This window comes from Prinia subflava, chromosome 18 (genome assembly GCF_021018805.1).
Source record: "Prinia subflava isolate CZ2003 ecotype Zambia chromosome 18, Cam_Psub_1.2, whole genome shotgun sequence".
NCBI classification, from domain to species: Eukaryota; Metazoa; Chordata; class Aves; order Passeriformes; family Cisticolidae; genus Prinia; species Prinia subflava.
The window spans coordinates 4,537,414-4,766,555 of NC_086264.1; the positions used below are offsets into that span (position 1 = coordinate 4,537,414).

The 229,142-nt window shown below is 40.4% G+C and overlaps 6 protein-coding genes across 11 annotated transcripts; 1 reads left to right on the plus strand and 5 right to left on the minus strand.

Moving 5' to 3' along the window:
- Positions 1-11,378: 11,378 nt before the first annotated feature.
- On the minus strand, positions 11,379-26,781 carry QRFPR (pyroglutamylated RFamide peptide receptor). Of its 3 annotated transcripts, none has more exons than XM_063415277.1 (6): positions 25,654-26,781; positions 16,567-16,725; positions 15,921-15,982; positions 14,913-15,148; positions 14,446-14,543; positions 11,379-13,543 (listed from the first exon to the last, which is right to left on the minus strand). In XM_063415277.1, the coding sequence occupies exons 1-6, from the start codon at positions 25,796-25,798 to the stop codon at positions 13,140-13,142; spliced, it is 1,104 nt and encodes a 367-aa protein (XP_063271347.1). In that variant the 5' UTR covers positions 25,799-26,781; the 3' UTR covers positions 11,379-13,139. The 3 variants fall into 3 exon arrangements, with proteins under 3 accessions (XP_063271347.1, XP_063271346.1, XP_063271348.1); XM_063415276.1 differs by lacking the exon at positions 25,654-26,781 and adding an exon at positions 24,716-25,607; XM_063415278.1 differs by lacking the exons at positions 14,913-15,148; positions 25,654-26,781 and adding an exon at positions 24,716-25,603 and having other exon boundaries at positions 13,404-13,543.
- A 69,104-nt stretch (positions 26,782-95,885) lies between these two features.
- Positions 95,886-132,750, minus strand: LOC134559828 (annexin A5). 4 transcript variants are annotated; one of them, XM_063415053.1, is made up of 15 exons: positions 132,239-132,750; positions 118,730-118,810; positions 115,016-115,279; positions 114,899-114,941; positions 108,041-108,125; positions 106,905-106,999; positions 106,430-106,543; positions 104,593-104,683; positions 103,565-103,644; positions 103,097-103,153; positions 100,611-100,704; positions 100,137-100,232; positions 99,624-99,682; positions 97,482-97,604; positions 95,886-96,421 (listed from the first exon to the last, which is right to left on the minus strand). In XM_063415053.1, the coding sequence occupies exons 1-15, from the start codon at positions 132,451-132,453 to the stop codon at positions 96,362-96,364; spliced, it is 1,557 nt and encodes a 518-aa protein (XP_063271123.1). In that variant the 5' UTR covers positions 132,454-132,750; the 3' UTR covers positions 95,886-96,361. The 4 variants fall into 4 exon arrangements, with proteins under 4 accessions (XP_063271123.1, XP_063271124.1, XP_063271120.1 ...); XM_063415054.1 differs by having other exon boundaries at positions 118,744-118,810; positions 132,239-132,275; XM_063415050.1 differs by lacking the exon at positions 132,239-132,750 and adding an exon at positions 127,327-127,382.
- Positions 132,751-137,187: 4,437 nt separating this feature from the next.
- On the plus strand, positions 137,188-142,580 carry EXOSC9 (exosome component 9). The gene is made up of 12 exons (XM_063414995.1): positions 137,188-137,892; positions 138,042-138,136; positions 138,719-138,838; positions 138,925-139,027; positions 139,434-139,571; positions 139,677-139,759; positions 139,917-140,049; positions 140,510-140,598; positions 140,791-140,937; positions 141,235-141,425; positions 141,726-141,804; positions 142,324-142,580. Exons 1-12 carry the CDS (start codon positions 137,599-137,601, stop codon positions 142,403-142,405), a joined length of 1,554 nt encoding a protein of 517 aa, XP_063271065.1. The 5' UTR covers positions 137,188-137,598; the 3' UTR covers positions 142,406-142,580.
- Positions 142,581-144,679: 2,099 nt separating this feature from the next.
- Positions 144,680-151,138, minus strand: CCNA2 (cyclin A2). The gene is made up of 8 exons (XM_063414996.1): positions 150,051-151,138; positions 149,705-149,939; positions 148,770-148,885; positions 148,224-148,447; positions 147,512-147,716; positions 146,654-146,767; positions 146,256-146,389; positions 144,680-145,884 (listed from the first exon to the last, which is right to left on the minus strand). Exons 1-8 carry the CDS (start codon positions 150,189-150,191, stop codon positions 145,833-145,835), a joined length of 1,221 nt encoding a protein of 406 aa, XP_063271066.1. The 5' UTR covers positions 150,192-151,138; the 3' UTR covers positions 144,680-145,832.
- A 71-nt stretch (positions 151,139-151,209) lies between these two features.
- Positions 151,210-167,379, minus strand: BBS7 (Bardet-Biedl syndrome 7). Its single transcript, XM_063414994.1, has 19 exons — positions 167,258-167,379; positions 167,024-167,089; positions 165,749-165,811; positions 164,838-165,013; positions 164,085-164,271; positions 163,343-163,415; positions 162,318-162,434; positions 161,371-161,501; positions 160,702-160,786; positions 159,183-159,285; positions 158,412-158,604; positions 157,470-157,544; positions 156,304-156,369; positions 155,245-155,384; positions 154,125-154,289; positions 153,937-154,046; positions 153,727-153,830; positions 152,191-152,314; positions 151,210-151,882 (listed from the first exon to the last, which is right to left on the minus strand). Exons 1-19 carry the CDS (start codon positions 167,291-167,293, stop codon positions 151,749-151,751), a joined length of 2,148 nt encoding a protein of 715 aa, XP_063271064.1. The 5' UTR covers positions 167,294-167,379; the 3' UTR covers positions 151,210-151,748.
- A 442-nt stretch (positions 167,380-167,821) lies between these two features.
- TRPC3 (transient receptor potential cation channel subfamily C member 3) lies at positions 167,822-200,834 on the minus strand. The gene is made up of 12 exons (XM_063415059.1): positions 200,333-200,834; positions 191,377-192,148; positions 183,492-183,677; positions 178,351-178,515; positions 176,259-176,475; positions 174,994-175,227; positions 173,609-173,873; positions 172,891-173,086; positions 171,589-171,798; positions 170,986-171,069; positions 170,410-170,485; positions 167,822-168,365 (listed from the first exon to the last, which is right to left on the minus strand). Exons 1-12 carry the CDS (start codon positions 200,554-200,556, stop codon positions 168,223-168,225), a joined length of 2,772 nt encoding a protein of 923 aa, XP_063271129.1. The 5' UTR covers positions 200,557-200,834; the 3' UTR covers positions 167,822-168,222.
- Between the last annotated feature and the right edge of the window lie 28,308 nt (positions 200,835-229,142).

The window sequence follows — 229,142 nt, forward strand, 5'->3', positions numbered from 1 at the left end:
CTGAGGATTGTTTTATAATGTAGGGATATTTATCTACCTATTAATCATGACCTTACTTTAAAAGTTTCTGTAGTTCTCTGTGCATCCTATTTTAAAGGAAGTCTTAAACCACAGCAGAGTGCCAGTGAGTCTGATAATATATTACTTGCAAGTCTTCTAAATGTTTGCAACCATTCAAGGTTAGTTCAACCTAAACTCCTAAAAAAGCATATTTAGCCTTTGGTCCTGTTACCTGAGAGAATTGCAGCTAAGCAAATCAGGCATTATATGCATTGCTATGGGATTCTGAGTCTTCAGCATTAAATACCTTTGAAGAGATGTAAACTCAAAAGCATTTTGGGGGTTGAGGGATGGAGCTGTGTCCTCCCATTCAGCACAGGCACTCCTGTCAGGAAGTTAGGAATTGACTGTCTCCCCAACTGGTTCAAAGCAAGGCCCTTTCCAAGCATTCTTCCTAAGGAAATCCCCACACCTTCAGCTCAAAGTGTTTTTTTAACTGCTCTCTTTCTTACAGCATTAGTTAAAAGCTATGGGAAATTGTACATCTTTGTGGCTTTTATTAACTTATTTCCTTTCCAGCAACATGCTGTAAAACCAGTAGTGAGACTCTTTTTAAACTCAAGTGTTACTGAGGCTGCTGATACAGCCTCATGGTCCTTTTCAATGCTCAATAACCACAGCCTTCAAGATCTTGAACACATTGATACAAAATGCCTTTAAATGGTGCCTTTTGGGGTTTTGGGGGGGGTTGTTTTGCTGCAGCCTAAAGAAGTTCTCAGGTGAACTCTGAAAATAGGGAAGGAAATCCAGGGCTGAAAGAGTGTGCAAAGTCAGTGTTCAGAGGCTAGACCTAGATTGCCTGCATCCCTGACAGGACCAAAGCCTACTTCAAATTGCAATCACCATCTCCTGTATGCACACACAGGGATTTGGAAATTGGTCAAAACTCCAGCATGATAGAGCACTGCAGCAGTTACTTCGGATGAAAGAAAGTGAGACAATGGTTTCAGAACATTGCAGCTTAAAGCAGCAGGGCTAAACCAACACTAATACGAATATGAGGATAGTCAGATATATAATGAAAGAAGAAAATTGAAAGCAATTTTCCATGTCTAAAAGAACCATTCTTATAGCAATTCAATTTTGAATCCCTAATGAACATATACAGACACACAAAAAAAGCCCAAAGTAAACTATGCCTCTTGCTGAACTGATTTTAATATCCATTGCTAGAAACACACAAATTATTATGGTTTGAGGGTTGTTTTTTGGTTCTTTATGCTCAGCTTCAGAGATACAGAACTGCTTTTCAGCTAGAGATTGGTTTTGATCTACCAGACTTCAAAGCTGCTTTCTTGTTACTGGAATTGCCATTAGGCCCCTAGTAAACAAAGTAGCAGTAACAACTCCCCCAGACCTTTCTCTGCTTTCAACTGCAACCTACGCAATGGAACAGGATCCTATTTTAGCAAAAATACAATTTCATAGTTGGAATCCCCTTCAGTTTGAAGCAAACAGCAGCAGTGACTCATCACAAGGCATTTGAGAAAAAGGGGATTTCCTACTGAAGTAAAGCACCAATGAACATCACAGAAGGCAAAAATCAGCAAAGAACAGCAAAGATCACAGTAAAGAGGGAGACCAAGGATTCCTTAGGGAGGTGACACAATTACAGAAAAAAAAGTAATGGCTTTTATTTCAACCTCAGGCTCATGATCCAGACTGGATTTGTTACTCTAAAACTGAAACCAGACACACACCGGAGTGTGAGGCTTCACACTGAAACTCAGCTGAGCCAACACAGAGCGGCTTTCAGCAGCCAGCAGGGGTTTTGGAGGGTTTGATTCATTCTGGATTCTGGCAGGGACAGAGCCATCATACACATCACCTAAATATGGTACCTGAGACAGAACTAGCCTTGGATTAACTGCTGAACCAGGCAGTAGAGGGAAACGCTATCATTCCCCAATGCCTGGGCTCCTTCCATGAGTCACAGCCAAGCACTCTGCTGCTTCCAATAAGTATGAAGGTCACCTTTCAAGTTACTGTTTCTAGTAAAGATAAACTCCCCTGCACAGTGAGGGCAGGAGAGTGGTTGCAAACTACGTGGGATGTAGGCTGTTCATATGAAGGGGCTGCTTCCTGCCTTGAATACAGATGCCAGCAATTAGGGTTTTTAGTAACTGGGTGTTTGCCCAGTGGGTGAGGCTCTCAGAGCCCTGGCATAAGAAATTCACATTGGTATCATGTTTTTGGGGAAAGATCAGCCGGCAGAGCCTGAACTTGGGGTTGTCCTGCCACTGGACCACAGTGGTACCTCACCAAGTCACAACTTCTGTCTGCTTCAGTCCAGGAGAGAATGAAAACCGAACAGCTTCACGGAACTCCTGCACTCAACCCCCAAACAGGAGCTGCTTCAGGTATCAGCTTCGTACTAAGTTTGGCTACAAAAGTTCTAATTCTTCACCACAGAGAGAGATGGAAACTGGAGGCAACAGCAGCAGGTTAATCTGTCTTCTGCCTGTGCCCTCTACCTGTGTTATCTGCATGCAAACAAAACACCACAAAACTGAACAACAATTCAAATATCTCACTGTCAAATGCTAGGCATGGAAAGCAAGAAGTAAGCTGGCAGTATCACTACACATTACTTAAAAGGAAAACAATACAAGGGGTATTTATTATAATATAATATATATATATATTTATAGATAGATAGATAGATAACATAAATATTTAATTATATAGTAAAATATATAAGAAATGCAGCTTCATTTCTTCACAGGAGCTGCAGAAAAAGACCTGGCCAGAAACTCCTCCAACTTGTTTGTGGATTATTAATTACTATATCAATTTGAGACCAAATTCACCCCTTTGTAAAGCTGTTATTCTTTCACAGCAGAGTTTTTTGGAAGGTCTTTGAATAGAAGAGGTTGTCCGGACTGGTTAGTAGATTCAGGTGTTAGAGACCCCTTTTTACTTTTCTCAGGCTCAGACGGCCCAGTGCTTCCATCTAGGGAAAAGACATGGAAACCAAGAACACTCGCAGTGGAATCAAAGGCATCAATTGAAGGACTAATCACACAACTCCACAGAAGCCTGCAATCAGCTAAGGGAGGGATAGAAAGCCAGAGGCATGCAAGGGAAGGAAAGGCTGAGTGTTTAGACAAAAAAGGAAAAATCAGTCCAGCTGGGCTATGCTGGAAGACAACCCACAGCATTTTCTAGAAGCCTTCAATTCCTCCTTCTCAGTCATTAAAGGATCAAGCTAAATTTCCATTCATTATACTTATGCACAGGCAGGAGAAATATTCTTCTGAGCAAATAAGGAACAGTAAATATTTTTCAAATCTCTTTTCAGTCCTCTTTCCCAAATTCTCTTCATGTAGCAATTTATCTTGCTACATCTCCCCCACTATAACCTCCACACCTGTAGACTTGACCATTTATGAAAAATGAGAGCAAGCAACAGGAACCAAAACTTTCAACACATCTACCCAAAACAGTTATCCAGTATCACTCAATAGGAAACAAAGATCATACAAGTAGGTGAAAATCACCAGAGGGTTCTAAAAATTAATTAATGGCTATTGAAATATCGATTAAAGTTCTCTAAATACTCGTTTTTGAACAGAATTTTAAAAATTGTTTGGGATGTTTTTCCTAGCCAGTTTTTCCTCAGAACATCAAACCTTTACCAGGCAGGACAATGAGCTGTGTACTGAGTACACCTAAATCATGCCAGCTGCAACTGATTCCTGACATTCCCTTTTTCTCACTGTTTCACTCTAAAGTGAATCTGAATATGTTTATTTGTAAAAGTTAAATTTTATTTCTAGAGAATATTATCTATACATTGACAACAGGTGAAGTGTTCAACACCTCAATGGACTAAGGAAGGACAACTTCAACATGAGAGGTATCTGTATCGTTTATTTTTAATTATAGGTGAGTGCAGAGGTTTAAGTGTATCCCGGTATTTGGGCAGATTTTGCACAACAAACCTTTTAGTTTATACCTCCCCCCCCAAAAATTGTAGGTGATTCTATGAGATATCCCACAAGGTGTCAGTAGAGATGCATCAGCCAAAATACTCCTCGAACGCCCTTCCCTATCCTTGCTCCCCCTTCCCTGGAAACATGTTAGACAGCTTTGGAACGGGATTAGAAAGAGTTAATGCCTGAGCAGGAGCTTCCTGGTGCAGCGGAGGCCCTTCAGCTGTAAGCAGGAAGGCAATGATTTGAACAGTAAATGAACTGAGTGCACACAGATCAATGGGAAATGCAAACAACTTCAGGCATCAACTTTTAATGAACAACCTCAAAAAACTGACCCAAATTCAGAAAAAGAAATAAAATCAATCATCAGCTCTGCCTCAGTTCCACACTAATGCTAGGAAAGATGGGTTGTCTCATTTTATTTCAATCATTCACAGTTTCATGCCCATCTTTCACAACTAACCCTGAACGCTACACAGATGTCTTGCAAGAAATCTATCAGATATAATGGTGTGCTTGTTCCTTATTTATAGTTATCACTTAAGGCCCTTTCTGTTGAACACTGCATGAACACAGCATGAGTTCAAAACTACTGTGCTGGATTTAAAAATAATATGCTCCTTATATTCCCCCTTCTACCACCACACTGTATTTCCCTTTCTTGGAAAAAAAAAAAAACAAAAGAACTAGTTCTCACTTGAGAGAAGGGTTGTTTAATATTTGAAAACCATCTCTGATGGAGCTCTTATGCAGAAATTACAATCCATTATCTAATTTTTCATAATCTCTAAAAAATCAGTAGAACTTGGAGCTTTTGATAACATAATTATTCACAGGTGAACGGAGGCACAGCTGACCCAGCACTCACCTGCTCCAAGATGCTTTAAGTACACCAGGTGTAAGGACTTACTTTGCCTATTGCCTGGCAGACACACAGCTGCAGCACACCTGTTTGCCTTGTTTTTCACAAAATTAATGAATATTTCCATTCAAAAGAACTGATTACTGTAAATTCAGAAAGTTCCTTTGCCTGTTCAGGGTACTTTGCAAACAAACCAACCACTTTTATGGCTACATCCTTCTCTGCTCCTTCCCCCCTCATCAGTAAAGTGGGTTTATTCTACTTCAGACTTTATGAACACATATCAATACCTGGTTGAAAAATGTTATCATTCCATAAGCAAATGATGACAAAGACTTTCCACCTTTTCTCCTGGTTTGTGTTACCTCAGATAATCAGAAGTCTTATCCTCTTTTTACATTCTTAACAAGGTCAAATAATAATATCTTCATTTGCCCTAGTATATGTGGAGCCTTAACTTTAATCACTATGGCAAGAATTGTATTTTACAGCTGATCTTGACAGGCTGCTATATTTGTTTCCCTGCACAAGAGTATTTTTTGCTTTTTTGAAATTTTAATAGCAAATTTCTTCCACTCCCTTTGAGGATTTAGAGGGTTTTTTTAGTGTGCATAAAATGCTTACATGAGTATCTGTGAAGACTGTAACAAAAACAGATCACTTTTTGAGACCCTTTATATTTTTAAGTTCACCATTTAAGAACTGAGATTTCTTCTGACTGCTAATAAATAACACTTTATTCTCTCCCCTTTCCATTTCCCCTATGAATTCCCTCCACTATGTCCCCAGATTTGGGAAGGGGGATGCCTACAGCTACAGGATTTTTAGTACACTCAGGGGAATCTGAAAATGACTTGTCTGAAGGATTTCAAAGAGCCTTCATCTTTATTATTTTTTCCATAGATCCATTCACTAATTTGTATTTCAAATGCTCAGCTTCAAAAATGAGACCCAGGAATGGTATTTAAAATTTTTTGAAAACAAGTTTGCAAAGCAAAAGGGATTATTTTCATATTTTCATTTCATTTTCTAGATGAAAATTTAAACATCTGAGGTACAATAAACCAGATCTTGACTGGATTGATTATACCATTGGTCTTCATTTCTTATGCATACAAGCTCCAATTGGTTTTCAAAGCACTATTTCACAAAGGAAAAAAAATCCAACACCTCTCTACATGTTTTTCTCTAATCCTAGGGAAAGAAAAAGTCTATCTATCTATCTATCAAACCCTTACCAAGTTCTACCATGAAATACATACTTCCAAACGCCTGTAGGATAACAATTCCCTTGGGAGGGACTAGAAGAGCTCGGGTTTTCATGTGCAGCAACGGTGCCATCTACAGCCCGAGCGAGGCCACAACAACCCCACCGAGCTGCTGGAGCCACAGAGCGTTCTCGGATGTGCTTTTGCCATACATCTGCTCTTCCAAAACTCAAGCCTGCCTGGGGACGAAACTTTAATATGATATTTAAAACTGATATTTAGTAGGATATATTTTATACTTTACCCATGGAGACACTTAATATTTTCTAGCTGTTTATTCTCAGGTTGCATGGTCTTTAAGGTTCTTCAGTTATAGCCTGAATTCACTAATAGCTAAATCGGGTGTTTAGCAGATGTATCTATGAAAACCATGTGTGAGAGGCAAGAAGCAGAAGAACATTACATTTTTGTTTTCACACACACACAAAAGACACTGCACAGAGTGTATTTTACAGACTGCCAGAAGAAAGTTACTGGACCTTTTTATATACCATAATATAGCTGTCATCTCAATAAAGATTGACATCTATACTTGTTATTTAAAGCAAAAAAAAACCCCCAACTCTCCCAGTGCAGCTGGCACATTATGGAAAAGCCTCACTTCCTATAAATTAGAAATCTGTAAAGTCAAAGAAAAAAATATTAAAATGGAAATATGTCAATAAGCAGCCTGAGGAAAAATATATCAATATATAAAATTGACTCAGAAGCAAAATATACATGTACAAGCCTAATGTAGCCAGCAAAGTGGGCAAAGTCTTTCCAAGGGTGCCTGAAATAAGGACTGGAAATGCAGTTTATAATCTGATAATCAGACTTGATGGAATAAAAATTCTGAACCACAGGGCTGCTTTACTTTGTTCTCAAAATTCATTGCCTGGTTTTTCTAATACGTATGAAAGAGATAAGGTCACACAGAACTCAAGGAGTTGCTTCAGAGAAAGCAATAGGGAGAAAAAAAGGACAGACACTAACTGAAAAAGTAAAACAAACCAATGAGATTAAAAAAAAAAAAAGAGCAAGGAAAAAGGCAGAAGTCAAAACCCAACTTCCTACTAAAAAGAAGTTTATTTGTTAGGAAAAGAGGGATCTTAAGCAAAGACAGCCGCAGAGTTCAGTGATACCAAGAAAGCAGAAGGTTCCCAGGGATGCCAACAAGCAGAGCACAGCATAGCCCTGACACAAATGGAGAACTATAATTCAGCCTCTTCTCACACACTCCAGTCAGCAGCTTTCTTACCTGCACAGCAGAATCTGGTCAGTAGGAAAAGACACCTTAAAAAGTAATTAAGAAGAATTTTTTTAAAAACCCCAAACATGCTGACCTTTTACAAGCAGAAAGGTTATTTAGGGATTTTTTTTTTCCTAAAATATCTGAAATCTCTTTCCCCCCAATGTGATGGATCTGTAAGTCAGTCAATAATTTATTTGTCAACACTGGACAATACAGTTCAACCCTGACTAATTTTTTGCTTGAGCAACCTGTTGAAGGAGAAAATGAAAAGATTGCACCTCTGATACCACTGGAGAACTACCCCTGATCCTACAACAGTTCTATGTCCATACAACAGAATATTTATCAAGGTGGCATAAATGCAATTGGCAAGGATGCCTATTTCAGATTGGAAAATGAAATGGATTTACAAATCAGATCCAAGAGCACTGAAAAAGCCTGAAAGCTTTCCCATGACTTTCCAAGATATAACAAGATTTATGGAGACTGTGCCATAAATTTTAAATCATTAAATTAAGGCTTTTCTCAGGAGCATGGGGAAAGATGGTGTAAGACCATACAACTTAATAAAGCATGGAAAAGATTAGATAGAGAAAAAAAAGAACCATGTCCAAGGGAACAGTAAATTCAACTGATGAGAGTGAGTCCTGAGGAACTCTGATGAAATTAATTTAGAAAAAAATAGTGATGGCATTAGAAAGAGCAAATAAAAACTAGAAGGCTGTAAAGAGGTTTCAACAGAAACTTTAAAAAAAAAGACATTTTCCTTTAAGAAGTGCTAATATAGAAATGCTTTTCAATGCAAGCACATAATGTCATTTTAAGATAGAATCCCTTTCATAAACTGAACATATTCACAATATGTTTGGGGAAAAGGTTGCATGATTATTTCTCCAAAGAATAAGAAATAAGCAGAAGCTTCTGCTTTGTGGGAAAAAAAAGGGAAAATGTAAGGAAATAAGAGCTTATCACAGAAAGTTTTGTATTACTCCATGGGAGGCTGAGAAACAAAATTCTACCTTTTTCAGGCAGCAAGACATCTTTTTAAGTATTGGTTGGCATTTTAAGTACCCCACAGGGCACAGATGCAATTAGTAGAAGTTTGTTTGTATCTCTACTAGATTTCTTCTTTTATGAATGCCTAAGGTACATGCATACCCTTCAGTCTTCTCAAAAACAATCCTGGCTTGTAGGACAGCACTTTTGTACCAAAACAAACATTGTGTGAGCCTAACTTGTAGGAGTGCAAGTCTGTATTTTTTGGAATGAAAGGAACCAGGTTTTACTGCTTTTGACTGAGCAGGTTGTGTTGATGTGGGTGAGGAGTTGGGGGAACAGTAAACTCTTGTAATAAACCAGCATGTGACCCTTCATCTCAAACCACACTAGAGATTTTAAAGTAACATCATAATCCATTAGATTCACTGGACCCTCAAGAGAAGAAGCTTGAATGACCAGCAGTATTTCAGTTTTGAGGGGTAAAGTAAGACTTTGAGTATAGACAGAAATAGAGAAATTGTTATGTCAGATTTTCTCAAGGGATATACAAAATGGCACCTCTTTCGTGTGCCTTAAATCCACATTTACCTGTCTCCTCCTCAGGCTAGTGAAGTTCCTGGCCCCTTCCACTGCTCCCACTGGAGAGGTACCAAAAAGGCAGCTTCCACTCTTCCCAGTCTTTTGCCCAGTGCACTGAGATGCTGTTCTGTTCACAGAACTGTTCTCTGAATACAATTCCTAAACTCTCCTAACTTTTCTAAGACTCAGATCAACTCTCATCTATATAAAAATACAGCTTGCCCTGATTATCTTCTTCTCCTATCTCTCCAAGTCAACAGCTCTACTAAATCCTTTCCTCTGCTTATTCCTTTTTGTTTATTTATTTGTTTGTTTTGGTTTTGTTTTCTGGGCAATGATAATCTACGTCTCCTCTTCAATGTATTTCTCTGATCTCTCAGGTGTCCCTTTCACTCTGCTGGATCACTTGTTTCAACAGCTTCTGCCATGCTCAAAGGCTGCCAGCAGCACATCCAACCACTGCACATGAGCCAATCCTGTAATCAGCCCACAGACAGGCCTAACACATCTCCAGGCTAAGAATTTATGTACTTATTCCCTGGATGCAGGCACAGCACACAACTCTGTTGCTTTGGCAATCATTGGCAATTGGTTATTCTTTGGAACAGGCCAACACTGGATAATTTTTAATTGCTACTCTTACAGAAACTGAGAGGGTCCACTCGCTTCTACTCACTGGTAGAAGTTGAACAAGCTGACAAATCTGACACTTTTCCCTCATCCATTCAATTTCCTGAGTCTCTGTTCAATTGAATGCGTCCTTTCAGGCTCTTCATCAGCCTGTAAGTTCCTGGCATCATCTCATTGCAACTTAAAGGCTTAGCACCTTGCAGCTGAGAATAATAGAAGTTTATCAAAGAAATTATAAGTATTCATAACTAAGATAATAAAACACTTCAAGAAATATTTATCCTCAAAGAACACAACAGCTTTGATAAATATTCCCAGTTCGGGGAAATGAACATAGTTATTTTTTCTGTTCTCTGATAAATTCATTAGCCAGGAATATTTTTGTGATCAGATGAACCATGCAATTCTGTTACTGGAAGATGGAAATAAGCCCAGGTAGGCTGAGGGATAGCAGGGCTTTTCCTGGTTTGAAGCACTCAGTTACAGCCACACACAGGGTACAAGCCACTGCAAGGGACAGGCTACCAGCCTGAACTTAAAAACTGACACACTTCAACAGAACAACTGGTTTTGTTGTCTACATCAAAGCTGAAGCAGTGACAGATTTAAAACACATGGGCAAAATCCTGGTGGTGCTTACATCAATAATGGATCTTTTATCCCTACCTGGCTTCAAGACAACCACTCTGTCAAAAATGCACAAATAATATAATTAACATTAAGAACAGTATCTTGGGTTGAAAAATGTAACCAAAAACGTGTATTCTATTTTCATCTGTTGAAACCAGTTGGGAGATATTGTTCCTCATCTTTTGTAAATCTAGATGGGGAAGAGGGCCGATGCCTCCTGTTAATGGGACAACTGATAACACCAGATAAGACAGGGCCTCCTTATCTCTTCCTCCACCCATCCTCCTCTGAGGGACATCACCTGTGAATGGGCCATTTAAGGCCTCTCACACGACTGATGATGTTACTTCATTCCACTGGGAGATGCTCCACCCAGTGGGAGGAGCAAAGCCTTTCCACTGGGATAAAACCAGCAATCCCAAACACCAAGTTAGCTGGTTTTTCCACTGAATTCTTGGAGGAAGACTGGACCCATCTCGCCAGCCCTGGACCCTTTTTTCTACAGGATCATCTCTACTTCACAGAACAACATCTGTTACTCCAGGAGGACTTATTTTGGACTGCTTCCAACACCCTGACAACAGGGTGTCAGGTTGTATCTCCGACTCTGTCAAGGTTTACTAGGACTTTTGTTTGTTTGCTTGTTTTTTGTATACTGCATTTGTATTTTTTAATATTCCTAGTAAAGAACTGTTATTCCTATTCCCATTTTTTGCCTGAAAGCTCCTAATTGCAAAATTGTAATAATTTGGAGGGAGGGGTTTTTACATTCGCCATTCCAAGGAAAACTCCAGTTTTCCCTGACAGATACCTGTCTTTCTAAACCAAAACAGTATGAGAACTGTATTTTTGTTTCTATGTAATCTAACCATAGCACCATAAATCTGCTAAAACATTTATCACTTTTCTTCTACTTTGGAAGGAAGTCCTGGACTTTTTTCCCCTTTCTCATCTTATTCTGTAAAGTCCTTTAAATCACATCTCTCAGGATTACAGGAGCAGCTGGCACTTGTAAAAGGACTGGAATTTAATCACTTAAGAGGTACAGATAAGCTCACATCAATATTTAAACAAAGAGAGACTCAAAGTGAAGTTTACAGCAGATACTCCCTAGTGCAAAACAGCACCAACAAAGCCATAAAGGAACTTTAATGAAAATAAAATGAATACTACAACAGTTATTCATTGACACAATGTTTTATGAGACAACAGAAGAAGCACATAAGACAAAAGAAAAACATAAGATACTTGGAAGTTTTGGTTAAATGCTTGTTAAAATCTGTCACTGAAATTAGCAGTGCAAATAAATAAATAGCTTAAAATAAATTAGTTTTCAGTCACAGATTCTATCCAAACACATAATTCTCATCATCAGGCAGTTAAACCTCACATCTGTTGAGGAAAACTATGATAATAACCCATCAAACTCTTAATTCCTGGCCCTCAGGACAAGTCAGGAACTTTCTGTCATTACATAAGTGCATCATATAGAATAGAAAAATATATATGTAAATAAAGTGTGTCACCAACCCATTGCAATCTGTATACATGAGAGAAGGATCAGATCATTTCCAAATTATACAAGGCTATTTTATCCTAAGTTTTCATTTATAATGAAGTGTAAAGCAGCAATGTAAAAGAATCTTAAATTGACTGCCAAGGTAGCACCAAGATCCTACAGGTGAGGCAAGGGGTGACAGAAGAGAGCACTGACATGTTACAGGCTGTTCAAGAATCCAACCTAACCTCAGCTGGAGTGGCAAATTCTGTATTTCAAGGCCTCATTTATGGGATCAGATGCCAGTGTGCCAGTCTGGATCACACTTCTCCTCCAGTTCCACACTTGCAAACATACCTTTGCAATTTTGCAGTTTGGCCCACTGAGAGCAAAAACATTCGGAATTTATGTGGATATCAACCCCGCAATTTACTGTGAAGCCTAAAATAACAAAGCACTGGCCCAGTTCTCAGACAGCAATTGAAAATTATGGACACACAGAAAAATACAAGCATGTCTTCAGAGAAGTGTCTGGTCAAAAGACCATGATATTCCATTGAAAGTCTTCTGTGAAGTTCCAACAGGCTCTGGATTGGCCCTTATAACCCTCCAGAAACTGGCAACACCACCCTTTCAACCTGAGAGTCACATGTCCAAGCATGACTTCAAGTTCAATTCAGTGTTTACAGACCACACTTCCTGCATCTGCACTCTCTTGTACAGCACTTTGTTGGCTTCTCCATTTTCCAGCAGAACAATGCAGTTTGCAGGGCACTACAATGGCATTTAAATTTGTACCCAAGAATTAACCTGTAAAAACAGCACAGTAATTATGCATGCATTGTTAATTACTAATATGCTTCCTGTTAACAAAATTTGAACATGCATGCGATGTTTAAGTCTTAAATCTCTTCAGAGTCATGTTCTGGATAACTCTTCCATATTGTCTTCCTTTTTCCTAAAATAGAATTGCATCTCAGTCTCCATCTTTCCTGAACTCAGATCTGAAGATGCTTTGTCCTCAAAGCTCCAGAGAACAGATCCTACAATGTCAGCCCCACATCAGACTTCCAAGTTGTCCCAAAAAGGTGCATATTTTCTCCATAGTTCCTGTCTTCTGGCATTCAGCTGTGTACAGTCCACACACAGAAATAACGGAGCAAGGAGCTGTTGTTTTGTTTACCTAAAGCAGAGGGCAAACAAGCCCTAAAATTAGCTCAGGAAGAATTTTTTTTCTTCTGGGAACCATACAGTAATGTTGTTTCCTCAAGCTTTACTCCTTGTCATTACAAAACAAATATTACATTTTCTCAGCCACTATCCCAACATTATTAGCATCCACACATCATTTTCCACCCTCCTTTCAGCATGCAAAGTAGCAATGGCTTATCGAAATGATCATAAAGAGAATGACTTCTCCATTCCCAACCCTCTTGTGATGCTACTGTCCGCTTCCTACTGCAGAGTGCACAGTAAGCTCAGAGCTGAACAGAACCAGGTGCTTTTTCAAATTCCTTTTGGAAGCTGGCTGATCGCAGAACTTAACCTCAATGTTGCCATCACTGAATGCCTCCCTCCTGCCTTCATTCAAATCCATGGGATCTCTCTGAGATGAACTTGGCTTTTGTCTCCTCATGGTAATTCCTGAGTTCCCAAGCTGCCTGCTTGGGGATGCGCTGTCTTTCACAATGCAGAAACAGAGGGCAGACAAAAAATTTTTCTTGAAGTTGTCATTCATGAAAACATACACAATAGGGTTGCAAATAGAATTGAAGAATCCGATGATCTGGACAATTGCAAAGATCATTTTGATTGTCACATCATCATACTCCTTCTCAAAATTACCTGGAGAGGAAAATAGAAATATGCTGTAAGCACAGAATGTCATAAATGCTTACTACTTAGCCTATTTATATCCAGTTTGGCATTAGATGCTTTTGTTTAAAATGAACAAAAACCCATGCTGGAAGTTCTTAACATTAGCAATTGAGTTTCATCAACAAGATAAAATCATGATCTATCACACAGTCCTGCTTTGTATGTAGGTAGTAACAGAATCAACTGAAAGAGAACATTTATGAGCCAAAAAAGCTGACTGGCTGAAGCATTGATTTGTCTGCTACAATCTTATTTGTCATACGAGACAAAGAAACTGCTCCTGTCTTTAGCAAGTAAAGTACAACTACTGAAAATTTCCTCTTGTTCCTGCACACAGGGTGCTCTAGTATCCATGGAGGAGGTGGAAGATGAACAGTGGAAGACCCGAGAGAATAAGGCAAATAGCAAAAAAAAGCCAACACAACAAGCATTGAGGGCATTTCCAAGCCAGTTTTCAGTAAAGCGCACTGAAAAACTCCAGCTGGATTCATTGGGTATCATCACTGTGATGTGCAGTATTTATATTTCCAATATGCCTACCTCAATAAAAGGGATAAATGTTTCATTTAACCTCAAAACAGTTACGTTAAATTAAATATAATAAAAAAACTTCAAGAGGTTTTATGCTCAGAAATAACTTTTGCCTTCCAGCCAAGTACTTTCGACCTTTCAGCAAATGAGGGCAGCATAACAGACATGGTAAGAAAAAGAATCTACACAGAGATGCTCATCCCTCTAACAGTCCTGCAGCAGAAGGTATTCTAGAGCTGAATGCTGTAGCATCATCAGCTTTTCACAACCTGAAGCTCCATTACTAACAAAATCCAAAAAAACCAGACTTTATTCTATGAGATATGGCAGGTACTCACTGTATTCCATCATCATGTGAATCACGTGGAAAGGGGCCCAACAGACTGCAAAGAGAAACACCACTGTCACCATCATAACAATTGCTCGCTTCTTCTTCCTGAAATTGCACCAAAAATTTCACACTGAATCACTGGGAACTTGCTGGCAGTTAGATATCTCTCTTCAAAAGTTAAATCTGTGACTGTATTCTCATGGCTGCAGATGCAAATAAAACCCTCAAAGAATGCTCAGAAGTACACAATTCCCTTGGAAACAAAAAAAAAAAAAAAAAAAAAAAAAAAAAAAAAAAAAAAGCAGCATCATATAAATCTAGCATTTTATTTCTCTTTTTTGGCACAGCAGAGCACTTTGCAGCATGACATTAGCATGTCTTAAAAGGCATTCTCAACTCTATTCAAGAGGAATAAAAAAATCAGGAAAAAAGCTCTCTAGAAGTCAAAGTTCCAAGTGTATTTTGCTTACAAACCTTGACATTTTAGACATTTCACTCCCATGAATAGTTTGAAGAACTGACGCGTCTCCTACTCGTTTCTTAATCCAGAGTTCATAGCCAATTTTAGTGTACAAAAAAAGCATCAGCATCAGTGGAAGAAGAAAGAGTATGACAAGAATAAAGGTTGTATAGACCTTCTGATAAATGGGACTGGCCCATTCTTCCAAGCAACAAACATGTACTTTTTCATATAGAAAGTCATATTTAACCTGTAACAAATGCAAAGAAGGTAAGTCATTAAGGTATTTATCCCAAGTGTAAAACCCAAGCACATTCATATATTCCTTATTCTTAATGGAACAACCAAAATTGAACAAATTTTTCCAAGTGACAAAATTCTTTCAAACACTTTTCCACATCAAGTGTTGGGTTCGATCCAAACTGACAAAGAGAGGCTGGGAGATGCTCTGATTTGCACTTCAAAGAAGACCTTGGCTACACATTTTGCAAGTAAAGACAGATGTATAGAAACCTCACATTAGTCACTTTAAAAAAAAGAAAATTACTAACATTCAGACTCCCAAGCAGCAGAATCTGCCAAGGCTCCTGCTTAACTTCCAAACGTGTGGTTACTCATCAACTATAATGAGCAGATAATTAATTTTAAACTAAAAAGCACAAACTTTAAGTACAGTTCTCCCAGATCTTGGGGAGCACTATGTCATCCTGAAACAGCAAACTAAGCCCTCTGTTGTTGTGTGTCAGTGCACCTATACACCAAAAGAAAACCACAGTGAGAATCACAGGTGCAATTTGACATAATTAGGGAGAGTAGGCATGACTAGTCCCTGTTGGTATTTCTTCTTCCAGTGCATGCAATTTCCAATCCTTAGCCTTTCCCAGGCTGGCACATAGAACAAAAGCCCCACCTCCCTTATCCCCCTCTAATTTCACAGGAGTTGATTCATTTTCACTGAAAGGTACAGGACTATCTAGCAAGGACTGAGTTGAATCAGCAAATCCCCATTTGAACTAACTTACCTCAAGCTGTTGCACGTACCACATGGGCGACCCAACAATAAGGGCTAGTAACCAGACTATGCCTGTAAACAAATATATTTTTTAATACTTTTGTCCAACAAGCAGGATTTGGCATAAACAGTTTAACAGCTCTGAAAAGTCAGTCAATTTGAAAAACTGTAGCAAAGAACAAAATTTCCTATGAGGCATCAATCAGTCAACACTCACATCAATAAGAGCATGCTCTTTTGACATCAGCTTTCTGTCTCTCAAATAACCCCATTTATTGATATTCCAAAGGAAAAGCCACTTAATCTGCATAAGGAGCATTAAGTAAATCTCTTTGTGTAACACAGGAAGGACCATTTCCCTGTGACCTTGCCTCAGCAGGGCTTGTACATTTTCAACCTTTCTTGAAAAGAAAAAAGAAGAAATGGCTGCTAAAGGTTTATATTTTTAAGTACATATTTGACTTCAGATGCTAAATTCCTTGTGAGAATTTTGGCTAGTAAATACTGTACTTGTAGGCACTATCCTTGAGCTATTTTATAGAGGTCAATTAATTCTGTCTGAATCACTAGTCATATCAGTGCCTTCTGTTCTGCCATGCCATCCACACTGAAGTTCATTTCTCACACACAGTTACTGGAGATGCTTAAAATCTTACCAAGCATCGTGAAAGCTCTTTTATTGGTGTACTGCCACTTCATTTTTAGTGGATGCACAATTCCTTGGTGTCTTTCCACAGCAATGCAGGTCATTGTAAGAATCTCAGTTACAATAGCAGTGGACTGAACAAATGGCACCATCTTGCAAGCGAAGGCACCTGCAATAATCAGACATTAAGGCACGCAACAGCTATTAACACTAGACTCCATTACTAAAAATAACACACCAAGATTCTTAGATTTATTGTAATATCTAAACTGCTAAGTCACTTACTTAAGCCACTTGTCAAATGCAGCCCTCCATAGCCATTTTTTATTGTACATATCTGCAAAGCCAAGATTTCTAAGACATATTCACTTGCTCTGTTACCAGTCTGACACTTAGTCCTATTTCATCTTTGACCAAGTCTTCCATCATCTGATTTCAGACATGTCAAGTTACAGAGACATTTATTATTTTTTTTATTTTGGCAGATTACTCTACAGTTTATGAAGGTCTGAGTGGTACCTGTTCAAAAGTTTACCTTTTCCACTGTTGCACATTCCTTAAGCTCGTTTAGGTATCACTCTATCTGTACACTTTGGCATTTAATGCATCATCCTGTCAAGTGAGATATATAGAGGAGGAGTCATAAGAGGAAAAGTTCAACCTCTTCATCATCCTTCTGTTCTCCAAGTCTCCCTCTCTGCTGATTACCAAATTATGTTAGTGCCACTGTCCAAACCAAATGCAATTTCCTGCCTGCATTTTTCAAGTTGTACAGATTCCTATTGTGTTTATGCAACTTCAAGTTTCATTGCTGCCACAGCTTTCCAAGGTCCACGTTCAATTCTTAACACATTAGTTGTTCTCCATTACCCATTCTCAAGTCCCAGCCATCTTAGAAAGTGGTATAAATTATTCTGTAAAAAATCTTACCTTAATGCCCTTCCCAGTCTACTTCTCATTTTCCCGTTTTCTGAGATAATTTTCTCTGTCCATATTTCCACAGTCCCCTCATGCTCTTACAGTTCAGTATCAGCTATTCATTTCAGCAACAGTCAGGACTATTTTCCTTACTAGACCATTATTTATACCTTACTCAAATATAATGCATTAACTCAAAACAGCCTAAGAAGTATCTGATCCAATTTTCAGTCAAGCTTTAGGGTGCTAGGGACACCTTAAGATGTAACAGCATAGAAGACAGAGAGAAAACAAACAGAAAACTCTGAAAACTTAATCCGTGAAGGGAACAAGAACTGGTAAACTTCTGCTTGGTAGGCCACACTAAAAGCCACCCCAGCTTACAAGAAGGTTTGCTACTGGTCTTGCCAATTCTAGTTGCCCAGAAATCCCTTTTTCTGTGGCTCCATAAAGGGAAGGAGAGGACACACAGCAATGGGTGGAAATCAAGCACCTTTCAAGCATATGTCTTGGTTTGAAAGACAGGTATCTGCAGCCCGACCATTCTCTCTGATGCCAAGAACAAGAGACCAAACTGCCCTAAAACTCACGTTATCTCCCCCCTCCGAGAGACAACTGCCAGAGACCGAAAACCAAAGGGTGTAGCCCCATGCTACACTCTCCTTTGGCCACTTCTTTGTTTTGGTCACTACTCACAAGTACCCAGTGGTTAGTCTCCTAGCAACTTATGGGGAAAAATTCTGTAACTAAAAAAGACACAAATCTAACCCCCAACAGCACATATTCAACAGCAACACGATGGATGTGCACACAGATCTGGCTTAAACCAGAATAAAAACACACCACGCAGCCCAGTTTCAAGTTCCTCGAATGAAATCTTATCATGGCCAGTAGGAACTGCATGGCTGAGGATGCCTTGGGCTGCATGTTTTTCTCCTGATACGTATTTTTCCCAGGCATCAGGAAGAGCAAGACAAGACATCCTCACATCTTGTCTCAACTTTAATTTATAAAATAAAATTCCCTCTCTTCTTCCTTGGCTTCAGTAATGCATAAGGAAATGCCTCATGAAACACAGCCAATATCAAGGCATCTCATCAGATTCTCACTACACCCAGTACACAAAGTGCTGCACATACGGCACCAGACCCACTCTGTCAAATTCACATCTTTCACCCAGTGGGCTTAAACTTCTGTTGTGAGATAAAAGCAAAAGCAAGCTCAGATCCTACCTATTCTGCATATGGTAAATGGTGAATGTGACTAAACGGTTTTAAATTTTTGCTTCACTAAGTTAGAAGGGATTCCTCCTATAAATAATAAACAGAAAAGCAATACTTGTTAATGAAATGTTTAAGTTTCTGTTTCACTAAGGAAATGAGTTCCAGTCTGAGTGCTGAAGCTGGGGTAAAAAACAAAAACAAGCAAACAAAACAAAACTGAAAAAAAACCACCCCAAACTTTCACCATAGACTATTTCTTACAGTATGAAAAAGGCCAGACTTAAATTAAGTCCACTTGAGCTATATCTGCCTTACAGGGATTTCCCTGTAATACACTACTGCTCCACTGAAGTCTCAGCATCCCAGGGTATTCTTAGGAAGGAAAGAAGTATCACTATAACTCAGGTAACAAAATGAGACAGACTTTCACTATTAGTCTACTGGAATTTCCAGCTGGTGTCCAACTATACAAAGAACAAAGAGAATACCCCAAATTGTATATCCCAAATTTGGGAGAGGAACTCCCAAATTCCCAGATCCTCATTGTGTTTTTACAGATGTCTTCTCATTTTCTTCCCAGTAACCACACTGTCAGAGAGCAAAGACTACCACTCACTTGGCCTTTAGCTGAACTCCCAGGAGAAAAGGCTGCAAAAAAACCCTATTTCATCTTTTTGAAGACAAACACACAAAAAGTAAGGACTTAAACTATATAAAAGTAGCTAAAAGCAACAGTCTACATAATGCCTACAGGTTGAGCCTACTGAGCTGGACAAAGAATGACATTAGCACTTCCCAAAATGGGAAGAAAAAGGATATTTTCCATTAGACACAGTTGTCTGGAATAGAAACATCTGCTGTCAGGCACACAGCACACACTTTGGGGACCTGGAGGCCACAGCAAAACAGCCACAAGTTTTTCTTGTAAACAAGAAACAAAATTGATATTTTCAAATGAATAGTAGGTAAAAGCTACTCAAAAAGCATCTATGTACCAAAAGGAAAAATAGAACAGAACTTCAGCTTCCCTGAGGCTTCTGATGCCACCATGCACAGGGTCTCTGTGTATACCTTAGTAACAACATAATATCCCTTCAGGGCTCTTGTGCTTGCCCTGAATTGTCATTCACTACACAAATGTTTCCTATTTTGATCCAGCTCCACCATCCTTACTGTGTTTGAATAGAATTTAATCCTGAGATACCAGGAGTCCTTGTACTTGGCAGCATAGTGACTGTTTTTCACATGGAGTCTTATCTTAGCTTTCAAATTCATGGTTTTATTTATAAATATATAGCAGCCATTTCCAACTCCTTAGATAATTACTAGAGACTTTCTCCAGATGTTTCAATACTTTAAATTATATAACTTACGTTTTCAAACTACGAACATTAATGGGCCTTTACACATGGAAAATGAAATTTACTGTTAAATAAGGTAATTATTTTGGAATAATGCATGCATACTTCACTTAATAATTTAATCCATTTGTGTTGAACAAGTTTCACCTGGAGCAAGAAGCAATCGATCCAACCCCATTCTCAAGTGCCTGTTAATTGAAAGTCCCTTATGGAAAAATTGAGAAAAAAAGTGCCAAATTTTACCTAAGGAAGACATGGTAAGTTTTGAGGAAAAAAAATTAATTATGCTACTACATCATAGCAAATACAGTGGAATTAAAGTAAGACTGAGAGAGGCAAAAAACAGTTGTGTCAAACACATACATCAAAACCATTTCAAGCAGATTTTCACATTTGTGTTCAGACTGAACACAGAAGAAAAGAAGATTTTAAAGGAATATACTACCTTAAATCTTTGTTATAATCCAGCGGGTAAAAATGTGACTGTTTGGAACATGGTTCAGTGATTATATGACTGGCAAACAAACACAAAGAACAAAAGTCCACTTCAGTGATATTCAGTCAAGGTTGTTGCAATATCACTCCATAAGTTTTCTCAGTGCTGAATTAAAGGTTAAAGTGCTGGTATCACCTCAAAAACCACTGGAACTGTGTTAATTTCTACACTGGTGGCAGTACAGAAAAGTGTTGACTCCTGAATAATTTAAATAATGATAACACCTTAATTAATATTGTAAGTATGTATCAAATGTTTAAATTTCCAGTCTTAGGCTTTCAGAGAACACTTCCAACAGACTGTCAGTCAGGACAGCACTCTTGCATCTAATACTGACCACTTTCAACTGGGAAACAAAATCATTTGCAGTGCAACAATGGGAATGAAAATGACTAATTGCTTCTCTTTTTCAAGAGGCTAAATGTATTGCTTATGCACTGCTTGCTAAAAACTGCATAGATTATTCAAGCAGTAAATAGTTTTCTCAATAATAACAACTCATTCACAGACTGGAAATATAAATGTCATTCCCTTAAACAATGTTTTATGCCTTCATTATCGGACATTGTGCCTGGAACTGTGATTTAGTAATTTCAAATATCAATTTTTCTTTTATCAGAGTAACAAAAGTAAAAGTCTGAAACCATTCTCTGATAAAAGTTAAATTGCTCCTTCCTCTGGTAAAATGCTGTTGATCAAGCCCTTGCACCAGAATTTCTGTCACAGCTTGTAATGAGCTCTCTGCACTTCACTTGAAGCAAGCAAGTTGATTTTTCTCACATTTTGTAACTTGGGGCAGTACACATCAGTCATCATCACACAGATGATATCCTTAAGGGTGTTGCATATCTGGGCAATGCATTGTTTTATATCAGTTCTTGGTATAGATGCAGGATTTAGTTCTCATCCCTCAGCAAGGAATGTTTATGTGTTCTCACACAGGGAAGTTCTAAGGTAACAGTGCTTGACACAAGATATTTGGTAAGTAACAGAAAGCACCTTAAAGACTCAGCTGGGTAGAAGGTGCCATTTAGTTTTTCACCAAGCCTTTAGAGAAGAGGTAGCTGTCACATCAAGAGGCACCAGATGTGACAGCAACATACAGAATACCCACCCCTGTCCTGAGTGGCAGCTGGAGGCCAGACAAGATACACAAGGGCACCTCAGTATTCAGGAGGGCCTCAGATAACTCACTACTCTCAAAGTGATAGGCCAAGTCACCCTCTGACACCTATATTGAGAATGAATACACATTCCAACTGACAAGACACAAAATTTACAAGAATGTAGCATGGTGCTGGATATACTGTAAGCTCAAGTTGTGCTCTTATCTTTTACCAGGACTGTTATATTACACAACATTAAATTAATTCTCCCATTGTCCCAGGCTGCTCTGTAAAGACAACACTCAGCTATCTAAGCAGTGTCAGGAAACAAAGCAACTGTTGTAATATTTGACCCAGAGATAAAGACCCAAATTTATCTTTAATAGTGCTGTCATCAGTATGACAGGAACACTACTGCTGCCTACCACCTATGACTATATGAGAGCAAGTCCTCAACTGCTTCAGCTTGCACCAAGACACACTACTTCTGTATGCATCCATTTACTCTCACTTGAGCTCCCATTTAATCCTTCTTATCAATAAACATGATCCCAGAGATCATTTATGACAAAGCCACAATCTTCATTTTCTTCTGCATTATAGAGAGATGAGCATGCTGGATTTTCATTCAAAGCTTCCCTAGAAATTGCAGTAATTTCCTCTGCAAAGTTTAAATTTGGACATTAAATCATACACTGTCACTATTACACTCACAAAGCTACACAGATTCTTAAAGAGATCAGAGAATCAAAAGCAGGACCAATTCAAATCTATTTTTAGTCAATATGGAGCTGCTTACAGTTGCTACCCATATAGAGTTAAAGTGTCTGTGTAATGCTACCTGTTCATCAGGCAAAGTGAGGCACACAGATTTTTAGCTGCAGGTGAAGTTAAGAGTGTATTAGTGAAAATACTACGGAAAAATCACAGCTTCAGCTACTCTGAAACTGTGGCTGTTCTTTTGTTTGCATTGCAGTGTTTGCTATTCTCCCCTCTCCCATTCTTCTGTGGGTTTCTAAAGGGGAAGAAACACAAATACACATAGACAAGCATGGAAATAAAGAACCAGTTCTAAATTAAAGACAAGTACAAAATATACATATCTCAGTTCAAAACAGCTAGTACAGATGCTTGTTTTAGTGATGCAAGTAAATCAAGATATAAAGTGACTACAGGCTCAGAATTCCCAATAAATTTCTAGCATCAAGTGTCTCAGGATGTGCCCCTTTGTCCACCAAGGATATATCACAAGTCAAATCACCTTTTTTATAACAGAGTTGGATCTTGCACTATGCAGTGATGTTGCATGACAGTGGATGGAAACAAGATTTTTTTCAGACTCCAAAATGAATGGCAAAAGGCAAATTACACCAGTTAAGCTAGCAAGGAAAAGACTCCTCCAGGACTGGCAGGCTCTGATTTGCAGTACAATGGTAATCATCACTCATGCTTCACAGTATAAGCATCAGGAAGCAGATACCCTTGGGGCTCGGTTCATGTATTTGTTTTCCTCAACTTTACTTCACATCCCCATCCCCTAGAATAAAGGGTTAACACCCATCAGTGATATTACTTATTATGTCCTCCCAACACTGTGTCAGGTCAAGGTAATGATTTCACCAGATCAAAAGACTTATGGATTTACTTGCACTGAAAATACTCTAGCACATCAAAGAGGGCAGGGAAAATATACAGTAACCCCCAGCTACCCAAATACTGAATATCTGAAGAGATTTGTTTTAACTATGCTAGACCCTTTACATTCACTGCTTCTAGATTTTTGTGTGGGACCTCAGTAACAGAGTGTAAATAAAGACATAGATATTTTCCCCATACTGTTCCACATGCCCATGCCCTATCTCCTGTAATTCACCCCACACAGAGGCTTCAGTTGATTCTGATCAGATGTTTGGTCAAGCTGACAGATCAGAGCCTTCTTTAGGAAAGAGAAGAATCACAAAGGTTATCTTCCCCAAAACAGCTAATAAGAAAATACCACAGTTGTCCTTACTATCGGTAGTCCCAGGAGCTTTGGATTCATCACTTCTCACTGAAGTTTCTGTAATAAAGCCCATTTCTCACATGTGTTCCAAGGCTCCTCTTACCTGTCAATACCCTCCCAGCATTCTAGTCTGTGGGAAGTTGTGGAATTAAATCTCCATGTTCTGATAATAACCTTCACTGTCTCCAAATAACAGAAACACGGTAAGCCTTGGAAATTGAAATATAAATGTGTCACTTTATCAACATCTTTCCTGATTATTCTGAAATATTCTGAAAAATATTTCAATTTGTGGTTGTACAAGATGTCTGCTATGTGCTGCAAAACCGTCCCTTTTATTTTTCCACATATAGTTGTCAAACACTGTTTTAAGAACAAAACAAAGGAAAATAAATACCATATACACTTCTACTTCACCTTTCTCTGCTTGCTCTTTACTGCTTTGGAACTGGGATGCACAGAAAAGGGAAAAAATCTTTCTTTCTAGGCATCAGAGAAGCCTTGCCAAAAGGTTCTTCACATCTACAGGAATATAGTATAGCTCCCAAGAAAAAAATAATTAAAAAATTAAAGGATGCATTATTTCAGCATAAATTCTACATGTTCTCTCAGTCACCTGTTCCTCCAAGCAAATTCTTTTTCCTCACAGAAGGTTAAGGAGGTCTGTCTCCGAGCTGACAGCTGTCAGAGGAACTTAAGCTGTATAAAGACTGATACCTCACTTGCCAGACAGATTTCATTACTTAACGAGAAAAAAAGTATTACGGCAAGGTTTCCTGGCCAGCTCCTCACAACGAAAGGCTTCCCACACGCACACCGCAACTTTAAAGGATTACAAGCAGGAAAGCGCTCTGGGTTATTTTAACGTCACCTGACGGAGGTATGGAGAGGGCATCCCTCGGAGGGGGCAGGAAGGGGAAGGGGCCCTCACTGAGGGCAGGAAGGGTCCCTCAGAGACGGGGGAACGGAGGTCTCGGCTGTGGCGCTGCCCCTCGTCGTCCTCCCCGCTGCCCCCTCCCTGCAGCCCGACCCGGCACCGGCACCGGCACCCACCGCCAAGCCAGTTGGAGGAGATGTTCTGCAGCATGGTAAAGGGCACGCAGAAGAAGGCGATGAGGAGGTCGCTGAGCGCCAGGGAGCAGATGAAGATGTTAGTGACGGTCCTCATGGCTTTGCTGCGGGTCACCACATAGAGCACCAGGCAGTTGCCGAAGAGCGCCAGGGCGAAGATGAGAACGCAGATGAGGACGAAGGCCACCTTGGTGCGCCCCGGCAGCTCTGGTATGTACACCAGCGGCTGCAGCCCGTAGAGAGCAATGAACTGCTCCCGCGTCACGTTGTTGTCCCGCAGGAGCTGCGCGAACTGCTCCGGGGTGATGTTCAGGGACCGCATGGCGCCCGCTCGGGGACCGACACCACCTCCCCCTCAGCCGCCTCAACGCAGCCGCCCGCGCCCCGCCATGGTCGTACCAGTTCCCTCCGGCCCTCGGCCGGGCAGGACCCCGCGGTGCGGCGGCGGAGAAGGGAGCGCGCAGGGCCGGGAGCAGCGGGCGGGCGCCGGCGGCTCCGCCCGGACACAAACTTGAAGGGGGGAGGGGGGCAGCCAATCAGCGCCGGGCGCGCGCGCGCCCCGGCCCCAGCGCTGTGGAGCGGGATGGGAGCGAGGCGGCTTCTGTTCGGAAGGAGGGCGCGGGAACCCCTTCAAATCGGCGCCCCTCACAGCGCTGGGACCTTCCCTCACATCGCTGATGCTCTCACAACCCCTCACAGCGCTGGGACTCCTTTACAACTACCCCTCACAGCGCGGGAACCTCCCCTCATAGCTGCCCCCTCACAGCCCCAGGACCTCCTCACAGCTTCCCCTCACAAACCCCCTCACACATCTGCCCCTCACCGTGCTGGGCCCCCCAGCTTCCCACTCTACTGGGACCCCCTCATAGCTTCCCCCCTCACAGCACTGGGACCCCCTCACAGCATTGCACCCCACTCACCGGTATGTCCCCAGCCCAGGCTCGAAATGCCCAAGGTGGGTGCTGGAACTCCCAAACCAACCTCTCCTAACGTTCGGATTAGGCTGACAGGGAAAGGAAAGATGCTGCAGTGGGGAGCATGGCCTCCTGTATGAGGGAAGCTCATGCCACCCACAGCAGGTCAGGCTGCTGCTGGTTCATGCCCAGCCCAAACGAGACAGCGCAAGGATTTTATCTACTCCTCCAGCCCTCTTTGTTCTAATGACACTACAGGCCCTCCCCAAAGCTCAAAGTAGTTTTCCAAACTTCAGCCATTGCACTCACTGAGAGGACAGAGGCTCCTGAAGACCCTGAAGACCCCTTTCCCAGCAGTACAACCACTCTTGCCAGAGATGTGACCGAATTCCATCCTACACAACCAGGCTTGCGAGGCTACTCAGGTAAGGTCATGGAGGCTACTAAGGTGCAGCCAGCTAACTGGCTGCAAAAAAAAAAAAAAAAAAGCCTCTGCAATTTAAGTATGAATAGTAATGACAGTTAAGGTCTAACAGAGGGACCAAGTTGAAAATATACATTGATTTCTCTTCCAGCCTAATTTAAATTGCCCAATATGGCTTTCTCACTAGCACAGGTAATATCCCCTTTGTACAACATTACACTGAAGAGCAACAATTTGCTTTAATCAGTGACATAAGAAATTACCAAAAAGTATCCAGAGAAGGCAATAACAATAAGAAAGCCTGTTCTTCCAGCAACAGGCTGGAAGCAACACTTCCCACCCCCACAGAGACAGATGTTTGATAGGGAAACCACATCACCAGGGAGAGTGCTGCAAAATCAGATTTTGTATAGAATGGGTTCTCCTTGAGTACATAATTTTACCTGTACAAGGGAACTCTAGAAAAGAATTAAGAAAAGTCTAGCAAAAGCTGACTTTTTATGGAGTTTCTGACTTGCCAAGGAAAACTGGAGAAAGAAGAGTTCACCATCAATTCATTTTCAGCGAAATAAATTGATTCCTTGGGAAGGCTGACCTGAAACAGAGACTAGAACTAGAGAATAAAGTAGGTATTTATTGAAGGGCCTTTAAAGGGTACACCTTGGGCAGAACAAGAGCTTCACCAGGGCTACACAACAAACACCAAACATATTTTGTGTCATCTTTGAAAACAAGAAAAAAAATTTCTGTTAAGTGGAAATCAATGGAGAGAAGTTCCAACACCTGCACTAACCTGTGCTGCTTCAGTCCTCCAAGTGCTGACAACCCTCTCTTAAGGTATAGGTCCATGGCAAAGACTGTCTTCATTATCCCATGGTGAGAGGAGATGTCACTTTTCTTTGGTGCAGCATTGCCATGTGTTTCCACTTGAGACCAATGTCATCAGGCTCCCTCTCTGACTGGCTTTCTAAGCCTTGTTCTGGAAGGCAAATGCTCATTAGACTGACTTAAATGCTGACAGCCCCTTTCAGATTCCCTTAGGCCTGCTTTTTGGGTAGAAAAGCTTGGTCTTTTATTCCCATAATGATCCTGCTGAGCTTATGCTCCGTATCACATAGACAGATTTCTTTTGAGATCAATTTTCCTAGCACCTTCCCTTGAACTATCCATTAACTACACCAAGTACAGCCTGAAACCATGTCCTCTGTTCACACATCCTTTCCTGTGCTGCTTTTTCTTTTCCTTCTTCCCCCTCTACTTTGTGCTGGTAACAGACACCTCATATAGGAGCTCTTCTATTAACAAACAAGCCAGATGTGTTTCAGCAGATTTCATTCCTGTTATAGATAAAGGGCCAAACCTGGAGGCCAGTCTGTCATCGTGGACTGCAGTGTTGTGTTGTTCATTGTAAAAAGCATCCAAGTGTGTCAGGAACAAATAAATGGGAATAAGCTCTCACCTAAATACTGCAGATATAGTCTGAGTTTATGGTTAGCATGGACATTTGTTTTTTTATATATCCTTATTTTATTACTATGATTGCTCATTACAAGTAATCAAACAGCATTAAAAATGAACAATATTTGAATGGTTATTTCACAAAATATAAACAAATCTTGAAGCTGTAGGCAATGGAAGGGTGCCATTGCATCTAGTGCAGATTTAGCTGGGTTTTTTGCATGCAAAGAAAGGCACAATGCAGATCATTTTACAGATAACTTTTCTTGTTAATACTTACCTACATAGAGAAGATAAATGTAGGATTTACAGAAACTTTCATTTTCTTTTGAGCATTAGCCATCCTCTTAGCTGAAACAATAAGAACAAGAGACATCATACAGGTTGTAGGGCAAATCACTAGTAACTCTATTTCCCAGCTCCTTGCCTTGCATGAAATTGTATTTGGAGTTAAAAGGGTTTAGTTACAAAAGGTGACCTCATCTCAAACCTGTTGAAATTACTGAAATGACTTCTCTGGTTCTCTGGGCTACAAATAATTGTCAGGTAATGAAAAGTGTTTACTCTTCAGGGCAGCACCTCATTTTCTGCCTTATCCTGCACCCCACTGCTCCAGCTCCTGCTGCTTCTCACAGCCACAAAACAGAGCCATGAGGGGCTGCCCTGACTCTCTCCATACAGTGAAATCATCAGCCATGTAAACATGTTTTGTCTAGAACTGGAAAGAGAGGCTGTGCAAGTCTTCTTAACCAAAGAGATATGAAACTGCTTTGTCAAACAAAGGGGGTTCTTTTTCTTTAATTGACGTTCCTAATTCAAAGATTTGAGCAACTACCCTGCTGCCTTGCTCTCCAAAATATGTACATACACACATACCTTGCTTTGTCCTGCATGGCTGCTTTCAGATTTTAATGATGATTTTCCCCAGTTCTTATCAGTAACCTCCAAATCTTCTTCTGGTACCACTGGAGACGATGGAGTTCCGATATTTGCATCAATGGGACACAGTTGATGCCTTTACATAATCTTTGAAATAAAAATTAATCTCCACTCTAAATTTTGAGAAATTGTAGTGTGCTGTAAAAAACCCCCAAACTATTAGTAGCCTGTACATAATAATAATAATAAATTACTAGGCACTCTTCTGTTCCTTTGACAATTATTTATTAAACTGATGCATTTACAAATGTAAAGCAGGGTTTGAAAAGCCAAAAATCTTCTAGTAAATAATTGCTTATATGGAAACAATGCATTTCTCATAATTCTTAACTGAAAAAAAAAATTAAGCCTCCTACTAATTAAGTGACTAGAAATATTTTACTTCTGTATTTAGAATCCCAGTGGAAAAAACTTTCAACTGGGACAGATCAAATCTTGGGCAATTCTCCTTTGGCTTCAGAAGGATTGTATATTCTTCAGTCACAAACTGACAGGCTGATAAACACAGAAAGTTGTGAAATGTGTGTTGTACCAGATTGCACTTTTGTCAAAACCACTCATTGCTTCCTGCTGCCATATGATAATTTATTTATTGCCTACATGATTTATCGGCATGACACTTCCTTCTCATTCAAAAGAGCCAGTGGATTTTCTGCAGACTAAGAAATCCTGTGAGCAACTTTTTCTATTACAGAGAGGAAAGAAGCTGTACTTGCACTGTTTCCCTTATAACAGGGTGCGAAGAGATCTACGTCTAGCAGCTGTGAAAAAAAACCCAAAGAATGTGCCTTCATTGTTTTGCATAAGTTTTGACAACTGAGCTTGAAGTTTGTAGAAACTGTGAACAGCAGACATGTGGAATGCTGAGAAAGCACATACTTAATGTACAATCCTAAATCAGAAATTTTAAACCACATTTTTTTCCCTTCCAAATCTCTACTCATATTGTCTAATTCAGGCAAAAGAGATGGCAAAACTAACAAAGAATTTATTTCCTCCTCCTCTTTCATTCCCATGACCTGTCAAAATATTTGGGAAGAGACAATTCAGATCCATGTTACCAACTTTTAAAGTCACTGCAACTAATGATAGTAAACCTTCCTGGCCTTGGATCCTTTGGTAGATACATTGGGATGAATTCCCCTCTAATCCAGATCAGTACACAGCTTTTACGATGATTCTTTAAAGCAATGGAACAGCTTATAATCATCATTAGGTAATTTTAGATTAAGTCAGAAATAGAGTGGCTCTTAAAATTGTCAAGCAGCCTCTGAAACATAAATTTAGATAAAGCATCTGCTGTTGTTGATAATATATGTTTGGAGAGAGCACTGAGGCTAAAACTTCAACTTTAGATTTACATGCTTTTATACACTTAGCCAAACTGTATCTTGGAAAAGGGAACACTCGACAGTAATTGGACTAGAATCTTACTCGTTATCTAAGGATACAGCTCAAAGTTGGTCTTATCAGTGTATACCTAATTTTGGCTATTGTCTCATCTTCTTGTATGCTATATTTTCCACCACTTGTGGAGACAGGCAGCTTCCACAAAACAATATTTATGAAGAGAAGCATCAATCCCTAAAACAGAGTAGCACACAGTTGCAACGTATGTTGGAGTGGATGAACAGAAAATAAATTTTGTTAACCTAGCACATCGGCTTAATTCCAAATGTTTTGTCTCCCACTGTGTGGCTGTGCTGATAAACACTGCTGGCTGCTAATCTTCATTCTTGTGAAGCCTCTTATCTCTGCACCCCTAGCTTTAGAGATCCCCACTGAGATTTACTACCCAGCCCTTTCCATCATTGATATTAATGCACAGCGTGTGCATGGTGGGATGGAGGACACAAACCTTACAGCCCTATAGAGCTTGCTGGTCATACTTGATACAGCAATTAAATGAGAAAGACCTGCATGCACAAACTGGTCTTTGTTTAGGCCTGGGAAGCCCAACCTCACCAGGCTGTAGGTACTCCGAGAATTCCGCATGGGACCCTGCCACTGTGACACCTATGAAGAATTAACACAGAGACTAACTTGTTGTCTTAGAGAAAAAGTAGCCACCCAGCCCAACGCAGGCTTTTACCCAAACCAAGACTTTGTTGCTCAGGCTGTTCTGATTATTTGATGTACAGTTTCTATCCCAATCTGTACAGCTGGCATGGGCATTGGTTCATTGAGCAAGAGCCTTTTAAAATCACCTTGAGAAATTGTTCCCTTCCCTCAAAAGAAGCACATTTCTCATAGTTCCTGGTGCATGTGACACTTACCTCCACTTACTTTTACCCACCTTCTGACAGCCTTCCCTTGGACTCTTTCCTTGGGTTTTCTTCCTACTGCAAATGAATACTTTTCTTAACAAAGTCTGTGCTGGACTAGGATTTATTCTTTTAGACACTTTGACTCCTCCTGCCATTTGTCATCCCAACAATGCTTAGTGAACTTGTGGAATCAAAAATAAGCTGCAGCAAGCACAATGCTCAAAGGAAATAATTTAATGTACTTGCTTTTTCTATTTTCCTTCATTTTCTCTCCTATTCCCTTTCTTCATGCAAATGAAGTAAAAAAAGAAAATGGTCAACAGTTCCACAACTTTAAAAAATCACATATGTTATGTAAAATATTTAACTTGTGAGGGTTTGGGGGTTTTTTGAAGAGTAAGTTTAATTTAAAAAAAATAGCTAGTGATGATGTGCAAGTCACATTTGATATACATGCCAAAATACTAAGCCATACATTGACTGGGTTTTTAATTTCCTTCCTTGTGCTGAGTAGCAGTTCATCCATCCTCAATTCACTAAATTTTTCCATTTCTGGAGACAATTCCAATTCGTATTCTCTTACATCCACATACACAGAAAACCAGCTATTTTTTGCCACCAGTTATCAACTGCCAGTTTGTCTAGGTATGAAAATATATTTCTTCATCTTCTGATTTAATACCAAGTCTAAACCCTGGCCCGGTCCCATTTGTTAGGAATAGTCACAAGTCTCACAACAAGCAGTGTTCTCCCTGGCCAGCCACAAATCTATTTCTATTGTTCTCAGACTATCAGGAGACAATGGCAACAGCACCATGATGCAAATATCCTCACTCCTTGTAGCCCTCATGTCATTTTCATTTCTTTCAATTATTTCCAGATGACTTGTACTCAAAAATCAGTTCTAAACCTCCTATAAATCTCATTTGCACTTACAGAGAAAGGTTTGCAAGAGCAACTCTTTTCTTTCATCTAAAATCTTTCAGGTCCGAATATATTAGAAAATCTAAATACCCCTTGTTTGTTCTATCACTTTAAGTAACCATTTTTGTAGTTCTTTTTAAGACTTTGGTTGACTGTAACACAAAACTTTACCTAATTGTAAAAGACCAATTACTTGGCACAGCTTTTAGCTGTTAGTATTCTATTTATTTTGCACCAGAATTAATTCTACATCTAAGAGCAGACACAGTCATCTCCACATTTTCACTCAAGAACTAAAATATAACAGTAATTTCACTTTTTGCTAGTCCAATTCTCATTTTCTTCCTTTCTATTGATGCTAGTATCCAGCTTTGTCATTTGCAAAATATGGTGTTAAATGTTTGTACTGCAGTGACCTGGATCTTTAGCTTATCACAAGCTGATTCAGTTCTAGATGCCTTAAAATTGAGGGAGTCTTTGGATCTAAGCCTCCACAGGGACATGTAGAATATGGTGTTAGAGGGATTGAAAAGGGAATCTGCACCACTTTGGGAAAAAAAAAGCACTTATGTGAACTGTTGTTAGCATTTTAAATGTAAGTACCCGTTGTGATTTGGTGCTGTATTATTATTAAAATACTGTGATATGAAGATTATGATATGGTAATGCTCTCAATAATTTTAATGCTTCTATTTATAATCATTAATTTCATGTTGCCAAGTAGAGGTTTAAGCTGTTTTCACCTATAATGACTGTGAGACAGAATTTCAGTCTCCCGTTTTCACATATCAAATACACCTCAGGAAAAGTCCTTTTCTAAACAATATAATGCTGCAGTTCTATATGTCAGGTATTCAGTGATATAAATGACCCTAAAATATTTCTGAAAGAAAAATCCCCGTTAAAAAATATACTTTAAAAGTGAAATGAGCTCATTAAACTTCTATAAGCAAGATACAAGAATCCTACCTTCTGGCCAAGTGAAAACACTGATTCACCAATAATCCTTTGAAAAGCTCACCAAAAGAGCTTGAGATATGCAGCAGAGGTTCAGGACAGTTCACTGCTGGCAATCTCATGGCAATTATCCATATTTTGCTTTAGGATTGTGGGTTTCGTACTTTATAGCAGCTGCATCTCCAAGAATGGCTTTTGCTTTCTGAAAAGATACTGGTAAGTAGTTAATGTATGTTCTGACATTTTACAAGCTCTAAAGGCTGGATATTCCATACTCTGGAGCAAAGCAATTTTCTGACTGACTTCCTTTTTACCCTTGTGTTACACAAACAGTTAAAAATCCCAACTCCTGTTGGACCAAATGTCAGGTAAACAGGAAATGCCATAAGCATTTCCATGTAATGATTTTTTCTATGTCATGAAACCCTTTAAAAGTCCTTTTACAAGTTACAATGGCTTTATAAGAAAAAATAACCACTTAAAATACAAGAGAGTGTTGCTGAGAAATTACTCGGGCAAAAAGCTGATAAATAGAATAAGAAATCTTGGAAATACAGACTGCAACAGAAATAACTAGGGAAGACCAACACAAAAGTATTAGCAAAATTTGGTAGTATTGTTTGGCCTCATAACTCCCTTCCACAAAAGAGCTTTCAGAGCAAAGAGAGAGGAATGAAGGTTGCCCACAGGGAGATAGAATATTTCTTATCTTTTTTGATGAAATCAGAATTAGACTCTCACGTAAGAGAGTCATGTAAGAGCCTTCCTACTGTGATTAATCTCCACTTTCTCTGAGGAGGTGATTAAAACAATCCCACTTGTACAAAACATTTTCAAAAACCATCTGATGGCTTAATAAGTATTAGTCCCAGTGCCAGAAAGGCACCATCACTTAGGAAATTCTGAGGAAATTGCTATTCCAACCGTTTTTGATTTGTGAGTTTGCTGCTTTTCCATGATTTGACCAGTAACTGAATTCGTCCCTCTAAACTCCAGAGGGTTTTATTACATCTGAGAACATTCTATACCCCACGTGTTTGGTCCGATTCAGCAGCCCTTTCCTAATTAAAAGATAATCACAATATTTCAGAAAGGATTCAAACAAAATCATTTCACGAAATACCCTGTGCACCACTCTACTTCAAACAATCCACATGGTATTCAAGGATAAAACCCAGGCCTAGTAATGTGGGGCTCATGTGAGTGCTGATGAGGCTCTTTGCCTGTAAGTTGGGTATCATTTAAGCATTCTTTAATACTGTTGTGACTGGTGACCTTGTTACAATGCTATTGCACCATGCTTTAGTTAGATGTGATTAATTTCATATAACCCTTATTATTCTAAATTAGATCAGCTTGCTCTGAATAAGCAATTTCTTTCTTTCAATTAGAATATTAAATCATTCTTGTTCTTTTCTAATGTTTTGCATAACGTCTGCAAGACAGGGTGGTATATGTGCTACACAGCAAGAAGCTTGTGCTAGCACATTTCTGCTGCTTGTATTGCTGTTACCACCTGCTGTCCCCAAAATAAAATTTAAAGAAGAGGATGTATGTGCAAACACACAGATTTCAAAGTACAGGCAGATTCCAGGGTGCAATTATAAATAAATTGTTTTAGGACATTTAACTGAAAGCATATTAAAAATGCCAGGATCAACAGCATACAGAAGCAATTGAATTTGGTTTGGGGGTTGTTTTCCACTTGCCTAAAGATGATGGTGATGACTTCAGGGACAGGTTGGGTAATTTATTTTCAGTTAACACATCTCCATGAATCAAGTGTCACATAATGCCACGTAAGGTTTACAGTAGGAAGAGGAACAATTTGTCACACAGTCACAGCAGATTAACAAGGCAGTCACTAAGTTGACAAAAGCATTGGCAAGTAGAAGACTGAAGAGGAAAGAACAGGAGTGGGAAGAGATGAGATCTCATCCTCACAGTTGCTGTGGGCAAAACAAGAGTTTATCTTCCACTTCAAGCACCACTGCAGCACTGGGTTATACCTTGCTTTTGAATAACAGGCTAAAAGTGAATCTAGTTACAAAAGAATTAAAAATATCCAAGTATTGAATAAGGAAATGTCATAATCAACTAGAAAAAGACATGTAGGGTTTTCATTGTCTATCACAGAATTTCAGTCTAAGGCTGAAACAACAAAAAGCTCTCCTAGGTAGATGCAACCATCAGGGACCAAAATTTTGGACAATTTTATGTGCTGGGGTGTTATTAAACATCAGGAAACTTTTATAGGCACCTAAACTGTCCATAAGAGAAAAGTTATTTGTACAGGTAGCAACTTCTTAGGAGTATTCCAAGGATAAAAAAAGCAAGGAAGTAAGAAAAAGCATTAAGGATTAAATTGTGTAAAAAATCCTGAGAATCTTAAATTAACTGAAGTGAAATGGAACAATCTAATCTTTAAATGGTGTCAGTATCAATAAGCATTTTTGGCACAATTTACTTTTCACATTGCAGAAATGTATTCAGGGCCATTGTGGTCTTTGTTTGGTACAAATGTGAGTGGTTTACAAAGTGAACACCAGGAAATAAATCTTAAGGAGTTTTCTCCTGAATGTAACAGAGACAAGAAAAACAGAGCAATGAATCTAATCTTTGCCATTTAATATTTCATAGCTGTTGTTATATTGTTCACTGCTCAGCATGAATAATTTTATGCAGAAAAAAGGTTCAGAAAATATTCAGCCTAGTAAGGAATCAATGGCAGAGAACTCCACATTTTTTTCAAGGAATGTTTTGACCATGGCTCCATGAATGGTTACAGTCATTTACTGAGTAAACAAATTATTTAGTTGAAATAGGCAAAGACATTTGGCAAAACAATCTAGTAAATCAGAAGGTCTTATGCCAGCACACAAGTTAGAGGTTTCCCAAATCCTCAAAAATTAAATCACTTGTGTATTAAGAACCTCATCCATGTTTCCCTAGAAGTGCAAGGAGATTACCAAAACAGCTGAATTGTTTGGAAAATAAGCCTTGGATAAGCTTTTGTGTTTGAGGGGGCCACAGGTAGCAGGGCCACAGATGAGGTAAGTGCATAACTCCTCTTCAGTCAGTTCCTAGAAAAGTTTTCCTAAACTGTAAGCTTTCCCATTTGGCCCAGATCCAGAAGAAACTGCAACCACAGTGCCAGGTGTAACATCAGTGAACAAAGACAGGTCTTAACAATGAACTCTTTCTTAAGTTAGAAAGGACAGAATAATGTTAGTTATAATTAAGTTAATGGCAAGTGCTTGTGATGCCTCTGGAATGCAACCTGGCAGGTCCACAGATTCTGTCATTGATTGACATTCAAATGCTTGACCAGGACAGCAGTAAATGCTGTTAAGGGGAAAACTGAGGTACAGAGAGAGATGATTTCCTAAAGGGTATTCCATAAAAAAACCCCAGCCTTGGCACCTGGGCATTAGACCAATGCTTTTTCCACCAGACTACAACTCCCCCATCATGAGAAAGTTTGCTCTTCTTTCTGCCAACTCTTGCCTAAGATAAAGTGTGTGCCACTAGACAATGTCCACCTTGGTATGGGGGAAGAGGGTTCTCATCACAAGAGCTCCTCCTTGTCCTAACATCATGCCCCATATCCCATCCTGCCAAGCTGGAAAACTCATCTGGGACAAATACATGTGTGGAATTTAGTTTAAGAGTCAGGAAAAGTCAACATTTTACAAAACCTTACCAGTGCATCAGCCTGTGCAATACCAATATGTTGAATGTGAAATGCAGTTCTGATTACTCTCAGTTTAAAGACAATCAAACCAAGCTGGAATAGGTGTGGAGAAGGACAGTTAATGGGACCAAGTTTTCCCATGTCCAAAGCTCTTCAACTTGGAAATGCACAACTAAAGGGGAGAGAGAATAAGAGTCCAAGAATAACACTGAGTGAAAGAAGCTGGTGAAGTGAGCATGGCTGTTTCTTAATATAAACAAACAAAAAACCCCAAACCCAAAATAATTTCCCAGGTTATGTTTTCAAAGCTGACTACAGCATAAAATATTAAACCAACCATTCTGAGAAGTCAAATAATATTTAGTTTTCCAGGTCATTGTTGAGTTGAAATATTAAATGTCACAAAAAAAAAAAATTATTTGACTCAGACCAAAAACTAGAGATGGTCATTTATAAACATCATACTTTATCATTCTCAGCTCCAGCAAGCTGCCAAATCTTGATGACTCAGGTTTTTATTCATTGCTAACTTCAGGTTCTAGGCTGGCCACACTTGATAAGCTTTGGAAATTGCCCTTTCTTGACTGTTATCTAGAGAAAAGTAAAAATCATCCCAAACCTACAAGAGTCGTTAAATGTGAAAAAGAAAAACTTCAAGACACAACTAAGTCCAACTGTGAAATGTCCCTTCCATGTCATTGCCCAGCCTAGCTGACATCAGCTGCTGCTTCAGTCTGAGCTCTGCCATGAGAAATGGAGCAAGAGCTGTGCGACTGGGTGACAGCTGAGCTGGGGCCATTGCTGTGAAACGGCTTCTGGTCTGCTAGGGGAAACAGATCAGGAAGACACAGTAACCAGATGAACTGAGGATGGAGGAAGACTGAAGGAGAAGCGGGATGCCTGCAGGAATTTTTTTCCTAGTCAGGCTCCAGCTGACTTCCTGTCAGGAAACCCAAGTCCTCTGCCCAAGAGGTCGTATATGAGTTAGGTTCTCAAATGGCAGGAACCTGCTTAACCTTGTGCTGGTGGGACACAGATGAAGAAACAAGGGATAGAGTAGAGAGGGAGCAGGAAGTGGTTACTGTACATGGAAATGGCTTTTTCACTTACCACCGATTTTAAATGACACAGCTGAACCTTACCAGTGTTTAGGAAAGAAGTATTATTTTCTAATTTCTCTGTCTTCCACATCCTCAAGTTTATGACAGTCAAGCTATTTCAGTGCACAAAAGATTTTTTAAGTTTCTTCTTTTGAATAAAAAGCCTGCAGCTTAGCGAGTTTTGCCTAAATGCATTTTCTACCTAAAATAACATTTGAAATAATTACATTTTTTAAACATAATTTTTAGAATTGGTAATTAAGCAACAACATTGAAAGAATGAAAACCACTGACTGAGGAATGAGGAAAATCACTGAGGAACTGGTAATGGAGGTTTTTGATAGCTGTCCAAGTGAACTGTTATGAATTGGTCCTGTGGACTTGCCTTCCCTGCAAATCAGCTTACCACAAAAGTGCAGCTCAGCTGCTTCTTGCAAACCAATTAAGTATGAATACTAAAGGAAAAGAAATTTGGGTATGAAAACATGATTGCTTCCTGTTGCATTAAATCACATTGCTTTATATCAGTCCTCATTATTTATTCTTACTTTTTGCCTTTGCAAAAAAGTATCATTGAGATCCTTTTCTTATCATTTCCATGTAAAAACAAAGAGTGTATTTTCCAGAAGGTGTTATTATGGATTTTTTTAAAATTCAGAGGCAAAACAAGTACCACAGCAATCAGGCATTTAATATTTGAAAAAATATTAAACTGGCATTTAATATTTGGTAAAATTAGAGACTTTCAGAAAACCGTCTGCCAGATGTCAAGATTTCACTTCAGAAGGGCATATCCACCTTTTCTTAGCTTTATAGAACTTTGTTAACTCCAAACTGCCTCATCATGTGAAGCTTCTACAGAAAGGGCACTGCAGAAAATGTGTAACACATTTTTTCTTGCCATCTCTCAAGATCTCACAGAGCCCTAGACTGGAACTCTTTTCCATTTTAATATGGTTCACTGAAAATATTCTTATATAGACACAAGCTGAAAGCCTGAAATACCACAGGCAATCAGATACCTAAGATGTTTCAGAAGAAAGTGGTCCATGTTTCAACTGCTCCTGAATCACGTTAGTTTTCCAAGATTCACGTAGCTGCTCATCCTCTCAAGTGTTCTTAGTGTGCTTGCAAAGAGCTGTCAGCTTCTCCCTCAGATACTGTTTTGTTGGCTGTTTACTGGAAAAAAAATAACTCTGGAGGGAACCTCATATGTGTCATTTGTCAGTTCTGTTTCTTTCTTATTTAAAGGCATGACTCACTGAGCTGAGGTATACAGCATAAATAAACAGCATGTCAGACAGCAAGTGCTAGGTTGGCCTAGTATCCCTTTTTGCCCTCTGTTTCTATCACTTAAATCCCCAAAATTTTGCTTTCTTCTGACCACAATGCAGCTCTCAACCCTCTGGGAATGAGAAAGCCCTAACCATTTTCCAGAACCACAGTCCTTTGGGCATCTGGCATAAATAAGCAGCCATTAGTGTTATTCCATTGCCCTAAGACCTCTCACAGGTAGCCCACAGTAGCCAGGCTGAACCTTCCCTGTCACAGGGGCTGCCCCAAGTGATGGCTGGCACAGCAGCACCACAAGAAAGGATACCTGAAATGTGAATGAGCTCCTAAGAAACACTGCCAGGTAATTAAAACTGTAATATTGCGATGATAGACAAGGAAACACCTCTGAACAAAGATTCCTTCATGCTGTCACAGGGTGAGTGTAGTAGTCTCAAAAAACTGCTCTAGTTAGCTGGCATGTGGGAATTACTTTATACTTTCTTTTTAGGTAGATCCATTCCACACGTGCCTTTTCCAAGTGTTGGATTTACTACATCCTTTAAAAAAAATTTACGTTTAAGACATTTTCAATGAATGCTTTTTTGGCTGAGCCTCAATTCAAAGCTGCAGTGAGAGCCACTGGTTTCTTCCCTCTGTTGTGAAACAAGGTAATACGCCTTTGAAAATAGACCCATGTTATATAGCTTTGTAAAGGAGATTCCTTCCCACCATTCATCTGGCTAGCCCTTATTAAACTACTCAGATTGGGACATCAGGACTACAGTATCTAAGTAGACTAAGTAGTAAATATCTTTAAATTTTGAAATCTATCATGTGGTAAACACAAATGCCACTAATTACTAATGAAACCAAGTTCTGGGGCAATAAAATTTTCATCATACCAAACAAATGCATATTTATTAATTTTGACTCAAGTTTATGCATTACTCTGTTTAAAAAAAAAAAATTGGGAGGAGCACCAAATCAACTTCTTTTTGTGCGTGTTAACCTTGTACACTATGCCTGCCCTTGGAAAATAATTCTCTAGTTTCCTTTTAGCAAACCCATGTGACTGTGTGCCAAAATGGGATTTCATTTGGTCAATCTAGATTACATAACTGGGTCTTTTAACTGATTTCTATATGCCAAAAATTGCAGCTCAAAGAATATAATTTGTTTCAAGGAGCTGTGGTAGTAGCTTTTCCCTAAATTAGTAAAGTTATTTCAGTCATCATGTTTGTTATCCCAGAATAATGATTAGGACCTGGTACCATTGCCCATGGTACACAATCTGTACTTATGGTGGGTATATTTTAAGTAAATAGTTTGACGGCTGCAACTAGCAATAAATATTCTTCCCAAGACTGAAAATTTCAGTACATGCTCTCTTTCTCTTACAGCTTATTACTAATTTCTGATATAAGACTGCATTCTCTCTTCAGTTTTTTAGGTACAGCTCTAGGTAACACATCGTGATAGGACTGATTAATTTTAACAGTATTTTCCAACCAGAGCTGTGAATGTCATCCAATTTCTTTTATAGGTTTATGGTGAGTTTAAAAAAAAATAGCACTTGGAATCCACTTTTGAGTGGAATTCACAGTGAAACTGTAAGATATAACTCAAGTGGGTGTGCTCCAGGCACCCTACTTTCAAGTGCCCTGTAACTATTGGCTTATCTTTCAGGACCTTTTCCACTAAAAAACACCAGGAACAAATGTATACACAGGTTTCTAATACTTCTCAAAACTCTAAATTACCATCCTTTAATTGGGGGATTTGGAGATGTGAGGAGGCTTGACAGGCACCCAAGTTTAAAAATAAACCACAGCATTTTCATTTCATGTCTCAGAAAGATTTGGCAACAATTGTTGACATACAATTCAAAGCAACTTTGTTTTCAAATTTCAGATGCAATTCAGGAAGCGATTGCTTTGGTGGCAAACCTGGGCTAACAAGCTCTTGATTTTTCCTCCCATGCCCAGCTGCATAGTTGTTTTGTGGATTCATGGATTTCAACCCTACCACTGAGACAGCAAGCCAAAGTGCAGAGACTTAAATTAGGATTTAAATTATTACAGGAATATACCTTAGTGGCTGATGCCATTACCCTATGAAATTATGAAATAATTTTTTAAAGGTTAGAGAAAGAACTGGAACTGGCTTTAGAAGTTGGCCAGGACAACCTGCAGGACTGTGAACATAGCAGCAGTATATTCTTGGAAAATGAGTTTTGAAAGAGTCAGGCCATTTTGTTTGGTTCCTGTGGACAACAGGTACTATTTTCCTAAAGACATCCAATAATACAAGTGGAGATGACCAGTATATGGATGGCCGCTGCTAGGTCCAAACAATTAGGACTTTTACAAAGCACAAGGATCAGGCTTTTTGATCACCTGTGGCTAGCAATAAATTCAACAAGAATTCCAGGGGCCCTCCAATTACAATCAGCAATGCTTCTGTTGCACAGGAAAATGAAAAAAAAGGCCAAGAATTTGAATTTGCCATCTGCTTCTAATCTCAATATTTGTATGCATGCAGATGTCATTTCTGCCAGAAAATTGGGAAAACTTGGTTTTGGTCATGAAACCTTTTTTATTCCTATGATAACTTTCCTTCCAAACTTCAAATTATTATTTTTACTAAGAAAAGGCAGCTCAGAATAAATTATAGAGAAGATAGCTACAGAACATTCAAAAGATAATCACTCACTTTGCCAGCAGCAGCAACTTAATAAAAAGAGCATGTGTTTGGCAATGCTTTACAGGCTTCACATAGGCCTGGCCCAGGAGATGTCACCAATCCCAAGAGTCACATCAAGAGTCAAATCCTTGAGGCAATATTCCTTCTTTCTCTAACTTTTCAAACTTTTGAAAACAGCTAACAAAAACAACCACAAATCAATACGAGTGATTTTTGCAGGCATTGCTAGGTCTGTTTTCAGCTGAAATTATATCCCCAGAAACAGCACTTACTGTGTGATTTCAATGGTAACTGGCTTCTGGAACCACTTCTACTATCCTGTTCTTCACTGGAAGATTTATTTTCCACAGTGCCCTCATGTTTTTGCAGGTGTACCTTATCTAAACTTGTTCCCCTCAGAACTGGATATATTTGGCAACAGAAAAGATACAAGAGGAACTAACTGACTGCATTTAAATCTTTAATCTCTCGGCCCAATGAAGGGCTGGTTTTGGGCTGCTTAAATAACTCTGCCTCATTCCCTCTAAGAGCAGTGTCCTCCCATGCTAGCACCTGGAAATTCTGCATATAAAAACTAATATAAACGCACATTGTCAAGCAGACAGAACATGGGAAATAAGGTCGCCTCAGTGCTTTGGAAACAATGAGAGGAATTAGCACCACCAAGAGAAATGAACTCTAAGAACAGAGCAGGGAAAGAGAACAGTACTACGCTTACCATTACTACCCATTTTGAAACCATTAACTCCACACATTTATCACTTGTCAACACAATCATAGAGGAGCAATAATAACACTTATAGCATTATGTTTGCATAACTGTAATCAAAGTTTCCAGTTTTCTCGTAGTTTAACCAGTAAAACAAATTTTCAACTATTAGACTGGAGTTAAATAGTTTATCTTTCATACTTGTCCCCCAGAGAAACACTTCTCTTGCAATGCACTAACATTTGCATTGACAAACAGTGTTTTTCTTAGACCTGAAATGCCACAGGACTTTATCAAGTCAGGCTCACTTCTCAGAAGTGGTTCTCTTGAATGGCTACAAAGTGATTCCCTTTCTTACTCATTACCTCCTACAAAGCCCTCTTAAAGCTGTTGATGAGATCACAGTCATCTAGAAGGCTGTGATGGTACAGAAAGGTTGCTGAGCTCTGACACCTTCCCTCCCGCACACCAGTGAGTGAGAACAGTTCCCAGATGGAAATGTGACCGTCTGTACTTCTGACAACATTTATTTCTGATCCTGTCCATGAAGAGGGCACTGCTCTTATTCAAATGCTCTGGGTCATTGGTTGAACATGGGGTGAAGGACAGCAGAGTAAATACTATTTGCTGTCACAGACCTGTGACAAATTGGGGAACTGCTGATTCCCGCAAGGATGCTCACTTCCATAAGCTCGCTGCTTTTAGGAAAGACTCCTTTCCCCTGAAAGATACTTTTATTTTAACTCTGGGCTCCACTCATTTTGAAATAGGTGCTGTCTCCCCGCTGCTGGGCTGAAGAATCGCTGCTTTTATTTCTGCCTGAGATTTGTAGCTGCTGACAACCTCTTCATCAGATACTGCTTGAAACTTCAGTCACAGGAAGGCCTAATCATTTCTGGTTTGTTAAAAGCATATATTTCTATGACAACCTAGCATCTCTTTTTCTTAAAAAAAAAAATTAAAACAAAACAAAACAACCCTCAAGCAGTAATAAAGTTATCCTGCTTTACATTTATACTCACCTCTGCCTATTTGAAGTCAATCATAAACAAAGCATTAGGAAATAACTTTAAAATGCTGGAAATACTAATTTATTTCTTTTTTTTGCAAATTTTCTTGTTGCTGAGCACTTCTATAAAAGTCTGTACCAAAACAACCCTCTGGCAGCAGCAGCTTTGATGGTAACTTTGTGCTGTCACCCACAACTCAAATCAACCCATAAAAAGGAGTGATCCCTTCCTGGCAGGCATACTAGGAGATTTTCTTGGCATTCAACAGCTTCTTCATCTGCAAGGGCAGGCGTTATTTTCTTCTAGGAAGGACTGAGAAAAGTTGAATGGCAATAACCTGTGAAAAAATTCTATGTTTTCAGTTCTTAGAAATGCATCAACACTTTTGCTGCACCCTGTTTGGTACAACTGAACACTTCTTTGGCTTAGGGACTTCACAGCAGCAGGGTCCAGAGATGCTGCCTGGGGAGAACACTTCCTTTCCAGCCCAGAGAACCTGCAATACCCCCATTTCACCGTCTCTTGGATGTTTTTTTATTAGGCACCACAAGGATTTATTAAAGAGACGCGACTTAGAGTCCATCTTATCTCACTGGTAAGGCAGGGGTTCACCAATACTTTTAGTTCCAACTACAAGTTTCCAAAAAACACAGTAGGACACTGCTTCCACACATGCTGCAGATCATAAACATGCCCCTGCTTTGTCTCTTGACAGCAATCATGAAGAAAAAATAGTGGAGACAATTTGAGATTGCCAACTGATCAGATACTGCTTTGCAACTAGTTTTAAGGTCATGAATGGCATTTTCATCCCCAGAAAAGACCCTTAAATCAAGTCTAACCACTAAGCCAGCACTGCCAAGATCATCACTAAACCATATCCCTACATGCTGCATCTACACATCTTTTAAACACATCCAGGGATGGTGAGTTGTCGCTGTTAGCCTCACTCAAGTAACACACAGAGTCAAGATTTGGGAGAGCAGAATCAGCAGAGAAGAATCTCTGCCCTTTGTTTATTACTTCCTATTATATACTTTTAGCAAGGTGACCATGGATTGGAGGGTGGTATTCCCACCTCTCAACCACATTGGTCAAAGGGACTGTCACACAACCTCTCCTCTCCTTGGAGAGGAATGTGAAAACAATGATAGTATTTAGAATTCACGATCTCCTATTTGCATTAACAAGCCTGAGAAGATGCACACTTCTACTTTAATATAAATGCTCAGAAAACTAGGAGAATCTCAAAGTGACAGTGAGTCCATCACTTCCCTGGACAGCCTGTGCCAGGGCTTGACAATCCTTTGGGTGAAGAAATTTTTTTCTAATATCCAACCTAAACCTCCCCTGATGCAACTTGAGGCCATTTTCTCTTGTTACCTGGGAGAAGGGACTGACCTCCACCTGGCTTCTAGCTCCTTTCAGGCAGTTGTGGAGAGCAAGAAGGTCCCCCTGAGCCTCCTCCTCCCCAGGCTGAACACCCCCAGTTTCCTCAACAGCTCTTCAGACCCTTCACCAACTCTATTGCTCTCCTTTTGATGTGGAGAAAAGGACCAAAAGAAAGGAATTGGGAAAGAGAGAGTTACTCTGAGTCATTCATCTCTGTCACATAAAAATCAAAGTTACCTGTACAGTTACAGTACATCCTGTAAATTAAAGGAAAGGAGAAATCACTTGTTCCTTAAATTGAAAGATTAGTTAAGAATTTAATTTAATTGAAAAGTTTTTTAAGAGGGAATGTTAGCTCTGCTCTTGGAGGCCATTATTCTTATGGCTTAGAATTACATTTTATTGATGGGTGTTCAATATAGCCCACCTACTGCCCTGGTTCTTCTAAAAATTCAACTGCAACTATTTATTTTACCATAAAGGAGAGGTACAGAATTATCAAGATATACAAAAGAATTACCATCTGTTAAAAACAATTAGATCCAACATCAAATGCAGCTTCAGAACAGTGTACTGATTCTTAATTGCTTTCCTCTATTAATGGCTGTCTGCATTGTAGAGCTCACACTCCTTAGCCAGTGGCATTTCTGTCACCTCATGGGGTGTTATCATGTAAGCGGCACAGCACTGGCTCCCCAAAGCTGTGGCAGCTCCAGCTGAGGTGTGGATCTCTCTCTTCACAGGGATTATTATCCAAGGCAATTGGCTTTTTGTGCTCAACCACCACACTGGGTTGGGGACAGCTCCCAGGCAGTTCAGCAGCACCATCACCCTCTGCAGAGACCACAAGGGGTCTGGAGGCTCCACAGGTGGGCTCCAAGCTATGGAAAAGTGTCCCTAGAGAAAGATAAGGGCATAAGCTGCCTTTGCTCAGAATAAGGGCACAAGTTGCCTTTGGAAAATGATGGTGTATCCATTTCAATGTATCCTCTCACAAAATCTAAGGGAAGAAAATCACCTCCCCACTAGTTTATTTCACCTACACAAAACCCAGAGAACTTGATCTAAAGAGCTGCATCTGTCAGGAGGCTCCTGCTTCCCAGACAGTGACAGGACAATTATTCGTCAGGTGGCAATAGTAGCAGAGAAGTGATTGAGTGACATAAGCCCTAACAGTTCCATGATCCCATTCAGAGAAAAGGTGGAAATCTAACAGATCCCTGTGGGGCAAATTAACTTCTAGCTCATCTCAAAGATGCTCAAAGCTGAGCATATATATGGAAGCAAAAATGTCAGGGAAAGACCAGAAAAAGAATCCTTTGTGCTACCTCAAAGGTCTGTCCCGTTAGAATCTTGTGCCTCATCTCCAGCTCAGTTCAGTCCTGGACTACCAGAGGAAGGCAGGAAAATGGATTCTGTTCCACTCACAGCTGAAGAATGAAGTGTTTCACAAGAATTTGTCTTAATATAGACACACAGTGACTAAAGGGAAAGCAGGGGAAGCAACTCCAATTACCTCGTGTAATCGTGATTTTAAATTGCTGAATGCAATTTGATTCAAATCATGAATTCCAAACTTGATTCAAATCATGAATTCCAGTTTTAGTTTGCAAGTGCATTTTTTAGCAGTTTGTTGTTTCCAATTTTCTCAGAAATTGGAATTTGCAAGTAGAAGAGGACCATAGGCCTTGTATTGAAACCAGTACTACTGTTCTCAAAACAAGAGGGAAGCTTTCAATACACTTGTTAAAATAGCAGCCATGGAACTCAATACCTATTTACTGCATGATCAGGTGATACTTCATTTAAAAAGTGTAGGTTACCTGCCAATTCCTATTGAAATCATACTAACATAATGGCATTTACTATTTATTAATTTAACCAGAACTACTTTATGACTGCTGCAGAGTTCCTCAGGGACATCACAAGCACACACACAAGTCCCTCAAGGTATCATTTTCTATTTTCCTTGTCACGCTCAGAACCACTGCCTTTTCCTGGGCTGGCACAGGCATGCTCGGTACAGGAGGCTGCTACACAATTTCCTGACAACTTCTTTAAATTTCCTTCCTTGCTCTTGCTTCTAAACAAGCACGGGCTTCGTGCACACTCATTCCCAGCCTTCAGCAGCTACAAGGTCACCCTGATTATCCCCTTTTTCTTTACTGGGAGCTGATGTAATTCAGTTACCTCAGGTTTGCCTTTAGCCAGGAACACATGCAATGTCTAACACACCCCCTCTGCTCCCTCAGTTTATGTCCTGAGTACAAGGCCTCTACTTTTAAGACAACATCTCAAAAATATCTTGCATTCTCAAAACTGGTTTATATATTTTTAAGCTTTCCATACTTTAAAACAGACCTGCATCCATACTTCAGTTCATGTAAACAACCCATGCATATCCCGCTTGCATATAAACTAGGAATTTCACTGAATTGTTAGAGAAACTAACAGGAAAAAATCTGTTCAAATCTACATTAACTTTAAACGGCTTATTTCTGGTTTTTGCTAGGATGAATTTCCTCATGTCATTAATTCTAAGAACATAAATTATGTTTCTTCCCTGCTGATAATCTTTATTTTTCTTTATAGCAAGAAAACTTTATAGCAAGCAAAATGCACATCTATAGTTTCTGAAACTTCTCTGCCTTTGGAATCTAAATAAAGAAACTCACCCTCTACTCTGTGTAAAAGAACATCCTGTTGGTAAAAACAACTAGTTCCAGACCTTGAAAGTGTCATCCCCTTCCACAGGTCGATGGATAAGGACCAAAACAACACATAATGCCCATGAGTTGCTTGGCTTCAGTTAAGATGACAGCTATGCACATCATGCCAGCCTACAGCTAGAGTCCTCCAGAAAGGCTCGACGCATGTTTCTGGGCAGCTGTGGAAATTAAGGTTTGGGTGAAATCCTTCTATTTTCATCTGCTGGGCTAAATCACTGTTTTCACTTGTGCTGGCTGGTAGAATTTATGTATTGGTACATTTGTCTTTGCACTGGTGGGCAGCAATTGCAAATCTAATTACTGCCAAAGTGGCTCTTGGGGCTTGTACACAAGTGTTTTGCTTAACACTAAATCTAAATAAAAAACTCACTAGCAGGGACTTGTTCACAATAAACTGTGACATGCATGTTTTGGAGGAGAAAAGGCACAGCTTTCACCCCCACTCTCCCCTCCAGCCTCTTGCTATTTAATTCTTCAGGCAGTAGCACTGTGCAAATCAGCAATCATCATCACACCATTTCCAGGTAACAGCTTTCAGTGTTGCCAAGCAAGCATACTCAAGTGGGGTTTTCCCTCTCTAGCACTGCTGACAATGAAAATCTAATTGATTTGTGAAGCTTTATCTCAATGGGACCGCTTTGGTCATTTTCCTCAAGCTGTGTTCTCAGTAACATCTATAAAGTCCCACAGGTGCAACTGTCAAGAATAATAAATAATTCCATTCAAAAAGCCTGAGAAGGAATTGAAAGTAAGCCAAAATGCTTCAAAAAGCAATTTAAAATGTGTTTGCTACTCTATAAGGCACACCTTTTTTTTTCAGTAGATACATAAATACACCAATACACACAACAGAAATTGCCCTTTTAAACACAGTGTAGTGTTTTTCAGTAACACGGCCAGCATAAATGCCTCGTAGTCTTGAAACAAACAAAAAAAAAGTGCTGGAGTTTTCAGAGCTTGACTCCAAAATTGTGATGCAAAGAGCACATTTATGACCAAATAAAAAAATACTCTAGAAGTTGTTAACACTCACTGTTCTTCATCCTGTACTTCAAGATTTGATATTAAATATCTGTGTCAGTTAGAGGGGTCTTAAATGAATTATTAGCTAATTTATTAATTAGCTTCTCTAGCTCTCCCAGCAGTTTATATTACCTGATCAGGACATTATGCTCAGACAGTAATTTAATTAGATTTTAAAGCTTTTGCTGTTACGGGGAATATGAGTGTAGAAGACAGGAGAATAAAAACATGTAACAGTTCCTTTTGCTGACTTTAAAGAGGTTTTTGCTTAAACTTTAGCTTGTTCAGAATCCTATATGTCTTCTACATATTTTAAATCAGCCATTGATACTCCCCTTCTAGCCCCATCACTGATTGCCTTGCCAAGAGGAACAGGAATAACCCTCCAAAGTCTCCTATTGCTGCCTTCTCCAAGGTAATGAAAAGAAATGCCCATAACAGGTTTAGCTACTTTTTCAGTCTAACAGGGAAGAAAGGCAAATTTCAAACTATTTGTTCAGTGATCACCCATTTTCCTCTGTTTTTTAACTGATTCAATCCCATTCATTCAACCAAAATCTAAGGTTTACAAAAAAATCAGGGAGGGTGGGGGGGGGAACTTTGTCCATACCATACAATTTAGTTGTGATTCTCAATACATTCAAAATGTAAAAAAGCCCCAAAAGATCCATTTCAAAGAGAGAAACAAGACACTAAGTACATCCTGTAAATACCACTGGTGCTTAAGCAGTGTTTTTAGGGATGGCTGCAACTGTTTTAGCTGGTTTTTTAATAATGAATCAACAAAACAATGAGTAAGGAATAAGAGCACAGATTAAAATAGCAATTATAAGAGTCAGTGTGTTTTCCATGATGATAAAAGCTACAGAAATGCCTTATTTTAGCTCTTGCTGATTAATTATCAAATAGGACATTCTAATACAGTTAGAAAATTGCTACATTTATCCTAATTCATTCAGTACTGTCAGTCACATTTGCACTGTTATTGAACCATAGGTGTTTCTATTTCATTACTGTAGCTAGAAAAATGTGTGTGGGCTAAAACCATAGTTCAACTAGAGAGAAAACTGTTTTAGCATAGAAAAACATCTTGCTAGTAATTCTTTTGTCCTGAGAATAATACTGAGTTTCAACATCAAATGGAACATTGCTGGAGAAGATACAGTGATCAGCCTGAAAGTATAACTGGCAGTAAAAACCCACTGAGAAGATCAAAATGTTTTCCAGAAAAAATGCCAAAAAAAAGTCAAACAAAGTCAACAAATTGGTAATTCCAATGAAGGTAAGAGGTAATGGTATTTGGGTTTTTTTTAATGTTTAAAATTGTAGCATGTTTAAAAAGGTATAACTAAACTTGCTCGATATCTTCTGGGGAAAATTAGAAATCAGTCCAATGTCCCATCTCAAAAAAAAAACTTATGCAGAAAAATGACTGCTGACAAGCACGGGTGCTTACTTGAAATCACTCACTTGCCTCAGTTTCTAATGTTTGACTAGAGGCTTCTTGACAGCTTTATATTCATGATTTTAGAGCCTTTCACTTCTGAGCTAAGAGTATCTGGACAAATAGTCTTTCACAACACTGCACTCCAGCCACTTTGTCTAGCTTTGATAACAGCAGACTGATGGACAGAGAAAGCAATTTTCTGCACATTTTAGAACTTCTGAAGAAATTTCAACTGAATTCCATTCTAAAAATTAGTAAAAATTGTAGGTTGTGCCAGAATGAGAGACTTATTTTTCAAGTCATCTAGCTTGGTTCTCAAGCTAGAGTCTCACACTCTTCTTGAGCCTGAAACCATTTCCTTTGTAAAAGCAACACCTTTCTATACCGAAACACATTTTAAATGGGTACAAAAAAGAGGATGTTAATCATTTTCTGTGAGGAACCACTAAAGAAAACATGAAGGCATTCTGCAGAGCACTAGGACAGAAGGAAATCCCGTGTACTGTTTAGAGCCATGGCATTGCCAGGAGAATGAATGAACTTCACACAAGTCTAAAGAAACACAACTAGACAAGGTAATGCAAAAGCATGAGACTGAACATGGAAGGTGTCCTCACACATGGAGATTCAACTCACCTTCTGCTGTGATTTCATCAGGTATTTAAAAATTAAAGCTTTACTTCAGGGCAGTTGAGGGTGGTTTCAGTAAGTCAAGAGCAATTTTTCCACTGATCTGCAGAGGAAAGGCAAACTGAATCTTTTCATCTTCAGCTGTTCTTATCCCTGGGTAGCTGACCTCCTCACCTACTCCAAACTATTTTTATTTAACTATAGAGGATTCCTGCTTCAAACTAATATAGCATTAAGAAACAAGTTAATGTCATGTAGTGTACTCCACACCAGCAATTACAGAACTACCCTTTATCTTTGAGCCAGCTGTAGAGTGAAAGGCCTGAATTTCCCCTATACCACCCACTGAGCTTTGAAGCCCACATTGCTGTGGCCTGGCTTTTAAAATCCTATTTCTTTGTACTTCTATGAATGTAGAATGCAGTTACCAAAATATGAAAAATATTGTCTTCTTTACCACATAAAACAGATTTAAAGAATGAAACTTTAACAACTCATTCAAGTATTTCAGTGACTAGCTCACTCAACAGTAATTTTTATGCATTTTATAGCTACCTAGCCATTTCATTAAAAAATTTCAATATAAAATCTGATTGACAGTTCCTTACAGAGACCTTAAAGAACTCAGTCTTCACTGAAAAATTACAAATATTGTTCAGTTTATATAAAAAGACAACAAAAGAAAATCTCTTAATACTAAAAGCCTGAAGAGCTAGACACACTTTACCCATTTAAATGGAAAGAACAGCCTAACAGATTCATTTATTCCAGGAAATGTTCGTGTTAAGTTTATCTTACTGCCTGAAAGAACCTTTCAAAAGGTAGTCACCCAACAAAAGAGCAAATTCAGCTTGCCTAATAGGTAGGTAGGTATAGAGGAAATAGCCAGCATTTTTGGGAGGCATAAAAACTGAAAACCAGCAGTAGCCATTACACTTGATTTAAGCTTCAGCTCCCCAGGAGCTCGCAGCCTTCATGCTTGAAGCAGACTTTCAAGCACATACCAGCACAGAGAAGGCAGGATGCAAACTCCACCACAGCCTGGTTAGATTTTACTTCCCAAATAAGTTTTTCATAACTCACTACCTTCATCTCATTTTGGTTTATGAGATGAATGAGAAAGGCTATTTGGCATGTATGATTGCTGACATCACAAGCAACTCAGCAATTTTAGGTTCTTCATTTGTAAGGAGATCAGACTGCCAAATGCAAGGAGGTGGAGAAAGCAGTGCATTTTGGGGAGGGGGCCAGGGATGTGTATAAGTGACTACAGGAAAGTTATCGTCTATCAAGAGCTGATAAATTCTACCAAGTACAAGCAGCATCACACAGTCTACTCATGCTCCTGTTCACCACTGTTGCCCAACACATGGAAGCTGCACAGGCAGTAAGAACCCTAGAATTCATGGCCAAACTGTGAGCTTGGGAAGGATTCCTTTTCTGTGCCCTGGGGCATGACCAGCTGTACATATTATTCCTGACATATATTTCTGCACCCTGTTCTTAAAGGCTTCAGAGCCTGACAGATTTCAGTCTTTCCAATCCTAGCTAACATTTCTCTACCTTTGAAAAGTCTGAGAAAGCACCTTCTAATTTCCTTCAATTTAAGCCTGTTCATGCTTGCTTCACCAAGAGCAGCTAGGCAGAACAAGTCATTCCCTTTCACACTGCAACAGTCTGTAATTAAGTGCAAAGGATGGATCCTCTAAATCCCCTCTTCTTCAAGCTGAAGAACATCAATTTGATTAATCTTGGTCACAAGTCATGTTTTCAAACTTTCAACAACTCTCTTTTCCTCTCTCTACACAGTTTTCAATTACTACACAGCTTGCTTGGATTTTGGTACCCAAATGCTCTAGGATTTGGTACCTGATCCCCTAGGACAAGCTCTAATTAAGCAGAACAACTCACTCATCTCCTAACCAGGCTAAAAATCTCATGTGCATTTCTCAATAGTATTTTTCTTTTTACAGCGTTCCCTGGAAACTGCCATCCATTTCTGTACAAACACAGACTTCACAGCCAGCTCTCCCTATGCCATTGGTATTTCTAAGTACTGTGTTAGGAATTTGTACCTGTTGATGAATTTTTATTCTCTTCAAACTACACTGCCTGTTTGAAAAGATCATGCCAAACAAATCCTGAGCTTTTCATTCTCCCACACGCTTATGGCACCTACTCCACATAGGGTGCTCAGAGGATCTGAACAATTCCATCTCCAGTTCCTTGTCCTAATCATTAATAAAAGTCACCAAGGAGCATATAGATTCAAAACCCCCTGTGTATAATCAGATAGGGAATTTGGAATGCACATTATAACTCAATAGCAGTGAGATTTTAGCTCCTCCAAAACTAAACCAACAAAACCAACATTTCTCTAGCATTTTATAATTCCAGCTTTTGTTCTCTTTTTATTCCATTGACTGAGCTGCTGCCTTATTGTGTAACTCCCTACTTTAAAAAATATATGATATAATGCAATTACAGTAATAATTGTTCAAAGATAAACACATATTTATTTTGAAAAACTAGCTTCTCACTGACAATGAAGGCCATTGTTTAATAGTAAGAAAAGCATCTCATGAAGATGCTTCTCATCTCTGAGAAAACTTACTTTTTTATTTCACCTAAGTACAGTTTATCAAGAATCTTTATATTCCTCTAAGCCTCTCTCAAGGTTATCTCACAGATGTTCAGAAATTAATTGAAAGTAACAGGAACAAAGTAGAGAAAGCTTTTGCTTCTTGAAGTGATTTTTAACTCTTATAATCTCTGTGCACAGCCAGAAGCAGGTGCAGGCATGGCCCAGAATAATTTAAGCACTCGCAGTACTCACAGGGACTGAGTTGGATACAATCTTGAGAATCCTGCAAAATAAATATGGAATAGCAGGCTCTCAGGAGCTTAAGACAGAGGAGAGTGTTTCCTGGATGTTACATCCTGGCTGCTCTCTTGCCAGTGCACTGGGGACCACCTGGGAAGCCCACCCATGAAAGAAGGGTTCTCAGAGCACCACTTCCAACATTTTAGGGCATCAATATCACCAAGGCAATGATAAAGGCCCTTCAGAAAGTTCCAAATCAAATCAGATAACATCCACATTTTCTCTATTATCCCTCTGCTTCTGTGTGAGGAGCAGCAGCTATATAAAGCACTATTTGGCAGCACCGCCCAGCAGTGGACGGGCAGCACAATTTCCCATCTGATTGGGAACAAGAAGTCAGCTGTAACACACAGATCAACCAACCAGATAGAAGTATGTTGCCAGCCCTTTGTGTCTAAACACGGAATCACAAATCAGGCCAATGAGCTGCTGCTGGAGAGACACCCTAGGCAGACCTAGGGCCAAGTGAAGCACAGTGCTGTCAGCTGTGCAAGAAGGGAGGCACTGCACAAGCTTCTCAAGAGGAAAACCAAAGCAAGGCTGTATGGTTAAAGCCATTTTGTTGGGAGAGGAAAAGGTGGAGTGCTTGGGAAAATCACAGTGGGAAAAATCTCATTTCTACAACAGATGTCAAACGTACCTTAATCTATAAGGTTAAGGAGAGAAAGCGTCTGAAAGGAAAGTACCAAAGCTCTGATCTCACTACAAGATGTCTGAGAAACTGTGAAGCCCCAATAAAGATGAGTCAAATTTAGAGTCTCAAGTGCTAGATGCCTGGAGAACTGTACCCTAATGCAGGCTATACACCATTAAACAAAGCTCTCAACACACTCCATCAAAGTGAACTTTGCAAAGGCTACCAAAGGGGCTGCCACCCACTGAAGAGGTTTGTGATGGTCAGCTTGAAACACAATAAGGAAGCTAACATTAAACATAGCATTAATTTCTTTTTTTCTCAAAGGTGAGAGATATGGTCATTTAACGTAAGAGAGAGACAAATAGATAAATGTATACAAATGTATGGAGACTGGAAAAAAGCTTGGAGGTTAGAGATCTCTTATTTGTCTAGATCCCACTCAAACTTGCAGAGTAGTGTAGTGCCAGATAATGAGACACAAGGACAAGGAGAAAGGTCCCTGAAAGTGCCCAGAACAGCTGGAGGAAGTGACAGTGAAGCACAGATTTTGGGCTGACAGGGGTATGGTGTAATCAGGAAGGAAACTACCTGACTGTAAAAAATTGTGTACTACCTGTATACCCAGAAGAGACGAAGGGAGGGAATTAAAAACTCCAGCTTGCTATGTACTGCTGGCTTTCTTTCCTTTTCTCTCATAGACTGCAGACTAACAACTTCTTCAGTTTAAAAGACTTTTTGCCCCTAAAATTGAAGTGCACACAGGTGAAGAAAAGCAACTAAATTCAACTAGTGTGCTTTGAATATTTTTTCCTCTATGATTTAGCTGTTGGTCTGTACAACTGAGTCAGTGTCAGTGAACGTTGTAGAGGCTGACTCACAGGGGTCAGTCAGTCCTAGGCAGCTTCTGTTTGAAGGGAACATTTGGTAAAATCTCACCTTTTATTTGGCACCTTTTCCCAAACTAAATATAAACTTACAAATAATGCTGTAATTCAAATACCTTTACTTTATATCAAGATAAGTCTCCAACTATTCAGAAGCTGTATTTCAAATATATTTTCAAATCATTAAAATACACAAATAGGTTGCCTCTGGTCTGCTGTTTTGGCTGCTGAATACCTGTTCTTCATTTAACAAAGCTACACAAGAAAATATATTTGTTTCTCTGCCATCCACAAATCAACTTGCACAGCCACTGCAACAGGAAAATTTCATTGGGATGTAGCCAAACCAAGCAAAATCAAAGCAAATTGTTTGGAAAACCAGTTCTGTAATCCTGGCTTCTTTCACTTGAGCTTTGCAGTCATTGACAGACTGCTAATAACAACTAAAAGATATAAAACAGGACCCATGTTTTCACAGCTGTCAGTACATTTACCTGCTGTGACTTCTCTCCTAGTAACTTTTCTTGCCCCATGTTTATCCCCCTAAACCATATGTCATGCCCAGAAACAAGACTGTGCAACTCCAGGGTAAGCAAACTTAAAAGACTTTGAGTCAACGGAGAAGCCAAAGTTTCTGATGGCTGACAAGTCAGGAACCCCCAGAAGTCCAAGCTCAGCTTTACAACTGCTTTTTATATTTTCCAGGCTGTATTACATCGAGTGGATTTCTCTCGCTCCTTTGGGCACACAGAGCACAGAACACTGATCACTTACAGTTTCATTCAACCATCTCTTATTTGCATAACCTACATTTATTAATCATACAGATTTTGGTTTTCCTCCATCTGAAGGCACAGAAGATTTGGCAACTCATCAGCAAACTAGCAGGTGCTTTCCTGGGGCTGTGACCAGAGCTGCAGAGGCTCCCTGAATTAGGGAAACAGTGATAAAACCCAAGCATGTGCTAGTCAGCTGAAAGCAGTAGCCAGTCTGACCCCATTCCCAGCCATGTGCCACCACTAAACACATTCTTCCTGTTGTCTTGACACCTTCCCAACACCCAGGGCTCCTTTGTACTGTTCTGAGTCTCCAACATTTTGAAAGAAATTAAAGCAAAGCTCAGTGCAAATCTTTGCTCCTTAAAAACACCCTACAGCGTCTTTTTTGGATCTGTTGACCCACTTATCATTAGAATGAAGTTTTGAAGTGACATGCCACATCTCACACCAAAAATGCAGTTTGATTCTCAAACAACTTGATCCAAGCACCTTAACTTTAGATGCTCTGGTTTAATGACAAGAGCCTTTGTCCACCAAGAGACGGTAAAAGTGAAGCTAAAGAATGAAAACACTTGATTTTTTTCCTTCCTTCTGAACCTTTACACAGACTTTCAAAACAACAAAGTGCAGAATTTGGCCAATGCTGTAGCTGAGGAAATAGCTCCCAGGCCAATGTCACAGCTCTACTAACTATAACAGGTTCATAAAAAGTTCTTGGAAACCAACAGCAATATTGCAGTCTGTGTCAGGGTATAAAGGTCTGTGGGCTGCCTTCAGCCTGGTAACCAGAAGCAGATTAACTGCAGCAATATTACAGCCAAACAGATTAACCTGCGCTGAGCTCTGTGCTGGTAGAGCCACACTGCCTAGTCATGTGAAGGGGCTTCAGCACCTGCTGAGGAGCCAGCAAGCTGCTATACAGTTGTTCCTGGGTTTCTGGCTCATTATGAAAGGAAGACCATCTATTTTAATTATAATTTCAAAAGGCATGCCCTTGTGCAAGGCAGTGCTCTGAAATTCTTATGCACACACTTGAACTTGGGATAGTGGCAGTTTTAATCTGTTTCAGAGTTGATTCATCTAACACTAATCATAACAGAAGATAATTGATGCTTGCAAAAGAATAGCATAGGTATCCATCATCTGAAATGTTTCCTCTGAGGTGTCTTATTTAGCATTATTTTTCCTCCTTTCCTTTTTTCTCTCTCCATGTAATCACAGTCCTCAGTGTCATCACTCAATAGATTTTGTTCTTGCCAGCTCAAGATGATTTACCTTTTAAGTGGTGAAGAGAAGCTTCACTCCTTTCACACTCAGTATGCTGCTCTTCTGAACTTCCTTCTTTCTCCCACAAGCAGAAAACTGTTTGGAGTGAGAAAGGCTGATTACAATATTTCCAAAGGAAAAAAAATCAAGTTATCACATTAGTCTGAAAATTTGTTTCTCTGAAGGTTCCAGTCTGACTTTTCAGACCACAGATGTTTGAAACCTTCACAAACTCCACTGACGTTGCTCATTGCTAATAGGATTTCACTATTTCTAATGTGCATTGTTGCTGTTTTCCCCTTTGTCTTTGGGTTTTCAGCCATTTATTCTGCCAACTTAGATTCCACATTGGATGATAACTCCAAGCCATAAAAGTCTTACCTGTCTCCACTTGGAAAACCTTCTTTCATTGCTATAGTCACTTTCTCCGTAATCCTGCTTGCTTCTCCTAGTTATGCTACCTGCCCACAGTCCTGCTTGTTATCTGACTTGTTATCTATAAAGACAAATGTCAATTTGCTTTGCAAACTAAGCCAGGAGCCAACATTTACCTTGTGCCTTTACTTGCTGCTCCTGTCCCTCTGCCTCCCATCCCACACCACTCACCAAAGCTGTTAATGCTGGGCCACATAAAACACTATTTCTCTTTAGCTAAATTATAAAAAGAAGAAATCTTTTGGGATCAAATTTGTCTCTTGCTGGTGTAGAATGTGGACCTCCAGGCGTATCTGAACTGAGAGAGGTATTTACTACTTCAGCATCCCTCACAAAACAGTTGCCTTGACTGCACATCCCTTCAGGACAGCTGCAAAGTTTATCAGCTTTGGTTCTGCTGTTGCCCTGAGCCATATCAGCTCCAACAAGTGATGTGCAGGCAGGTAAAGTGTGACATCCAGCAGTGCCCTGAGTTTCAGCATGTTCAGTTGTCAAGGTAAATGAAGCTGTTTCACACCAGCACTGAGATACTATACATGACAATGAGATGTACAGGAAACAGTCTCTGCCTGCTGGCTGTGCTGGGGTGGGAGGTAGAACCTCCAGGGCAGAAAAAAAGGAATCAATAGGAAATAGCTGCATTTTATGGCCAGGTTCACATGGCACCACACGAAACATTAAGACTGTACCAACTAAACTCACCTCAGGAAAGGGAGATAGATGTATTTGCATCATGGCAGCTATTATCCTGTGATTTGGTTGCTGCTTCAGCCAGCATTGATTTATCTTTTTCTGACCATAGCAAACCAAGATCTAATTTATTATGAAATTCATCTGAAAGAAAACTTTAGGGCCTTATAACATTTAGTACTTTCCAGTACTGGAAAGCCTCAGCACTATCTTTCATTGATTTTACTTCCACAGATATTTTTCTTGTTAGGGATACAGATTTTATTACACACTCTCCAAAATTCCAGGAACAAAATTCTCCTTGGGTTTAGCAGACTTTTCCCTTCATGTGCTCACAATAGCATTTCACTGTATTGATAAAAATAGGCTCCCAAAATGGTCTCCCTGCTTAAAAGCACACTATTCTCCCAAATTCCATGTTGTAAGGGGCACAGAAACTTACAGTTAAGGGTAATGACCATGCAGCTTTGTATTATATTCCTCACTAAAGGAAGCAAAATCCATGATTTTGGGATGTTATGTAAGTTTTAATTGTAAAATGTTGTGAATGACAAAGTCTTGTAATTGAAAACATTATGGCAGAACAGTGGTAAACTGGTTATATATTCAATTTAAAGTGATTTTTTACACATAATTAAATGAAAAAATTGTTTTTCAGTGATTTAGCAATATTTATCTCACTCATTTTTTGTGTTTCTCTGAGCAGGTTTTTTTCTGCTTTGTTATGCCACATGGGTTTAAATTTTACAGGTATAAGTACTTTGCCATCCATCCAATAACTGAAGAAAACTAATCCAAAGTAAAACATAGAAAGTGAATTAGAAAACATCTTAAATCTTACTTGTATTTTACATATTGCAGCTCAAGTTAATTAAAATTAATTATAGGATAAGAATGAAGCAGGCTTTGATTTTTGTGCAAGACATGAGGAAGCCTTTGCACTGACAGCCATTCATATTACATTTTCTAGTAAAAAGGAAAGCAAGAAAGGTTTTAAAGATTAACTAAGAGTGACTACATGTTCCCATGTGCCAACCCTTGGTTCTTGGGTTTTATCAGTGGGAATGATCTACAGCTGCTGTTCCACAGCTCCCACAACTCTGCTTGTAGAGCTGGGGCCCCCATGCTTAAAAATTGACATTGAATCAGCAGCTTTATTGTAAAAAATTAATTTATTCTGTTGAAAAATATTCTGAAAACTATCTTTTCGAAAACTTACCAGCTGCCAAAAGCAGAACTCTATGAGAGTATGAAGTCCAAACAAAATACAAATTAAAAGCAACATCTGAAAGATGGTTCCTTAGATACATTTCAAAATACCACCCAGAACAGAGCTATATGCAACAGGTAATCCTACTGGCGACTGCTTCCTCAGTTCTCAGGGACATACAATCTCTATTGCTTCTTGCAGAAATCATTCTAAGAGCATCAGAATACACATAAATGATTTATGCCACTAATTACAGAGCAATGTATAAATTAGAATTGATTTCACCAAAATTTATCCAAACATTGGTATAAGGATGATCAGATTCTCTAAGTTTGTAATAAAATTATTAATTTATGTTACATACATTACAGTTACATACATTAATGCTGTATGTAACTGTCTGGGGCAATATCAAAATGAACCCTGTGTAGAGAATGACTGGCTGCTCACAGAAACGCGGCCACCAAAATCAGTTTTCAAAGAGCAAATGGCTCACTCCATTCCATTATTCCGGGCTATTTCAGCCCTCATTACAGTCATGGAAAATTGGCCCATAACCACTAAGGAAGCAAAGAACTAGGTGAGGATTTTGAGAATTCATTCCTCAAGGTTAAATTTTTTTAAAAAATTAAAAACCAAGAAAAACAAACCACAAAACCCTCTAACATGATCCACCAAAAGTGTATGCCTTATTTCTGAATATTGTTGTCAGAACAATTATTTTAGTACTTTAACAGCATATGATTGCCAGCTGATAAGGCTTCGTACTTTTTAATAACCATTTGAGACATTTTTGCTCAGGGAAAACTAGAGTGCAGATAATCACAATTTACCAGATTTTCATCTGTTTTTCCTTTTGTATATGGAACAATCATATGTTTGAAATATTAGGGAATTATAGGAATTAATTACTAAACAAAAAGTACAAGTGCTGTATTTAAGCTATCTTAATCCTTTATATCACAGAGGGATTCTATTCTACTGCTATACAAGGAGCTGAATTTGTCTTCGTGACTGGGCTCAATTCAGGTTTATGTGTTTTACTTCTTGTGACTCATCCTGATGTTGCCATACAGAAAATCACAAGGGAGCATGAAGTTACTCAGCCTGAGGAGCAAGAGTTTGCTCAGTCACAGCCCCTCTGAGAGAATCAGCAGATCAGCTCCAGGTTAATTTCAGTAATGCTCTTGCAGTGAGTCAGGTAGGAAGTCTGGGTAAAATGCATGAAGTTACTGAAAACTTTCTTTATAAAGAGCAACTAAATGATCTACTTAGAGAAATGTCCTAGTTACCACTTCTCTAGTTGTGTATTCATCCTATCAAGGAGGCTTGGGGAAAATTTTTTTGGTTCTCTTTGCTGAGGGTGCGACATTTGGGAGAGGCTGGTAGAAGATTTTGGTACTGATGAGATTGCTGTCAAAGACAGCTTCAGTACTTGCTTATTCACAAATAATTTCTCACTATAGTCTGGTAATCTGGGCCTAGCCTGGGCCCTGAGAAGAGCTGTGTACTGTTGAGAAAGCAGAGACACTTCTCTTTAAAAATCAAACCTTTTTTTTCAAGGCCTAGCAAGGCTAAGTGATTTTTTTTAATTTGTAAGTGAAAGTGTAGAAGAAAACATTGCTGCAGAAATAAGATAAGCTTATCTTTAACCTCAGGAACCCAAAAAACTGAAGTTTGGGAAGAGGGGGCGAAAGCATTTCTTTGACATGATTTGGCTAAATGAGCTCCAGCTGCCCCTTGAGTATCATGTGAACCATAACCATGTGAAAAAGGCATATTGTGTGTGTGGCTCTACGCAGATATTTACTGTATGTAATATGCTAGGTAGAAAAGTTATGCAGTATTAACATTTCAATAATATAGTAAATGTAGTTTTTAACATTGAATCTAAGTAAAAATTGTGTATAAGGTATTTTCCTTAGCTCAAGAGAAAAGAGAAGATAACCCGGAGGTTTCTGCACAGAGAGAACAATTACAGCCAGACTAAAACCCCTCTTGGATTTTTCAGAGGGAAAGATGAATATCTCCTTGAATCCACAGAAGCTACCTGGTCAAGCCAGACTCCATGATGCCAAGGATTTAGCAGAAGGCTCTTGGCAAACAGGTTTTTCTTAGATAAAGTATGCATAATCATTAAAGTTTGTCCTCAAAAATAGAGAGGTTTCTCCCTAACGGGGCCCTTCTCCTTGCGAGCCTTTGTCTGGAAAGGAGAGGGGATGGTAGGCCTGGGCTACCTTCTTTGCTCTTATTGTCTCATTATTTGTCCTGTCTCTGAAAACTTTTTGAACTTTTATTATTGTAATAATTTTTTTTGTAACTAATTTTTATTCTTTATTAAATTTTCATAAATTTCAAAAAGTGAGTGATTGGCGTTTATCACAACCAGATTGGCTTTTCCTCCAACACCAACATTTCTGCAAAGAACATGGCTGAGAAGCCAGATAATATTTCTGAAAGCAGGAATTCCAGGGAATCAGGTATTCAGCTTTATCTGGCAAGCAAGAGATAAAACCATGCATTCAATTCCATCTTAAGAAAAACTGTTATCTGCTTCAATGGCTAAAATTGTAATTTGAAAGCTTACTGATGATACAGATATATTCCACATTTACCAGGGACAGTATTTTCTGTTCCCACTGTAATGAATAAAGGAAATACTCTCTCCCATCTCAGAACAAGCTATGCACTTATTTCCCATGACATACATATTTTTCTTCAGCAGCTTACATATCTCTGGCAACATTAGTAAATGCTGGAAGACAGTGCATTCCAAAAATTTTAGAAAAAAAAAGGCAACTTGATTTTCAATGTTCTTTTCGAGCTGGCACTCTGTGCTCCTGGTCATCCATACAAAGAAAAAAAAAAATCCAAGCTAAAATGGTGAACAGGAGTGGAAAGCAGAGCAGTCACCTCACCAAGAGAAGAGTTAAAGATTGCCCTTGTGCAATCAGCCTGGTAAATTAGGGAGTCTGAGGCAGGACAAGACTGCTTCCCACAAACACATGAAATCCTGTGAGGAGTAAGTCAGTAAGGAGTAAGCTGGTCAAGATGACAGACAATTCCCAAGAAATGGGAATACAGTGGCTGGTTTTAAACTGAAAATTAGGATGCTCTACTGATCAATGATGTCTGGGGACAGTCAGGAGAAAAGGAAATGGAGAGAAGTAAGCCACTTTTAAAATGGAATAAATACATTTACAAAGAGGATTGTAGGATGTGGTGGCTATGACAGCAAAGTTCTTGGAGGACTTGGTCATCCAGGATATCTTTTTTAATCCCATGGTCTTGAATATAGATATGAAACAAGGAAGAAATGCTTTTCTCTCCTGTTTACATAAGGTACAAATTTAAAAGTTACACAGGCCGGTATTCCTATAGTGCAAACTCCAGGTGTGGGAGGGTAGCATTTCTGTAGCAGGCTGCAAAGCTATGAGTGATTTGGCAAATAAATACAAAACCCTCTCAATTAATGTTTCACTTTCAACACTTCAATCAGTGCAGAAATAGCTCACAGAAATACCAATTAGCTGCATCAGAACAACAAGCAATTTATTCCTATTGATATCTATGTGATAGTCTCAATTCACATTTCATGGGTTCCTCTGCCTCTTCTGCTGTGCTGTTTTAGCAATAAATAGCACTTCGAGTGTCAGCCAGGAAACTACAAAGCCACGCTATCATCATGAGAGACAATTTCATCTCCCCTTGACTGGGATTGCAGATGCCATCCCTGACAGCAGCCAGTGCCACTGCTCCCAAAGTGAAAGCCTGGGAGCAGGATAGCAAATTCCCAGAATTACAGCACAAGAAAACCTCATCAGTAGGATTCAAATGTGTGGAACTTTTACCAGCAATGCACATGAGAAGACAATGGGCATATTTATTAGCCATCCTAGACAAAATGCAAATCTTAAGGCTGTATTTTCTAGTTTAATTTTCTTTGCTTGAAGAAATACATTACCATATTCTATATGCAACAGATTATTCAACAGAAAGTTGAAGTGAGATGAGGCCAACTGTACTTGAAGAGTACTGGAAGCTACTTTCAGTTTTAAAGTGCAGACAAAACCTGCAGTTTAATGTACTTACACTCCTCAGAAGGAGTGCCAGCCCGTTTATATCCAACCCCTTCCCCAGTCACAAGCTGAGCCACAGCATATCCATGGCAACTACTTAAGCATATTTATTAGATCACACAGAGACAGTAACACCATACTCCTGTCATAAGGCTAGTTTAATTCTAGTTTCTTCTTTAAAAAGGTGGCTGGAATACCAGAACTCCTATAGAATTCAAGTCTTTTTTGAGCTTTGACAAGATCCATTGCTGCATATTGACTTCAAACTCTGCACACCACAACACTTCAATCTTATAAAAGTGCCTTTGGTTTACTATTTAAAAAAAAGAAAAATCTATCCTGTATCTGACTATGTTTTATGGTAACAGACAGACTGTCTGAAAATCAATTCCTTGAAATGTGCTGCATCTGAACTATTACTTCTGAATCTCTTGCATAACTTGAAATTAAGATTTTGTCTTATCCAAGATTTGATTGCATTGAAATTCGTAGCCCATCTCCCTTCATGTCTTCATGCTGTCATCCAGATAAATCAGATAAATCTTGTTTTATCTTGGATAAAACATCCATGCTGTTTTATCCAAGATTTGATTGCATTGAAATTTGTAGCTCATCTCACTTTATGTCTTCATGCTGTCATTTTGCCTTGCTCTTTCCTCTCTCTCTGAGAAACAATGCTGGCTTTTCATGATACTGAAAGCCTTGCTTGCATTCACTCCTTACATAATGCTTCCATCCTTCAACATTAAGTTTTAGAAAGCAAGAACAAAGTGACTGAAGCTGACTGGAACTAATTCAACAGATGCATCACTTCATCCTGAGAGATCAGGCGAAATTACATATATAAAGCATGTTTCAGCATCCATTCCTTAGTTCTTTGGAAAGATTCCACTTATTCCTTATCAACTCAGAAGTGAAATGACAAAGCCTGTTATTTTCACAGTTACCATTAGCTAATAAAAACAAGGCAGTCAGTAAAGAGTAGCTGGAGATGCTCACAGTTACCACAGGTTACTAAATTAATAACAGCAATCTAGAATGATTTCTAATCACAATTACACTAGAATTATACTATTCTTACTGAAAGCCAGACAAAAACTTTTTGAATGCACACAGCAGAGTAGCATTGTTGGTGTTAAGTCTTTAGGAATAGATTTTAGCCCAAACAATAACAAACATAGAAATACTTGCACTTATAAATCTCTCTGATGTCTGCAAATTCATTTCTGTCTGTTCATGCATTCCTGCCACTTGATCCCAAAGCTCAGAAGGAGCAGTAAGTTGGCATTACTCTGTGCATTGAAAATCTTCATGCACCCATGTCAGAGGCACTGGATTGAGCCAGAAGAGCCAATTTCCTCCTCTGCAGTGATCACAGGACCCACTTAGGCAAATGCTCATAGAAAATGTCATTACTGAGATCACTGTGCCTTACACTGGAAGGAGGCTTGTGGTGCATCTTTGCATGGGGCTGCACTGGGCCACCTCAGGGAAGGAAGGCATTGTACTGAACTGGGCAGGACGAGCAGCGCAGAAGTCCTGCTATTGTTTCCTCCTCCACCTTCACACCCTCAAAGCCCCGTGAATGCAAGCCCATAGAAAATAATGAGCAGTTCCTCTATACTGTGACATGAGGGATGCTACGCCCACAAGTTACCCTGCTGCACTGAGCAACAAGATTCTTCTGTTATTTTACTGTTTCTGCTGGAAATTATTTCAGCATAAAATAAGGACAGGTGTAACTTTTATTTGAACCACCAGGAGACATAACAATATGGAATAAAATCTTGGGACAATATAGCCCCTCTATTCACAGCCTCTGACAACACTCCCACATTTTCTCTAGGTTTACCCATAACCCTGCAGCCCACTTGTACTGTGGTCATTTTGCTTTCCAGGATCCAGCAAGCCTTTAAACACACAACTGGGATCCTGTTAGCTGCGAAATCTCGTAACTCCTCTAGCACCAAACTGTACCCCTGTGCCTTGTCTGCTGCCTGATTCCTGCCTGGTCAGGCACCAGCCACTGATCCCTCTTCCCTACCAGCAGCAGCTTCCTCCTCACACTCCAACACTTCAAATCTCCAGCCTCCACCCCTTAAACACCAACTCCAACTTCTTGCAGTGCTAGGACTGGGGCTGCTGAATCCCCAGATAAGCAAAGCATGACCTCCGTGCCAGCCAAGTACATATCTTCCAAAAAGTGGCATCTGCCATGAGTGAATTGCTCAGTGCCCTCAAAGCTCAGAGTTAATTATGCAAAATGTAAATTGAGACTAAACCAGCCGCTCACAGGGCGTACCAAGGAAATAAAATTGGATTCCTGAACATGTTAGTGACAGACCTATGCCAGAGGAGACAGTGAGACCTAGGAGCTGACAAAATGTAATTAGCAAATGTAAAACTGCCATTCCAATTCCTGAATGGGACAGCAACATTTCCAAGCATCTGGTTCTGAGGTGCAGGTATTAAGAGCAGGCAGAGGTACCATGAACATGGACTAAGAGATCACACAAGGACCCATCTTATGAATTACTAGAAAAATTAGTTCTGAAAATGGTCATATTGACCTTAGCCATTAAATATCCAGTTAAATACTAACAAGTATTTAATTACTTATTTAGTAATAATTAATAGTTAATTGTTAATTAATTAATAATTAATATTGGAGCTCTGGTTATAAAAAGCATTCCAGCCCACTTCTGTTAAATTCTGCTTTTTAAAATTAAATACTTGCATGGCACTAAAGACAAAAGTTAAACATGCTATTGTGGGCCTGACATTGGTCTGAATTTAGGCTTCAGGCTCTGCCAGTATCTGTGTGAAAGGCAGGCAAGCAACTTTCACATATTAGTTTGAGAAATCTTAAGGAGGAATTCAAACAAACCTTGGGAAGTGAGAAACCATCTGCAGGTGGTGTTTTTTCCAACATGTTTACTGGCAAAAGAAATGCTTACAAAAGATTCAGTAGTGTAGACACTGAATAACCAATCATGTTCTTTGTACTGAACTACTCTATAAAAGTAGAATTTCGAAGAAAATGGTGCTCTCATCTTACCATCATGAAGAGTCATGTTGTTATCCCTGTACCATCCGAAATCCATAACAACATGTTATAAAGAAAATGTACCACATACATTAAAGCATTTAGGTGATAAACACAAGCTGGATTTTTATATTCCTTGCATATCACCTAATTATGCCAAAATTATACAGCCCACTGCATATGTATTAGGCATCATTCTACTGCCTCTTTTTGAAAATATAAACGATTGCACAATGCAAAATGATGGAAAAGTCATAGGTCAGAATCTGCAGCCCCTCTGTTTGGCTATGGCTTTTCCAAATAAAATGTTCTACTTGGAATAAAATATTCTACTGAAAATAGAATAATGAGAGAAAAACAAGCTCTATGAACAAAATAATCAAGATTTGAAACAGCAAGAAATACAGACTTCTGCATACTGAGAAGTGAGAAATGGAAGAGCAGGCCCTGTTCTGCCATGAGGAAACTCTGCCATCCCTCAGCGGCATCTAATAATGGCCTTGACTGCTGTTCCTTGCCAAAGCACCTCCTAACCTGTATTTGGCTATGAGCAAATGGCAGCCTTGGGAAAGATATTCCACTATGCCCTTCATGTAGATGTTTACAGATTAATTTCAATTAAAATGCAATTGAGAAGATCCACATTATCCATTTTAAAAATATTAACCTCTAACACTAAGCTTTAAAACTGATAACTACAATATTCTGAGAGTCTTAATTGAAATGCTAAATAAGTACTTCAGTTGTTTAAAAAGATGGATCTTCTGCCACATGGGAAATTATAATAGTGATTTTTTTTTTCTGTTCTGAATGAAAATGTCAACAACAGCAGCCAAACAAACAAACAAAATCCCTTGTCTCAAAAGAAACACCTCAATCTTTTTTTCAGAAATACTGAACTAATATTTCAATTCAGAACTGTAAGTGGATTTCATTTTACTGGAGGAAAATTGGTGTAGAGAAGTGGATACAAAGTCACTGAAAATTATTTAAGATTACATAGAATAGGAACAAAACAGAAAGAGGCTATTTTAACATAATTTAGATGGAACCAGGTTATATTAAACTACTCTTAAGACTGGCAGATTCCAAAACATATATGCTTGTTTTTACAACAGAAAGAGTTAGCATAGGATCTGTTCCACTGATTTCTTTTTCCATCATGTTTCACTATAAATGCAGGACAAAACCAAATCAAAGGTGAGACAGAAGTATGGCAGTCAAATTCAGAGGAAGACTACAAGCATCAAAGTCAAATCAGAGTGAAAAAGTTCTTGTTTCTGCATTCACCTTCAACAAAAACTTTTACTTTAGGTTTATTTACCTAACCTGGCAGCACCAGCACATTGGGAGGAATGGCACACAGTTTGTCCAGTTCTCCATTTCTCTGTACCATATGTAATTATTTCTAAGTGTGTGACAACAAACCATAAAGAGCTGAGATATTTTACAGTAACAAGTGTAAATCAGTACATGAAGTACAGAGGGATGACTAACTGGGCACTGAATAAGTGATGGGCAAGGTACAAAACATGAGACCTGTGTTTTTGGTAATTTCAGCTCCAGGAGGCAAAGCATTTGGGCTTCCTAGATCCCCACAGCCTCTCAGCAGGGCACTCGCGATGGGCCCTCACCAACTCTGCTTCTGCCACCTGGAAAGCTTAACTCTTGCTCCTCCAAGAGATGTGATGATTCAAATGATTCAAAAAAATAAGAAATTCATAAACTGCAGCTCTGGAGCAGATCCTGCTGTGTATCAATCACATCATGGCAGATGGTGAGCAGTTCCCACTCTGGAAGTTGAGCAGTCCTAGAGCAAGCAACAGAGGCTTCTAAACAATACAATTGAACATGTATTTGGTACTTTTTATTTAACTGAGCTTATTGCTAATGAAGGAACATTTAGAGAATGAGCTAATTTATATGTTTATTAGGGTACTGAGCAGAGCAAAAGGCCTGGGATTAATCACAGCAACCCATGAGTTTACATGAAAGAGAACAAAACATAAACAGCTGTTTTGAAAACAGGGTAAATCTAACCCCATGGCTCCCTCCATGAATGCTCATTAGCTTCCTTTCTTTAGTCACAGTATATGTAGGCTCGCTTTCCTCCTCTGCCTCTTGTTTGAAAGCTCTGGAAAGGGACCCACCTCTCACTTGCAGGGAAAGCAGATCTCTTTGTGTCTTATTGTAAAACCAGGCTGCTCTGAAATCCCTTGTATTTTCCCCACAAATCACAAATATCCTTTGCCTCTTATACTGTCATCCTAACTCCACAGGCAGTATCGAACACAACCTGAGAAGCTGAGGGATTTTAGCTACTGAAAGAAAATACCCAATTTGTTTCTTTTCACATAAATGATGCATTATTTATATAAATATTTCAACCACCTGCACTCCTAAAATTCCCTCCTGCCACTTTTTCCAGAGCTCACCATTCACAATCCAAAAATTGGTACTTACATTTTCCCTGCTTTAAATTGTCACTCTATTCTCAGCAAGCACCATCTCTTGCTTCCCCTACAAGCACTCCCAGGCAGAATTGTTAATGCACCATGACAACATCCCAAGTCAGAAGCAGCCCTGTGGCTTTTGGGTTTTGTACACAGCCTAATACACAACACCAGGACACTTTGGCTTTTTGGGAGGATGCAACCATTTTCAAACTCACTGTAACTAATGAAATCCTGTGAAGCAGACTGAATCCTCTGGGAAATCAAGAAGCCCCTCTTCTTCCCATGTTGTACTTGACACTTTAGCAGAGGAGGGCTAAATATGCAGAGATGAATGGGTGTCACAGAGATATTTTGCATTCCATATGCAGGCTTCCTGTACACAGAAGAGTCCCCTAAAGTCTGAACTGAAGGCAGGAGGTGTCCCACTTCCCTTTCCCATCCCAGGCTTGCCTTTGGCAGCTGTCCATAGCCTTTAAGACTGGGTCTGTTGCCAATCTCACTCTCACACTGGCACTGACTGAGGGAAATGCAATTCATCCCGCTTTCAGGAAACTCTCAATCACCTGCCTGAAGGGGACAGAAAAAGCACTGGGACTCACCCAAACTCACACTCAGAAAGAGATTCTCTCTCATGGCAAAGCTGTGTGGCAGAGCTCCAGGTCAGTCTCCAGCTTGGAAGGAAATATGTGCAGAAAGCATCTCACCACCTCATTTTAAAATAAGGCTGTCAGTGCATCCTTGGGAGGCTGGGGAAACTCTTCAGACAAACAGCCCTGGTCAATCCATTATCAGAATATTGCAGCAATACAAAAGAAGGGCTTTCTATGACTTCCAGAGGAACACTTTAGTTATCTTGGGCTTGTTTCTTTTAATTCATTTTAGGCAATTACTAAAAGATAGCAGCCCACTTCAGATTAGGTCCATATGCCAAATCACATGGATTGTGATTTGTAACAGCAAGTGCTGTTACATCAGCCCCAAGCCAGTGAGAGCCAGCAGTCTGTGACCACCTGCCTTCCTCTCTCACTATTTACAGCCAGAGGTGGCAAAGAGGACAGAGGCTCTGTGAAATGCACATTGAAACTGAATGAAAGTCAAAGCCAAGGCAGCCATCCTATGTGAGCCTGATAAGCAGAGATTGTTGCCTGGTGCAGGCTCCACACTACAGGGCTTCACACTCTGCACTGCCTTCAGCAGAATGAGATGCCCAAGGCACAGTTATGCTCCAGTCAGATCTACCCCTTCCTTCTGTGGCTCATACAAATCACAAACCAAGCTTAACTATAACAAACTAAAGAGCTGTTTCCTCTGATGCAACAAAATCCACCTAATTTGCTCTAGTGAGATCCACTGGCAATGCTGCATCCAGCTCTGGGGTCCTCAGTACAGGAAGGGCTTTGGAGCCAGTCAGCAAGATGATTAGAAGGATAGAACTTCTTTCCTATGAGGAAAGGGAAACAGAATTGGTATTTTTCAGCTGGGAGAGAAGTAAGTTTTGGAGTTACCTAATTGTAACCTTCCTGGTACCTGAAGGGAACCTACAAGAAAGCTGAGGAGGAACTATTTACAAGGTCCTGGAGTGACAGGACAAGGGGGAATGGCTTCAAACTGACAGAGAATAAGTTTAGGTTAGATATTAGGAAGAAATTGTTCCCTATGAGGGTGGTGAAGCCCTGGCACATGTTGGCCAGAGAAGTTGTGGCTGCCTCATCCCTGACAGTGTTCAGGGCCAGGTTGGATGGGTCTCTGAGCAACCTGGGATAGTGGGAGGTGTCCCTGCCCATGCGAGTGTAGCAAGATGATCTTTAAGGTCCCTTCTAGGCCATTCTGTGATTCTATTATTTAATTGTATCAGCGGTGATATAAGAGAAAAAAACAAAAGAAACAAGGGAGAGGGATGGACTTTGGGGGCAAGAATACCATATATTTGCCTAGAATAGCTCTTTGAAAAAGAAACTCAAATTTTCCTGTTATTTTATTTTTAAGCTTGCAAGCTAATACACCCAGTGTTAAATTAAACATGGGACTTGAATTAAAAACACACCTTGAGATTAATCCAGCAAATAATTCAACTCCAAGTATTCCCCCTCAAGGATAGAATAGCCCAGGCTAAGTGAAATTACATAAACAGTTTTCTGCAAAACAAAACAAGCATAACAAATTTAATAAACTGCTGCAAGATGCAAAGGAGGTACATTCACAGATTGCTGGATCTTCCCAAGAGGGGCTAGAAAGGAAAAGAAGAACTACACAACATTCTAATGTCTGCTCAAATCACATTACTGCAGCACTGGGGAAGCATTCCAACTTCCAGAATGGAAACAGTGGGGCTGTTTACATTCCTGCACCAGGTACAGGCTTTGTGCTTACAGTTACAACAAAGGAAAGTATCACTTCTGTGAAATAGTGTTTGAGAGGAAATATTGGAAATATAAGTAGAAGGAAAGTTCTAGAACAGATGAACTGAAAAGGTTCAATTTTGGTGCATTCATAATGCACCATCAATGAGCTTCTCATAAAGAGATCCCGTAAAGGAAGATATCCCAAACACTCTCATGATTTCACTGCCCTGAGATTACCATTAAAGAGCCATCAATGTCATATTGCTAAATAATCCCTCAGTACGCTGGTAGTAAAATATTTGTTTGGAAGGGCTGTCACTTCACTCTAGAGCAACATTGTGAGGTTCAAGTCAGCTTTCCAAATTACACATAACTAAGCACTTGATCAATTCAATTGGTAGAACAGTCACTCGTCACTACCAGCAGAGCCTGCAAGTAGGTGTCTTCCCAACAGACACATTCACTGTGTGTTAAAAACAAGGTTCCAGCATCAGGGCTTTCATGTACAATGAGCACAACCCCAATTTTTAAATGAGATCTAGTAACAAGTATCCAAGGTTACAAATTTTAACTGTGGTCCTTCTTAGAGCTGCATAAAAAATCTTCCCTCACTGAGATGCCCAGCAGTCCCTGTAGGATGGCCTTGGGCTGCTGGCATCTCCTGGGGCTGTTTCTCAGGCGCTCTGGCAGCCTCAGAGTGGTCACTGCATGTGGCCTTTCTGCTCCAGACATCTCTAAAAATGAAGTCATGGAGCAATGAAGGAATAAGACTTAACCAATAAATCATTCCTCATTTAGGCTACTGGAAGGCTCCTTCACTGTCCTAAGCAGGAAAAAATCCTCATTATGGAGTTACAGCATCCCTCTCTCTTAACAAAGATTGGTTTTCTTTATTGGACCTTTATCAGCTTTTCATCCCCACAGGTTCTAAAATGGTCCCAGCAATGAGGGTTCAGTGCTCCCAAGGAATCCACTTACAAAGCCAGTAGTTCTTACCATGAGAAAATTTCATCCTAGATGTTGTACCTGGCTTGATTTCCTACTATTATTTTGGGTGCAGCCAAATAAATTAATTCTTCATCTATCTTCTGCTTAATGTTTGTAACACATCAGTTCTTTCATTACCTTCCATTTGGCATCAAAACTCCATCTTGTTTGCCAAAAATCTTTGTCTAGATGACATCTAAAATCCAGTCTTCTAAATTGCAATGGTGTATCAATAGAATAAGGGTTTGCTCCCTGCTTGGTAACAAGGTTCCCAGACCAGCCTGAATGGCACCTGTTGCAGTTACACAACACTGCAGTTGCTATCTACTCACCCATCCTTAAGTTTCTCTTTGCATTACTTTGTTTTCCACGTTTCTGCCTCAGATCTATCATCTCCTCACTTGGATTATTTTTTTCTTTTCATGTGCTATTTTGCACTTTTCCTGGTTAACTGTAAAGTTTTCTGACCACAAAGTGAGATCTCTGAGCTATTACTCCTATCTGGAAGTGATCCTCTCACACATAAACTAGCTTTGCAAATGGCAAAGTCTCAGCACAGCCAGAAGCATGTACATATCTCTTATCAGTAAACAGTAAATTAAATAGCCAAAAGTGTCATCTTTTCAATACTAGAAGTAAAACTTTCTATATTTCAGCAAGTCAACTAAATAAACACAATGATTTTTCCTCATTATTATAAAATCCTTCTTGCTAAGACAAAGTCTTTTATTTCAAAGTTGCTCAAGTTTCTCTAACATGAGAATGAGAGTCCCTCTCTCTTAAATGAGAGAGTCCCAACATATAAGGAAATGCTGAATATTGTACATTTCTCTGCAACTAAGCACATACAAATGGGTACTAGAAGATTCCTTACCTGCTCCCCAAATTGTTCCTCAAAACCAAGAGCACAGTCTAACCCCATGGCATGGCAGCAAACTGCTCACTGGTCTACAAGTACCTAAACAAAATCTCCCCCATCTGAATTCAGAAAACCTTGCAGGTCCTGAGGATCCTGTATTTATCCACTCTGAAAAAACAGATATTTTTCTGAAAGAGCAGAACAGCTAAGGAGAATAAGCGTAATTCTTCCTCCAATCCCTATGACAGCTGGGAGCCTGAAGCTTGAAGCTGGGAGCTAAACATGATGAAATTACTTTAGACATACAAAATCAAGAGAAAAAGCACCAACTTCCTGCAGTGTGATAACAGCAGGGAAAATAAGCTTCTTTATACTTCTGCCTTTCTTCTGTGTGTTACACAGTTTATTTGTTCTTGGGACACATGGGTTGCTATGCATGGATCCATCAGTCATTTAATTGCATTCAATTTGTTTGATTTAAGTCACAGAACAAGGTTTCTTTTAAACACCACCACTAAGTAGCAAAATAAGTCATGCTTTGCCAAAGTCCTGACTAAAGCTGTGGAAGGAACTACACTCCAGAAGGAAAGGATTAGGCAGATCTGTTTTGGCAGCATCTCTGCAACCACCAGAGAAAGAAGTTTTCAAGACCAGAAAAAATACAGACTGGGAAACAGACTGGAATCCCATCAGCAGCACCAAGTGGAGCCTGGGAAACAGAAAGGCACACTCAGATTCAGGTTTCTGAAGGGCCTCAGTGGAGCTAGACAACAAAAAGTTCTCGGAACAAATGCAGAACCAGCACTGTGGTAGGACATAGGAAAGACAGCATTACAACTTCTCCTCTACTCTGTTTTGCCTGCTGTTGAACTCTTTTAAGCAGAAAAAAAAAGTCAATGATTCTCTGTTTTTAAATCTATAAATCTCTTTTCAGTTTGCTTTCATTGAACAGATCTTGGTAAATTTACCTCAAAAGTTCAGGTCTCAGTCCACACACAGAAATGCATCCCTAGAGCATACTCCAGTGTGCCAGCACTTGTGGAATTGCATTTTATGGAAATGGTATGCTCTGGCTCACCCCTGGAAAGTGTATGGTTTATCCCAAGTCTGTAACCTCCCTGCAGTATCGTGTCTCTGTAACTCTATTAGCTGAAGAATCTTACCGCGCGCCTACTTCAAAACTCCCTGTTAAGAGTGAAGAGAAGTAGGCTCCTCCTCTTGGCCCGGGAGGTCTCCAGAAGCTCTGCTGTTCTTACCTTCCCTCTCTCCCCTTCCCTTCCCCCTCTCCCTCAGTGACCATGCTGCCTTCCTGGGGTCGAACTCCAAATAAATCCTCATCCCATCAGCACCTCACCAGCCATCTGAAGTCTCCTTGCCTGCCTGCATGCGAACACCCACGACCCTAGGACCCAGGGGACTCCCAGGAAAACCTCCCCAAGGACCCCCCAAAATCTACATTACAACAAGCACTGTACCCAGCATAAGAGACAGCTCCAAAGAGTTATCCCAGTATGGCACAACACAGGCAGGGAGGAAAGCTGTTTGTTCTGCAGCAGCCTGGAATCCAAGGGCTGCACTTCCAACTCCTTGGCTTTCTCCACAGAGCCTTTCCACTCACATCCTCATTGCTGCACTTCACTCTCCAAAGGCTGGAGAAAACACTTGTTCCATTTTCCCTTTGTCCTTCACAGAGATGGCAGCCTAAACCTCAAGAGCTTGACTGAAAATCAAACCACCACTTCAGGAAGTTACACAGGATAACATGTTGCAGCCCAGCTCTCACGTTTTCTCAGTGCAGACCTTTTCTGAAACTCCCATATTACATCCCAAACGCTGCTGTGTTACACCAACCGGAGTGCCCAGGGTCACCTAATCCCCAGCCACCAGCAGCCTTGATCCCTGAGCAGGTTGCCAGTGGCAAAGGAGCAGATTAAAGGATTTGTACATCATGACAAATTAATAAACACCACTTTGGCCAGACCAAGTAATTCCAGAGCTGACAGCGGTTTTGGATAGCATGGCAAAAGGTGACCAAGGCCACAATCATGACAAGATAGTTTAAACCTGCACAAAAGAGAGTGATACACATCATAAACCTGAAAAGGGTTCTGCATCCATATTCTGACTGCCCCTGTGCAGGAAAATCTGTGATGTACCTGTCTCCTACTTTGTAGGCACGTCTTAATAGGATGTGACTGGATATGGCTTTAGTGACACATTTGCATTCAGGAATCTCTAAGTTACACAGACAGGAACTGAGTTTTGGGGTGGGTTTTTGTTTGTTCAGGGTTTGGGTTTTTTTAATTAAGCCTGTATAAAATGGCAACACTACTTCACACCAAAGGAGTTTTGCCCCTTTATGCATCACAGCAGATAATTGGAGCCACAGGGCAAGAAAAAAACCTCTTTGTTTACTACGCAAAATGTCTGCAGCTTAAGTGACATCCGGGGAATCTACAATCATGAAGATTTTGAACATTCCTGTGACAGGTGTTTTGGGGACAATAATTTGAAAAATCCTGGAAAGATGTTTAAGCAATAAAGTTGATGCCTCATTTTTTCCACTTTATAATTGTTTCTTGAAGGCATAAGAATTTTGCCATAACAGTTCATGAAACCGAAGTTTGGCCTCTAATTCCATGCTTCACTGTCAGTGCCTTTAAAAAGTAATAAACACGCAAAATATTCCAGATTTTCCATTAGGTTGATATCCCATGAGAGCCTGAGTTTCATCCTATTTTGCAGAGTGGAGTGTTTGGAGAGTCCACATGCTTGGAGTGTTTTCAAACAAGAAATCTCTAAAGAAACCCTGTTTTTTTCCTCATTAGACCATGAATCTCCAAGAGACCTCAGTCAGGATGTGGTCCCCCAAAATATGCATAGTTGTATTTTTTCATCACTCATGGTCTAAGGGACTTTCTATAAGAGGCTTTCTCTAAGGCATGCAGTAGCTGAGAATTGTTCTAAACCTCTGCAGCACAAAACAATTGCTGGTACAAATAATTCCTTCATTTTGGCTGCTTTCATTCCAACCTTTACTTGTTCCTAATATCTTCAAATACCCCGTATTTCTACAACAATTGATTTCCCCAGGTCTGTCAATCCCTGCAAGATTAAACAGAACCAGTGCAGGCTAACACAATGGTATCATTATAGCCAGAATCTCCAAGGGCAGATTGGGAGCAAAAAGGCCTTTTCCCAGATGCCAGGTATTTCCACATAGGGAAGCTGATCTCCTGAAGCCCTCCTCAGAGAGCACAGCATGCTGGCAGTATTAACCCTTCACAAACCAGCAGTCCTCACCTATGGATGTCTGCCTGCTTACCTTTAGAGATAAGTTTACTCTGAATACCGCTGGAGGTAACTGAGCCATATCAGTCATTTGTTGAATTACAGAAAGAGCTCAGGAACGCTCTGATGCAAACTCCAAGGAGCAATTTTAAAGTGTAGAGACACTCTCCTCTTCTGCAGTGCTGACAAACCAGTTGCCTTGTAATGCCTGATCACAGCATTCTAAAGGCTCAGAAAATACACTCCCTTTATTATGTGGCTACTAAATAATTTATTGCAGCCTTATTTTGAGCCATATGCAAAACAGAGACCTGCCAGAGATTCAAGAGTCTCTCCTTTCCATATTAGAAAGCAAGACTAGGATACAGAAAGCATCTAAATTAGCAAGAGGCTGTTGACTCCACGCTGGTCTCATACCAGCAGGGATGAGACTTCCAGCAAGCCAGTGAGCCTAACAGAACATGCTCCCAAAAAAACCTGCTTCACTTAAATAACCATTTTCTAGATAAGCTTTCTTTATGTTCATGCAGACCTGAAAGGCCAGCAAAAACAAAACCCTCTGCATTTAAGGTTTTGTTGATTAAGAACCAAAGAAACACATCCAGTCAGAGTGCAGGGCTTCAGTCCATGTTATCTTTGTATCTTTGTGCAGAACTGAAACAGATTCTACACAAACCCTGTGGCAAGGGAGAAGAGCACAAGGAAAAATTTGCACTTTTCATAGCAGATGCAGGCAAACAGATAACTGGGCAGGCTGCTCATTGCTCTATGAATTACTGGGATTGTGTGATATCATTTCAGATCAACACCATTAACTCCTGCAAATTCCCCAAGACATTTCTGTCCTCATCCTTTTAAGCCTGTTCTATGCCAACCAGCAAATTCCAAAATGAATTCCCCATGGTGTCTTCCTGAAGTGAAACACCAAAACAGCTGCCTTTACATACAGCCTAAAAGAAATTGATTTCTGTGCTTGGAATTTAATTTTGGATTATCCATTGCAACTCGGCAGGAATTGCCAGCAGAACAGCAACAAGATGAGAACTGAGCATGGCATGACACAGAGTTGGGAGGGCATTTACAGACAGGAGAACCAGCCAGTAACTCCTTGGAATCCTAGTAATTCCTAGTAATCCCAGTAAATCCTAGGAATTTGCTTGATATAGTCAGGTTTAAAAGGACAGTTCAAGAAATATACTGGAATTTTTTTTTTTAATAAATCCTGATGGTTTGCAATTTATTATTAGGGTACAGTGTAATTTAGAGCCCTATGTTGGTTACATCCCTTTACACCCTCCAAATTAGCAGTCTGCATTGCCATCAGTAAGAACTTGCCTCATTTGTGTTCAGTTTCATTACAGGAATCTGCACAAATCTGTGACAAGCTCTTTAATAAAATTCAAGGGTGGGAAAATAAAATAAAATAAAATGCTCACCATTATTTGCAATTTGCTTTGGATACACACCAAGCAGGAAGTCATCTCTCTCTGTTCATTAATAATGCTCACTGAAGCTTGGCTTATACCTACTCAGTCAATATGAGGCAACAGAAACAACTTACTGACATTTTTGAATTTGACATCCTTGTTCACACAAAGAAAAGCAAAGATGCAGCCAGACCCTTTTGAAGATAGCAGACACTGTTGCGGAGTGAATAAAAAAGCTTTTCCCTTTTTTCAGTGAGAACTTTTCCAGAATGCACATGAAAATTGTGACCACCATATTTCTCTCCACTTTCTCTTACTCTGCTGTCAGTACAATATTACTCATTTTTTCATGTGGCAGACATAACACTGAGATGGCCAAGAAGCCCAAGGTTAAATTATTCCATAACAAGTATGGAGTACTTTGTCTTCCTCTAAGCAGTTGCAAACTCATATGAAAAATCCTCACAGCAGCAGTGAGGATATAAGAGAAATGGGATCGGTTCCCTTTTCTGTAATGCTTTGTTTTCCTTGTTCCAAGATGCAGAATTTCCTAATCTGACTATTTTGAACTTTTGCCAGAATCCATTCCCTTCCAGAAAGCCTTAAAGATAACACAAAGGTATAATTTCAAGTGACTTCAAACCTAAATTACATGAAGTCTGTCTCATAACCCAACCCAAAGGGCCTGAGATGAGAGCAAGGGAGAGAGAGTGTGCAAATATAAGCACAGGGTGGTACCTCATGGGCCTCATTCCAGTTTTACAGCTCCATTTCCTACTTCTGCTGCATGGATTTCTTTTTCCTTAATCAAATTTATCTGCTTACACATTTTCTAAGCAAAACACTTGGATTGTTTCTCTTCTCAAGAGAAATAAGCCTATTTTTTCATTACATTTGCTCACAGTCAAATGAAATGTCTTTTCATTTGTAATAGCATAATAAAGAAGCCCAAGTTAGAGTTTGCTCTCCTGCTCCTCTGCTGTCTCTGTGTGCTTGTAATGCAGTCATTGATTTGGGAGTAAAAGAGATTAATACTAATTGGCACAAGCTGCAACAAGGTAAACTTTGACTAGCAATAAAAAACACAAATATTTACAGCAACTGCAGCTAAGCACTGGAACAGACTGCTCAGCAAAGCTGGAGGATATTCCTGGAGATGTTCAAAACTTGGCTGGACAAGCCCTTGAACAACCAGACCTCACTTTAAAGCTAATTTTGGGTTGTACTATACAACCTCCAAAGCTCCCTTTCAGTTTAAGTTTAATTCCAGATCGAAGACCAGGTATTTATTGTCAGCTTGTGTGCCTATAAATCTTTGGAGATCTATACCCCAAATCAATTTTTTATTGCCAGCCATGTGGAAATGAGGCATAAGCCATGCAATTCCATGCCATTTGTTCGACCATTGTTCCTTGCCACCTTCTCCCAAATCTGCAACAACTTTGGAAACAACTGAGTCAACACCAGATAAGATTTGATAGAGGGCTCAGAGCTAATCATATTTCTAAGTGTCTCAAAATAAATACAAATATTGACACACAATGAGCAGTCACACAGCTGGAGACAACCACAGCACACCATTAGAGTAGATGGCTCTGTCATTAAATGCTTTACAACGTTCCTCTTTCCCTGCCTAAGTTCTTCATCCTGAATGAAGTAAAGGGACAGATAGAGCAGGCTGGCTGCATCTCTGAGGCAAGATGTAAGACAGACAGGATAACAGCATCCCTGAGTGCATCAAAGGAATACAAGGAAAAATATTGGGCAGGAGAAGACGCATTTAATCCACGTATATGTGCTGATTTATCTCCTCACATGACAATTTCCCTTACAACTTGCTGTTGTCTTGATAAATGCCTAAAATTTTATAAAATAGAAAAAAGCCAAACAAACAAACAAAAAAAACCCCAAGAAAATACTTTATAAAGAGTTCTGCTCAGTAGAATAAGAAAAAATCAAAAGCAGTGCAATACACACAGGATCTGTCAGCAGGACAGGCCCCTCCTTGTCACCAGCAGGGTTACAACAGCACTAACTACTCTAGGCTGGTGCACAGCTTCTGCTGGTTTTCTGTGTGGCCCACACTGGAGACAGAAATGCTTCTTTAAACAAGACATTCAGGAGGAAATCTTCAAGGTTCCTGCTCCTTCATGAGAAACTACTTCATTGATAAGGGAGCCACAATCCAAATCACTGAAAAAGTAATCGAAAAGCAAAGCAGAAGCACATTAGGAAAGAAGGAAGCACAGACAAGTGCTTTTGGAAGCAAAGACAGTACCTTTCCTTTAAAAGCTTCAAAATATAAAGTCTTTCTTATGTCCAACAGACAATATTTTACACAAAATAGTGGCAAAATGCAAAAGTCCTAAGAGCTGTCAGCTCCAATGTACTTGCAGGAAGGATTTTCCACTGCAAACAAAGTCTCCTATAAATTAAATAGCAAGACTCATTTCACCGCTGCTGAGAAGAGAGGTGCTTTGGGGCTTACACTTCACAAACACAAATCCATCCATACAAACAAGAAACTGAATGAAGGTTTTCCTTCTGCTGCACACAATTTTTAAGCACTTCAAGGTCATCTGAGTGAGATATCTTCTTTCAAATATAGGGGATTTGTCTGATTTTCAATAAAGTAGTGACTGGAGTTCCCACTTGAACGGGAGGGTTCCAATTTAGGTGTAGCGCTTCAGTGGCAAGATGTGACTCAAGAAATTTTAGATGCATTTTCTCATAGCTTTTCTGTTTATTTATTCAATTTTCAGCCTTTTGGACCTTAAGTTGTAGTCTTGTGAACTAGCTGGCACTGAATATCTCTGCTAAAGGTCATAAAGTAATTTTGCATTTATGCCATTACTACAATCAAGTTGTTACTGTGCAAAAATCATTGCTTCAAGCCCTCTCTTAGATCGTGAGCTCACTCTTCAGTAAGTGTTAACAACTTATTAATTAATCAATCTACATTAGCTTACCATATAGCAAGGTCAAAAAAAATCTAAGAATGGTCTGTTCAGATATATGAGTTTATTTTCTCTGGTCTACTAAATTCACCAGAATTCATCAGTGAGATTCTGACTGAGACTAATTTGAGCCAGCAACAAATACCTCTCAGTGTTCTGGTTCTATTTCCATTATTTGTCTCATCTAAATTGTGGAGAGAGAACAACAATAGTTCCCAATATACACCCCTCCCAAAAAAATTACCTTTTTTTCAGAAATATAAATTAAGACAGACCCAAAAAATGTCAACAACACCAAAAAAAATCTTTTTTTCTCAAACCTCAGTAGACACAAGAAATTAAATAGTCCAAGGGTAACATGTTCTGTCTCTTCTTAACATTATGAAAAAGTTTCAATCCTTGATTGCTGAGGACTTTGTTAATATACACTGTTTTAATACATGTAAGTTTAATCACAAAAAGTAATTTAATCTTACTTGTACCATGATATTAGCATTTCATTTTCTGAACATTTGTTTCTGTTAGTTTTATATAACCATCTAGAAAAACCAATATCTCATAACATTTTTCTAATACTTTTCACTCAAAACAACATCACATTTTCTATAGTCCCCACTGAAGTCTCCCCTCTCATTTTTCTCTGTACTTATGTATTGAGCGAGGCATCATAGAGCAGGCTAAATATCCGTCACCTTTTAAATAGTTTCATTTTTCAGAGTTCCAGTGGGTTGTAGGCTAAAGAATATAAGTCTCTTGTGGTACCACCAGACAGCCTCGTATTTCACTGGAACTCATAGAGATTACTAGAGTGGAAAACACATCACATACATCAAAACAAAAAAAGAGACAACTCTTATTTATTACTCAACCACATTTTTCAGACTTTATGGAAATGCATGCATTAAGTTTCTTTCTGCCTTCTGTCAGAAAACATTTTTCCTCTCAAAATAAAGCAGCCATTCAATGATGGCATTGGAAATACATTTTAAAAGCGAGACTGGCATAAAATAATGTGGGATTGTCAAGGCAAGTTCCCTTCTTTCTGCCTTACTTTCTCAGCTCTGCTTTGGGAAGGCAGAGCTCTTCCCTGGCACTTCTGTCCCCCTGGGTCCTCATCAGCCTCCCAAGGGGGACACTTTTTTTGCTTATGTGACTGTCAACCCATGGAAAATTGATGGTGTTTCAGGTTCGCTCCTTCTTCAACATCTTCATGACTTCCCATCTCTTCTCTCATTCCTCTCCCTCTTTCTTTTCTGTAGATCCTGGAAATAGTTGTATATTTGAACAAGAACATTTTGTTACAGCCTAAATTTAAACTGTAATTTGTAATTGTGTATTAGAAGCCATAGAAAAGGTACTGAATTCAACCATTAGCCAGGAAAGGCCTTATTGATTATCTGCACTTACCTTTCACAGAAGGCCACCTCTGTATTTCATGTCATTCTTTAGGTGTCAATTCCCTATGATAGGGGTCTCTCAGGCTAAATTTCCACCATCAATTACTGTGAGAAAGACACTGTTCCAGACAGCCTCAGATTCTCACAGATTTTAAAAGTCAACATCATATTTGAGATCATTTTGTCTGGCTGTTGAGTGCTCTGATGCCAAAAAATACATGAGGCAGAAACAGCTGTCCCTGAACTCGCAATAAGCAAAGTAAAATACAGTTCTGGGCAGAGAGGATTATCGCAGGTATCCCTACAGCCCATGTAACAGCCACAGAGCAGAGATGGGAAGGACAAGGCTGGTAGATTCAGTGCAGCCCTAAAGAAGGAGCCAACAGTTTGGAGCCCCTCTGGGCCTGCCCAGAGGAAGTGGAAGGAAAGCAGCAGACAGTTTGAGTTCTGTAAAATATAGATGACTAAAGGTAACAGTATCTAATGACACAGTAATTCTAAGACCCCTTGCAAAAAGGCTTTATTGAAGTGGCCTATTCAAACATGTTAAAAGCCACACATTTACCCTACATGATCCCAAGGTCTCAGTCATCTCCATGTCATTAAAAGGCTGCATAATCATGCTAGATGTGATCTATCACAACGTACACCTGGACATGTACCTGTGCTTATATGAGGCATCTGGTAGTCTGTTAAAGTCTGATTTCCAGTTGTCAGTGCTATTGAAATCCCCTATGTAAGATTTTCTGTCAGGTTCTGAAGCCTGATGACATTAAGGTGCATGATTTCTTGGTGGAGCACACCTGTCTTCACAGCTTCAGAGCTCACCATCAATGCCAAACCCAAGCCATTTTTACCCTCAATACAGTGACTCTAAAAAGGTGCAGGTCTCTGGCAGAGATGGATAATGAAAGCTCTTCTCTGCCACTCTGCTATTTTTCTACATTAAGAACAGAGTGACTTCTACAAGCAATTTCCAAAGAAAATGTTATGCCAGTGCCCTGTTTTCAGTACCTCTCTCTGCTGGGAAAAGTATGACAAAATGAGAGCATTTACAGAATTCACTGTTGGGGGATTTATGAGTTTATTCAAAACTTAACTAAAATATTTTCCAGTTCTACTCAGCAGAGATCCATAAAATAGAATATCCATTTAGCTTTATCAAGTTCTATCAAGTATACTACATGGAGGGAACTACATTACATATCTTCATAAAGCCAGATGAACTGATAACAAAAGCAAATCAAGAGCTGAATTTGGCTTCAAGCAGAAAAAGTATCCGTTCAATATATTTTCCAGCTCAGTAGATATTTTTCCCTTCATCTATGCATAATTCTGGTGCCATTAAAATGCTGAATAAGATGACAAAACTTTTAGTCTCCTGTACATCAAATCATAGTTCCCACATGGCATGCGACCATCAGTACCCCAGGAGTCATCAACTAATATTTCTGCAGCTTTCTTAGCATTTTGTTGAATTAACAACAGTGATTCCAGAAAAGGGGGAACCATCACTGACTTGCTGTGTTGAACTTGGACAAATACTTGTGCTTTTGCTTCCATTTTCACTACCCCAAACATGACAAAATTCAATCTTCATTTGTGAAAGGGTCTTATGGGTTAAGCAGATGGATAAAGAACATCTTTGTTGCTAAAAGGGATTTGGGTTTTGGTGGGAGATACAGAGAGTTAGGTTCAAAAAATATCAGTCAGTCATTCTGACGCAGACACAGAAAAAACAGGTACTACAAACCTACAGTAAGGCTGCTCAGACATTTAATGTCTGGTTTGGGGCATGCCCAGAAGCGCACCAATCTTATAGGAGCTCAGTCAGCTCTTCCAAATGGAATTGGCAACAAAATCTTCAGTGACATCATATTCTGAAGCTGGCAGTGCATCTCTAAAGCAGATATGACTACAGCTATTAAAAATTCTGTTAACTAAGAATGGGGTTAGAAATAACATGGTAAGAGGCTCTCAGTGCAAAAGGCTCTGTGAGGTTCTGTTTTCTAGGTACTAAACCAAACCAGTACATTTCTGAATAACTGGCAGCTCAGGATGGATTTTGTTTCTCCCTGTTCACTTCCATGAGTTTCTACAAACATACTTTGTTACTGTAATACTTGCTAGAAAAAATTATGAGGAAAAAAATAAACTTACACAGTCTGGGATTGAAAGTAATTTTTTCAGGCCAGCTGTGGTGTTCTGCAAGGTTTTCATTATATGAGCATCAAGTGAGACTGAAACACAATCAAAAATTGTTCTGAAAATGCCATAAAACTTTGATTTCTTCCCGTCACTCTATTCTCAAGAAACTTGCCCACATTGCAGCTTTTAGTGGTTGTGACTTGACACCAATTAACCCTAATCATGGCTCTCACCCTGCAACCCTTCTGCCACACTGCTCTCTCCAGGACTGACAGCACATTTATGGAATCAAAACCAGCCCTCCTCATCTGTCCCATTTCTCTATGCAAACCAGCAACAAATGAACACAGTGCTCCTTGGAGGAAAGAAGCATCAGGGAAGGAATGAAAAACCAGGTCAGTGTTTCCCAGGATAACTTCAGGGTGACATAATACCCCAAAGACCCTAACTGCTGTTATCTAAGGCCAAAATCAAATAATACATTCAGAATTTAGAGAGGAATAATCCTTTGTTCTATATTGCTCTGTTCATTCCATTTCTCAGTAATAGTGGACTGAGCATTGACAGTATAGGAAATTATATTCTTTTTATAGACAAAACCCTGTAACCTTGCAAGAAATTTTAGCGGTAAGAAGAGTGCAATTAAGCACATTCAAAAGTTCTTTTATGGACAATGGCCAATTTTGAGCTTGCAGAAAAGGTTTAGACTTTACCAGAGAAGCAAAGAACAAAACTTCTGACCAGCAAACCAGCAAGGTCACTTCTTTTCCAACTTGCCTCTTGAACTGCTGCTGTGAAAGCCTGTTACACTTGCACTCAGAGAATGCTGAGATTACAGCTCCCACAGAAAAAAATGTCCAGACCTTTTCAAATGGAAATAATGTAACAATTACAGACAGACTCTGTAGAAGTTGCCAATCCATTGCAAATGCACTCAGCCTTGGAGTCCTCAGAGCCCCTCTGGGAGAGTGCTCTAACCAAACCTCAAACTTTAATGCCATTTCTTTACTGCATGTTGCAGCCTGACTGCCATTTCCCTCAACCATGACACCAACATGGTAGTCTGTAACAAGCACCTTAAAGCCTAAACTGCATCCAAGTCTTCCAATGGAGCTCTTGTGTGCTTAAATCCACAAGCACTACAAGACAGGGTAGGAACAGGTTTTGTGAAAGCTTCTCCACTGCTGCAATCGACATATGCAGGATTCTCAATAATTTTGGGTAACTGATACAAGCCCATGCAAAACACTCAGGCAGGCAGCCCCTTCCTGTCTCTTGCTTGCCAGGGCCACAGGACTGCCAGGAAAGTATCAGCCACTGTATTGAAATAGAATATTTGGAAAGATTGGCTTCCCACCACTCACTGGGAACAGAAACAACCTTCAGAATATCTACCAAGAGATACCAGGGCAGTCCCAGTCTGCAGAGCCTTGTTGGTGAAACAGATCTGTTGAAGCAATCATATACAGCAAACCCCACTGCTCCAGGGAGCAGGTTTTGTACAGCAGCACAATATTTTATAGAGCAGAACACTGCAGCTGGAGGGCAATAACTGTCAGAAGCAACAGTGGACTTTCAGTCCAGCAGAGAAAGATTGGGCTCTACAACAGAATCATGCCTCTGTCCTTTCTAACCACTGTTAGAGTCCATGTTCCCATGGATGCTCTGCAGAGAGTGAGAAGTGAAAGGGTTGAATTAAAACTTTTAGAAAAATTAAAATATATGAAGCCACACACACATAAAGTAGAGATTTAAGACTCAGCTTTAAGCTTCACATACCCTAAGTGCCTAGTTGTTAGTGTAGAAGTACAGAACTTCAAGCCTAATGATAGAGTTTAGACATAAGAAAAATAGAGTACTGCTTATAATTTTTGGTAAGAATTTTGCACAAATAAGATAAAGTTTTTCATGTATGCTAAGAGTTTTTACACATAACAAGACAGAACTTTTACGCTAGCAAGATAGAGTTTTTGCACTAATAGATATACTATATGTGTAGGTTTTTGATGCTGCTTTTCATAGTTTTTTGTAGTTTTACGAACTTAGAGAATTGCACCTAGATTGGGTAGTGTGTAGATAAAGATATGAATATGCTTTTGTAAATTATAGATAAAAAGCCTCTGGGTTGAAGGTGGAGGTATTGATCGATCAATCCAATCTATCGATCCAACCTTCACCTTCTGCACCCTGGGGAAGGAGCCCTGCCAGGGAGCTAAATGGGATTCTAAAGGTACCATCTATTGTAGTCTTTGTCACTTGGGATCAGGGCCCCAGGGTCCCTTCCCTTTCCCCCTTGCGGCGCTTGCCCCAGAACTCTGCTCGGGACTGCTGGGGACTCTGCACAGGTTCGGGACCCCTGCACCTCTCACTGCCATTGCAGCCCTGCGGCCGGGAACCCTGTTTGGGATTTGTGATCCCAGGACCCCTTCCTGTTATTGTGACCCTGCGGCCGAGAACCCTGTTTGGGATTTGTGATCCCAGGACCCCTTCCTGCCACTGTGACCCATGGCTGGGAACCCTGTTTGGGATTTGTGATCTCGGGACCCCTTCCTGTTATTGTGACCCTGGGGCCGGGAAGCCTGCTTGGGGTCTGGAGTTGGAGGTTGTTTTACCCGAAGGCTGTGATGCTGTGTTAAATTCTGTGTTCTGACTGTTACTTTACTGGTATTTTATTTTCTAAAGACTTTATACTCATAACCGATTGTAAAACCGCTCATTTAGGACTCTTGCACCTTCAGATATATGCTTTCCCGTAGTACACAACTTTTTATAAGATTTTAAAATGTTCTTGGACTTTTAAGATATATTAACCTGTAGAGACAGCCTTACTATTTCAGACTGAACACATAGACTGTATGTTCAAAACAGTGGCTGTAGAGTGAAAAAAACCACAGACTTTGATGTGGTCAAGTATAAACTTGACTATATTATACTAATCTGTTGCAATGACAACTTTAAGTGTAACCAATACCATGGAAGACACCCTAAAGCCAGTCCAGACAATGCTGAAATAAGACATTTCTGTCTACATGAGTCTCATGTCTATGAGTTTAATGTTCTCATTTTAAAAATAACAAGTCCCTTGCCTCAGGGTGCTTGGAAAGCTTTGTGCTATTGACTATTTGACTTTTCCCTTGCCATTACTGGGGAGGCTGAGTTGACCAAGTGGGTTTTGAAGTCCCTTCCTCAAAACTGTTCAACTGTCAGCCCTTCAAAAGTAAATTTGTTCTGAGCAAGCAGCTTGTACAGAAAGAAGGGAATGCATCTGGAGAGGAACAGTGGCAGCTTTTAGCATGTGTGGACAAACATAAGTGTGGCTGTTCCCACTGGCAGTTATGAATAGTCTGTTCATTTCTACCTGGTGTGGTTGTTATAGGTCAGGTTCAGTGTCCTGCACTGAGTGCTGTGGGCACCCTGAAATATATAAACAAGAAGAAAGAGACAGACCTGCTTCTGTTGGTCTCAGATCCTTGGTGTCCATCCATTTGGCATTGCTGCAGGCATTCAGAACCTGGAGAGGAGTGAGGTGGGATACATCTCCTCCTCCACTGTTTCCAAGACTAGGAAATGGCAGAAGTCAGCTTAAAACAAAACTCCTTGGGCACACAGCCTTACAGACCACTGCAAATATTTACCAGAAAGGTCTTGTTCACCTCCACACAACACATATCCTGTGCAAATGAATAAAATTAGAGGGGATTAGGGAGGAATAGATGCATGTTCAAAGCCTTCCTTCATTTGCATTGATTTTTGTTTTGTTTTTCAAAAGTGTTAGGGGAGTCTTCAATTAAAACAGACTGAAAAACACTGCCCCATCTTTTCCTCTCCCCAAGGCAAGACCAGCCACATCTACAACACTCCTGACAGACTGTTCTCCACTGAATGGCTTCAGCTCATCTTGTCTGAGGTCAAACTCATCACGGTCAGTACCAAGAGGCCATTAATTATCAGCCTCCCAACTAAATCAGCATTTTCTTGTGTAGAGAAAATCTTACAGGTATAGTTTGCAGTTCTGTGACTCAGCAGGCAGCCATGGGGAAGACAAACTACCCTGCTGGCCAGGGAAGTTAGAGGGAGGAAATAAAACCTGGCACCCACGTGGGGTATGGGCAATTTAATCCAATAACTGGCTGCCAGCAGTGACAGTCATGAATCCATCTCAAACAGAGCTCCCTGCCAGCTCCCAGGAAAAGCATCTGGGAACAGTGTGAGCCACACTCTGCATCTGGTTTAAAATTTACCCATGGACCTCTGCATGAACTTGTCTTATTAGTTTCTAAGCATAATTTGTAGCCATGGTCTCCACAATGCCATGTAACAGCAAGTTCTTAATCACATCATGACACCTTTTCCCTTTCATTTTGTTTCTAAACTTCCTACCTAGCAATACTGCTGCGGTCCCCCGGTTCCTCTAGTCTGAGAACAGCAAATAATGATTACTCCTCCCGCTCATTCACCAGTTTGTAGTCTTCTCTCACCCTTCCTTCCCTCCAGTCATTTTCAGACTCTAGGCAACATAAACAGTCTATAGGTCATCGTAACATCAAGGCTCTACCTGCACATGGACTGAAGCAAAGTGTGAAAAGTGATATTTTGTTTAAATTCAGTGTTCACTCCAGCCACGCCTGCTTGGATCCTCATCTGCAACACAAGAGTCTGATAAGACAGATGAAACAAACAAAAAGAGGCTCCAAATAAATACACATGATGATACATGAGTCGGGAGTGAAGGTGACACAGTAGGTGCTGAGCCAAGGCAAAACACAACATAAACAGGTTAAATAATTAGGCAATCATTTTGTTTCCTCTAGCCAGGGCATGCCTTTGATGGATCACAGTGTATTTTTACTCACTGTAAGTGGCATTAAGAGGTGGTTGCTCTGTTATGCCCTTAAGGTTAACAGATGCTTTATACCCAGCTGCATGGGAGAATCACTGTGTATGCTCTTCATGAAGCAGCAAGTCAGATTACCTGCAGATAACAGCATCTATAAAATGTTTTTTAAGCATAAAGCAAGAAGGCAAAGGGGAGGAGGTGTAGAGAAAAAAAAAAAACAAAAAAACAAAACTAAAATACCGCAGCCTCATTCTTCCTTTCACAGGTCTTGTCAGGCATGCCTGTATCATTGCTAAGGAAAATTTTGGCTGTGTCCACAAAGGAACAACCTCAGATACACCATTTCGAGTGAGGGCCACATGTGGGACTGTCCGTGCTGCAAGCAGAGCTGCTGAGAGGGTGAATATGATAAAGTGCAAGCAATGACAAAACACTGCCTTACTGAATTTATTTGTTAGGAGCAGTGGATGGCCATGGTGTAAAGTCAGTTTTCTTGCTAAGCTGCCATTGTCGAAACTCATCAAAAATGAATGGGCCTTTCTTTTTATTATTTTATCATTCATATTTGTTCTGGCAGCACAGTTAAGATCTATAAACTCTTAATTTCTTCCAGTCAAAGAAGTCTTCCTATCACCAGAAGATTGTTTTCTGAAAGTAAATATAAAAGGGCAGAAGGGTGAGCAAAAATATATAGGTAAAGTATTCACAGACTGACTAGGTTGGAAAAGACCTTCCAAGGTCATCGAGTCTAACCCATGCCCTAACACCTCAACTAAACCATGGCCCCAAGTGCCACATTCAATCTTTTTTTAAACACATCCAGGGATGGCGACTCCACCACCTCCCCAGGCCGACCATTCCAGTACTTTATCACTCTTTCTGTGAAAACCTTTTTCCTAATAGCCAACCTGTATTTACCTTGGCACCTTGACTTAAGACTGTGTCTTCTCATTCTGTCAGTTGTTGCCTGGAGAAAGAGACCAACCCTCACCTGACTACAACCACCTTTCAGGAAACGGTAGAGTGATAAGGTCATCTCTGAGTCTCCTTTTCTCCAGGCTAAACAACCCCAGCTCCCTCAGTCATTCCTCACAGGGTTTGGGTTCCCAGCCCCTCACCAGCCTCACTGCCTCCTCTGGATGCACTCAAGTGTCTCAAGGTTCTTCCTAAACCGAGAGGCCCAGAACTGGACACAGCACTCAAAGCATGGCCTCACCAGTGCCGAGTACTGCCGAGTAGTTCATGTGGTTAATGAAGCTATAGAGGCATCCACAGAGTAACTTCCCCTATTTAATATTTCTGCATACAAAGACAAAGCAATCAGCGTGAAAGAACAGAATGTGTGATGAGTACTTGGCAACTGATACAGAGCAAGACTTCTAATGACATTTTCACTGGATTTCGCAGATATTACCATGCCTCATTATATGCAGCCTGTAGCCTGCTCTTATTGAAGGAGGCTTTGAGAACAGGAAAAGTAAGAGGAAAGCACATTTACTGCAAATTGTGTGGAAATAATCACCTACACAAGTTGGCTTTTATCTCTATTTCCTTCTTTCGTGACATATTTCATAGACACGTGAAAGAATGACCAAGACTTGGACTTTTTGTTATACCATCCTGCTACCTATGGAAATTAAGGCTAGAAGTAGGCAAAAAGTTACAGCTATCAGATTATTCTGTGCATTAAATTCTATGCACATATGCTCTAGATCCAGGAGGATTTATGAGCCCATTTTCCACAGGTACCAATGGAAGATTACTTTAGCCATTTTTTCTTCTGGTAGTAGACCAGATTAGTTTGTGTCTTACAACATCCTTCTCCTCTCCTGCTCTAAGAGTTTGTCATGACATCCTACAAATGCCATCTCTGTTACCACAACTGAAAGTAAAACAAACAAATTCAAAACATCATCTTTCCTGTTCTTTCCACCCCACGAGTTTTTCCTGCTACTTACACAGTTACTTTCTAAAATATCTAAAATCCTCCACAGCCTTCCAGTTTCTTTGGGGAGTGCAAGGCAGTTATGCTGGTGCTTGAATGATATGAAATAACATCCCAGGCCTACTAAGACCCAGCAGTAATTCAGAGACTGCAGGTTAGAAATATCTGTAAATCAAATAATACTGCACAGCAAAATCTGTTACATTCAACTCCCCAATTGTACATGTACGAGTTGAACAAAAACATGTTTTCTCATTTCCCATAACTGTGACTGGGGAGTAAGAGTGGATATTGTCTATGCTCAGACTGCAGCAGGTAAATGCTTAACATTAATAAAAATGTCATGTGCATAAACCCAGGTTCTATTTCCAATAAAGTATTTTGTTCACTGCTCTCTCATTTCATAGTGGACACATTAAGATGACATTAAAAGATTTTGAAAACATAACAAAAATTCTATTGTCTGACTCTTGCTTTAGGTCAAGGAAACCAGATAAAGCAACCCGAAAAAGGTACCAAAAAACCCAAAAAGGAGGTGATTCAAGAGAGATTGAGAGAATTTGAGCACCACCACGGCCTGAATGAGATTACTTGGAACAAGAGCACCATCCCCTGCCCACATGGCAAACAGCACAGGCCTGGAGAAAAATACACTCCTGTCCCATTCACAAAATGGGAATTCAACTCTCTCCACCGACACCCAGAGGAACGGGAGCTGTAACTGTGGGCACTAAAAGATGAAACAAGGCTTTCCACTTAGCTCTGTTTGCTGATTATAGCAACATTTCTTGAAGGCACAGCTAGAAAAAGCCTTGTGTAGTTTATGTGCAGCCACTCTATGAAGTTTTCAGTGTTTCTGCAGATGCTTTGTTGGGACAGGAACAAAACAACCACATGCTAAAAGCTTTGCTGAGACAAAGAGGTGAAGCCTTCTCATTTTCAAGTCAGAAATGCAGGATGATTAGTCAGGATGAAGGACAGACACTGGGCAGGTGAGTTACCTACAAAGTGCTGCTTAGTCACATTCCACATACTTCTGGTAAGCTGTCAAGTGGCATTTCCAGAGGACACTGGAAACACCACCAGAAATAGCCACACTACAAAAGTTGTGACCCACCACTCCTCACTGTAATGACTCACCAGTTCTCTGACTTCTAGATGAATTCCACACTAAATCAAAAAGAAGAGTTATTGCTTAGGCTTTTCATGCATAACATTGCCTTGTTCATAAATTACTGCTTTCAGCACATATTTGAGTAACTGGATGCCCACAGCAATTCCAGCTGTCAGGGAGCTGAAGTCAGATAAAGAAACAATATGAATAGCACTTATCATGAATCTAAACCAAGCAAAATCATAACCTGATATGCATCATAAAACTGAGGGAAAAGAAATCAAGTAAAGAAGCTATTAATTTTCTTTTTCCCCATACACTGTGTTCAATACAGCAAAGATAAACACATTGTGATGAAAGCAAATAAAGAATATCATACCTCTAGCAGTAAAATAGGATCCCCTTAAACACTTTCCTGTGCGGGGGAAGAGAAACCTAGCAGAAAGGGACAGTAGCTCTTCAGAGAAAACCAACAATACTGTATTTACTCAAGTTTGCTTTAAAACAGATCCTGCATAGGTAAACAGGACAGATTTTAGTGCTTATGCTCAAATCTTTGCAAACTGACTTTGCAAAGAGATTGAGTTTCTCAATTCTGAATTGTGACAAAATGAACGTAACACAAATTTTCATGACTCAAAATCAGAAGATGGAGAGAAAAAGCCAAACACACCAATTATTAACTATTGCCACAGAGGAAGTAATTAATTCATTGGCAGGTGTAATGTAAAGCTCTCTTAGGAAAGCGCTGTACTGAAGATTCCAAAGCTTGTATTCCTAAAGGGACATTACACAGTAAATACTACAAATACTGCAATTCAATTAGCTTCTTTACATGTTAATTAGACTTCTTTGAGTAAGAAAGGTTCTCAGACTTCATTTTCTCTTTAATGACTTTAAAAGGGAAACTCAAATGCTTTTTCCCATTTGCATCTTAAAACTTTCTGCAGGTGATTGTTTCTATACTGACCCCTAACAACTCCTAGTCAGAGTCACTACTAAATTCTGCAAGTAATTGAGATCATCCCATTTAAATCATAAGCATCATGTTTGTGACAAGGGTCAGACTCTGTGGGAATTACCTCAGGTGTGAACCAAAAATCTACCACAGAACCGAAAACAAATAATGAAAATCAGATGGTACTTTCCTAAAAATTCTAAAGAAACTGAAGAAAGTTGAAAAATTAGATATACTATCTAATCTCTAAAGCAGTAGAAGGCAGTGCCTTAAACATTTTTGTGCATGATTTTGCCTTGACAAATATTAAATCATTTAAAAAAAGATAAAAACCAAAACCACCAAAAATCCCCAAAACCTCCTGTTATCCAAAGGTATTTCCAGACCAGTGGTCATGCTAACCTTGCAGTGTGTCACGTCATTCCAGGATGAGTAGCTATAAATTAACAAACCTTGCTAACACATTTGTAAAGGCTCCACAAAAAGCAAAACTGACAATTCATTTCAGGAAAGGGAAGAAAACAAAATCTGAACTCAATATAATTTTTTTCTTCTGCATATTTTACACAGAAAACAAAGCACTTAATAGCAAGAGATCATGACAGTACTAATTCAGAATTACAATGTAAAAAATTAAAACTCTACATTTATTCAACATGAAAGTTTTAAAGCTCTTAATAATCTGTGAAGAATCAATTTCAGGAGGATATTAAAAGGTGCAGTTTCTGTAGCTGATGTATGTGACTGACTGATAAACCAAGTTTAGAGCCATGGTGTTCAGACTTCACCAAGGCATGGAAGAGAAGCCTCTTTATTCTCCTTCACACACGTCAATTTGATTTTCAGATCCAGTCATAAATCTGAACAAAAGCAGAAAATTCAAGGCAGCCCACAAACCAGGCTTGTGCCTCTCTCACCCTGTGCTCAGCTCCCTGATAGCGAGAGGGGAGGGATGCTGCAACCACCCTCTTTTCTCACAAGATCCCTGAAGAACAGATCCCATCTCTTCTTCCCTGCTTCCATCCCAGACATCCTTGACAGATCCTAGAGTGCAGCACATCAGCTCTACTTTGGCCCTGCACAGCTGTTATAGGTTGACACCTAAAGTTTGGCTTTTAGTTAAAGTGGAAATAGTTTCCTGGCAAGACCTGGGGATTGTTTTCGAGACAAGCACCTATCAGAACCCATTTTTGAATATTGACATATTGTTGGACCATTGAGGAAGCTAGATGCGACTTTGAGGAATACCCATATAAAATTCTAGGCGAGTACAAGTCATACTTTTTCCTTCCGGTCTCGAAGGAGTTAAGAAGGCAGTCCCGGTGTTCTTGCGAAGGGGCCCGGGACGGCCCGAGGCCTGCCCGGGCCCGCGCCCTTCACGAGAGGCTCCCTTGGCCTGGTGACTCCCGGGCCAGGGGAGGGGATGAGAATATGTCCCCGGCCCGGATCAGGTTTTTAGCAGATATAAAATACCCTGCCGCTTCCCCCTCCTGGGGGTGGGGGCGCTGGCCCGAGGCCTGGCCGTGGCCCTGAGCCCTTTCCCCAGCAGGGGGAGGGCAGTCTGTGTCCTCCGAAGGCAGCTCCGGGCTGAGCCTCCCCCGCCCCCCCCGCCTCCATGAAATCCCAGGGGTGGGCAAGAGACATTTATGAGCATTTATGAGCATTTAGGAATCCTGACGGCCCGGCCGCCCGGAGTTTTGCTCGGTTTGAAATCTGACACCATAAGCCGCAGCCGAGGGAGAGAGGACTTGGGCAACCTGAAGCCTCCAGAATTCCAACCCTTTCCCTGAGAGAGAGAAGGAGGAACACATCAAGAGAAACAGCATGATCAAAGTCAGCGAAATAACTGATAAAGGTTATTAGAAGGAAGGATTGAGGAGTTTGCCATCTTCGACTGGATGTCTCTTGAGAAAACCATGGAGAATGGACTATTTCCTGTAACATATGAATGCTGTTTGTGTGATGTGTGGCTCTAGTTGAGAGTTGTGGATTGATACAATTGAGATTTAATGGAGAATTTTGAATAGAGGAAAAGAAAGTGATATGAAGCCCTTTGCTCTTACAGAAAAAGGAGATCTCTAGTTTTGAGATGAAGATGATTTTGGAGATCAAAGAGAATCTTTGCTTTATACTAGAAGAGGCATCCTTAAATGGTACCCTAAATAACCAGGCATAGCCCATATGCAGTGTTAGGAAAGGTTCTAATAGGAGGGACTTCAGAAAGGCAGGTTCCTGGGTGGCTTTGTGAGAGTTGAGACCCACAAGAAAACAGTGGAGAAAATTCATGGGATATCAAGAGAGACTCTTCTCCCAAAGTGATGGAAGATTAGGTTTAAATGGTGAAACTGACTGAAAATCAGTTTTGTCTATGGTTGTTGTGAGAAAGTGAACAGTTTGTGGGAAAGAGAGAAGAGTTTTGAAGGGGGGTTCAAATATTTTTTTCCTTTTGTTTCTTCTTTTAGTGTGTGTTAATAAAACTATCTTTGTAACATTTCAGTTGGGCCTGTTTTGCCTTTTTCCTCCCAAAGTCTATCTTACAGAAAGAAAAAGAGAGTAAACACAAAAAAAAAAAATCACAAAATTTGGTGTTTCCGCCTGGCTCTGAATCAAACCAGAACAACAGCAACTCTCCTTTCTCCTCTGCTCCAGCTTTAGAGGAGAAGAAAAACACAAAGCAGCACAAAATGAGAATGCTATGCCCAGCAAGCACCAACACTTTGGTTTTCCAACTATACTAAATAGCAGCATCACCACAGCATCCATATCCTAGGCTAGACATGAAGATGGAGAGCTGCAAGACACCATCAATACTTCAAAACCTCAAAAATGGGAGGAAATATATACCAACGGTCTGAGGCAGTGGAACCATACCAAAGGGAAAATAGATTAAAAAACATTAAATACAACTAACAACCACATACAACTGTGATGAGAGGGGAAAGGATTTATTGGTCCTTTAGATTTCCAATGATTACTTGTAATACGTTCAGCAAATTCATTCAAATATTACATACAAAGGATTTCCTTGTCATGTTAGAACTAGCTTAACATTCAAGTGGAAACATAAGGAATAAAAGCAAAAAAGAATAATCTTGAGTTTATTGTGAAATACATGATTATTTTTTCCTATTTCAGCAAAACACCTGTAAAGAACTGGGTTCTGTGTTCAGCACCCACCTTCCATGAAGGTGAGTCTCACAGATGACAGAAAGGCACTTGAAATTCCTGGAAGTTTGGATGTGGGGAAGAAGAGGGATAACAATACACTTCTTTTTACTACGTGCAATTCCTAGTATAAATTCAAGCAGCCACAAAGCATTAAGATACAAAACCTCAGGCAGACATGCTAATAAAGGCCTGCAAAGCTGGAGTACAACAAGTGCTGGGTGTCCCCTGCCCATCAGGTCAGTCGTCTCCGCCGCAGAGGAGCAGCAGCGCTTTCCTGTAGTCCCCAGATGTGTCTTTCTGTCAATGCAGTACAGCAGCACCATGAGTCACCAGAGCAGCTGCCAAGGAGGGCCCCATCCCAGCTACACATTCACCCTACCCACAGGAAATCCACATGGATGACTCTCCACTCAGGAATGACACAAGGAAATTCTCTACCTCTTATGTGCTAGCTTTATTTACACAGACAGGTTGCCAGAGACAAAAAAACCTCCAAAAGTTTTACTAGAAAACAGAGCTTCCTGTTGTACGTTTGGTGCATTTGTCTCCAGGGGAAAGTCCAAAGGAGAAGCCCAAAGCAGCACCAAAAGCAACACATGGGCAAAGTGCATCTGCCACTGCCTAGAAAGGCGCCTGCTCCCTGTAATCAATGGGTAGCTCTGATACAAAATCTGTATGGGCCTGATAGGTGGTGCCAAAAAGCAACTCCACCCAGCCTAGTTAAGGGAGCATAATGTCAGGAATGACAGTAGAAAATTCATAAAAACAGGACTTAAAAAAAAAAAAAAAAAAAAAAAAAAAAAAGAGGAGAAACAAAAAAGCCTTTTGGCTGAACTTTGCAGCAACAACTGCCTCCGGATTCCTTGCTGGCTCCTTCCCTTTCTGCTCCTTCCCATGCACTCAAAGGAAACTATGACTCAGAGTTCCACAGTGAAACCCTTTCCACTTGGAAACGTTGCAAAGGGTTCCATAACACAACCCAAGATCTAAACTTCAACCTCATGATAATTCAGACTCCCAGCCCCAGTGTTATTTCTCTGGAGCCAGCACCCTCTGAAGCACTGCACAATAAGGAACCCAGACAAGAACAAGGAAATGATGCAGTAGCTAAAAATGGTGTATGAATAATTGTAATTGTCATCTGCCCTAGTGAGCACTAGAAGGAAACATTCTTCCATAGGAAGTATCTCCCACTTCAACAATGCCATGTCAAAACTGCAGAGGAGAGGAACTCATCAATCTCAGACCCAGGTCCCCCAGCTCTACCCATATCCACCCTCTGCCAAGAAAAACAACAGTGAAAACAGTGACATCTCAGTGACCCCTGCATTCCCTGAGAATAGAACAGAAATTTTACCTGAATCATTTGATACAAGGATTTAGCGAAATTCTTTCTGAATTCTTGTCTAATATCCAGCAGATCAACTTCACTTCTTGAAACCATGACTCTGATCAGGGTGTCATCATCAGTGCCAGCCCCCTATAGAGAAAAGATCACATAACATTCAAATATGAGTTTGTTCTGGACAGATGCTGCAACAAAACATGAAACACAAACAACTATGGTACAACATGAAAGCAACAAGTGGCATCTCAAACCACCCCTGCATTAGAGTTCAGCTCCAAAACAGTGAATATGTGGGACAGTACCACAAGACACACAAAAATGTGGAGAACACAGGGCTGACCATGTACGGTGCTTTAATACCTGAACCTCTATCAAGCGTCAAATGCTCAGGCCTCTTATTTCATGTTTCATCTCAGGCTTCAACTGTGAATGCCCACATAAATTTAAAAGAACCCTGTTCCAGGCTTACACAGTAGCACAGCTGCTCACTACAACCAGAATCGGTGTAAATTCCCCCTGCAGTGCACCCTGAAGCTGCAGAGCTGCAGGCAGTCCTAGAACTGGGTACCTCAATCCCAGCAGCAACCAGTACAAAAGAACATCATACAACAGGACACAGGCAGAGCAACTCATCCCACAAACTCTCCAGCTGTTTATTATGGGGACAAACTTCACAAACCTTTTCCAGCCACACAAACATGCCCCACTCTGTTCATCATCTTCAGTGCCTGAAACATTTCATGTTCCTGTGCAGACCAAGGCTCTGACACTTCTGCTCAAACAAGGCAGACTCCACACAAGTTGAAGCCATAGCAACTTTCACATGCTGACCTGTAGATGCACCTCAAGGAAGGACTTGGTAGAGCCCCCATGGTCATCTTCAGCCTAATGTCCAGGGCCACTCAGTCCTTCTGGGGGCAATATTCTTGGATGACACCTAGAAATGCCCTAAAGCTGCTCAAAAGTTATACCATGAGTCCAGTGGTTTCTGAGGAATTAAAGCCAAGCTCTGCCCCACCTAATCATGAAAGCAAACTCTGCTCAGCGCAGAACCTTGTCATGCCAAACTGATAAATTAGAAGTACAAACTCTTCTGTCAAAGTAATAGTTGACAAAAAGCTTTCTTACCTGAAGTGTTTAATGATTTTAATTTATATTAAAAAAAAAAAAAAAGATCTCACCAGCACACATTGGTCAGGCTTCTCATAACAGAAGTGTATAAGACACTAAAGCCTACAGGAAAATTTCACTCTTTAAAAAATACTAATTAAGAGAAAAGTAATCCTCCTCAGACAGCTCAGTCTACTCGTACAATATTTTGTATTTTTCACCTGAACCTTATTCTACATTGGTATCTATAAAAGCAGTAAAGGACTTTTAAAAATTAGGCTATCATTTTGTGTCTCATCACTAACTCTCAAGCTGTCACCTCATCTTCTGACAAACATACTTCAGGGCTCTCCAGCAAGGGGAAGGGAGGAACTCTTCAGGGAAGCTGATAACTTGTCTGAAAACAACAGACTACCTGCCTCTGGTTTAATTAATATTACACACTGGGAGTTAAAAATTTCCCTGCTTATCTCTTCCCATCCAAGAGAAGGTGAAGCCAACAGAAACATGGATGCCCTAATGCAATTCCCAAGCATAATCTTTTGCAGCTGCCTACACCTTTCCTTTGCTGAGTTTCTTTTGCTTCTCAAAACAGGATGGATAGTAACCAAAATGTGTTTCAAAGCTACCTAATGCCCTCAGTCTGGAAATACTCACATCCAAATCAAAGAGCACTAATTTGCACAATTTACAATCCCTTCCTTTCTCAGTACATCCACCACCTAAAGACACTGGAGTTTAACCAGCTGGAAGTGCCCAGTGGATCTTGACAGACATTTTCCAGGGCAGCAACACCAAATCAACAAACAGCTGATGAGACTAAAAGGTCTACGGTCTGACAAACCCATGATGAACTCTAAGGAAACTATGAATTGTTTGCATCCTCTCCCAGACTTGAATTTCCTGAACCTTTTAGAGATACTTAGTGATACTGTATCCTGTCAGCATTCACAATGGCAGAAGAAATTAAGAACAAGCTAAAGGGAGAGGAATTGTAGCTGGAGATGGAAAGTGACCTAGGGAAAACATTTACTTACATACCTTCATGGAATAATACAGGGTCTCAGCAAAATAGGCAGGCACACTTCGGATGCATTTCACTGAAGAAAGCCAAATGATTGAATTATTGACCATTATTAAATACAGAGCAATCTTTGCCAAGACAAGGTGTGTTGTACTGGGTTATTCTCTCCAGTGGTGTCACCTGGTCTGTTCCTCTGTTACAATTCTTTGGGCTCTGGGATTTAGAACAAACGTTTATTTTTGATAGAAGAGAGACTTCACTAGTCAAACTCTACAACACTGTCCTAGAAGAGCTGCCAGGAATACAGGTGAAGGCAGAGTCCTGTCTCACCTCTGGCAGACATGCACATGACCAAACAGAATGCAGTTAACTTCTTAACTCTTCTCTAGATATAAAAATAGATCCCAGGTGACTGATTACCTTCCTAAAGGAACCCTGTTTTCATGCCAGTCTCTGTGACAATTGCAATTTAAGGAGGCCTGGGAGTAAGCAAAGGCAGCCTAGTGCTAGAAGTGTTATGACTCAATTACCCACTGCCAGAAGCAGCTTTTCCAAATCACCAGAGGTCTCCCGGTCAATGGTCTCTTCAATCTGGAAGCCAGAAATGGTCATGTACTTGTCAAACACTGCAAAACAAAGTGTGGATCTTCAGTGAACAGCCAACATTCCCACCAGTGCCCCTCAGCTCAGGACAATGCCACCTGTGTGTCATTATCCACAGTTCAGGTGCTACTGCCACTCACTGTCCTGTTCTGAGTATCAAATTCCCATCAGATGCCCCCTGTGCAACCTCTCCCTGCACCTGGAAAGGACAGCCTGGTGCATTATTCCCAATGGCCTAAACAGATTGGTAAAACAGACTTACGGATGGGCAAGGAGTAGGGGGGAAAAGGTATTGTGTGTCTCTATTATCAGCTAAAAGGAGGCACCTCGATATAGGCTGAGCTTTTCCAGGCTGGATTTCAAGCAGAAGCTTTCAGGCCTTCATTAACCATACTACCTACCCCTCCTCAAGTGGGAAACGCTGCGGGTTCCCAAGATAGTGATGAACTTTTCCTCATCTGTTCCCCATTTCAGCTCCCCAGCTCTGAACAAAACCTGTTGTGAATTCAAGAAATCAAAACATCAGCATTTGTTTTGTGTCCACGCATCCTGTTGAAAAGCTCTATTTGTCTCACTCTAAGGAGCATTTTATTAACAAGCTATATCTGGAGGGAAAAAATGAAATAAAATTCCCAAGTTCTGAACTCAGAAATAAATTAAAAAATCTGAAATGGACCGTGAAGGCATTTCCATGAGTAATGCAGCTTCAGACCCTGAAACTGAGTGTCCATAGTCCTCCTCATAAGCCTGAAGTTTCCTGAAACTGTGATAATACAGCAGATAAAATCTATTCACAGTACTGCCTCTTCTGCCCTTTTTTCCCCTTTTTTAGAGCAGCAAAATTTTGGTACATGATGGCTCTTTAACAACAGAACCCTGCCAACTTGGCTCAAGAGGAAGTTTTCCAAGAAGGATGGGAAGATGGATCTAGCTCTCAGAAACAGGATTTGTGGACTGATAAATTCTTAGTTGTTTGAAACCACATTTTTTGTCATGGTTTTAGCACATTCATGGCTTTTCTGGCAAGTCTGTCTTTGATGCAGACAAAGACCTGGGTGCATTTTCAGCACCAGGAAAGTAAAGCACTTCAAAAACTTGGAATGAGCAAGAGCCAGGAGAAAATGAGAAAGAAAAAGATATTTGGAAAATGAAACAAGATTTTTTTCTGACAGCTGGAAAACTCTGCCTTTTTCTAAATTCCAAATTGCTAAACACTCCAAGGAGAAAGGCTGTACATGTTGTAGTATATATGCTTTTTAATATTAATGGTACAGAATAAAAGAAGTTGGAGAGGAAAAAGCTCTCAAGGCAATCATTGCAAGGATATTTATTACAAATAACATATGCTAAGCCCTCCAAATGAATACCAGCACTCTCCATCCAGTAGCAAATGAGAAGTCCCAATACAGCATTTAGAAATACCAGCAAAAGATTGATTTACAACTAGAAGTTGTACATAGACCTTTATGTCAGCTTTAAGTTTTTACCTGCCTTGCCACTGGGCAATACACAAAATGTACCTCAACTATGTAACTTTAAAGAAGTGATATTCATAAAATCTTTTCCAAAAAGTCAGCGTTTCTCCTTCAGGCATTCTCAGAAAAGTCTCACAATTGCTTTGAATTAATATTTAGTAATCGTAGACACAAAACATTTAAAAATCACCACTGAGCAAAAATTTTGCCTTCTAATGTATCAAGTTCTTTGCTGAATATATTACTCAAGAAAAGAATTGGGAAGCCAAAAATACTTCTACATTTGTACAATCATGTACCTCAGTTCTAACCACCTATACCTGGCAACAGCAATTAGAAAATGACTGAATCTGTTCCAACTGTTTTGGCCATTGCCTCAAGGTCCCAGCCCAAGCTAAATGCACGCAGCAAACCACGGAGACTGTTTGGAAAACCAGGACCTTTTCAACAGCTGGGCTTGGTGGCTCTTAAATTTAGCTGCTCATTTAAACCCAATTAAAAGGACCAAAAGAAACCTATCTACCTACCAGGGCTGGTGCTTCCTGGGTTTCCTCAATTACACAGGCCCAGCCAAAAGCAAGACTGAAAATTTCATGGAACATTCTAGTTCACAATTCAAATGTTTTTCCCTCTAATTTTCCAGCTGTAATTGTCACAGGAAATTAACAGCAGAACAACAATGTTTTCTGATTTTAAGTGATAAAGGGTAGGCCTGTGGCAGTAAAATATATTTTGCCAGTCTGTCTCTTCGTCTTGCTTGTGCTATCTGGAGAATGTTTTATTGATCTGATATTCTGTTTTTACTCCATGTCACCTTGAACAATCCCTGTAGTTCTTTCATTTCAACAGACAGTTTATGAGAGAAAACTGTCTCATGCAGAAATAACTGGGAAGAAACATGTATTAAATGAGTTGTAATCAAATTGCTGAAATATTGACTGTCACTCCAACAAAGAAAATGGCACCCAGCAAGAGACTGGCAAGGACACCAGTTAATTGCTGGCATTCCTTTTCATCCAGAGCACAGGGTTAGGGAGCAGTTATGGACAAGGGATTAAATTCAGAGAGGAGTTCAAGTCAGTTATTAAGGAATGCACTGTTAATATGTGAGTTTTCCAGCAGTGGGCCCCTCAGCATCACCAAGCGTCAGCCTCTCTTCCAGTGATCTATTCACTGTTTCATTCATGCTCTTCATCAAGTAATAAGCAAAACTGAAACGTGGAAGTGCCAAAAATTTTGACACCAGTATTTCAGGTTTTGACACTTCTTTTGTCCAGAACACACAAAAGCACATGAAAACATATGAAAAACCACATAGAAGCTTAACTATCGCTCTTTCATATTTGAATTCTGTTTACCAACCTTGTGAGATAACTTGTAGAAAAACTCCATACCCTAAGTCAGTCACCCACCTGTGCATCCTGCTCAACAAGAGCCTCATCAACTCCAACATCAGGATCTCTGTTCGCCTAAACAGAAATTCAGAAGTTGTTAAACTGAAGAATTAGAAGATAAGTAAAAAAGCATTTATTTGTCATATTGAGCCTGTAAGTTACTGTGAAAAGTCACCAATGCATCTTCTCCAAAACCACCCTGTTTTTCCTTTTTCCTTATACGTATCTATGAAATAAGTGTCCTCTTCCCATTTTGCTGTCAAAACCCCACATAGCAGCACCTGCTACACCTACAGGCATCACAAAAGTTTTTGCTTCAGTGATATGGAAATGACTCAGAAGAGAGCCCAAGGCTAACCCTGCACATCAGAGGAAGTGACTCAGCTCCAGAGCCAATCTCACCTAGCACGGGCCCATCCAGAACCCGGCTTAGTAAGCATAAAATGCTAAATGGAAGTGAAAGTCATCACACAACAGGATACTGACCTGCAGCAGCACCACCAGTAGCCTCTGGAAATGGCCTGATGTTTCTCCTGTGATCTTATCCTCCAGGCTGGCTTCATACTCTGCAAAAGAGCAACATCCACTCACCACCCTACAGGCTCCCTCACTATTCTGAGGGGAAAGCAAGGAAAGGCAAAAAGTTCACTTGACTGATGGTTTGTAGAATCATCTATCAGAAACATCTTTAACACTCAACATATTCTGCTTTCACTTACAACATAACTCCACTTTAACAGAGGAAAATACAGCACCTCACACCTCATGTCAGGAACAGATTACTCACAATATTTTGAAGTACAAGGTGACATGCATGGGTTCAGCACCTCAAGGAACTAAAGAGGATACAGACATGAAGTCATACTAAAATATGGCAGTCTCACTGTAAAAAAACCGTGAGCCCAGAAAAGTCTGTTAGTAATAAATTTTGCCCCTGGAAACTCTGTGTTTGGGCTCAAAATTTGCTCAAACATCAGAATTTCTTGTGTGGTAGGAATCTGCATAGAGCTAAAAAAAATCTGTTGAATTAAACATTGCCCTGAAAAACAACCCCACAATCACAGGGTAAAAACATCTACTCCTGTGGACAGCCAAAAGCTGCACCTGCATTAGCTTAAGCCCACTTGAACACAACATAGAGCAAAAGGAAAAAAAAATACCACTTCTGTTTTTCTATGTGATATCAGTGTATCAGTTTCCTTGTTTCCAATTACTGAAAATTACATTTCAGTCAAAGGGATGAAAATAATGGCTGGAGGAAAGAAATGTTTTTGAAAGAATTCTAACTGTAAAGCACAAAGCACCACAACCTGCAGTCATAACCCTGAAATAAAAACTATTTCAGTTTACAATTCAAATTCTAGTTCCTTTCAACACAAAGTTTCCCAACACAGAGAAAGTATTCTCTCCTATTGGACACATTCAGCAGTTATGAGATAGACCCTATCTGAAAGATGAGCTAAAATCATATTAAGGAAACTGAACAGAGATCCTTATTTTATACAGAAAATTACCTTGCTGATAAACTTGTTTAATATTCTGCACCTCTGCAGGTGTTCTGGAGGCAAGAATTTCAGTCAACACTTTCTCATTGGTTCCTGCTCCCTGCAGGGGTACAAGTATGAATCAGTTGATAGAATAACAAAAGGAAAACAAAAATTCCCTTTGACAATCAAAACGAAGCATAAACTTATACATTTTCTTCTTTCTGGTATATTGCGGTATACTTTGTTTGCAAGAATAATCCACTGCTCTTTACACATACAAAGGAGTCATTTCACAAAAGCAACACTGAAATGCAATACTGAGCAATTTTTGCTTCAGCATGGTATTTATAACCTTTCCTGTAAGGAAAACACTGAATACGAAACACATACAAAGTTATGCAATTGCACACAAAGCTATCCAGAATACACAACTGCCAGGTTACAGGAAATCCTTTCCAAAATGCAGATAGTTTCACAAACACGCCTACTCAACAAGGGAGGCAGGTACAGTTAAACTCACTGTAATCCAAACAGCAGCAGTGAAAATTGGTGGGACAGGCTTCAGCACAGAGTTAGTGCTCTTAGCTGAGTTATCCTGAACTCAATTCCCTGCCATCACACCTGCTTTACTGTTAGCCCCCCTTGGCTGAACTACAGCCAGGACTGACACCCTTTCCTGTGCAGACACATTCTCTGAAATTCTACCGTCTCTAAGGTTTAATACCTTTTTTTTTTTAAGTGACACATACAAAACCACTCTTGTTTCACTATCTCTACTTTCCCTTCTACACCCATCTCTTCTGTCATTTCCCTGTCAGTCTTTGACTCCTCAATCAATAAGAGGAGCTTGGGAATACACTTTTTTTAATAAATCAACAAGGTCTTCATTAGTTTCTCTGTAAGGTATGATCTCCCCTTCCCCCAATGCACATAAATGCATTACAGAAAACCTTCAACAACAAAGTTTCTGTCTGAGGGACTATTTGCTGGGTCACAGGTGCATGAGCACTTGCTTGCACAGTTGACTAAAGCCTGTATATTAACCTGTTGCTCATCCAGGGTGTTGGGAGTTTACATGGAAGTGTCATTCCACTGAGCACTACCTCACACTAAAGTCAAATTCAGTGTCCTCTGTTTTGATCAATACTGTAAATAGTCCAGGGGCATCCAATTCCTGAAATTCCACAGGTGTCACAGAGGTGGAAAAAAGAGCACATGGAAGAGACCCTGAAATTCCTACACATCCACATTGTAAATTGTTTGTTTACCTGGCCTGCCCAGAAAGGCACTAAATGCATTCACTAAAGAGCAAATATAGAAGGATAACAGTGACAGGGCCATCAATTATTCCCTCTGTGTTACTTGAGGCAGCTTTTAGAGCACATTCGATACTACAGAGAATACCTGCTCGTAATTTTGGGGGACACCGGTTTACACAAGCTCATCAATTTTGGACTTGCACTGCAATCCAGTAGGGCAAAACACTCTATAGCTTAAATAACAGTCAAGAAGAAACAAAGAGCACCACACTTCCATTAAATGCTCTGAACTACTTTTTTAAAAGCTGTATAGCTTTAAAACTTTATCTGCTCACAGCAGAAAAATCCAGAGCTCAGTGGACTTCAGCACTGCACTTGAACAGCAAAAAGAATGTGAAAGCAACATGCACATCTATTCATGGTATTTAAATCATAAGGAAAAATTCTTATGCTGTGTAGATTTCTAAATTGCCTCTGAGTTATTAGGATTTAAAAAATGGCAAAACCATGACATTGGCAGGTATTAGCACAACTTTGCTGGGTTTTTTTATTTTTTTTTAACCACAAGCAGACATCATTTCATGTAACACATTAATTCCTCTTACCTTGATGGCATGCTTCAGTGCATGAGCATCAAAAATATACGCTGGTCTCATCAGAGACACCATCAAGGCTTCAAACTTGCCAGTAAGTTCTGATTTCAGGTCATCCACGAGATCCTAGAGCAGAACAAACAGCTGTGATGAACAAGGATTAAGTATTTAGAAGGATCTGCAAGCTGAAAGACTCTGAAGACACAGCAGAAAAACACAAGTGACACCTCTCTTTTTGTTTTAATTGGTACATCAGCTGAAACAAGAAAGGCAGGAGCAAAGGATAAACAGGCATTTGGAAAACCTGAAACACATTGTGATTTTTTTAGTATAAGGCAGGGTGGAGGAAAAGAGGAGACAAAAGCAAAAGTAGATTTTTTTGCAAGGAATGTTTTACAGGGAATATGGTGAATGTGCCTTGTATTTTAAAGCAATCGTTGTAAGCCAGAACCAGCTCATTTCCAGAGGTATTTCTATTTCTTCTTACCCTGCCAAATAAGGTTTTAAAGGCAGAGGCTATTTCTTGACGCTGAGCATTGTTTCTGGTGGTGAGGATTGTCAGCACGGTTTCTTCATCAGTCCCTGAAGTTAGAAAGAACGAGTTACAAACACACTCTGAAAAATAAACTGCAGTGGCATAAACTCAAAAGGCAGTGAAAGACTCTTTGACAACAGCAGCCTACTGACAAACAGCAGAAGCATTTAAAACAACAAATGTCACTGTACCCCAAGCTGAGCCACCAAGTTCGGTGCAAAAACATGACTGGAGGACTTATGTATAAAGTCCTTAAGGACTTAAAGTATTGTTTGTTCTCCATCAGTGCTCTGATCCAGACTCTGCTCCAAGCACCAACTATAACATTTAGTCACAGTCTGTATTCCACAGAAAGGCCTTCCTTTTGGGCTCACCAGCAAACTGCCAACTCCCAACAAAACTCAGTCCAGCAATCCCAAACACCCCAGAGGACAGCTGCGTGGAGATACTGTCCATTTTATAGACAAAGCTTGCAAGGTGGGTCCTCCCAGCACAGTATCTTCCCAGCCCTACCGAGTTTGCCTCTAGACTGAGGTGTATCACACACCTCTCCATCCCTTCCCTCCACAGGTAGCTTCAGAGAAAGCATCAAATCGGGGTTTGTTCTACCAGGGAAGTTTTGGGGCAGAAAGCTACAGTGTGGGTTTACAGACCACTTCTTAGTCTGCATTCACACTGTGTGCTCACATTCCTTCTCCCAGTAACTGCACTGTGCTCACACACTTCCAGGCCCAGGAGGCTGCTGTGGATTTTCCATGCAGATTCCCTACCATGCTGCTGTAATTCTCCACAGCTGTCCCAGTAAATCCAGAGCTACTGCGCCGTAAAATTTTTGTGCGCCCAGAACAGCATGTGGAGCATCCATTTCTTAATGAGGAATGTGTAAACTCCTTTTCTCCCTCATGCTAATCCAAAAATAAACACCCTTGAGAGCTGCACAGTCACAACCAGGACACACCCAGAGCAGAATGATCCTGGGGCTGTCACACACCCTACTCTCATCTACTGAGACAAAAAAGTAGATCAGAAAGGATGTTTGCAAAGGAGGAAGAGCCTTTTCTTTCTTGTAAAATAAAAATTATCCTTACCCATTCCCTTCATGGCCTTACGAAGGGATTCTGCATCAGCTCTGGCATCAAAAGGAGCGAAGGCTGTCACGGTGCCTCTCGTGTACTGGTGGGGGAAAGGGGTCGGAGGAGAGGGAAAAAACCATGAAATAGAATATTGCACCTTTCAGTTCATACACGAGCTCAGGCTAAATTTGAATCTACAATCCAAAAGTTGACTGTATTTTTCTTTCAATTGTCTGGCTAAAGAGCAGTCTGTGGGTGTTTAAACACAGCTCACTCCAGAGACACTACTATGGTTTTCTTCAGTGATGCACCAGCTAAATTTGGGTATATTTATGTACCAATTCTGCAAACTACTGTTAACTCCAATGCTGGAACCTGAATGCAGGGAAATGACTAAGAATTTATAATTTGCTAAAGTAATTTGAAAAATTAATTTCACAAATTATGTATGCTAGGCAAATGGCACAAAGACACATACAGAAATAAGAACTTGTCCTCAAGAAAACCCTACTGGAACTCTCATGCATTATCACACTGATTTTTTCCACCACCCTGCAAATGAGACCTATTGAACCCTACAGTGGCTTTCAATTTTTCATCATAGTGCTAGTGTTTTTGACATGAACAACTTCTTAAAAAGTGATTCAGCTACATTAGTTTACAGCTAAAAAAAAATAACAGTTCAAACATAAGGATAAGTGATCAGCTTGTCCAAACACAAAAATAATTCCACTTGGTTTCTATGGAACATGGCTCTTGAGGGAATTTCTCTTTGGATTAAACACAAAAGGACATTCATAACCCTTGTGGAAAAGTTTTGCCTTTATTTAAACAGGATAGTTTGAGAATCTATATGTGTTTAGCACAGTAGTTAATTTATAACTATAGAAGCGGCCAAAAGGGGAAACAGTTGGGTTTGGGGAATAGGAAGGTGCTTCCAACAGCCGAAGAAGGAAAATTTCCTGTAAGCACTTCCGTAAAAATGCAGCAATTAGTACAGGAAGGGCATTTTCCCACTCTCAAGAAAGTGCACAATAGCAAGTGCCAAGACACCTATTGAGACTGGCATCAGATTACTCCACAGGCAGGAGGCCATCTGGCCTTCCCTGGAGTTAGGAATTTCAGCCACTCCGTGCTTCTGGTCTCCAGCCAATGCACTCATCAGAGACACATCAGCCAGAAGGGCAGGGAGAAAAGAGCAGTAACCAGAAACTGCCCCAGGGCTCCCGTGTGCTCCTGCCAACGGAGACTCCCCAAGGCTACCACTGCAGCAGCAGCACCCAGGAGTCAGGTTCATTTCTCACATATTCTGACAGATCAGAACAAAAGCTTCACGGCGTTTAATGGCAACAACAAATTTCTTTTTGGAAGATGGTCTCCAATAGCCAGAATAACTCAGGTGTAACAATTCCACTGGAACACTCTGCTTGTCCCATTATAAGCAATTTTTTTATGTAGTACTTTGAATGTGTTTGTTGTCATCTTCCTAGCAAATTCCAAAGGTTACCATGAAAAAAACCTCAAGGATTTGGGACTCACTTTTTTTCATAAATTTTAGGAATATAATTTGATAAAATAGATAAAGACTGAAAAGCCTTTCCCTCCTCCTCCCTTACAACCACTCCAGTCAGAGTGGGATTATTTATTTTATTTTTGTTCCACATCATGGCAACATAATATTACAGAAATACCACCATTCTCCTTTGGAAATGACAAATGTCAACAAATCTCAGAGGAAGCAGATATTGATCTTTTGCTTTCTTTTGCTTATCTTGTTATAAGCAAGTGGAATTCCCCCTCACAACTCCCAAATCCTGTGACAACATTCCTGTGTTATAGGCAAAGTATGTGTGAACACTAAATGCCAGATGAAATCTCTGGGCATCCCTTCTCATTTTTGTTAACTGACAGGAATCCTTCAAAACTCTCTTTTCCAAAGCACTGCATAGAAAGCCTGAACGTGCACTAAGCTTGATGAACAGTTCCTGAAAATCTCCTGGTGAAGCTGAAGCCTAAAAGACTTTCCAGTCTGAGCACTGTTTGCATTCCAGGCATTCCCTTCTGGCACAGAGCACTCAGTGGATTTTGGCTCCCCACCTGCCACAACCACCTTCATCAGAAACTGAGCCGTGCCTGCCTTTAGGAGCCACATGCAGGCAGATGTCACACTCCCAATCTGGCCCAATACTGGGAAAGGGTGAAGTCATCCCTAACTTCCACATCACAGCCCTACTCAAGCTGAGTGCTTTTTAGAGCACTGCAGTGTGGCCTGACAATTGGTTTACAGCAGGGAATACTCAGGCACAACACGTGTTCAACAACCCCAAATCCATCTAAAACACTCCACTATTCACAAGTGCCCTTTTAGTTATGCCAGTTAAGATTTCTCATTTGTGAAATACATGGACAAGAGCAGAAAGCTCTGCAGCTGTAAGATACTCAGTCCATGGAGGGAAGAGCTGTCTCCTCCTTCCCAAACATGGCACATTTAGGCCACATAAAAAGAGGGCAGCATCTCTTCTGAACCACCATCATAGCCCGACCCAAACTTGCTGTCACAGCAAATCTGAAACAAGAGCTACAACTCAGACAAGCTTCATTATTTATTTACCTCTGTGAGAAGATATCTTATCTTTAGTATCAGCAGAAACATTCCTTGCCATTTAAGTAAGCAGATATACAATAACACTACAGCCTCATAGGTCCTTTTTTCTTTGGATAGTAAGCTCCCCACCCAGCAGCAGCCAAAGCACATCAATGAAAAAGACAAATAGTCTTTGATATAAATCCTTTTATAATCTGGAGTTACCCTTTACTCAATCACCACACCTTACACCAGCCAGTAAAATATCAAGAGAAACACAACACAAAAAACCTCAACATAAAGTGTATCACAAGATTGTAACACCCCAAACCTACACACATTCTTTTCTGTCTACATTCCCCAATACAGTGATTGTTGTTAAGGAGTCATGTGGAGTGCAAGCAAAATTTGTGATTACACACTAGAAATAAACAGTGGCTTTCATTTTCTCCAGACACTTCCCTGTGACACCCGTTAAGCTCCTAGAAACACAAAATTAGCATGAAAATTAAAAAAATAGAAAAAGGAGGAAAAGAAGAGGAAAAGAAAAAGAGGAAAAAAGGAGGAAAAAAAAGGGGGGGAAGAGTGAGGGAAGGAGGGAGGGAGGGAGCGGGGGGGGAGCGGGGGGAAACAAAAGGAAGACAAAAGGAAAAAAAAAGGAAAGAAGACTACAAAGCAAGAGATAATATTGCTTTAGAATTTATGCCCCTCCAAATGAGGAAATACACATTCTCTCGTATTTTTGTCCAATTCTATGCTAGCAAAGATTTCCATAAGGAGACGATAAAACCTCATCAGGTGAAATGTTTCTAACCAGCACCCCAAAGTGAATGTCACCCAAGAGACAATTCAGCATCACAAATTAATACTGCCACATATCCTGGCAACAGTAACAATAGCCACTTAACGAGGTTCCTTTTCATTTTCCTCACCAAGACACAAAACACTTCCCACCCACAAGCCCCTGCGTTTAGCCACTGTTAAATGATTGATTATCAGCAAACAACAGACCATACTCGAACTGATTGAGACTCCTTCCCCACTACTATGGATGGCTCTGTACCACACACAGCAACCTGCTCTCAGAGTTCCACAGATGAAGAGCCACCCCTTTTCTCTTCAACAACAGAAGCAGTGTCAAAATATTTGCAGCTGGAAAACCCAGTATTTAGTACACCGAAGGTGCTGTGAGACCCTTTTTTAAACAGCCATTTGGTTACAAGATGCCACAGGAAAACTGTGGAGTGGTAAGATTGGACATAGAAATGGAGAATATTTACCAGCAAAGAGAGAAGGTATGCTACTTCCAGCAGACAGAGGAGAGCCCAGAATGTCATATACTAGAATAAATGACAGACTGCTTTAAGATGTCTCACACAAGAACCAACTTGCAGATAAACACAACACTGTGTTCACTGCTGACCTGAAAGCCTTCACAGCCATTGAAGCTCACACAGAGATGCCAGTTCAAACTGTGCTCTAAAACCAACATGACACAAGAAATATGCAATTACTTCCTGACATTTCAAGGGCAGTACAACACAAATGACACTGCGAGTGGATGGATACAGACACAGAGCTGATGCAATTGAAAAAATAGAAAGACATGTCTGCAAAACACCTCTGCAAGTTTAACAGTGCTTCAGACTGTCTTTTTGCACAGGACGAATAAGCTCAGGTCAGCAGACTATACTCACATCTGCCCCACTAAATTTAAACTTTTGAGAAAAAACAATTACACAACATCTGTGGTGAACTCTGAGTCAGTACACCATGGACATACCAAAGACAGGGAGGAGGGATAGAAATAAAAAAGGAAGAGAGGGGGTGGGAAAGAAGGAGAAGAGCAAGCAGCAGTCACATAGGAACCAACATAGAGACATTTGAGCAACCCATCCTCATGAGTAACCTCAACAGAGCCAGAGGTGGATACTCAAGAGCCCAGTTCTGAAGACATGTGTACTTTGGAAGTTGAGACAATCCTCTGGTGCACTGTGGAGCTGGCAATACTATCCCCGTGTTCTGAGTCACATGTGCACATTGGCAGAACAGGAACTCCAGATATAGTGCAGAGTAGCCACACCTTCACCAGCAGCCAGTGATCCTTTCCTAGCAGTTTACAAATGGACACACTAAATACTCCCAAAGTTTTATTCAGGAAGAAAATTTGGAGTAGCAGACCAAAACAGATCAGTCCACAACACCTGCTGTTTTCTTTCCAGATTTCCGAGCCAGCAAGCACAGGGCAGCAGTTCCCAGCCTGTTCACATAGCAGAGGAGATGGTGTACTGTGCATCGCTGCAGTAACAAAGACCACTGCGCACACAGCTGGGACAGAAAGAGCAGCTTGTCAGGGCAGCAGGGCTCCCTTAAAGCAAACAGACAGACACAGGCAGGGAGAAAACAGCCTGTGCAGCACACAACAGCATGCTGTAGTTTTCCTACAAAATGAATGAACCTTTCTGTTCTGGACAGTGAACACACAAAATTCCTCAGGCCTTTGGGCAAAGAAAAAAAAAGGCTTCACAGAACTGGGCAAGGACAGGTACTTCAGTGACCAAGACACCAAATATAACTTACCTTCTTCAAGGGTTTTATTCTTCAGTGATAGACCTAGGCTAAATTGGGCTCCAGTACACCGTGCTGTGTGGCCTTTGTGAACTCTGAAGCTTTAGTTGTAAACAAGGAGTTTCTGTCAATTGACAGTCAACATTTCATGTGCATTTTCATTCTTACCGCCATTTCATAACGCAACATATAGAACAGACAGCTGTCATGAGAAGAAGAGTTTCTTCTTTGACTTTGCTTTTTCTATTTTCATAAAATGAGTTACAGGCTACAACGCTTTAACACTCCCAGTCTTTTGTGACTGCCTAACTGCACAGGCAAAGAATACTACTTACTGGAAAGCAGCCCTCTGAATGCGGGAATTGGAGAACAAGGCCTCCCTAATAAAAACCCTCATTTTTCCACTGACTTCAATTTACCACCACCCACCACAGATAAAAAACCATCCCCAAGTGTCACCTTAGGCAGTAGAAAATTTACTACCTGAAGCCAAGAGTAACTGGTTTGCACTAGTGAAGAATGAAATATTCCTGTTAAGAAGATGAATTAAAGTTTGTCTCTGTGGGACAGACAAGAATATTGTAAATTTCCATGCTTTTACTAAAAGGAAGTTACCCTTAAGCCTATAAGCAACACTACATATACCATAATAAAAGTCTTATTGTCCAAGTATATCCTGGTGGCCAGGTGCCTTGCACTGGCATGGGTAAGGGCTCCTGTTCTCCTAACATGCATCCTGCAATCCAGGCCTGATATTTAGAGAAAGAAAAATCCCTTCTTTGCCACTGAAAAGAAAACCCCCCCGAAAAACCACACCTTCAAGAATTTAGAAAAAGACTATTAAAACCCTTTTTTTTCTTTAAATGAAGTTAATTTTCTTCCTTTTTTCTTCCTTTTAAAACTAAATCCAGACAAAATATGACTATTTACAAGGATATTAAAACTAATCGCTCCACTCATTAAGTGCAATTACTCTGACCTTTGTGAAAGCCCTAATAGATTTTCATTGCTTTCACTTCCTACAGCAGTACAAACCTCATAAAGCCATTACAAACCCCCATGAACCCCACAACTAAGCCATTAAACTCCTCTTTTACTTTTCAGAGCTTATTCATTTGACGCAACTATAGAAACAAATGCTAAGAGTCCGCCCCATTTTCCATGCCTTCATCCAGGCTCAAACCACAGCAACCAAAGGGCTGCAAAGGAAAAATCCCGAAACGAAGAACTTGGAGCGATAGCTCCAAGGCTCCCAGAAAAATTCTCGTTAGCTATGGGAAAGCTGGGAATGGAAATACCGAGCTCCGAGTCCTCACTAGGCACTGCCACGGCGATATTTTTTTTCTACTTCCTTTCAGTGGAAGTAACCTCCACCCATACGCAATATAAACACAGGGTACCGAAAACTTGGCCAAATTAGTGGAAACTGGTGGGAGGGGGAAAAAAAAGGAAAAAAGAAAAAGAAAAAAACAAAACAAAACAAAACAAAAAAAAAAAAAAAAAAAAAAAAAAAAAAACCACCAAAAAACCCCTTGTGCCTGACACGTCCCTCTCATGATCCCCGCCCCGTCCGCGTCCGCCCGGGATTGGGGAAGGGTTGGTTTAAGGGAGCCCAAGAAGAAATCGGTGAGGAAGGAAAGTAAGGACAGGGATAATACGAGGATGTCCTCTGGAGCGGCCAGGCACGGGCCGTGCCCTCCGGGAGCCGCCGCCTTCCTCACCTTCGCCATTTCTGGGATCCTCCGGGTGGGGCCGAGTTCGAGTCTGCAAAGAGAGATGCAACTGTGAAGGACAGAAAGCGACAGCGCCCGCCCGCCTCGGCTGCCCGCGCCCCTCACCTCCAGAGACAGGCACCAAGATAGGCTCCGAGAGAGGCACCGAGAGAGGCTGGAGCCGAGAGGGAGGAGGTCCCGTTGCGGCCCCGCCGCTCTTGCCTCACCCGGGGGCCGGGCCAGCCCCACCCCAGGCGCCCAGCGAGCCTCGGCCGCCTCCCGGGGCCGCCTGCAGGCCGGGTACCACCGGCTGCGTGCCGGCTTTCTCCTCCTTTTCTGTGATGCCCCGGAAGGGTGGCATTAGTGCTTTGTTTCTTAGCGAACGTGAACCTTTTAAAAGAAAAATTACATTTGCCGACAGACAGCCTCCAGCAGGTGCTCAAGCACCCTCCGGATGAAGTCTGTATAAAATCAGTTCCCATGGATCGAAGGGGATCCTATCCCAGCACTAAAGAGCAAGTCTGAACTGAATTCGGTAAAAAGCAGACATTCCATTAGCGGACCTAGCTTGGCTTCCAAGTAAGCCAGGTTAGCACAACAAGTACAGTGTTGAAAAGAATATCAGGGCTGTAGCTCTCGACTATCAGAAATTGCAAGCGTTTCAGGCGATGACATTTGTTACTTCATGTCTTCCAGCAGGACCATTTCCCTGCACCAGTAACAGGAAAGCTATATCCCATTTGGGAGAGCAAAGACGTGCAGTCTGCATGGCTACTCAAGGAGCTGCTCCATCTAAGCTGCAGACAGACTCACTCCCTCAGCCACACAGCCTTGAGTCAGATGAAAGGAGGAAAAGTGACTGCAATGCGAATGGAATTCACTGTCTCTGCCAAAATAAAACAGGAACACAATCCCGCTGTGTGAGCGTTTTAACATGTAACAGTAACTTCTGTCTGAAAGTAAGTTGCATTTACCTCACAAACAGCAAGAGAAACATAGATCATTATGTGTAATTTAAATATTTTGTCCAGCATTCCTTGTTGCCTCAGCAGTGCACATACAGTTCAGCAAAAACATGGGATCCACCCATCTGGCTTCCTCTGCAGGACCAAGGAACAAATTACTAAAATGTCCTGATTTACTTATTAAATTCTGATATGAATCTAATCCATTGAAATTGCATTCCACACATGCCCAAAGACGCATAAAGGGAACAGAGAGCTGCTCATAGCATGCATGTGGAAATGCACATATGAATTAGATGTAGAATCACAACATTAAATAAAACATTATAGATTATAATTTTTAAAAAGAGCAGTTGATATTCAAATTGGTTACTTTTAATTTAAGCACAGCCTTGCTTAGATATCTGCGACTGTGCCTCCCGCTCAGCCTTGTTGGGAGCCCCCGGCCTGCAGGCACAGCAGTCAGCTGGGGACACTCCTCGGTGCCCTGGGGTACCCCGAGCATGGGAAGGCTGTGGTCAGGAGAAAGCCAAGGCTGAAAGAGGCTCTCCACAGTGGTAACAGTGCAGGTCTTTACTGGTGTCTCCGGAGAGCTCCTGGATCCAGGGGTACAGACTGTGCAGAGAGCGAGGCTCGCAGCCCACAGCCCCTTTTACAGAGAGGAGGGTACAAGGGGGGGAACCACTCATCAGCCAGTGGGGGAAGGCTGGGGAGAGAACAGGGCATATAACAGACAACGAGGATAACCACTGGGGGTACATTAGAGAAGAGACCCCGGCTTTCCAGCCTAACACTCGACGCCCTTCTTAGAGCCTTCTAGAATAGGGGAAGGATACACCAAGTGATGGGCAAGAGATGAGGGAGGGGGTATGAGGATTGAATATAAAGGGGATGGTACAAATTCTCAATGAAGGAGTTAGAAAAGGAAAAGAAGAACAAACCTTAACAAGCCAGAACAAAGGCAAACAAAACACAACAGATATCCATCCCTTTCTGCAAAATAAGGTCTTTTTCTCCTTACACATCATACCTATATGAGACACAGGCCACAGTGGATCATGTTTCAAGCTGTAACATTTAGACAGTGCAGACATAAGAAAATGCACTGGGAGCTGAATCCACTCTGTTTAACACACTCCAAAATTCTGTCAACTGGAATGAGACACAGGAGCACTGCTGTAAAGTGCCACATGGAAGTCAAACCTCATTAGTGAATCATATGTGTGATAAAGAAAGAACTATTGGGTGAGGTGGCAATTTTTAAAAAGCTGTATCAGCACCATGTGAACAATTAATGAGACTCTAGGAATCAGTAATCATCACCACTTTGAAATATGTTAATAGAATCTCTACTACAGTAAATATCACAGAAAGGCCAGTAAGTTACTTTTCTTGACACAAAAATATCTATTAAACTTCACAAATAAAACAAGCCCTTGTGTAGTTTGGAAAAAGGTGTCTGTTTGTCTGACAAATAATTGAGCAGTTAGCATGGGACTACCCAGAATGCATCTGCTCTACCTCCCTTGCCTTGCTGCACCAAGCCCATCCCAGCTTCCAGTGCTGCAATGTAAGGTTTGAATCCTCAGCTCCCTGAAATGCTGCGTATAGTTTAACTCGCACAGTGACACACAATTCCTGCTATCCTAAAGAATCTATTCCAAGTGTGTGGTGTGTAACAGCACATTAAGAGGCAAGAGGGGACAGCTAGGCTTTTTACTTTTCAATTTAGAAAAATGGATTTTTCTGGATTATAGGATTTTTGTTTCCTTTTGCCTTATTTGGTATGCTTACTACTTTATACCAGCTCTCAGTTTCAAGGAAATGATCCAACAGATGCATTGAATTCCGTTTTGCCCTTTAAACTTTGTGTTGGGGGCTGTGGATTTGAAATCAAATTAACACATGCCTTTTGTTCTGCAGTAAGTGTCTCTGTGTACACCTTGCTTCTCATTTCCTGTGGCAAAAGCCTATTTTATTCAAAATCAAAATATTTGAAATGGTTTTTCACTCTCCTTCCTTCATACAGCTTGTTATTCTATTCTTTGTGAACAAACATGAGGTAACAGTCAATGGCAGGCTACCTCTGTATTTCTAATCAGTGAAGGACAAGGAAAAGAATCTTGAGAGTAAGAACACAGAATATTTTCCTGCTCTAGAAGGGGTCTGAAATGCATGATCCAAGATGAATTGCAATGGTAGGGGAAGGTTAAACAGAGAAAGAAGGATCTTCTTGCCAGCAAATGATGTTGGGAGTAGAACCCACTTCAGCCATTCTAAAATGTTATCAATGTGTGTTTAAGCAGGGGAATATTTACATAACTTCATAAAACAAAGATGCCTGGGGGAGCAAGGGGAAATGTTAGAGTAAAACCATGGGAAAGACACACCAGGCCATTTGGCAAGATGCAGATGTTTGAAAATAAATCTGATTATCACAGAATTTCAGCACTCACATCAATTTGAATGCAAAAGGAAAAGGAAGGAATAGCTCTATGAGCAAATCCAGGATGAACCTGAAGACATGAACATGTGCCTGGAGAGAACTACATTTTGCACTGATTGTCTTCAGGAGAAACAATTCAAGTTAGGCTAAACCAGTTGCATATGGTGACTCACAAGCACCAGCTGCAGGACCTTCATGATCACAGTGGGCAGGTATTTCACCTGACAGCAGCTCTAGAAGTCATTAGTGCCCACCCACAAGTCACAAATAAGCCTTCTAGATTTAGTATAATTCTTTTTATAATTTTTTTAAAATGAAGACAAATTTTCACACAAGTTAAGAAACCACATGAGGTCATAGCAGTCTTTTCACCTTCCAAACCCCTCCCTGTTCTTTGCGTCTTCAATCACGACCATACCACAATCATACCAGGATGTAACAACCTGCTTCCCAGGGCTCCTGCTGGCACAGTGCACTTCCAATTCTTCCTTAACACAGAGCTGCAAACACCTGAAATGAAAAACAGCAGTAAAATAACAGGAAAAAGAGTGGCATTGCCTTAATAGTATATTTAGCTCTGGCACACATTGAGACTTGGCAAACAGGGCCCTGTCAGTTCCCAATCTACTTCAAATCAGAAGACTTGTCCATACAGAGTGAAATCCTGGGCTTGTAGCTGCACAGGAAGGCAAAGGGTGCATGCAGGAATCATCAATTTTGTGCAATAATTAACTTGATATGGGGTTTCTAATAATGGCCTTGAAAATGTTTTCAGAGGCTGGTTGCAGCACTAAAACACATCTGTGTGTTTTTCTGGAAACAATGAAAAAGTCTAGAGGGATGAAAAGTTAGCACAAAATCAGTTCATTTCAGAAGCACAGCCCCTTGCAGTTGCTTTGAGGAGTTTGTAAAAAAATGAATAAATATGAAGATGGATGGTTTGCTGTATCAAGGCAGTCTACCAGTAGGTCCTCACCTCCTGCACAAAAGTATTGCACCTCATTTTGCTACCATGCTATTTCTGAGCTGTTATGTGACCCTACACAACAACCTTTCAGTGCATCACAGAAGAGAATTAAAAACAAGGCCCTCCTCAAAGCTGGGTTTGCTCTATGTATCCAGAAGCTGCTGAAAGATCCTTCAATTTATCAAATGGAGCTGGGGCACAGGAATCACATTAAAGCATTTCTCACACAAGACAGAAAGGCCAAGGTCTGTTATTGTCCTAGTTAAAATATTTCCTCCTAAAAATAAAATTCCATTGCAAAATATTTTAAAAGCCTATTGTAGGGGCACTGAAGGGCAATAGGCTTACAAGGGAGATTTTCAGGCTTGGGAAAGTTCATGGAGCAGACCATTTTCTTATGGATTTATAACTGAAGATCAACCCTTAATGCTTTTCCACACTTTAACTTCACTCTGGAAGTGAAACAGTCCAAACTCCTTGATGAACCACAGTCAGAAGCAAAGGTAAGGGTGGGAAAAATAGAGCAGTTTCAAGATCATGGTTTGATTACTGCTGACAGAGAAGAATCTGTTTTGTTCCAGACTTGGTGCCAGAGGATAGAAATTTCTCAATGCCTCATTTCCCTGAGCTCCTACTCGACGACAGCTCAGCACAAATGGACAGAGCATTGTGCTGCACTCCAGCACCTTGCAGACAGAAGGTGGGAGACAAACACTAAGAAGTAACACCATTAAAATAAAGGTTAAGAGAGAAGAGTTTTATTGGTTTACAGGCAGGGAAAAAACTTTAGAGTTTAACACTGACAGAAAGTTTATAAATTTCTTTCCCTGCTGCATGTGCTGGCATCAGGGGGCTGCTGAAGGACAGGGAAAGAGTACAAAGTAGAAGATTTTGTTGTTTACTAAAGCACTTTGAGAGTTGCTTTGGAGACTAAATATTGTCTTATATTCCAGCAAAGACAACGTCCTGCAAGGGATTCATTACTTCTAATCCACAACCCATTACAGAGCAGCACTCTGTCAGATTCTTGATTTCTCTGGGGACACCAGTACAATGGGAAGAGGTTAATGGGAGGTACAGGCATTCACATCAATTACAGCAGCAGGCAGCTGATTTCCTCTTACTGGAAAACGATGTTATTTTCATTTACTCAGAGGAGGTGCAGGTTTCTTTGAAATTGTCTTTAGAGTAAGACACATCACAAGGATGCCATCCATGCAGCAGTCTCAATTCCAGCAAAGACAAATCACTTCAACCAGATTCTAGTCCTTGTTTCAGGCCGCTGATGCTGCTCTTGCTTACTAAGACAACGCTACAGCACTATACTAAGGTAGGGCTTGATTTCCAGGCTAATTCTTCCTGAGGAACACAGTTTACATATCTAATTACTACTGATATGGACTCCTCATCTGGGGAAAGGAGAGAGAAGAGGAGATAGGGGCTCAGGTTATATTCCTGCATTTCCAGCTGTTCTGCACAACAGCTTATCATTAGCAGATCACTTGGACTTTGTGCTCTACACTTCCAAACAGAGATGGTATATGAGAGCACAGCTCATCTATAACAGTGAACACTTGTCTTGTCCTCCATCCAGGAACTTGAAACACTGTGTGAAGAATTGAACAGCCATTTCAAACCTTTGGGATAGCACTAAACTACCCTGAGTAACCAATTCGAGTTCAGAAAGGTATTTCCCTTAACCATTAAGGCCATTAGGAAAGAGGAGCAGAGGGAAAAATAATTGAGTTCTGTTAGCTTAATGGAAGTTTAAAAAATCTGAGGCACAGAAAGAAAAATCATCCATGAGTGGTTCTTTCTCTCACCATGGAGAAGAGAAATAAGTTTAGCTTAAATTAATTGGCATAAGGTCACTAAACAAGCATGGGCTTTGCATTTACTGTTCCCTAAAACACTTCAAAATGAGGTCCCGTTACAAGACCTCTTTCTCACCAAGGGGCCACCCATTAGAAGCCACACAAGAGTCCTGGGATACAAGAACTGCATTATCTTCATTTTCAAATGGAGAATAAAGGCAAGCTGAGGCTCAGTGGTGTCCCCAAGGTCACTGCTGGGGACTGATAACTGAGCCCAGGTTTCAAGTCACAAGCTACTGACTTTACACTGCTTTGTTCTTCTTCTCTCTACTTTGCCAAAGGCCCCCAGTGTTACTGAGAATTGCCTCCTTGGTTTACCTATTGACTCATGAAGAAGAATCCATAAATTATTCTGAAGGTTCCAGGATAAGAAGCAGCCTCCCACCTCCTGGTGGCTGTTCTCACTTGATACAGCACAAGCCTTTGCTCCCATAAGAAAGAGCAGAACCAGGCCCACAAAATTCTGCTTTGATTATGAGGAAGTAAGCCTGGAGACAAAACCAAAGCCTGCATCAGCTTCTTTTCTCATCAGCCTTTCATTAAGATTCTAAAATCTTGCTGATTTCAACCTTCCAAGTGACTATTCACCAAAACGCAGTCTGGTTTGATTTTAAACTGTATGGAGCCCACATCAAACCCAGATAACTCAACAGTTTCATCAGGAGGCACTTGTGTCCTACAGAGCTTTAATAATTTGTTTGTAACTTAATCCATTCTTTCTGTCTATAACTTTCCATATAATCCTCAACACTGGAGGTTTAGTACTCTAAAACACAAGAAATATTTTTAGCACTTAGTTCAAGACCTCTAAAGCCACTTCTCTGGTTTCTACAATGCATTTTGATACCTGAACTAAGACAAACATACCTAAACTGCCAGTACATAAGTGAAGTGTCTTTTAATTGCTCATTGCCAACACACACTCAAACACCCTAGAGTAAAATCCTTTATTTCTTAATTTCTAAACTTTAAAAGGTGAGCAGGTCACTCAAAGCTTTAGCTTGAACAAAGCCATGTAAACACGAGGCTTTGGGCACAACAGTGGATAGGAAAATATTCCATAAACTTTCTCCTGTTCACTGTCACACACAATCAAACAGAAACACAATATTCTAAGTTGGAAGGGACCTACAAAGATCAAGGCTGAAGGGCCTGCCACTGTCTAAACCCCAACCTTTGCCTTAATAAAATATTCAAACACGGTTTTAAATCACATTTCTTAGCATTCTACTATTCCCATACTGATCATTGCAAGGCACAAGGGGGTTTTTCCCTCCATGGATTACTGGCCCCACTGTTAAAAAAAAAATCAGACATTGCTGGTAGTTTAAATTTCTCAGCTCCATCATAGCTTTGAAGAGTTGGCTGTATGACAATATTTTTATTCTTCCTAAACCAGCTGTTTATCTGGGAATAAACTATAAGTTCAGGAGAAATGTCCATGGTATTGTTCCTCCAAAAAATCTCAGTGCCTCAGCATCTCTTTTGGTGGAGTTTTTGTTACTTTAATTCACATTTTCAAGCTCAAAACAATTAATATAGCACATCAACAACTTCCAGTAGTGTTAATGACAGCAGAGATGTAGGTAAACCAGAGCCACGTTAAGGTCCAGGAACACAGGAACAAGTGACATCCTGATGCAAACTGCAGTTCTGTTTATTGGAAGGTGTTCCCCCTCCCATCCCCAGCACTAACTTATATGTAGTTATTGTTCAGTATTCACAAAGGAAAACCTGAAAATAGAATCAATTTTCTTGATTCTATTGATAGTATTTTTAATTTTTTTTTCCCCCCAGATTAGAGGAAAAATTCAAAGTCAGGGGTCTTTTCAAGATCCACTGTTAGGCTCCTGTGAAATCTCAAGACTCTTTTTCCAGGAGTGTTATGGTTAAAGCAGTATTTATTCTTCATAAAAGTGCCTTGATGCAAATCCCTACCCACGAACTAATAACAAGCCCTTAAACTATAGATTAGAGTTGGGTTTGCTGTGTTCATGTAACTCCTGCTACAGATCCTGAGCCCTCACCAGACCATAAACCAAAGTGGTTTTTAGGCATTCAGATGCTACAGGATAATGCCATTTGCAAGGGGAACCACAGAGTGCCTGACATTAAACGTTATTTCCTGCCTCCTCCTCCTCTGCCCTGAGCTTCTCATTTTCTTGTATCTATTCCCAGTCAGTGGTTTGACTGGCTCCTCACGAGCTGTCTGCAACACCACCTGCTTGATCACACCCCAGGTAGTCAAAACCCTAAAAATAAAATTGTTGTTCCATTCCAGGTCTGGAGGCCGTTGCTCAAAAAAGCCAATGCTCAAATCCAGACGTGGAATTAAGGGGGAATGAGATGTCACAACTGAGCCAGTCAAATCATCTTCCCAGAAGGAGAAAAGAGAAACATCCAGACCTCACTATCCCCTGGCATGGATGAAACTGAGGTTAAACAACACTAAAGTTTTGTCATACCACTTCTCCAAACAGGGCAAATCTTGCTCTTCTCTAACTGCACAACTCCTAGCTCTGGACTGGTAAGAGGGAGGAAAAGGGAAGAAATTCCTGACCTGATCTCTCCTACAACTTTAAAGCCCTTAGGCACTATTGCAGCATCAGCCTGTGAGCTGTGGAAAAAGGTGGTGCAGTCCCATCTGTACCACAGCACCTGGCAAATCAGCACGTTCAAACTTTGCATCCAAACTACCAAGCAGGAGCAGATGCATTTGATTCTTTTAATGACTAATCTATTTCCTCCCTGGTGTTCTATTATTTGCTTAAGACAGCTGTGGACATAAATTACCTTACTGCCTTCAGCCAAAATAAGGAAATATTCATGGCTAATTAGGACTTTCCTCTCAGGGTTGGGAATGTCTACCTGGCTAAACAAGAGGCAACTCCATAGGTCCCAGGAACAGGGAACAGCTGCTGCACCTCTAAACAGAGGGAGAAACCAGGAAACACCAACTTCCCAGCAACCCCAGCCCAGCCTCCATCTGCACCAGGATCTATATCCCAGTACAGTAGGGATATATACAATTGCTGTACAGTAGCTTAATACCATCTGACTACAAGTTATTCTGCTGAATACAGTGGCAGAGAAGGACGGATGCCTGCTTTTTGTCAGGCTCCCCGTCTCAGTCATTGTAGCAACTTTAGTTAAACCACCTCAAACCACGCTCAGTAGCAAATTTTTCAAAATTAGGTATGGTAATAGCCAAAGGGGAAGTGAAGAGACGAACAATGTAAACGCTGACTTGCTGACATCCCTTCTCACGTTGCCAGTAGCCCCAGGGATTTTGAAAACCGAACGAACCTTACAGAAAGCGCGCCGTCTAGTGGCTCGTGAAAAGAGAAAGGTTTTGTTAACCTACGCAACCTAATTGATCCCAGAATATTTTTGCTTACTAAGCATTCCCAGCAGCTCTAGGCAGGTCCCCCACCAGCTCTGCTTTCTACAGGATCAAACTGTGAGAAGGTTTCTGTAAGCCAAATTTTCATGCCAAGAGTTTGTCTTTAACACAGGAAAGCTCAGTTCTGAGCTGGAAAAAAGAATACCAGACGCAGTAAGATCAATAAGATGAAAAAAATAGAAGGTCCTAGTTAGGGTTTTAAAATCTTTTTGTCATCAATCCTTATTAAGACTTTGTATTTAATTTTGGGTATGTGTTACATATTGAGGAAAGAGTTCATGCCAAAAAAACCTGCATACTAATCCTACAGTTGTGATGAACCAATAAGGAGAAAACAATAAAGCCTTTTGATTAGTCAGGTTACTTCCATGGAGACTGCAACCAAACCCATCACAACTCATAAAGGCATTTCATGCCTTCCTCTGTACTAGCACTGAATAGCATTGCAGTACTTTCTAGTGTTCAAATAATTCCTCTCAAAGGAAAGCTGAAATGGGAAGGATTTTTCAACAGTGTCTCTACAGACAAGGCAGATTTTGGTCAAGCAAACTTTTTTTTTTAATTTTGATATTCACAGATGATATCAAGCAAGTAGCTTTCAAATGGTGAATGAAAAACCTAGCTATGCCTTGACTATGCCCAAAAGACCAGACCAAAGTAGAAGTACTAGATTAAAAAAAAGGAAAAAAATAAAATAAAATTAAAAAAAAAAAAGAAACCCCACACCTTTCCAATTTCATTTCTGTTTACATTACTGTTGCACAGTTCCACGACTATGTATTTCCTTTAAAAGTTAAATTATTTCTACAGAACCTCCCAGATGGTTACTTGGTTTCTCAGCACAGCAGGCTGAGACAAGCAAACAGATGAGTTTGTTACACATTTCACATCGCACAGCTCCACCCTATCATAAGCATTTGCTGATGCTTGAGGTCTTTTATTTCTAAAATTTTGTCACACCTCTAGTGTGTTTTCTATGGAGCCTGCTGTTACTTACAGAACTGGTGGCAGACACAGGAGGTTGAAAATGAAATTTCTTTGGGGCCTTAGGGCCACAAGTAAAGGCCACCAAGCTGCAATCACAGGGTGGAGGGGACCTTTGTGGGTTCATTAAACAAGTTTACTCACTGAACTCCTGGTAACCAGCCACCCACAGGGCAAAACAAGCTCTTATTCCATAAGCAGATTCACCTGCCTTCCACACCACAACCGGACAAGGGGAAAAGTGTTCTTTTTCCTGAACTGAAAGCCAAATTGCAAGCTTCATTAGCTGGCATTGTAACACATTTTCTAGCAGCCTTTTGGGTTTCTGACCTGCATTAAAGTGTCACATAACAGTGCATGCAGGAGTAGCTCTGAGCCTGTTTGTATTCAGCTCCAGCAACATAAAATTTTGGCTTCAGCCACCAGGAGCCTTGAGGCAGGTGGGTCACTGCCCACACTCAGGTTTTGAGAGGCACACCAACTCCTCACAAGTGATCCCCACCAGAGGCTTGCATTGTATCCATGCTCAGAACCACTTTATGCCTCTGCTTCCCTGCCTGAGGAATTAAGGTAATTTGGCTTTGCCAAAACCAGCAACCAGGAGAAGACGAGCAGTGCACAAACAGACCAAGTACAGCGCTTTTCCCTCCCAGTTTTTTTTGAGCCATGGATGAGGTGATTGAATTCACTCAGGTTTGAACGAGGTATGTGAATACAGGGCTGGGGTAGAGCAGCAATGAATCATCTTTTTCTCCATGCTTATCCTTTGCTCAATACCACACTGCAGACCCCTAATTACTCTGCTAAACATCCATAATTTTCTGACAGCTGATAAGTCTCCAGGGGTTCATATGTGAATTAGGGCAACAGACATAGACAAGTCCATTAACGTAGACTTCACTAAAGCAGAGTTACAGAATTTATAGACTTCTACTTTAACCAAACCATGCATTTCAACAAAGAAGTGGTTTACATCACTTCAACTACTGGCACTCTTAACAAAATTATTTCATTGGGGCTTATGAAAACACCACAAAGATATACTGTCTAATTTCCACAATCTTAAAGTAAGGACTACACATCAACCCAAGACATGGTACCCCTCTGTCTAGGAAAAGGGTGCTAAGCTGTGTTCACAGGACAGACAGAAAACCATCTATGCAGACACCTAATCCTCTAGGGAACTCCTGTGGAGATTTGACAAAGCAGGAGAGGCCTCATCATGTCCTGCTTTGTAAGACCTCACTGTTTTCCTGGGAACTACTTGGCTGAAGAAGACAAAAAAAGCCCCACTTGCACATTTCCCTTTACCCTCTAAGGAGGGCCATGCTCTGCTCTTTCCTACACAATAACCCAAGTATAGCAAAATGCATAAACACATCACTTGCTGTTCCTAAATCTCCTCTGCCCTGGCCCTTCTCTTGACATACACACACACTAACTGCTCCAGAGTGAACCATTACTACCCAGACCAACAGCCAAGACCTGAACCACCTCTTCCCAGCTCTCCCCTCTCTCTAGAAAACCCACAGGCACCTGTGCTTTTAACCTGTGTTTCCACCCTCACTTGCAAGTAAAGGAGCCCGATCCCCTCTCTATTGGCCACATCTGTGTTTTGTTCTGCTCCTCCACCTCCTGCCAATCCTCACTCCCCCCATGGCTCCCACTGGCCATCAAAATCCCCCAGGGTTTACAGACAGCCCTAGGCTATCCCAAAGAGTCAGCAACATTGTCACAACGTGAAGATCTTAGAGTTTTGGGGAGGCTTTTCTCATTTTCACGCCACGTCTGATGTTACCTGGCATTCACGTCTCGTAGAAAGCACTGGTTTGAATACATTAATCACCCCAAAGAAAGAGAAAACAACGGAGGGAAAGTATATACCAGTGATTCTTTCTCCAAGCAGAGCAGTTAAACCTGTCTGCAGCAATCAATCAAGGCTCCAGCAAAACCTGTTCTACTAAAGACAGGTGATCTTTTGCGAAACAATGAATTGCTCTGTAAACTCATTACCATGCGTGAAGACACAGAGTTACCTCTTGTCAGGCTCCTTAATGCTGCACAAATTTTAATAAGACAGCACACACCACTTCCTAGGTGTTAAATAGGTGTGAGTGTGCCCTGGTCATCGCAGCAGGCTAGCAGTGAGCTCAGCTTTTAAAGACATTAAATCTTACAGAAAAAGCAGAAGGACCATTTGGTAACACAGAGATTAAGTAAAGCCTTGTGCACAAAGGCTGGAATGAAAATTAATTTGTTTTTCTCTATCAACTGCTTTCTTTAGCAAGCAGGGACTTGTCTTTTAACCATTTTTGCAGAGTGCCGTTTCTGTCAACACAGATCCAGAAAAAGTACAAAATTAAATTCTAAAAAACCTCACCCATAAAGACAGAAATAATAAACTAAGCAGACTAGGGATGTACATTTTATCCCTGATTATTAAAAAAAATATTCAGGAAATGCAAAATACCATTTTAGGACCATTGCTATTGACAAGATCTGTTCTGAAGATGTTAGTTTTTCTGAAATCAAAAATAAGATATGCATTTCACAGAGAAATCACGTGAAGCACATGCTGCTGAATTTCACTGAAAGTCACACTGAAAACTGTAAAATTTGGATTTGTGAGGCTTTCCATAATTTTTCTCCAATAATTATATAGATTTCTCACAGAATTGATTAATACTTCAATTTTTGTAACTACATGAAGTAATATGTTCCCCATTCTCTAAAACTTGCAGTCATTACCATGTGGTAAAATATCAAAGTAGTAGTAGTAGTAGTAATAATAAGTATTATTGTTATTATTATTTTTGTTATTATTATTGTTATTATTGTTATTATTATTGTTATTATTATTATTACTACAATAATTTCTTTTGTAAGTCCAAATAAGATGGACCATCATATTCTGTACTGAATGCTGTGTCAGCTCAGATGTGCCCATACACCTGAACAGAAAACCTGCTTTGGCTGAAGTCCTTCCAAGGCACCTCAAAATAGATCTTAAATGCCTGTGAGAATTTTGACAGCAATTCAAAGAGGTGGATTTTCAAAGTGAAATATGAGAGTTGTAACAACATTTGAAGGGAATCAACACAACAGAGAGTTTCTCAGGAATGCCAAAAAATTAAATGTACTGAGCAGGCCTTGCATAACTATGGCTGCGAGTAGAGCTATGCCACTACCTGTCACTATGAAAATATACCAGATTAATAATCAGAAAGAAAGAAATAGATTGCTGCGTTTGATTTAGAGTATTTGTAAATACCCAAATTAGGACATTTCTGGCATAATTCTTCAGGCCTCACTGGGAACTGTTCTGATGAGCCTTTGTGTCTTTTAATCTACAGATGGGAAAACAAGTGACAACATAGTGCCTCCTAATGACAGCACAGCATTATTCCCTCTAGTGACAGTTTAATTTCACACGGGCAAACATCGAGCTTTGTGTGTCTTCCCTGGGAGATCATTCTTGAGTACTTGTCAAGTACTTTCTCCTGCCTTTAGTGTTACTAGTCCCTATCTATACTCTCTTATACTCAGTTACAGATCACGCTAAATAAATCATCCTCTTCCTCAGAGTTTGTATCTTTCAAATATTTGCAGATGATTTCATTACCTTATAGCTGCCAGCTAACAAAAGCATACATATTTAACTGTTTTATTCATTCCTTCTGGATTCCCCAAAGGCTTTTTACGGCTCTTAATCTGACTTCCCTCTGGTGTTGCCGGCAATGGCCGAGTAATGAGGTGTCCCAACACCTCAGTGCTGAACAGAAGGGAGACCTTGCCCCCTGCCAGGACAGGGTACCTGTGCCTGTGCAGTTCAGAAACACGCAGAGCTCAGGAATAATTTCCTACTAACGATTCCATCTTGTATTTCTCTCACCCTGCAGCTTGTTTGCATCTTCCAGTGATGATTCATCTGGCTAATCTTTTAGAGTCTTTGACTTACTTCTGCCTCTCATCACTGATTAAACAAAAGGGTGTACACCTTCTGTTGAGAGGTTGGACACTGGGAATTTAGCAACATCCTAGATGTCTGGACAGTGGGTCAGGGTCTTTGCATAAGGGGTAGCCTGCCCTCCTTCTGAGCAAAAGGATCAATCAACGGATTGGCAGCATCAGTCTTTGGGAAAACAAAGTACCTGTAACCCCAGCACAGAAGAGCTGAATATCCATCCACCTTCCTGCCCTGTGACCATACTAGCAGAGGGGAAAGGGCTGCCTCCACAGCTGTGCCCTAATGCACACATAGAGAAATGGAAAATTGTTTGAATGGAGATGTTTGATGCCTCTTGGGTGTGTGATGCCAAACAATTCCCCTGCTTGTCCTTCCAAATTACACCACAGATGACAGCACTGGAACATGGAGCTTACTTAAAAGGAGCATTCTTGTGAATTTGGGATATTTATTCCTACACTGCAGGTATTTGTGAAATGACAACATTTGAGATGCAGTACTAGTACCAAAACAAGACAAAGCAAAGAGATTATAATCCTCTGACCTGGCAGATGCTTCACTGAGTAGCCCCCAAAGACTTTTCTCCTGCACTGTTGGTGTAAAATGCTTATATGTCAGAGAAAAATCATGTACTAGTTTACATTTTCCAGAGAAAGACAACTGTGCCCTGTCAGTCATGCTTGTAAAGAGTCATTACAAAAATGAGATTCTCTCTGCTCCACGCAATACAATAAGCATGATGGGCTTCTGCAACACAAGTTATTAGAAGTGCCCCAATCATTCCCAAGATCATAAACACTTCAGGGATCCTTATCTGTGAAGTCACCTTCTGAAAGTAATCTCTTGGTGCTCTTGCAGAATATGTGTTGCAGTTTTACTCATATTAATTGAGCAAAACCATTAGTCACCTTCTTTCTAATGACTGATGTGAAGCCAAAATCATTCCCACCATTTTCCCAGAGGAAGAACAAGAAAACCATAGAGATAAGAGGCTGATAGGTCACTGTCAGGGAAACCTACACTGGATTCTTCTCTCATCATTTTCCCATGACTGCAAAAAAACAGCCACAAGTGGAAAAGAACAGCTGGAGCATCAGGCACTAGGAGGGGCTACAGACAGCAAATCCTCATGGCCCGAGGTGTGTGAGGCAGCATGGCATCAGCTCCAGGACTACTAGCCCAAATAGAATGTCCTGTGTCTTGCAAAGCCTCTGCCAAGCAGGACTGTGTGTCGGGACAGTTTGTATAAGAGATGATGGATCTGTAATGATGCAAATAAAAGACCTGACCTATATTGTTGCACAGAGTGTGCAACAATTTCAAAAGCTTGAAATAAAAAGCCATACTGAACCAGCCGGAAGAAGGGCCAGAGCAATGCCAACACCCTCTGGAGGAGGGCCTCTCCTGCTTGATTTTAACTACCCTTGCACCATTAGCAGATTCTTCCTCCATGCCAAGTTACCCAGCAGCAAGCAGGAGAAGAGAGCTCAGATCACTGCAGCAAGGGCTGGAGAGCTGGAATATCCTGTGTTTCCTCTAAGAGTCCTCGTGCTCGCAGCACGCTGCCTTGTAACAGAGCAATGCACAGCAGGAGTGAAGAAGGCAGATCGTGTACTGAGAGGCACTTGTTGAATTAGCAGCAATCTACCCTGTAAAAATACACCCCACAGCAAAGCTGGAGACCTGGCTGCCTGCAGCCACACCGCCCCAACAGCTGCCATCTAAATGTGGCCTAAAGACCAGCCCCCAAACCCCACAGTTTTAAACAAAACACCAGCTCTATAGCACTAAAATAATTTTGCCATGCTCAGTGCACATCTGTTAGCACCTATTCTTAGCTTCTCCACAGATCCTTCCTGTAGGGACAAACCAGTGTCTGTCTATCTTTTGCCATGGTGCAGAAACTCACCAGAGTGAGCACAGGTCAGAGCTCATGTTTGCTTAAGCTCACTCTCTGAAAGACATCCTCGTCCCAGAGAGCTACCAAAAAACCTGTGAAAGGTCTGCAGCCAAAGGTCTGCACAAATTTCTTAAAGGCCTCACGCACGAGTACCCTAAAGGCCCAGAGACCAAGTTGCTTTATCCATGCCACCCCTGATGCCGTGCACAGGATGGGCACAGTCAGTAGAGGGTGGCTGCTCAGCCACACTTCATCGACACCAGCCCCAGGCATCATCTTGGGGGCAGCAGCTGCTGTGCTGGAGCCAAACTGGTCCCTGGGGGACATCAGAGATGGGGCAGCGTCAGCCATAGGCTGTTGCCAGATCTGTTCCCACCCTAAAGGGAGTGAAGCTTACTTGGCATTTTAGCTATATGATGGAATAGCTTCTGTGGAGTAAAAGGAGGAAAACTGAGTTAGATGTGGTTGAAGTTAGGGGTGGGAAAAAAAAGTTATTTTAAAAGGTGTCTTCTGCACTGGAAAACGCTACATTTAAAAATTCTCCAATCGGGTCAAATTAGGATCTCTAGATGCCAAAGGAAAGCCAACATAACCTCCTCTGGAAAGAGAGCCTGAGGGGAGTTTTATAATACTTTCTTACAGAGTGAAAGCTGCAGAGTGAGTGCACCTTCAAATTTCCCCTGAATTTTACATGGCAAGCGTAGCTACTCTACAGAGAGCGGGGGACGGGGAACAGAGGATGCTGGCAGAGCAGCACCCAACCCGTGCCTTCCCGGGGAACGCAGACAGACGGAGGCGGCCCCGGGGCCGGCCCCCAGCCCTCCCTGCGTGTCGCGGACTCACCTGGGGGCGGCCCGAGGCGGCGGCAGCGGCGGGCGGCTCCCAGCTCCCGGCTCCCGGCACTCAGCCCAAGGCTGCCGGGGTGGCGGGAGGAGGCGCGGGGCTGCTCCCGCCGAGCCCCGCAGCTGCCGGAGGAGTAGGCACAGCAGGAGCAGCAGCAGCAGCAGCAGCAGCAGGAACAGCGCCAGGTAGAGGAGCAGGTTGAGCTCCCACTCCATGCCGCCCGCGGCTCGGCTCCCCGCGGACCGCTCGGTGCCGGTGCTGGCGGCGGCCGAGCCTCCTCCTCTGCGGCAGGAGAGGAGCACCGGGCGGAGGGGCCGCGGAGCCCGTCCTGCCTTCACCCCCCGCCTCTGCGGCACCTCCTGCCGGGCAGCCCCGGCGGCAGGAGGGCACCGGGGCAGGGGCGGTGGGTGCAGGGGGCACCGGGGCTGCACCGCTCCGGTGCTTCGAGCTGGCGCATGTTGTCCCTGTTCCTTGGGCAGAGGTCCCCTGTCACAGAAACGACGCTCCGAGACCACCTGTCACCGGCAGGAGAAGCTCCTGGGGTGGCTCACTTGGAGTCGGAACCTCCCATCCAGACTGAAATGCCCGCATATGCCCCATCCTCCCTGCCTCCCCAGCCCGCGCCACCGTACCCCAGCACAGGTCAAACAGCTCCGAACTCCATCGGTACCAGAAAATGTCTCTCTCCTTAAAGACATTTGAGAACCCTGCCCTTGGCCCAAAGTACAAACACTCGTCAGGTATTGCAGTGGCAGTAGGAAAGTTATTCTGAGTTTTGGCTGCTTGACTCAGATTTTGGTGAATGATATAATTTTGATGGAGCCACCATGAGTTCTGCTTTTCATGGTACCGCTTGCCTGCATTAGTTGTCTTGACTCAAGTCATATTCCCAAAGCTTCCATGGATTTATAAGCTAGGGAAGTGAAATTTCACAGAGGGAACATTAGCACGGCTGCATATACTGCAAATTTTGTGAGGGCCAGAGAAAGTGTACTGTTTTCTGAAGAAATATATAGTGAAAAAAAGCTCATAATTTCTACTTCATCAAGCCTCCCAAATTCTTAACATAAGTACAGCATCACCCCAAGTCTGAGATAAGGAGACAAATATGTATTGAGTTATGATTTTACACCAAATCTTCTATCCTTGTTGGAGCTCTGAATAATACTTTACAATAAAGCTCAATATAACAATTTGAGGCAATTTGGGAAAATGATAATTTACCCTTTCTTGAAACATTACTCAGACAACTTCATCCATACTGTAGAAAACATTACCTGGTGAAAAAAGGCAAAGCCAGCATCCATCATTCTTGAGGGCTCATCCTGGCTCTGTGGTCCCTGACACAATAACTGGCACTTTCCTGTTTTGCTTGTATTACTGCGAGGGATTCAACTACTCCCAACAGTTTTCTTGTAAGCATTTCTTGGCAGGGAATGAAGAATTCGGGTCTTTGGGAAATATGGAGAGATTAACATTACATGTGGTACACAGAGAATACTTCGTGTGAGACAGTCTGCTCTTGTGCATGAGACACTGGTGAGTGGCTGTTCTACACAACAGGAGGCACTTCTCAACCACACTTCTACCTTTTAACAACACCTGAATTATAAGAAACAACTGTAAAAGTGAAATTTCATTTAAAATCAGCTGAATCAAAAAGATGCATCCCCTGTTTTAAAAGGAGTATTTTATTATCAAGATTTTAGGAGAAGTTGTCCATGCAGAACAACAAAAATACTTGATTGAGAACGTTATGACTTCCAGCATCTCAAGGTAGTCAAGATTAATTTCTGGTCTGTAAGAGATACTTGGAAGCTGAATAAGCAGGAGAAATAATAATAAAAAAAAAAAAAAAAAAAAAAAAAAAAGAAAACATGTTGATTTAATGGTTTAATTTGATTATCCCCCAATTTTATTAAATGTATGATAATCTCTTGGGGATCTGATATGACTCATAAGCTTGTCAGTACTCTGGTTTTTCTGTGTATTGTAGGACTATCAATAAGGGGTATCAGCAAACATTTTCTGACACCTTTCCAATAGAAAAAAAGAACAGTTTCCAAATAGATATTCACTTCATTTTCACACTCCTGAGTTCTTGCATCAAGCTAGTATTTAACCTATCTGTCAAGTAATATTTAAGATTAGGATATGAGAAAGAGCTTTTTTTCTGCCAACAGTTTTGGTTTATTTTTGTCTATTCCCCATGAAACGAAATTACAATTTCTACTTTAGTATGGACATTTGTTGCTTCTTAAGATAATTGGAAGATGCTTCTAAAAGGTTTGAAAATCTTAAACCACACTAAAATGTGAACTCAGACATTGGTTTTCTATGTTCAAAGCCTTCAACTCAAGCTGTAACAATTCCGACTTAGCATGACGCTTAACTCAGCAACTGGTTTCACTTGAATCCATAAAAATCATGGAAACAGTTTGCCTGGAGACAGGGAAATTGCAGGGTGTGAAGACAAAAAAAGGAGGGGTGTAACTTCTTTCCCTCTGACTTTGTTGCTTCCATAGCATCCAGCCTTGGAATGACTTCCCACCTTCCCCAAGGGATTGCTGAGAGCTGGGAAGTGTTCAATGCAGCACTGTCTACAGGATCAGAATTTCTGGCAGGACCCTTTGGAGCAAAAAACTTCTTTCATGTGAGCAGTAAACCCCAAGAAATGATGTGAAGGCTAAGTACAGGTGGAAACAGCATGAATATTTTGGGGTTTAGTCTGAAATCTAGCCTATGGAAGATGATCAAGCAAGCATCCAGCAAGTAGATGATGATGTTATTACAAACTTGCCTTAAGCTGGTATTTGGATAATTTCCTGGTATTTCTATGTTCGTGGTTTTTTGTTGTTGTGTTTTTTTTTTTTTTTTTTTTTTTTTTTTGTTTTGTTTTGTTTTGTTTTGTTTTGTTTTTTTTTCCCCTTAACAAAATTATTTGAGCATATATACCAGGTAACTCCTCTTCTAAATGTTAGCCTTGGAAGCTGTGACACATTCCTACATTCCTTCTAATACATAAAGCATAAAGGTGCTTGTCTGTGCTTCAGATAAAGAGCTTGTTTGAGTGCTTCCCTGAATCCTGGCCAGAATATCCAGTTCCTCATCTCAGCAGGAGGTACTGTTCATGCCTCACTTCTGCCAGTAGCACTGCTTGCAAGGATTGCCCATCCTCCCGACCCCACCCCCCTCCCCTCACCCCCTTGTGGAACTGTTCATCAAAAAAACAAATTATAAGTTACATTATTACATCTAGGCAGAGCCTTTCTTCCCAAATAACCTTATCAGCTGGAATATTGCATACATCATGTCATGCATGGATGTGTAAATGAGCAGGACTTACAGCCAAGCAGCAAAGGCACATTGCAGTTAAGGTTGCCATGGAAAGAGAAGGTCAATTTCTTATTTATTTTGATTAGGCCATAAAAATTGTTGTTGGCAGGTTGCTGTCAAGATGCTGAGATTCTGATGCAGTTTGGTTTTCTTCTCCAGTCGTCAAATGTGATTTTCCCTCCAGGCTCGGTTCAGTAAGATAATCCAATTCAAGCATTTCAGCCCACAGAGCATTCAGCTCAAATGAAGAAATGCTTCCATGTGGGCACAGTAGGTAATCAGGATTTTCTTCCTAAAAATTCCTGCTTTTCTAAAAATTCCTGCTCATTTATTCACTCTGCAGGGTGCGACACTCACTCCTTCTGAACACCCGGAGTATTTCCATTTCATTACCATTGTAACCCTGCCCTTGACTGCTCAGAAACACAGAAATTATTCAGCTTCTATTTCATTAACCATTTATAATGACCTTATTTTCTATGTACCTTCCTCCTACATATTTCCAGTGCTGTGGTTTTATGCCTCCTTGATTTGTCCATGAAATTCCTTACCCTTCCTAGCACATGTGCAAGCACAGAAGCTGCAAAGTAGCCTTTGTGTGAAGAAGGTGGCATGGATCAAAGGGGACACAGCTGATTTCCAGCCCCAATACATGACTTATTTCCCCTGGAACTGATCCAGCATCCCCTGAAGTTCACCATCATCACCACTGTCTCTATTCTGAAAAGGGTGCTTTGCCACCAGCCTGATAGATCAAGGCACCTAACAGTTCACTAAGAGAGCTGGAACAAGAATTGTTCCCACTCTACCTCAAGCAGAAATCACACCATATGCTGGATTTTTTTTTTTTTTAAACTAATGAAGAGTAACATGGTTTGGATGACTCCCACAAACAATAAAAACCCTTCCAAATTTGCTGTTAGTAAACTGTAGAGTTAGAAAATTTAACCCCAAGCCATCACTAATGAATATTGTCACCAAATCCAAATTCACACAACAAAAAAGTAAAATTAGACAGAATTTCCAAGCAAAGATTGCCAGTAGAGCTCCAAGGGCTATTTGCCTTTTTTTTTTTTTTTTTTGACCTTGGAAAGGAGTGTCTGTCTATTATCTCATCAATATTGTCTTACACCGAATATTTGTTACAATATTCATTTATCCTAAACTGAAAACATAAAACCAACATAAGAAAATTAGGCAGCACTTGTCCTCACTAGCACAAACTTGTGAGATTCAGAAACACGACTTACATTTTAGTTTGTACTAGAACTGTAATGTGTTAACAAGGTTTGAAAAGACAGCGTAACTGAGATACTTCAACAATTTTGTGTGGAAAATGCCAGTGTCTGGAGTTTAATGTTGGTGGAAAGATAATAGATTTTCTTGTTTGTGCTCAAACTAAACATAAAAGCCACCTGCAAAGGCCTTTTTACTTACGGGCAACATTTCAGAACAGCAGGGAGGGATGTTCTGGCAGACTGGATGTCTCGATTGCATTTTTTGCTTGCAGCACTGACTGCCGTGTTCCTCATACCAGCTTGGCTGTTTCCTGAGGGCTGCAGGGCATCCACACCTTGAGGGCTGGGCACCACAACAGTGTTAACCATTTGAAGTGTCTGGCATGCATGTACTGTGGGTTTTTATTATCATTTTTTTATTATTATTATTTATTTTTTTTAATTCCAGATGGCTTTCTCGACGACCGGCACTCCAAACATCAGCTCGTGCTGCCTCTGTCCCTTATGTGCCACCTCATGGCTGAGGTGCACACCCTGCTCTGGTGCGGCTTCTCCTCGGGTGCTGTGAGCGGTTTTAGGCACCATAATACGGAAAAGACGTTAGGCTGTTGGAGAGGGTGCTGAAGGGTCTGGAGGGGAAGCCGTGTGAGGGGCGGCTGAGGGTACTTGGTCTGTCCAGCTGGAGGAGATTGAGGGGAGACCTCAGCATCCTCGGCATGAGGCAGAGGAGGGGCAGGTGCCGATCTCTGCACTCTGGGGGCCAGGGACAGGACTGGAGGAAACAGCATGAAGCTGAGTCGGGGCAGGTTTAGCTTGGATAGCAGGAAAAGGTTTTCCGAACAGAGCGTGTTTGGGCACTGGTACGGGATTCTGACGGCCGTGCTCTCCCCTGAGGGGACGCGCCCGAGGGCGGGAACGCGGCGCGTGCGGGCTGGGCACGCGCGGCGCGCGCCGATGACGCGCGCGCTCTCCCCCCGCCCCATCATCCGCGCGCTGCCCCCTCACGGCGCGGCCATGAAGGCGACGCCGCTCTCCAACTGCGAGCGGCGATTCCTCCTGCGCGCCATCCAGGAGAAGAAGGTGCGGCGCCAGCATCCCCCTCCCTGCCCCTTTCCCCATCCCCTTCCCCGCCGCCCGGGGAGCGCGGCGCCCTCCCCGGTCCCATCGCATGCCAGGCATGGCGCATTAACCCTCTCCATGTGTGTATCCGTGTCCGTGTATTCCCGCAGCGCCTGGACGGGAGGCAGTGCTACGACTACCGGAACATCCGCGTCTCCTTCGGCGCCGACCGTGGCTGCTGCATCGTGGAGCTGGGCAGGACCAGGTGGGCGCTGGGCCTCGGCCGCGGGCCCCGGGTCAAATAGAGCCTGAGGTTCCCAAGCCCGCAGAGATCTCTGCAAACAGGTTTTAACCTTTCAAGCCTTAAAGTCATAGTATTTCAAGGGTAGGCGCAAAGAGGAGACGATGGAAAGGAAGGTACCAGGAAAGGGATGGGATTTTCATAATCATTGTATTTACAAATAATTTATAAAATGCAAAATTGTTCCCAAGTTTTCATCCCTTTGTTCACTGATCTCGCATTTTGCATTCTTCCCCAAACCAAACGGCCCAAACGACGTTTTCACCAAAAGTGAATTATATGAACTTACATAAATATTTCATTACAGTTTCTCATATGTTCGAGTCAATTTTTAGTCTCGAAAGGAGTATGTTCTAGTTCTTACATTTGATTCTTTCAGTTGTTGACTAGAGTTTGAATATGTATGACAGGCGTTGAACAAGAAGCTGTCAGGAGTGAGAATTACAAACTAAAACCCTAACCACATGCTTTTTTTTCAAATATGTGTTTTGTTTTTAGGTTTTCCCAGGTATGTTCTATGACTTGGTGCTTTATTTGCCTTGGCAGGGTTCTTGCACAGGTCTCATGTGAACTTGTTCCCCCTAAGCCCAGTCGGCCCACGGAAGGTGTGCTCTTCTTTAATCTGGAGCTCTCACCCATGGCTGCACCTGGGCTGGAGCCTGGCAGGTAATGAGTGTCTTAAAAGGACTAAACAAGGATGGCGTAAAAGCCACTGTAATCATATTAAGTTTAGGTTAATTTTGCTCCATCAGACAGTCAGAGTTACTGGTGTCACTGAACAGACTACTGGAACGATGCCTCAGAGATTCCAAATGCATTGACACTGAATCTCTCTGCGTTGTTGCTGGTGAAAAGGTAGGAAAACTTATTAATTTCTGGTGGGTTTAAACTAAAAGATACGGGTAGTCCAGTTTTAAGATGGTCTGTCTTGTGTTGGATAGTAGGAAGTACTGATTTTAGGTTAAAGATCCACTCATCTGATTTGAGAGGTATTTTTAACTTGCATGTCTACATAGGCTTTCTGAAGTAGCTGGGACCCTACCAAATGATGTTTAAATTGTGCTGAAGTGCTACATATTTTGTTGTAATTAAATCTGGCATAGTGGGTATCTTGAAATTTACTAAGATCTCTCCTCTTCCTAATCAAAGACCTAAGGCACATATGCTGGTTCTTTGTCTGGTTCAAAAACATGAACGAGTTTTGAGAAAAAGTTAACTTCTGTAGGATCAAACAGTTTTGTATTTTTTGTATTCTTCTCAGGTTTGGCAAATTCGGCTGGACATGCATCTGTTAAACCATGATGGCAACATCACTGATGCTGCCAGCATAGCAGGGATTGTAGCTCTGTGTCATTTTCGCAGGCCAGATGTGTCTGTGCAAGGAGAAGAAGTAACTGTGGTAAGTTGTTTTTGGGTTTTTTTAGAATTTCCTTGAATGTCTTTGTAATTTTAAAATCAAATTAATTTCATAAATAACTGTATTCTGGGCCAATTCCTTTCAAAGTACACTCCTGAGGAACGTGATCCTGTCCCCTTGAGTATCCACCACATGCCCATTTGTGTCAGTTTTGCCTTCTTCCATCAAGGGTAAGATTTTCATGTCTTATGTACCCATATAAGGGGTATAAATCTTGTGTACCCATAGTTATTAATATGAAGCCAACTCCCTTGTTTAATTGCGTTTAAGGGTAGTAAGATGCCTCGAATTGGTACTGTTGCTTCATATTTCAAACCTTGATTCTAGGACCTATTTATTGGTGGATCCAACTGAACCTGAGGAGCGGGTGATGGATGGGCTCCTTGTAATTGCCATGAATAAACACCATGAAATTTGTACCATCCAGTCCAGCGGAGTGTTGATGCTGCTGCAGGATCAAGTAAACCTTTGCCTTGACCAGTCCTTCTATGGTGTATAAACTGGTTTCTGTGCTGCAGTCTTGATATGGAAATACCCATGACATTTGCAAGCTGAGAAATCAATTAACTATCTGATTTTATTGGAAAAGATTCTGTATATTTTGTCTTAGTGGAGGAGCATAGTAGTGAATACCATGCTGCAGAAGGGATGTAGGAAATGCAGGTCAGGTATGCAATTTTTATTTTCCCTGTGATTTGGCTGAAAAAGCCTGCAGATTATTTCCAGTTGCACTCTGGAGGCTGTTAACTTTTTGCGTAACTCTCTCAGTGAGTCCTGATCCTCATAGCAAGATGCCATATTTTAAGTGTTTGTAATTCCTGTGATTTAAACGTTTGTGATTCTTACAATGCTCTACAGTTCTAGTTATAAACTTCTTGCTTTCCTGGTTGTAAGCTGTTTTTTGTATGTGTAACAAACAGATTCTGAGATGCAGTAAAATAACAGCTGTTAAGGTCGCAGAAATAACAGAACTGATTCAAAAAGCCTTGGAAAACGACCAGAAAGCCAGGTGAATGTTTTGGGAAGGGATGGAAATGGGTGTGTTTAAGAAATGTAGTGAAAACTAACGTCAGCTTGTGGTTTCAGCAGCAAATTGTCTTCACTTGTATTTGTTTCAAGAAGCAAGCATTTGTATATTTGAACTTGAAGAGAGAAATAATTCTTGGGTTTCCTGAAATAATGTCTGTCCCTGAATGACCAGGAAAGAAGGTGGAAAGTTTGGCTTTGCGGAATCTATCCCCAACCAAAGGATCACTGCCTTCAAAATGGAGAGTGCTGCTGTGGACACCAACGATGTGGAAGAACAGGCTGGAGAAATCATTGCTAAAGCTGACCCTCCTTCAGAAGTGTATCTTTTCCAGTGTATTACTCAGACTAAACACACATCTAAGATTCCTCATAACTTAGGTAGCCATATAACCCTGAGAAGAAACATCATCATCATCCTGGTTTTGGTTCAGTCTGCTTTTAATTCCTTGCCTTAAGTGCAAAGCGGAGGTCAGAAGTGTGATTATTGCAGTGACTGGAGAAGTGGCAGGGTGAACTCCCCTTCAGGGCTTTTTTGCAGCCTATAAAGCACCTGGCTTGCTCTCAGAATACAAAGAGTTTTACCAGCAAACACCAGGGTTTTTCTTAACTCCCGTAGTTTTGCCAATCCAGTATTGCACACTCCTGGGACAGCCCAAATTGGGGAAGGAATAGAGAACTCCTGGGGAGACCTTGAAGAATCTGAGAAGGAAGAAGCAGCGGAAGAGGAAGGTGAAAGTGAGGCAGCTGCTTTTGAATGTGAGAAAGTGGAAACTGAGGATACAAGTACACTGAGGGAAACTAAGAGGGGTAAGTACTTGTTTTTCTTAATATCAGATCTTACTGTACCACTTTATCAACAGTTCAGAATTAAAATGTGAAAGGTCTTTTGGAAGAAAGAACCAGTGTAGCCACTTTACACGTTTGCTAATTCCACTTGACCTGGTCAGTTCTTTTCAAAACTCGATTTCTGTAGTATAGGGAGGTCTTCAAACGAATCAGTAGCCCCTCTGAATGTTTCTTTAAAAATGCTGTGGTTATTGGTTACAGGGGTTATTTGTACAAAACTGATCAGCAGTTTGGGGTTGGTGTGGTTTGTGTGTTTTTTAGGTGAACCCATTGTACTGTCTGACAGTGAGGAGGAAGAAGTTGTCATTCTGGAACCACGGGAACTACCAAGGAAAACAAGGTGACCAGCAAGTGGAATTATGAGGGGAAAGGAGTTTGTAAGGAGTATCTCCAGGAAGGATAGGATTTTGGCAAGGCTGGGAAAGGATTCATTTAATCAAAAGGAATACAGATATAGCTGAGAGCAAGGAAGTTTAAATCTAGGCTAAATCACTGGCCTTCTGTCCTGGGAGGCCAGAGCCTGGCTGGGCTGCCGCTGTCTGAGATGGTTTTGGCTACTTGACTCATTTTAGTTCTTCCAGAGGGAGTGAGAGCTTAAAAGTGGATTTCAGCCAGTGGCTCCTTAGAGGTGCTGCAGAGATTCTATGTGTCACACTAGAGGTGATGTTGAGTTTTACCTCCAAGAAGTGAGATCTGGTGCTGTATCCATGGAAACCCGTGTTGTTAGTGCACTTTCAAAAGATTAACTTAAAGCTTGGCCCCAGGGATGGTGGGTAATTGCCAAGTTATGGATAATCAGTCTGTTATTTTGAAAAAATATTCAGTATGTTTCTCTGATACAACTGTTGTTTGCTGACAGAACACAGATCAGCTCCAAACAAGAAAATCCAAGTAAGAAAGGATTTAACAAAAGAAGAAGAAAGAAGAGAACTTCTCGTTAAAGCTGTAACCCCTCTGCAGGAATGCTGTATAATATGGATTTTGATGTATTATTACTGAGCTTATTTTTGTAGATAATTTTACTTCTTCCCCTCCCAATATCTGGTTCTGCTTTTACGTATATGTAAAAACGATTGTACACAAATTTAAATTAAAAAATGGTGCCTGTAACTGAAATCCTATGTTTGGCATCCAGCTGCAACAAAAGCTCACCTAGTTTAGCCTTCTTCACAGGGGAAAATCAATGTGCTATGATTAAAAGCTTCTTGCCTGTTATTCCACACCTTACCTTGTACTCAAACTGCTTTGTATGAAAATCACCAGGAGTGCATGGACTTAACAAATTAGCACAGAACTTCAGCAGTGGAGTTTCTTAAAAAGTTTAATTAAATATTACATGCAACAGACAGGAATGCTTCTTGAACTATAGGTGAAGAGTTATGCTCTCAGTTTAGGATCAGGCAAAACAAAGAGGGAAGATTCCAAAATACCTGATCTGGGCACTTTGTTTGCAAACAAATGACATTGGAAACACACACATATTTACAGAGTGAAGCAGGGCTATTTTACAGGTGACCTCAAGTGTTACATGAGCTGTGAACAGGAAAGAAGTTACTGTTGCAGATTTTACTGTCCCAAAATCAGGTTAAGAACTTAATGTAAAAAAAAAAACTAAAATCATGTATATATATAAAATTGCTCCCAGCCAGGCAAAGCTTGAATCAAGTTGTGCTCTTTCAGGGAGGGACCAACACACAAAACCTCTTTCCTCTGGTAGCTAAACCAGTGCAGTGTCAGTGCTTCCAACCCAAAGTTACTGTCCTGAGTACAAAAATGGTCCAACCCAAAGTCACTATCCTGAGTACAAAAATGGGTGAAGATGCACTTCCTTCATAGTCTGTAGTACCACAAGACTCTAAACTTCTTCAGAACAAAGAACAATATTTTTTGCACTGTTGTTTCTCTCTCCTTCACACATAACATCCCTATATTCCTTAGAGCCTTTATTGGAAAGGAGTAGAAGTTAACCTGGATAGGCTTAACAGTAGTATAGTACAACCTGAGATATTCCAGCAAAAGCTGGAATTGTCCCATATTAACTTCAGAAAATGAGAAGGTGGAAAAAGATAGCACTTAATAGCAGAAGCAAGAGCTGCCCTAAGGAAGGAGGAACATTGTCATGCTGGGCAGAGATGCCAGCCCTTGATTGGAGATTTTTTGTTAGGCTGCAGAGGAAGACATGTTGATAATGGTGAACATAAAGCTCAAGGAGCATGGAAGAATTTTTCTCTGTGCTATGGGAACAGTTAAGGGAACAAGTTCCGTTAAAACTGAAGCACAGCTCTTTGATTAAGCACTAAATGCTAAAACCCACTGAAGTTTACCACTTTACTACTGCTACTTGCTCTTCTACTGGAGAAAGTAATTTCTAAGCTTCCTTTAAATTACCCCTCCAATGTTCATATATCTTAGTTGTCTTGGAATACATCACAGAAAGGGAGGGGAAGGCAGAACCCAGTTTCCCAGAAGAGCACTGTGGGTTGTTACCTTCAAGTAATTGCTGACAGTCAGTGTTGCCAGTTACCCTTCCAAGGTCACAAACAGTGGAAAACACATTCCTCCCCATGTAAACTCCCTCTCCTGCAAGGTTATCGTTTCCAACCCCAAGCACCAGACATGATACACTGCACAGGCTGTCCCCAATCCATTTCAGCATTTCAGAAGGAGCCCACTGAAATTAATCTAAATAAAGGTTTTTGGCCAATGAAATATGGTTCTTCATTAACCATTAGAACATGCATAAAGGTCCAAGTGCATCCTAAGAAGCTCAAACTGGCCAAAAAGGCCACTTATGCTGCATATTTTGACCAGAGTTTTGACCACCACTCGTCTCCCTTGGTTTTGTAATTGAGGTGGTTCAGGGAAAGCTCTGGCAGGGGCACAAGGGTGGGGGCAGAGCAGTAATTTTGTAGTTGGTGAGGTGAGACACAGTTCCATTCTCATTAACACTTGCTGCTCAGCCTGACAGAGAGATGAGGATTTTTAAAAAATTATTTCAAATAGCCCACACCCTAACAGCTGTTGGACATCTGTGAGGAGGAGTTTATACTGCTAGGTGCCCAGATAACCAGAGAGACAGCACTGACTCAACTTCAAGTCAGAGGCACAGGTTTTACAGGGCAGCCCCTGCCAAAAGGCTTTAGAAAGCAATGCCAGTTTAAGATGACAGTACTCTACCCCTCAGTGATTTTAAGCTATTGGCAAGACCACTAACATCAGATACAAAACCTGTTTATTAGCCAACCTGGAAATGGCTCAATTCAGCCCACTTCCACGCACTCGATGCTTTACATGCAAACAACAGCGGGTACAGGGCAGCATCAATCCATTTACACAGGCTGAAGGTAAACATCCACTTGATCTAATGCTGATTGAATGCCAGTTTGCTCATCTAACAATTCCAGAACTAAGGAAAAATATGGCACATTTTCACTGTGCCACAGAGGAGCTCCTCTCCCAAGCTTGAGGAGTGTGCAGAATTCCTGCTGCACTGCATGCAACCCATCCATGCAAGAAGACAGTCCCTGCCCTTGAGGGCGCAGAGCAGCAGTTCACCCACTGCAGTTTAATCCCTCCACCACCCCTACAGAAGTACAAAGCAAGCAGACTGAGGACTAATTTTCTCAGCAGGCATCAATGAACTTTTGGGACAGCCAATACATTAATGAGAACTCCATGGGTATAGATTAGTACCAGTTTTGCACTTGGACTAACTAGAAAATACCAACAGCAAGACCATTTTCTGTGTAGTGGAAGTGTGAGGTATGAACTGGTGCAGGGGTTTTAACTGTGCAGTCCCTGCAGCAGAGCATTCAGCTTTTCCCCTGATGAAGATCTGGCACTACATTATACAGCAACTGGGGCACATACTAAAGAGCCTCATTAATTGATTCCAGCGAGGAGTTTTCCTTGTGGCCATAGAGTTTCTTCCAGTTTTGTAGCCATTAAGGCACATTTTGGATCTATGCTAAGTTTCAGTTTAAACTAGACAGTATAAAAATGCTACTGATATTCTGTGGTGACCAAGTCTTTCTTATGCAGAAGGAGAAAAAAACCCTACTATAATAATGCACTGCTAATATTAATATTTAGTCTATAATTAGATAAGCAGTCTCAGACTTCACGTGGCCAGCATGGTTAATTCTGTGCCTGGAGAACATTTCAATAAAAACATAGCTAAAACTCTTTAAAAGATTGCATGTACAAAAGATTTACATTAAAACCACATGAAACTAAACTTCACAATTGAAGTCATCAAAGGCTGCTTTCATATTCTGAGTGATCATGTCTAGAATCCAGAACCATGTTTAGAACTGTACATCCTTTCCTGGTAATATACATCTCTTAAAAAGATCAGTCTCTTGATTATTACAATAAGTTTAGTGTGTCTGGTGGGTCAATGAGCGATACTCCATGGTACCTAGAGAGGGAACAAAAGAGGCAGGATGTCATCTTGCTCTAATGCTCTTTGCCACAAAGAGCAGCATAACTGCAGCAAAGCACATTTCCCACCAGGCATGGCTGCCATGCCCCACACAGATTTTTAGGAGCATTAGGTATCACCAACTGTAGGAATGTCAAGAAAATTCCTCCAGTTTCTACCTGACAGTTCAGGCAGCAACAGAACAAGTATTGCAAAGATCACAGGGAGCCTTGTCACCATCTCACTGAAGAGATGAATTTGGTTAGTTGAGTCTGCCTGAAGACTCAAAAGATACATCCCACACCTCACCCTTCTAGGCAGTTACATATTTGGACAACTCAGACCTTACCACCTCCACAGATACTCACTTGGTACTCTTGTACTTTTCCCTTATGGACTGTTGTGTGTGCTGGGCTGCTTTGAGGTAGGTGTTGTGTAGGTCTATGAGGCAAGGCTTGATGTCTTCAAGGGTGTAGCCAGTTACTTTGCACAGGGATTCAGGCTGAGGGAAAAAAAGAAAAGGAGAGGGACATTTGAATATTGCTGTTCACTTATGTTGATTACCACTGGTGGAGTTTTTAGCTTCCTGTTGAACCATATTTACCCCCCATCCCATTTCTCAAATGCCACAGGGAGCAATACCTTATAAACAGCCTAGGAGCACAGAGAGGCTGCAATTCCTGCAGCCCAGGCCCAGCACTCAGAACTGAGTACACACTGTACACACACAGAGGCCCGTGAAGGCTCACGCTGGACTGCTACATACCCAGGTTTGTCCAGTGAGTGTGTAGTCTGCCAGATGAAATGCTGCAGCAGCAATAACTGATGGCAAGTATTTCAGGTAAGGATCAGCATCAATTAGACTCAGCTCTCCCAGGTACTGCAAGGGAAACAAAAGAGAGAATTATCTGCTTCCAAAAGTTAACAGTTGCTTTAGAACCCTAACTTGAGCTTCCAATCCTGCAATGAGTTGGAAGGACACCTTTTATTAGTTTCTACTTACTTTTTCTTTAAGCATCTCCAGCTAGCTACTGTCAAACAGCATACCCAACACATGCTTTCCCAGCACATTTTATATTAAGAGATATATGAGAACTAGAGGGAAGAGTGTAGTTAAGTCTCACCTTTGCACAGGATTGTGTTTAGGACCTCTGGTACCTACCATACAGCTAGGATTTACTATAACTTCAGGTAAAATCTTATCTGTGCTCTGCTTTAGACTCTGGATTTAGAGCTTGCTGCTATTTGAGGGGAAATCCAAACTAAAAGTCCTTTTTTACCAAAGTGTGTGGGGGGGTAGGTGTGGCAGCTGTACATAAGAGAGAGGGAAACATCTATCTAGCAGTGCAACAAGCCACAATTTAAAGTTCATTAATCTCTGCTTGCTCTGAGTAAGGGTGTATGTTTGAGCCAGGCCAAGTGCCAGCCTCTGATAAGCATGGAGTATCCTAAACAGAAAGTGGCAATAAGAGTATTAGTTTCCTGCAGTGGGGCACTACTTCTGGAGGAGCATAATTCATAAGGTGTTATACATACATGCATACATATATATGTGTGTGTGTGCAATAAATATCTGCAATAAAACTCTCTAATTACATGGGCTGAGCTACTAATTCTTACTTACCATTGACAGGCTCTCCACTTTAGCATCTGTCTGCTGGTGTAGGAAGTACTGGGTGAGGAACTGGTTGATTGTTGGAGCTGCCAAGTCAAATGACAAAACCTTCAGAATTAAGTGCTCCATCCTTAGGACTTGCTTCTTGGTGTAGGTGTCGTCTGTGATGTAGACAAACTCAGCTACTTCAGGAGGGTAGATCTCTTCAAACTTTCTGCCAAAAGAAACGTTTATGGGTAAATAATGGAGTACTAGAAGACCACCAATATTTAAATTCTGACTTGGGAAGGAGCTGGGCACTGGTGCCAAACAAGTTTGCTACAGTTGGTTCAGTAACTCTTGAATCAGGATGATTTGAAATTAGAAAGCTACAATAGCACAATAATTTAGGACTAAGGAATTTGGGACTTGGAGTCACTGAAACTCCCGAACAACCCACTAAATTAGTAATTAGGGCAAGCACAACTTGCTTTTCATGTGCCTTATGCATATTCCCTCAAATACTGTCAAATAGATGCCAGCTGCTGCAGCTGGAAATAACAGATCCTCACTTTAGGGGCACACCTCAAGGATAACTGCTAAGGTTTTAGGTGGACAACTCTGATTTTTATCCTAGTGTGAAGCCCTCCCAAGTGAGTCCTGCTCTAGGCAACCACAGCCATAAGAATTTCATCTATATGAAACCAGCAGGTGGAACTTGAAATGAAGCAATTTCACTTACGATGCCAGCAGCATAGCTGCAGTACCCACAAGCTGAAGTTTTCCTCTCAAAACAGACATGGAAGAAAGAAACCTATCAATGTAATTTACAGCTAAGTGCAGGGTTTCGTTCTGTAATTTGTATTCTTCTCCAACTTCCACCAGCCAGTCCACAAGAATAGCCCGCATGTTGTTTGTGATATCAGGTTGCTTCTTCATGTAACCTATTTTGGGCTTGCATTTCACCTGTAGGTTTAGATGACACATAGAGTTGAGGTTGGACCACGTGCTGGTAGGGAAGCAACTGTTTAAACTCCATTTATCACAGTTTAACAAATGAGAAGTAAACACTGGTTTAGGATCAGTAAGTTCTGTTTCTGTAATCTTTCCAGCTTGTGCATGGCACAATCAACTTTATCACAATAAACCAGTCCCGTGCTCTTATTTCTCCCTTTCTAGCAAGCTCTAATTTAGTCACTGTCTTGGAAACTCTTGTTCAGATACATTTCTCCACCCCAAACTCTTCCCTATGGGCTGTATGCAAATAAGAAAAGGGACAGCAGCTCACCTCCATTTCCCTCAGGTATGTATGGATTTCGCTGATATAGTCTGGCACATTATTAACGTTTGGTGCTTTCTCTTCTGTTTCTGAGGTTATTGAAATATCCATAATACTTGGAGAATCTAAGCAGAGGATAACAGCCATGTTAGAATGGGCACCATCACATCACTCCCTCACATCACAGGGAACCTTGTGCAGGCTCACTCAGCTGGATGGGGAGTTGAGGAGGCTCTACGGAAGTCGAATGTTAAGGCAAGAGGGAAGTTTCCCCTTCCTCCTTCTCTTCTTCCCCGCTAAGAATAAAGAGATTGAAAACTGTTGCACTTATGTAGTGGTCAGTGCACCCTGTGTTACCTTGTTACATAGATGTGGATCCTATAAGCTTAGATTGTGGTTTAAAACAGGGCAGGGGTGCCAGAGCTTTTCGTAGCCTGCAGTAGTGGATCACAGGAAGACAGCCCTCAGATATTCAATTGTGCTACAGAAGATGGATCTGGTAGTTCCCATTTCTCACATACTGGGAAGAGCTCAAAACACTTGCACCACTGCCTGGGAGAAAAACCTTTTACACCTTGGGATCTGCCTGGGTAAAGTCCCCTTCTAACTCTGTAATGGTAGCAAAGGACAAGGCTTTATGGGTTGATCTTGTCTGTAATCTGGCTTCTTTCGTGGGGTACTGATAGTTAAAGTTATAATGTATAAAACAGCCTAAAATAGCAGGGCATAAGAACACAGAGGCTCAGTTGCATTGAACAGCTATTGCATCCTGGTGGCAGGCTCAAAGGAACCAAACCAGCCCGTGTCCCGAGCCACAGCCCAGCAGCGGGCTCTGGAAATCATTCCGTGGGTGAGCTCCTCTGCGCTGCCCGGGGCCAGGGCGCTGAGCGGGGAGCGGGTGGGACGCGGCCTGCACGGCGCAGCAGGGCCGGGGTGTCACCTACCGAAGCTCAGCTCCATGGCGTTGCTCAGGGGGGCCAGGGGCCGCCGCTCCCCCAGGGCACACACGGCCGCACGCAGCCCCAGCGCCGCCTCCTCCTTCTGCCCCGCCGGGACGCCCCGCTGCCGCCGCGGCTCCCGCTCCCCATCGGGCTCGTCCACATGGATGGAGAAAGGCTGATGTTGATGCTGCTGCAGCCCCGCCGCCGCGCCATGGCCCTCGCAGCCGCCCCGCGCCGCCTGTGGGGAGAGAGGCCGTCAGCGCCCGCGCCCTGACAGCTCCCGCCGCGCCGAGCCGGCGCTGCCCCTTCCCCTTCCCCGTCCGCCCGCACCCCGCCGCTCCCCCTTCACCTGCAGCGGGATCCCGGCGCGCTGCTGCGCTCCCCGCAGCAGCCCCAGCGCCACGCGGGTGCCGGCGGCGGGCGGCGGCGCCGCGGCTTTGCCGGCCGCCGGCGGGGGCACGTTCTCCTGGTTCTCCTGCTCCGCCAACATGGCCGCAGCAGGAGCGGCGGGCACGGTGGAGGGGGCGGAGAGGACGGCGGGGCGACGGCAGGGCCGGAGCGGCGGGGCCGGGGACGGGCGCGCCTGGAGCCGCCCGCGCCGTTCAAGTAGCCCGCGACTCTTGAACCGCCCAATGGGGGCGCGCGGCGTCACGGCCGCGCCGGATGGGGCGGACAGAGGGACGGACAGACAGACACAGGCAGACACGGAGGGCGGGGAGCCCACGGGGAGGGAACGCTGGTGCCGGGGACATCAGGCCCCGCGCCCGCCCGAGGGAGGAAGAGCCGCCGGCGTTGCCGCCGGGAAACGTGTGTGGGAAACGAGCGGGAGCTTGCCCAGCCAGGCTCGTGAACGTGTCCCGGGAGATGGGGGGCGTGGGTGTTGAGTCGGGAGAAAAGGAGGCTCGGGCGGGGAGACTTCATCACTCTTTGCAGCTCTCTGAAAGGAGGGGGTAGTGAGGTATACGCAGGGAAGGGACAAGAGGAAATGGCCTCAGGATGAGATTTCAGGGGAGATTTCGATTATCAAAGAATCGCAGACCACAAAGGTACTCTTGTTCCAACCCCCTGACATAGGCAGGGACACCTTCCACTGTCCCAGGCTGCTCAGAGCCCCATCGAGCCTAGCCTTGGACACTGCCAGGGATGGGGCAGCCACAGCATCTCCGGCGAATCTGTGCCAGGGCCTCACCACCCTCAGATGAGACAAAGAGGAAAAAAATAATCACTGTTAGGGTGAGTCGCCATTCCTGGAGGTGCTTAAGACGTGTCTGGGTATGGTGCTGGGGGATGTGGTTTGGGGGTTAACCGTGATAATGACATGTTGATGTTTGGACTTGATGATCTCAAAGGTCTCTTCCACCCTTGATTATTCTATGTCACTTCCAATGGAGTTGATCTTTTTTACCTTCAAACAGATGTCTGCCTCCAGTGGCTGCTTCATCTCTTCTAATTTTAAATAAAACCAAGTGAGAAAGTAGGTGGAGTTTTGAAATGAAGTACAAGGAGACTGGAGAAGCACTGAGGAAGTTTAATACCATCCATTCCTAAACAAAAGTGGCTTTACATGGACCCGTCATCAGTCTAAAATTCAGAGTTCTCCCCCCTCTGCACATACCAGCTACACCAAATCTGGTGAGATTCTCACCACATTCTCAACACAAAAGGGAAAACTAAGCTAGGTACAGCTTAAACACACAGATTTCTTCCAAATCCATCCAAGTCTCTGGAAACCAGTTTCTTCATCCATTTTTGCAGCTGGGGGACAAGCTACTCCATGTCGTCTTAAACAGTAGTGAAAACATCTTTGCCAAAAAGATATTTGGTATTTACATCTGATCTTTCTTGAGCTATTAACACTGTACATAAAACCTCTGCACACAGTTAACATATACAGCAGTTTATATGAATTTTACTACTGTATCCAATATGATAATAAATATGAATAAAACCTAAGAGCTGACAGTACAACAAAAGACTAAAAGTGTTTTTGACTTGATATTGAAATGCCTTGGGTTAAAACCAGAAGAATTACTCTGCTTTTTCCTTATCAGGCAGCATCAAAAAAAGTGATCAATCCATCTTGATCACAGCCATCCAGAATTTCCAGAAGGAGAGGGACTTTGGTTTTCACATTGGTACCTTTAAATTTAAATTTATCTATGAAGAGATCTGTGATCATACCTGTAAAGGTAAAATTCCAGGAATTACTATTTGTTTTCAGTAGGAGGTATCTCTACTTTTAACTCAATATTATGTAGCAAGTATTCCAGTTGTTAGAAGACTTTTTAAACCTCACGTTTTAAACAACGGTTTACTTGTAAACAAATCCAAGCCACTTAACTTTTATACATTCTTAAATGCCATCCTGAATTTGAACACCATCTTTAACCATGTCCATAAAGACAAGAATCATCTAAATATAAGCAGCTATTTCAGCCATGTCTCTGGACATTAAGCCCCATTTAAATAAAGCTGAATTATCAACAAACCATAAAGTCTCTCCAGATGCGCAGGTTGTCTCTTGTATTCCTCGAGCAGCTGATCTGCCTCTTCCAAAATGCTGCGGTATTTTGGGAGCAGGAAGTCCACATTGCCTTCATGAACTTGTAATTCCTCAAAGACAGTTTAAAATGGTAAGAGCTAACAGCAGATAAGTATCATAAGAAGCAATTAAGCTTAGATATGTCAGAAGGAAGTACTTCAAAGGGAAGACAATCCCCTCCTAAACTATCAAGTGCTATTTTCAGAGTGCCTCATTTTCTAGTCTTCTGATGAAATGCCATATGTCACTTCATAGACTGGATTCTCAAAATCCTGTTACAGCTTCCAGCTCTGAGCCATAATAGGATCACCATACAAATTCAAACCTTGACCATACCTTCATTTTTAGAGTAAGTGAATTCCTAAAAAAGTGGAGCATGCAGTGAAGTCTGAAGGTAAAAGTAAACTCTGAAAGTATCACTCAATTTGTGACAGCAAGAAGTTTTGAAGACCTTTTGTTAAAAGCCTCAGTCTATCAGCAGACCAGTTTGGGATGGTTGATAGTATAGATCTTTTTATCCTCCAAAGAAAGGCACTTCTGTTCTAGACAAGAGATAATTATGTTGTGCACTGTAAGTCTAGTAGGATAACAGCTTTTATCAGTCATTAGATTATTTTACTGCCTCTCAATAAGTTATCATCCAAAAAATTGGTGTCCAAAAAACTTGTTGAAGATTTGCTGTCTAAAACAAGCAAGATGTACAATACCATTATTATTGCACAAACACAATAGGCATTAAGAATAAATTCTCTATTATTGTTTATACACCTGGTTTGCCAAACCAAGCCCAAGTAAAACCCTTTTAATGATAATAAAGATACACACTGTTGTCATTGGTAGCCAGGTTTTCTACTATCTAAAGAGCTCTGATAAGTATTTGATTCTCCCAAAAGGAAAAGAGAGAACTGGTTAACCATTTTCACCTCCCCTCCCATTAAATAAAAAAAACCAACTTGATGATGGTGAGCTTTTGACAGGAAAATCCTGGTTATTGGAAAAAAAGTCCAAGAACTGAGACAAGCTGCCTAACTGGTACCTTCCAAAGGCTGTTGAGGAGGGTATTAAGCAAAATATTCAAAAGCAGGTGATTCAGAAATTATGAGACACTGGGATGAAATTCCAAAGCAAAGAAGTTGCACCTGGCCTGGATGACCTAAAAAACTATGTTAGTGAAAACAGGGACAGAAGGAGCTGGAAAATAACAGCAGGCTAGGAGAGAACATTAGATGATAAAGCTGGCTGCCCTTCTACCACCCAAATTAAGCATCTTCAGCAACCCTACATGTTATTCACTATATAGTAAAAAATGAGAATTTTCTGTGAAGAAATTTGTCTTCTAGACACTTAAAATACATGCTTTAATTTAATTTAACTTAAGGGAACAGATCCCCATGACACACACTTGACTTGAGCCATGGTTTGGTATCTGACAGCATAACCCCCCCCCCCATAAAAATCAAACCTGAAGAGTTCAGATACTTACTCTCAAAGCATCTATTAAGTGAACTTTCTTGGCCAGCAGCTGCTGATACTCTAATTTAGGGTGGATTAACTGTAATGTGTGTCTCACAGATTCTTCATTTACATCTAGCAGGGAGTAAAAAAGAACCCCAACAAGCAAATGAGTACTACATATTCCATTTATGGAAGTAACAAATGAACTGAAGGACAAAAAATAAAAAAGGATTTTTACCATATGATATGTTGAGATTAATCTTCCTTTTAGTAGCCTCTTTGGAAAGCACATCTTTGAGGATGGATATTGTAGAGATGTTGTCGGATTTAAAATATCCCTCACCTTTTCTATAAAAGAAGAAAAATTTAAAAATACAAACCTGAGCACACGTGCATACAACATTAGGTTTAGTAATTGTATTTTACCTGTAGGTACTTTCAAGCTGTGTTCCCAGGAAAGTATTCTGAAAATAAAAGGTGATGCACTCTCCAGCAGGAGTCTTTTCAGGCACCTCAGGCAAGCAAAACACAACCCAGGAGTGAATTTCAGCAAAACTGAACTGGCCTTTGAGCACCAGTGTATTCATGGGCCTGTGACATTGTGACATTAAAACAGAAAAAGAACAATTAATAGTTAAGAAGGAGGGACACTGTCCATGTAAAAAAAGTTTAGTTCCATGTGGTGGTTTCCTTTTAATCAGCACTCTGTAAAAATTCAGGTCTCTCCTTAAGTACAGATACATACTGGAGGTTACAGCTGTTTTTCTGTACTTCAAAATGCAAAGCTACATGCACATTCAAGTTTTTCCTCCCACTAGGCATGTCAGATTTAGAAAAAGAAACAACTTGAAAGTTTTTGATGTCACATTGCAAGTTGCTTAACCTGAAATTTAGGACAAAGGTAATAACTGACAAGAGCAAATAAGAGTAAGACAGAGCCTCCTGTGCTGTAAACCCCAGATGTGGCATTTTTATCATGAACAAGGATAGTGGAGCTCATTTGCACACTGAAGCCTTTGGTATCCTCCCTTCAGTCTTTCAGTTTTGGTTTGAACATCAGATCTTTGGAGGCAATACATGATGTTAGCTGAAGGTGGGTAAAAATCCATCAGAAATTGTGTAAAATACTGAACTCCTATAACAGAGAGATAAAAGTACAAAAAGTCCTGGCTCAGTTTTGGGGCCAAGTTAGCTGTGAGAAAAAAATAGAGGAAAAGGGTGGACCAGAGAATGAGGGTGAAACTGAAAAGACACAGTTACCTACAGAGGAAGTTTCCTTTCTACCACACCCTCAGCTCTATTAACACAGGGGGCTGAAGTACAACCCAGGGCAGTTAAATGAAACATAGCCCCAAAACTGGGGCTATGGCAGAGAACCTATTTAATCCATAATTTCTATGAAGAAATTCATAAAATGGAACTACAGGCTCAAAAGTGTAGGTTAGGGGTTAGAAATTCCATACTTAAGTTTACAGAGCAAATGTTTCATCTGGTTTGTGTCATTTTTTCCAAATGAAAGAAAGCATTGATTTTTCTTTGCACATACCTGTCCTGGTCAATAGAATGAGTTCTCTGGTGAAGTGAAAGTGGCTTAATTTGATATTGATGAACTTGACAGGTTTTTGGTTGAATTCTGGGAGTTACATATGCCTGAAGCGTCCCATACTGTCCTTCAATGGAGCGAACCTGCAGAGAGTAAAGAGGGACCCACAGAAAAGAAGAAAAAGGAAAAGATCACTTTACCACTGTTTGGAAAATTAGTGAATATTCCAAGTATGTTAAAGAAAGCCTCTAGTATCGTAAGAATACTTAGAATACCATATTTCCTTGATAGTGCCACTATAAATAAAGCAGATGAGTTTTAAAACTAAATGGAACATAGTCCAGTAAAGTGCTGTTGTATTAGATGAATTAAATATTAATAAAATAACACCCTCTAACTAATTTTCTGATCAGTTAAAATAAAAAGCCTCAAAATTGAGAGTTTTACATAAACATGTATCAGACTAAGAGGCTGCAGTAAACAAGAGAAAACCTCCTGCCTATGTGGACGCTGAGCATTTTCTCAATCAAGATTTCCTTCATTATTTCCTGTGGTGGTTGCCGTAAAATGTGTGAATTTGGTGGATCCTTAAAAATAAACTCCAAAACACCCACCAAATAAACATCCAATACACCCTTTAAGTGTAATAAGCATGGGATGACAGAATTTGCTTCCTCTCCAAAATACAAATTGAGTCTATATTCCCTTGTGAGTTCCCAATGTAACTTCCTTCAAACACTTCAGAGGATAAACAGTGCCAGAGCTTGCTTTCCCACACCTCCCTCAGCTTTAAGTTTCTGCCTTCAGAATCCTGTATTTTCCCAGTCTGTGGTGTTCCACTTTCATCTTAGGGACACTCAAAAAGATTCCAAGGCTCTCCTCTGAAATATTTTTAGAAGCCCTTAGAAATCCTAAAGACAAATAAAAAGGAACACAAGCTCCAGATTAGGTCGTCTTGGGAAAAAATACACAGTAGAAACTGGACTGATCCATTCCAAAGCTAACTGATCCATTCCAAAGCCAAAGGACTAACCATTCATTTTATATTTTTGAGCACTTTACCTTAAGTTCAAGTCTTGTAGTATTTGCTTGGCATCTGTAAGTTGCAAGAAGAAAGTTGCTATTTGGCTGAAAAAAGGAAAAAAAAATACAAAATAGGCCTATGGATTCACAAAATTTCTATTAGTCCGTTTTAACCGTAGATACTCACTTGTTACAGTGAAGTTTTTGCTATGCATGTACAGCTGTTTAGAAGAGTCAAATACAAAAAAAGCAATCCATGGTTCTCCTGAATGTTCCAATTAGTTTTAATTATGATAGAGTTAAAAAAAATAAAATCTCTTTATAAGGAGAATACAGCCAAAGCCTCTTACTCTCTTTAATATTTCTACAAAGATACCTACTTTGCATCTGAAAAATGCATGTCAGCCTGCCCCACTCATCTGCAAAATTAATCAACTGCAAATTTAATGCAAAATTAAATCAACATTCAAAAACTAAAGCAGGATCAGTAAGAAAATAAGCACAAAATTAATCATCATAAATGGCAGAAAACCTAAAATAAAAAAGCTGATTTCTGGGAGCTCCAGGGCAAAACAACGACGTGTGAACTCAGTTCTTAAAACTAAAATAAAGGACTGTTACAAGGGAAAAGATTTTACAGAAGATTTTCATAAATCCTAAGGTGCTTTCTGGATTTTCTCCCCGGCCTTCAGTGTCATTAGTAACTCTTTAACTATACTTACTGACTATAGTCAATAGTAACTATTGAAATCTGTAGTTATTATATATAAAAAAAAGGCATGCAAACATTTGACTCTCCATACAGCAGAACTGTCACATTCTAAAGATATTTTTTAGAAATTAACTAAGTAAGAAATGTAACACTCTTCACCTAAATTACTTGGAAGTAAATGTACATGATTCTATGAAATCCAGAGAAGAGAGCAATACCAAATGTGTCTCTCACAATCCTTCTCAGGAATGGAAAAAAAGGAAGAGCAGGTATTTTTGCACATATTTACATTTGCCTTATGTCAGGACCTGCCTTTAACTCCTAATTCTGCAGTACCTCTAATGAAGCTGTGCTCTTCACAATTATCAGATGATTACTTTAACTGAATGATTTTTAAATCAGATCTATAAATCCAAGTTCTATTTTTACTACACGATAGTAACAGTTTCCATCATGCCATCTCTACAGACATCACCTCCTCTGTTTCACTCACCTCAGAATCACAGCTGCTAAAACTAACAACGGCAGAATTTTTATCCACATCCAGCAAGTCTAGTGGGACATCACTCTGCAGAACACAGGAGGAAGGAAAAATAAAGAGCTTATGTTCCTGAGTAGCTCCAAGTGCATTTATCCTCTGTCATCAGTCTTTGTAATAAGGGAGAGGCAATGAGATTGCTTCATCTCTGAGGCAAAAGCCTAAGAGACATGCAGCTTACTACTTAATCCTGGAGGAACATGATGATCTTTCTCTTATTCCCTTACAGAGTCCTGAACTCCTGGGGGGCTGGCTTACCACAACCTCCATGTAAAATCTGTAACTGTCTTTCAGACATGATAGGTAGGTTAAACAATTTCATTATTTCTCATTTAGCTGTGGAAACATCTGATATTATATAGTGGCAAATCAGCTGTAGCTTAGCATTGCTCTGTAACATCCTTAATAAAAACAGGACTTTTATTAAGACATGAAAAATAAAATCCTACAATACTTCTCCCATTTGTTACAGAAAAATCACCTCATAAATTCTTCCTTGTCACATTTTTCTCCTCATGCATCTCCCAAAAGAAGGTAAGTCAATACTACTACTCTTTCTGACTACCAAAGATGGCATTAATTTCAGCTGATACAGTAGCAGGAACAATCAATTAAGCTTGCTGTGATGGGCAGGAGTATTTCTCCCCAGTTGTACAATTTAATTTGCATTTAAATAAGGACATGCAAAAGAAAACACAAAGTTACACAGAAATCTTCTGTTACAGCAGGTACTTTGGTCCATTTTGGTAAGGTAAGGTTGCTCTGCTCAATAGAAATTTGTTGTATTTGTTCCCTAACAAGCATGTCCTTAAGATGCAGTAACTTGGCTTTTTGAACTAGAAAGTCTCTGAGTGTTTTATTTATGCATCAAGCCAACAAGAACAAAGCCCCACTGACCTGCACCAGGACATTATCTATGGCTGTCTGCACCTCCAAGATGAGGCTGTAGCTGGCATCATCTTTGTTCAGTGTGAACTTGTCATTCACACTGAAGGCAGGTACTGAGGAAACTGCAGTGCTGGATTGAGAGGACTGCTGGTATTTGTCCCGTTCCTGAAGTACTTTAATCTGCAATTGTTCCAATTCATTCCTAGAAAAGGGAAATCTTTTCTTTAAATGTCTTTTAAAAAGGCAACTATAGAGCTACCCTAGAAATTAAGGAGTTTAAACTTGCAAGGCAATCATGTTTATCTCCTGTCCTCAATTTTCCAGCCAGAAGTGACTGGTGACTCCCCTTCATTGTACTTAGCAAAGATAAAATATAAAATCTACCACATGGACACGTGGATTTTACATGTTCCTTGCCAAAAGAGGTTTTTGAGGCACAGGAAAGGACAATCTTTTTCCTTCAAAAGTACAATGCATTTTGAATAATATGGTAGTGACTTATTCCTGCCGTCATTTAGAAGCTATAGAGCAGCAAGGAAGGAAGGAAGGAATCTTATCTTGCTGATACTGAGGCAGAAAGCATTAAGACATCATCATGTGAAGGCAAAATAGAGAAAGACCATTAAATGAGGCTGTTATTAATTTCTACTTTGAAAAGGTTCAATTCTACTTCTAGATATATTAATGATAAAGAAAATCCAGTGAGATAGGAAGGAGAGATGACATTTCAGCTTTTAACATTTCCATTCTTCCACTTCAATTTTTTTCTAGCACAATTACCTTAAGGATGAGATCTTGCTCTGCATTTCTTGACTTAATTTTAGTTCTTCACCTGAGCCACCTTCTCTATGGACAGGTTCAGTAGTTAGTCCTGTCAGCCAGCCTAAACCAATATATGAAGTTTATATTCCTTACAAGCTAAAAAGAAAATTTTACACTCAGCTATTGTATGTGTGGAGTGATGCTTGTTCCATACACTAGGTAGAGAGAATTGAGCCCAATTTTATCCTTTTTTGTAGGATTAATCCTAGACACTGAGCATCGGTTTTTATGGGTTTCATTCTTAAGCTGGAAAGCATTGCTTTCTTTTTTTATTTAGTACTTTGAGCAATAAATTCCTCTTTAACTGTTTTTAACTGAGCAGTTGGATTTTTTCTTGCCTCTCTTTTTCTGACAAAACCTTGAATTACTGGCAGTACTGGAAACAAAGCAAAACAGCACAATGTGCTTACAGCAAACTGGATGCTGCTCAGTGGGCTTAGAAGTTGGATGCTGCTGCTTAAAAAAAGTTATACATTTGCTTACTCAATTACATTTATTTATAAAAGCAAATGCTAATTGATTATATTCTGATACCTCAGGCATGATATGCAGACATGAATGGGTGCTTATAGCTCTGGTTCCCTGGCAAAATCAGTCTAGTGCACATCCTACCAGAATTCACCTTTCAAAGCTCACAGGGGAACACAGGCTTTCCCTTTTCCCCTTTCTTCTATGATCCATGGATCTTTACAACATTCCCACTAAAAGAAGGCACAAAGGACTTAGGCTGCAACAGTAGTGTGGCCAATCATACCAAAACAATTCATATGAAGTCAGGTGTAAGGGTCTTTTGATCACCCAAAAATGTTTAAAAGAGGTGCTTGGAACACCATTATTTCTCAGTAACAGACTGAGGATTGTATCTTGCCAAATGACATGATTTTCATTACAAGAAGTTTCAATAGGTTAAATTTTAGCACTGAAGGTAACTAAAGAGAGAGAATTAGCAATCTTTAGCTCCCAGCAGCTGTCATATGCAGCATGTTTATCATGGCCTTTGTCACAGACAGGCTCATAGCTCAAGTCTTACAGAGGAGCTGCTGAGATGCCTCACATGGAGGGAGCTTTATTTTTTACTAAAATCAAAATAAACCCCATTTAAAGCACTGTGAAACTGAAAAGGAATGAAATTACATAAAAGATAGAAAAATAGAAGAAAAACACACTTGTATATCAACATTTTTCATATATATTAAAAACTGTAACTAATTCCTTCAGATATATTAATTCATCCCAACAAGGCAGCAGTTTACACCCAAATACAGCCAGTTACTGTGTTGCACATGATGAATATCTTAAAATAGAAAATCCCCACAGTTTAGGTGTAGGAATCTTTTTTAAAGTGTAAATATTACATCAGAAGAGATCTTTTCAACACAAAACTTTAAGAGACGTGAGTTGCACTAACAACATAACCTGCTTCATTTTATCACCTCACCACATATGGCATTTATAGTGTCAATGATATGAAGCTTACCTGAGTATGTTGCTGCTAAAATTTCATCATAGCCATCTTTTCCCACACAGCCACCCTGGATTGATGCAATGCTCTCTGATAAAGCCTTCAAATAAACACATTCAAGCAGAGGGAAATATCACTGCACTCATTTTAGAAGTTTTTAGAAGATTCTATTCTACATAGCAAACACATTGCAAAGTTGAAAGCAAAATAGTAACAGACAGTGTTTTTCCAGCAGAAATTAGCAATCTGACTGAAGTGAAATGATCCCTCTGCATCCAATTACTATTTTAAACAATTAATAACCAAAGTAATTATGCTCAGTGAAGTCCTGGCAGCTTCCATTTATTAATCTGTAAATCACAGACTATACTCAACACACTCAGTTTTTTCACTCAGAGAGCAACTCTGTATTAGGTTTCACCCAGCAGCTTTCAACTAAGCCAAAACTTTAGCATACACTCTCAACATTATTTTGATTTTTGCTCAAATCACAGCTACTTCGCTTTCTAGTTCTTGCATGTTACCATGCTGATTTCAAGTTCATATTGTCAGCGTTACAAGCCTCTTAAATTAAAAACAAACCACGTATTTTTTGAGGTAATGATCGTGTAAGTTTTGAAATATAAATTTTTATTTTTAATTAATGTTTTTCTTTCCAGTAGAGTATGAAGAATGAGGACTTACATAATCATGTCGAAGGACAGGCTCATCAGCACTCTCAAAGTTATAAATCTCTATCATTCCATCATCTCGTCCAACAAGTAATTCCTTAACTCCATCTCCCAGAATGTCAAAACTATCAATACACAGAATACCTAATGAAGAAGAAAACAAAGCCATTTTCTTCATCTTTATTATTTATGATACACAGGCCACACTCTTTACACAGAAAGACTCCTGACCAGCTTTTAAGGTGTTAATAGTGTGATTTCTGGAATAGTCCTAGAGCGTGAGGTCCCTGCCCTGTGCTTCAGGTTCAAGATTAACTTTTATGGCTCCATTATTTCATAGGAAAACTAAGGACATACTAGGAAGCATTTTAAGAAAATAATGTAGTGATAACTCATATAATTAAATAAAAATGTATTTATACATTCCATGTCTGATCTTCTCCTTCACAAAGCAGTATGGCTAATAGATGTTCCAGAAGCAGCACACCAAAGCTAAAACTGAGAAAGTTTTGATCAGTTAGTGTGGAGACATATTCCACCTTCAGACAAAATCCTTTGTTATGACTCTTTAGAGACCTTAAAACCACTGAACATCTGGTAAGTTTGGCAGGCATATTTGCCAAATACACACACACTTAGAAATAGAAAACCGATAAACATCTCAATCGTACTTGAATCAACGGTGGTTTACAAACATCACTTTAAAAAGAGTGTAAAAACAAAAGCTTGCTAAAATACTGGAAATAATATGAATACAAAATCCAAAGCAAGACAAACTGATAGAAATTATTTGTCAGAAAATCAGAAGAATGAAAGAGACCTTAGTCATATTAATATCACAAACTGACATAATCACAATATGCCTGCAAAGTTATCTGTGAATAAGATTTCCTGATTACCCTACTCTTAACAAAGCCTCAGGTATGCTGGAAAGCTAGAGTGAGAAATTAAGACACATACCTCCTCTCTTCTTTTCATTCCCAATTTCCCACCTTGGTATTGCCTTCATACCAGTAATCTGGGTGAGACCCAATTTTCCATCAGAAGTCCCATACACAATTTCTTCCCCAGAATCCCCTAAACACAGAAACTGAATTTAGAATTGATAAAATCAAGCACACCAACTTCAAAATGTAGTGTAGTTACACTCTGTAGCCCATGGGAAAAGAAAACACTGAATTAGTGACATACAACAGAACTGACAGGCTTCAAATAAGAAAACAAATCCATGAAAACTGCACCCATCTTGATAATTTCCTTGTGGCTAACACTATTCTGTGTTTGGCTGCATCCCTGCACTGGAGTTCTGCCTAAGAACCAGTCAGAATCTATTACTATATGTTTCAGCAAAGTTAAGCTGAAGTATAAAGGCTATTCAATGGACTTTACAGAAGAAAAACAGGTAAGTTCTTTCAGAACACACACTCAGCAATGAATGTTGTGCCAAAATTTCAGCAATTAAGAACTATTTTCCCAAACCAGCTCTGGATGTTTGTCACACAATCTAACTGAAACTAAATAAAGCACCAGATTAACACCCTAAAGCGATTTCTATGAGGTTAGAGCAGATTAGCAAGAAGGAAGATCAAACTATTTAAAGTTTGAACCTTCCAGTCTTAGTTTCTGTTAGTTCTATTCACTATTCTCATCCAGGAATGGAAATCCATGGGTAAGAGAAACACAAACCCACAACCTGGATATGGCCTCCAAAAGTCCAGTTCATTTTTACACAATGAGACCCCTCAGATCACGCTAGTGTTGTAAGAGGCCTTCAATTAAATGTGAATTTAATTTGAAACTGTCTAAAACAGTCATATCTCTGCCTATTTATACATTAAAAAAAACCTCACATAGTCACTTTTCTGCTGCAATTTTAACATCAGCTTAAAAATCAAGACAAAATAATTAACAAAGACAAGCTACAAAATCTTAAAAATATAGTAAAACAGTATTATTAATTAGGTGTATATTCAAAATCTTGTTACCCCCATTTCCATTGCTCAGAGCAAGAACACTAGGTGGTCCAGGAAGTTCTACTTCATACAGCAAATCAGATCCCTGAAGACAAAGAGAACAATCTTAAATGAATTTGTTAAAAAATTTTAAAAACCACAACCAAAAAAACAAAAAAAAAAAGAACAAAACACCAGCCACATCCCAAAACAAAGCCCCACAATGACATAATTATTATGGATCATACTAAAAGGTAAGATTTACTTATTCAAACTCCTATGGCAGAACCATTTCTAAGCCAAAAACAGGGTGAAGTCTGTAGAAATAAAGCATAGGACTCTTGAAACATGTTTTTATCATTAAAAATGATCCAGGAACTTACCTGGCAATTTAATATATTAAACCGCTTAGTATCACTTAAGACTTGTTGCAACAGTAATTTATGAGAGCAAGAATTCCCAAAGTGATAAAGACTTCAGGAAATTAAATGTGTATGCGAGCATTTTTAGTTAGAAGGGATCAATTTGTCATTCACTTCCACCTATGAATTCCAGAGCCTGTTTTAGTGGTTTTATTAATCCTCATTTTTTGCAAGTTTATGATTGTCCTGTAAAAAAACAACAGAAAGGGAATGCACCAGCAGCAACACTGCCAAGTAAGGCACAGTGCGCTGATCCTTATCACGTTTAAGCCATGCTGATACATATTTCCTGAATAATTAGAGTCCAATTCCATAGCATTCATAATAAAACACAAAGAAGGAAGCATTTTAACCTGTAACACCCTGAGGACTCTGTCTTGACATGCAAGCACTGGTGTGATGCACTTCACTTTGTCTACAGGAAGGCAGAGAATGTCATTGATTTTATCTCCTGATAGGAAGTAGTGCTGGTCCTTGCAGTCACAGTAATGGTTATAGATATAGCTTGCACAGAGAAAGAGATCTGCTCCTGAAATGTACCTGAGGAAAAGAAAACACTTCCTTATAGCATCTTGCTGCAGCAAGAGTCTTTTATGCTTTTATGTGTTACTATGCTTGCAGCTCCAAGGTATTATGGGGCCCTGCAAGCTGTTCCAGCTTTTAGAGTTCCTTATAAATATTAAAACCATGTGGTTTCTATAGCTCTCACATTTCTAATTTGTATTCAGGTAAATCTTTAAGAATATCTTTATAGAAATTTCATTACTATATTTTTTATGCTGATTTGTCTATGGCAGCATCTTACAACACAACCCAAACCAGATTTTGCTCCAGGAGCTATGTGGACAGCACACACTGTGGCAATAACCCCAGCTCTGCTCACATAGATTTTGCACTGCTGTGAGTGCCTCCAGACCACTCCCAATTCCCCGTACATGTCCAAGACTTCTCCATGATATTCCAAATTCCTGCTACAGGTCGCAGCACAAGCTGAGGCTGGACTGGCACTTAGTGTCACCTACACAATATGGTCAAAATTATTGCAAAAAAGCATAAACTAACAATCTGCTACAGCTCTCAGTAAAAATGCCAAATATCATACATACATAGCTTTGATGCTTTCAGTAAGGTTAGTTTCAAAGGAAAGAAACTGCTTCCCTCTTTTTGTGAAACCTCTGACTTCAGATCCTATAGCCACAAAAATTTTCTCCTGTGGTGTATTAAGAGCTCCTCCCAGCTCCAGTCTGGAGATCTTTCGTCCTGGTAGTGTCTTGAACACTGGCTATCAACAGGAAAGCAATTTTCATCATCATATTTATGGTAATCATATTTATGGTAATATGATCAAATATCATATTTATGGTAATCTTTTAACATAAAGGATAAGAGATTACTTTACAATATCTGTCAAAACTAAGATGCAATGCGTTGTACACAGAAAAAAACAATCTCTATATTTATCTTGTTTTGTTTGTGGTTTGTTTTTTATTTTAAAGAACAACACACACATTCTCTCTCCCTCTCACATGTTACATTCTTATTCCAGAAGTCTACATTGATTTTATTTGTATTGCTATGGAATACTTATGAGCTAACCATGAACTTCCTGAAGAAGAAAACCCATGAAAGAAAATAATTTTTCATTGAGCTGGGCATAAAAAGCAATCAGTTTCTCTGAGGTGATTTAATGAATCTTTGCAGGTTTTTGTCCCGTTACAATAATAGTGAATATGCCCAGGCTTAAGCCCAACTTAACTGAAGTGCAAAATGTGTGGAAATTACTTTTTTTTGGTAATAACCCACATTTTTTAGTTTTTGACTCTGTAACTGTGGAGGAATCTGTGCTTGACCAGGCATGAGATCAGCATGCTCTCACCACAGTTAGGTATCAGTCCACTGCTCTACCTAGACACCTTCCACAAGTATCTTATTTGCCATGTCAATAACAAATGGACTTCCAAATTCATTGCGAAGAACATTTCAAAAATAAGACTTTAAATGGAACAATTCCACTTACCACAGCTTCCCCCTTTTTTATGCCAAAACACGTAACGACCCCATCCTGATCTCCAACAACCACCTTCAAAGGTACAATACATTGTTATCTTTTATTACATACACAACTGTGTTTTTAAATAATGCCCTTCTTGTACTGATAGAATCACAGAATGGTCTGGTTTGGAAGGGACCTTAAAGATCACTCAGCTCCAACCCCTTGCCATGGGCAGGGACACCTTCCACTATCCCAGGTTCCATCCAACCTGACCTTGATCTTTTCGAGGGATGGAGGATCTACAGCTTCTCTGGGTAACCTGTGCCAGTACCTCACCATGCTCATAGCAAAGAATTTTTTCCTAATATTTAATCTAAACCTACTCTCTTGTCAGTTTGAAGCCATTCCCCCTTGTTCTGTCACTACGTGATATTGTACACTATTATATAGTGTCCCTCTATTATATAATTTCTGATATTTTCATATATATAAGGACTCAAAATTCTAGAGAACTTAATTACATATGGTAATATACTTTAAAGATCTATATAAAATGCTATAGAACAGCAGTTCAAGTACAGGCATTTACAATCCTTTTTCTCCTCCTACTTGCACACATTGGCAACCATAAGGTGAAGATGTATTTGGAAAGAGTTGTGTTTTCACATTAAGACTTTATTATGGAAGAAAAAAGAAATGCAGTTATTTTTATTGAGTTTCCCTAATAAGTTTCCTTAATTTGAACTTACATTAAGAAAAAAATTTTAAAACTTTAAAAAAACTATTTCATAGAATCATCAAGGTTGGAAAAAACCTTCAAGATCACCAAGTCCAACCATCAAGTTGTCATTATTATTGTAATCCCCAGTGCCAGATCCAGACACCTCTTAAACACCTCCAGGAATGGTGACTCCACCAGCTCCCTGGGAAGCCTATTCCAATGCTTGATGATCGTAACTCTAAAATATTCTTTTTAGTACCTAATCCGAATCTCCCTTGTCTCAGTTTCAGGCCATTTCATTTAGTTCTAAGTGTTGGTAAAACCAAAATAGAGAAAAATGGAAGAACTCCCTTGAGGGTTTCAGCAATGCCGTAAATGACAAAAATTCCTTCCCTGTTCTTAAGTTTTACAATCACAAATTCAGATTCTTTCCCTATTTTTTTTCCAAAAAAAAAAAAAAAGGTTTTCCAAGCCCCCAAAATGAGCTTGCACAGTCTTTCCATATGACGTCCTACAGCTAAGGAAACTCTGAAAATAGGATAAGGCACAGGACAGGAGAGGCAGCAGGCGGTCGGTACCTTCTGCGTGGCCTTCTTCCCGGAGGCAGGCAGCAGCCTCATCGTCTTCTGCGCCGTGACTCCCACCTGTGGATGGATGGAAGACACGCTCCTGAGCGGGGCCCGGAGCGCCGGGCCGCGCCTCGGGCCGCTCGCAGGCCCCGCCGCACGGCTGCTCCTCGGCGCCGGGCGGGCCGTGCCGCCTCGTCCCGGTGCCGCGACGCTGCCGGGGGCTGCCAGCGCTGCCGGACCCACCTGCAGGTAATCCACGCGTGCCAGGCTCGGCTCCATCGCTCCCGCGGGACGCGCGTCCCACCCCGCCCAGAGCCGGCGCGCCCGCCGCCCGTCTCTACAGCAACCGCCGCGCGGAGCCCGCCTCCGAGTGGGCGGAGCCTCGGCCACAAGGGCACCGCGATTGGCTGGAGTGCCCCGGGGGCGGGGCGAGGGGCGGGCACAGCCGGGAGCATCCCGGGGCGGCTCGGGCGGGAACGGCCCCGAGGGGGAGCCTTGGGCTCCATGGCGAACTGTACGCCAGGAATGGTTTATTTAACAACGAAGCCAAAAATACCGGCCCTGCACGGAGTCTGAGTTTAAAAAAAATCTTCCCAGAGTAAACACACTGAATTAAGAAAGGGTCGGTGCGAGTAGGTGTATACCCAGACATGTTAAACGCCGCTGCTGCCATTACATTCCCACTTACCTGGTTCTCAGCAACTCCTTGTGATCATAACCATGAGTTCTGGGTTTACACGCGGTACTAGCACCACTAATAAAGTACAAAGATTTCAAGTAATTCTCCACTCATCTCTAGTTGGTTTATTGTAGTATGAAAAATCCTATTTTGTACCTGGACACTGCAAGGAACAGAGTATTATGCTGTATCTGTTAATTTTTTGTCCTGCAGATTTAGTGCAAAGAATTCTCCATATGTAATCATAAACCTGTTAAAATATCAGCAGTCGATACCATTATACCTTTTTAATGCATAAACGCAAAAAAATTGCTATGATAGTTCTTGCTTTTAGACAGTTAAAATGAAGAAAGCAATCTTTTTGTGGTGAGTTAATAAAAGTTCCTAAGACTAAGATTCCAGAGAAGCTGTACATAAAGTTATTTAGTGCTAAAAATCTACAATACATTTTTTTTCAAGTATAAGATACTGAAATATTATTGCCAATAAATAGTTGTGCTGTAGTTGAAGCCATGGTTCCGTTGTTGAATCATTCACATCTCAGCATATTAGGATTTAGTTTCTCACTGAGTTTATGTATTAAAATTGCCAACTCTTCTGTTGCTTGGGACTTATCCTCCAACAGTTCATAGCGAAGACTGGAGATGTCCTGTTTGATTTCCTTTAATTCACCTGCAGTAACAATGGAAAGAAACACTCATCAGCAAAGTTTAACATTCAGTCAATACTCTTAAGTCACATCAGTGCCTATTTCAGATTACCATCCCAAAATGTTCATGAGAGCAGGTACAGGATGGGTCAGGAGGATTTACCTCTTCTTCATTCTCAGTGAGATGTGTCTCCAACCCTAAATAGTACCGCAGGAATTTTAACAGTACATTAGGGTCTCGCATTGTGCTCCGCGTGTATACAGAACAGCAAAGATTCCCAAGGGGCTGTACAAAGGTTAAAGAATTAATCACACCAACGCTGCTGAACAGCTGGTAAATATTAGTATCCCCTTTTTAGAGAGAAAAGGAAAAGAGTTTTTTTCTGAAGGGATGTGCCAAAATCATAGAGGAAAAGCGTGGCAGAGCTGGCAGTAAAACTCACAGCTTCTGAGTCTCTCTCCTCTTCCTTACCAACATCCTTGGAATCAAAAAAAGTCAACCAATTTAACATGATGTTATAATTTGACACAAATATAAAAAACACATTTAAACAAAGCTGTCAAGGCCAAGCTCATAATAAGGAGCAGCATGTTTTCGCTTGCAAGATATTCAGTTCAAGAGCAAAAGCTTTTTAAAATGTTCAAATACTGTTCTTCCAGCAAGTGTGAGGGAATGTGAATTCTTACACAGTATCTGCCTCTGGAAATGATTTGTCATGTATGAAATAAAAGAGTATCAAGAGACACCTAAATTCTCTAGTGATGCAGAACAGGGAAAATCTCTGACTTTTGTTAAAGCAGTTGTAGTACATAGAAATGCCAATGTATTCTGTTTAGGCTATATCAGACTTGAAGAATTGTGTCTTCAGAGGCTGGGTCTGTAATTTGGGTATCAATGAGATGCTCAGGACACACAGAGCACTTGGCTGTGCAGATGAAGAGTGAAACTCAAGTGTTACTTGCCCTACTCAAAGTGGACTTTCCTCTACAAAACCTGGTGCCAAAGCCATAATCATGATGTCAGTAAAACCTGATTCTTCTGCACTGTCTTCCTAATTGAAACACATCTCTGCCAACATCAAAGTGGCATCAGGGACCTGGAAAGGTCTGGCAGTGCTGGTGACAGAACAATCTTTTTGTCAGTCACTAGGCAGATGATTTCCTACATCAGAGAGCAGGAACAGGAGGAAAACAGTGGGAATTCAGGAGAGCAGCACACTACGAGGATTCAGTTTTAGGAGCCTTTCTGCTTTTGTCACTGACAAGCACAGCTCTGTACAGCCACACAGGATGGGAAGCATGAGGATAACAGTCAGTGCACAGTGCTGCCTTTTGAAGGCCTTGAAGGGGATTTAATTTAATCTTTTTTCTCCCTGCTTCTCACTGTAGAGAGTTACAGGTAAGCAGAGAGCAACTAAGGAGCAGAACAGAAACTTTGCTGCTTTAGCCGAGAGCTGAGCAGCCCTTTCAGGCCCCTCACATCACACATGCACACAGCTGCCTGATGCTGCCATGTTAGTAAAATATATTCTGACCCCAGGCAGTCTGTCAGTGCATCACGCTATTGCTTGATAACATTCTAGCTAGAGTTTGTGTTTGGGGATCTGCCCAGAGCAAAAGAGCTTTTTTGTTGGACTGTAGGCCTGTGTTTCATCCCTGGAAGGTTAGAGGAAGGAGGACAACCTTTGCCATAATCTCATCCCAGTGGTGAGTTAGAGTATGCACCTGGAGCAAGCACATCTCACATTTGCCAGGGAGCTCAGATCCACTGTTTCTCAAAAGGTCTCCAACTAAAATACAGGTTACATTTGTCATTTTTTATCACCATGCAGCTGACTGTGAAGCTTTGTTTAATGATGGGCAGCTTCAGAGCTGATTATTCCTCTCAGCTTTATTCCTTTAGGAAGGAAGGCAGGACAAGCATACTTCCATTACTATCTGAGCCTCAGTACATGTGAAATAGAAGTAATCTCTCTTTTCACTCAAAACCCCCATGCATCGTTGCAATACTGATTCCTGATACAACATGAAAGAAAATACCACTGAATATTGCAATCTCTTTCTTACCTTCATTGACTTCATCATTTTCTTTGTCCACTTGTGCTTTCAGAACATAACGTTTTATCAGTCTCTTCATTATTTGCTGCCAGATTAAAACAGTTATATAATCAGGTGAGATTATATACTTAAACACTGTTCACTTTTCTTTCTTCTCTCTCTCTCTGTCACATTTACCTAAGAGAAAGAATGAACAGCACCAGACGAAGTACTTGCCTCACATGCACTTTTCTGGGGGCATGCTGAGAAAGGAAGGGAACAGCCAACCTAGCCAGCTTTCATATCCCTTACCCAGAAATCTCTTTCTGATATTCCTTCCCCAGTTTCAGATGTTTGCTCCTCACACTTTCCCAACTGGGACATCAGAGACCAATTTTAAATACTGCGTGAGCTAGTTTTGGAATGCTTCAAATAATGAGCTTGGACAATAACTGTCTTTTTTTTTTCAAGGAGCATCTTAGACTTTGATTCCTACAGGAGGTTTTTTTTTATCCCGTGAAGGCAAAATGTACTTGAAACATAAAATTCCGCTAGAACCTTCTCACAGTTCTACTACTCAGGACAGTGATCACTGTATGTACTTACCTGATAGCGTGTTGGCTGATTGAGAATGCTGTTAAAACTGTGGGATTCAAAAACTCTGGAGTTCGACTGAGTGAAAAGGTTTAACTAGGAAGAAATAAGGCAAAATTAAAATAAATTATGGAATTCACAGTTAGGATTCAGCTCCATTATTCTTTTCTCTAGATGTTGGGGATCTTTCCATCTTTTACTATAGCAGAATATTATTTTTTAAAAAAATTAGATTACCTTGAATTATATGTTGGGGTTTTTTTGTTGGTTTTTTTAATGCTGATAATTTTAGTCCTCCTATTCTGAGGAAATAGACTTAAAGTATCTTTAATCAATATTCAAGTAACTCCTTGTGGGAATTATTTGCATCTTTGAACACTTAACAATTTTTGTTTTAATTGTGTTTCCCCAGATTTGGTTGTTCTAACAAAATTTAAGTCTATTTCTTGTTTCATGCAGTATGTTTAGGCAGTCTGAAATTGAGATTTATTGCTATAAATGATTAATTACTCTACTATCATCAGAAGCATGGATTATAGGCGAAAACTAAAAAGAAAAGAAGACTGCTGGAATGGACACAATTCTTCACTGCAATGAAAAGATCTCAGAACCTACCCTTGATTTGGAGTTGCCCATTCCCATTTCAATGTCCTTCTGTAGCCGTCTCCTCCTGCACTTGGAAAAGTGAATGATCCTCATGATGAAATAGAAAAAAGATTTGGGGCTTGGTACAAGACTGAAAGGTGGAGGTAATGTTTTTCCATCATCAAAATATGACAGCCAAAGTTTAGAACGAGCAAACTTCCACTCTACATCACTGTCATCCTGTGTTAGGAAATAAAACACATGATGCTCTTGGTTTTCATGAAATGCAAAGCTTCTTTCCAATCAAACTGCTTTGAAATATCTTTCTGGTTTTAGATAAAATGTTATTTTCTTGCGAGTAAGAAAATTCTTTCCAGCGGTTCTGCAACAATGCAACCACTTTACTTAGTCTATTTTAACCAAATTTCAGTTGTCTCTTTATGGCAACATTTCACTGAGATGCTTAGTTCAAGCACATGAAGCATTTAAACAAGCATAATTTTTGCATCAAGTGAAAGCCAACATATAAACTCTCTCCTATTTAAAGTGGAGCTTTCAGGGTTTTTCAGTCTTGTTTTTCTTATTAAAGTGGTCACATGAGTTTGGTACTTGCACAAGTGTTGAAGTATTAGACTCAAGGCAAAAAATGGCTTAAAATGGTAGTGCTCACAGCTTTTTACATACCCAGGACAAGAAACTCTGATTTATAATGGAGTATAGAAAATACAAACTTTGTAGTCCTGAAGAAATTGTGTTAAATACTGACAAACTTGTTTTGCCTTAATACATTCCTACTGAAGTATTCCAAGGCTGGATTATAACTAGTTTTTTCCTGTTAGAATTCCCTAACATTTCCCAGAACTCATTGAACAGACTGGGAATGACATATCCATTTGTACACTATGTCTTAGATAATCCTTCTTCCTGTTTGTGTGGGTGTGTGCCTGCATCTGTGTGAATGTAGTACTCTTTGAACTCACGGTCTGGAAAGCTGGCACTATAAATACACGTTTACTTTAATTTCAGCAACCTGAGATTTATTTTTGAAACCCAAGTATCTTCAATACTCTACATTTTCTAAGTTGTTTTTTAATTGGAGTTGGATGCCAAATATAATGTGTACATGGCACGAGATAAACTTGTTTAGATCCTGTGAGGTTCTGCAGCTTGGCTGAGTTGCTAGATAAAGTCAGCTTTATTTTATACATTTTGTGATATCCTTTCCTGTGGTAATCTCTTCTTTGTACTTTTTGTATGTCACTGAAATCATTCCTATTAACACTCCCCTTTTTTCAGCATAACGGAAGATAATGGCTTGAGAACAGAGCCCACCTCAATTTCTTGATATGAACTGTTGATCATAGCAATCAGCATGTTGAGCAGAACCACCACCATTGTGACGTTGTATATACCATAAAGAACATAACCAATGTTCTCAATGAACTTGTGATCGTATTTGAGGACAACAGAGGTTACTTCAGACAAGCCAAATATTGACCAAAATAAGGTCTTGAAACTTTCTTCCACTCTGTAGGGAAAAAGAGAGGAAGGCTTTATTAGTAACTACACAAAGAAATATATAAGTTGTGTTTACAGTGACTGATAAACAACCTCAATTAATTCGTCTGTGAATCAGAGTACTGATTAAAACAAGAAACATGCAAGGAAGCATTTTTCACAGCACTTTCCATTTCTCCTCTGTGCTCCACCTATCCATCAGAGCTAATAGAGCTGTAACAATACATGCAGAACAACGGGAACAAGAAAGGTATTTTATATCAAGTAATATTCTCTTGCAATTGGTTGCCCACAAGTCTGCATGACTGAAATATATACAGGTGATTTTTTTTCAGGCTGAAATGAAAGCTTCCATTATACAAACAGGGAACAATTGGTCTTTTGTGTTCTGCTTTCTGAGGTCTTGAGTTTTATTTTAATGCTTCAGTTTTATTTTAAGAGAGAGCACCCAATATCTCAGAGACTTTGTTATCTTAGTGAAAACCTGAAAGTTTTTATTGGCTTTTTACTTATAATGAAACCTCATACTTACGTTGTAAAGGCAGGGTTTAATTTAGCTCCAAGGTAGTAGGAGTACAGTATGAACATTCCAATCATAAATGCAAGAAATACCATAATAAAAAGGACCATAAACTTGAAGATGTCCTTAACAGTCCTTCCAAGTGAGATCTGCAAGGGGCCAAAACTCTCATTTGCAGGCAGGATATATGCAATCCGAGAAAAGCTGAGAACAACGGCAATTGCATAAAGGCCTTCAGATATTATCTGGGGATCAGATGGGAGCCATTTATCTCTAGCTGGAAGATATGAAATATAGGGGTTACTCATTTATCACAATCTTGAGGAATAAACCTTGATAGGATTTTTCAATTAACATGTCTGAATTTAGTTGAGACAAATATTTGAAGAGTCTAATAGTTGCTGCTCTATTCCTCTTTCATTTAAATCACAAATTATGAATATGAGTTACATTACCTTCTGTTAGAAGAAAAGTGACTTGAACAAACTTGACATCTTCTTCTGCAGTTTGCATTTTAACCTGAACTAGACAATAACTGATTCCTTACTTCATTTTTTAATACATGTCTGTATTAGACATCTTAACAAGCACTACGCTCAAGCTGGGAAATTTATTCCTATTTGGTGTTTAATTGATGGGAAGTTAAGTGTTGCCTGATGAACAATTTCATTTATTAGTCACACCAAGCTTTTGCTTTTTGCAGGATATAACTTAGCTCCCATAGTGACCATAAATTTTTGCCAATTACGTCAGAAGAAATAGGATTGTGGGTTTTACACACAATGTGCACAGAAACAATTGAGTTATACAGAAATTCATAAATTACTATGTGGATTCATACACCATTTTAGAAGAGCAACACTGAATTAAAATGTGATTCATATCAAAATACCCTGTGTTTCTAAATGTGTATTTAAATGTGCACAAGTTCAGATTGGCTATATTGCAAATAAGGTAAGTAACAAAACCAAATCTGCTGTTACAATATATTGAAGCCCATCCTAAAATACGTCAGCAGCATTTTCTTGTGTTGCAAATACAGCTTAATCACACCTTTACTGACAATTTCTGCACTGCAATAAGTATTTAGTAGCTTTATTATGTATAAATTATTTATTACTTAAGCAGACTTTCACAGGGCCAGTATCCTTCCTTCAGGAGGAAATGCTGATAGATGTTTAGGAACATGAATAACCATCAAACAACTGAACAAAAAAAAGGAGAAAGGAATCACATCATCATTTTATCTGTTGTGCAATTAGCCAAGAATAAAGTATAACTTCCAAATGTTTAAAATCAAGGGGGTCAAATTTAGCTGTAGGGTAAAGAGAGGCTTCTAAATGCTTCCTTCAAGTTTTCTTATGTTCAGATCTGTTTGGCAGAAAAACTAAGCTCACCATAAGTAAAATATTCAATTTCTGGAGGAAGTGTGACCTCGGAGAGGTCATTCTCCTCAATGTAGTTGTCCACATACTGTTGTGCTTTTGTGGCCTGAAGGAATGCCAGGAGCCTGGCTGTGAAAGCAGCAATGAAAATGGACAGCATCCCAAAATCCAGAACATTCCATAACTGCAAGATGTATTCCCTGGGTCCTTCCAGCCACAGCTCTTTGCATTCTGACCACATCATACCTGCAATAAGAAATGAAAAAGCACAGCAATGTTTGCCAAACTGTTGTCATTTAAATTCCCTGCATTCTCCCATTTCATGGAAGTGGGTGATACCAGTGAAGCAGAGATTCACTTATTTGCAGTATCACAGCATTATCATCCCCTTCACTAAGTTTATTCTCTCTTGGTTTCAACAGAGTTGATCAAAAAGAAAGGTATTAAATGAGATTAATTAATGGAAATATAGTTCAGACATCACCCCACAGAGGGTAGAGTAGAGCCTTGACTTTGCAGTGAAAGTATTGTGACTTAACAACAAAACCTCTGTAATTCCAAAGGAGGAAAAATAAAGTGTGGGGGGAGAATGTCCAGATGAATCAGAGGGTTTCATTTTTCCACAAGAACCCAACTACCCAACAATACGGATGACCAAATATAAAGGGCATAATTATACTATAGTTTTTCCACTTCACAGAATAGATACTTTTCAGCATAGAAAGTGGAATATGGCTGTGTGTAATTCAGATTTCTTACTTAAACTTCTCAGAAATTAATTTATGTGGATTTAATCCAGATCACAGCCTCACCATAACTATGTGATGGAGTTGCTGTGAATCAAGATTTTTTGCTTGATGCAAAGAGGTTTCTTAGGGAAAATAAAAACCCAACCAATAACAAAATCTCAACCCCACAAACTTTTTCTTGTTTCCCTGGCTGTGTAATTCAAAGGGGCTGCCCACCACACTCACAGCAGCCACACACTGGGTTGGAAAATTCCAGTCCTTGCCTTCTGTCAAATCAAGAGTATAAGCTGGAACTCCCAAAATGCAGCATGCAAGTGATACTCATCTCCCTACCCTGACACAGTTTAGAATAAAGCAGTGCTTAAACCAAGAGATACAAATGATTCAAAATCTGTCCTAACGCCCTGTAACCTGCCCTAAGGGTCTATTAGTTGCTGCAAACAGCAGCTGGATCAAAGATTTGGGACCTTTGAATTTCAGAATTTCTATTTGCAGGAAAACAGGAAGATAAAGGGGCAATATACCTACCAAGAACCCACACCATGATCAGCATTTCTGTCCAGGTGAACTGGGTGGTCTTCACCCTAAAGATCTGCTTGGGGTAATCAGTAACAGTGACATTCGGCAGTGTCGTTATGCCCTCAAATCTGTCTGAAGCATTGAACACCAGCAGGCCTAGGAAAATAATGAAGGATGCTGCATGTGCCACAAATTTCATAAATGGACTTCGAAGAATTCTTCCAAGCTGCAAAGGCAGAATGAAAGCAGTCACTCAGTTTTCTCAAAGCAACACCTGGCATTCCAGAAGCATATATGGGCACTCATAGTTCAGGAGAGCCAGAAACCTCATTCTTAAAGGATATTCTTCCGAGAGCACTCAACTGTGATGCTTTGCTATTTCAGACAAAAGGCTCCCACAGGGAGACGCAGGGTATGTTGCCCTGTTAATGAGTGCTGAAGTTATTCCATAAACTCTAGATGGCAATGTTTGAGGGGAAACACTCCAAGGAATTGCGAATCTACCATGGCAGTGACCAGGAAGACTTTGTAAAGCAAGCTCAGGAAAAGATAAATTATTAAAATCTCCAACTCCAGCAAAACATTTTTCCTAACAAGAGTGTTCTATTAACTTCTCTATAACTGCACCTGGTAAAAGAACAAAAAGCAGCAGTAGGGGCAGTCTGTCTGCAGCAGAAGAGGGGACCAACTGCTTCCAGAAGACCACATGAGTTTCTTCTTTCAAGGAATTGTTTTCCTTGAAATTTGGGTCAGCTACTGTGAACTAAGCAAACCAGCACACATTAAACTGCATTTACAACCTGGCCAAACAATCTTAAGTTCCCTTCCTTCTCCTGACCTTTAGAAAGCTTTTTGTAATTGCAAGATCCAACAACTGACCTGAATGTATAGCACTTTTATTTGACATGAGCATTGAGGAAAAACATCAGATGTTTCTGCTACTGGGAATTAGAGCTCAAGGACAAATGTCACTTTTCCATATTAGACACCAGCTAAAAATATATTAATATGTTCCTATTATATGAAACTGTGAGGAATAGATTTACTAAAGATATTAATGGAAAGTGACATTTCAGAGGATAATGAGAGTAACAATTACACTATTTTCATAAAGGTTTAGCATTAAAGTAAATAAATATTTAATCCAGGGAAAAGATCAGCTTCTCTTCAATTATATAGATGAGAAAAACCTTATCCTCTTTGAGATGAACTAAAATAATGAAATATAAAAGAAACTCACATTTCTTTGCTTTACACTTGCTAAGGAAATAAAATTGAAAGACCACACTCAGCACAGGAGTAAATGTACTTAAAATTTTTTAAAATGTTAATGCAACGGAGAAATCTTTCATCTCATTTACCAAAGATCTATCAACACACCTGATTTGCAAACAATTCATTTGCTACAGACGATCAGGATTTCAAAGAAACTGCTGTTCCTTTCCTTGTGAGATCAGCAGGAAAGGTGGGAGCCTTTCCCTTACACTTTAACATATTTTTAAAAGGTAAGAGTTTACAGCTATGCTCTTTTACAAATATACTCCACTACATGGTCAGAATGATGCATTTTATTTAATTTCTGTTCTGTGATTTAGCTGGCAAACAGACCTCCTAGGGCTGGGATAACAAATACTTTACTTAAGATTAAGTTCTGCATCAGTAAAGTCAACAGATGTTCTGCTAATGGTTTATATGGGAACAGCATGAGACCTTAGGATGCCACCAGAGGAGACTTAATAAAGAGTCTGAGTGTGACTTTCAAAAAATCCATGTTACTAATACATATAAATTGCACAGCAGAAACTGTGAGGTGAGCACAATCTAGGAAAATTTAAAAAAGAAAAAAAGCTCTCAGAGAAGGTTATTTTTCTTTTCTTCAGCTTAATGCTAATTTATATTCACACTTCATCATTGTGGTCCCCTCTTTACAGTGCAAATAACAAGAAACCCCTAGCATCTTTTGGCTCAAGGTTAGAGATAGCTAAAAATATCATTTTAATTAGTTAAAATTTGGAATCAGCAGAAATTGCATGTTGAATGCCAGAAAAGGAAAAGCAGCTCTGAGAACAGCACAAGAAACATAATTTATAAAATTCAGTACCCTGCTACATGGTGCAATCCAATAACCAATGGCTAGAAATGGAAGGCCCAATGCCACAACCAGGACCACCAGACACTTGATAGCTATGGTCTGCTCTCGTAATCCTGAGAGATTTTCATACCAGATTGTCAGTAGCTGTTGCTGACAGTTTGGATGGGCTACAAACTGCAAAGAAAAAGAAAGAAAAAGCAAAACATGCTGTCATTAATAGGAAGAGTTATGGAACTGCTACATGCACAATTGTGATCACCTCAAGGTCTAAATTAACACCAGATATTTAAGAACCATGGCTTTTCTCTCATTTCCTTTAAAGCGAAATTTAATAAACAAAGAAGAAACTGCCACTGATGCCTTAAGTTTTGGCTTATGCTTTTCAGATTCTGTGCTGCCTAGGGGTGCAGTTCTGAGCCTCATATTGTTATCCAGCTCTCTTCATGGAGTAGGTAGACAAAGCAAATCCTTTTCCATATGGAGACCAAGGACAACTGTTACAAGTTTTCAGGCCCAAAAGCACAAACAACGGTGGACTGAAGAGAGAAAACAAGAAGGATTGGACTTCATAACTTGAAGCTGGACAATTAATCCCAATATGCAAATTAACCCAAACTTATAAAAGTGTGAGACCTCGTGACCTGTTGTCCATTTTGTGACCATTTTGAGTCCATCTTGGGTGTAATCCTGGCCAGACTCTTGTACTGCTAAAGGTATATCTTTAAAGGACTTTTAATAAATATCTGCTTTATTCTCTAGGTCTGTCTAGTCTCTGTTCCAGGTCAGTCTTCCCAAGGCATCACCACATCACAAAAACACGTGGGACACCAGTTAAGCACAATGGTGAGCAGCCTAGGTTTTTTTCACAGCAGTTAGAAGAAATCTAGTGATACACTTACCAATAACTAGTGAATCAGAATAAAGAAGGCTAGGTGTTTCACAAAAAAGGGCCTGAAAATAAATCTGATAACTGATAATTTTTGTTTGGTTAAGAGTGAGATTTGGTATCAGTTGGTTAGACTCTGGAAAAAAGAATTAAAATAGTGTAAACCTTGGATGCCCATTTTATTATCCTTTGTACTCTGCAGAGATCATTATGTACTACATATAGTGTTGTTTGGCAGATCTTGCTTGCAAAACTCTATCAATATTCTAAATCTCATTTAAAAGTGCATAGAGTAGTACAACAGGACAGACTTAAAGAAAATCAAATTAAATCATTGGCAATGAAAACAGGGAACCTTAAACGTCTCAAGAAAAGCAATCTGAAACTGCTACGTGAACTTTAAAAAGGGAGGCAATCTTCATACTTTAATCTACTTTTCTGTAAATTTAAAGTCCCTAAGCATTTTGGTGTGTGATGCATTAAGCAGTTCATTCACATATTAATGCAGTTTGTACATGAAGTGGAGTGGCCAACAGAAATAAATAAAGAGATTGTAAAAAAGTCCTTTAAGAAATTAATGTCTACTCAAACTGCCTCTGTTCTTTTTATTAGGCTGCCACCTTTGAAGCTTATGCACCATAAAAACTGCCAGCCTGGCCCATTTGAGAAGAAGAGATTGGGTTTTTGTATTTGTGCGTTCTGACATATGCCCCCAGCCTCTTCTTTTGCTAAGATAAATTTCATTGTCAGCTCAGGACATCAAAGGGACAAATCCCACAGCAGATTAACTGTGGACAAAAGCAGGAAAGTAAATAATTATTTCAAATTACAATGACATTTTTAAAATCAGGCTTAAAACTGTAGGGAAGAGGAGGGAAGAAACACCCACATCATTCCTTCTGTTACCACAGGAAATGGGAAGAAACAGTAAAGAAGCTTTAAGAACGTTTACCCGGGGCTGGGAATCAGCCCATGGGCCCTGTGACACCTCATCCAGAGCTCTGTGGTGGTTTATATTCCTCCCAATCTATCAACTTTTTGATCTGACACTAAGAAAAGACCTGCTATTATTTAAGAAAAAAAAAAAAAAGAAAAAAAAAAAAGAAAAAAGGAAGATTTAGTGAATAAGATGCCAAGGGTTATGGGCAAGTTCTTCTCTGGCAGTGAGTCTAAAGGCTCTTGAGAGGATCTTAGCAACTTATTTAACTCCTGGCAACTGCACAATGTGCACCACTTCCAAGCCCTCAGAGCAAGTTGTGTCACTTCCCATCCATAAAAGCTCAGAAATTCATCCCTCCTCTCTCAGTCTTTACTGAAATACTTCAGCAGATGATAATGTTTGGTTTATTTTCAGCAACTTTAAACTATGCCCACCCCTGTTACGTGTGTGTCTGTATTACCTGTACATTTGCCTGCAGCTTCATCTCATCCAAGGACAGTAGGTTCACATCACATTTTACTACTGCTCACATCATTCTACAACTTTGTTCTTCCTGCATTTTTCCTCTCACTCTATTTTCCATGCAGTTTCTCCATTTTCATTATATATGTTGAACTTACTATCACATGTATCTAATACTTTCAGCTCCAAGCAGAACCCCATTGAACAAAAATGATGCATGAGAGCAGTATCTGGTCACTAAAAGAAAAAATATTCCAATTTTAATGTAGCTGCTTTTCCAAGCATAATTGACAGTAACACTTCTGATGTTTTCAGTTTCATGACCATGAACCAAGTCATCAGTATGTAAATATTTTTCGGTATGACTCAGAGTGAATATGTTATTTAATTCTACCATCATAATGGCTAGGTTTAGATGGAGCAAGAACAAATCCTGGCACACTATGATACATTAACGCACAAAATACAGAGAATTTTGCATCTTCTTTCTTATCTATCAGTTGACAGATAGATAACTTCAGGGTTTGAAAATTAACTCCTGTGATTTTATCCCAGCTCTTATTGGTTTCACTTGGAAATTCCATCCTGATTTTTGTCTGGGCAAGAACTGCAGATTAGTCGGGCTGGTGTCAGCTCTTCTCTGGAATTTTGTTGGCAATCGAAAGACAGAGTTGAGACACAAAACTAAAAGCACTACTACAGCAGTAATTCAGCATACAGAGCAAGACTAATTTGTTTTCTTTTTGGTTGTTTTTTCTCTCCCTTAATTTCCTTGGTCCTTCTCTATTGGGGCTGCATTTTCAGTCTGAACCTTAGCTTCAAAATCTCATCATGTTTAAAAGATGGGCTCCACACCGGTGCAGTACCTAGAGCATTAAGTGCAAGAGTTTCATTACTAATAGAATTAAAAACTCCCTTACCCTAGCAGTGAAGTTCTGAGGACATTTGCCACTTGTCATATGTTTTTTCCTACCTTTCCTCCCTCTGGACAGGGCATAGGCTGATTATTTCATGGACCTGCTGCTCTGTTTGGCTGCACTGCTGGCAACAGGGAGCTGACCTTGATGGACCTGACCTGCAAGTACAGCTAGAAATATGGAAAGCTATGGAAAACAGGCCACATCCTTGTCTGCTTACTATGATGAGAGGGTTGAAATAATGCCATGTGATCCCACATCTGAACCTGTTCATCAGGATATCACTAAAATCTGTCACTGCTCTGATGGAGCAAATCCCAGCATCAAAGGACCACCACAGCAGAGACACTTCCATCCTTGCCATGCCCTGTGTAATGTCCACTTACACGGAGCTGCACATGTATGAATATGGCAACAACTCTGCACTATCTGTTTCCTCCCACCAGGATCATTCCTCTTGTAGGTTCTGAGCTGTATTTGTCATGAACTGCAGCCAGCACTCTGAGTTTCTCTCTTGCAAGAGAAGGGAACAAATTTTCTAGGAGCAATTCTCTTTTTTTTTTTTTTCACTATTTAGATTTCTGTTATTCTTAACAGATCTGTGTGGCCCTTTGCTCAGCAGTGAATTTCATCAGTGACAATGAACTCATAAAGGAAAACCACAGCCTTCAGCACAAAAGCTGAGACATGAGCCTCAAAAAGTCTTCGTGGACATTAAACTGCAAAAGCATAAAGAATGTATATATTTTGACACTACAGCATGCTTATGCGCTTTGATTTTTTTCCCCTGTTCCAGTCTTCTAAATTAATTTAATGCTTGTATATATTTACCTTGATTTTTGGTAATTAAAATGCATTTATCTGCTGTAGACCAATTCTATACTGGAAATGATGATTTGCTGCTTGGGATCTGTGTTTACAATTTTTGCTCCTAATCTTTTGGGGCTGTCATAAACACCAGCAATCTTCAGTTGTTCTGGCAGGGTTCTTACAACGCATTTTATATGGCAGATTGGCTCAAGAGGTGGCCACAGAGCACAGGGTTATTTATTCTGAGAGACACAAGGCTTTTTGTGGAGATGATGAAACTATAAAGGCTCTTAGGAATAGAAGTGATGCTAATCATGTAAATAGGTAACTGTAAATAATGCATAGGCACTGCTGTATTCCCTGGCTCCTCTCACAACACAACACAGTATTGACTATTTTCTGTGCTAGCCTAATGTGGCATCTTGAGGAGAACAACATAGCGATACAATAAAAACTACAATAAAAGGATATGTATTTATGTCAAATATGTGATGCACAGCTCCATTTTTCAATGCTCAACATTCATTCACAAAATACAAACTACTTTGAGAGACACATCTACTGAAAATGCTTGCCAGAACACCAATAAACATAGGTACAAAGGTGAATAACTGAAATGAATTGATCAAGCAGCCACAGACATAATCCATGCATTTCCAGGGTTGAGTTTTAAATTATTTTTTAAAGGAAAAAACACAGTAAATCACGTGGAATCACTACAACACATAGTTGCAGATGAGCTATTTATGGGTTGAAACCAACATTTTCACCAGCACAGCCTTCTCTTTGGATTAGGTATTATTGTATTGACTGACAGGAAGACACAGCCTGAGTGTCACTGAGTGAAAATCTGGCTGTAGTGAAATATCCTTTGGGTCAATCAGGAGAAGGATCTGACCAACTGTGCCAAGCCCTGCTAACGCACCTCATTTATGTCGTTGCAGTGTCCTGCCACTTCTCAGCGGTGGCAAGTAGATTAAACTAAACTTCATTACAGGCCCTTTCTGCCTTGTGACAGTCTTGATTACTCACATCATGTCTCAGTTGTGCGTCTGACCACGAGTTCACAACACCTGCAGAAGGAGGAGGTGGCACTGCCCTCCTGCCATGGTGTCAGAGTGCTGTGAGGAGTTACCTTTTTGACTTCATACTTAATGGCCAGCTTCACACGGCTCAGGGACGCTCGGTGCCTCTGCGCTTCCACCGGCTCAGCGTTCAGATCCCCGTTCAGAATGGCCTCCACCTCTTCCGAGTCCCTGCACAGATCCAGGACACCAACCACGAAGTCCTTGCACTGCATGGACAGCTTGCGATAGTCGTTCTGGAACAGGAGGGGGACAGAAAACGGCCCGTGATAAATGTGCTGAAGAGTCAACGGTGAGGAAAAAAGGTCCTGCAGAAGTTGTTAAAAATGAAGTGTTTGATTTTTACTGTGTCAAGTTTGGAGTGTGTCAGATATTACAGAATTTTTGTACAGCAGAATCATTCATTCTCTGACACAAAGTGAACATTTAACAGCATCTGTTTAACACATGGGAACATGACATAAGAGTGTGATAAAAATAACCTGGATGGGCAAAAAGGGGTAGCTGAAAATTTAAGAATTTCACAAACAAAGCAAGACCATGACTATCAAAAAAGTGACCTCACTCTCACAAAAACTTCATTGACAACTAATAAAATGTAAAGCTACAAATATCTTCTAGCTCTTTCTACACTGTAAAGTGGCTGATTACTCATTGCTCTGATGTACACCAGGTACATTTCCCCCTTTTTTCTTTTCCACTCTCTGCTTCCCACTTCCCTTGGCACATCTCACGCTCAACAATTGGTACAGTGGGTTACAAAGTAACTGCATAGAGTAACTGCAGGACAAACTTGGACACCAATGTTGTGGGCAAAATGCCCCAAATTTCCTGTAAGAGTGCTCTGGAAAGAACAGGAGAATTCATCTTCCATACCTGTTTAGTCTTTCCAAGGACTGTCATATATGTCAACATCAAATATTTGCCTTTCTCTGATCTCCTTCTTGCTCTGACAAAACATTTGTGGCTGCATTTCAGAATTTTTAGCTAACTTTGTAAAGCATGCATGTCTGATATTTTGCCCGTACTTTTGTTTATACTTGTAAATGTCTCCCACCACCTCTATGACAATACCTATAAACTCTTATCTTGATCTCTGCTTCAGCAGAAACCTCAGTCTTCATTTTTGTGTCCATGTCCTCAGACAGATTTCTAGAAATTCCATATCTGAGATGTGGCCTCTGATTTCCTCACATGAGGCTACAGCTGGAAGAGGAAACTTGAATGAATCTGCCAATTCTACCTTCAGTGCCCAACTAGAAACAGCACAACCACCTTTTTCAATTATTCTATAGCTTTTCTTCAGTTTTTTTTTCCTCCATCAGGCCACCAAAACACTAATTTGAGCCCTCCACCTCTCCATTTTTTGTGTTTTACTGTTCATTTCCAGATACTGGCTTTTCAAAATGACTTTTTGAGGGTGCAGATTTTCCCTTACAGGTGCCCGTCTTCTCAAAAATGTTTCCTTACTGCTTCTGCCCTCATAATTTTCTCACTTAATCTCTTTTATTTTTTCTGAAACCCTCACTTTTTCCTTCTTTTCTAAGTAATTTTACCTCCTTGTACTGGTAGTTATGCTAAACTTTTAACTTAGCATCTGTATAATGGGAGAGAGAAACTTATGTGCTCTCAGTAGTTTCAAATTATTTTGGGAAATGATGGGAAAGAGGTTGCATAGGGTAAGTGCAAGAAACAACCATCAATCCCATAGGTCAGATTCAGATATGAATCAAAATGAAACATCACTGGAGACACATAAATACTCCTAGAGAAGTTGTGTCATTACACAAGACTAACATCCCTAATACAGACTTGGAAACAAGTCCTAATCACAGACCTTAAACAGAATCCTGTTATTTCCTTTGGTCACAGAGGACAAATCAATTCAGTTGTCAGTGAAGCAACAGGATGTAAGGTTATTTTAGATTTGTTTTTGGTAACCAAGGAGAGCAGGACAGAAGAGTCAATTATAAAAGTAATACTGGGATGTGTGATTAAATTCAGTGAAGGGATAAGCAAGCTTATGTATGACCAAGATTTAGGACTTTGAAAAAGGCAAAGTCTCATAAAAAACTTAAGGCAGTGAAATATATTTGCTAGCATGGAAGTCTGAATGCAGATAGAGCTTTTACATGAAATGTAATTAGATCTGAGACACTACAAAGATAAAAACCTTGCAAAAGAAGACTCCAGGATGGTGGCTAGAAAATAGAAGCATTCTAGAATGAAAATAAAAACAAAACCCAAAAACAAACAAAACCAAAGCAAACAAACAAAAAAACCCCAAAAAACCAAAGAGGAACAGTCTTTTATGACAGCCTAGTCAAAAAAGAGCTTCATCAGAGGCCAGATCTCTAAATATGAACTGCTAGAATTAAGGTTATGGAGAATATTAAGCAAAGCACCAGGAGATAACACAATGTAAAAAGAAGACAGAGATTTTATTCACTGAAGAAAAAGGAGTGACTGAAGACAATCTAATAAAGCTCAAAACAATATCATGCCTTCAGTTTATTCAAGTCCTACATTGTTTATATCGTTTCCACAAAAGAATTCCTAAATATTGGTGAGAACTTGAACACTCTTCCTTAAGCATCTAATTTAAAGCAAGAATTGCTTACAAATTTCACTACAGCTAAAGGAAGTATTTACTGAAGGAGGTGGCTGAGCAAAAACCATGAACAACATCAGACCCAGTTTAACATAATTCAACAGAATAAGACTGATAATCAATTTTTCTCTAAGACTTTAAAGTAGCTGTAAATCTACTATTCAAAGTCCATGGGAGGATACACTTCCTGCAGTAACTTCGGTAATAGTACAACATAACTGAAAGAGAAACTACATTCTTTCTCATCTGAATTTGCAGGCACTTTTAACTTTCCCATGAAAAAAAGAGATGCATTTGTTTTACTGTTATTTGTATCTAACCTACAGTCTAAAGCGGTATCTTATTAAGGTTTAATAAAGTTTAGTTTAGATGGTTTTCTATTGTTCAAGTGCTTTATGTTATAATAGAAACCAAATTTTGTCCTTGTGTGAATGAACATGGGCTGTCCAATTGCAGGGAGAGGCTTCAATTACGAAGTGTTTTCTCATTCTTTTGCTAATTGTGAAGAAATTGTGTATTTCTAATAGTTAGGAAAAAACAAGAGTTATTTCCACACTTTGCACATTTGCCTACCACAAGAGTTACCCAGATTTCTTCTAACAGCAGTAGAATAACAGTAGACCCATGAATGACATGTTTCTTCGTTGGTAGATATACCACTTGCTTATAGAAGTTATGCTTATTGCCACATTAACGATATAATGGATGAGGTTCTATTTGTCAAATTTAAGGATTAAATACAGCCTACATTACTCACAAATGCTGTTATGAGAACTGAAAACCAGTATGTGCATTCTTAATATCCCACTCTGGCTTTGAATCTTATAGCAGGAAAACTTGTCAGATTTCCCTCTTCCAAGTCTTTATTTACCTAAGTATTAGCAAATCAAATTTATCCCAGTCTATCTGATTGCTTTACAGAATTAAACAGACAAACAGTACACAATTCTCAAACATCCTTCTACCTCTAGGGTGTTGTGTGGATATCAGAAATTTTAATCTATGGTCCCAGTCATCCAAATCACTCTGCTCACTCCTGAGAACATACAAATGAAGCCACGAGATCAACACTAACAGTTGCACAAACATCTTTGCAACATCAAAAAATCTCAGCCTACACCCTGCGTTTCCCAGGTTCCGCAGCTGACTGCAGCACGTACAGGACAACTGATGACGACTGGAATTGCAAAGCTGTGTCGCACAAGCAGTGTCAGAGGACTCTGACACACATCAAAAGCTGGATCTCAGCCTGCCCAAATTTGTTTATTCTGTTCTCATCATAACATCAAGCACTGTCCTGTGAATTCACCTGGGATCTTGACAAAGAATATATCAGTCTGTGTGCAAAGAACAAAGCACATGAATAGAAAACCACCACCTGATTTCACACAAGATTTGTAACCACTGCAAAGGAAATTTATACTGAGCAATCACATGCAGTCAAACAAAATGTAGGGATTTGTGTTCTGTTACAGGAGCCACATTCCTGCAAGCAATAAAGTTCAAGAGTACTGTACAATTAATTCACAGTCATTATAGTGAATCGTACATTTATGTTATTATCTGGTAAATGGCCACTTTGAAACTACATATATGGTGAGTTTGCACATGCAACTGTATGTGCAAATCAAGAACATAATTGCTCTAATGGTTATGGATCTGGGCCCTGTCCTTTCAAAAGCTGGGCCTAAACCTAGATCAAGCTTGAACACTCTTTGTTAGTTCAGCTGAGATAATACTATGTAAATGTACTTGGAACACTGACAGAGTCTGCTTTTAGATGCATGTCCACATCTTCCGTTGGTTCAGTGGAAGCTTTTAGCAAAACTGGGAAAACTGGGAACAGGGATTTATCCTACAGAAAGCAGGACTACAGCCTTTTTGATCCTTGCCAGAGCAATTTCAGCTGGGAGCACTGAGCTTGCTTACACAGTACAGTATTTAGTTGAAAGCTGGTATAAAGAGATAACCACGGGGCTTTTTAGCTACGTTGTCCTCTCTCTTCCTACTGTCACTCCAAAGGAAAGTTCCATCGGCTGTTCCAACTGCCAGAAATCCTTCCTTCCCTGGGCAGTAACAGCTTAAAAGTAATAGCTAAAGCTAAATTACTAAAGCTTTAGTAATCCAAACCTGTCATTCCCCAAGCCAAGCTGCAGTGGCCATGGTCTGCTAAAAATAGGAGAACAGCAAAACAAAAAAAAAATTGGAGTATTTGTGTTGCAAAGTATTTTGTGGCACTACTGGACAGGAAAAGATAATTCTCCAACTATGGTAATGGTCACTTATTTACATTAAGACAAGGTACAGTTCCAGTTTTTATGATTTGGTAGCGTTCTTGACTGAGATCAAACTGAAATACCCAATGTCATATGAAATCCTGCAGGCAATCCCTGGAATTAGGAGACTAGGGGGACTAGGAATAACAAGTAAAGTCAGAGAAATACTGTACTCTCTGCCCTGGCCATGAGAGAATTGAACAGAAGAATACATGGGAAGAAGAAAAGTGCATACAAAGATCAAAAAGGAGTAAAAGTGTCAAGAAGAAATAAACATAATAGATGAAGAAGAGCAAAAGGACAAACAGCACATTGAAACAAGAATTTCACAAACAGAAGTAAGGAAGCTTGGAGATGAAAGGAGTAGAATGAAATGGTCTTTAGGGCTCCAGTTTCCTCATCTACTTTTATTAATTTTCAGTACTTTTGTTTTGGCTATGTGTCTTGCATTTTCCAAGAAAAATTAGGGCTCTGTGGTTTCTTTGAATCCTTTCTCCTTACTTCTAAAAGGAAAATAAAACAAAACCCTAAAGTCAGAGTAATTAATCAGGTTTACTTGAGGAACAGTCATTAATGAATGGCATAAGTCACCTTCCCACATTTCTAATTTGCTTGTGCAAACCCTGGTTTGTGCCTTAGAATTTCTTAGTTAAATGATAAGCAAGAGAGGCAGACTGGACTTTGCATATGCAATGGATGTAAGGTTCAATTTAACAAGCATTTACCAGGAAACTAGGCCCTCAAGTATTTTTGAACAGGTTCAACCTATGCTCTTTCTCTGTGGGAAAACCACCCAGAACAGTATTTCCTGTAGGAGCGCTCTGCATCTTGGAAGTGAAACATGCACAGGAAACATTGTGGGCCTTAATATTCCATAGATACTGAGAATAAATGATGTTTTGAACAGATTTGTCCATTTTTTTGTTGTGAGAGAGATGAATTATTTTGCCCATTTTTTTCCACCCTGAAACAATTTTGCTCAGTGCTGTGCTACAGATTAAATTTGAGTGGAATACTTGAGCATTTCCAGTGATCATCCTAGAGGAGAGTGTAGCAGAAGTCTGCAGGAATGCAAATGCTGGATTAGAAGCCTTCTCTGGGATGTGACAAAGCACACAAGTTATCAGCCAAACATATTCAGATGAAACATCTACAGGGAAGAAACCATTGAAAAGGCAGTTACAGATGGGAGGGACTCCAGGAAAACACTCAGCCCTCCTATCAGGCTTGATAGAAACAGAAGGGGGAAAAAGGCGATGTGACGTCAATGAAAAGAGTAATTATTTCACTGGAATGTTTTGACATTGATGAGAAGTTGAAATTCCCATGCCAGCAAGGAGTCAAGAACAATTTTTACTGTAGGTGGCAAAACCGAATCATCTGATACACCTGGCAAGATTAGTAGCCATGTAAGTGCTATCCAAAAATACTGAAATCTGTGAAAACAGTGAATCTCTTGGGGTTTTAGGCATCCCAAAATAGCAGGGAATTACCATTTTAAAAATTGAAATAATTTTTTAAAGTTCTGGTTTGAAATGAGAAGCTTAATCAAAAAACTTCACCTTTTCTCCTCCAAAATTTCAAGCTACTTTTTTTTCTGATGAATTTTGTATGCATGGTATTAGTACCTGTGAGATGGGAGTCTCCCATGAATTTCTATTTCCACTGTAATTTTTCTATGCAGTTCTAATCATCTACATCCTTGCCTAACAAAAACACAATGCAGCTTGCCCTAATTTAGCTTTTGGTGGCAGGGTACCTTTTCATCTGAGGAAAAAGAAAAATCTGACATTTTTCCCCGAATAAATACAGTGAGGAAGTATTCAACTAATTTGCCAGGTTACACAATACACAGCATGGTATAAGTGAGTTCCACCACCAAAGAAAGGGGAGGAAGGGTTTAACATGAAATTTACACCTCATCAGCGTCTGTCATAATACATTAATCCTTTTCACCACTGAAAATTTATTTTTAAATTCTATTTTAACTCACTCAGCTGAATATGCACCTATTCTTTCTCAGGAGTTGTCTGCCTCTTCTGTTAAATTTCACTTTATTAGTATCTGCCTGTCTTTCTCCAGGTTGTATATTCCTTCTGAGTACTTCACAGGGTAAGCAGTGCTTGCTGCTGTTTGGAGAGGCTAATGCATCTTTTGTCTCTCTCAGATCATTTTTGAAGACATTAAACAAGTGTTACCCAACACTAGCCTTGCAGAACCCAAATAAATTTGTGGTTACATCCAGAGACAATGCTGTGAATATCTCTACTCACTGAGAGCAATCTGTCATTCCCCAAACCAAGCTTTTCTCATAACATGCAGTCTACTGGGGTTTGATTTTTTGTGCGGTTTGGCTGCAGGGGGAGAATGGGGTACAAGAGGAAAGGTGGCTGTTATGGTCCTTTTCCAGGTATCAAACTGAACTGAAAAATCCCTAATAAAAGCACAGGGAAACAGTTAACTAAGCCATTAATTGTCTGAGGGAGAAGCTGAAATATATAAAGAAGTCAGGGCACTGACACACAAAACCACATACAGCTGAAAACCAGGTAAGAGGACCAACATCTGTATGCAGTCTAACAGCTGGTTTTGTACACGTGACATTCCTAAAAGGTGCATCCAAAAAAAATCCACTTTGGGTATTTGGAGACATCAGCCAAAATCAGTACAAATTAAGACAGAAAGAAAAGGAAAATGTTTCTGCTTTCTGCACTTATATTACTCGACATTTGTAACTAAGAACAATCTTTGTGTGCTGCAGTAACCAGAATTGTTTTCCATCTCCTGCAAGGTTATCAGAACGCCCACTTTTTCCAGTTTCCAATTTTACCAATTTTCTTCAAATACAGCAGGTGCAAAGGCAATTTAATTTCATTAAAAATTCTTTTTAAAGGCTTATATATCAAGAATAAAAGAGACAATAAGATGAGAGTATTTGTAATTGAAAAAATAAAAGCACAGAGAATCATTTCAGCATCTAAGGACAACATGAAGTAGCAGCAACTTTAAAACAATAACAAAGACAGAGAAACACAAGAACACCATTACCTTGAATTCTTTTTCAATGTTGGCCAACTTGGCAAGTTCATTGCTGAGTTCTAGAGCAGTGAGCACTGGATCTTCACTGGACAGGGACAGATAAGCTGGACTGGCCAGTCCTTTGTACGCATTTATTCTTGACCTGGAGTGACTGAAAGAATCATGTTTTTGCTTCTCTGTACAGTCATTACATTTGCAGAAGTAATCATGAGGTCTTTCTATCCTTGCTCCTTTCATCAACAGCATGTGCACGACTTCGTATTTTTGGCAGTGGGCAGCTAAAATTATGGGAGTGATGTCTGGAGAAAAGCGGGTACCGTCTTCATCATAGGAATAAAAATCATCATCCTGGAGCTCCTGCTCACAAGGGCTCAGAGTCAGTCGCTTATTTACTGAAAACCCAGGATGATTCAAAATTGCTTCCACTATCCTAATGTAACCCTTGCTGATTGCAAGCAGCAGGGCATCTCCAATCCGTGCCAAGTTCTCTTTTTTTAACAGAAGTTCTGTCACTTCCAAATGTTCATTCCCCACAGCAAGCTGCAAGGCGTTTTGGCCCATGTAGTCAACGCAGTTGACATTCAGTGTCTTTGACTCCTCCAGCATTTTGCGCACCACGGGGATGTTCCCGTACTCGGCAGCATCCAGGAACCGCTCCTCCTCGGCCGTCAGGCTCGTGCCCCTGTTGTTGAACATGAAGGCCGGGCCCCTAATGGCCTGTCGCCTTCCCTTCTCCCTCATCACGGTCATACGCCTTAGGGATGGGCTCTCTTCCATGTACCTAAGGAGAAAACAAGGAAAAGGTAACAAATGTTCACTATGGTGGTAATTTGTAACTTCCAATCCTGTGGCTAAAACAAGGCATTTTGTCCTTTGTCCATTAACTGACCAGCAATATCCTGGATTGGGATCACTCTTGCTTGTTTGCAAACTAAAGGCACTCACAGACTCAATGCCTCTGGCCATTGCTGTTTTCTTAGCATGGTCAAGATTTAATAACATTTTTCATTTCTTTTGAGACATCACTCCCCTTCAGAAATCCCTCCCAGCTCACTTACCACATATATAAAATGAAAACACATCTACTATACTGCTTTCCGTAGTAATTAATATTATCCATCACAGGCATTCAAGCTGATGGTATAAGGAAATACTTAATGCTTACCATGTTGTAGATCACATAAAAGGGAGGTGAAAACACATTTTCTTCAGATGTCCTGCCAAGCAACACATGTTGAAGCCTGATCACAGCTTCTTGTGTTACTACTAGAAACATTAAACCTGGAAGCTTCTACTCACAAGTCACTTTGGTCAAATTGCAAATTTTTGGGAAACAACAGTACATACACATTCAGCAGACTTTCAGCTGAAACTATACTGCTCAGAGGTTCCAGACACCAGGAGTCATCCAGTACAGACTGGAATCAGCTCTCACTCCAGTGGACTACTGCAGTGCTGTGGATTTTGTTTGGCCTGTTTCTACATCACCCATTTCAGGAGCTGAGAGGGTCTGTGTATACATTCTTGTACCATAATTTAAAAAATGGGAAAGTCAAAGAGTTAATGCATGAAAATTGGGATAACTGCTGCACTAGAAAGAGGAAAGCTGGGTGTAGGAAAGTGAAATGTTTTAAAGGAAAATGAGAACCAGGGAATCCATGAACTCTCCATAGAAACCAGTGCAAAAGAAGAAAAAGACAGGAAAGACAAGGGTAACAGGTGAAAAGAAGGGGTGAGCAAGCTAATTTTGCAAACATAGAAACTGGAATAATGAACCAGTGAAGGTACTGGATGAGAGAACAGGCACATTGGATGATGAGCTAGATCTAGCAAGGCAAGGAAACAAGACAGGGGAGGGGAGGTTTAGAGCAGTGAGACTGGATAGAAGTTGCAAAGAAAAAGGACCTAGGATGAGATGTTGAGGAACAGACACTGCCTAGCTAGAGAAAACAACAGCAGGAGACAACTGCCTGGCAAGGTCTGAAACAACAGAAAGGATGGGATCAGGCTAAAGTAGTCACAGCTGGGGGAAGCACAGAAGCCCTTGTGCCTGCCATGGCAGAGGCCAAAGGGCTGAAAATGTACTCAGGATACCCCAACCTTTCTTCAGCACCATCTGCACATAAATATGAAACCAGTTAGCACTGCCCCTTGCCTTTTCTAGTTCAGCTCAATAGTGAGGAAGGCAGCCTCTACTTGCTATCAGTTAATCCAGTAGCTGAAGGGATAGAGATCACTTGAGATGATTTGATGGGCATGGAGACACCAAGTGCTGCTGATAAACCATATAACTTCATGGAGGGTGTCCTTTAAATACATATAACACATACTATATATATACACATAGACACTCTACACAGAGATAAAGAAATCTTTTAGGTTCCAGATTTGTTTCTTAGATCCTACGTGCCTGTGTTCCTCATCTTTATAAAAAGAACAGTTGGCTCCTATTTTACAGGACCATTGTGAAAATTAATTTTTTTCCCTTTGCTGAAAAACTCAGACACAGGAGTAAACGGCCAGACAGAAAAACTTAAAAGGAAATTAATCCTTCTGCCCTCAGTGCATTAGAAGAGATGTGAGTCCATGTAATGAATGCCAAGAGCAAACCAAAATATTAAACAGCCCTTTTAAAGAAAATTCTATCAGTCTGCAAAAAGCACAGAACCAGGCGAAAAATGCCACAGGCACCTTTGGGCATGTAGGGGCTCTGCATTGAAGTGGACACAGCAGCACATACATGGGTAGCTTTGAAAGGTAGATACTCAAACTGATGCAGGTTCAAATCCACAGACAGAGAAACAGCATTCTAAGTGCTGGTGAGGGTTGTTTTTTATGGATATGATCTTTCAACAAGCTATTCTCTGTTGACACTGCCTAAAATACTGGATGAAGCACTGCCAGCCCTAGGAGTTCTCAGTGGGCATAGCTAATTACATTCAGGTTGTAAGGATAGGCCTGCCCTTCCAGCTGTCTACATCAAAATGTAAAATCATAATCACTTCATCACAGGTACAAACACCCTAAAACCCAGTCTAAGCCCTGGGCATTTCAGTGAGCACAAATGGGCAGCTCAGTGGCATATCAAGCAAAGAAACTCATCAGCAAGGGCAGGTCTCTCCTAGGATGAAGCATTTGATCTTTTTACCTTTTTTTATATGTGTCTGGCATTTCTGGACTACCTGAAACAGCCTGAGTGGCACTGCAGTATAAGCAATATTTACTTTTTGAAAGATGTGGCAAAACTGCTCTGGCAATCATGACACAATCCATTCCTTAATTTTTTTTTTCCACTTCTGTACCACTTCCTTTAAATCTATAAAAAAGGCTGCATAACAGAGAGGAATTGTAACTCTGATAAACACAAAATTGATTTAATGTCTTCAACCTCAGGCATATTTTCCACTTAGGAGTACTCAGAAATAAAGACTTGAGCCCAGAGCACATATTGTGAACTGCCACAGTGCGCTGCTATCTGATTCCCCAACAAAATCAGAAGTAAAACCAGATATCTTCTCATAGTTTCTTTATAAACTAGATCTTATTGTCTTTATGCTGTTACATTTCCACTCTTCTTCCACATCCAAAATCACACAGGTGTGGAAATGTAGTGTTTACTGTAATGTTATGAAGAAAAAAATTACAGCTATTAAAAATGTAATAAAGGCATGACAAATTGACTCATGCTGACTTCTTGCTTTAAGAAGACTCTAAACTGCCACTTTGAATCTCGTTTATATCTTATGAAATACATAATACATTTGTCCTTATGTATTCTGTGTAATTTTTCAGCATATTTTGAAAGACGACATTCATTTTGATTTCATCTACCTTCCTTCCAAACCTCACTATCTGGGTGATCACTGAGGTGATTCCTCTGACTTCTGTAGGGAGCAACATATCCTTTCAAAAGCGTCCTTTCAGGAGTGGCTTCCTAATATGGAATATATCCTTAACTGTAAACCTTGTGACAGAAATTATGTATCTGAAGTGACTGCAATAACTTCTCAAGATAAAGATGCATGATGCTTGGTATTTTAATGACTAAAATATTGTCAAGACATCCCCAAAACAATGAAAAGAAAAAAATCTTGTGCAGGATTTGGACCACAGGACTATGAGGCTGTTGTGTTCATCCACACTTCTGCCCTCTTTTCTTCCACATTTCCCTCAGCAAATTCAAAGAAACCAGCATAGCTCTGGTCAGGGTAATGCATGCAGCAATCAGGTACAAGATCTCCTATTCCATTTTCTGCTTTCCTTTTTTCACATATGGTATTTTTAGCTATACCAAAGTATGAATAAAATAGTTAGAATTTTAATTTTAAGTGACCATTTTCAGCATATTTTCTATGTATTATTTGCCATCTGAAATAATCAAACCAACAAAATCTCAAGTCATATCTCTCAACATCATTTGTCTGGCTTAAAAATACGATTGAAATAGAACTAAGTGTGCATTAATTACTTGTGTTCTATTTCCAAAGCCTTTAAACTTCAGATACTCAGCCTTGTCTCTGTAAGGTGCTGACAACCTACATTTAAAAAAGAGAGAAGGAGAGATGGGAATCATGATGCTTCTCTTACCAACTGTTCCAAATAGTTGAAAGAACACACACAGAAAAATATAAAAATATTTGTAGAATGCATGGCAAAAAACCACAAAAGAACCAAGTAAGAAAAATGCCCAATTATTCTGTATTAATTAGTCAGTAAAGATGAAGATGGATGGAATTGGAGATCAGTCATGTTAACTGAAGCACACCTGTCCCACCACATCTGGACATGTTTCACTCGGCCCTGAGCCTGCAGCAGTTAAGCAGTTGTTTTGAGGAACTGAAAAACTTCACTGGAAAGAAGGAAGAACTTCAGGAACTGTACACCAACCTTCAGAATCACTCATTCATCAGCTTTGCTTTGCGGCAGAACTCCCACACGAGTGAGGCCAAGGCTCCTAAAGCAGCACATCACCTTTCAAGACTTTTACCTAACGATAAGTATGACAAGCTCTCAGATAGAGCAATGTTATGTGCACTCTCAGCAATTAATTGGTTCATTACAGACCTGGTAAATAAGACACAAAAACCTATCCTACATTATAACATGTTTATGTGTACCTCAAATATTTTAATCTAAAATGTATGGCCTTCATATGGGAAATAAAAAAAATATTTTAAAAAAGACTTTTCACTGAATGCCTACTTGTCTCCTGTTTTCTGCACACATCACATTTACTATGACCTTACATTGCATCATATCCTTGCCTGGTCTGAGTTATTCCTACAAGAAACATACAGGGCAAGACATTTGAGCAGCTCAGCAACTGCAAAGGGCTGGAAAAAGCACAACCAATCCCCCTGCTTCTACCATGGGCTGTTTCAATTACAGATTTGTACTCTGTTACTCTATCTATCCCTTTTCATTTTCAATCTAGAACTGCAGCAAAAAAGAAATGTGGAATGAAGAGTTGACCTGAGAATTCCTTTTTCCTTATCCTGCTCATTATCTACAGCAATCCAAAAGATTTACAGTCTTGTTTCTAATTCTACTTTTAAAAACTGCACACAGCCTAAGCAGCAATTGTAAAGGAAAAGAGAGTAGCAGGAGAAACAGAGATTTCATCCTGGGCCTTCCCAGATCCACAGAGCAATTTGTGCTGAAGAACAGGCTGTTATTCTCCCTGAACTATCATATGCAATAAAAGATGGCATCAACAATTTACAAGCAGTTCACCCCTGTGCTAAACTACAGTACATTAGTGATCCCGATTCCGTTTGAGCCCTGAAAAGGAAAGGCAGTCCAGTGGTAACTGACAGATCTGATAAGTACATAATGCCAACAGGGTTTAAAAGCAACAACACTGGAGTCAGCCGAGTAGGAGATGCAGATTGTGCCTCTTGTTCTGCCAAAAGTCACCTCTGAGGTCTCAGTTTTAAAATTAAAGAGTGGAAATTGCCTTACAAAAGTGTTCAGACATGCAGGTATATAAGAGCAGCATTGTAGCTAGTGACCCTGAGATCTCTCAAACCAAGCGATCTCAAGTGTTTTATTTGTTACTGTCACAGTAAAAAATAAGCTCTTCAGTGTGAGGAAGCAGCTCCTGGCTCTGAGCAGGGCCACAAACAGTGCTGGAGGGGCAATCCCCCATCCTCACTGCCTCTCCCAAAGGAAGGCTTTCCCATCTCTCCAAGCTCTGCTAGAGCGTGTGTCAGAATAGGCCACTGGTAAATTTGTTTCTTCACCAATAAAACCAGTGTCTTCTTCATGCCTGTTGGCTCATGTTCCAAAAAAAATTTGGGAATCCCTGCACCAAATCCTAAATGCATTAAATGAGAGCTTCCTTTTCCCTTCTGTGAGCTACTGCCTGGGCTTTCCAGAAGAGGGAGGTTAATTCAGCTGAACAGCAGAACATAAATCAGGCCAGCTGCAAGATCTGACTGAGGTCTATACTCTCCCACTGGTCTGAAATGGCATAATCCATCATCCAAAATGTCCTCGTGTCATCTCACAGAAGTTCCGGCTCCAAACTGGAAAGACTTAGTCCCAAAAAATGGAAAAGAAAATACACTGAGTTATCAGGAGGAGGTGTACATGCACCTAGGAAATGGAACAAACTCCTGCCCAATAAAACTATGCAGAGCTTTTTCTGACCATTACCCTTCACTAACTCCTCAAAGGAAAATACCAACCATCTGAATTCCCGCAGGAAAAGAAGGACTATATATTGATGGCAGGAGAGCACCTATACACACACAGAACAAGGCAAACATCTCACCACGAAAGAACCAAGTTAACAGGGCTGTACCAACGAAGAATTCTAAAGCTCCTTTGAAACTTAGTCCTTTCTTTGTATTCTGTCTCTCCAGCCAGAAAACTACACTGTGATTTTCAGAGACTCAGGAAGTCAGGTATCTGATGCCTACTACATTTAATTTACGGGGTTTGTCCACTTTTTTCCCACTGGGGCATATAGTACTCTGTGAAACAAGTATTACATCCAGCCTGCAATCTTAGTGGGAATCCGAGGTTAATTACTTTTTTTCCCAGCAATATTTGGCACAGGAGGGAGCCAGCTGTACACTGACAGGCACCTTGCACAGACTACTGCTTTCAGAGATTTCAAAACCCAGCAAGGTCTGCCTTCTTGGGCAAACTACTTCACATCTTCCTGCCTCTTTCCCCTTACACCTTGTGCTGAATATTTAGACTACAAATCCTTCCAGCCAAAGATTCTCACTCTGTGCCTGCTAAAGCCTTACATGTGTCAATCCAAGCACATAAGGAGCAAGCTGATGGTCACCATTATCTCGTTAACATGCACAATGATTTTAGGCATTAGCACCAAACATAGAATATTACTCCAGGAGAAAAATCCCACTGCTATGCTAAGGATGACCACAGGCACATAACAGGGAAAATATAGTTCTGTGTCTTTTGCCTCTATGCTCCAACAGTTCAAAACACTCCTACTACATTAATTCATGTCAACCCTTTTGTCAGTCCATTAGGCTCACAGATTCCCAGGATATCAAGAATTATCTACCAGGGAGCAATTCCATGAGACAGAGCTCACTCCAGGCTTCAAACACCTATAGCTGTGTAAACAGAACTCCAGTTTGATCCCCCCGTGGTGTCATACCCATTTCTTAAACACAGGAATATGTCAACCTTTCTAGAAGGACAGTTGGGACCCAGAAGTTGAAGACTCACAGCTTACAATTCATCTGAACCAGCTTCAACTGACTAAAAATAATGTGTCCAAGTCTCTTTTTATGGCAGATAAAGACAGGCACCTCCAAAAAAGAAGATAAATGACTATGCTTCCTTTCCCACTGCTATTTCCTCTCCCATTCCATCATCAACATGGGAGTCTAGACAAGTAACTCAAGCACAACTAACTTCCTGACAGCTGAAGACATGTGAAAAACTAATTCACTCAAAGTGCAAATTGCTGGGCACAGGGTATTTGTGAAGAATTTCTGCACAGGCATGGTACACCTCACTTTTATTTGTGGTTATCCCATTCTAAGCACTACCATAATTATTTCTGTATTTTACAGTTGTCTCTGGGGTGATTTTAATTAAGGCTTCTACAAATCTGAATATCTTATCTTAAAACTCAGTGTTTGGTAACTGGTAATTAAAATATTTAATTAAGAACTACAAGGCATCCTGAAAATATAAAACAGTCAAGCAATCCTCTGAGGTTAAGTCTACCTAAACGTAGTGTGTTATAAAAATTACTGAATAATTCATGGACAACCTACATTTTGCAAGTCAGGGAAAAGAAAGTTAACATCCCTACTAGTAAAATTGAATGTATTTATCTTGCAGTAAGTGTAGTTGCACGGGCAGCATCACTTTATATATCTAGATAGATAGATGTTTATGATTGCATCTTTGAAAATAAATGGAAATTTTGGAAGAGCACATCTAAACAGGATAACGTGCATCTCCAGAACTGAGGCTTTTATACACAGATCTCTTGGATTTCGGTGGGGAATTTGGTTTTATGGCAGCACAGATTAAAAAAACCCAAACATATAAGGATAAAGTGGATGCACTAGCAATGGGTTCTCTAAACCGTAGCTGAGCCAGTAATTGGGCAATTTCTCGGCAGCTACGTTTGTATCCAGGGGGAAAAAAGACCGGGGGGGGGGCGCGGGGGAAGGTAGGGGCGGAAAGGAAGGGATGGAATCTTCTCTGCCCCGGCACACACCTGTCCCCGCCTGACGCTGAAGAAGCAAAGCGGCGCGGCTGGGGAGGGGGCCGAGGGCAGGCAGGGGCCGGACGATGCCCTCAGGGCACTTTGTGCCCCAGCGGCCGCTCTCGCTCCCGCCCGCGCTGCCGGGGTCGGCCGGGACGGGCCGCGCCCCCGGGCCCAGAACTCGTCGGGAGCCGCATCCCTGCTTCGGGGAAGTTGCCGGGCAGCCCCCTCCGAACATCCCCCCCCGATCCCACTTACATGGTGCTGGCAAAAGGGGGGGGCGGGTAGTATCCATAGGGCTCCCGGAGGGTTTTGACAGCTCTTTGCGGCGGCGGAGGGGGCTCCGGCCCCCCATTGACGCCTCTCCAGCCGCGGCGCCGGCGCTGCTGCTCCTCTTCCTCTGCCCCCTCCTCCTCCTCCTCCTGCTGCGGGGGGAAGGTCACTCTTCCCTGCTCCTTGCTCTTCCTGCTCTTGCTCGACATGGTCAGGGTCCCCTCAGGCGGCGGCGGCCGCTGCTCCCGCTCCCGGCCGGCCTCGTCCGGCGGCGTGTGCGGCGAGGAAGGAGGCTGGAGGAGGAGGAGGGAGACACAAGCCCTGCCCGGTGGGGGACAAGAGGTCCACCTGAAGAGGACAAACCCCTCACCACAAAACCACGGCCACCCCGCCGCCCGTCGGGAAGGCGGCGCGATGTGCAGCCCGGCAGCGGGAGCAGGGAAGTGCTGGGGAGGCGAGCGAGACAGGGCTCCCGGCGGCAGCTCTGCCCCCCTCCTCCTTCTCCTCCTCCTCCTCTGCCTGTCATCATCCCTCGCTAGGACGGCATCGTCACGGAGGCAGCGGGGCCGTGGAGAGCGCACCCGCCTCCCACAGCGGGCGCTTCGGAGAGGAGGGGACGCTCCCGTGCCACCTCCGCCCCTCACAGCCCGGGAGAGGCGGGGGCGAGGGGGAGGCAGCGGTACAAATGTCCCTCAGCCTCCTACCAGTGCGGCCGGCCTGAGGTACATCCTGTTCCCGCCAAGCCGGGCTTGAGGGGAGCCCTCAGGAGGTGCCCGCAAAGCTGGCGCTGAGTCCTGAGGGAGCCCGGGCTCCTTGGCCCCGGGAACAAACGTGAGGCGGGAGTCTGCCAGCAGCAAGGGAATTCTTTCCAAAACGGCCCAAAAGCGGCCAACAGCCCGGCCAAACCTGCACAGAGCTCGGCAGGTACTTAGAGAAATATCCAGCCCCACACTGGAAGGAGTTGAAGTTGAAATATTCAGGTAAAAAGGAGGCGCTTTTGACCGACGGTACCGAGCGAGCCGAGGTTCCCCAAAGTGTTCCAGATGTTTCTGCCTTAGGCTTGACTACTTCAGTTCTATGTGGTGCCAAGCTAAAAAACAGTGGGAGGATGCTGAGACGCCCATGGCATGTAATCAAAACTAATTATGTTTTATAGACCCGAATCACGAAAATTCCTGCCGTACAGAGATGTGTTACCTCCTCCTTTATTATGAGATATATTTTTGTGTGTGTTATTTCCCAGGGAAAACCGTTTTGTGATAGGAGGGCAACCCCTTTAAAATCAAGGCAGAGCCTATGTGTTTTTGTATGCAGAAAATACAGAACAGTAGGTACGTACAGAGTACATGTGTTAATTTATATATAATAAAGCCATTACTTTGTCTACATGCTGCTGAGATGCCATTTTTCTCTTGCTTTAAATTTTTTGGGGGCAGTATTGGTATAAGTTTCCATGAAGCTGCATTCCAAATCTGCATTCAGGTGCTGCTGAAATTGAAATTTATGTAAGCTTTCCAATTACTTCAGAGAAAGTGGACTTTCAATCCACATACTACCACTAAGATGAAGTTCTCATTTGTGAGCATCATCATGTAGTCTTAGTGTAAAATACTTATTAGCTCACACTGTTTTCATGCCACCCCTGGTTTTGCCTTTATTGTTTTCCGTAGGTACAAAGTTTGTCCTTGTGAAGCACAGGAAAAGCCAACCAAGGGTTTCACAGAGATAATTTACTCAGCTACGGCTTTGAAGGAGGAATTGGGCTTTGTTTTTGTCAGTTTAATTAACTTGCATCTTGAATTGTTTAGGGAAGAGTTTTTTTATGTCTTTCATCACATGCAAAAGCCCTTTGAGCTTCAGTGGCATTATGTGCACAATACAGCAAATTTTGCACTCTAAGAAACTAATATATTGTGTAGCTACTGTAACTCTGAAGTGCTTGGGTTTATTAATTTAAGACAGTCTAGGTGTCTAACCTAATTATACATCTGTATCAGTGTTATACATTTTAGAGCATAGCCATGCAGTAATCTGTCTGCATCAAACCTTGTATTCTTGCAGGGATCCTTTGGCTCAAAAAATGGTACTGCCCATATTGTGTTCCTTTTATTAAAAAACATCCCCTGTTATTACAGGTGGCTACAGGAATGGACTTTCAATTGCCTTGAGTATTTCCCTTGAGAACAAAACATAAGAGTACAGCTGAAAGTCAATGGGAAATGATCCTGCCTAACAAATGTATGCTCAGAGCAAGGCTTTAACATATCAAGGTTTGTTTGGGGTTTTTTTTTTCAGAAATAGATAGAAAATTGTTTTAATATTAGTTCTTAGTTTTAAGGAAGTCTTATTCTTGCTTTCTCCATTGCACCTCCCATCACTAATTTGAATTGTGTTCTATGGGCTGTGTTTTCTCATAATTTGAGTATTGTGTAATAGAGATTGGTTTGCTGTTCCTATAATGAAAGGTAATGTCCACTATTTTGTTATCCAGGTCATTGATAATAACTTGGAATTCATCTATGGAAGGATGACTTGGAAGTCATCCTTGCAAGAAGCCTCCATGATATGTCTCTCTATTTTGAGGGGTAAGATGATAACTCCCCGAGTAATCTTAGTACTGAAGGAGAAGGGTAATGTAAGAAGATTTTACCAAATCTTTTTTTTCTTTCTCCCCATACTCTTACAGAGCCACTAAGCTGAAATACATGGTTCCTAATATGTGTTTAGATTAAGTGTAATATAGCCCTTTGTTTCTTTCCATGAGATCCAACCTAAAACCTGCAAGCATGGCAACAAAGGAATCCATTGCAAATCTCAAATGTACTTTGTATGGTTCTAGTGTTAGAAATAATGCATATTTCTAACAGGAATGTGTAGGGTAATTATCTTGGTCACACTGAAATGGTTTATAGAAAATTTACCAGTTTGAAATGTCAGGCTGCTACCATTGGAAGAGAAATGTGAGAATCCTCATATGATTAAACTTCAGCCATCACTGCCTTACCTGACAGTAAGAATTTGATAATCATTGTTGTGCCTTGATGGTATTGTTGAGGCTCTGAAGTGCCAGACTCAGACAAAAAAAATGCACAAAGCTGCACTTTTGAAACAGCAGAACAACCGAGAAATCTAAAAGTACTGAAATTGTACCTACAAAATCCTGGTTAGGGCTGAATGTCCCGGAAAACTGATTTCTGTTCATAGCTCATGTTTTTGAAAATATTTATAATTTCATTAATGCCAGTGTTCTAAATACTTATTCTGAAATATATTTCATGTTATCCAGTATCAAATAGACTCAACATAGCCAAGTTGAAGAAAGTGAGGGAGAAAAGATGAATAAATTTGAAATATCAGGCAGAGCAAGGCAGGCAAGCTTGTGCTGGCTGTAGATTCAGCTGGTTAAAGACTTTACAGTCAAAGGCTGCCAATCCAGTACATTTTGTGAATGCTGACTTGAATTTACAGGGTTTGGAAGTGATGTCATTTTAATCTAGAAAAATGCTTCCTGGAAGTTGTTTAGACAGGAGTGAAATAACGAAAGGAACACTACCCTGAGAACAGAGCAGGAGCAGAAAAACCCCAAAGAGATACAGCTAACAGGTAAGTGTAACGAGTGTGGTATTTCACTAGTATAGGTGCTAGATTTTTCATCATTTTCTTTTAGAACACGGATTTAATGCCATAACTATTTCATGCTTGATTTGGAATTGCAATCAAAATACAATCCCTCATTCTTTTCATCAGACTGACTTTATCAAGACGGTGTAATTGGAGAGGGACAGGGCTTTGTTTATATGGATTGATTACTCTCTGACAGAATTTTTGTGCCCTCCTCAAAATTATGAGAGAGATACAATTCAGATTTCAAAATTTCCCTTAGCAGTGTTCTTCAACTGGAAGGCAATGATCAAGAAATAGCTTTTCTAAAGTGAAACAAAGTGTCTCTTAAGAACCCACAGCAATACATTTCCTTGAAATATTGTCAGAAACATGAGATTTCTATTTCTCTCTCCTTTCTATTTCTCTCTCTCTTTTTCAGCTTCTTTAAGCTGAATGAATGAAGATCTGAAATATGAAAACAGATAGCACAGCTAGCATTTATTGTAACAAAATATCAGGAAACATATTCAAGTTCTTAGACTAAACTACCATAGCAATAAGAACTTGCAATCTAAATGAGGAATCTAAATTAGTAGATATGCACTTAAGTAAGACTGGGAAAACTGATGGGGAAAAAGATCATTTGGGGAAGTATGCCCTGCGTTATCCCTTACAGAATTCCCTGACAGGTACATTAACACTGTTAATTTGAAAATGAATCTAACATATTTGTTGAAAATTGTGCTACAGACACTAAGACCTCCTTGTTGAAACCAAATGATTTAGATTTAAGAATCAACAACATGCAAGAAATTTCTAGTAACAATTTCCCTTGTGGAACAACTTTGTATGTTACATGCCAAATTATTATTTTCCTGCTTTATTAAAACAAGAAAAGGAAGAGTAGCTTCCCTCAAGAGACAAAACTGGTTTTTATTTGCTTGAAGTGATGGGTGAAGAGAAGCTAAAAGATACTCATGGTAATGCTAGAAATAGAATCCAGGTCATGCAGTACATTGAACCCTCCTCTAACCTGTGTGTACTACTTTCACAAAATTGGGAAGTTAGTGGGAATAGCAACAGTGTAATGAAAGCAAAATTGGCCTTCTTTGCCTCATACTGGGAATTTGCCTACTTGCCAAGAACCCAGTGTTTTCAAGGACATTTAGCTCTTACATCAAGGACTTCTATGAAAGTCTAAACAGGTTAAATCAGCATGAAGGAAAAAGAAGGAGTGATATGATGTCACTGATCTGTAAGCAGATCTCAACCTTAGAACTAATATTATGGTTTAAGGCTTTTTACATGAGATGAAAAGACACATTCCTGAGACATGAGCCTGTAATTTCAGGCACCCTGTGCAGCCATTCAGGCCCATGTGAAGTGAGTGGGTATAAAATGCTGTCAAATCACCTGCTGAAAACCAGGCCCTCAGAGCTGTGTGTCACAGTTGTATTATGTGGTCTACTTTATAATAATAAAAGGCTACTGAAGTGCCAGTGGTACCATTAGACGGACACTAGCTATATTGTCAAAGAGAAAATGGACTAATACTCTTTATTTTCTTGGCATTAAGTCGCAACTATATGTACATTTACATATGTGCACCTATTAGTTTCTTTTTTCCTAAGGCAAGCCAGGTATGTCTTTAGACAAATCAAATCCACTTTTGAACAAATCCCCAGGCTCCTGAGCCTGTGCCAATTAAGTTTCAATCCTCTCTTTTCAGTCCTACTAGTAGAAATTAGAAGTTAACAGAAGTGCCACTTGGAAAGGGACTGCAGAATCCTTATCTCTGCATTGCCCTGGGGACTGTATGTAGCTTATAACCTCTATAAAGTTTACTTTCCTAAGATTTACTTAACATCTATATATAAAGTCTGGATTTTTTTTCCTTAGATTGGTTTTCCTGTCCCTATGTCAGCCAATACTCCTTGAAAATGTAAATATGAACCTTAGCCTACAGCTAAGTGCTGGGAACCATGTGATAAGTAAATTTATTGTCACAAGCCAACAACTTTAACAAATCAGTTTTCTTTTTGACAACTCAAATATGAATGGGTGAGTGCAGTGTGCCCTCCTGTCCCCTTGCTGATTGATAGCAAGTGTTATTGCATGGATATTTCCAGTGTTTCAACTAATGAAGCTGAGGGTTGCAATGGATGTGTGGAGTGCAGAGTAGTTCTTATTTTAGCAGGTTATCAATGATTTCCATCCTGTGCAAGTAATTAATTCTGAGTATTTTTGGACACAGTTTGATCTTTCTCAAATTGGGGGATTTGAGTCACTGTGGGGATCAGAACTGGGGAAGCAAGACATAATAAAAATAATAGCAAGAGGCAAAAAGGTCCAGTGGTGAATTAAAACAGTTCACGGTGATTTTTAAACCCAGAAACAAGTGGCTCTTCCCATGCTGTTTTGTATTGTAATATATTTTAATTTGTAGACACATTCTTACTTGTGACTCCTTGGCAGGAAGAACTTTAAACAGCAGCTCACCGGTATGAAAGACAAATCTGAGAGAAAAGTGTGGCTCCCTGAGGAGGAAAAAATCCTTCATCCAGATTTGCACCATTCTAAGCTTCCTTATCCAGGGTGTCTGGCACTTTTGACTGAAAGACTGCCTGATTCTGTCATAGTTCAGAGTCTGCTTTCCTTAAATCTCATCATTGGATAAGTACCATCTGGTCCAAACTACTTGCCGTACTTCATAGCATTAAACTTGTTGGAAGAGGAGTAAATACCACAGTGCACAGTGTTGATTAAAAATGTAATCTTTCCTTCCACTGCTGTGGACTGCTGTGGAATAGGTGATAACACTCCACCAGAGGTGCTCTCTGTTTGGGTGACAGCAACTCAGGGTCATCCCAAAACCCTGCTTTCCATCCTGCATCAGAGGGATGGACAGATACCAGGGGAAAGAGATCAAAAGAAGATCCTGCTAAGCACTGTAGCTATGCTGTGAGTGGGAACACATCCTCCTGTACAGCTCCAGAGTCATTTGGGGCCAAGAACAAAAAAAGCCTCATTATCTGGTACAGCAAAAATCATGTTTCAGCTCTACCAAATACTTCCTACCCTTGAAAGTTCAGTGCTGAGTGAAGGGCTGAGCACTCTGAGTATCATCATTTCCACAGGAGTAGGAGATAATATCGGCAACTGGTGGGGAAGTCTTAAGCCTCCTGTAATAAACTTTATAAAAAGAGGCCACATCTCACCTCTGAACTAAGAGATATTCATTAGGAATTAATCAGAATTTATATCAGAGGCATTGGGAAGCCTGAAGTCTGATTAAAGAGCCACAGGTCCCAACACCCTGCTTTTCCACAGCATAGAAAATGTTTAATTCATGGCAAGTTCAGGTGTTCTATAGGGTTGGGATTCCCATATTCCATATTATGAAATGAAAATAAAAATCCTATATTACTTTTGTTGCAGTTTTCCTGCCTTGTGTGTAAGAAAAGCCACTTTCCATGAAAAGGAGAGAGGAAATGCCAACATTTCTAGCAATTGAGAGGTGCTCAATAACAAAGAGAAGAAACTCCAAGAAAACAGGATATTTGGAAAATTCCTATTACACTTTCTGGTAACAGTCTTGGAAACAGCTGACAGAGGAGATGAGAAAGTTTGGGAAAAGGGACATATGACATTATTATAAATTATTCCCTCCAGGCAATTTAGAATATATTGAAGATACAAAATCTTTTGCTGTGAAAATTAGAATAACTCTTTTGTTGTCAATAACAGGTAATGTCCCATTGAATTAATATATGTTTTGGGAAGGAGGAGGTTTGTAGAGGTGAAGATAAGGAACAAGAACCTCAGCATTGCTGTCTTTCACTGGTCCCTGTGGTCCCCAGTATCTGTGACCAGGTGCTGACACAGAGGTGTGGACATCACATTTCCCACTTGACTTCCCAAATCAAGGAAAGCAAAAAAACCTTTAAGGATCTTGTCCATTTTTTTGTTTGTTTTTGGTGAGTTCAGGTCAATTCCATCAATCCTGTTACAATCACTTTCAGTGAAGTTTGAGATTCATATTTGACTTTCAGTAGAAACAGTAACCCATAAAAAGCTGGAAGAAATTTTCCTAGAGTTTCAGAGCAGAGCCAAGTCCAGCTGGACTCGTACCTCAGACAAATAAAGGTGAAAAGGTAAAACTCAGGAGACCCTCATATGTTGCATTAATTTTTAAAACGTCCATGTTTTTAGCAGTAAACTGCAACTGTAACTCCCATTAAAACTCAGACGATGAGACCTGAGATGCTTATTCAGCAGAAGAGCTTTAGTAGAAGGCCAAGTATTTTGTGATAACATGACAGACAGACACAAGGAAGTGTCTTTCATGCAGAAAGCATTTATATGCCTATAATAGAGGTATTTCCATCTCCCTCAGTATTTCTCATTACATTATCAGAGCTGCTGTGTGAAAACTGCCTGCAACAATGAGGGCTTTGTCTGGGAATCCCACACCCTCAGCTTCCAGATTCAGCTAACAGGGATTTCTTACCAATAGAGAGCTCAAAGGAAATTCATCTGAATAATCAGAGATAGAGTAAGCCCTGAAAAATTGAAATCCTAAGCATCAAAATTAGTCCATAAGGGAAAAGTGATACAAATGGTTTCCTTATCAGATGGAACAGCTGTTGACAGAAATATGTGCCTGGCAAGTCAGAGATTTTGGAAAACTGGGAATCTGCAAATTGTGGACTTTGATGTGGGCATAAAATTTATTTGAAGAGATCCAAAGTGTTATTCAAGGGCTTGTTAAAATCAGATGAGTAAATATACATTAAGTATACATCCTGTGTGTAAAACCAGTATGTTGAAAGACTTACAGAAACATTTTAAAAATTTGCATGGTGGCCAAAATTGGGTTCTCAAGTTAATAAAATCCCTTTTACACATGTAATCAACAAAAACTTAACTAACCTGCAGTATCAGATTAAACAAACAAGAGCCTCACACACTTAAACTTTCTAACATTTATATTTGCATTGTAAAAGGGAGAGTGTGAAATTATTATGAACATGGGCAAAGTTCTAAAAAAGGCCAAGAATGATATGCCAATTTGTCCCCAAACCAGTGAGATAAATAGGAAATGACTGAAATATTCTGAGGAGGAGCCAAGAGCTTGTTTCGGCCATCTTCAGAGGTGACAGTACCACAGAAAGGAGGTAGATATTGAGAGGGAAGGAAGCATGAGTGTATCAGCATTTTTGCCTTTTCTCCCTGTGACATTCCCACAATTAACACAACACAGCTCATTAGATCCTGAAAGGACTGCTAGACACTGTCCTCAGCAGTGTCTCCCTGCAGCCCTATTAGATTAGATATGCTGAGCCAATTAAATAATTAGCATCCAGTTTTGTGGAAACCACATCTAAAGTCCAGATACACAGCACAAGGATGCCCTTGACTGGCAGGAACTGAAAGATCTCTGTCACATACTGAGATGTTAAACCCGAGTGTACATCCCATGAAGAAAAATAAGCAGGAAATTTTGTGTTCCAAGAGGCACATAAAGCTTGCTTGTTCCCATGCAAGTTCCCTGCTTATATTCCTTTACTTTGCCCATCTTTTCTCTTTTCCCTCTGCTGCCATCCCCACACAATGCAGCAATAATTTCCAGTAGTTCTTACTGAGGCATCTGGACCCAGTTCAGCAGCAACAGAATGGGATTCAAATTAAAGAAATTCAGTGGAGCTCTCCTGCAAGGCTCTGATCAGTGCATCCTGTTTGTAGCTGTTTAACAGAAATAGCCTCTAATGCCTATTTAAAATCAGAAGTGATTTTTTAATACTGGCACTGAATTGTGGAGATTTGTGAATACTATTGATTTATTCAACTGCTGAATTGAAATAGAAATGGGAGAGGTAATGAGAATTAATGTGAGCAGCATTTTGCACACAAACAATTGACAGTTCAAGAGAAACAGACCCAACCAGAGCATAAACACAGCCTTAAATGTTATTAAAATATTAAACTGGTACATTGGGTCATTCATGCCATTTGATTACTTTAACATTTGCAACCACATGGGACAAGGACTTGACATGAAGGATGGAGTGGCTTTTGCACAATGGACTATGCAAATTGAAAAATTGGCCAAGTGCATGACGGACAATTTGCCTTCCTTTGAAGCATCTTGCATTTGCCAAGCAGAGGGAGACAATATTGGACTTAAAGGAGCATGGCAGGTCCTATATTTGTATTAAAACTGACTGACAGAACGCATTGTTCCAGACACCAATTTGGGATTAAAGTAAATGTATATATTCTTCTGAGCCTTCCCTATATATTAAAAAAAGATATATAAGCTGCATGATTTCTGTTAAAACTCATCAATTTTATGCAGCTTGACTTTCTGGTGCATCACTCTGATTTACAGATTTATTTATGAGGCACACGATTTAATATTACTATTAATTATATTAGTATATTATAATCATGTAAAGTGTTAAAATTTGTGTGCTTGAGAAGTGTGGTGGTCTTGTGACAGAAGTACTTCTAGGTAAAATGAAGGGAATAGTCTTGGGAAACCAGAGATATAATTCAGTGATGGCTGTCTTTATTACCTTTCAGCCAGTGTAATGCAACAAACCTACCTAGCCCACAGCCATAAAACCTCTTATCAGAATTAAGCCAGAATTAAGAAATTAAAAAAAAAAAAAAAGCCATTTAAACCTTTTTACAGGCAAAACCTTTTTACAGGGCTGGAATGGATAAGTATCTCAGAATGACATCATCTTCCACTCAGTGCTCTTTGTGGCAGGTCCACACCCTTAGACAAAGGGCAAGGCACGGCATCTGGTGCCCACTAGTGCTACCAAATGCCCTCCCTAAATCTAAAGGGACCTGTCTTGAAAGTAATTAGGTGTTTTACCTGCTTCTGTCTTGTCCTTTGTTAGAAAGCTACTCTAGAACCATTCATCTCTGTCCAAGTAAATAATTTCCATGGCTGAACACCATTGTTGTTGTCTAGGGACTACATGTAGCAACACAGTAAATTTGTGCATGTCATTTTTTCAAGCTAGAAAACTATAGCAGTATTAAAGGCAAAGAGCCTTTAAAATCCATCTCCCTCCAATTCACACCATAATTATTAAATTGCCTCAGAGCTCAGCTGAACATCCTGCAGTGAGCTGTAGCAGGAGCAGAGAAAACTATCACGCTGTATAATTTCAAAATTAAGTAATGAATTAGGACCCTTCCTACCTCCCTTATGTATCAGTGGAGAAAAGCAGCAGCTCTTCCAAAGAGTCTCTCTAAATGCCTACATTAGGGAATATAACAAGGGAATCTAAGTGGCTTTCCAGTTTAGACAGCTACATTTGGTCCCTGAGGTCGGGTGGTACATTATGGTCAGAAAGGGGGAAGCTCTGAAAGGGATTGCTTTAACAGGTTTATCTAAGTTTTTCTGTATTATCATAGGCACATTAGAGGCCTGGTAAGAACTTTGAGACAACAGCTCTACCAGAATCCATTGCTGGAAGTGGGGCTTTAAATGCTAAAAGGGTTACTGTAAGATTTCTTCTGATTCCTATCAGACTTGGACACTTCCTTGGGGAAGGATGCAGGGAAAACACAGGTGGAGGACATGAGGGAGAAAGTGAAAAGGACCCAAGTACAAAAGCCACCTTAGATTTCTATTCAAAGTTTGCAGTGTTCAACTTCCTCCTTCCTGGTAATCCCAACTCATCCAGGGAGCTTCACTTGTCAGAGTGATGTGAACATGACAAGTGGGCACTGGTTAGCAGACCCCGTGGGCAAAATGCAAGAAGGAGACCTGAGTACACCTGAATTTCGTGCTTCTTAAAAGTGTTTTCATTTTAGACCTTTCAGCGTTGTGCAAGAACTCACCTGGGAATGCTCGTGTTGCCATATGAACAGATGTTTAATGCTTACAGAGTGCTTCATTTTTTTTTCAAAGAGCTCAAAGAACATGAATAATTGCTATGGTGTACCCACTACTCAAAATGTTAAGTTCATAACAAGCTTAGGGCCAGGTGATCTGCCTGCACCTTAGAAAAGGTTTGAAAGTGCTTTCAAAAGCAGTCATAGCTGACAGCTGTAAAGAGATGACGATAATTTCTTCCCTTTACAGCAGCCACAGAAGACACTGAAAAGGCACAAGCTGTCACAAATAACAACTTCCCTGTCACAGGACATGCAGGATTTTGTGAGAGCTGGAAAATGACAAGCCAAATAGTCATTTTTCACACTGATGACAGCTTGGACACAAACTGAAGTCATCTCTGAGAACCCTGAAAGTGGAGGTAGCAAAGAAGATCGTGGCTAATAAGCCAAGACAGTTACATGAAGAGGTTTCTTCTCAAGTTTCCAGGGTTGATGATTCCTGCTGCTTTCTGAACATGTTTTTTTGGAGCATGGAGATAAACAGGTATGTCCCTTAATGCTGCAGATGCCTGCAAATGCCTTCTGGCCTCTAAAACCTAAGTTTTACTATATCTTTCAGCTTGAAGGGATTTATGAGAAGCTTGCCCTCATCTGTGCAGCTCTGTGTAGCCAAGGGAATATGAGGTCTCAAGGGCTTTCCTTTTTATTAGAACAAACCCATTAGTTTTATGAGCTTTTAAGTAAAGCACTGGCAAAAAGCAAAAAATAGTAGCTGATATAAAAGATACATACCTCTTTATCTGTGCATGAGAAATTAAATAATTTTCATTAATTTTCAGGGTTAAAAAAGGACTTTGATATACATCTAAAATCAGGCCAGGCTGAGGATAAGGCAAATAAAACATTCTGTGTGAGAGCTGTCCTCGACCAACCAAAATGATAATTTCTCATTCACTAAGTCACAGCTCAGGCAAATATATTTGGGTCATTGCCCAGCTCCTTTGCTCTGAATTTGGATTGGCCATCTTGCTGATGTATTAGCAGTCACTGTGCTCTATTCCAGAGAATGCTTCTGGGAATGCATTTTTGTGTTGTGATTGCAGTAACAGTAAATACAACTGGTCTTTCAGATTAGGAAATACTCAATATGTACAGGTCACTCCACTTAGTCTGGCTGCTTTTTAAGTGCATTTCCTCTCCTGCCTTTTGAGACAGCAAGGTCAATGGGTTGGCTAAATGTGACGAGAGTTTCTTACTCAGGTTGTGGAAAATGTGTATTCATATTCATCCATTACTAGTGTACAGAACAACTTATAAATTATGCATCTTTCTTACCTACAACACCATTAAGAAAATAATATAATATGGCAGGAGTTGATTAGGGGATACCGCATTTGAATTAAAATCTGCTTTGCTACAATAGAGGTCTGTGAAACCACAGATATGTAGGACCATGTGTAATCCCAGCCATAAATTCTATTCTCTGGGATCAAGTGTAGTAATTCACACAGATATTTGTATAGCCTGTTCTTAGGCATGCCCAGCAATGCAGATTCCATGAAGTCTGGAAATTATCTCCTTATTGCTAAAATTTAGTTTAAAAGTTAAGTTATTTAAAATTATTTTTCCCTTGCCATGAAAAAGTAGATTCAATTTACAAAATGAGCATTCTGTAATTTTTTCTCTTGGTGCATTCAGGGCCTTGACAATGGTTTGCTCTTGCTAACTTATTTCCCTACTCTTCCCCTCATTATTTTAATTTTTAATTTCATTGTGCAATGTGAAGATCAAAAATGCATTTTTTGACTGAAATCATTCTAACCTAATTTGACCTATTTTGAGTGCAGCATGGCACCTTAATATCACAATCTTTTGAAATCATAGGCTTCAAGGACAGTTTCCCTACAAAGACCTCACATTGGGAGTGCTTTATCCACTTATTTCCATAGGCTGGTATATAAATAAATATTTTCACACTGGATGGACTATGCTATTTCTATTTTCGAGGTAGAATGGTACAGCTTCAACATGTAGAAAAAGGTATTTTGCAGAGAATCATGGAATAGTTTGGTTTGGAAGGGACTTTAAAATCACCTCGTTCCAACCCCCTGCCATAGGCAGGAACAGCTTCCACTAGACCAGGTTGCTCCAAGCCCTGTCCAACCTGGCCTTGAACCCTTCCAGAGATGGGGTATCCATTTATAAGGCTCCTTTTTTTTCCGCCAGTTACCCCTTGGCTGCAACTCATCTCATAAGTAAGGGAAGTATCAGGCTGCTTCAGTATCTTTAGACAGATAAAACACAGAGGTTGTCCAGGTTCTTAAGAATAATAAAACAATTTTTGTAGCCATTAATAATAAGTAAATAATGTTGAATTGATAAAAATAGAAGATCTAGCCTAGTCAAGCATTATTTTTAATGGATCATAGTTCTAGCAGCATGGTATTGGACTGCTTTGCTTTTGTATATGAATTTATCAACATTTCTGGAGGTAATATCACTGTTTTAGCAAGAAAAATATTGCCTGTTTTCACTGGCAGGCATGCAACATTTTTTCACTAAAGCGAGGACCACATTACCAGGCATGGGGTTGAATGTACAAACGAAATTAACAGAATAACTTCACCATCTGATAAAGCCTGCCAGCTCTCATCTCCTGACCATCAAGCTGAGGGAGATGCAAAATACTTGGCCAGACAGAATGTGTGCACAGCCTTAGTAGGAACACATGAAAGAAATTTTTATGAAAACAGCATTTCTGCAGAACCTTGTGTGGAAGAGGAGACCGCCTGCTGCTCCTGCTCTACCTGCCCATGAAGGGATGGACTGGGCCTATCTCCACAACTATCATGCAGCATTCTCAGAATTAGGGTATCCTCTCCTCCCCTTCTCTGAGAAAAGGTTCTTGCTGGGGAGTTGCAGCTTTGCCTTATTCTTTCTCCTTGTTCTGCCACAAGTCTTGGTGATGAGCTGGAATAATGTCAGTTGTCCTGCTAATAAGAAATGCTGATTTCCTTGCTGCTGTGAAGTAAAACAATAAGTTGCTTTACAATAATATTTGCCTCAAACCACACTTAGACAATTCTGAATTCCCCCTGAGAGGCTAAACTAATGCTTTAAACTCAGCTCTGTGGGTTATTTATAGATCCTCTGCTGGCTGGTGATAATGATCCTCCTCAGGCTTAAGTCACAGGCAGAATAATCCCCTGAATTGGAGACCTTTTATTAATTGTTCCTGTAATTTTGCTTTGTGGGAGGAGAGCTACGTCCTACCTGCATGCTTATATGCTATTAACAAAACACCTCAAAGAGCATATTGTACTGTTCCAAAGGAGCCTTACCTCAGAGAACAGGGACCTGCAGTACCTTGGCTCAGATTCCCAAGAAACTGCCCAGACTTTATCCTGAGGAGGATAGAATTCTCAGGCCTTATCCTGAGAATTTGCTTACTCCAGACCATCATGGCTAAGGCATCCTTCACATGCCCACAGCAGCAAGAGCCAAGAGTAATCATCCCAAACCACATAGCTAAGCAGCTGTGTTGTCCAAGGTATTCAACACTGTAGAATGCTAAAATAATTATTTTCCTCCTTTTTTTTTTCCTTTAATTTTTAATTAATTTGGAATGTAGCAAGCCCTAATCAGATAACAGACATGATTGCTCATTATTCAGAAAGAAACAGATGCAGAACAAATGCTCCCTCTTCTTTAATGTGCCTTTGGGAACAAAGAAGCAGGAAAATTGGAAAATTGAAATTGCAGCAGTCTTAGAGTCTCTGTAAGTCAGGAATAATGTAACCTTTGCTATACAGTTCCTCTGACCTCCTTCACTCCTCTTCCATGATGTCCTCACTAATGGTGCAGGTTCTGCAGAGGTAGTTGGGAGCAGAAGGTGTTAATAAAGCAGTTCTTTGCTTTTATTCATTCCCTTAAGGCATGTGTAAGTTTGAGGGGGAAAATAATATTCTTTACACTGGTGTATGTAAAGACAATGCATTCTTCAGGGTTTGTCATCATGTTTAGAAATTTTTCAAACATTTTTAAACATTTTCAAACATTTAAAAAATGTTCGGAAAGTTTGCATGTCAATCTGGCAAACAGGTATTTTCTGAAGTGATTATTTTCATTGCAATTTTATTTCCTTCACCAGATTTTACCCAGTTTTCTGCATAGGTATGTGATGAAAAAAACCCCCACATTCCATGAAAATCTTGAAAAAGATGGGAGCACTTGAAAAATAATTTGCGTTACAGACTTCCTACCAGCAATTCCCAGGAGAGTGCAATGAGAAAGCAAATGGTAGATTATTTCCCCTCACTTTTCATGCTTCCAAAAGAGTTACAGGTGAGAAGTAATATCACAATGAAGTCAGTAAAGACAAGCTTTACACTGCCCCACAAATTAGGAAGGGTCAAAACTTTGTTAGAGGATCAGGTCCTACACTAAAGGAAAAATGACTGTATCATCAGACACTTCATAGATGACACAATGGAGCGTTACTTACACCACCAATAGCTGCTAGAATGCAGCTCCATTTTGGAAAATGTTTAAAATTAGTTTCTAATAGACCATGCCTGCTATACAAGAACAGGTAACAAGTTCTCATGAGATTCCTTCAGAGAAACATCTTACTGAGGGACCTGAGGAGAAATCTCTCTGGGAAAACTCTTTAAAGTTGTTTTTAAAATTAGAATGTTGTACTACCAGATAAAAAGAGGAAGTTAAAAGTGCTGCAGATTTGCTGATAGGAAGAGTACCTACTGAAATTTCTTTGTAGTCTCCCATAAAAGTTGAAAATACACATATTTCAAATGTTGAGTAACAGGTCTCTGTTAATCTACTTCAGTATTTCAAGCAATGGGATCCCAGAAAGTATAAATTGCCCAAATCAGGGTTATGTGTACGATGTGAATTAATTCTCAGAAAAAGAAATGCAGACACTGCAAAGTTAGGAACTGCCCAGTGAACAGAAGGAATATTCAGAATAATTAAACAAGGAATACTGATAACATTTTATCCTTCATAGGTATTTTGAAGGTGATCCTTCACAAGTATTTTGTATAAACTACAGTATTATAGCACTGTACAGATACATGCAGCAGTTTAACCAGATGTTTATGCTTATAAATTAATACTATAAAAGATAATTTTAAAAAATCATCTTTTTAACCAAATTTAACCAATGTGTATCCAAGTTAGCTTCCTGAGGCTCCACTGGTAATTATAGACAGGACCCCCAAAACCAGCCACCCACTTTGATTTCAAAGAACTAAGCCAGTAGCAATACAGTGAATACAAAATATATTATTTTTAATAATAATTTTAATAATATATATTTTTAATATTTATATATATATATAAAATATATCACAGTTTTGCAAAGCGTCTGGAAAATAAGTAAATAAACACAACCCAGAGATTTTTTTCAAAAACTCTTCAAATGAACCTACAAAACAGCACTTACCACAGAACTTCATTAAGGAGAAATAATGACATAATCTCTCTGTGTGTTTACTTCTTCAGAACAATTACTTGAGGCAGGAAATCTTTAGATAAAAACCTTTAATGATGCTGTCTCCTATCTAACCTCCTTCCCAAAAACATTACAGTTAATGATGACAAATTCTTTCCTTTTGTATGATAATAAAATTCAGTCTTTGTATGTGGTTCAATAAGAACAAAAGATAATTTGCTCTCCTTCTTTCTGATTATAGATGGACACTGATAATTAACTTATGAGAAGTTTAAAAAGGTGAAAAAACCCTGTTTTTCTTCTTTTGTCAGTATAGTTTTTATTTCTTCTGAACTTGCAAACAGATCAGTTTAATGAACGACCAGCACATTCAGGAGTTCTGGGGTACAGTGAATGAGAGACTCTGCATTTGCTTTTCTCTTTCATAGGCTGCAAAGAGAACGAGATCAACCTACAAGATGCAGTCAGACCAGGTGAGAAGGATAAAGGTATAGTTACAGATGGAAGAGAAACTACCTGGTGGTGTGTACAATCCTGTGAGAGTCAGGAGCTGTGAGAAGAATTTACGAACCAGGAAACTGGAAGGGAAAGCAAATTCTGCCAGCCTGGAGTGTGGTACGTAGGTACTGCGGTGGGAAAGCTCATTTTTTTTTCCAGATAGTCCTATCTAAGGGCCACATGCTGCTTGGGAGCACAAGAGTGCCAGCAGACCTGCTTACCTACTGATACTGCCAAATATATTGGGAGTTTATCACAAGCTTTCAGTTACTATGCAAAAAAATGAACTTGGGCCAGTTCTGTTTGTATCTAATGAGAAAAGAGTCAGTTTTGCAGAAGAAATTATGAAGCTAGAGATTATGCACAGAGGACTGTGGGGTTGTTCTTCAGTTTAATTATGAGTTTGCATCTGAGTCTAAAGTAAGTCCTGTCAGTAATGCTAGTGGCAATATGTCCTCTACTACTCAGAGGATTTGCAGAAACCTTTTGCCCTTTAAAGGACCCACTATAAGGGACATGCATATAGAAAAGGCTCTGGTGCACCTTGATGACACCATGTACTCCTGAGAAGGTGATACCTGGGTTTAAATCCCAACAGTAATTTTAGCATTTCCTATACTAAGACTGCATTCTGACAATCACTGCTGGGAAGGTGGTGACAGCTTTAGACCCACAGAACTGCTTGTTACTGATGTGCCAGAGCTCACCCCAGCAGTTCAGCCAGGGGAATGGTTCACTGGAGTGCTCCTCATTGATACCACTGCAGAAGTCAGCTCATCTAATCCGTGCTGCTGCTGTGGCTGCCTGAGGTTTACTCAGCTGATGTAACACTGGAGTGGCTGAGGAGAACTCATGTAATCTGTTCCCTGGCTGAACTGTAGGGATGGAACTGTCCTCAAGCAGCTGCTGCTGAGAAATAGGAGAGACTTTCTGCATAGATCAACTGAAGGACACCTAATGCTGCTGCCAGTGCTGCCTTTGGCAGACTGGAATGAATACCAGTTGTTTTAGAGCCTCCTTATCAGTCTGGGTAAAGCCAGAGACTCTACAGAAGCAGCATCTTAAAAGTTTGAAAAGCATAAGAGCATAAAGCTGATGTTTGAGGCAATGTATAATACCAATACTGGAGTTTATTATGAAAGCTCTTACTGAAACAGTAAATGACATTGTCTGAGCAATTGTCCCTTAGCATTGCACAAATAAAAAGAAACATGTTTAATTCAATATTGCATGTCTTTGTCTTTTACAGGACCTGGGTTACAGTAAGGCATTGATAGAGTTCAATCAAGAACTTTAGGAAGTTCTTAGCTGAACAGAAGGTTCTGGTAGGCATTTTGTTACTGGAGCTGGGCCAGGGGAGCTGAGGAAGGACTCCCACAGCTCAGAGAATTGCTGATACTTTCTTGTAGGTCCAGCATAGAATGTAAAACAATACATGATAGTCTTTTGAAGTACATGCTGGAGTTTCCACTTTTTGAATTTAAAATACACAGCACTGCAGCTCAGGCAAGAAAAACAAAACAGCACATACAAGAGTGGACTCCCTTGCCTGAGTCTAAAATATAAACAGAGCACACACCCTCAAACAAATACCCACCATAACCCCTAACCCCAAACAGCAGCCTTTCTGAGTATACTGAATTCTGCTATTACCTACAGCTTTTATCAGCTTTTATTATCCCCTTCTCTCACTAAAAGTAAAATCATGTAGTTTTAACTCTCAGATAACTATCTTTTCAGGCTGAAAGAAAACACCTTTCCCAGAGAGAAACACCCAAAGAACTCATTATTGCTGTAAATCACAAGAGCTCTGTTTTAAAGTGATTTTTGATCTTTGTGGTTGCTGGAGCTGGGCTGAGGCAGAGGTGACCATAGAGGTGACTGGGGAAGTAGGAAAGAATCTTAATGCTCATTTTCTCAAGGTGATTAGGTTTCAACTATGAGATCAAGGGCTGTGTTGTGTGTGCTCACACCTCATCTCAGTTGTGCACCAGACGCAGCCTTTCTGGGAGAGCAACTGGGGTATTTTCAGCCAAGCACTCTTGGTGATACCCTCAGCTGGGACTGGTAGATCACAGCCGCAAGTTTTCAGCACATGTCGCTGCTAGGCAGAGCAGGCATCACCTTTGAGTCCCTGTCAGACCCCCACTGAGGCCTGTGTGTCCTGGCAGCTGGAAAACAGTTAATACCACCAAAAGGCCATGTCGAGGTCCCAGTCTGGGGTTGTTTGTTCAGGAGACAGATCAACAACACAACTGGGAAGCATCCAGGTACAGTTTCTAAGCCCCTTCTGAGCTCCCTGCCCTCATCATAACTCTTCTCCTCTACTCTCCTCTTGCTTCTGCAGAAGTTGTATCCACCTTGGAGAGGGGAGTAGGAGCTGCCAAGTCACCCTGTCAGAAGCTTTCTGCTCTGCTGGTGTGTAATTTCTCCTTCTCCCTGCTCTCCCTGCCTCTTTCCAGTTTGTCAGCACCAACCTCCTCCATCCCTCCCCATAAGATACACCCAGGGTTCTGGAGCTGGGGAGGGACAGGTGACAGATGCTGCATGTGTCAAAGAGGGAAACATAGAAAATGGATAGCAAATAGTAAAAAATAAATCAGTATTCAGGAGGATTTTGTGTTTGCAAATAGTTACACTAAATCCATCACTTCTGTCATCATCGTCAGATCCCTGAGACAGCCTGTCCACACTGTTTTTAGTGGGTTTCAGATTAGATCTGTAATCAATACAAAATATTAAAAGAGCTGATTAAGCAACAACTCCAGGAGTTTGGCTTGTCAAAAGCCATTTTGGTGCTTGAATGATGCTCCCTGCTCAGCAGTCAGCTGCATCACTCTTGGGCTCTTTGCTTTCAGAGGATGTGTCTGTGTGTGACAGTGACAAAGAGAAATACACCTAGGGGACACCATTTGATCCAAGGCTGCTCCCTGCCAGGAAGGGCTGACTCTGGACTGACAAAAATCCTTGTTCTTAGATTGAAATACTAAGCTGGCATCTATACTGCACTAGGCAAAAAGAGAGTAGGCTTGCTTCTTTGTGGGAGTGCTGGTGCTAAAGCCAGCAGTTTTCCTTTTTGCTAAGTCTGAAAAAGCAATGACTAATATGGTAAAAGTCAAAGGAATACTGTCAGTTTAGCAGAAGCCCTGTTTCTGAAGATTTTGAAGTCTCATTTGTAAAATCTGGTAGGAGCAGAGTTTCTTATATTGCACAGCTAATACTGCAAACACTTTCCATAGTAAGTTTGATTTTTGGTTTCCTTCCCTGCCTCTTACAAATGTAAATTGAATAAAAATAAAAGTGCAAATTCCATAAACACATTTCAAAGTCTATCAACAAACCCTTTCCTGTGCATGTGTTGTGCCAGGGAAGTGGGATAACTGCAGGCTGAAAGGGAAACTGTGCAGCTCCTTCTGCCAGAAGATAGTGCTTCCCTATCTCCCCATTCTGGCCACTGCATAGGAAGCATTCAGAACTTCAGATAACAGCTTTTGAGGCAGCACAGAAATGGTGACCAGTGTTCTCTTTTTAACAACAACAGTTTCAGTAACTTCAACCCATAGTTCAAGGGCACCTGCTGGTGTTGACTATTTTCAAAGATGGCTCAGGTAGACACAGAGGACACACCATGCAAACAGAAAATGTTGAGCTGTTATTTGTGAGCTACCAACAAGATGGAAAAATTGAAGAGCTGATTTTATTTGAAGGCAAAAAACACCTCTCTCTTGCAGGGTGGCAAATGGCAGAATAGTCAGAGCATAATCAGGGAAGCTGCTTTGTTAAATGAATGCAAATGTGATAAACTGCTTGTTTATAAATTACTTACTCCTTGTAAATATAATTAGTGAAGTATTTATTAGTTAAAATCGCCTCAATCATATCTTTCCAAGCTTGTGAGCTGTGTATTGGCAATGCTAAGTGTTACCACCAGCCAGTTTTCATCATCATATTTTATTACCAATAACAATATATTTATTTGCACTGTTTTGTGCACTACCCAGGTGGGATCTGCTGTGATTACACTCTGAAAGTATCAGCAACACTTCCTGAGTCTCTGGGGAATATTAATGGCATGCACCCTGCCTCTGTGGGTGACATGGTCAAAACTTCCAGGAATTTCACTGAGAACAGGAGCAAGCCTCACATGTGCTGCTCTGCACTCTCCTGGCATGATCCCACTCTTCAAGCTGAGGGCTTGAGAGTTCCCCATGGACCAGAGCTCCATGGTCAGCTGATACCTCATTAATTCATTCTCTGGATGCAGTATGTCTTGAAGCCTTTCCTCTTCTATTTCTACTGCTGCTTGTTATTTTAGTGACATTTTTAAAGTCACCTTGCTCATGCTGAAGTGTTTGAGCCTGGAAGGTAAGATGCAGGATCTTTGCAATTTGACATTGTAGCCTTTGGAAGTGGACCTATCCACAGTGAGTTAAAACACAGTCCTTACAGCTCTGTCAGTGCTGTATTTTTCCCATTTACCCCGGAAAACACAGGAGACCTCAAAAATACTTGTAAAGAAGTCACTTTACCCACTCACAGGAACAGTCACTGCTATAGCTGAGTGTGTCATCTCTGTGGCCTCAAAGTAATCCTGCCAAACAGCTATCACAAAAGATTGGGAAAATATGACATTCGAAGTGTATAATGTGCCAGAGGATCTCCTAGGCAACTTCCAAAGTCCTTGGCCACTTAGGGCACAAGCATTTCAAGCAATGAATGCAGGTAAGTTGCATTACACAGTAATTTACCATAATAAACCATCACTGTTTCCTGTGTTTAATGGCTTTCCACAAGCACAATTTTGACAGCCTTTGGTCTGGTTTTTGTGCCACAATTATTACCTTTACATCTCTTCTTTCACCTCTAAATCATTTTCTGAAAATCTGCACTTAAGCATCATTATTCCCTCAGTGGCACAATTATGTCACCCCTTAAAATCCATGTTATATTTGTGCATGGAGAATTCACTGTTGGATTCCTCCATCTTTTTCACTTTTAAACCAAAAAATGAACAAGTAATGAAAGGAATTACTCCCACAAAGTCTCAGTATGGTCCTGCCACACAGCAGTCATTGAGACACCAAGTGAAAAGTAGCTTCTCCAACAAAAACGCTGGAGGAGGTTTAAAAGAAATGTAGGTGGATATTTGCTATTAAAAAAGGCTTATTGTACAGAGCTGGTATTAAACATGGGGTGATACCCCTGTGTCTGTCTTTGTACACCCAAACTTCAAGCCTGTGGGAATTTCCAAAGTGCAAAGAACATGGAGTATAAGCCAGAATTATTTGTAAACATGGGATAGCTGAGATTTATATAACAGGCTACTGCAGATTTATGAATTCAGGAAAGGAAATAATTACAAAGGAAATTAAAGTTAAAAATAGTCATGAACCACCAAAAAGAATGTGCTTGCACCTCTTTCTCTGGCAACAGAGTGTAACACCCACTTGCTATGTGGCAGTTCATTCTTCTAGATAATTAGTAGTGCCAGGAATGGAGTCTCCAGTTTAAAAAAGAAACTTTACTTGGTAAATACTTCTCATTATATGTTCAAAATGGGTTTTAGATTGCCTAAACAAAAGGCTTATACTATGTGCCCATACATCTAGCACAAAAAGTCTAATAATAGTGTGTTTCAGTATAATGCACTTCTTTTGAGAGCCGGAATAACTAAAGAGAAATTTTAAAGCCTAAAGCTAACCTACCATCTGATGCCATTTATTACCAGCAGAACGGCATAAAATGCAGTATGTGAAATGTAAGATATGAACACTGGAGGAATGGACACAGCTGCTTCTAGTTACCCTGCAGATAACTATTTATAGGGCTGGAGACACACAATAAAATCCAGTATAAATCGAGAATGCAAGTGGCCAGAAACAAGATGGGGAGAAAGAGCTCTACACCGCTGGATATTGCTGTCACCTGTGGTGCATACAGTGGCACTAGGGCCATGTCAGGGAGGATGTCCAGGATCTTTAGGGGCTTCCAAATACTGCCCTGAATCCAGGCACAGGTTTTTAGAGGGTCCAGTAAACAGATCATAGGAAAACACAACAGCAACCATTTTCTTAAGAGTAAGGAAGTTATAAGGAAGTTATAGTCCATACCAAAAATATCCATACTGAAAAAAGGAAGTAATAGCACAATTAAGCTTCATGTGTGCACATTCAGCAAGAGATGTGGGGGAGAAGGATGGGATTTTAAAATAATAAATGAAGGATTTTGTGAAAAAAAATGTGTGCAGGTGGAGCCCAAGGACACTCAAGTGTGTTTTGGGGATTGCCAAGATACAGCAATGGGATTTCATGGAATCCCTATCTATTCACATGTTTCCACCTGTCATTTTCTGAAATGAAAGTACCAGCTTTTCACAGAAATAGAGTGTTCAGTGCTGTCTGAAAACAGTTTTGATAGATCAATTTTAGCAAGTCTTTCTACAAGATATACCCTGGGGTTGCTGAAATCACTGTTAATTTTGTTTGTTTTGATGCCTGTTTCCTCACAGGATAATCCGTGTCCAATAGATCTGAATGAGAGGTACAAGAACAGTCCTGAGAATCTGGCTAAACAACACTTCTGTCTAAAATGCAGATTTCATTATCAGTGTTGGTTTACAGTCACACTCATTAATTACACCAGAAGGAAAGGGTTTATGTTAGTTTGAAGAAACTAATAAAAATGAACATGTTTTGTTAGTATTCTCATATTCTACTCTGACTGGTGATCAAAATGAAAATTATATTGCTTAGTTTGGAGGAATATGACATCATAACCTTTATGTAAGGTAAGTTATGTTTTCCTTTGCATTTTGTTTAGGGATTGAATGAAGAATACCTTAATCTTTCTATATTTTTCTTATATTCACATAAGATCTGGATGCACAGATCCAGACACCAGTAAATTACTAATGGAGCAAGGATGATTTCCTCAGTTAAGGAACCTGTTTGAGAATCAGTTTTTGGGTGCACCACGGAGTGGGGAACTTCTCTGAAAGACAGGAAACATTCAGTGAAACTCCTTGAATAAATATGCTTTGGAAGTTAAAAAGACACTGAGTACTGAAAGGTCAAGTATGGAATAAATTATTCTGTAATTGATAACAAGCAACTTCCAGCTCTGGCAAATTATGTACTTAAAACAAATTATTAATATTTGTTTGTTTTCTGAACTGTCTGTGATTTTATCCTCAGATGAAAAGACCAAGGAATTTAAGATTTTGCCCTGAAGTTAAAGGATGTGGGTGTTTTGACCCAGCAGCTTCTGGCTTGTTGAAGTGACTTTTTGCAGTGTTGTGAATATTTTGCATAAGGAATATTTATATTTCTTTATCTCTAAGCTCAGTGTTTGTTTGTTTTTAATGTAATCTAGAAAGAACTCTTATAGTAAATACTGACATTATTTAGAGGAAGCATAAATCAACCATTGATACCCTCACAGCTCCAGCAACTTCAAACCCCTCAATAAAGCAGAGCTGAAGACAGAATTAAGTTTCGTAATACACAGAGTGGTAGTAATGTGCTTTTTTCTTTCCTATTTCTTTGCAACTGTGGTGTCAGAGCTGGGAGTAAGAGGGAAATATTTGGAATTCTGAGTTGATTATCATGCTGCTCTTGGCCCACCAAAGGTGTGAGATGCCCATGTCTGCACTCTGCAGCCTCCTTTGATACCAAATGCAGCATCAGGAAAACAATTCCCTGGTATTCTTAGAGAACTCTGTGCAAGAGGATTGCCTGACAAGGGCTTTTCCATCTGATAAGGTTATGGAAGGGCTTTTTACAGCCTCCTGATTAAATGAATTGTCTCCTCAAGTAACTGATGCCAGTGAATCAGCTTCCAGCTCCACGATGGTGAATGCCTGGTTCTGCTTACTGGGCTGTTGCAGGATTTTTAGAGGGGTCATACCTGTGAGTGTCGTTAATGTCAGTTGGGCAGTGACTGCTCCATTCCCCTGGAAAATGCCAGGTGTACCCTAACAAGGTAAATAGTTTAAGTCCCAGAAAAGACTATGAATATTCACAGTCATATTTTTACTTTTGTCAAATAGTTCACGTATCCAGCGGCTTCTGGTTCTGTCTGAATAAATTCTGGCAGCCTTGACATCAGCTTGTCTTTGACCCTTGGATGGCATCACCCAAAGATAAAGCAATGGGCTAAATGACTTGGGAGCTTTTAGAACAATGTTCAGAGAAACATCTTCCACTGCAAAACAGAAGAGGCATAAATAATTTAAAGACAGCACTTTTACTCAACTACTCCTCTTTGCTTATGAAGAAAGTCTTGGAATTTCAGGCATGAAAATAAACATACTGAGGTAAATAGGAATGCCACTCAATGTAAAACAAGTTAAAACACAGAGGATGTAATTGTCCTTAACGTGAAAGTTATATGATGAGACAACATTTATAAAATCTCTTTTCAGTTGTCATGCTGATAACTAAAGATGAACATCATATGCTGGGAAGAATTAAGGATGAAATATTCTGTTTTCTAGACCATAACAAAAATTTGGGCAAGACTGAAAAGTTACCCCCTAGAGACAACATTCAAGCCTGGGCCATTTGTGCTGTGTAGGTAACACCATCAGAAGCTGCCAGTTTTCCCTGCAAAAGGAAATGAGCCTCTGGTTGTTACAGAGCAGACAGGAGTGCCTGATTTAGCCCCACCCTGCAAAATGTGAATCTAGATATTACAGTAATTTTGTTACTCTGCTTTAAAGGTATTGGATTGAGTTGCAGTGCATTATATTTTATCTGTTAATCTCAAGCTGCCTTGAGAATGGCTCAATGTGTCAGGAGAGGCTTTCTTGGTATTTCAGATCTGAGCCATCAGCTGGGTTACAGAAGACAAAGGTAATTATCAATTCATTTTTCTTATGACACGAGCTTTTAGATTTGTGTGGCTATGATATCTTGAAGCTTTGCTTATTAGTTTACCCTTTTAAAAGTAATTTCTACAAATAAATTTCAAATGTCAAATATATTTTATTGTCTGGAATCAGTATACAGAAGGAAGGGCTGAGAAAAGTGGTTTGGCATCATTCTTTATTGGAAAGAAAATGAAGGAAAAATTCCTTTAAGAAGAGAGAGAACAAAAAGAAAGCAGGGAGAAAATATCAGGAGCTAATTTGTAGCCACTCCCCCAAAAGGTCAGGGGAGGCAATGGAAGGAATGAAACTGGTAATGGAAATCAGCATCAGAGGCAAACATCCCAAAAATGCAATCTTCAAAAAAGCAGCAGGCAATCAGGCAGGGGTGCTGTGAGAATCCACAAAGTTCACGTCAGCACTAACCTACAGCAGCCACCAGCTCCAGTCCCTGTCACACCCAGGCAACACCCCTGCTTCCAGGGAGCTGCACTCAGGGGTCAGAAACTTGCACATAACAGAAAGAGCCCACCTAAAAAGAGAAAATCCTGGCACCCATTTTCCACGAACCCAGGCTGGGACACAGTGACTGTCTGCATTGTCCATGAGCAAGACATGGTGAGAGCCTGAGAAGAACAAATTTCCTTGAACTGAGTAAAATTATGCTGAAAAAATAATTCCCAAGTGTAAAAATACAGGGATCCGAAAACAGAAAAAAATTAATCTCAAAATTATATGAATTGTTGGCTCTAAGTGCTAAAATTACTCTTTGTTACCAGTTTTGGAAATAGTTCTTATTCTTGCTGCATTAACAAAGAAAGGAATACAGACATAGCAAACTACAGTGCTACTGGCTGTCCTAAGGCAAAGTGAAGCTGTTAAATAGCAGGGATGTTACAAATACACACAGAGGCTCATTATTTGATGAACATTTTGGACTTAAGCTGAACTTTGCTTAAAAATACTACGTGGAATTACCTTATGGGCTTGATTTTATCTGTTGCACAAGTAGACTTAAAAGCCTCTCCATTTTCTGCCCACCAATGGAATTGGAATAAGACCCAGAGTTTCAGCTATCCTGGCTTTTCTGTTTCAAACCTGGTAAATTAAAGTTGTGGTATTACACTAAGAATAGAAATAATTTCTCCCTTTGCCTTATTTTGGTTGTTCTGGGACACATTCTGCCCTGTATTGATAAGAGTTTAAAAATAAGTCTAGTCAAACATAAAAATATTTTCGTGAGAAGAAAGTGCACATTTCTTTTACAGAGAATGTAAATATTAGTGTCCTTTAGAAAACAAATAAGGTGTAGACGGGTAAATATTTTCCCTGTGTTAATTCCATATTTCAGTTTTCCAGCCAGGCCTGTATCAGCATTAAAGCTTTCATCTCCTTTTCTTACAGCAGGCACAGGACCACCTTCCCCAAATTCTAGTGATAGCTTTGAGCTAAAATTCCTTTGTGTGACTTATCTGTGCAGACCGCATTAAAGCCTTCAGGCACCATGTGGATAAAACATTCAGAAGAGCCTTCCAAGACTCCATCCCTTCAGCACAGCAGGTCAGGGAAGTGTGCTGGAGTGCACGACTCTAGCAACAGCAGGGAAGGAGGTGGAAGGGGGGCTTCAATATGAAAACTAGGAATACTTAAACAATATTTTTGTTACTATGCTTAGTATAATGGGAATGTAATATAAAACAGTGAGGATAAACCTCGTTAGGTAAGGCTGGCTTTGATGGTGGTTCATCTGCTGGGTGGAGGATGCCTGGAGTTGCTGTAAGTGTGGCTCTGTCCAGCAGGGTGCTGGGGGCAGCTGGGGTCAGGGTTCACCTGTGGCTTGTGGCACTGCTCAAGGGATACTCCTGCCAGGGCCTTTCTGTGCCAGGTTAAGAGCTCTTGCCTGGCCCCCAGGGGCATCCATGCCCTTGTGCAGCAAGCAGGATCATGCTCGCTGTTTGCTGATCCAGCTGAAAATTGGCTCTGCAGGGAAAACCATGCGGAATGCCTGAGCAGACATGAGTAAAGGAGGCAGGAACACGTGGCTCACAGAGAGGAGCCACGAGCACTCTGCTCAGCTGGGCTCAGTTTCACTTTGGCCCGAGCAAATCCAGGCAGCCCACAGACAGGTCTTGCTGTCAGTGAGAGCAGCCCCATTGCTTAGGGAATCTGTGTTTCTCACCCACAGGATTTATTTTGCAGGTACCAGTCCTTCTGATCTAGGTGTCTAAGGATGGGTAGCCCTCGGGAGACACGGCATAGGGCAGCTTCTGGAAATCTCGGGGTCATTGAGGGAACGTGGAGCTCAGCACCAGTGTTGACAGTGTGCAAGGACCTGATGGAATAAGGTACATGTACACACACAGAGTCACTGTTTTGGTTTCCTCTAGTGTGCTACTGAGGGCTGGGGGATGCACGCCTGGGTGATTTTAAAGAAATCTATGTATTTTTTCATGCCTGGGTGATTCTAAAGAAATGTGTGCACTTATGTCTGGCTA

Bases quoted from the DNA above. Each gene is read 5' to 3' on its own strand.
- LOC134559828 (XM_063415053.1), bottom strand. From the start codon at position 132,453: ATGGAGTGGGAGCTCAACCTGCTCCTCTACCTGGCGCTGTTCCTGCTG. The intron at 114,942-115,015 runs GTGAGGGGCGCG...CTCTCTTTGCAG, and splicing joins CTTGGTGCCTGTCTCTGGAG to ACTCGAACTCGGCCCCACCC. The intron at 97,605-99,623 runs GTATGTAAGTAA...TTTTCTCTATAG, and splicing joins CCCTGTATTATTCCATGAAG to GGGGCTGGCACTGATGATGA.
- CCNA2 (XM_063414996.1), bottom strand. From the start codon at position 150,191: ATGTTGGCGGAGCAGGAGAACCAGGAGAACGTGCCCCCGCCGGCGGCC. The intron at 147,717-148,223 runs GTAAGTGAAATT...TTCTTTTGGCAG, and splicing joins GCAGCTATGCTGCTGGCATC to AAAGTTTGAAGAGATCTACC. The intron at 146,390-146,653 runs GTATGTAGCAGT...TTTTTCCCTCAG, and splicing joins CACTCACTGGACAAACCTGG to CCTGAATCCCTGTGCAAAGT.
- TRPC3 (XM_063415059.1), bottom strand. From the start codon at position 200,556: ATGTCGAGCAAGAGCAGGAAGAGCAAGGAGCAGGGAAGAGTGACCTTC. The intron at 175,228-176,258 runs GTAGGTATATTG...TTCTTATTGCAG, and splicing joins GATCATGGTGTGGGTTCTTG to GTATGATGTGGTCAGAATGC. The intron at 171,799-172,890 runs GTGGGCTCTGTT...TTCCTAACACAG, and splicing joins GTTCATATCAAGAAATTGAG to GATGACAGTGATGTAGAGTG.
- BBS7 (XM_063414994.1), bottom strand. From the start codon at position 167,293: ATGGAGCCGAGCCTGGCACGCGTGGATTACCTGCAG. The intron at 164,272-164,837 runs GTATGTATGATA...TCTTTTCCTCAG, and splicing joins ACTGAAAGCATCAAAGCTAT to GTACATTTCAGGAGCAGATC. The intron at 155,385-156,303 runs GTAAAGTGCTCA...TACTCTCTGCAG, and splicing joins CTACAAGACTTGAACTTAAG to GTTCGCTCCATTGAAGGACA.
- QRFPR (XM_063415276.1), bottom strand. From the start codon at position 25,055: ATGCGGTCCCTGAACATCACCCCGGAGCAGTTCGCGCAGCTCCTGCGG. The intron at 15,983-16,566 runs GTAAGATTTTAA...ATTTGTTTACAG, and splicing joins AAGAGCTTTCACGATGCTTG to GCATAGTCTGGTTACTAGCC. The intron at 13,544-14,445 runs GTGAGTACCTGC...TTTCCTCTCCAG, and splicing joins TCACATGATGATGGAATACA to GTAATTTTGAGAAGGAGTAT.
- EXOSC9 (XM_063414995.1), top strand. From the start codon at position 137,599: ATGAAGCTGAGTCGGGGCAGGTTTAGCTTGGATAGCAGGAAAAGGTTT. The intron at 138,137-138,718 runs GTGGGCGCTGGG...TTGCCTTGGCAG, and splicing joins GTGGAGCTGGGCAGGACCAG to GGTTCTTGCACAGGTCTCAT. The intron at 140,599-140,790 runs GTGAATGTTTTG...CTGAATGACCAG, and splicing joins GAAAACGACCAGAAAGCCAG to GAAAGAAGGTGGAAAGTTTG.